This window comes from Notolepis coatsorum (assembly GCF_963971535.1).
Source record: "Notolepis coatsorum genome assembly, chromosome: 10".
In the NCBI taxonomy this organism is placed as follows: domain Eukaryota; kingdom Metazoa; phylum Chordata; class Actinopteri; order Aulopiformes; family Paralepididae; genus Notolepis; species Notolepis coatsorum.
In genome coordinates this window covers 33,318,632-33,542,345 of record NC_140174.1, presented here as the reverse complement: position 1 = coordinate 33,542,345, position 223,714 = coordinate 33,318,632, and the positions used below count along the sequence as shown (strand labels likewise).

Sequence of the window (223,714 nt, the reverse complement as noted above, 5' to 3'; positions counted from 1 at the left end):
GGACACTAAAGCAAATAACGAGGGTAATAACTTCCGGTCGGGGGATTTCAAAATAAAAGAGCGACGTCTAAAGCACCGGAAATACGTTTATTTTGTACATTACCGTATCTAACGTTAACACGAACCTAAACTAACGTTACAACTAGTGGTTCGGCAAAAGAAAAATCTTGAGTATATTTGCTTAGAAAACGTAATTGTCAAATTCAATTATTTTTTATTTCTCCATGTGGGAAATACACAGGTCACAACATGTTTACAGGAACGTTTTGGAGTTGTATTTGGAGTGTATTTCGTGACTGTAGGGGAGTGTAGGGAACGTCAGGCTGAAGATCTGACCCACTTCCAGTGATGAAGCTAAGCTACGCTAACGGTGCGGCTGTTCCCTAAGCCTAATGCACACACAGAGAAGAAAAGGGTATGTATCTTCTTGTCTAACTCCAGGGAAGATGGGAAATAAGCTAGGCTTGAATTCCTGATCAAAAGATGTTTTGTGAGGCAAAAGTATCGACAGTCAGCCTTTGGTTCTTGGTCCGTCTGGCTTGCATGTTTAAAATATCAAGAGAACAAATATTGGGACAAATTAATACACTTTTTTAACATTTGTCTTGTTCACTGGTGAATCATTTAGGCATAGAGAGCCATCCATGTATTCCACACAGAAACACTGTAGGTTAAAGTCCACCATACCGCTGCAGTCACAATGAGATGCAATAGTCTGCATTTACCACAACGTATCTCAAAGGAAGATGTCAACAGTCTGGTACTGTTGAGGGCCTTTAAATGGCACACAGTAATACTGTGTGGCCAAGAAATACTCCATGTAACTTTACATTTATTTAAATTGTCCCAATACTTAAGCTCACTGGGAATGTAGGGGCTGATCAGCGAGAACTGATATATAAAATGATAAACATAAACAGTCTACTTAACCTTTTCCTCTGAAACATATTTTTATCAAGTATACAACAGAAAACGCTCTCTACTGTACACAACTTTAGTCAGATTTACAAGGTTCTTAAGGCTTCATGTTCCGTTAATTTGATCTTCACCGTTGTCACTCAGAAATAGTTTTCCCTCCATTTTGGATTGCTGTTGCGGGGGGAAGTGGGGGCGGGGGTGGCCTTTTCAGTTGAGAGGGGGGAGCCATAGGCTGCAAATTATGCTATTTATGAGATGTGTGATTTTCTTTTTGTAAGAGCTTGAGAGTAATTCCATTGAAGAATTGAGTATATATTTTTTAGTTGTAGATTAATTTGAAAAAAATGGTTGAAAGACGTTTTTTGTCCGTTTCTATCTCCTTCCCTCCCCCCAGCGTGAGTTCTTGAGAGCGATTATCTGATGATGTCATAACTAAAGGATGCCAGTGAATTTTGTCCTCACTATCCACAGTGCTGATTGGGGACCCTGAAAGTTGTATGCTGTAGACCTGGATTTGAAACAATAATAAAAAAATTAAAAAAAATCCTATAATGGCTCATTGTACTGTATTTATTTGTTGGTTCACCCTTAAAAAGATATTTCACTTTAGTAGAACTTGTCAAAAATCAGCAGTCTTACCTCCATCATCACTGCTGTCATCTGCTGTCAACCCATCATTCCACCCAGGTGTCAGGCTCCTCGTTCACTTCCATTCATTTTGAGGATCAAGTCTAAATATAATACTTCTTAATTATTATTACAAATGATATATAATATATTTTCTGAGTCAATGGTACTTGTTTTTTAAGATAATGTTGCCATTTTCAAATTATGAGTATGGGAACTATTTCTCAGTTGAGGTAGTTTGAGCCGCTGTAAACTTCTCACAGAATCTTCCAGCAAGGCAGCAGGTACCACTCCCCAGACATTCCATGCAAAGCAAAAAGACACAGCAGCACACTCAAAACTACAACAAATTAAACCGCATCTGCTTTTATTTTTCAAATGTCAGAAATCTAAAGAGTCAAAGACTCATCAAATGCCAAAACAAATGTACCTTTGACTCTGTTTTATTGAAATCTGTACAGTAGTAGTTTGTTTACACTTCAAAAGTATGATATTTAGACTAGGTCCCCAAAATGAATGGAAGTGAATGAGGAGCCTGACACCTGTGAGGAATGATGGTGTTGACCGCAGACGACAGACGGCAGTGGTCGCTAGCTTACTAGTAGATGCACTTACATAAGAGGGTTGCCACTTGCCAGGTACCCAGGTGGGGTTTCTCCGGGGCCTTTCTGTGTGGAGTTTGCATGTTCTCGCTGTGCTCGCAATGATTCGCCCCTTAAAAATAAATAAATAAACAATGGAAAAACATGCAGAACAGATAGCTAACCCTGTCTCATCCCTGACGAAGACTGACATGAGCACAAACTGGTCAGACTACTGCTTGACCTTACTCCTAGAACCCACCTCACCCCTGCCCACTTTGACAACCTATATGGCTTAGAGTAGACGACAAAGAGTACAGCAACTTGCAATGGGCCTGGTCTACAAGATGCACGACAAAGGTACCCATGTACATGTCAAAATACTTCCCAAAGGTCAGTGAATACCATGACCACAACACCAGACGGAGCTCCACAAAGTATGTTAAACCCAGATTCGGCTCAAACAAGGGACTAAACACGTTTCGCAATTATGCCACATCAACAGCTGTAAAGGAATGTGAATCACTACCCACTTTTAAAACCACTCTTGAGGAGCACCTACGGGAGACTGCAATTCGAAACTGGCCCCTGTAAATGTCCTAACGCAACCCCCTCCAATGTACAGTAAATGTCCTAACCCAGTAATACACGAGACCCTCTTCTTGGAACCAAGTAAGGTTTCGTCGATAATCCAATGTACAGTTACCCCTACCCAGTACTGTATTTGTAAATCTGGTATGTCATAAATGTATAGATGTAGCAGTACTGTCTGTATGTCATGTATGTCATATTATGTTATGAATAATTGAAAATACACAGACTTCTTGAAGTCAGTTTTCTGTTCTATTAAAGTGAAATATCCCTCATAGCTGATTTGCTTGACATGTATGTTTTAACAGCTCCCCCCGGTCTGTTTTGAATGGCGTGCAAGAAGGTTTCAATCACGTTGAGCTTTTGAGGTCATCCTTTATCTTTTTTTATTATTCATGTTAAAGACCCAGTCAGTGATCTAATCATAAACAAATGGGTAGCTCCACTCCCCCAAAAAATGAAGACTAGAAATGGAGACATTATTTCATTCTCTATATGATTGCCTCTGACACACAAAGACTAACATAAGATAATGGATTTTAAAGGTGCTATAGATAACATTCAGCCACTAGATGTCACATTCAGAGTTCCAGCATGTCATTTATCCAATCAGGTGCATTCCACATAGGGAAATGAGAAGTAGGATACATGTATGCAACATGTACAGTAAACAACATCATTCATTTAGGCCCCGTAAAAATTTTTTAAATGATGCATTCATTTATTATAATTTTTTTGGGTGGAGGAATTAATACTTTTCTAGATTTTTTAACGATTACTCTACAAATTGTATCTATTGCACCTTTAAATGTATTTGCTGTATTTTATGGCTGTAAATGAGTTTTGCTTGTGTTGGAAATGCTTTTAAACGCCAGAGTGAAACCTGATCTGTATTGTGATTCGCAATTAGCTAAGAAAGATCCAAATTGATTATTTTATAGCTATAGCTCAAACTCTTCTCTCAAGAATGTACGTGAATATACCCCATATTTATATGGCCAAATAAATCTCGGATTGGGACTACCACCCTAAATGGAAGTGATCACTGTTTATTTGATTATATTTTATTATTTTATTCAAACCTTACTATGTGTGTCATCGACATACACCTATGATCAAATAGCTTATTGAACACACATTTCCCCATGTAAACCTAGCTATTAATTTTCCCATCACATCCTAAATTTGTTTAGAATTTCACAGATTGTTCTTTCCATTTCCTTTATTGATCACCTTAGGGAAATTCAGGCATCATAGCAGAATGGGGGAGTAACTTATAGTTAACTCTGAATATACACATAATGATCAAGTAGGCAGTGTGTGCTCAAAGGTGCAGATGAGGGTATGTATGCCCTATCAGTTATATTATACATTACAATAAGGATGTCTCCCTTTTTATTATGAGACTGCCATCCCGTCCGTTCTCTTTATGGGGGATCAGAGCGTGTCACATTTGTACTGTACGTGAGCCATTCTCTCGCCTTCAGTCTGTCTCCCCAGGAACTCTCCAGATGGACAACAGATGCAACCCAGGAAGGCTCCAGAGGTGAAGTGTTCCAACATCAAACACTCCTTAGACTCCTGACGAACCCAGACTCCAAATCTTTTAACGACATCCCATTAATATGTCATCGCCTGCATTTTCAGGGCTGGATATTTTCATTCATATTTTATTCAGTCTTGTTGATTTAGCGTTGAGCTTTGACAGGAGTTCCTGTAAAAAATAAATCGTTGGTGTTTTATTGATGTGCTGAAGACATGGAGATTGTTGTGATGAAAATCATTGGCTGTTGGTCATTAAACACTTGATTACGGTCCTAACATTGAAACATATTTTCATCAGGATAAGACTTTATTTTGATCCAATTGAAATCATACTGTATGGTGTACTGTGCAGCATGCTTGTGTGTGGTTCAAATGGGAGGGGAGAGACCAGAAAGGCACATCCTCCTTTTTGGTCAGAGGGGGTCTAGAATGGGACTGTATAAAGGCAAGCGCCTGTGTTCTCACTAAGCTGTTAAAAACACTGGATTATCATTGTTGATCATAATTGTCCTAGTTCAGGTATGCATTCTAGAATCTACATCAATGAGTACAGGGATACTTTTGTGGAATTACTTTTGGATTGTTACTTATGTTTTTTGGTTTGTTTTCATTGGGCCAGAGAACATTTTATCTCCCTGTTTCTTTAATACAGTTCACACGTGTTCCGTGTTCTCTTCTGTTTCTATTGTAGTGGATTTGCAGAGGATGAAGACCGCTCTCCTCGTGGGATTCCTGTTGGTAGCTCTGTGTGCCGCTCAGAAGCAGAGGAGACAGCAGAACTCAGAATGGGACTATAGGACTGATGGTAAATCCTAACACTGGAAAAAGAAATAGCTGTAATGTAGTGTCACGCATTTCTGAAGTCAGGATTTAAGGAGTTTATAATATTTATAACTTGTGACAAATAATGACGTTAACAATGTTGTTTTGTCTTATTTTGTGTCATACATAATGCAGACATATCGTTTTTTCAAACAAAATAAAAGAAACATTTGTAAATCTTTTCAACAAAATAAATATTGTCGTGATGTAGTTTATGTTGTTTTTACTTGCTGTAGTTACATTTGAACTCTGGTTGGATGCCAAACTTCTTTTCGTTGTACTGTACTTGTGCTGTACGATGACAATACATTTTAATCTAATCTGTAGCATTTTATCAGGCGTAACATAAAAGAAGAATTTGATGGTAAAGTGGTCTTACCTTTGCTCTTGCAGCAGAGAAGGTCAACACACGGGGCTGTGCCAACCTCACGCTGGTGCTGGACAACTGGAAATATGCCATCATGACACAGGTCAAAGACCTGCTCCTGCACGACCACAGCACTGTGCTGCCTGACTATGGAAGGTGGGTCCATATCCTTTTCCCCCCCATCCATTTCCCAACATTGCTAGAGCTGACTTGACTCTGTCTCTCTGTTAATAGTGTATTATGCTGTGATTAATTTAGTTCAGATTTCAGATTCAGGACTTTTATTGTCGCAGCTTTTTAAAATGTACACATTCAGAAAACCGTGTGATGCTTGTTTCTCCCCGTTCCTCCCCGTTCCTCAACCGTAGTAGATATATGTAGAACAATATTCAACGATCTATACAAACTATAAAATACAAGGTAAAAAACTGTGGATATAAAAAAATAATTCTATAGTGTAAATAGCAGCAGTGTGTGTGTAAGTGTGCTTGTGTGGTGTGTAAGTCACTAAGGTGCTTTTGTGTGTATGCATGTGATCCTTTAGATTCTGTCTGTTTGCCCGGTGGAAGTAGCTGTTCAGTGTTCTTTTGTATGTGGACGTCACCTGAGACTGCGGTACCGTCTGCCATGAGCTCAAACAGTTTGTGGTTTGGGTGTCAGGGGTCTTTCAGGATCCTGTGTGCCTTGCTGATGCACTGCTATGTGAATATACTGGCTATGGTGGGTAGCTTGCATCCGCAGTCTTTTCGGCCATTCGCACTACTCTCTCCAGTGCTCGATGGTCGCTCTGGTTGGCATTTCCAAACCATGTGGTGGTGCATCCTGTCAGTATACTCTCTGTGGTGCCTCTGTAGAAGGCCCTCAGGATGTGTGGCCCCATGCCGAACCTTTTCAGTCTTTTCAAGTCTAACAGAAGTAAAGGTAGGAGAAATTGTCTTATTCAGAAGACGATCAACAATTATTATAATGGAGGTTCCCAAGATTCCAAGTCTCATACTCGATTCATCTAGCAGATATTGCCACTCTAAGAATTTGGGTAAACAAACTGTGTCCCCTGTCTCTCATGTGGCGCTGCAGCAGGTGTGGGGTGTGTATCTGACGTTGATGTAATATCATGCAGCATCAGTAATACAGCCAATCAAATATCAAGGGTGATAGTTAATAACAAATCAAATCACTGTTATTCCTTCTTCACATTATATATTGTCACATGTATAAAATGAGCACTCTGTGTGTAGGGAATACAAAATTTAAAGGGGCACTTCACCAAAAACTCTAAATAGTTCAGCACACATTAATTTCGTTTTTTGTTTGTTTGTTTATTTGACAATTATTCAAATACATTACATGTTACAGGTCATGCATCCTAAAATTATCAAGGATAGCACATTCCATTGTGGTCCTTGGTCTCAGCAGCACATAGTATTTACATAAACATGTATTACACATATTATCATCAGCCTACAGTATATATCATTAAAACGTTAAATACAACATTATTAATAAAATGTACAAAATGTACAGATGCACTAAATACCCTACAGACCCTAATTCTATGAGTTCAGGAGCCTTTTTTAATCTGGGTTTAGATCCGAACAAAATAGACTCTGTTTTGCCTAAGTGAAGTGAGAGCCTATTGTCCGACAGCCAATTGCTAACCATAGATGGTTCCTCTCCTAGCATTCTTTGTAGTGTACTCAGATCCTTATGGGAGATGAGCAAAGCTGAATCATCTGCAAATAAGAATAAATTACAAGAACATGGATCTCTCATATAATTTATGTACAATAAAAATAGCAATGGTCCTAAAACACTTCCTTGCGGCACCCCACAAACTATTGGTTTGGCATTCGACATTGATTGAAAACTTTAACAGATTGCAGAATAGGTGCAATACAGTACGGTACGGCTAAATACAAACAACTGCTAAGAGGTTTGGCCATATTCAAACTCATTCCTCCCAATAACTGTCAAACTAAATGTGTGCACTGCAAACTGTTTAGTTTTTGGACGTGTGAGATTATGTGTGAAGAAAATCTGTTTATTTTAGTGAAGTGCCAAAATAGCGGTTCGCAAAAAAACAAAAAAACTTTGATATAAATATTATTTACAGTGCCAATTATGACAATAAGAACCCTTTCCTATCCTGATTTATTTACTGTTACCTTACTGTTTACTTGTATTCATATTTTATATTAATATTACATTTTTGTATTACCTATATATTCATTGTCTTTCTATTAACCTTTCTATTACCTGTACCCCCCCCCCCCTCCCATGACACCTGCATTTCCCCAAGGAGATCAATAAATATCAATGAATATCGTATCTTATCAAATTATCTATGCAGAATTCAACCACTGTCAGATGCCCTGGGGGACCTCTACAAGGAGTTTAACGCTCTCAAGGAGCGTCTCGGCGAACTGACCACCAAGTTTGACAGCGTGGAGACTTTCGTGGATGATGTCAGAGCAGGAAGGAGCCCTGCACCGCCCAGGGGAGAACCCCGACCGGCTGGACTGCAGCCGGGTGAAGAGAGCGCTCCACCGCCCGGCGAGGGAAGCAGGCCACAGGGAAGGAAGAATAGGGTTGTGATCCGGAGAGTCAAGAAGCCTAGCGGTTCGCAGGCTTGAGGTCAAGGTGAGGTGTGAAGCAGAGAGTGTAGTAATAATAAATAATACATCGGATTTATATAGCGCTTTTCCAAGAGTTCAAAGACGCATAGTCTTAGCTGATGACATGTATGATAACGGGACTGGAAACACAAACTCCTTCACTCCAGTTATTCTTCATTTCTTTGTCGCTCAATGTGATGTCACGTGAAACACAAAACAGAGACATGATTGTAATTAATATGCTCTTCTTCTTTATTTGGTATGTACTAATTACGTGTAAAAGTTGTAAATATCGTTTTTTGTATTTGTTTTCATTTTTCTTATCTGCCTAGATGCCTATAGAGTATAGTAGACCACTAAGTTACCACTAGTCGTCACCCCTGTACCTAAAAATAAATGTATGGTATCGAAAGAGGTTAAATAGTCACATTTTAGCAGGGAGTCTGGTTTGTAATTGAATGTCAAAGCCTGTAAAGCCCAGGTGAAAATAAAAAAGATTCTCTGATACTTCTGCTTGTAACTTTGTAACAACTGCTACAGAAATAGGCCTTTTAGGCCTAGGCTATGTTGGATAAAAAGGAGCTGTAAGTGGTATTTTCTTGTTCAAATAAGTGTTAAATAGCTCTCCAACAGCCATCAGTGCCAGAGTTTGGTCAGTAACATCGGTCCCCCAGTCTCTCCAATCTGCATTAAACAGAAAAAAAGTGGAGGGACTGGGAGACCCATGTTACTGACAAAAGACTATATCAGTGATGGCTGTCATAATGTAGAGCTATTATTTTAACATGTAGACCACTTGTTTAGACAAAAGGAAAGAAAACGACAGCACCTTTAATATGTGCATCCGAAACAGAAAAGCAGATGGGTTGACTTCACAAAGGAAACATCACTGGCATCCAATGTAATCAAAAAAGTCAACCAACGAACAAGATTCTTGTACCGGATCTCCTCTCTGGTAAACAAGAATACCCTGAAGACTCTAACAGGAGCACTCATTCAAGGGTACTACGACTATGCTTGCACCTCATGGTACCAAAGCACCCCAAAGGCACTAAAAACAAGATTACAAACATCACAAAACAAACTGGTCAGACTACTGCTTGACCTTACTCCTAAAACCCACCTCACCCCATTTTGACAACCTATATGGCTTAGAGTAGACGACATGAGTACAGGCTGCAACTTGCAATGGGCCTGGTCTACAAGATACACTACACCACTAAGGTACCCATGTACATGTCGAAATACTTCCCAAAGGTCAGGGAATACCACGACCACAACACCAGAGGGAGTTCCACAAATCATGTTCAACCCAGATTCGGCACAAACAAGGGACTAAACACCTTTCGCAATTATGCCACATCAATGTGGAATGCCCCACCCCCAGAGCCGTAAAAAAAATATTAATCCCTACCCACCTTCAAAACCGCTCTCAAAGAGCACCTACGGGAGGCTGCAACTCGAAACTGGCCCCCGTAAATGTCCAAACCCCCCCTCCTAATGTACAGTTTCCTCCCACCCCCTCCTAATGTACAGCCCCCCCCCATCCCTCGTATGTATATATTTTCCGTTAGGATCTTATATATTTTCTGTTAGGATCTCTGTTTAACAGTACTGTATATTTGCATATCTAGTATGTCACAAATGTAACAGTACTGCATACCTGTATGTCATGTACCCCACCCACCCACCCCTCCTAATGTACAGTTTCCGCCCCCTCGTATGTATATATTTTCTGTTCGAATCTCTGTTTAACAGTATGGGTATATTTGCATATCTTGTATGTCACAAATAAATGTAACAGTACTGTGTCATGTGTATGTCATAAATGTCATGATATATATGGGAGCATACTATGTTCCCCGGGTCCTATGTTCCCCGATTGATTGATTGATTGATTGATTGATTGAACATTTTAGACCACCAGCCCTGATTCCAAACTCTAACCTTAACCAACTTCGAAAGAGGGCCTAAGCTTAACCAGTTCGAAACAAGGCGGACATTAATAATTAATAAAATAATAAAAATTAATAAAATGTTCAATCAATTAATCGGGGAACATAGGACCCGTATCTGTAGGCCTATGTGGTGTATGTCATATGTCATTATGAAAGACGATAGTCTTTCTCTGGTCTGTGTATTGAGCCGTACTGTATATTGTACCCATTCTGCAATCTGTTAATAAAGTTTTCAATCAATCAATCAAACTAAAGTTACGTTTCTTGGACAAGACGGGGAGAAATGAAACTGAAAGGGAAGAGATTCGTTAGGGACCGTCACACAGTTACGCTAAATATTAAAACGAAAACTTCTCAAAAGTCATGGTTCAGTTCACAAGTAATTCACTTAACGAGTCAACGACGTGTTTGCGAAATTCATCATTAGTATATTAACACACAACACAAGTTAATATAGAATTAAAATACACGTTTTTCACGTGCAAATAGTACGGATGTCAGCACATAATAAAATAATCCAAGGATATACCTTTGGTTACATCCCCTAGAATTTATGGCCAGTCTTGGAGTTTACAGATGATACTAGGTCTCAGTTCATATCCTTCAGACATAATGTCGATGGATGCTTGTTTCAGCCGTGCGTAAGACGTTATTGAGCAGGTATGTAGCCTAATAATCTTGTCAATCATTATGTTACCATTTTAGTATAGTCGAAAAAGCCTTTTCATAACAAGACAAGAGATGTTAAAAAGTGAAAATTGTTAAATCATCGTTGTTGTGTAAATACTGAAGTTATCAGATAATTGTATACAAACTAACAGGCTGTCTTTTTACATTTTGTGGTGCTTTCAAATAACGTTAGGTAATGTTACTCAAAGAAATGTAACGTTAGGTTGTTTTGTTCGGTGGTTCAATTATGAGTTGAGTCCTTGCTCATGAACTCCAGTAGGCCTACTTTATTTTACTACCACAGCACATATTACATGTTATCATGCAGGTAATCCAAAGATGGTCGTTCTTACTTGATGGTTGTTCTACTTATCAGAACCTATCATACTGAAAAAAAATGTAACACATCATTTTAACCAATTACCATATTAACATACTTAATACATACTACACTATATATATAAAATCTTTATTTTACAATATTTTTTTTTTTGCTTTCTTTTTTTCTACAAATCCAGTCTTTCAGGCTTTCTGATTTCTCTTGCACTTCTTAAGACAGGTTCACCTGGAGTGTGTGTGTTGTCAGGGTTATAGTCTGTCACTGTCAGAGGTGGAGAGATGGACTCAGACTCAGTGTGGGCTTCACTGAGCCCTCGAACAGTCCCTTGTGTTTTCAGAAGACTGCGACGGTTACGTCTGAAGATATGACCTTCCTCTGTTCTCACAGTGAACGACCGTGGAGGTACTTCTTGAAGAACAGTGGCTTTTGTCTTCCATCCATCAGGATCTTCAATCCTAACTGTATCTTTGCTTGATAGTGGTGGAAGCTGCTTGGCTGTTCTGTCATAGAATGACTTCTGTTTCATCTTCTGTTGTTGTAGCTTTTGTTCCAACTTTGGATGTTTCTTCTGCTTTGAGTAACTCGGCAGTGTGGTACGCAGCTTACGATTCATCAGCAGCTCAGCAGGTGACAGTCCGCAAGCGAGGTGATGCTCTGTAGCTCAGAAGAGCAAGGTAGGGATCTGAGTCACTGTCAGCAGCTTTCTTCAGGAGCTGCTTGAGGATGTGGACTCCTTTTTCAGCTTTTCCATTTGACTGTGCATACTAGTGTTGTCACGATACTGGAATTTCGACTTCGATACGATACCTTGAAAAGTATCGATACTTCGATACCATTTCGATACCAAAAAAAAATATATATATATATATATATATATTTTTTTTTAAACAAATTTAGCTTTTGTTGCTGGTTGATTCTCCTCAGCTTCTCTCTGGTACTATAAGAGAAGGTAAATATAACACTTTTAAAACCCTTTGTTTATCTTTATGTAGCAGTCTGGAAAATATGGTATATTATTCAGAACTGCTGACTGTGTTTATATCCCTTTTTGTACACAAAGACATTCTAACTAGTGTCATTGATTCACACGAACAATGACACAAACGCCCCGTCTAAAGAGCATGTGAATACGGATCATAAATGACAGTATTGATTCATATTTTACAGTGCGTCCCCCTTGTGACTGGCAGGCGGGACCAGCAGGGGGCAGTAGCAGGCAGAGAGTGGCGGAGAGAGCTGAGAGATGATAAAGAGAGGAGCCGAGCGGAAGTCGCTCTCTTCTCGGCAGTGAACTTGACCACGAGAAGTCACGTCTAACGGGGGAGCTCTAGACAGCCCCGTTGCTGACGTTTATGCCGGAGTGCCCCGTGGAACAGAGACGGGTGATAGGAAGTACTGGCTAGTGGAGACGATATCCTAGCAGTACCAGTGTTATGATATTATGAACATTAAGTGCAGAGTCGGGCACTAAGAGTCGAGTTATACCTAGTTACAGTGAGCGGTATAAGTAGCGTGCGGCTAAGGATCACAGTAGCATTGCTCGTGTTATACCTAGTTACAGTGACGGTATAGTCTGCGTGCCAGAGACGTACGGGACATCCAAGCAGTCTGCCCGGGCGTCAACAGCTGTCTGCACCGGAGAGCAGCAGCACACCTGCTCCAGGCTGCCTGCAGAACACGGGGAGTTCTTTACCACCAGCAGAGTTCGCCCAGCACCAGCTCAGCCAGCACTGCCTCTCTGCTATAGCTCCGCCTGCTAGCCCCTGCGGCGCGAGTGTTCGACGCCATCTTGCCTCCCGGACAACAGTGGAGTGACGAGGCGGCCATTTCGGATGAGTACAAACGAGCATTGATGCTCCCGACTCCATATACAGTATACAGTGTGGTGCTGCCCGCGGGCGAAGTTAACGTTGTTAACCACAGTTCAATAGGGGTACCCCAGACAATATATACCGGTATTAGCATAGGACTTTTGCAAGGTATTTTGTGGGCTCACTCTTTTATTTTATTCCTTTTCTTTGAGCGTGATAAGGCGTGTATTTCCTAAATAATTCCCGTTCTGTGAATCCCTTTATTCTCTTCCCTATGCTTCCCCCTTCCTTCCCCCTATTCTCAACCGGGGACAGTAAGAGTGTAATTCCTTAAAGAAGGTGAATACTGTGGTCCGCCCAGACGTGGGCAGCGTTTAGTCTGGGTACCTGAGAGCACTTGGTGCCTGTGTGTGATACTGTAATTGACTTATGCTAATAATTCATGCCAGTAATTATTGTATGGATACCCATGGTGCAGTAATCACCAGCCGTAGCTTTGTTGTAACCAGGCTGAGTTACAATACAGTCATCCAGAGCGGGAGCACTGTGTGTGTCTTTCATTATTTCTAACCCTAACCCTAACCCTTTGCTACGGGTAATATATGTAATCGTAACCCCTTGCTATTCTACCTTTTCCATTGTAAGGGTTCTGGTCGTCTCACTAAGGGAGGGTACTGCTTGCGGGGGGAACCCAGTTATTTCTCTACCATCCGGTCAGTAGGTGTGGGAGGGAAAAAGGGGCAACTGTGGAGGGTGAGGGTGTGTTGGGGAGTACTGCGGACTACTCCAGAGGGAGGGAGGAAGACCAGAGTACCGGACCAGGTTTGTAAACCCTGGGCCTCATTCACCCCCACTACCAGCCTCCAGTTGACGCTCCGGACCCCAAAGACGGAGGTGCAGCTGGCCAGGGTGCTACTGTGTCTCGCTACCTATTGACCGCACCCCACAGTTCCCACGAAGCAGGGATAATCCACCCTGCTACATTTGGCGTCACGAACAGGATCAACATCCTACTCCACTCCCTTGTAAGTGACGACCCAGAGACCTGAGATGTCAGACAACGACACCCCGAAGCCCGAGGCCAAAGCCGGGCCGTCCCGGGTGACGCAAGGAGGTGACTCGCCGGCCCCGCTCAAAGAGGAAGGGAGCGAAGCCGAGACGGGGCGGACCTTGACAGCCGAAATGGAGTTCCTAAAGGGTCAACTCCAAGACCAGGCGGAAGCCCTAGACCACCAACACGAACAACTGGAGCAGGCCAGGCACCGAGAGTCGCTTGCCTTGGCCCAAGCCATGATCCGACAGCTTCCCCCAGCGCCCCTCCCGGTGGTGTACGTCCAACGAGAGCGGAAGTGCAGCGAATTTGGAGGTGAACAGGAGAGGGGGGAACTGCCTGTAGAGGACTGGATCCAGGCAATGAGGGCCCATCTCCGTGCCAGTCGAGTGCCCGCGGAGGAACAAGCGGAGGTCGTACAGCTCCACCTCAAAGGCGAGGCGAAGCAGACGGTACGCTTCCTGACGGAGGGAACCGTCCCCGACACGGAAGCCTTGTTCAAGATACTCGAAGAAACCTATGGGGACAAGGTCCCGGTCAGCGTCCGCCTGGGGGAGTTCTTCGACCGAAGACAGGCCGCCGGAGAGACCGTACGCCAGTTCGCCTACGACCTGCAGGAGAGGATCCGTCGCCTACGACGTCGGGCGCCCGCGCTGGTCGCCGACGCCACCGCCCTGCTGCAGGAGCGGTTTGTGGTTGGCCTCAGGGACGATGCCCTGAGGAGAGAAATGCGGAAGTACATGAGGGAGGACGGGACGCGGCCATTTCCCCAGGTACTGCAGGCGGCGATCGATTGGACGGAGGACGAGCTGGTCCACCCCGCCGACAAGGGTCCCCCCCGGGGTTTAGTCCATGCCGCGGCTGGAGAGGGACGGGAGACCCCGCCGAGCGTTGACTCACTGCGGGAGACTATTCGGCAGATCCAGGCGGGAATGGAGCAACTAGGCGCGCGCCAGGAACAGCTGGCTCAGACCTTCTCACGGGAGCGGGACGCGCCCCGGAGAGGCGCCACCGGACGGCGACGCCGAGACGACGCGACGCGAGAACCCCGCCGAGACGAAGACGGCCGGCTGATCTGCTATGCCTGCAATCAGCCGGGCCACATCAGCAGAGAATGCCCCCGCTCGGCCGGCGAGCCACGCCCCGCCTCTACTCCCAACCCCGAAGCTCCGGGCTCGTCAGGGTACCGACCCGGAGCACGAAGGACGGTCGACGCCGTCGTAACCGGAGTCGCCGGCTCGGCCGCGGAGGGCACCGAGACGCAAGACGCGCAAGGGGAATGCCTCACACTAGACGTCCAGATCGACGGGCTCGAGACCCGCTGCCTCTTCGACACCGGCGCCGAAGTCACCACCATGTACGAGAGCCACTTTCGACGACACTTCCCGAAGTCGAAGTTGACCCCCGCCAACTGGATCACTCTCATCGCCGCCAACGGGTTGGAGATCCCAGTGGTGGGGTGTCTCTACGCCGAAGTGAAGTGCCTAGATATGACATTCACGGGGAAATGCATATTCATACTAAAAGACGATCCAGGCCGAGGGGACCTAGGAGACGCTGTCCAGGGACTGCTGGGCATGAACGTGCTCGGCGGGGTAGACGGCCTGTTCGCAGGGATCAAGGGGATGCGGCCGGTGAACCGAAGACGTGTCGAAGCTAGAAGCATCGCCATCCGCCGTGTGGTCGCCGTCCTGGCCCAAGAAGGCAGAGAGTGTACCGCCCCGGGAAAGATGGGGTACGTCAAGGTGGCCGGCAGAGAGTCTGTGGTCATTCCCCCGCACAGCGAAATGGTCGTCTCAGGCCGTTGCACGACGACAGCGGGGATGCGGCGTCCCGTGATGCTGGAGAACACGCCGAGTGCCAACCTGCCTCCCGGACTATTGGTGGCGAACGTGGTGACCTACGCCCGACAGGGGACAGTGCCTGTGCGGGTGTTGAACCCGACCGACGTCGAGATTGTGCTCCGACCCCGGTCCAGACTGGCAGAGATTCACTGCCCCCGTCAGGTACGGCCCCAGGAGAGGGTGACCGTAGAGGAAGTAGACGGAGGCGTCCGAGTGACGGCGATTGAGACTCGAGCCAGCCCGCCAGAGGCAGAGTCGGACGGGAAGACCCACAGGCTCGCCGTGGACGTACAGGCGAACCTGCAGGATCTCACACCGGCCCAAGTGAGCCGGCTGAATCAAGTATTGGAGAAACACAAGGCGGTGTTCTCCGTGGACGACGGGGACTATGGTTACACAACCACGGTCACACACTACGTCCCCACTGGTGACGCACACCCGGTCAAGCAACGGCACCGCCGAATACCGCCCCACGTGTTACAAGAAGTAAAGAGACACGTGCAAGATCTGGTGAACCTGGGTGTCCTGGTAGAGAGCTGCAGTCCGTGGGCGTCACCAGCCGTGATCGTCATAAAGAAAGACGGCTCTGTGCGGTTCTGCTGCGATTACCGCCGCCTAAATAACGTGACACACCGGGATGCCTACCCCCTACCTCGTATCGAGGAGTCCCTAGACGCCTTGGGGCAAGCCAAGATCTTCTCCTCGCTCGATCTCACCGCCGGCTACTTCCAGGTGGCGGTGAAAGAGGAAGACCAAGAGAAGACGGCTGTCACGACACCCTTCGGCCTCTACCAGTGGACTCGTATGCCCTTCGGACTGTGTAACGCACCAGCGACGTTCCAGCGGTTGATGACCGCCGTGCTGGGGGACCTGGCCTTCGACGTCCTACTCGTCTACCTAGACGACGTCTTGGTGTTCGCCAGCGACTTCGAGAGCCACTGTCAGAAGCTGGACCTGGTGTTTGGACGGCTTCGGGAGCATGGACTCAAGCTCAAGCCCCGGAAGTGCTTCCTTCTGAAGACCGAAGTCAAGTTCCTGGGACACGTTGTCTCCGCGGCCGGCATACAGGTCGACACCGACAAAGTGAAGGCGTTGGAGGACTGGCCGGCGCCACGCTCAGCGAAGGAAGTGAGGCAGGTGATCGGGTTCCTGTCCTATTATCGGCGGTTCGTGCCCCACTTCGCCCAGGTGGCCCAGCCACTGCACGCCCTGATGGGGAAAGAAAAAAAGGGGTTCGCCAAGGGCCGGCCCGAGGCCTTCAAGTGGACGCCGCAGTGTCAGACGGCCTTCGACCATCTGCGGCAGTGCCTCTTGACACCCCCGGTGCTGGCCTACCCCGACCTCCAGCTCCCCTTCATAGTGACCACCGACGGGAGTTACTTGGGACTGGGAGCGGTACTCAGTCAGAAACAGGAGGGCATAGAGCGAGTCATCGCCTTTGCGAGCCGAGGCCTGCGTGGGTCCGAAAGGAATGACCAAAATTATAGTGCGTTCAAACTGGAACTCCTCGCCCTGAAGTGGGCGGTCACCGAGAAGTTCAGAGACCTCTTGATGTACGCCCAGTTCACCGTGATCACCGACCACAACCCGTTGAGACACCTCGGCACGGCCAACCTGGGAGCAGTGGAGCAGCGGTGGAACGCTCAGCTCGCAGAGTATGACTTCGTGGTGCACTACAAACCTGGTCGACTCAACCAGAACGCAGACGCTCTGTCTCGCATGCCGATGCGATCAGAACCTGAAGTGGAAGACACTGAGAAAGACTTCCTAATGATAGCCGCGGCTGGCACCCACACCCGTCAGGGTCTCCAGGAACGGGCCGCTCCATTGTCCGTCCCCGCCCCAGTCGCCCGGGAGGGCTACGTCGTGGTCCCAGCGGAGGAAGTGCGGGCCCTGCTATGCCCTGGGAGACCGACAGAGACGCGGGAGGTCTCGAGTGTCGGCGCACGACGGATAGCGGCACAGAAGGGGAACAGCGGATATGACTGGGCGGAAATGCGGCAGCTCCAGGCGGACGATCCCGAGTTGGGTCCGGTGTGGCGGGCGGTGACACAGGGGGTCCCCCCCACTAAGGTACAGCTGAAGGAAGGAGACCCGAAACTCCGCAAGTTATACGGGCAGTGGGAACGACTCCGTCTGCATCAGCAAGTGCTGTTTCGGCGCGTAAGCGATCCCCGGGATGGAGAGGAGGTTCTCCAGCTGGTGGTGCCCACAGCCCTGCGAAGGAGGATCTACGAGACCCAGCACGAAGACGCGGGACACTACGGGGGACAAGGGACGGTGGTCCTGATGAGGCGAGGTTACTACTGGATCGGAATGGCAGAAGAGGTGAAGCAATGGGTGAAGCGATGCAAGCGATGTGCATTAGCCCACGACGTGTTCCCTAAAGCCCAGGCCCAGATGACCTGCACTAACGTGACGGCACCCATGGAGGTCCTGGCCATGGACTTCACCGTGTTGGAGAGGTCGGTGGGTGGCTACGAGAACGTACTGGTGCTGACCGATATGTTTACCAGATTCACTATTGCAGTACCGACCAAAGACCAGACTGCGAAGACCACCGCCGCTGCCATCATCAAGTACTGGTTCGTGTACTACGGTTGCCCTGCCCGACTCCATGCCGATCAAGGGCGAAATTTCGAGTCGAGCGTCATCAAGGAGCTCTGCCGACTGTATGGGATTTCAAAGAGCCGCACCACGCCCTACCATCCCCAGGGGAATGGGCAGTGCGAGAGATTCAATCGGACAATGCACGACATGCTGCGTAGTCTGCCCGCAGAGAAGAAGCGGGACTGGAAGGAGCACCTACCCGAGTTGGTACTTACATACAATTGCCACGAGCACTCCTCCACTGGATACTCTCCCTTCTACCTGCTCTTCGGGAGGGACGCTAGGATGCCCCGAGATGTCCTAGGGGGCAGAGACGTCATTGAGGAGGGGGCGGCGGACCTAGATGAGTGGGTGCAGAGTCACCACGAGCGACTAAAGGCCGCCGCGGAGGCCGCTGAGGCCACGGCGAAGCAGGCATCCCATCGACGCAAGAGAATTTACGACAGAAAGAGCAGAGGTGCACTCCTGGAAGTCGCTCTCTTCTCGGCAGTGAACTTGACCACGAGAAGTCACGTCTAACGGGGGAGCTCTAGACAGCCCCGTTGCTGACGTTTATGCCGGAGTGCCCCGTGGAACAGAGACGGGTGATAGGAAGTACTGGCTAGTGGAGACGATATCCTAGCAGTACCAGTGTTATGATATTATGAACATTAAGTGCAGAGTCGGGCACTAAGAGTCGAGTTATACCTAGTTACAGTGAGCGGTATAAGTAGCGTGCGGCTAAGGATCACAGTAGCATTGCTCGTGTTATACCTAGTTACAGTGACGGTATAGTCTGCGTGCCAGAGACGTACGGGACATCCAAGCAGTCTGCCCGGGCGTCAACAGCTGTCTGCACCGGAGAGCAGCAGCACACCTGCTCCAGGCTGCCTGCAGAACACGGGGAGTTCTTTACCACCAGCAGAGTTCGCCCAGCACCAGCTCAGCCAGCACTGCCTCTCTGCTATAGCTCCGCCTGCTAGCCCCTGCGGCGCGAGTGTTCGACGCCATCTTGCCTCCCGGACAACAGTGGAGTGACGAGGCGGCCATTTCGGATGAGTACAAACGAGCATTGATGCTCCCGACTCCATATACAGTATACAGTGTGGTGCTGCCCGCGGGCGAAGTTAACGTTGTTAACCACAGTTCAATAGGGGTACCCCAGACAATATATACCGGTATTAGCATAGGACTTTTGCAAGGTATTTTGTGGGCTCACTCTTTTATTTTATTCCTTTTCTTTGAGCGTGATAAGGCGTGTATTTCCTAAATAATTCCCGTTCTGTGAATCCCTTTATTCTCTTCCCTATGCTTCCCCCTTCCTTCCCCCTATTCTCAACCGGGGACAGTAAGAGTGTAATTCCTTAAAGAAGGTGAATACTGTGGTCCGCCCAGACGTGGGCAGCGTTTAGTCTGGGTACCTGAGAGCACTTGGTGCCTGTGTGTGATACTGTAATTGACTTATGCTAATAATTCATGCCAGTAATTATTGTATGGATACCCATGGTGCAGTAATCACCAGCCGTAGCTTTGTTGTAACCAGGCTGAGTTACAATACAGTCATCCAGAGCGGGAGCACTGTGTGTGTCTTTCATTATTTCTAACCCTAACCCTAACCCTTTGCTACGGGTAATATATGTAATCGTAACCCCTTGCTATTCTACCTTTTCCATTGTAAGGGTTCTGGTCGTCTCACTAAGGGAGGGTACTGCTTGCGGGGGGAACCCAGTTATTTCTCTACCATCCGGTCAGTAGGTGTGGGAGGGAAAAAGGGGCAACTGTGGAGGGTGAGGGTGTGTTGGGGAGTACTGCGGACTACTCCAGAGGGAGGGAGGAAGACCAGAGTACCGGACCAGGTTTGTAAACCCTGGGCCTCATTCACCCCCACTACCAGCCTCCAGTTGACGCTCCGGACCCCAAAGACGGAGGTGCAGCTGGCCAGGGTGCTACTGTGTCTCGCTACCTATTGACCGCACCCCACAGTTCCCACGAAGCAGGGATAATCCACCCTGCTACATTTAGATCACACATTTAAAAATAACTGTTCATCTCACTTCAATAATTTTTATTGCAAATGCAGAACATGGTATTTTCTCAAGCAGACAGATGTAAACACTGTAATCTGTGTTGCATGTACCTGACAAACTGAACTGTTTGTATTACAGTTAGTAACAGTTTCGATTTTTATTTAAAGATAACGAGAGAGAGAGAGAGAGAGAGAGAGAGAGGCTATGCTCGGAGCATTAAAAGGGCTATGTACTGCTATTCTTAGCACTATTTGGGCAACTTTACACAATTCCTGTTAGTCTATTGAAGACATCTGTAAGGTTTTTTTCCAAAAAATGCATTGTTTTATATTTCTAATCAAGTAGGCCTACTCAAAACCATCATTTTCCAGCTTCAAGATTTGCCTGGCTCCGCCCATAAGCACTTTGAGTGACAGTTGACATTTGACATAGAAACTGTGCATTGGAGGAGGTTGGGTAGGTGGGGTGGGGCTGTACATGGGGGGGGGGGGGGGGGGATACTGTACATTGGAATACTGACATACATTTGACATAGAAACTGTACATTGGAGGAGGTTGGGTAGGTGGGGTGGGGTTGGGTGGGGCTGTACATTGGAGGTGGGGGGGGGGGGGTTGGGTACATTGGAATACTGACAAAGCCATGCTTGGACTGAGAGAGATAGAGCGAGAGAGATAGGGGGGGTGGGAGAGAGAGAGAGAGCTTCTTCCAGAGCGAAACCCGACACCTCTGCAGTGCACACACTCGGAGAGTCGGAGGGAGAGAGAGAGAGAGGGGGGGGGGGGGGGGGGTGGGAGAGAGAGAGAGCTTCTTCCAGAGCGAAACCCGACACCTCTGCAGTGGACACACTCCGGAGAGGGTGCCGCGTGTGTCGCGCAGCAGGTGTCCCCCCCACCCCCAAGTGCCCCCTCTCTCTCCATCTCTCTCCCTCTCTCCCTCCAGAGCACACGGGCCCCACTCCACCTCGCAGCTGAGGAAGTGGCTTACTTCCACTCGCTGTCTAGTCTAGGTAGAATCGGGGCGGGCATTAGCTCCAACCACAGAGCCAATCGCATCACCCAGCGGCCGTATGACGTATATCAGCCGTTCAAATCAAAATGGCCTGATTTACTGGAGGAGGAAAGGGGCTGAGCTGAATCAAAGCAATCCGCCAATATGGTATTTAGACACTAAAACACATTGATACGAACTCCTATTACTATAATACAATGCTAGAGACTGAAAAATGACATTTATAGTACATGTCACCTTTAAGCATTTTAGTAACGTTACATTTTCAACAAGATTGCTGCTATTTAAACACTTGATGGAAACGGGGTAACGTTAACCTAGAGCCATATGAAATCCGTTTAATTTTTTTCCAAATTCCATTTTATTTTTTTCCAAATTCAGTTTTTTCCGTTTTAATATTTCAGAATTCTGTATTTTGCTTTGTACGCTCATTTTACCATCAGAAATAGTGTCTAATAAGTGGGAATGAATAAATGTCCACAATTTAATAAGATATAACAGTCCATTTAATAGGGCTGTCTTAAATACTTCGAAGCTTCATTCATTTATTTCATTCGAATATGAAAATAAAATTCGATTAAAAAAAATAAAAATAAAAAGGTATATATATTTTAGCAAAATCAACTCTGCCTCTCTTTGTTAACTACAACAAGCAATGCCGTTTGTTATTTAAGATGAGGTCGGACTCGGCACTGACAGATTTGTGTTCATTGTGCTGCTTTTATGAAGCCTCAAATGACTGCTTACAATATTTCATGAAAGCAAAGTGTTTTGTTTGTCTAAGATTTAAAAAGGTTTAAACTTTACAGCACTGACAAAGTTGAACAAAGTGCTGTACAAGTCCCACAACATAAAAAAAAATAAAAAGAAAAAACTTTTTTTTATTAAATTTTTTTTTATAGTTGATTCCATTTTTATTGCTCAATTCCGCGATTCCGTCCGCGATTCCGTGATCGCGGATTCCATATGGCTCTACGTTAACCTTATGTCGACTGTAGTATTGTATGACCTCGACATAACGTTTAAACGTTAACGTTACTCCGTTTCCATGCAGTAATTATAAAAGGTGGCCAGCTAAGCTAAGGGAGCTAACGGCTAGCAGTAGCTAACGTTAGCTGATAGCTGCCTGTAACGTTACAACGAATCAGCTGTTGATATTATGCGCCATCAGTAGACAACGTATCATGTATTAAACTAGAGTTAATGGTTTAATGCTTCAGTCACAGTGACGTTGAAAGAGCAGCTGTCACGAACCTCTTTAATTTCTTTATGGAGATCCGCGCTGGCACTGCTAAAATGTTTATTTACAAACTGAAGACGGCTCTGTGACTCTGTGAGGGGGAGGGCTGGAGCAGGCGGAGGGGCAAGCTCGCTCTGAACAGCGTGTCAACAACTTGCTGTAGAACACTCGCCAGCTGGTACCGATACTGCAGAAAGTATCGGTATTTCGGGAAATGAGTATCGAAGCCGTTTTAAATATTCAGTATCGATATGTATCGATACTTCGATATTTTTGACAACACTAGTGCATACAGAGGACTAGATGTCACATGCTTGAAGCCGTACCGTTTTGCAAATTCCTGCCACTCTCTGCTCTTGAAGCATGGCCCGTTGTCACTCACCACTGTGTTTGGTATGCCGTGTCTGGCGAAGATCGATTTTGTATGTGTTATAACACAGGTTGATGATGTATTTGATAGCAATGCCATTTCAGGGAAGTTTGAGTGATAGTCAATGACCACTACATAGTCTTTACCCTTGATGAAACAAATCCATTCCTACTTTATCCCATGGTGCTGTTGGGACATCAGCTACCATCATAGGCTCTTTGGTTTGCTTGTTCCCATGTCTCTGGCATGTTTCACATCCACTTATCAGTCTCTCAATGTCTTTGTTGATCCCAGGCCAGAAGACTGCGTTTCTCGCTCTTCTCTTGCATTTCCCGACACCGAGATGACCTTCATGGATCCTCTGTAGTATGTCCCTTACTCCCTTCTCAGTTCTTGTGGAATGACAATTCTATTTGTCTTTAGCAACAGTCCATCAACAACACTCGGTTCACCTCTGATGTCGTAGAACAGTGGACAGGAACCTACAGGCCATCCATTTTGCATGTTTCCAATGATACATTGCAGCTCTGTGTCTTTTGCTGTTTCTTCAGCTATTTGTCTGGACTTTGTGTCTGATACAGGAAGCGCAGCAGCCACCATGTTGACATGGCTTTGAACATCTTCTTCAGTTGTGCTCACACCTTTCCCTGTGGGTGCCCGTGAGAGCGCATCGGTGAGTATCAGGTGTTTTCCTGGTGTGTAGATCAGCTCAAAGTCGTATCTCTGCATTTTCATCATCATGCGCTTGCGCTGAATCCTTGGCGACATTTCATTTACGTTTTTTTTTATGATTGCAACCAATGGTGGACTGTGGGATCGCAAGAAAGGATGAGACGGTAGTCGAGTCTTTCCTTTTACTTCCCAACATAAATTACATACATCCAACAGAGTGCAGAGACGTTTAACGTTACTACTTGAAAGTGACAGCAGCCAGCTGACAGCTGACGGGTGACATAATATAGGTCACCAAATACCCACCCCGTTCCCAGAATCCCCAGGCTTAAAAGAGCATTCCTCCGCTCCTCAAGTCCAGTGAATGTCTGCACCAATTGTGCGTGATAAGATGATCTGTCTCTACGGTGAAGGAGGGTAGGCCATATATGTAGCTGTGAAACCTCTCTAGGCCAAACACTAACCCTAGGCATTCTTTTTCGATTTGTGCATATCTACACTCTGTCTCTGTCATGGACCTGGATGCATAGGCCACTGGTTTCCAATGCTCACCTTCAGCCTGTAGGAGTACTCCTCCAATTCCGTCCTTGGAGGCATCCGTCGACACTTTGATCCTCTTCGTCGAGTCATAGAATGCCAACACAGGTGCAGTTGTCGGTGTCTCTTTGAGCCTCTGCCACTCATGCTCATGTTTGGATGCCCATTTGAACTCATCCCCTTTATGCAGATGCTCACGAATACAGGCTGTCTTTGCAGATAGGTTAGGATTCGGAATGAATTTACCTATGAAGTTGACCATTCCCATGATGCGTAGCACACCTGTCTTGTCTGTGGGCCTTGGCATGTTGTGTATGGCATTGACTTTTTCTTGGTCAGCCTGGACGGACGCGTCTATGCTTTTACCAACGCGTTCGACTTTCTGGGTTCCCGTTTTGCGCTCTGATTGGCCACTGACCTACGCTAGTACGCCCCCCTCGCTATGAGCGTAGCAGGACGCTGAAATGCAAATGCGTATCACAGTACTGCCTCCAGGAACAGCTGTTTCCGCGTGACTTTATGTGCGCTAAAGTTCTGGTAAGTTTAAAGTGCTTAGAAATGCCGGTAAATGCCGGTTCATTCATGCTTTGAGGCACGCTTCCTGACAGGATTTTATAATATTGTATTTTATAATAACAATTGATGACAGCTTGTATAGCTCTGGTTAGGCCCCTGCCTGTGGACCATATGGTCCCCGGTTCGAATCTCTTGGATACTTCTTTTTTTTCTGTAATGTTAATTAATTTATCCACTCTGGTTGATAAGATAAGATATTCCTTTATTGATCCCCTTGGGGTAATTCAGGCATCATAGCAGCATGGGGGGGGGGGGGGGGGGGGTACACAGGTAGTGAAAACAACACAAGCAGTGTAAACAAATAAGTCAATATAATTGACTATCTAACCAACTGAAATATACAGTATTCACAGTATTCACATAAGGTGCAGTGTGCATAAGGTGGTGTTATTGTCCTTTTTGGGACACCACCAGAGTGGATAGATTATTTAACGTTACGAAAAAGAAAAAAAGTAAGCAAGAGATTCAAACCGGGGACCATAATGGTCCACAGGCAGGGCACTAACCAGTTGAGCTATACAAGCTGTCATGAATTGTTACTTACTAATCCATCATTTACACTTTTCAAGTGCCAATTGCGGTCGTCGTCCATTATTTGGCATTAATAAATCAGATATCATGCGTGTGTGCTTTTGTGTGTGCGCTCTCGCGCTGACTCGTTAAGCCTTTCCCTACGCATATTCATTTCTGGAGCATTTCTTTATCCACTCTGGCGTGATGGTGTATTGTACTCGCAAATCGCTTCCTGTTGAATGAATCGGTTGAGTGCAGCGCCGACTCTCTACTTACGAGGGGGGCGTACTAGCGTAGGTCAGTGGCCAATCAGAGCGCAAAACGGGAACCCGGAAACACGAACGCGTTGGTAAAAGCATAGACGCAGCCTGGACACCTTGTGCAGAGAGCTTGTCTCCAAGGAAGACGATTTCTTGAGCTCCAAACTGACATTTGCTCTTGTTGAGCTTTAGTCCAAACTTTCGTATCCTCTCCAGCACGTTGGTCAGTCTCTTATTGTGTTCTTGGACTGTGGAGCCCCAGACGATGATGTCATCAACATAGGCTCGAACTCCATCCAGCCCTTCGATGATGTGTTCCACTGCTCTGTGAAATATTTCAGATGCTGAACAGATTCCAAAAGGCAGTCTGAGGAAGCAATATCTGCCGAAAGGTGTATTAAAGGTGCAGTACTTGGTGCTGCTTTCATCCAATTTCAGCTGCCAGAAGCCTTGTGTTGCGTCAAGCTTTGTGAAGTATCTGGCACCCGCCATCTCACTGGTGATTTCCTCACGCTTGGGTATCTGGTAGTGTTCCCGCTTTATGTTTTCATTCAGATCTTTTGGGTCCATACATATTCTCAGGTCACCATTTTTTCTCTTCACGCACACCATAGAATTGACCCATTCTGTTGGTTCCTCTACCTTCTGTATCACCCCCAGCACTGTCATCCTGCCCAGTTCTTTTTTAACACTGTCTCTCAGTGGTGCCGGAACTCTTCGTGCAGCATGCACCACTGGCTGTGCATTTGCTTTCAGCTGGATTTTATATGTGAATGGCAATACACCAAAACCCTTGAAGTAGGGCTGGGCGATATGACGATATTATATAAATATCGCGTACAGTTCATTAACGATACACTTTTTTAACGTATCGTGGATATCGTGATGTTTTGCCCAAGAGGATTGTGTCGTGTCAATCTGGTCCACACGTTCAAACTTTTGAACAACGCCACCCCCACACACACTACTGCATCAAAGTTACTACTTATGATAAAGGCATTCGTTTTGTGGCATTAACGTTATATAGTTACACGTTCAATAACATCAGCGTATTTGCCCAAACATAGCAACGTCCGAGGACGACATAGATAGCAAGCATTACTCGAGTTGTGCCCATTCTGCGGTCTGTTAATAAAGTTTTCAATCAGACAGATGTATGGAAAGGCTTTTATTATAACATTCGTTGCAGTAAAATCATTATGCCTCGTTTAGTCATGCTGCGGTGCGCTGGTAATCTTATCGTCGGCCGCGGGGAGCTACCGTTGTTGTTGTTGTGTTGAGCTCTCGTCAAAATCAATGGAGGACATTCTGGAATGTAAAAAATGAATAGCGCTTGCCGATTGGTGCTAAGAACAGCAGGGCGGGTGCAAGCGGTGTGACGTAATTGGCAGACTCGACTGTCAATCAAAATTATTCCGTTGCCGGCTGAATGATTGAATTAATGAAAACTTTATTAACAGATTGCAGAATGGGTACAATACAGTACAGCTCAATACAACAACAGTGGACTGGAGGATGAAGACCAGAAAAAGACTTTCGGCTCCTCCATTTTCAATTCATCAAAACATTTAGAGACATACGGGCGGCTACGTGGCGTAGTGGGCAAGGGCCGCAAGGCGCTCGCCACGAAATCTGTAGACGCTGGGCTTGCCTGTTCGAGCCCAGCGCTCCACATTTGCTTTCAGTTTAGCTGGTCGTCCGTACTAATACACATTGGCCGTATTAGGGGGTGGGAAACTGATGGGTGGGGATCGGGCGTTGTGGACAGCGACTCCTACAGGTCGGTTGGTGCGCCTGCACAGTAGAATCAGGAAGTGTCGGGGGCAGCGTGAGCCTCCCACGCGTTACTCCTCGCCACTGAGAGATCGAGCTGCGCAGTGAAAAGATGCGACTGCTGTTACCTCAAGTACCGGAGGGGACTTGTGCTATGTATGACTTAGTCCACATTGCAGCTGGCTTGTGGGAGGCAAGAAACAGCGTTCGTGACAGGGGAGGGTTGAATTGGATGATACGAAATTGGGATGGGAGAAAATATAGAAAAATGGGAGAAAAAGTGGATAAAAAAAAAACATTTAGAGACATACAAATATACAGTAGTTTCATAAAAATGCTAAAATTCTATTTATTGATTGATTGATTGATTTAAAACTTTATTAACATATTGCAGAATGGGTACAGTACAGCTCAATACATACAATTGTTAAGGGGATGCAGACCAGGGTCCCCCATTTTCAATTCATCATATTTCATATCTAAATAATATAATATCTCATTGCTAAATATATGCAATATATAATCTAATAATCCAATAATCTAAATCTAATATATAATATAAAAATGCTAAATGCATGGGTATTTTATTTTGTCTTTAATGTTAGCTTGCAAACTCAAATACTGTCTTGGTAAGCCTCATAATGAATTTGTTATGGTTTGTAACCGACCCCAATCGCACAACACAAGACAGGTATGATGGTTAGCCAAGAAACAGATATTTATTGAACAACAGGGAAAAACAGGGAAAAGGGCACTGTCCCTCTAAGGGAGAATCACAAATACAGGAATATAATATGAGGGGAAGGAAAGGTGCCTTTAAGAGGCGGGCAGGAAAAGGGAACACTATGGGAAGGTAAGGGAACGCCTAAGGGAAGGTTAAGGGAACGCCTTGGGACAGAGGAACTAGAGACTAGGTAAACAAGGGACAAGGAGAACTAGGGATAGAGGACTAGGGACTAGGAGAACTAGGGATAGAGGACTAGGGACTGAGGAGAACTAGGGATAGAGGACTAGGGACTAGGAGAACTTGGGATTGAGGACTAGGGACTAGGAGAACTAGGGATGGAGGACTAGGGACTAGGAGAACTAGGGACAGAGGACTAGGGACTAGGAGAACTAGGGATAGAGGACTAGGGACTAGGAGAACTAGGGATAGAGGACTAGGGACTAGGAGAACTAGGGATAGAGGACTAGGGACTAGGAGAACTAGGGATAGAGGACTAGGGACTAGGAGAACTAGGGATAGAGGACTAGGGACTGAGGCCCGCGGAGGCGGGCTGGGGAACAGGAAGGAACAGGGAGGACTGGTGGAAATCATCTGGGCCGCTCTGCAGGACAGAGGAGATAGTTAATGCACAAAGGGAAAAAACAGAGCAGGTGCAGAACAGTCCAAATAACAAAGTGAACAAAGTAATAATATCTTCGTGTGACAAACACACAGGGGGAGATGTAAAGTCCAAAAATACTATTCTAAGTGAGAACCAAAAACAGAGGCAATACGCTGGGGAACAGCAGCGGGACGAGGGCAAGGGGCATTACGCTGAGTGAGTGACATCACAATCAAAACTCACCCAGGCGTATGCGTAAAGGTACAGGGACAGCAACGGGAACGGGGGCAAGGGCACTACGCTGAGTGAGTGACATCACAATCAAAACTCACCCAGGCGTATGCGTAAAGGTACAGGGACAGCAACGGGAACGGGGGCAAGGGCACTACGCTGAGTGAGTGACATCACAATCAAAACTCACCCAGGCGTATGCGTAAAGGTACAGGGACAGCAACGGGGCGAGGGCATCGCCACCGGGTGGCTGGCTGTCCGAGCCGAGGGACAGAGTCCTGGAACAGTGGCGGTGGCGAGGGTTTCGTCCACCGGGTAGCCGACTGTCGGAGCCGAGGAACAGGGTGCTGGAACAGCGGCGGTGACGAGGATGTCGTCCACCGGGTAGCCGCTGTCGGAGCCGAGGAACAGAGTGCGCGCCACACCTTGGTGTGCGCGTCGGAACCGAGAGACGCCTCGGGGTGCGTCTGCGAGGAGGAGTGTGCCAAGCACGAAGGTCTGGAAGATGCGCGTCTGTGCGCTGGTACGGAGGAGCGTGCCAAGCTCGAAGGTCTAGGAGATGCGCGTTGCGCGCTGGTCTGGAGAGCGTGCCAAGCTCGAGCGTCCTTGGAAGATGCGCGTTGCGCGCTGGTCTGGAGAGCGTGCCAAGCTCGAGGGTTCTTGGAAGATGCGCGTTGCGCGCTGGTCTGGAGAGCGTGCCAAGCTCGAGTGTCCTTGGAAGATGCGCGTTGCGCGCTGGTCTGGAGAGCGTGCCAAGCTCGAGCGTCCTTGGAAGATGCGCGTTGCGCGCTGGTCTGGAGAGCGTGCCAAGCTCGAGCGTCCTTGGAAGATGCGCGTTGCGCGCTGAGGACTGGAGAGCGTCTGCGCTGGTCTGGATGTGCGTCAGGACGAACAGCTGCGCGGGGGTCTGCAGTGGAACGCTGGGGTGCCTCCCGTGGAAGTACAGGGAGCGCAGACCAGTCTCCCCCACAGGCAACGGCGACAGCTGGCGAAGGCTGGAGCAAACATCTCGACGCCGGAGAATGGAACAGCATAGGCAGACAGAGGATCTCCCGAAAGAGTCTAGATGTTAGAGAATATGACTCAGCATGAATACAACACGACCCCACGCCAAAACGAGGGGAAGCGCCCTGGTATTTAAAGCCCACAGGGGGACTAATTAGCCTGCCATCACAGATGCGAGAGATAATAGAATATCAAACAGGTGTGGCCACTAAGGGTAAGGAACGAGAGGGTGGGGGCTAGAGAGAGTGAGTAGGGAATTCCTAACAGTAGGCTTAAAGAAGACAGAGAAAAGGTAGTGAGCAGCGGGCAAAACCTCACAGTACCCCCCCCTCAACGGGAGCCACCCGGCGACCCAAAACAAATACAGACAGAGTGGCAGGGGGCAAAACAAGAGGTACTGGCCAAGCCAGCAGGGGAAGCCACCACAAGAGTGGGGCTAGCAAAAGAAACAGGGTCGCCGAGGGGTAACTAGGGTAGCAGAGGGGCAACTGGTCTAGAGGAACTGGGTCTAGAGAACTAGTCTAGCGAACTGGGCAAGAGAACTGGTCTAGAGAACTGGTTTAGGGAACTGGTCTAGAGAACTGGTCTAGAGGAACTGGTTTAGAGAAACTGGTCTAGAGGAACTGGGTCTAGAGAACTGGTCTAGAGCAACTGGTCTAGAGGAACTGAGGGGCAAGCAGGGTAGCAAAGGGGTAACCATGGTAGCACCGGGAAAGGGCTAGCAGAGGGAAGGTTAGCTGCCAGGGCACTGATAGCTACAGGGCCTATGCTAGCTGTACTGCTACATCAACATAGAGGCTGCGCTAGCTGCCGAGCTAGGCTATCAGAGGGAAAGGGTAGCTGCCAAGGCACTGATAGCTACAGGGCCTATGCTAGCTGTACTGCTACATCAACATAGAGGCTGCGCTAGCTGCCGAGCTAGGCTAGCAGGGGGAAAAGGTAGCTGCCAAGGCACTGATAGCTACAGGGCCTATGTCAGCTGTACTGCTACATTAACATAGAGGCTGCGCTAGCTGCCGGAGCTAGGCTGGCAGACAGGGCTGGACCAGCATGAGAGAACAAGCTAGCTGGAAGGACAGTCCTAGCCGTGGGAATACTGACCTTGCTAGCTGAAAAGGCAGTCCTAGCAGTGGGGGAAGCTACACAAAAAGTGGAGACCATGCAGAGGGACCGGGTTAGCTGCTTGGGCCTGGCTAGCTACAGGGCCTATGTCAGCTGCAAGGCTGCATTAACATAGAGGCTGTGCTAACAGCCGGGGCCAAGCTAGCAGACTGGGACCATGCAGAGGGAAACTGGGTTAGCTGCCAGGGCATGGCTAGCTACAGGGGGGTCAAACAGGGCAAAACGGGAAGCAAACAGGGGAGCTAACCGGGGAGACTAACAAGCTAAACAGGGGAGTAACAGGCTAACAAGGGAGCTAAACAGGACTAACAAGGAAGCTAAACTGGGCTAACAGGGAAGCTAACAGGGCTAACAGGGGAGCTAGAGGGGACAAGAAAAAAAAAAGGCAAACTCAACATACACAGTCTGTGCTGGCTGGGGTCGTAGACTTGGTGGGGTCGTACTGTTATGGTTTGTAACCGACCCCAATCGCACAACACAAGACAGGTATGATGGTTAGCCAAGAAACAGATATTTATTGAACAACAGGGAAAAACAGGGAAAAGGGCACTGTCCCTCTAAGGGAGAATCACAAATACAGGAATATAATATGAGGGGAAGGAAAGGTGCCTTTAAGAGGCGGGCAGGAAAAGGGAACACTATGGGAAGGTAAGGGAACGCCTAAGGGAAGGTTAAGGGAACGCCTTGGGACAGAGGAACTAGAGACTAGGTAAACAAGGGACAAGGAGAACTAGGGATAGAGGACTAGGGACTAGGAGAACTAGGGATAGAGGACTAGGGACTGAGGAGAACTAGGGATAGAGGACTAGGGACTAGGAGAACTTGGGATTGAGGACTAGGGACTAGGAGAACTAGGGATGGAGGACTAGGGACTAGGAGAACTAGGGACAGAGGACTAGGGACTAGGAGAACTAGGGATAGAGGACTAGGGACTAGGAGAACTAGGGATAGAGGACTAGGGACTAGGAGAACTAGGGATAGAGGACTAGGGACTAGGAGAACTAGGGATAGAGGACTAGGGACTAGGAGAACTAGGGATAGAGGACTAGGGACTGAGGCCCGCGGAGGCGGGCTGGGGAACAGGAAGGAACAGGGAGGACTGGTGGAAATCATCTGGGCCGCTCTGCAGGACAGAGGAGATAGTTAATGCACAAAGGGAAAAAACAGAGCAGGTGCAGAACAGTCCAAATAACAAAGTGAACAAAGTAATAATATCTTCGTGTGACAAACACACAGGGGGAGATGTAAAGTCCAAAAATACTATTCTAAGTGAGAACCAAAAACAGAGGCAATACGCTGGGGAACAGCAGCGGGACGAGGGCAAGGGGCATTACGCTGAGTGAGTGACATCACAATCAAAACTCACCCAGGCGTATGCGTAAAGGTACAGGGACAGCAACGGGAACGGGGGCAAGGGCACTACGCTGAGTGAGTGACATCACAATCAAAACTCACCCAGGCGTATGCGTAAAGGTACAGGGACAGCAACGGGAACGGGGGCAAGGGCACTACGCTGAGTGAGTGACATCACAATCAAAACTCACCCAGGCGTATGCGTAAAGGTACAGGGACAGCAACGGGGCGAGGGCATCGCCACCGGGTGGCTGGCTGTCCGAGCCGAGGGACAGAGTCCTGGAACAGTGGCGGTGGCGAGGGTTTCGTCCACCGGGTAGCCGACTGTCGGAGCCGAGGAACAGGGTGCTGGAACAGCGGCGGTGACGAGGATGTCGTCCACCGGGTAGCCGCTGTCGGAGCCGAGGAACAGAGTGCGCGCCACACCTTGGTGTGCGCGTCGGAACCGAGAGACGCCTCGGGGTGCGTCTGCGAGGAGGAGTGTGCCAAGCACGAAGGTCTGGAAGATGCGCGTCTGTGCGCTGGTACGGAGGAGCGTGCCAAGCTCGAAGGTCTAGGAGATGCGCGTTGCGCGCTGGTCTGGAGAGCGTGCCAAGCTCGAGCGTCCTTGGAAGATGCGCGTTGCGCGCTGGTCTGGAGAGCGTGCCAAGCTCGAGGGTTCTTGGAAGATGCGCGTTGCGCGCTGGTCTGGAGAGCGTGCCAAGCTCGAGCGTCCTTGGAAGATGCGCGTTGCGCGCTGGTCTGGAGAGCGTGCCAAGCTCGAGCGTCCTTGGAAGATGCGCGTTGCGCGCTGAGGACTGGAGAGCGTCTGCGCTGGTCTGGATGTGCGTCAGGACGAACAGCTGCGCGGGGGTCTGCAGTGGAACGCTGGGGTGCCTCCCGTGGAAGTACAGGGAGCGCAGACCAGTCTCCCCCACAGGCAACGGCGACAGCTGGCGAAGGCTGGAGCAAACATCTCGACGCCGGAGAATGGAACAGCATAGGCAGACAGAGGATCTCCCGAAAGAGTCTAGATGTTAGAGAATATGACTCAGCATGAATACAACACGACCCCACGCCAAAACGAGGGGAAGCGCCCTGGTATTTAAAGCCCACAGGGGGACTAATTAGCCTGCCATCACAGGTGCGAGAGATAATAGAATATCAAACAGGTGTGGCCACTAAGGGTAAGGAACGAGAGGGTGGGGGCTAGAGAGAGTGAGTAGGGAATTCCTAACAGTAGGCTTAAAGAAGACAGAGAAAAGGTAGTGAGCAGCGGGCAAAACCTCACAGAATTGTTTGGGGGAAAAAATAAAAACATCGTGGTGATGTGTATCGTGTATCGCCGAAAGGTCAGAAAAGTTTCAAGTTTCTTTAATAGTTGTCATACAGAAGTACAGAATACTTTCATACTAAATGCTTCTTACTGTTACGCTCCAGAGACTGTGCTAGACAAGATAGTATCAAATAACATAGTATAGTATGTAAATTAGAAGTAGAAAATGAGGTCACAGTGTTCAGTATAGACATATGTACAATGTTCGATGCAGAGTAGACGTAACTGAGTTACCATATGATATACAATACTATGCACTATGCAGTGTACTAATGTACAATACTATATAGTGCAAAGCAGAAATGGGATGAGGTACAATTTAGGTACAATTTACAGTAAGGTGTACGAGTTGTAGTGCAATCCTTCATCAATAAATATAAAGTGTGGGGAGTGGGTGCTACAGTGTGTTTGTTTAAAGTGAGTGTGTGCTATAAAGTGTGGGGAGTGGGTGCTACAGTGTGTTTGTTTAAAGTGAGTGTGTGCGTGTGGATGTGTGTGCTATGTGCGTTTGATGGTTGTTGTTGTGTAGTGTTCATTGTTCGTTGAGCAGCCTGATGGCCTGGGGATAGAAGCTTCTTCTGAGTCTTTCTGTGCTCGCCTTGAGACTCCGGTATCGCTTGCCTGACCGCAGCAGTTCAAAGAGGCAGTTGTTCGGGTGACTGGAGTCTTTAATGATTCTCTTAGCCTTGCCCCTGCACCGCTTGTTGTAAATGTTCTGGAGGGTGGGGAGCCCCCCTCCAATCGTGCGTTCGGCTGAACGTGTCACTCTTTGTAGTCTGCTTCGGTCTTGTGCAGTGCTATTCCCAAACCAGCAGGTGATGTTGCCAGTCAGGATGCTCTCTATTGTACATGAGTAGAAGTTCTTAAGGATCTTCTGACTGACTTGGAACTTCCTTAGGCGCCTGAGGAAGTAGAGGCGTTGTCGTGCCTTCTTCACAACACTGTCAATGTGTGTGGTCCATGTCAAGTCCTCGGATATGTAGGCTCCGAGGTACTTAAAGCTGTTGACTCTCTCAACCGGTGCCCCGTCGATGCTGAGGGGGCTGTAGTCCTTGACCCCCGACCTCCTGAAGTCCACAATCATCTCCTTTGTTTTGCTGACGTTCAGGGAGAGGCTGTTTTCCTGGCACCATCCCGCCAGGACCTTGACCTCTTCCAGGTAGGCCCTCTCGTCGTTGGCAGAGATCAGGCCCACCACCACTGTGTCGTCAGCAAATTTGATGATTGTGTTGCTACTCCGCTGAGCCACACAGTCGTGTGTGTACAGGGAGTAGAGGAGGGGACTCAGAACACAGCCCTGGGGGGCCCCTATGTTGAGGGTGATGGATGAGGAGGTGCAGTTGCCTGCTCTCACCACCTGGGGTCTGCCCGTCAGGAAGTCCAAGACCCACTGGCAGAGGTCATAGTTCAAGCCCAGGTCCCTGAGCTTGGCTATGAGTTTGGAGGGGACTATGGTGTTGAATGCCGAGCTGTAGTCGATGAATAGCATTCTCACATAGTTCCCCTTCCTCTTGTCCAGGTGTGATGCTGCTGTGTGCAGCACATGGGCTATGGCGTCCTCCGTGGACCTGTTGGGGCGGTATGCAAATTGCAGGGGGTCCATGTTGATGGGGAGGGGAAAATATCGTGATATCATATTTATTCCATATCGCCGCAGCCCTACCTTGAAGACATCTGCAAAGTTCTGTACTATTGGGTCAACAGAGTCACTTGGTGTACTCACAGCTGTGTTGATGCGATACACTCTGTTCACCAGCTCCAGGTCTTCACAGGCTTTATCACCCAGCAGTGAATCAAGTCCTTTAGCAACAACAGAAAAGAATAGGTGATGCACTTTTTCTTTCACTGTTACATTCAGCATGCATGTGCCTAGACAGTCAATCCTCTGTCCATTGTAGTCTTTCAGTGCAAGTGTTTTCTTTCTAATTATATTTGGCTTATCTTAAATTTCTTTGATGTCAGACATGCTGATCAAGTTGGCTTTTGATCCAGTGTCCAATTTCATTGTGACTAGAGTCCTGTTTATCCACAGTGGTGCTATCCATTTATCTTCTCTAATAGCATTCACTTCACTGTTCACTGTGGCAACAAAACATTTCTCATTCTCTGAGTCACTCAGATCAGTGTCCTCCACTCTGTTTACACATATTCCTGTCCCCCTCTCTTTTCATTTTTGCGAAGCACTGTGTAGCAAAGTGGTTGCTCCCCTGGCAATTAAAGCATTGCTTACCAAAGGCTGGACACTGCCTTGGCTTGTGCTGCGAGCCACAGCGCTTGCAGCTGAACACTCTGTTGTCCGTCCGCTGTCTTTGTGTGTCTTTTTCCTGTGCTTGAAATGGCACCCACATCCATTTTCTGTGCCTGCTGCCATCTTACTGAATGTCCTCACATGCATTTGGGACAGCTCACTTGCATGGCAGATCTTGATGGCCCCTTCTAGTGTCAGCTCTGTTTCCCTCAGTAGCCTTGGCTTTCTCTGATCTTTTTATCCTCCACTCCAAAAACAATCTGGTCTCTGGTCAATGAATCCCTCAGTGTTGAAAAGTTGCATGAATGTGTTTGCACCTCATGGTACCAAAGCACCTCAAAGGCGCTAAAAACAAGATTACAAACATCACAAAACAAACTGGTCAGACTTCTACTTGACCTTACCCCTAGAACCCACCTCACCCCTGCCCACTTTGACTACCTAGGATGGCTTAGAGTAGACGACAGAGTACAGCAACTTGCAATGGGCCTGGTCTACAAGATACACTATACGACTAAGGTACCCATGTACATCAAAATACTTCCCAATGGTCAGTGAATACCACAACCACAACACCAGAGGAAGCTCAACAAATCATGTTAAACCCAGATTCGGCTCAAACAAGGGACTAAACACGTTTCGCAATTATGCCACATCACACCCTACCCAAAGCTGTAAAGGAATGTGAATCCCTACCCACATTCAAAACCGCTCTTAAAGAGCACCTACGGGAGGCTGCAATTCGAAACTGGCCACCGTAAATGTCCAAACCCCCCCACCCCCTCCTAATAGACAGCCTCTTCCCCACCGTATGTATTCTCTCCCCACCGTATGTATATTTCTCTCCCACCCACCCCCTCCTATGTACAGTCTCCTCCCCACTGTATGTATATATTCTCTCCCCACCGTATGTATATTTCTCTCCCACCCACCCCCTCCTAATGTACAGTAGTCCCCTCCCCATCATATGTATATACTCTGTCAGGATCTATGGGTAACAGTACTTTATATTTGCATATCGTATATGTCACAAATGTAACAGTACTATATACCTGTACTATGTCATGTATGTCCCTATGCCATAAATGTCATGATGTCATATATGTTGTGTATGTCATAAATGTCACTATGAATTGAAAATGGGGGACCCTGATGTAAACGAGACGAAAGTCTTTCTCTGGTCTGCATCCCCAATTGTGTATTGAGCCATACTGTATTGTACCCATTCTGCAATCTGTTAAATAAAGTTTTCATTCATTCATTCATTCAATGGAGGTTTTATGTTTTATGTTGACTACATCACAGACGCACTTCTTTCCCCCTGAGACTAGAGTCCCTTCAGATGGAACTGGGGCCGGAGGGTCTTGAAACCAAAAGACCCAGGACGATGCAAAAGGTGAAAGGTCATCATTAGAGGGATTGTTCTGATTTTTGGAAAGCTAAGCCGATTTGCTACGTACCAATGATGTTGTTGACTCTTTTCTCAGAAGAATCCATGCTGTTCCTCATTTTAGCTCCAGCTAGTTAGCCACAAGCCAATGCAAAGTCAATGGAGTGCACAGTAGAACAATGCACAGTCGATTTCAGTTGTCTTCAAAGACAGAGATTACAAAGCTTGTACAAGGATTAGCTTGACCCCATTGACTTTGCATTGGTTTGTGGCAAACTAGCTGGAGCTAGTATGAGGAACAGCATATTTTGCTGAGAAAGGACTCTACCAATCTACAACATAGTTGGTAAGTAGCTAAATGAAAGATAATTAATTTATTTTCCATTTTCACATTTGGAGATGAACCTCCACTGCTTATATTTCCTTCCACTTTACAATTACAAAATAATATTTGAATATTGTAGGCCTATACATGTGCACTTTGCATACTGTATGGTATTAGTCTTGCGTTTGCTAATGCAAAAAGATGCAATTGTAATGTAAATGTTCGTTCTTGTAGGCACAAGGACAGGACGAGCCAAATAGGAAGGTTCAAGATATGAAGAAGAGGAGAGGGAGGAATAAGAGAAGAAAAAAGAAAGGGTCGGGCCACCAAGGAGACGGAGGCATCAGAAGGGACACTATGGAACTAGAAACACCACACAACGACCACCCAGGTGAAACCGGTCAACTTCAGCCCCCAGCTTGTAAAGTGGTAGAAACTCAGACTCAAACAAAGAGACATAAAGGCAGGAACAGGGCCACGCAGACTCCAGAAGTCAGTCAGAGCACCCAGGAGACACAGACGGAACCTGGTGCTTTCACTGGACCAGAGGAAGAAGACTGTCAAGACGGTCTCCCCGCTAAAACTCAGCCAAACCCAGATGGCGACAGCGGCAAGACTCGCCCAGTGCAAGATAACCAGGAGCAAAACAACAACAGCCCTGCTACGACTGTGGGAAAGCAAGGTGACCACACGGCACTTGATACCACGGCTGTGCGAGACAGTAGCACTGCCACGTCTCAGAAAAAGCAGGGCGACCACACTCCCGGTACTCAAACGGTGCGAGACGAAACCACCGCCGCAACTCTGCCGAGGCAAGACGACCAACCTGATTCTTCTCAGCCCGTGCGTGATGCTGGTGGCGCAAGTGAAGAGGCTTCTGAAGGAAGGTCCCAGATACAAGAGGGAGCCAAGCCCCTGTCTTACGCAGGAGTAGTGGCGAGAGAGAGAGCAGATGGAGAGAGCAGGTCAAAGGTGCCGGCTCAGACAGCCGATCAAGTCACCAAGACGTCCCAGAGCAGTGGGAAATGGTGAGCTGAGTGTCAACAACTATCATCCCAAATATAACTAGGACAATCTTCATTTGTGTGTGATGATGGTAATGAAAACCTTTTTTGTTCTGTATTTCTTCCCCCTGTCAACACTGTAGCGATCGGACCTCAGTGACGGCTCCCCCTGGTGTTCCCATGTTCACCTTCAAAATCTACGCAGTGTTGGACAAACAGTTCAGGTTCAACCAAGGGCTTGACAAGCTGCAGCTGTGTATTGGAAATCAATATTTTGACCTCGAAATGACTCATTTTGTGTGAGTGTCCATTTTAGTATTGGACATTTTGAGAGTTTTCTAAAGGAGCATTTATGTTATTGTAATACATATAAAATATTTTATCTTCAGAGGCCTGCACCATCAACAAGGCTACTTAATAGAAGCAAGGTTTTCAATTGAGAAAAGTGCCATAAACAGCAGTTGGAGGCGCTTGGATTACCATTATGTTGTGCAGCAACCGCAGAAGACGATTAGAGCGACAGCTACAAGACATGTTCAGATTCCATTTGATCCCCAAGTTCAAGGTAAGAAATAAAGCACTTAGAATTAGTTGGCCTTAAAGGGGCACTTAACGCAGATTCATCTTGCACATAATCTCACACATAATATCCCAAGGTTCTAAACTGTTGTGCACACATTCATTTGGTTATTGAGAGTTAATGAGTTTGAATATCTCCTCCTGTGATGTCATCAGAGGACACTGAATCCTTGTGTTAATTAGTAGTAGTAGTAGTACTATGAAATTATGTAGATAAAAAAAAATAGCAATCCCTGTTGCAATCCTTATCTCAAATCTTGTATCTACATTGTTGGTGACAGGTATAGACAACATGGGTTGTTATGGTTACGCCATTCACAAAGGGGTCACGTCACGTGGTGTAGTAGTAAAAGTCAGCTGTTCACCATCGGGTTTCAGGTATGGAAACGGGGAGGGGGTGAATGGGGAAGTAATATTTAGCTGACCGCACGCTACACAATAGTAAATCAAGCTGTGATTAACTTTTTTATGATGCTACTATATGAACTGTTTTAACCGCAGTAAAATAACCAAACACAGTATCCTGGAGCAGTGATTTCATGACAAGCAGCGCGTCTGGCAGGTATAATTATTTCCCTGATTTAGTCTCTCTGTGACTACGTAAATGTTTGGACAGTTGCCATACATACATTATTTCATTGAGCCGTAATTAACACAATGCAAGGATTCAGTGTCCTCTGATGAAATCACGGGATCAGATTTTCAAACTCATTAACTCTCGATAACTGTCAAACTAAATGAATGTGTGCAAAACAGTTTAGAGCATTCGGATATGTGTGAGATTATGTGCAAAATAAAAACCCCTTTACTCAAAGTACCACAGTTTTTGTGTCTTTCACATGAAATGATTTTGATCTTGCTGTTGCTTTATCTAGAGCTGCACATTTACGAAGGCTACATCCGTCGCCAGGAGGCTGGGCCAATCAATCTGTTCCAAAATGTACTTTTTATGGCTGGCTTAAAGAAATCGAAGGGTCAAGATGTTTCAGGTGCTTGGTGCAACTCTGCGGATGTGCTGCTGAACAGAATCTTCCAGGAATGGCCCCCAGCTGACGAAGAGAGCACTCAGGCCTTATGTGACAGCCTGGTAAATTTTCAGGAGGGTTTCAGTTCTCATCACCAACGGGTGGTTTTCCCAGACGGTTCATATCCTCCCATTCTTAAGGTTTGTGTAACAACAACGACAGTATTATTGCATTTGGCTTAAAGACATTGATTATACAATTTATTAATGCTCCATTATTAACTTTTCAGCCATCAGTGTTGATCGCAGAGCAGCTGCTTCGCCTATTAAATGAGTCACAGGGAGCCAAAAAGAAGGAGAACGGGAGGAGAAGCAACCCTCTTGTTCTGGGCCTGTCTGTATTCAAGGTTACCAGAAGGTGCTCTGTAGACCTTGGGGTTAAAGGTTGGGCTGACCTTTGTCACCTGGTGTCCTCAGACACCGCGCTGGACAGCAAAAACATAGACGGCTTACTGAGTGTCTTCTCAACCTCGCAATAGTACGTTTGTGAAAGCATCAAGTTAAAATATTTTGTCTCAGTAAATTGCCTGAATACATTCGTTATTATTATGTCAGAGATTTGTACATGTGATTTAACCCACATACAATGTGTTTGTGCTCCTTCATCAGCACTGTGATGGGCCTGATGAACCACTGTGCTCAGCAGACGGTGTCAGAGCTTCTCCTGCTCGTTCCTCTACTCCACAAACTCAAGCAGCCCGGGGCGGATGCTGCCAGGCTGGGCCCAACTGTGGAGGAGGCCGACTGGTCAGGGTTGGATGAAGTCAAATTCAGTGACTTTCGACAGAGAATCCGTGGCGTTTCTGAGAAAAGGAAGTGAGTTGCTCTCATAGGAATTTTGGCCTTCGTTCCCTGAAATGGTGATCCAGTTTGGAGTTTAGTAAGACAAAATATCTTGCTTTCCCACAGAATGATGCTGACATTGATCCAGAAGCACACGTCTATGGTTAAAGAGAGCCCTCTGGTCTTGGTGGGTTGGCTCTCCCTTGTGGCATTGGAAAGCATTCCGGAATTCGCCACCCTGACAGAACCATCTCCGGAACATCTTATCCAGAGTCTGATGTATAGGCTTCGAGAATACGAGGAGGTTATGGACAATAACCGAATGCAACTGGATATGGAGGTAAGCTATGTGCAATAATCAATGGGTCTCTTTCCCTAAAGGTTGTAAGATGATCATATACTGTGCCGCAGTGTATTTAAAACAACATATGCATGCTAACTGTGTCCAAGCACTCATTATAATCTGAATATATACAGTATATAATATAATACAAAATATGATATATTTTGCTTGATAAATGAGGCCCAATAATTTAAAAGAACCTACAGTATTGTATCTTCAAGTACAAAGTACTTAACATCTTTGTTCTTTCAACATGTAGCATACTCAGAAGATCTTGACCCATATTCTGGTGACGGTAGAAAAGGAAAAAGAAAGGTAACAACACCGGGAATATTCTCACAGATTTTAGTGTCATTGTGGCATTGTGCTCCATCTAACGCCATCATTATATCTATATTCTATACTATAGGATGGCGGAATCTGGAAACATCAGGTCAATCTTCTCGAGTGGCATGAGTGTCCTCAAGAGCACTTGCAGTACGGTGCGACTCGTTCCGTGCTACCAGACCGTTCTGCTGGCCTACCAACTCGTGCTCAAGTTGGCAGAGATCCTGGACGCAGCACAGAGAAAAGAGGTATCGCTCCCTTTTATATTTATATTACTGCTCTGTTTCTTCATAGTACTGGGACTTCATCTCACTGTGTTTTCCTTCTGTGCTGCTCAGTCCCACGAGGAAGAGGAAACCAGTGAGCAGCAGCAGTTGCTGGACAAGCTGGATGTTGTGCAGCAGCACGTCAGAGAGTGGATAAACTGTCTTCTTCGAGAACCCCTTCTGAGATCCCCCTCCAGATCACTCACCTACCCCAGGGAAATTGAGGTACACACTTTGCACATTTGCACACACAACTTCTATTCAATAGCTCATAGTCTCCTTCATTCACTTAGTTGTGTTCACTTGCTGCCCCTGTCCGACTTTGAGTGTCCGTATTTGAGTTGCAGCTCATGAACAACACATCCCATTTATAAACGAGGCCCATTGATTATAGTGCATCTACAACGTAGTTTTCAAGTTAATACGTGTATTACCATGCACATTAATATTATGGATACTCTTCCTGCTAAGGTCTCAATTAGGTGTTTCCATTTCCATATCCTAATCATATCTAATATTGCCATAGTTGGGATATGAGCTTATCTAAATGGGTATGGTGTTTACACGCTCTAACTCAAATGCAGAATATTTCAGTATCTCAAATAATATTACATGTCAAATGCACTCATTTATATTCAGTTAGATAATTACACACTGGTTTGTTTAACAGGTTTTATATGTCAAAACAACCTTATTGTTAGGTATGGGATTCACTGCTGAGGCTTGAGTGCTCTTTTCTGGAGGTATCGACCCAGTGGAGGGTAAGCCTGGAGAAGGACCTCAGGAAGAGGATTTCCATGGTATGTACAACACAACACACACACACACACACACACACACACACACACACACACACACACACACACACACACACACACACATTATGAATAATTGATTTACCGTATTGTGCCGAATATAAGACAGGAAAATCTTATATCTGAAAAGGGGGCGTTGTCTTATTTTCAGGGTCTAGACTTTTTAATGTCATTATACATTCACAGATTGTGCCAAACTAATGTTCCCCAAGCATGCCACCCTCTGCATCTCCCTCTCTCTCACACACACACACACACATGCAGTCTGCAGTGACAGGTGCAAAAAAATGCATGTGCATACACCCTGTGACAGGCACCTGGAGAGATGGAGAGACACAGCAACCGGCTCAAACAAAGTGGCTCAAAAGTAGGGCAAGTTAACAAACAACAGAGGAGGAGTTACGATGTCAATTTTAAGATCATGGTGATCAACGAAGCAGAGTCATCAAAATAACTGTTGAGCAGCCAAGAAATATGATGTTATAGAGTGTAATGTTAGAAGATGGTGAAAGATCATGTTTTTTTTCCGTTGATTATAACAGAATAGGCACTATATAACTATAGTGCTATCCACACCTTTTAATTAACCCATTCTCCGCCAATCACGTGTTAAGGCGGGTTTCTCCGCCATGCGTTGTCTGCCAATCGTCATGGTATTCATATTTCACGGAGTCTTGGCTGATGCTGTCTGAGCCATCACAACTCTGCAACGCTTCAATACCGCCACCTGGTGGCCGATCGGCGAGTTGCCAAACCAGAAGTGCCCATTGGAGCTCGGTCCGTCCCCTATTTTCCTCCGGCCACTCGTTTATCGTCCCGGGGCTCAATACAGACACCGTCGATATGGATCTTTGCCATAACTCAATAATCAACATGATTTGGACGTGTATTAGTAATATACAAACCGGAAATGGATCGCATCGATCAACATCCCATAATTGGGATCTGTTTGCTCCACTCTCATCGCCCAACGCTACGAGGAGACTGGGGTGAGTTTCAGCGTTTTTCTTTATCATTTTCGATACAAACTGCTCTGATCAATATATCACCGATACATACTACATAAATCATTTAACGTCGGTCATTGAATTATAAACGCCCCCCCTCCCCCCTCCGTTCACCCGCAGATGATCAGTCATGACGTTTAGGACCATGTACAGTTGACATTTTTAATATAGCATGGATCGGTATCAAACTGCATTTGATCTAATATATGCATTTATGCCTATATCTCACGTTCTATGAAATACTGCAGAAAACGATAAAAACATATTTATACTCTAGACGGTATTTTAGTATGAATGTGTGAATGAAAAAGTAAAACGTTCCTACATTCTGCACGATAGATAATTGATGTTGAATGGGCCATAGTAATGTCAATTTAGCAATACAATTTAAAAAGTTATAGCCCTGCAAAGATGGACATCTCCATAGACAAATAGCGCTGGCAGAGGATGGTTTAGGATGATCAAAGTGGTGGCAGAGAATGGGTTAAGGCAAGGTGGTGTATAGTCCTTTTATAACAAATCATTGTTAGAGACAGAGGCATTTCACATGTTGACAGCAAAGCATATGAGGGGAGCAGAGAGGGCCCTGGACACATTCCTTAATAGATAAACCTAGGTTCTACTGCAAGGCCAAATGTTTGCAGTAAAACAGAGATAAGTTGGTTGCTAGGGTGATGAGATACTTGTAGGTCAGCATTCCAGAAAAAGAGAGAGAGAGACTTCTAAGCTTTTTCCGAGGAGATCAGTTGAGTTGAGATCTGAGCAGCGAGACAGAGCACAAGATAGAGAGAGCGGGCAACCCCCCCTTGCTGGAGAGCAGAGCAGGGGGATGGAGCGCATGGAGGATAGCGTGCTAGGAGGCCTCACAACCAAGGAGAGATAGAATGTACTTAGGCTCCTAACCTTTTAAATACTTTCAATGTGTTTCATTCTGTACGAGATGCTATGTTTATCGAAATAAACATCATGCTGATAGGACGATGACTCCAAGTAATTTTTTTTTCTGATGCAACAGGGAATAGAGACACAGTTTTAGCGTGGGAGGACAGAATTCCACCAAACAATTGCCTCAACAATACCAAACAAATAAATACACAACGCAGATGGCCAGGAGAGGCAGATGGAGGCTGATAACCATCAACGAAAGGCTAAAAACACGATTATCTAACAATGGTGAGCTAAAAAAAACTGCCTTAAAGGGGCTATGCACTGCTATTCCTAGCACTATTTGGGCAACTTTACACAATTCCTGTTAGTCTATTGAAGACATTTGTAAGTTTTTTTTCCAAAAAATTCATTGTTTTATATTTCTAATCAAGTACTCGAAACCATCATTTTTCAGCCTCAAGAAATCAGGCTGTTATGGCCTGGCTCCGCCCATAAGCACTTTGAGTGACAGTCAGACCACAGTCTGCACTGGTAGAGGGAGGGAGGGAGGGAGGGGGGGGAAGAGAGAGAGAGTTCAGTTCAGTTCAGAGTTTTTATTTGCCACATGGAATAATACAATCATAGTTTCTTCATTAAAAAATCATAAATAGTCATTCCATGGACAAAAGGAGCAGGAAGAAGAATAAATCTTATAGTTATATAGTTACCTGCCCCTTATTCCTAAACTAACATGTATTTTCTTAATGGTCGGCGTATAACCTTATTTACACAAATAATCATTTATACCATGAGAGAGAGAGAGAGAGAGAGAGAGAGAGAGAAGCCCCTCCCTCTCTCTTCCTTTTTTTCTTTCTATCACTCTCCCGTTCGGAGGTGTGTGTCGCGCGGACCTCCGTGCGGCAGGTCCCCCCCCCCCCCCCCCCAAGTGCCCCCTCTTTCTCCCTCCCTCCTTCTCTCTTCCTTTCTCTCCTTTCTCTCCCACTCGGCTCTCGCTGATGAGACGGGGCAACTTTTTTCTTTTCTTTCTTTCAATCTCCCGTGTGGCGCGCGGCCGGCAGGTACCCCCCCCCCCCCCCCCCCAAGTGCCCCCTCTCTCTCCCTCCCTCCTTCTCTCTTCATTTCTCTCCTTTCTCTCCCACTCGGCTCTCGCTGATGAGACGGGGCAACTTTTTTCTTTTCTTTCTTTCAATCTCCCGTGTGGCGCGCGGCCGGCAGGTACCCCCCCCCCCCCCCCAAGTGCCCCCTCTCTCTCCCTCCCTCCTTCTCTCTTCATTTCTCTCCTTTCTCTCCCACTTGGCTCTCGCTGATGAGACGGGGCAACTTTTTTCTTTTCTTTCTTTCAATCTCCCGTGTGGCGCGCGGCCGGCAGGTAACCCCCCCCCAAGTGCCCCCTCTCTCTCCCTCCCTCCCTCTCTCTTCCTTTCTCTCGGCTCCCTCTCGGCTCTCTCTTCCTCTCGGCCCCGCAGCCCCACTCACTGTCTAGTCTAGGTAGAATGGGGGCGGGCATTAGCTCCAACCACAGAGCCAATCGCATCACTGTGCACTATCCACAGCACCCAGTGACGTGACTCGGGACTTCAAATCAAAATGACCCGATTTACTAGAGGCACAGAGGGGCTGGGCTGAAACGGAGCAATTCGCCAATATGGTATTTAGACCCTAAAACACATTGATACGAACTCCTATTACTATAATACAATGCTAGAGACTGAAAAATGACATTTATAATGCATGGGACCTTTAAAAATACACAGTCAGAGAAAAACTTGTCACGGTCCGCAAAGTGGCCGCTTCGAGGAGATTGACAGAAATGTATTTCTTTATAAAACAAGATTTGGTCTTCAAAAAAGTATTTTTCCAAAAATGAGTCTTGAAAAAGAGTTGTCTAGTAATCAGGGTTGTCTTATATTCCGACCAATACAGTATATCCACATGAATTAAGAACAGGCGAGGGACATAAGCACACACACACGCATGCACACACACACACACACGCATGCACACACACACACACACACACACACACACACACACACACACCTACACACCTACACACCTACACACCTACACACACACACACACACACACACACACACACCTACACACCTACACACCTACACACCTACACACCTACACACACACACACACACGCACACACTCAATACACTGTTACATTTGAGTTGCCTGATTTTCTCCTCAGGCCAGTAATGTGGATAAAGTTGCGGTGTGCTGCCTTGAGTCTTCCAGAAGAGCGATATGGAAAAGCCACGATGTCTTAAAGACCTGCTACCAAGAGCTGTGCCAATCTGCCATCAAGGCGATCTGCCAGGTAACGTCTCTATTGTAGAAGGGGCTCTTACACAGGCATTAAAGCGTTCCGTCTTGAGACGGAATTCTGTCCATTTGATTCGGAGTCTGACGGATTTCCCGTCAATTGGCTACCTGGTATAATATGATTTGTAGATGCATACAGATTGAAACTAAATTGAGCCAATCAGGCGTCAAATATCATGAAAAAGGGAATTTCTTTTCCTACCGCGGCCCACGCCAAGCAGTCATGGCGAGCAATAATGGCAGGACATACGCAGCGACTCGAGAGACAGGATTACACTAATAGTAGAAAAAAGTTTCAGTCAAGCGACCTGCACAACCCCGCCCCCACACACACACATGCTACTGCATCAAAGTTACTTATGATTAACAAAGGCATTCGTTAGGGGCGGCTACGTGGCGTAGTGGGCAAGGCGCTCGCCACGAATGACGGAGACGCTGGGCTTGCCTGTTCGAGCCCAGCGCTCCACATTGCTTTCAGTTTAGCTGGTCGTTCATACTAATACACATTGGCCGTATTAGGGGGTGGGAAACTGATGGGTGGGGATCGGGCGTTGTGGACAGCGACTCCTACAGGTCGGTTGGTGCGCCTGCGCAGTAGAATCAGGAAGTGTCGGGAGCAGCGTGAGCCTCCCACGCGTTACTCCTCGCCACTGAGAGATCGAGCTGCGCAGGTGAAAAGATGCGACTGCTGTTACCTCAAGTACCGGAGGGGACTTGTGCTATGTATGACTTAGTCCACATTGCAGCCGGCTTGTGGGAGGCAAGAAACAGCGTTCGTGACAGGGGAGGGTTGAATTGGATGATACGAAATTGGAATGGGAGAAAATATAGAAAATGGGAGAAAAAGTGGATAAAAAAACAAAACAAAGGCATTCGTTTTGTGGCATTAACGTTATAGTTACACGTTCAATAACATCAGCGTATTTACCCGACCATAATAGCATTGTTGTTGGTCATTCATAGCTCAGTTCCTTCCTTTGCTCAGAGAGCCCATACTGAATTGTACCCATTCTGCAATCCGTTAATAAAGTTTTCAATAATAAATATTGTATATAAATTTATTTGGAACAACAAACCTCCACGAATTAAAAGATCCACCGCACAGAGAAACAAAGCCGACAGAGGTTTAGCATTTCCAGACTTCTACCACTATTTTAAAGCGTACTCTTTAAGACCACTGATCACCTGGTTTGATTCTCAAGCATCTGTATCCTGGAGAACATTAGAAGAAAACATTGTGACACCACATAGACTGCAGGATGTAGTATACACCAACCTATCAATTAAGCAATGCAACTTGAAATTTGGCCCTCTTATTACACATGTGATCCGGATATGGCGTGAAACACACAAAAAATGTACTAACCAACATAAATGGCATAGACACTCTCCCATATTTAATAACAATACACTCCTTATTGCACAACAACCTATCATATTTCCCAAATGGGAAAAGAATGGCATACATACATTGGGAGATATCTTCAACGAACAGGGTTTCTGTAGCTATCAAGATATACATAACAAATTTAACCTCACCAGTTCCACATATTATTTCTACAGACAGTTATTACCATGCTTGAAGGCTCATGGAATCCCATTAAAGGCACCACTTGAGCACCACAGATATCACAAGTTCTTTTATGAAAGGGAGACATCGAGAGGATTTGTCACAGACTTTTACCGTCACTTACTTACATCTTCGTATGAAGCCCTTCTCCTAGACTCAGTTTGGAGGAAGGATATACCAGACCTGGAAGTAGATTTTGATTGGGCTGAGGTCTGGGCAAATGTTCGGCTATCGTCACGTAACCCGGATCATCAACAGATTAATCTTAATTTTATTCATAGGACTTACCTAACTCCTATTCGATTGAACCGTAACAAGACTCTCGATGTTCCTTATGTACAAACGGTGATTGTAACTGAGGGGTACAATTCCCTGACTGTATTAATCAAGTATGGTATCATTAAACCACTACCGTCTTATGTACATTATACTGGCCATACCGTACATGAGTATATGATGAGAACACTTCCCCACAATGAATCGGTTCTACACAAAGTTGTCTTTAAGTATTTATTAGCAGCAAGAATACATAATATACTTTACTTGAATGCGCTTATAAGGCAAAGGAATGTGCGTAGGCAAATCAATAACGAATGTCCATTCTCATATTACGCATGAGATAAGAATACAACCTGAATATTAGGAATTATATCTAGGGGATACTGGTAGGGGGGTTCCTACCGGTTGTAAGCCAGCAGGAGGAGCAAATGCTCTAATGCAAAGTCTGGTTCCACGGGGACTCAATAAGCTCCTGCTCCCCAGTCATACAGGGAAGAATTATTTTCTTTTTCTTCATTTTATTATAATTTTTTTTTGGCCAAAGTTGTGATCTTTTTTTAAATTTGTCTTTTTGAGGGACAGGAGGGGAGAGCGTGTTGCTGCACTGCTGAATAAGATGCAACTCTTAAGATAAACCAAATTTAGCAACATCATCCCAACCGATTTGGTGGGTTCATAGGTCACTTATCCAGCCACTTATCTAGGAATTTTTTTTATGTTGTAGCCCAGAGTCTGGATATGATATGAGGATATTGTTGTTATGAATCACGGATGAGGATTTATGCAAAACACAAATATGTGAATCAATCAACGGTTTGCCTCTGTCGTGGAATTCATGTGGAACATGTATTGCACTATTAGGTATGTTTCTCAGCTTTGATGGCAGAGAGAGACGAGGTTACACTGCGTTATGAGTCTGTGTAAAACTATTAAGTGTTGGTCTACCTGTGTGTGTGTATATATATATATTTCCTTGTAAAAACACTGAGAAAAATATACTAAGTTATTTATGTTGATCTTTTTTGTGGGTGTATGTATGGCTTTTCCAAAGTGGACTTTTTGTGCATGTAAATATATTTTCTTGTTCTATGGTAAACACAAGGTTGCAAAACTGAGCCCAATAATCAATTTCACATCATGTATGTTTTGTAATTGTTTCTGAAATCTGCAATAATTGGATTAAAAGCAATGTTGGTGTATATAAAAAAAAAAAAAAAAAATAAGCTCCTGCTCGGGGAGGCGGTATTACTCCCTGGATCAGCGGACGAAAGGCAGCCGCTGTAATCCCAGTATGCGTGCAGCACAGGTGGAAGCCGGTCAGCCTCTCCAATAGAGACGGGCTCGAATGATGTTCCTCACGGTAGATCCCACAGCAGTGGGTGTAGACGATTCTTATCCGCTCCAACAGCTTGGTCCAAAGCAATAATAATAATCCAGTCGGAAAGGGCTCTGCATTCACCGGTGTAGATCCTCCGGTGCGCGGCACTTCACATTAACTAAGTTGAACTTGACGTTATTCAACTAAGCTCTGATACTTTACTATCCTATTCGCACGCGGCTATAAGTGCTCTATTTAGACGCACAGTTGCTCACTTCACTTGGTCTTTGACTCGTGATGAAGGCTTACTAGTAAGGAGCGAACGATACGTTGAACAAACGTATTAGGATAAGCAAGACTCTATTTTGGGGCAATACGGGCCCACTTCACAGCACGTTGTATCGTAGTGTGAGGCTTCAACTTGTTACTAAGACTCGAACTGAACTACTTCTGTATTCACCTGCGCCATATTTATATGTACGGGGAATAAACTAGTGCCAGCCTCATTTCTGTCTCGTAGTCCTGGGCAGAACCGGGCATGTACAGACATGTCTTGACGGTAGCTTTGAACTCGACTCTAGGGGCAAGACACTGGCGCTGGTGGCACGCCATCCAATAAGAGAACGAAATATTATGGTCTGTACTAGTTAAAGGGATATTCTGTGTATATGTACAAAGAATACACAAGGGATATCAAACGATATACAAATATTATGCAATATATATCAATCAATAAATACATATATTCGGTTTAATCTGACCCTTTGTAACAGCTGCCTCCTAATTAGTCCCACCTAATTAGCTAAGCAGAGACAGATTAACCGCACTGTCCACTACTCAATGTCCGTTGTGAGGGTAGGCAGTTCACAAAGTCAGGGGTCATGGTCGTCATTAAGCGAGTCGGGGAGCCTTGGCGACTCTATCAGCCTCGCCACGGGTCGGTTGTATGTCCGCCCTTGGCCGAGCACTTCTGCCACTCTGACCTTTCCGTCGGCACCAGTGGTCACTTTGCTTACGCGGCCGGCCGGCCACGCAGCTCGGGGTAGTGACTGGTCTATGGTCATGACGACTGGACGGGATGAAGGGGGGCTTAGGAGGAAGCGGGCCTGAGACTGCTTTGATCTGTGCTTGGCTGTGCCTCCTCCTCCTCCGTCTGTTTCTCTTGTTTGCTCTGTACCCCGTCTGAGGAGGGGCCGGTCCCGGCCGCCCCGTCAAGGAGTCGCTTGGGGTGCTGGGTTCGAGGTCAGCTACGTCTGAAGCGCAGCTGAGGGGGGTGGAGTTCCGAACTCCCTCTGGTGCCCACGGTTCTCTCACGGGCCTCTCGCTTAATGTCAATAGCCTCTGCTGTACGAGGGAGTGGCCGGTGTCACTCGCCTTTGTGTGTAGGCAGCGTGTAGACGTGGGTTGACTGTCAAGTCCGTAGAGGGGGCCCTGGAGCGTCCATCCCAGTCGGGTCTGAACCGCGACTGGGCATCCTTTGGGTCCGATGTGGGCCGCCTCAATTGGGAGAATGAGGTCCGCGTGGTCGGAGCCGATGAGCAGGGTCGGTGTGGCGCCGTCGATAAGCGGTATAGGTAGTTGACGTAGGTGCACATATTTAGCCATCAGCTGTGGGATGGGGTAGGTGTACTGAGACAGGCCTATGTCGTGGCTGGTGAAGACGTTGGTTATACTATACTGCTTCTCGGGCTGGTCCACCGCTGCTATCTTGAAGGAGACCTTTTCACCTTTTATGGTCTTCTGGTCCCTTCTGATGGTGCGTATGGTCATGGTATCTTTGACACCCCGCAGGCCCAACTGGGCTGCTGCGGAAGCGAGGAGGAGAGTCTTTTCAGACCCATCGTCCAGGACGGCGTAAGTGTCCAGGACCTTGTCCTCGTAGCTCAGGAGCACTCTGACCACTTTGAGGAGCACTCGGGGGGTCCCGCTCTGCTTGGGGTCTATGTGGAGCACTCCTGTTGGTCGGTTGCCTCGTCGGGCTATTCTTATCATGTTATCCTCGCACAAGAATCGGCGGTGACCGGCTTGTGGGGGGTCAGACGCAATCCACTGCTCCATTTCGGCGATGGTCAGTTCCGGGAACACGTCGCACTGGTCCAGCCAGTGTCCTCCGCGGCAGTACGTACAGTCGATCTTCCATACCTCCTTTGCCGGGGGGTTGTCACCTGTCTGTGGTGACACAGAATCTATATGGTGCGAGTCGCACCGTGACTCCCAGTGTCTGCTGTAGCAGTCGGGACACCAGGGAGCGGTCTGGTGGAACTTTGGTGCTGGTGCCACCGCCTCGGCATGGTACATTACCGCGACGGGCCCACTCTGTTGTCCTGGCTGACGCCTGTTGATGTCATGCAGGACCTCCAAGTGGGTGCCACCGCACCTGCTGCACTTCTTCTTCAAGCGGCACTCAGCTGCTAGGTGGCTGCGCGCGCAGCGGAAGCAGCGGCGGTGGTCCTTGATCCACTGACTCACTTCGTCCGTGGTCAGCTTCCCGAAAGTGTCGCATTGGTACAGCCGATGTTCTCCCTCACAGTACTGGCACTCAATCTTCCACTGGTCCTCTTTCGTCGAGGGGGTGTTGTGGTTCTTGTGCTGCGGTACTGATTCGGCTTGGTGCATAACGGTCACCAACCGGCGGTTATCTGTTGATCCCCGAGGTCCGAGTCTTGGGCTTGGTCCACTCCATACGAACGTGTCGAGTCGTAGGCTACTGACCTCCCTGGCGAGGAACTCAGATAGGTCTAGGAGGGATGCCTCTGGACCGTTGGGGTCGCGGTAGTCTCTCTGCCGCCGAAAGCGCTCTTGTCGGGCGGGAGGGAGCTTCTCTAGTATCCTCTCTACATTAGAGTTAGCGTACAGTTCATAGATCCCTTTTTCCTTTTGGGACCCCAGCATCCCTACCAGGGACTGTACCTTGATAGAGAGGTCATCTAATGCTCTGTTGTCTCTGGCTGGGGGGAGACGGTCAATGTCTCTTATCTCCTGTATCACGTAGTCCCATATGCGTCCATAACGTTGGTCGAGGGCTACTAGAGCCGCGGTGTATGGGGTAGTAGAGCTGGAATATGCCAGCGCTATATTGTGCGCTCTGGGCACCTTCAGGTGCTTGAGTAGGATAGCATACTTGTACGGTTCATCTGGTACGTCGGACAGCATAGTCTCTAAGCACATTCGTAGCTCTGTGTACTGTGCTCTGTTCTCGTGTGTGAAGTCCGGGAACGTCGGTGTGCCAAGGTACGATGCCATGGATGACTGGCACATCGGTGAGCGTTGGGGGAGAGGCCTCCTAGGCGAGTCTCCTCTTACGTGTTGTCTTGGGCTGGTACTTGGTGGGTACCAAGGGCCGGGTACCCAGGTGCTGTTCCTCGGGGCTGGCGGTGCGTCAAACTCACCCGTGAGTTGAGTCGGGGGTTTGTAGCGCAGGGCCTCGGGGCTGACTTCTGGGCTGTACTGGGCCTTCTGGTCCAGAGTACGTTGCTGCTGGTCGGGGCTGTACTGGGCCTCCTGGTCCAGCGTACGTTGCTGCTGGTCGGCTTGACATTCCTCCTCTTCCTCCTCCTCTCCCTCTGCTAGGACCTGGAGTCTTCTGTTCAGTCTCTCGGCGTGGTCCGGTTCTTCCCGGTTGCTGGGTCTCGTATAGACCGGCCGGGGAGGGGGTTCGGAGACGTGGACAGGATCCTCCTGCTGGCGGGGTCCCGGGTCGCTTGGTCGGGTAGGGGAATGTGTCCTAGACCCTTGTCGTGACGATCTCCGGGAGCTCCGTGCGGAGTGAGGGGGTGTCGCCATGGTAATCAATTTGTCCATCAGCTGCGCCTGCAGCCGGTCGCGCTCTGTCTCGCGCTGGGCATGGGCGGCGTCGCGCGCTGCTTCGCGCTGGGCATTGGCGGCGTCGCGCTGCGCATTGGCTGCGGCGTGCTGCGCATCGGCGCGGCTTCTCTCAATGTTCTCTTCTGTCTGGAGGCGTCTGGTCTCCAGTCTTATGCGGTCGTCTTCACTCCTTTGTTGCGCCTGGAAGCGCTCTCGCTCGGCTGCAAAATGTTCGCGCTCGCGCGTCTGTTGCGCTTGAAGTCGATCGCGTTCGGTGGAGGCTGCCAGGGTGGCGATGAGTGCCTGCGCCAGCATCTTGTCCGCCTCGCTGGGGGAAGACGCCGGTCGAGGCGATCGGCTCCCGGCAGTACTCGTTGGAGATCCGTTCTCCTGTCGCGTACCGAGGAGATCCATCTCCTGGGTGCGCGTCTCTTCTTGTGGTGGGTCGGGGGGTAAAGTCATGTCATGTCCCTCCTGGTCCCCCCCGTGAGCTTGGTCAGTTACGTTAGAACCCACTAGGGTCTCTACTGGCGGGGTAGCCTGTTCGGTAGGGTTGGACATAATTTTACTATCCGTATTTAACTTCCTTTTAAAGCTAGGTATTGGACTGACAGTGTATGCCTCTAGATAGGGAGGTGGCTGCCGTCTGCACTGCGGGCGTTCTAGCTCGGGAGAACCGTTTGTGGAGTGTTCATCATCGGCCATGTTAATATTAATATTATATTAATATTACGCGAATTCTTATCCGGGGCTCGAAGGACCAATTGTAACTGAGGGGTACAATTCCCTGACTGTATTAATCAAGTATGGTATCATTAAACCACTACCGTCTTATGTACATTATACTGGCCATACCGTACACGAGTATATGATGAGAACACTTCCCCACAATGAATCGGTTCTACACAAAGTTGTCTTTAAGTATTTATTAGCAGCAAGAATACATAATATACTTTACTTGAATGCGCTTATAAGGCAAAGGAATGTGCGTAGGCAAATCAATAACGAATGTCCATTCTCATAGTACGCATGAGATAAGAATACAACCTGAATATTAGGAATTATATCTAGGGGATACTGGTAGGGGGGTTCCTACCGGTTGTAAGCCAGCAGGGGGAGCAAATGCTCTAATGCAAAGTCTGGTTCCACGGGGACTCAATAAGCTCCTGCTCGGGGAGGCGGTATTACTCCCTGGATCAGCGGACGAAAGGCAGCCGCTGTAATCCCAGTATGCGTGCAGCACAGGTGGAAGCCGGTCAGCCTCTCCAATAGAGACGGGCTCGAATGATGTTCCTCACGGTAGATCCCACAGCAGTGGGTGTAGACGATTCTTATCCGCTCCAACAGCTTGGTCCAAAGCAATAATAATAATCCAGTCGGAAAGGGCTCTGCATTCACCGGTGTAGATCCTCCGGTGCGCGGCACTTCACATTAACTAAGTTGAACTTGACGTTATTCAACTAAGCTCTGATACTTTACTATCCTATTCGCACGCGGCTATAAGTGCTCTATTTAGACGCACAGTTGCTCACTTCACTTGGTCTTTGACTCGTGATGAAGGCTTACTAGTAAGGAGCGAACGATACGTTGAACAAACGTATTAGGATAAGCAAGACTCTATTTTGGGGCAATACCGGCCCACTTCACAGCACGTTGTATCGTAGTGTGAGGCTTCAACTTGTTACTAAGACTCGAACTGAACTACTTCTGTATTCACCTGCGCCATATTTATATGTACGGGGAATAAACTAGTGCCAGCCTCATTTCTGTCTCGTAGTCCTGGGCAGAACCGGGCATGTACAGACATGTCTTGACGGTAGCTTTGAACTCGACTCTAGGGGCAAGACACTGGCGCTGGTGGCACGCCATCCAATAAGAGAACGAAATATTATGGTCTGTACTAGTTAAAGGGATATTCCGTGTATATGTACAAAGAATACACAAGGGATATCAAACGATATACAAATATTATGCAATATATATCAATCAATAAATACATATATTCGGTTTAATCTGACCCTTTGTAACAGTGATAGTGGTACATTTATGCATATGTATTGGGAATGTCCGCCTGTTAAGATATTTTGGGAAGAAATAACCACACTATTATCAGGATTTTTGTTTTTGACAATACCTGTAATGCCTTCTGTATTGTTGCTGAATGATGTCTCAGTTATCACACTCTGTACATATAAAGAGGCTAATCTTGTCCGGTCTTACGGCTGCCAAAAAGCTAATAGCATCACGCTGGATTCAACCTGATAAAATGTGCCGGGGGGTATGGATTCTTACCTATCTTGATGTGATTTACCTAGAGATATCTACCGCACGAATTCTAGGTGTTAATGAAGCCAGCATAGCAATCTGGTCAGAAGTGGTGGAGAGGATAAATCATTATATGAACTATTAATCCTTGGTATCAAACGGAATAATGGATGTATTCAAGGGGGGTCCGATGGGGGGGGGGGAAGAACGAGTAAGAGCATTTGTGTTTTATAGTGGATTTCTACTGTAAATGTTTGTATGTCAAAAAAAATAAATAAAAAAACATTTGTTAAAAAAAAATAAAGTTTTCAATCAGACAAATGTATAGAAAAGCTTTTATTATAACATTTGTTGCAGTGGGGCGGTCAGGTGGCGTAGCGGAGATTGCGTTCGTCACCAACCCCGGAGACGCTAGGATTCGCCTGTTCGAATCCAGCTCACAGCTCCGGGGTTGTCACCAGCTTGGCTGGCCGTTCACACTAATACAATTGGCAGTATTAGAGGGTGGGAGAAGCTGGCGGGGTGGGTCCGGGTCGTTGTAAACAGCGACTCCTACAGTTCGGTCGGGGCGCCTGCTAAGCGCGGATAGGATCTAAGTGGGATAGTGTGATCCTTCCACACGCTACGCCCTCTCAGTGAGAATCCGCGCTGCCAGGTGAAAAGAAGCGGTTGATTGGCTAGACGTGTGTCGGAGGAAGCACGTGATAGCCTCCACTCTCCCAGACCGACTGTGGGGGATAAAGGCGCTCCCATAGTCCAGCAGACTGTACACAGAGCAGACTCCGCGGAGGTCCGCGCGGACTCTTGAGCTTTGATCTCAGCGGACAGCAGACCCACAGGTGGGAAGCTCCTATTTTCTGACGCGCGGACATCCGCGCCGCTGACTTGGTGTCACACAAAACGCTGCTCGGCGTTTTGGTTGACATCGAACTGCATTTAATGTGACGCCGATCTGCATTTTACTCTGAACACTCGCTCTGTGCCAAGAGAGATGTTTGAATGGCTTTTCTAAATGAAGTGTGTAAAATTGCCAGTTTTATTTCGAAATATTGGAAACGGAGATAACATAGAATGTTATCTCCGTTTCCAATATTTTGAAATAAAACGGGTGCTTTTATTTCATGCAATGCGTGTCTTTTCAGCACCACGCGCTGTCCACCTCAAGCCTATTGCATCTCGCTGCCTATATACCTGTTATTCAAGTGCGTAAAACTGCCCGTTTTATTATCGAAATATTGGAAACGGAGATAACATACTCTTTATTTTGACATCGGATGACGACGACATGACAGAAGTTGAACAGCGTGGGGACAATTGTGTAAACTGCCGCGTGACATGTAGGAAATTGGTCCGCGGAGGTCCGCTCGACTATGAAGGCTCAAAGAGTCCGCGCGGACCTCCGCGGGGTCTGCTCTGTGTACAGTCTGCTGGACTATGGGAGCGCCTTAAGTGCGCAGCGACCAGGAAGGGGATTGGGAATTGGCATAACGACTAACATTGGGATGGGAGAAAATCGGAGGAAAAAGGAAAAAATAAAAATAAAAAAAAACATTTGTTGCAGTAAAATCATCATGCCTCGTTTGGTACTCCTGTTATTAGCTCCGGTACGTTTGTTATTGATTTTCTCGCGTAAATCAATGGCGGACTTCCCGACGAATAAGCGCTTGCCGATTGGTGGTAAGAACAGCAGAGGCGGGTGCAAGCGGTGTGACGTAATTGGCAGAATCGACTGTCAATCAAAATTGTTCTGTTGCCGTCTACCATGCATTGCTTTGGTTGAGAGATAGTGCTCTTATTAAAACTCATAAACAAGTCTTGAGCAAGACAAGTTAGTCTGTTAGGTTATGAAAGCCAGTGAGTATTGTATGACTCAGACTTCAGCAATAATCATGACTCATGAGCATTATAAAATAAAAACACACATGGCATGGTGGAATACCATAAAGTACCATAAGTAAGTAAAGAGGCCTATGTTCATATCGGTGAGCACAATTTGTAACACAAAATTAGCCTATTTATTTATTTAATATTTTATTTATTCATTTTATTATTATTATTTTATTTGTTGCCATGCCTAAAATAATAGTCAAGCATACAGAAAGTAATGTGCAGCTAACCGTAGGTGCATTATGGGTAGGAGGCCCCAAGGGCTTATACAAAGAGCTGTCCTACAATATTGAAATTCATAAGGAAAGTACAGTAAAAGTAAAAGAAAGAAAAGGAAAACAATTAGGAATGCAAACAATACTGTAATAGCTGTGGGTGAAACCTGGGGCCGCTAGAGGGTGGGGAAATCTTTGTAGACCGACAGAGTGACCTATAGAGCTGCTGGTCGCAGCTAAAAGGTTTAAGAGAGTAAGGGGCGGCTGGGTAGCGCAGTGGACTAAGCACTCGCCTACCACCGCAGAGACTCTGGGATAGAATCCAGCTGTCAAGTTCAAGTTCCTTTTATTGTCAGCGGTACCTCCGGCTTGGTTAGTCGTCCCTACTAACACAATTGGCAGTGTTAGCGGGTGGGAAGCCGGTGGGGTACATGTATATTGTCCTGGGGTACTGCGAGTCGACTCCTACTGGTCGGTCCGGGGCGCCTGTTCAGCAGGGAGGGGATCTGGGGGAAATAGCGTGAACCTCCTCACGTGTTACCGTCCCCCAGTGAAACTCCTCGCTGTCAGGTGAAAAGAAGTGGCGGGTGACTCCACATGTATCGGAGGAGGCATGTGGTAGTTTTACACCCTCCCCAGGCCAACAGTGGGGCAATGGGCGCAACAACCAGGGAAGGGAAGGGAATTGGCATAACGACTAAATTGGGATGGGTGAAAAATACAGAAAGCCCAAAATTAAATAGAATAAATCTTTTTATAAAAAAAGATTGGAGAATATGGTGGTCAGTTTTCTAATTGCGAGACATTAGTGTTTAGAGCTACAGACCTAGTGATCTTGTGTTGTTAGAAAATAGTTCTATTTTATGTCGGCTGTCAGCCGCTGAGCAGCTCCATTGGAGCAGTTGGGAGGGTTTTAAATAGTTGCTGAATCTTTTTGTTCACTTCCTCTGAACCAAATAGTTTTGGAATTTTAACCGATTTTCCTGACTTGGTGACCTTTCCGGTCACAAACACCTTCTCTTAGCTATTCGGCTACTGCTGCCCTTTAACCTTTGTTTAACCAAGCAAGTAGAGAAAGAATAGGTTCTCTGGGGATTGATTCAATTAAATGCTAATACTGAGTCCAAGTCTGTTCACGTTTTCAGGCAGAGAAAGAGGGGGATCTGATGCGGACACTGGCCTCTGATGTTAAGGATCTGCCTCCCACGGTCCTGTCATCCATTGTGGTTGAGTCAGCAGCACGGTTTGAAAACGACCCTGTAGGCCAGCTGCTGCACCCTGAGTCTGCCGTCAACCACCTACTGTCTCAAGGTATTCCACTGTGGTTATGGCTACGATTTTGGTGACACTGCATTTTAGGGGTCAACAAATAATGACTACTTAGGAATTGATGAGGAACTAATGTGCCAACAAAACATAGGAGCGAAAAGTATTTAACTGATCGTTTACTTTTAGAATTCGGGGAAAGCAGGTAGAAAATGGGGATTTGAGAGTCAATTGGAGGAGTTTGTTCCTGAATGTTTGTCCCGTCATTGGAAAGCGAAATAGAAGCCATTCTAGTATTAGGGGTGGACGATATGAGTAATTCACTATACGATACTGATATTTGGCCCTCGATAATAACGATAATGTCACAATAGACAATATCTGCGATATATTGCAAGAAATGTAATCTATGATACATCACGATATCTGTGACTGAAGATGAAAAAATACTCATGCATCACAAAGTGCCAATGTACATCTAATTGCATAGTGCCTCTTTACTTTACTGTTAATTATGCCCCCAACAGAAAAAATATTGTTATCATCTGCAATAAAAATATATACGTCATCTGTTTTATCTAATAAGATAAAGTTCTCAGGCTGTTCACCTCATTCCATAAAAAAAAAGAAATATATATATATATATATATCGATACTTGACATCACACTTCCTTTTTTTTTTATCCACTTTTTCTCCTCCTTTTTCTGTGTTTTTCTCCCATCCCAATTTAGTCGTGCCAATTCCCCCCTCCCCTGTCTTGATCGTTGCTCGCATGTGCCCCCCACTGGTCGGTCGTAGGGAGGGTAGATCGATACTATCGCATGTCCCCTCCGATACATGCAGTCAGCCCGCCACTTTTTTCACCTGCCATCGCGGACTCTCATTGGCGAGGTGAACGTGTGGGAGGCTCACACTACCCTCGCCCTCTCCTGTCCTCGCTGTGCAGGCGCCCTGACCGACCTGTAGGAGTCGCTGTTTACAACGACCAGATTACCACCCATCGATTTCCCTCCCGCTGACTCTGCCAATTGAGTCAGTATGACGGAGGCCACGCTGACAGCCGGATTCGATACCGGTGTCTCTCGCGTTGGTGACGAGCGCTTAGACCGCTGCGCCACCCAGCCGCCCGTGTCCTCTACACTTCCAACCGAGACATTGTATTTGAGACATGAGTACCTGACAATTAATTAACGGTTTGTTAATATAGCGGTTCCTCATTAATCATTCTTATTGTGCTCCCTAAAATAAAGTGTTACCACAATGTTTATACACTGTTTTAGCGTAATTCCCTTCCATCGCGATATTAGAACATTGTTTCATTGCAGGGGAATGGAAGGCAATAAAGCTGGACGATGCGGCCAGGCAGGTGATCCAGGACTGTCAGAACACACTGGCCTGCCTGGTGGACGCGCTGCATCAGGGACACGTGCCACACGGACACCTCCGGACCACCCTGGAATACAAAGAGCAGTTTAAAACACTTTATCGCCAGTGTAAGAACCCTCATATTGGTATAATCGTATACATGAATAGGGATGCAGGTGATACTGATTATCCAAAGTGCTTTACAATTTTGTTCCTCACATTCACCCATTCACTCACACATTCACACACCGATGGCGGAGGCGACCATGCAAGGTGCCAACCTGCTCACCGGGAGCAATTAGGGGTTAAGTGTCGCCCTCAAGGGGGGAGCGGGGGGAGCGGAAATCGAACCGAGAACCTTCCGACTACCAGACGACCACTCTACCTCCTGAGCCACTGTCGCCCCCTGACAGTCAGAAGTCAAAGCACTGTGACTTGATTTTGGCATTAGATCCCTCTAGTGGAGAAATAGGGATTATATCACAATCATTTATGCTCAATTATCCCAAACTAATAGTCGAGAGAGAGAGAGAGAGAGAGAGAGAGAGAGAGAGAGAGAGAGAGAGAGAGAGAGAGAGAGAGAGAGAGAGAGGAGAGAGAGAGAGAGAGAGAGAGAGAGAGAGAGAGAGAGAGAGAGAGAGAGAGAGAGAGAGAGTGAGAGACGAGAGAGAGAGAGAGAGAGAGAGAGAGAGAAACATACAACAGCCACATGCTGGAACGTAACAATCCATATGAATGAAAATTATTTCTATGATCATCATACTCAATCCTATAAATATAACACATTATTTTGACTGATATTGGTTTTGTCATTTCTCTTCCGCAGATAAGAAAAATGCCATGGCGGAGGGCATCCCTGTTGATGCAAAGGGGATTCTGGCTCAAAGAGAGGTGGACCTGCGCTCTTTCTCTCAACAGAGGCAACACATGGACACACTGATCAAGATGATCAAGAAGGTCACAGAGAGCATCACAGGTGAGGGGAGAAAAAAAAACGTTCCACGGTTTCCTCAGTAAAGCCTAATAATAATCATAGAACCTCTAGAGAAGGCCTTACGCCAGGGACACATAGGACACAGAAGCGTGGAGAAGAGCAGCCAGTTTCCTTTTCAGCAATAGTTTTGGCATCTGGCCTATTTTCTCTGTGAGCCGTGAGTGCCTCTACATGTGATTGGAGCAGAATCTCTTGTTGATCGGCACTGAGAAATGGCTCCTGGTGTGAACAGCCAGGCTCCTGTTCGCCTTAGAATAGCACTTCACAGCGTTCCGGCATCTGGTGTGTCCCTGGCATTACGCCCATGCAGCACCAGGGATGCCAAGTTGCATCAGGGAAGCACCAGGGATCCGCAAGCCATTACTGCAGTCCTGGGGCTGTGTAAATACATTAATCTATTACCATGGGTGCCGAACTTAAAGGAACACGGCAACATTTTGGGAAATTCGCTTATCGTCTTCTCCAGAGAGAGACAATAATAATAATAATGCCTTGAATTTATATAACGCCTTTCACGTACCCAAGGCGCTTTACAATAAAAAGGGGGAGGGGAGAGGATAACGGTGACCTAAACTAAGAAACTAATTACAAAAACAGAACAGAACAACAACAGAACTAAACAGAACAAACAGAATGAATAGGATGCTCAGGAGCATCAGAGACCATATGCCTGGGTGAAGAGGTGGGTCTTCAGCAGGTTTTTAAAGTGGACGAGAGAGTTAGCATTTCGGATGTCCATGGTGAGGGAGTTCCAAAGGGTGGGGGCAGCGACACTAAAAGCCCTGTCCCCGAAGGTCCGCAACCTGGCTTGTGGGATAGTGAGTAAGCCTGTGTCAGAGGAGCGGAGGGGTGTAGGTGTGGAGAACGTCGGATAGGTATTGAGGGGCAGTGGTGTGTATGGATTTATATGTGAGCAGGAGGATCTTGAAGGTGACACAAGATTTTACGGGAAGCCAGTGAAGGTGTATGAGGGTGGGGTGATGTGCTGCCAGGGTAATGGAAGCGGACATGGCCAGTTAGCTTTCGGGAGAGGTGTTAGTTGGACAATGCCTAGGCTAACCGGTTCGCTTCCATTCATTGTGCTAAGCTAGGCTAACGTGCAGCCAGATAGCTTTCTACTGAACGCACAGAGGAAACTGGTATCTATCTTCTTGTCTCTCTCTGGAGAAGATGGTAAGCTAATTACCCCAAATGTTGGCGTGTTCTTTTAAGCAGCTGCGGTCCGTGTGGCCACACCGCCCCCCCACTGTATAAAAAGCCTTTAGTGAATCACTTTGGTAACTGAGTTTTTATTTCGCCAGTTGCCGAGCTGTCTGCCCTCGAGGACAAACACAAAGCAGATCTCCAGGCTGTAAACTTGAACAGACTGGTTCTGGTGCGACCCGTGGATGACTGGGAGAAGCAGAGGAAGACGGATCCTGGCCAGGTCATCTGGTACGACACTAGTCAGAATGTCCTGGACATGGCCAGGCAGATGCACGGGCACCGCCAGAGCAACATAATCCTCACCTCCTGGGTCAAGCAGGCAGCAGAGGTGGCGTCAAGGGTGCAGCCAAATGCCTCGCCTGTTCCAGTAACCCTCACGCAGGTTGATGACATCATCTGGCAGCCACTACTGAGGGATTTCCTTCAGCTTGGCCTCAGAATCGCAAGTGCACAGGTCACCTTTGGGGAGCTTGACCAGACACTGCGTGACATCGGTGACCAGGGAGATGGGAAACTGATGGAGAGGGAACTGAGCCTGATGTCAGCGGCGTTTCAAGCATCCGAGGGACTTAGCCTGGAGCCCGACTGGGTAAAGCTCAGACTCTGTCAAATCCAGCAGTATCGGCAGCTCCACGAGGCAGCAGCCACAGCCAGTGCAGTCCTTAAAATTGCAACCAGCATGAGGCTTTCTGGGGATTTCAATGAGATACGCAGTCTCACCCAAATGGTAACATAATCGCATTGTTTCTTTTTTGTATTTTTGTACTTTTAAAATGATCTTATGTACATTATTATTTATGTACATTATTATTATTTTATTATATAAATGTGTCCATATTCAACAGAGAGAAGAAGCATTTAATCAGAGGGCCCTTGGGTCCCTCACTGATGACTTGATTGATGCCAAGCAGCAGCTGTCCAAGGTCACCATGCAGCACACTGACTGCCTGGAGGTGTTCCTGGAGAGCCATGCCCTGGTCATCTGGGTGAAAGACAACCTGAGTAGTAAGAACCTTACATGAAAACAATTCTATTTATCTATTTATGTGGAGCGCACAAATGTATTCTCACTAAACTGTATTCAGTAGTAAAAGGCACGTTTTAATGTCTTCCTTTTTTCTCTCTCTCTCTCTCTCTCTCTCTCTCTCTCTCTCTCTCTCTCTCTCTCTCTCTCTCTCTCTCTCTCTCTCTCTCTCTCTCTCTCTCTCTCTCTCTCTCTCTCTCTCTCTCTCTCTCTCTCTCTCTCTCTCTCTCTCTCTCTCTCTCTCTCTCTCTCTCTCTCTCTCTCTCTCTCTCTCTCTATACATTCATTTTCTCTCACCAGGCATGAGTGATGTGAAGGTCTTTGTGGAACTGGCCTCCATCTCTGCTGGAGAGAATGACCGAGAGATAGATCAAGTGGCCTGCTTCCATGATGCGGTGATGGGCTACGGCCCCTTGCTCTACTCTCTCTCCTCCACAGCTGACTTCAATCAGTTCATGACCTGTGCCAGACAGGTGTGGGACACCCTACATAGAGACGAGAAACTCCCGCAGAAATTGGTATTCACTTCCTCATTATATTTGCATTCAAATATAAACACACTTTTGCTCCGCAGAAGTCGGCATGACACTTGTGACCTTGTTTTCTGTCTAGAGGGAATCCACTCGTTTGCTGAGCTGGTTCAAGGGACTAAAGGAGACCCATGGTTCTGTGGAGCAGTCGTCGCTCTCGCTGGCTTCTGCCATTAACGCCCATGGGGTTTATCACATAGGAGCGTCTGAAGGATGCACAAAGAAGGTGAGGACAATCTCCCACCAACACAGTCTGAATGATGCCCCTAGCTCATGGAATGAACTCCAACAGTCCTTAAGCTTGAGATTCTCCCCTCTGTTGCAGAGTTTAAACCCTTGATCTCAAACCATTGTCAATCAAGTTGTACATGTTTTAATTGATTGTTATCCTTACTTGTCTTATTGTTATAATTTCATATTCTGTGTGATTTTATATGCCTTTTTTTGCTTAACCTTGTATGTACACTCGACTTGACTGTAAATGAGGGAAAACTCAGTTGTCTTTGGAGTTTAAATAAAGGTTTGAAATAAAAGATGTATAATACACTATTCAGATCTGACCAGGTACAGTTTATGATCCAAAGCCTTTTGAGTGACGTGACCATGCATCTAAATTGATAATCCCAGGACATTCTGCATGGTTTCTTGTGTTATTGATACATTACCGGTATGTTGGCGCTGTCTACCTTTTTGCAGAGATGTATGCAGAGCCTCCTGCTGTTAAGAGTGAAGCAGGCCCACGAGGAGAAGAGCTACAGCCTCGACGACCTGCTCGAGCTACAGAACAAACTCATGCTCATGTCATCGAAAGGACAACACGGCAAGGAACAAGTCAATAGGTTCACGCAGGTCAGAGGTCAATTTTGTAGTGTAATTTCCATTTCAACACGACAGCAGCAAAAAATGACATGTCCAATCTGTCAAAAAGTTTGTGTTGAGATTAATTATGGGAATATCTCATTTTTATCCCCCTGTAGGTCTTTGAAGGAGTTCAAAGATTGAGCACCATCCTCCTTCAGATGCAGACATCGGGCAATATGCTTTTCAGGGAATGGAAGGCGGAGGTCCAGTGCTGTCAAGAAGAGCGGCCACCTTGTATCCGGATAACCTTCTCCTCAGTGTGGGATAAGGAGATGGTGTACCGTGGAGATGTAACGGAGCAGCTCCAGGAGCTGTGTCGCTCCATGGAGGTCTGCCATAAGGAATGGTGTTCCTTTATCAGTGACAAGCGCTCCCATTTCCACTTGCTGAACCACTACACCTCAGAGCAGATGGTGTACCTTTGTCACTGGATACTCAATGTATGTCAAAGGCAGACCACCGCTCCTCAACAATTATGGCATTTACTGTCTCCTATAAAGCCCCAATGCACCCTGACTGATGTCAGAGAAGCCTTTGCTAAAGTAACAGATGTGCCTTATGGGGATGATGATGATGATTATGAGGATGATGAAAACATTGAGCCCTCCATGGACTCCAGATCAACTGGACCAAGCGGGCATCAAGATGATGAAAAGAGTTTGATCATATCCTCTTCAGAAGATGAGGAAGAGAATAGCATGGATAATGATGATGATGAAGACATTGAGCCCTCCATGGACTCCAGATCAACTGGACCAAGCGGGCATCAAGATGAGGAAAAGAGTTTGATCGTATTCTCTTCAGAAGATGAGGAAGAGAATAGCATGGATAATGATGATGATGAAGATATAGAGTCCTCCATGGACACCAGATCAACTGGACCAAGCGGGCATCAAGATGATGAAAAGAGTTTGATCGTATTCTCTTCAGAAGATGAGGAAGAGAATAACATTGATGATGATGATGAAGATGCTGTGAACCTTTCACATTCAACCCAAGGTGTTGCAATGAAGCAGGATGCTGAAGATAGCATTGAGGACCTCTGGAGGCAATTCAAGGACGACATGCCACGGTACCTCCACCAGCATCTGGATGTCTCCACACTAGCCCACTTCCTCTCACACCTCTCCAACGCAAACCAATGGCTTGTGAACAGGAGGCTGCCTCCTTCACTCCAGGAAGGAAAACCCAATCTGGTTCTTTGCCCAACCACAGAAGTTTTGACTTCAACCCTGTCTTTTTACATGGAGAGCCCCGAGCAGCCGCCGCCTTCTACAGATGAGGTGCTGGTCTGCGGAGAGGAGACCACGGAGGAAGAGGTGGAGATCTTCCTCCGGCGAGCTCTGGGCCGAGCTTCCCAAAGCAGCCAGCAGAGGATTTATAGTCTGCTCAACCCCGGGCTGTTGGGCTATGAGGTCAGTGTGGCCTCGGGGGAAACCTTTGAGCTTCTCGAGGGAAGCGCAGGCCCCCATTATCGCCTGGTGATCGTCAGCCCTGTTCTGCACCAGCACCGATACGTGCCCTCGTTCTTCAGCAACTACAAGGTGCAGGCGGGAGTGGATTTAAGAGTCGATTCTGCCAGGAGATATCTACACCACCACTTAGCTGTGCCGTGCTCAGGCGGGCCGGTCACGCTGATGTATCCAGACAGACTGTCGGCGTGGGTGGTGTCTTCCACACGCCCCGCAGTTGGTAAGGATGAGCTGGTTTGTGTCTGGTGGTTAATGTCATGCGCTGGCATGCCTTAGATAATAATTTGTATATTGTTACTTGAAAGTTATTGTCTTAGGGGCGGCTACGTGGTGCAGTGGGCAAGGCGCTCACCACGAATACTGGAGACGCTGGGTTCGCCTGTTCGAGCCCAGCGCTCCACATTGCTTTCAGTTTAGCTGGTCGTCCGTACTAATACACATTGGCAGTATTAGGGGGTGGGAAACTGATGGGTGGGGATCGGGCGTTATGGACAGCGTCTCCTACAGGTCGGTTGGTGCGCCTGCGCAGTAGAATCAGGAAGCGATGGGAGCGGCGCCCCTCCAAAGCGCAGACCCCTGGCGCTGAAAGATCGCGGCGCGCAGGTGAAAAGATGCGACGGCTGTTACCTCGAGTATCGGAGGGGACTCGTGCTATGTATGACTTAGTCCACATTGCAGCCGGCTTGTGGGAGGCAAGAAACATCGTTCGAGACAGGGGAGGGTTGAATTGGATGATACGAAATTGGGATGGGAGAAAAATAGAAAATGGGAGAAAAAGTTTATAAAAAAAAGAAAGTTATTGTCTTAGCTGTTGTTACCAAATTGTTATTCAACTTTTTGTTCATCATATTTTGTTGAATTATTAATATGTTGTAATTAAAACAATATTCATCTTCCATGTTATTCTTGCAATGATGTAATGCCCTTTCCTTCTGCCCACAGGAAAGTCCCTTTATGTGGACCGTTTGTTTGAAAAGTCCCAGCGGAGATCTCCCAGGGCCCAACACATCAGGCTCAGACTGATTGAACCACGTGTTGATGTGGACTCCTTCATTCAGAATCTATCGGACAGGCTAGCACCACTGAGGGAGCAGGACCCTGTACTCCTACACATCGACACTGCTGCAGTAAGTCCATTGCAGTTTCTCATAGAATACTATGCAGAAGAAAACTGTGAAGCACCTATGTGTTCATATTAGGGGTGTAACAGTACACAGAAGCCGCGGTTCGGTACGTACCTTGGTATTGGGGTTACGGTTCGGTACGAGTTTTGTACAACAGAAAAAAAAACATTTATAATAATTATTATTAACACTTCCAGTGCCGTTCACGTAGAATTATGCATATAATGCATTTAGGGCTATAAATCACGTTCTGCAGAATGCTGCAGAAAACGATAAAAACTAGAGCTGGGCCGTTAACGGCGTTAACGTGCTGCGTTAATGTGCTGCGTTAACGCTATACTAGTATCGCGCGATAATATAATTAACGCATTAATCTAAAAATCTAATTATTATTAACACTTCCAGTGCCGTTCACGTCGTAGAACTACGTTTCTGTCGTCCGATCGTTGAGTGCCGGAAATGTCTACGTTTCTGTCATGGTATTTATTTTATTATCTATTGCCATTCATAATTCAGCGGGGCACCTTGTGCATACTGTTCTGAGTGTCTGAGCTGGCAGACGGTATTATACCGCCCTCTAACGCCATCGGCCAGTAATGCACCCCGTTAGAAAGGGGTTGGTTTCTTTTCCCTACCGAGCTGCGGCGTGGGGGCGGGTCCTAAACACTCCGGCAAAACACACGCTTCTAGGGATGGTTTGGACTACTGACCCCCGCCCGCCCGTTGAAGTGCAATGCCCAATAACGTCGGAGACAGGATCGCTGTGGATAACTGGAATGGCGATGAGATTATTGGATTCTTTTTTTTGCATTACTTCAGAGACCAGGTATGAAACACCATATATGAAAGCTTGCGTTGATCTGATATTTATTTCTACTGCGATTGAAGCTATCTGTGTTATAGCTGTTTGGCTGTATGCCGTTGGGTTGCAGGAGGGGGGGGGGGGGGGGGCGCCGGTCTAAGCCACATTGCATGTGTGCACGACAAAGGATAATAGTGATGATCTAGCATTGATTTCAGGAAGATCCGATAATCAGGCGAAAAATTACGACGTGTTTATTGAATGACACAAAAACGCTGTTTTCGTGTCTTTTCCCTGGAATTATGAGACTCGACGGCGTTATTAGACCCATAGCTATACTATAAAATATAGGTTTAGGTCTACAAATTAAATTAAATTAATATCATTTTTTTTATTTATATTTAATTTTAATTTTAATTTAAAATTTTTTTTTTATATATTATATTTATGATAATTATTATAATTATTATTATTATTATATAGAATAATTTTCTATAGGCTTGCCCTGGTAGTCAGGCTGGTGTCATTCTGTGTTCAGGCATCCACTGCCCCTTTAACAACTTATCCTTGTGAAGTTTCAGTTTCACTTCTAGAGAGAATTTAACTTCACGAGACTGAATACTAGAGAACAGATGACATGTTACAACAATGGCAGAGGATTATTTGGATTTAAACACAGTAGTAGTTCAACTGGAGAGGAGCTCAGATGATCAGTGCGGAAAAGTATGTTTCTTTTTTTTATTTGATCAGCTGTGCCTGTGAGAGAGAGTCCGCGGTTGTTGGTGTGTGTGTTGGCGTTGTGTGTGTTGGCGACGCGTGTGTGTGTGTCTTTCCATTGGTTTCATTTGGTTAACATTATTGGGCGAACAAGAAAACGAAAGAAAACTGTAAAATTGTAATGCCCCTGCAGCTGTTCCAATGTAAATGTGCCTTCCTCCGTGTCTGAAGTCGGACTCGGTGTGCCCGGCCACGCGCACTATTCTCGCACGGAACCCGCGAATGCCTGCATGTGCGACTGGTATGTTTGCGCTGTGAGGCGTATTCTTCGTATGGCTGCACGTACCGCACTGTGACGGCCATACCGTAAATTCGCAGGACGAATACACGTACCGTTACACCCCTAGTTCATATCTTTTGTAGTTTGCTACAATCGTGTTTTTAGCTTTTTGTTGATGATCAGTCTCCATCTCCCTCTCCTGGCCATCTGCGTTGTGTATTTGTTTGGTATTGTTGAGGCAATCGTTTGGTGGAATTCTGTCCTCCCACGCTAAAATGGCTAAAACGGCGTCTCTATTCCCTGTTGCATCCGGATTTTTTTTTTTACTTGGAGTCATCATCCTATCAGCATGATGTTTATTTCCATAAACATAGCATCTCATACAGAATGAAACACATTGAAAGTCTTTAAAAGGTTACGAACCTAAGTACATTCAAAAAGTATCATGGTAGTTTGGTGGTAATTTCAGTTTTTCCATGGTACCAGCCATTGCATGAATAATTTATGGCACTGCCATAAAAGTTATGCATCACCATGGTACCACTTTTGTACTTAAATAATACCATGCTATTGTGACCACTGTGTTTCTGCTCTGCGTGAATAATGGACACGGGAGACAGGATGGACGGAGTACTTCTTTTCTTTACTGTCAAGTATAAAAAACATACAATGCCGTCAGCCTTAACACTTTGACCGCCAAGGACGCCTAAACTCGTCATTCCCCGCCATGCTCATTCTGCCAATGACGCCGTAACACGTCATTGAGATCAATATTTCAAAAATCTGTGATCGCAATCATATTTCTCCCGCGGAGACTTGAGATCTACTGTTGATCCCCTCTCAACTCTCCAACGGTTCAAGAGCGCCATCTGGTGGCCGATCGGCGTATCGTCCAAACCGGAAACGGAAACTGGTGCTCATCCAAATTCGGTCCGATCACTCGCTATAGGTCCCGGGACTCGAGCGCGACACAATGGATAGTGATCCGTTACCAATAACTCGATAAACAACATGATTTGGACGTATATACTATTATACAACCTGGAGATGGATCGCATATTTCAACATCCCATAATAGGAATATTTTTGCTCCACGCTCATCGGCCAACGCTACGAGGAAGCTGCGGTGAGTTTACCGTGTTCGATACAAACTGCTCTAATGATCATATCACCCACACTAGATGAATCATCTAACGTTGGCCACAGAATTATAAACGACCCCCCCCCATCCGGTCAACATCAGATGATAAGTAGTAACTTCTAGAAGCACGTCCATTTGACATTTTTTATCTCGCACCGATCGCTATCAAACTGTAGTTGATCATCAATATAATGCATTTAGGGCTATAAACAGTGATGCCACTAACGCGTTACTAAGTAACGCGTTATTGTAATCTGATTACTTTCCCCCGAAAATAGTAATCTAACGCGTTAATCTTTACAAGCCAGTAATCTGATTGCAGTTACTTGTTCAAGTGGCTGTGCGTTACTATTTCGTTACTATCTCATCATAATGCAGGTGGAATGCAGTATTTTCGTTTTTGTTTTCGACAGTCAAATATACGTTTGGAAAGCTTTTCCTTGTATTGGGGAGTGACGTCACAGCACGCAAACTCGCGTGTTGAGCCATGCTGGTGGGCGCGGCTGTTATTGTTATTATCAGGCTGACCTGCGAGCTACAGTAGCAGGGAGACGCTCGCGCTCGTAACGCTTCCTTGCACTGGAAGTTCACTAGTCTACTTAACGTTTGTGTAAACTAAGCCGGGTGAAAAAAACATTCACTTTGCGGAGGAAACAAAATACTGTCTACCGCATATGGAATATACAGAACAGCACGACCATCGACTTCTACAGGACTCGGAGTCGGAGCTGCACCAGCCAAACAGTATGTTCCACCTTTGAGTTAAACATCTTTTGCTTGCACTATTCATGAACATGGAACACCATACTGCAGTATGTAGGTTGTCAGTAGCACACTGACAACACTGCAGTATATATATTCCCTCCCCGCCGTGTGTATATTTCCCTCCCACCCACCCACCCCCTCCTAATGTACAGTCCCCTCCCCATCATATGTATATACTCTGTCAGGATCTAGGGGTAACAGTACTGTATATTTGAATACCGTTTATGTCACAAATGTATCAGTACTAAATACCTATAAGTCCCTATGCCATAAATGTCATGTATGTTGTGTATGTCATAAATGTCTATATGAATTGAAAATGGGGGACCCTGATGGAAACAAGACAAACGTCTTTCTCAGGTCTGCATCCCCTTAACAATTGTATGTATTGAGCCGTACTGTATTGTACCCATTCTGCAATCTGTTAAATAAAGTTTTCATTCATTCATTCACACAATAATAAATAATAATAACGTAGAACCATATCTGAATGGGGCAGGCCTCAAAGGTAGGCTACATATCAGCCTACATGTGGTGTTATTGACCATTTATCTTTTGTGAAATCTATAGATCTATAGATAGGCCTACCTGCCCTATTAGTACATTTTACTCAAACTGAGTACATTTTACTAAATTTTTTTTGTCATTCTTATGTTGTGGCAGCAGCAGGGGGGACGACTTCGTAACCTAGTTACTTTCAAAGTAACTAAGTTACTCTGATAATCAAGTAATCAGTAAAGTAACTAAGATTACTTTTTAAAGGAGTAATCAGTAATCAGTCATCAGATTACTTTTACAAGTAATCTGTGGCATCACTGGCTATAAATCACGTTCTGCAGAATGCTGCAGAAAACGATAAAAACTAGAGCTGGGCCGTTAACGGCGTTAACGTGCTGCGTTAACGTGCTGCGTTAACGCTATACTAGTATCGCGCGATAATATAATTAACGCATTAATCTAAAAAAATAAAAAATAATTTTTTTTTACATTTTTATTTTTTTTACCTTTTATTTACCCAGGGTAGGTTCGCTGAGCACAGATGCTCTTTTTCAGGAACGCCCTGCTTCACATTCACACAGTTCCATTCACACCTGGGAGCTGCCCAGTACAACCACAGTTGACACCATTGGCCACTGAGCAACTCCACTGGAGCAGTTGATTCAAGCCATGTCACATAGTTCAAGTTTGAAATGATTCTTTCTGTTTTGCTCCTGAGAGTGTGCTAGATACTGTACTGTACTGGTAATATTATTTATTTGTGTTAACTTCTGAATAAAACAACTTATTAAACACAAGTACATCTTATTGAACATTATTTTGATATTTCATTACCAATTATCATAGCAAAACAGCTTTTTCAAACAGTCTGTAATGCATTTTTTGGAAACGGGAGATGGGCTCATGGTGTAATGGGCCACCTGGCCTGAGAAACATAAGGAGGAAAGAAAAAGTAAGGACTTACTTCTGGTCATTATTTGGGTAGAACACACATATTTTGAATGCCTTCGGCATTTTTTTTTTTTTTTTTTTTTTAGCCATTTTAATGTACTGTACAACTATACAAACAAAATGCCGTCAGCCTTAAGCACTCAATGTTGTTGGTAGTACACACATCTCTGTGGTAGGAGAAAACTCCAGTTAGAACACACACTTCTCAGCAGAGCCAGGTGTAAAACCCCTCCCCCCACGAATGCTAGCTTGCCAACGTGCTCATATAAAAGTTCGCGAAAACGGCCAAATCTCTTATAAACAAATACACAACTGCACATCATCAACATCAAACCACTGTTCATAACTCGGTTCATTACTTGGAAACCTATTTACAAAATTATCGGCTTAGACCAGAGATATAACATCAAGGTACCACTGATAGCTGCTTACCTCTTATCAATCACAGATAGACTGAGGTAAAAGCAGCACGTAAAGCCAGATACCATACGTCGTCGCGTGAGAGAAAGCAAATACGTCACTTCCTCCTGAAGTGACTATTTCAAAATAAAAGACTTATTTACAATCGCTGGTTGTCCCAAATCATTCAGAATTTACAATAAACTAAAAACGGTAAACTAAAACAGCTGATCATTCTTCAAACCGTTACACTATAATCCAACCTAATACAACAGTAATATCATGGTATTTCCATAATCTTTTGGTCACTACCATCATTCGTAGAAATGATGGAAATACCTTTTTGGAAATACCATGATACCATTTTGTAAGGCTCATTCTCATGTGTCTATTGTCCTCATGTGTCTAGTGTCCTCATTTGTCTATTGTCCTCATGTGTATATTGTCCTCATGTGTCCAATGTCTTCATGTGTCCATTGTACTCACATGTCTATTGTCCTCATGCGTCTGTTCTCATATGTCTATTGTCCTCATTGTGTCTATTGTCAGGTTCATTTTGGTCTTGAGGAACTCCTGTTCCATCTGTTGGTTCTGGGCTGTTTGAGTGACAACCAGGGAATGCTGTGGAGAAGAAATCCAGCTCACCTGATCACAGTTGAGGTCCTGAGACCATGTACAGCTCCTCCAAACCAGCCAAAGGAGGTAGAACATTCAATAGTCTTGATACTAATGAATGCTTTGCTTAACCAAGTTCAAGAAATGGAACAATAATATTCTGGAGATACAGTAACACAAAACATAAATTCAAAAATAATATGAATAATATTTTGTTTGTATAAATGTTGCCTTCACAGATGAAAATGGGACTTCTTGACATTCTTCCGACCATCCACTGTAGGCCCCCAAAGGAGGTGAAACAGTTGTTGTTGGCTAATCGTGGGTTGTTGACTCGAAAGACCTTGGACCCACTCATGGACGAGGAGGAATTTTCCAGTGAAGGAATTCAGAGACCCTATCAGTTCCTAAAGCTCTTCAACAGCAACCAGAACCTGGATCCGTTCAAGTACCTGGAAGGGTCTAAAATGGGGGATCCTATTGATTGCCTACACCACCTCCTGGGGAACTGTGGAATGCAAGATCCATCGTGGGCCGAGCTGAAGAACTTCACTTGGTTCCTCAATGTCCAGTTGAAAGATTGTGAGAACTCAGTTTTCTGTGATCCAGAGTTCCTTGCCGATCAACTGCCTGGCTTCAAGGGCTTCATTGTGAAGTTCATGATCTTGATGGCCCGGGATTTTGCTTCACCATCTATGCAAACCTCTGACCAGAGCCCCTTGCTGCACTTGGATGACAACGTGGAGGATGGCCATTTATCCTATCTGACCATTCGCAAACATTGGGAAAGTGAACCTCATCCATACATTTTCTTCAACGCAGACAACGTCTCAATGTCTTTCCTTGGTTTTCACGTGAAGAAACACCCGAGAGGAAACACTCTGAATGCAGTTGATCCTCACAGCGATAAGGTGCTCATTGGAGACGTGATGACACCCAAACTATTCGAGGGTTTGGAGCGCCAAAGAATCTCTCTCACTGAAGACTTTGACCAGTTGTCGCGACTGGACAAAATCAAGAGGATCTCGTGTGTCGTCTGTGCCAAAAAAGGAAGAGGATTCGATCCGGATAAGACGTACGAGCTTACTGCCGACAATGTGATGAAGATGTTAGCCATTCACATGAGGTTCCGGTGTGGTATTCCGGTCATCATCATGGGAGAAACTGGCTGTGGGAAGACCAGGTTGGTCCGTTTCCTTTGTGATCTGCAGAGGGAGGGAAGAGCGGTGCAGAACATGAAGCTGGTCAAAGTACACGGCGGGACGACGGCCGAGATGATCTACAGGAATGTGAGGCAAGCAGAGAAACTTGCCACGGAGAACCGCAGGATGCACAAACTTGACACCATTTTATTCTTTGATGAGGCCAACACCACAGAGTCCCTTTTTGCCATCAAGGAAATCCTGTGTGATCGCACTGTTCAAGGACATCCTCTGAGGGCAAACAGCGGCTTGAAGATAATCGCAGCGTGCAACCCGTACCGAAGACACTCACCTGAAATGGTGGAACGTTTGGAACGTGCAGGTCTGGGATACCGAGTTAAAGCAGAGGAAACTGAAGACCGTCTTGGCAAAGTCCCTCTGAGGCAACTGGTGTACAGAGTTCATCCACTGCCTCCAAGCATGGTCTCGTTAGTGTGGGACTTTGGCCAACTGAGTGATTTGACGGAGCTCTCCTACATCAGACAGATAGTTCAGAAGAAAGTTGCTGACCACGTTCTGCCAATAGTTTGTGAAGACGTCATTTCAGACGTACTGGCAGCCTCCCAGAATTACATGCGCAGTCGCAAGAACGAGTGCAGCTTTGTGAGTCTACGAGACGTGGAGAGGTCAATGAAGGTGCTAGTTTGGTTTTACCAGCATAGCAGTGACCTGTTCCCCAATTCCAACGATCTCAATGTTGTTCAGATGACACTGAAGTGCTTGGCTCTCGCGGTGGGAGTGTGCTACTACCCATCTCTGGTGTCTAAGGAACAGTACCTTTCTGCAATCAGTAGATACTTTCCAACTCCCCTCTGCTCTGCAAAAGCGCTACAGCATGAGATTTCATCCTGTCAAGACTACTTCCTTCAGAACATCCAGACAAGGGCAACTATAGCCAAAAACATAGCCCTCAAAGAGAATGTGTTTCTCATGGTGCTCTGCATTGAGCTCAGGATCCCACTTTTTCTAGTCGGCAAGCCGGGAAGCTCCAAGTCTCTTGCCAAGACAGTTGTTGCCGATGCCATGCAGGGCCAGAGCTCACACTGTGAACTCTTCAAGAAGCTGAAGCAGGTTCACATGGTCTCCTTCCAGTGCAGTCCTCATTCGAGCCCAGAGGGGATCATAGCGACCTTCAGAAACTGTGCACGCTTTCAGAAAGACAAGAACATGGATGAGTATGTGTCAGTGGTGGTGCTTGATGAGATAGGTCTGGCAGAAGATTCCCCGCAGATGCCCTTGAAGACCCTTCACCCCCTCTTGGAAGATGGCTGCATTGATAACGACAGGCCAGATCCACACATGAAGGTTGGCTTTGTCGGGATCTCCAACTGGGCTCTTGACCCAGCAAAGATGAACAGAGGAATATTTGTGTCCAGATGGGATCCCAGTGAACATGAGCTGGTGGAAACCGCCAAAGGGATTTGCTCATCCTCCAACCCCATTCTTCTGAAAATCAAACATCTCTTCCCACCTTTGGCAAAGGCGTTCCTGAGTATCTGCAGGGAAACGGCAAAGAATCAGTTCTTTGGTCTCAGGGATTACTACAGCCTAGTGAAGATGCTTTTCGCCACAGTGGAATCTTCACAGCAAGAGCCTGATGACAACCAGTTGGTAGAGGCCATCTTGCGTAACTTCAGTGGACAGCCAGAAGGCTTTGACTCCGTCTCGTTCTTCAAAGAGGTTTCCCAAAACATCACAGAAGTTCTCAAGCCAAGCACCCTGCAAATGGTGGGAAAGAACCTTGACCGAGACAACGGGCAAGAGTGCCGCTACCTACTTTTGCTCACCACTAACAACTCGGCTCTCCATATCCTTCAGCAAAGAATATTTGCCAAAGAAGACTACACCCCACCTGAGATTGTGTTTGGCTCAGGATTCCCCAAGGACCAGGAGTATGCTCAAATCTGCCGGAACGTGAACCGAGTGAAGATGTGCATGGAAACCGGGCGTACTGTCATCCTTCTGAACATGCAGAATCTCTATGAGAGCCTTTATGATGTTATGAACCAGTACTATGTTTACCTCGGTAAGCAGCAGTATGTCGATTTGGGTCTGGGCTCCCACAGAGTCAAGTGCCGTGTCCACAAGGACTTCAGGCTGGTGGTAGTGGAGGACCAGAAGAAGGTTTATGAACACTTCCCTGTACCCCTCATCAACAGGCTGGAAAAACACAAGGTAGACAGGAGCACAGATCTGACAGCATGGCAGTGCATGGTTTTGGACAAACTCAAAGAGTGGGTGGAAGGCTTTTCTGGAGGGACCTCAGAGGATTTCAAACTATCAGACATATTTGTCGGCTTCCATGGTGATGCCTGTGCCAGCGCGCTGTTGCAGGCACTAGAATGGAGAGCACAGCTAATGGGAAACAATGAACTAAGACAACAACAACAAGACGATGAATCAAATGAACCGCTGGAAGAAGTTGAAGCAAATGAGCCACTTCATTCAATGACAGAGGAGGTGGTCGATGAAGAGGTCGATCAAGTGGTTGATGCAATGGATGTAGAGCATGACGACAAAAAGCAAAGGAGTGCGTCAGCAGAAAAGATTGATGGTGTCCCTATGGAGGTGTTGGAAGATGACACAGGGGTGAACGAAATCCCAGAAGAGGACAAAGATGAGATGGAGACAGAAAACAATGTGGTGTCTTCTGTTAAAAGCATGGATGAGGAGGTCTTTGAACTAGCCAAATGCTTCCTATTGAACTGTGCCACCCCCGACTCGGTGCTGAGGCTAAAGTATTCTGACTTGGCCAACCAGGAGAGAGAGAGACTTCAGAAGATGTACTTCCGTGTGCAGCATCATCACTCTCTCAGAGATTTCATGGAGCACCACCTGAGCAAACCTCACAAATCCAGCCAGTTTCTTGAGGTAGGCAATGTACCATGGATAAAACATTATTTTTGACCATTTGTATCTGTTGTCCACCTTTTGTGTTGAATTCTTTGTCTTTTTTTAAAGGTCACTACATTCTCCAGCTTGCTAACCAGATCAGATGTAAGACTGGTGGCTCGGGCTCTCGACCTGCACACTGAAAGAATCCTCTTGCTCTCTCTCCACCAGTTTGACACAGAGGCCTCCTTCTGCGGCAAGATACGGTATGTTCTCTGTGTTGTTAACCAAACATCATTAATAGGATTAACTTTTTTTGGTTTAGTCTTTTCTCACACTCTATCCAATAACTTCTTTCAGGAGCTTCCTACAAGACGCTGGCCCATCTCTTCACATTCTCTTCGTCCAGATGGACATAGAGGAATCCGACTGCAGTGATGAGCTCATAGCATCAGCAAAGTAAGGCTTACCGACTCTCAAAGAGAAAGGCACATAGATTATATGTACATGTATTAGTACAAACAATGATGTGTTAATGATTCTATCTGCATCCAGATACTGCACCATGAATTACGTGATGTCATTGGACGATCAGACATGCTGCGTGGTGTTCATCGCCAAGCTGTTCCGGATCCCAAGTCGATCTCAGTACATCGGCTTCCAAGGAGGTGTGGGTTCAGCATTGGTTACTGTTCTGTGATGTAATGATTTGTGTAATATGTACCTTTTACATAGATAAAACATTTTCTATCCTCAGGACTCTGGCAATCGGTGCATATCGATGACCTCCGGGATACAGAGGATATGAGCTTGAACCTGTCCGTTTTCTGTGGAACCCTGATCAGCAAACTTCTCTACCCGACATCAGGTCGAGCAATGATTCACTACCTTTTTCATATCAAGGACCCCATTTGTTTACACTTGGATCACTGATCAGGCCTTTAACTCTTTCACGGCCACAAGCTTCCCCCATCCTTCACTATCTAGCGCCAGCTTTTCATGACCATTTTCGCGATATTTCATGATCTTTGCGGAGCTATTGTATATTCTATATTATAGCTATGGAGACAATAGTATGGCTCACTTGACAAACACTATTTATAGTCCAACATGTAAAAAAGCGTTTGTTTCTACACACTGTAGTTTGTAGTTTATTACACGCTAAACATCGTCCATGGTAGGGCTGGGCGATATGACCAAAAACGTTATCGCGATAAAATTATTAAATTATTTTCATATAATTCGATATCGATAATTATCGTCGATATAATGTCTGTCAAGTTTAATTAACTTCTTATGCTGCTGCGAATGTCTCGAGTCGAGTTGATGTCGTCATCAGTCCGCGCACGTTAGCAGTTAGCCGACAAGCGGAGTATCTCATGAGACAATGTAATAAATATGACACTAAAATACTCTCTTCCGCCACAATATATTGAAACGACGTCCACTGTATACCCCACACTACTATAAACGTGGCCTCAGAATTCACGCCACACACATACTCGGCACGTAAATATATAAAACAGCGCCGTGCAAGCTAGTTATCCTAGCCAGCCTGTTGTTTCTAAGCGAATGTCTCGAGTCGAGTTGATGTCGTCATCAGTCCGCGCACGTTAGCAGTTAGCCGACAAGCGGAGTATCTCATGAGACAATGTAATAAATATGACACTAAAATACTCTCTTCCGCCACAATATATTGAAACGACGTCCACTGTATACCCCACACTACTTTAAACGTGGCCTCAGAATTCACGCCACACACATACTCGGCACGTAAATATATAAAACAGCGCCGTGCAAGCTAATTAGCCTAGCAAGCCTTGTTGTTGAGTGAGTCCTACCTCTGGGTCTCCTTCCGGGTCTCCTTCGCTCTCGGCCATCTCCTTCACTGATTGGTTGTTAGTGCGTGCTCATATCCAAGCTTGGAAAATCGATATATCGAAACTTTGCGACCACGTTTCATGTTTATTTCGAGGAAATAATTTATCGCGATAGTTATCGTTATCGTTTTATCGCCCAGCCCTAGTCCATGGTGAAGTAATACACTGTGATCGTTACATAAACATGTTTCAGATTCGGTAAAATAGACATAGGGGGTCCTTACCTTAGCCAGAAGGTAATCCAAAAAGAATAATTCCAATGATCCCATCAGTGATCGCGATTACTTGTTTATATGTAATTACACGTCTTTACGGGACACTTTAGGTTTTGAGGCGAGCAGATCTGCTAGCGATTGCTTTGGAAGAGCTCCTCCCACTCAGAGCGAGTCTCGATAGTCCGGTTCATTCATTGACTCTCCTGTTCCCTTTCTATCCGAGTTCAAAAGGTAGGCGATACTGCCACCTGGTGATACTCGATCGATCGGCATTGCAATTCCAACGTAGGCACAAACGAGCCAGGGACTTATAGAATGATCCGGATGATGGTTTAGAACGGGGATCAGAGGAAATAGATCAAAGGATCAAAACCCGAGAAATCTCGGGTATGGCGCTCAACCGCTGGCGAGATAACCCGAGAAATGTCGGGTCTGGCGCTGAATGAGTTAATGCCCACATTGTAAACAAATGTTGTTGATCTTCAGCAGGACAAACAGAGATGGAGCAGAAAATAAAGGACTCTGAAGCAGATACCTCTCTGCACCTAAGGGTACATGAAATGCATTGCATGAATAATACAACATTACACATTTCGATACTTAGAATTCAGTGTTCAGAAAACACAATAATCAGCCCCCCCCCCCAGTTGTGTCAAACGTCCTGTAATAGTGTTGCGTTTCAAACGTCCTGTAATTGTGTTGGGTTACAGGCAGAGACGGCTCATCTCCACAGCCTGTCCCTGGTGAGGTCATGCATCCAGAAAGCCGTAGGTTTGCTGAGAGACCCCAGTGACATGACACCAAGGAGCATGCAGCGCATGCACACACTCCTGGCACTTCTGGGAAATGATCAAGGACTCACAGGAGGTGTGAACACATTAATCTAATATTGACTACAGTGTGTTAAAAGTATATTATTAACTACAGTATATTGAAATGATCACATACTTTGAAAAGTAAAAAAATATGCAACTTAGTAAATTCAAGTCTTGAGATAATGTGATGAACCTTGTTGAAGCTCGCTTCCGGGACATATTGCTGGGGAGACTGGCGAGGGCCTTGGCACAGAGGGAAGAGATAATGCCCTCTCCAGGGGAATGGGTGAACAAGGAAGCCAAGAAACGCCAGGCTCTGCAGGAGGGGGGAACTTTGAGGTAACGACTTCATTGCCAATGAATGTAGTGGTAAATGTCAGAAAAGCTTTGGATCAAAATGAGTTTAGCGTGAGTAACTTTTTTCTTTGATAGCCCTGATTACTGGCTGATAGACCTGAATTTCCAACGTATTAAAAGGGCTGTCCTGGACTAAAGAAATCCTTAAGTCAACTAATCACAGTGGTGGAAGAAGTACACAGTTAATTTACTTAAGTAAAAGTAGAAATACTTAATATTGAATGTACTTAAGTATCAAAAGTACACATGATGTTTGTGTATTCCAGTTCAACTCTTGATCCATTGACCTCTAAAGGTTATGTTAAAGTGGTATGTGGTCCAATTATGCTGGTGCTGATTACTTCCTCTTGAAGTTGGCAGGCTTCAAATGTGAAAGTACATACGGTAATCTTCATACATTTTTGCCATGTTTTCTATGCAAAATATTTTTCTTCAAAGAAACTAGTAACTGATGGGTTCAGATGAATGCAGTGGAGTAGAGTAAAAATACAAAGTTACCTAAAATGAAAATACTCACATAAAGTTCAAATGCAGTACTTTCTTTACTGTTACTGTTCCACCACTGACTAATCATGAGTCAACTTTTTTTTGATTTTACAGTTAGGCTCAAAAGGACCAACAGAAAGAAAAGAAAATAATAAAGTAATAATAATAAATAATTATGAGTAAACTTGTCGACAAATGGATTAGTTGATTTAACTTAAAGATCTTTTGAATTGACATCTTTAAAGATATAGATATCACCAGTGGTGTGCTTATGATTTATCTGGAAATAACTCATTCAGAATAGAAAGATTACCGATTAGCAAAGTCTTGGTTGGTCTAGGACTGATTACTCGACTAATTGACTAAGAGGGGACAGTGCTAATAAAGCTGAGCTTTCTGTATTATCGTCCTCTGTTAGACACACCTTGTGGCGCTGTCTCCAGTCCGCCCTGATTCCCATCCTGGCCAGTATGGTAGAGGTTCTGGACAGGTACGCTAACCTGGACCTGCTCTTCAGCGCCAGGCTCAGCCAGGGCCTCATACAGCTGTGGTTGGACATTCTAGCGGACACACAGATTCTAGACCTGACACCTCCTCAGCACTCAAGGTACCGCCCCAGAGAGACTTGCTACTAATCACCACCATTAGCACATTTCATCATTCTGAACTATTTAAAGCGGCTATCTGTACGATATTCAATCATTTTGAAATGAGTACCGTGTAGACTCAACCATGGACAATAAATTTTTGACAGACTGTCATTAACTCATACCGCGCCAGACCCGATGATAGTCGGGTTAACTCGCCGAACGTTCAGCGCCAGACCCGAGTATAGTCGGGTTTTGGCAGTTTTTTCTTTTATTCAATATTTCCATTCATTATCCATCCAGGGAGCCTGGTGTTATCATAGGGAATGAGTCTGAGATCGCAAAAGTCCAATACCGCCGCCTGGTAGGATGCAGCCGGTATTGCACACCCTTTGAAACTCTGTCTGTGCGTCGATTATATTGGTCTGGGCGGACTTTTCCATGTCGGGCAAGGGGAGCGGTTGTCCCGATTGCCTTGAGGAGGGTCAAATGCTCCAGATGGATGATGTATGGCGGATTATGTTGGCGACACGATCGACACCAATACTGGGACTCGCGATCAGATAATTGGAATATTATTTTTGGGACACATCTTGCGTTGATCAAAGCATGCCTTCATTGCAATCCGAGCGTATTTGTGTAATGCTAGTCCATAACGTATTCTGTTGGTGACGATCAAAGCATACAAAAACGACCCCCCCCCCACCCTTTCATGCATTCATGATGGAACATAATACCTATCATATGCATTTGATTTATTAATTGTAGCATGTGTAGGGACGGAACGCTAATGCATAATACACAGGGGCTATTACCAGCCTCCCATGAATTACCCTAAAACCATACTTATATTCACCACGGTATAAAACGGGAATGTATGGATGACATTTTTTTTTTTTTTCACATATTGAACGATAGATACTCGATGTCAAATGGGCAATAGTATTGTATCCATAGCTATAATATATAATATAGTTATAGCCCTGCAAAAACCGCCACGTATTCCTATACATTAGAATGCTGGCCTTTCAACCACACAGTACACAGCACCCTCTGGCGCTGAATGAGTTAAATACCATTTAGGCCTGGTCCACACTAGGGGTGGAACGATAATATCACGATACCTAAAACATTTGCGTATGGGCGAAAGACCAAACCGCATAGAAAAAGCCATGGATTCAAAAATACCTGTGGTACCTGTGGACCAGGCCTCAGAATCAATCATTAAATTACATTTGTATCTAATGTCAATTGCTTATTCCATTGTCCGTGGTTGAGTCTACATGGTCCTCATTAAAAAACAATCTTACAGATAGCACCTTTTAACTCAACAAATGACATTGCGCTTCTTACCGTGTTTCTATATTGCAGTGTATCGGACCAGGAGGTACTGGTGCAGCATTTCTTAATGTTGGATGGTGAGGACCAGCCCTGTGCAGCCCCGTTCAGCTGGCTCATCAAGACGCACCTCCAGAGCCTGTGGGAGGAGTCCGAATTTGTACCAGGTTGGCTCATTTGAATGCCTCCATGTAGGGCTGGACGGTATGGTCTAAAATTTATATCACGGTATAATTTGAAGCGTAGATGGTAACGGTATCACGGTATATTCATTTATCTTAACATTTCTATATAAATGCTTCTGAAGGGGTAAACACTGGTATGGCAGCTATTACTGTACTTTTGTATTACTAGGACATATTTCACATAGTACAGAGGTATTTTAAGAACATTTATTGTGCAAAACTGCAATAGAAAAATGCAAAACCCTTTCTCACGTTACTTCCATCTCTGAAAAACACTTTTTTCATGAAATACAATCAAATCAAGCGGTACAAAGTGAAAATAAAAATTACAGCAGAACAGGAGGTTTCTTTCCCTCAAACAACTCAAACAATAAAACTCCAACATAACTTAACTTTAGTGTTAGGGGTGGAACGGTTCACAAAATTCACGGTTTGGTTCGTATCATGGTTTTGGTTTAACGGTTTTCGGTTCGGTTCGATATACGTTGTTTTTTTGTTTTTTTTAAATGTAACACTCCAAAAATACCATACATCAGCATAAGATATGGTAGCCTAAAAATAATCCAACTTTTCAGTTATTCTCAAGGACGTAGTCATATGCAAAAACTGAAAGAATGAGGCAGTTTGACATCAGGCACATTATTTTGAAAGTGACCGGTTAGAGCTAGGAGAGATGTTGGTACAGCAAGAGGGGCATTGCTGATTTAAACATGCTTCTCATTTATTTGGTAAAAAATAAGGTTTACAGCGGTTTGCCTTAAATACAAAGACCGAACTGGCACACAAAGACCAAACTGACTGAAAAATATAGGCAACATTTGTCAAAGTATTAACTTAGTGCAAACAAACAAAATAATTCTATTTTTTGTGGCCACATTATAGACAAAGGCCATCAACATAAAGTATTGATTGATTGAAAATTGTATTAACAGATTGCAGAATGGGTACAATACAGTTAGGGTGACCAGGTGTCCCCCTTTTGGTTGTACTGTCCCACCATTTGAGACCGCGTCCCACATATTGAAAGGATGTCCCTCTTTTCGAAGCAAAAAAAATAATATCGAACACAAGACATTCCTGTCAAGTGATAAAGTTTGAATATTTAAAACAGATGTTAGGTGGTAACAAGCCGGCTGCCAGTGCCAAGATGAATGTGGAGAGATATAATTCTGTATTTAATTTGTATTTATTTTGATTTAACCTTTATCTATTTGGTGAAGACGAGTTATTAAATTTACATTATCTATCTGTCCCACTTTGTCCCACCAAAATCTTACTGTTGTCCTGCTTTTGGACTTTTCGCATCTGGTCACCCTAAATACAGTACAGCTCAATACACACAATTGTTAAGGGGATGCACAGAGTGTGCATATGCTTAACAAGCACTAGACTTTCTTATCAAAAAGGAAAAGTCACTGTGTTATCTTATGCCGTTTTTCACTGCATGGTACCTAATCAACTTGACTCGCTTTTGCTATTTGAGAGTCTTGCTAGCCGTATTTGAAGTGACATCACACCAGGAAGTAAATAGTCAACAGTAACACACAGCATTGGAACCTGGAGAAGCCCTGATGATATAATATAAACGAACAGCTAATAAACGTGAAGTTATCTTTAAACCTCTGTTGTCAAGCAAGTGGCGGCTGGGTGGCGCAGCGGACATTGCGCTCGTCACCAACGCAAGAGACACCCGGTTTGACTCCGGCTGTCGGCGTTGGCTGTCGGCACCTCCGGCTTGTGCGGGCCGTCATACTAACTCAATTGGCAGAGTTACCGGGTGGAAGTCGATGGGTGGTAATCTGGACGTTGTGGACAGCGACTCCTACAGGTCGGTTGGGGGACGCCTGCACAGCAGAGACAGGAAAATGGCGGGGGTAGTGTGAGCCTCCCACACGTTACACCTCGCCAAATGAGAGTCCGCGCTGGCAGGTGAAAAGATGTGACAGGCTGCCTCCACATGTATCGGAGGGGACATGTGATGCAAGGCTTCTATCCTCCCTACAACCGACCAGTGGGGGGCATATGCGAGCAACGTTCAAGACAGGGGAGGGGAGAATTGGCACGGCTAAATTGGGATGGGAGAAAAGAAATTAAAAAGAAAAAGAAAAAGTGGATAAAAAAAAAACTCTGTTGTCAAGCCTTGTCAATATACCCCCCCTTCCCCACTAATGGATCTTGTGTCGTGGAGTCACTTCGCTGTGAGCATTTCCGCGGTTAGCTTGCGGCTAACGTAACGTTAGCCTAGCTTGCGGCTAACGTTATAACCGAACAATACACACATGCCCCGAACCGTGGAGGTCGTATCGAACGGTGCACGGTTAGAATGCGAACCGTTCCACCCCTATTTAGTGTACATGTTTGACAACGTAGAGAGAGCGAGAGAGCGCAATGTTTGAGTTTGAGGTTTGAGCGTCCTAAGTTGCCGTAGGTGATGATATCGCACCAGGATGTCATTGTCAACACACAGAGTTGGAAACGGGAGCAGCCCGATGGATAAAGCGATATAAAGAAACAAATAGCCAATAAATGTGAAGTTATATTTGAACCTCTGTTGTCAAGCCTCGTCAATATAACCCCCCCCCCCCCCCCCCCCCCCTTTTCCTCACTAATGGAACTGGTGCCGCGGAGTCACGTTAGAATGGTGTACTATGTAGTTAATACGGATATGACGCATGAATATATACTTTTAAAGGTATATATATATTGTAGTTCTGGGAAACTCAGAAGGGGGGTTGGGTCCCTGGAACACTGTTTGAAGAATATTTGGAGAAGTATCCTCTAGGACGGTACATGTGTAGTTACAGTAATACACTGTGTAAACAAATGTCTTTCTCCAAACTGCATAGTGCACCTTTAAATCTTTAAAAGTCCTCTGTCTCTTGGACTGCTCTGTCCCACAGTGACGGAGGAAGACGGCACACAGAGGATTCTCCAGTTTCTGAGCAGCTTCAGCAGCAGCAGGCTGGGCAGCTCCCTGCAGAAGCTGTCGGACCAGGAGAGAGGGGACTACGGCCACCGCTACCTACAGGACTTCCTGCTGCTCTGTTTGAAGTTCAAGTCAAAGGAAGAACTCAAGGTATAGAAATGAGAAGATGTATATTATTTATGTAAAACGTTAACAAATCCTGCGCCATTCACGTTATACGACATGTTTCAAGTTCATGCGAATTCTGCCAATCCACGGCGTACGACGTTATTGAGATCATATTTCATTTTTTCGCCATGTTATTCATAATTCCCTCACGGAGCCTGGTATGATGCAGTGGGAGCATGCACAACTCTGCAACGCTTCAATACTGCCCCCTGGTGGATGATCGGCGAGTTACCAAACCGGAAATGGCCGAGTCGATCTTGGTGCGTCTTGGAAATGCGTCCGGCACTTGCATATTGTCGCGGGACTCTAGACACACACCGTGTATATGGATCGCTGCCATAACTCAATAATCGACATGATTTGGGCTGTTATTATTATTATACAAACCGGAAATGGATCGACTCGATCGCCGTCAAATAAGTGGGATCTTTTTGCTCCAGTCTCACCGGCCAACGGTAAGAGGACGCTGACGTAATTTTCAGCGCGTTTGTTTATTATTATCCATGCAAACTGCTCTAATCAATATATCACCCATACTACATAAAGCATTTACTGACGAGCACGGAATTATAAACGACCCCCCCCCCCCCGTTCGCGTGTTGCTTTTTAACAGGTCATGAGTGCAAGAATGTGACAATTTGACCATGTGACCGCGGGAGAGCGGCAGTGCGGAAATAGGCTGTCTCTAAGACAAACTCTAACCTTAACCAGCTCCTTAACAGCGCCTAAACTTAACCGTTCTAACCTTAACCAACTCCGAAACAATGCCTAACCTTAACCTTAACCTTAACCATGCCTAACCTTAACCATAGAAAGAATATTGCCATTCTCTTTGACAAACTCTAACCTTAACCAGCTCCTTAACAGCGCCTAAACTTAACCGTTCTAACCTTAACCAACTCCGAAACAATGCCTAACCTTAACCTTAACCTTAACCATGCCTAACCTTAACCGGCGAAAGAATACACGTTAAAAAAAAAATCACGTTAAAATTTTTTTTTTCATGGGATTCGAACTCGTCAACAACGAACCGCAGGACCGCAGGACCGCTGCTGTGCCAGGTGAGCTGAAGCGCCGAATGAAAGTCATGGCGGATTACTGCGGCGGTTACCTAATTCCGCTCGCGCTCTGCCGCTCCGCTCGCTCTGCCGCTCTGCTCTGCGGTTGCCGCGCCTGCCGCGGGGCATGGCGCAGCCAATCAGGGAAAACGCGGAAGCAAAAGCAGCACTCATGACATGTCATTAAGCAATAGGCCCCCCGTTCACCCGCGCATAACGTTTAGGATCATGTACAGTTGAAATTTTTAATATAACGTGTATCGGCAACAAACATTTGATAATCTATATATGCATTTATGCCTATAACTCACGTTCTAGGAATTACTGCAGAAAACGATAAAAACATATCTATATTCTAGACGGTATTTTCGTATGAATCTATGAATGAAAAAGTAAAACTTTCTACACCCTGAACGATAGATAATCGATGTTGAATGGGCCATAGTAATGTCAATACAATTTAAAAAGTTATAGCCCTGCAAAGAAGGTTAACATCTCCATAGGCTTAGACTGGTGGCAGTGATCAAACATTGATGGATATAAAGCGTGGCAGGGAATGTGTTAAAGGTAAAACAGCAAAGTTATTTTCTGATGGCGTCATGGTCAGGGAACAAAATTAACTTTTTGACTTACCAGCCATTTGGCTGGTAGATTTTAAAAACTACCAGCCAGGCAGATTTTTTACCAGCCAAAAATTTTAAATAGCTTTTTAGTATATCGCCATGTGTTATTATTACTATATAATACTCTCATATGCTATTTTCAATTAATATCATAAACAACATAAGGAATATTAGCATAATTTTGAGTGGACTGAAGGAATGAGTCAGCGTTAATAGTTTTAAATGCAAATAATTTATTGAAACATAGAAGTGGGGTCGGGGACACACACACTGTTTCAACTCACCACCCCTGCATCATATTGTAGTCTAGTCTGTCTTCAAACTTCCACTCCTCTCGAAACCTTTTTATATTTGAATATCAACATTATCTGTGCATCCTCAGTAATCCTCAGTTTACTACAATATACTCCTCTCCTGAGTCCTGACTAGTGACTTCATCGTCTTTCCAAACGCACGCACACACACCGAGAAAGGGAGAGTGCCCCCCCCCCCATTTCCCTTTCCCCAGTCCACACTGTCTGCTGTTCTCTATGGCTCTGCCGCTGATCAGGATTAGCTTGTTAGCTTACGCTAACATAACGTTCATTTCGGGCGATGTGGGCATAAAGGAATGGCGACGATGCAATGCATGTTAGATGCATTTGACCCGTTGTGAGAAGAAGAAAAAACCACAGACTTATTTCGGCTCGCAAAATAGGCACACTGCTGTGTAGCTCTGCTCTCAGGGAACAAACTTAACTTTTTGACTTACCAGCCATTTGGCTGGTAGATTTTAAAAACTACCAGCCAGGCAGATTTTTTACCAGCCATTAGCGGTTGGCTGGTACTTATTTTGTTCCCTGGTCATGGTGGCTCCCTCCGCTAGAGTGCCTCAGAGAGTGGTGCGCTCAGCCGAGCGTACCACGGGTATTGCACTACCCCCCCTGCAGGTTCTATACAACAAGAGGTGCAAATCCAGAGCCTGCAGGATAATGAAAGACCCTCACCACCCCAATAACAGCCTGTTTCAGCTGCTGAGGTCAGGCAGACGCCTGCGAACCCCAGCTACTAGGACAGAGCGGCTTAGGCTCAGCTTCTTCCCCCAGGCCATCAGAGCCATGAACAATGAACATTGAGTGCTCAGAACATTGAACTGTCCACACACAAGCACACATGAACACACACACGACACGCACACTGTGCACGCTCACACACGAGCAGCCACTTAACACTTTAACATGAGCGGGCACACACTCATGTCGCACACACGCACACTTATGGCCAAAGGAAAGGACACTTTAAATTAGAATAACAGGAACAGTGTATTGCACTACCAAAGCTAACTAGCATGTCCCATATGCTCTGTAAATAACTATGTACAGATACCGAGATGTCACTCCATGTTACCTGCTACCTGTTACTGCACAATGTTGTTTTCTTCTTTTGATTCTATTATATGTACCACTGTATTGCACATCGTTGCGGGCAAGACCACCCGCATTTCATTGTATACCTGTATGCCGTGACAATTAAAACTCTTGACTTGACTTGACTTGACTTATACCATGTAACAAAGTTCTCAGGTAGACGCGTGCAGATCCATCTTGTAGGTGCTGGGTTGTAGAACAGATTATAGTAGAAGGTAGAGCTCACGCACTATATTGCTCGCACGTCATCCTCTCTCTCTCTTTGTCCCTCCCACTCTTCCGGTCTCTCTATACTGCGTTAAAGCAGAAATACCAACAGAAATAAAATAAAGCCTATTCTCCCCATGTCATACACAGGTGTTCACCAAGGCGACGCTAGGCTGTGTATCAGAGCTCCAGAGGTCTATGAGCATGACCCCTGACCTCACTCCAGCCTGGGTCACGGCCGCCGACAGACACTACGCCCCCCGGCTGGACACTCTCTCCCACATCCTGCGGCTCCAGCCTGAGCTCGCCACTGAGGTCCATCAGCAGGGGTCCCAGCAGGAGCCCACGGAGATGGTGAAGATACTTTGCAGTTTTAGCGTTCACTGACTGCCAATAGCATTTTGGTTTGTTTTGAAAGCGGCTTCCGAGCTATATATACATTATCTCTGCACTTACTGTATGTATTCATGAAAATCTGAAGGGACATTAAAGACTAAACAATGATATGGATATGTCCTGATTGCATAGACAGCTAGCAGCACTACTCACATTCCTGCCTTTCTTTACCATATCATATGTTATTGGAACTAATAACATACTTAACACATTCTGCACCATGCAGTATGGCCATCTTATACCACTCTCTGCCAGTGCTGTAACCCTAAGGAGTGGCTCACCTTCTTTGCAGGGCTATAACTTTTTAAATATTATAGCTAAATCGACATTACTATGGCCCATTCAACATCGGGTATCTATCGTTCCGGATGTGGGAACGTTATATTTTTCCATTCATACATTGTCGTGTTAGTACCGTCGAGAATATAAGTATGTTTTTAGACTGTATAGCAGTCATTCCTAGAACGCGCGTTATAGGCCCCAACGCATATTACACATAATCGATTGCCGTTTCGTTCCTATACACGCTATATTAATAAATTCAAATGCATATGATCGCTATACATTATGCTCAATCATGCGTGAAGGAAAGGGGGGGTGGTCGTTTATGATTCCTTGATTGTCACTAACGGCTTTCTTTAGTACGACACCATACATCGATCGGATAGATTGCAATGAAATAAATGGACAATCGAGCTGGAAATAACGTTAGATTCCTCTTACCTGTGGCCGATGCGTCTGGTGAAAAGAAAATCCAATTATTTGATGTCGATCTGCTATATCCATTTTCCGTTTGTATGATGCAATAAACGCCGAAAGCATATTGATTCTTGCGTCTCGAAAGCGATCCCATGCACTCGAGTTTGTATCTTGATCCACGTTACAAGATATATCTGCCGGAGCTTCTTCCCCGATGCACAGAGCGCCACTTCCGCTTTAGAGTGGAGTGCAACTTGCCCGAAATCCACCAGGCGGCGGTATTGAGGCGTTGAAATATCAGACAGTGTCCAGCTGGCTCCCGGAGCCTTCCTGGATGAATTATGAATGCCAATAGCGAATAAAGGAAATAACGATCATAAAAACGAGTGTCCTCATTGTTGGCGCTATTCGATTGGCGGGCAATGAAGCGCACACGCACGCACACGCACACACACACACACACACAGACAGACAGACAGACAGACAGACAGACAGACAGACAGACAGACAGACAGACAGACAGACAGACAGACAGACAGACAGACAGACAGACAGACAGACAGACAGACAGACAGACAGACAGACAGACAGACAGACAGACAGACAGACAGACAGACAGACAGACAGACAGACAGACAGACAGACAGACAGACAGACAGACAGACAGACAGACAGACAGACAGACAGACAGATTGATTTGTGTTTATTCAGAGCTGGGACCTTTGAGCAGCACTGTACTGGAAACATGTTTTTTTTAATTTTTTGTCAGGTTGAGGACATCTTAGCACTGGGTATCTGCGTTGAGAAGACCAAACTGCTGACTGTAACCTCCCTGGCAGAGTGTGAATCTTTTGTGCGCCGAGTGGAGCTGCTGCAGCCATGCCTGGATAGAGCCTTTGGTCAGAAGTACAGCGCCCTCTGTAGCCCTGGTTGTCTACTGCATTTGGAATCCATCAGGTAGTCCCCAGTATTGTCATTACCATGATGTCATATTGGTAGTTTTATCGCTGACCAAATTTGTAATTTAAATCATGACAATTGCTCTGAGGAAAAAGATCAGAATGTCTGTTTTTATTTCATGTGGCTCCTCGGAACATATGTTGAACTATATTCAAATGATGCCATCCAGTGTGTCAAGTTTGTTCTAATATAGATCAACATGTGTTTAACCTGTTAAAGCCTGAGCCATATTTTCAGAAAATTCGCCTAAAAGTACATACCCAAGTAAATGGAAGATTGCTCCACTTCTACAAGGTCCATTTGCATGTTCTTCCTCAGGGAATGTATTCCCAGTGTCAGAAATATTGTGTCCGTTACTATTAGGGATGCTCGATATTAGCTTTTTTACCGATACCGATATACCGATATTGTCCAACTCTTAATTTCCGATACCGATATCAACCGATATCAACCGATACCGATATATGCAGGGTTTCCCCCCCCCCCAAAAAATTGAATAATTTCAGGTAATTAACATTACATATCTCTTGTTGTGGAATTAACACAACATTATGCATACATTTGACAATAAATAAAATCAGAATTTGTTCTTACTTGCTTGCCTGGGTAAATAAAGGTTATAGAAATGTAAAAAAAAAAAATACAATACCGATATCGTCCGATATCACATTTTAATGCCGATATCGGCCGATAATATCGGTAGGCCGATAATATCGGACATCCCTAGTTACTATGTTATTGCTTACTATGCGTAAATTGTAATGAACCAAAGGAGAATATAAATTATTATTAGGTTTCTTTTCCATCTTTGACGGTGAATAACACCATGCTAACATTGACCGAAAGTGGAAAATTGCCACTGAGCTCATTCAGCACCTTTTTGAGATGAAGTGTACTATAAATCTAAGCAAATTAACAAAGGGCAGATGATTTACAGGTTTTTTTGTAGATACAGTACTGAATTCTGCCATCCTCCACATGCAATATGAAATATGAATATAGAATATCAGGCCTATAAATTACCTTATTATGGTCAAGTCATACATCTATGGTTCGGGCCAAATCTCCTCTTTCTTTTTTTAAACTTAAATTTTTTTATTAACATTTATAGACAAACAACACTTACACAATACCTACAATGACATCAACAACACAGCAGTACATCCACATGGGCCCCTTGAATTCGGCCGCGCTCCGCCTCCCAGACCTCCATGAGAGGGACCTCCCGCCATCCACCCCCAGAAACAGGGCTCCCCCACATCCCAGGGCCGACCCACGCGGGGCCGAGCACTCAGCGACACGGGTACCTTGAATTTGATTGGGCCAGGCCCAGTAGAGGGGCGAGGGGTGGTACACCCCCCCCCCCCACCGAGCCAAGCCCGCTACCTCCCATGCCACCAAGCACCCCACCCCACGCCCGACGACCCCACAACATCCAAGACCCCCTTCTCCCGGGCCAAACCGCGGAAATGATGGTCCCCCTCCCCCGACATCCCCCCCCTGAGTTAAGCCCATAGGAGCCCCCCATATCCCAGGCCGATGCGCGCGGAGCCGGGCCCCCAGCGACACGGGTCCCTTGAATCAATTGGGCCAGGCCCAGTAGAGGAGAGGATAGGGGACTCCCCCCCCACTGAGCCAAGCCCGCTATTTCCCATGCCCCCGAGAGCCCCACCCCACGCCCATCGACCCCCCAACACACAGGACCCCACCGGGCAAAGCCCAGCCGCTCTGATCCCCCTGAGAGAAACCCCTCCCTCCCGCCCTCCTCCCCGAGAAACAGAACACCCCCATATCCTGGTCCACCATGCGCGGAGCCGAGCACCCAGAGCCCCCACCCGTCCCCGCCAGGCCCCCGGCCCACGAGAAACCCGAGCCCAGGCCCGCAGAAGGCCAAAGCACCACGCCTCAATGGCCCCCCGACCGCGTGTTGTTTTTTAACAGCGCAGCAGTGCAAGAATGTGACAATTTGACCATGTGACCGCGGCAACGCGGGAGAGCGGCAGTGCGGAAATAGGCTGTCTCTAAGACAAACTCTAACCTTAACCAGCTCCTTAACAGCGCCTAAACTTAACCGTTCTAACCTTAACCAACTCCGAAACAATGCCTAACCTTAACCTTAACCTTAACCATGCCTAACCTTAACCATAGAAAGAATATTGCCATTCTCTTTGACAAACTCTAACCTTAACCAGCTCCTTAACAGCGCCTAAACTTAACCGTTCTAACCTTAACCAACTCCGAAACAATGCCTAACCTTAACCTTAACCTTAACCATGCCTAACCTTAACCGGCGAAAGAATACACGTTAAAAAAAAAATCACGTTAAAAAAATAAATGTTTGATGGGATTCGAACTCGTCAACAACAGACCGCAGGACCGCAGGACCGCTGCTCTGCCAGGTGAGCTGAAGCGCTGAATGAAAATCATGGCGGACATGACATAATTCCGCTCGCGCTCTGGCGCTCCGCTCGCTCTGGCGCTCCGCTCGCTCTGCCGCTCCGCTCGCTCTGCCGCTCCGCTCTGCGGTTGCCGCGCCTGCCGCGGGGCATGGCGCAGCCAATCAGGGAAAACGCGGAAGCAAAAGCAGCACTGCTGCGCTGTTATTAAACAATAGGCCCCCCGGCCCCCTGCGACCCCAAGCCCGGTGCCCCCCTGGCCCGGTGACCAGACCGCCCTGGCCACGGCGGCCGAGGACCCCAGGAAACCCCACAACACGCAAGGCCCCCCCTCCCCCGGGTCGAACCGCCGGAACGATGGCCCCCCCCCCCCCCCCCCCCACTGAACCCAGCCTGCCCACCTCTGTACCTCCCATGCCACCGACATCACCGCATACATTTATGAAAAAATAAAACTAACAACACCATAAGAAAAAGTGAAATGAACATAAATGGGTTATATGGTTAGCACTCTTTCCCCGGTTGGCGGTTTGGAGGGGGATCAGCCCTCCCACCAGAGAAGCCCCCCTCCCCCCCAGAGACGGAGATACCCCCCAAAGGAGATTCTCCAAGCCTCTCTTCATGTCCAACATTTTGAATTCTTGTCCTTCACATTTGTCCATGTGCACATTTAAAGCAACTGCTATTCTAACATAACTCAGAAGAAAATAATATATAAAAAGACAATTGGCACTTCCCAGGTCATTCTTTTTTACCCCGTTTAACCCCCTTTGGCGGGTTGGAGGGCCCCTCCTATAACGACGGAGATATCCCCAATGGGGATTCTCCAATGTCCCTATTATTGTCCAACATTTTTTATTTATTTTTATCTTTCATATGTTAGTACACTTCCAGAGCTCTTGGTCATGTCTCCGAATGTGATTCCCCATGTTCCCCGTCATCTTAGTTGTGTGTCATGTGTGCTAGTGTCTACAGTTTAGTCTAGTACGTGTTATTTGTATTATATGTCCCGAATCAAGTCCCAATTTCCCCAACTAATGTGTTTACCTTGTCTGTATTCCCAGTGGTCTGTGTGTTATCTGCAGTGTGTCTCGTACCATAACTTCCATTCACTATCAAATTATATGCATATGGGGTATTGAATCTTGGTCGGTGTGTATGACCTCAGTGCTCGAGTCCTGCTTGGTGTGTGAGACCTCGTTATTCGGGTTCTGGCTGGTCCGGTTGATCTCGGTGCTTGTATCCCGGTTGGTGTGTGTGGCCTCCGTGTTTTCGCGTCTTGGCCAGCCCGGGCGACCTCCGCACCTTGCATTGCGCGTGCAGATGGTCCGGCCGACCTCGGTGCCCGATTCCTGGTTGATCCGGTTGTATCCAGCGTCTCTTTGTCCTCCCCTTGGGGGCCGTCCGTTTCACCTCCATGCTCCTCCGAATACTCCGCATTGCATCGAGTCCAGTCCGCGTGTTGGTTTGCATGTCAGCATCGTTAGCACTCTGCATTGCTTCTAGCTTGATCCGAATGCTAACTTGTATATTCATTGTGTTCATTTCCATGTTAGCTTGCAGCCCCTTCCCCAGCCAGGCCCCGCTGCGGTCCAACGCCACACCAGCTTGTATCCCTTGCTGCATCATATTCATCTTGTCAACTTCCATGTTAGCTTGCAGCTCCCTCTCCAGCCAGGCCTAGCTGCGGTCCAACGCCACGCCAGCTTGTATCACTTGCTGCGTCATATTCATTGTGTTAACTTCCATATTAGCTTGCAGCTCCTTCTCCAGCCAGGCCTCGCTGCGGTCCAACGCCACTCCAGCTTGTATCCCTTGCTGCATCATATTCATCTTGTCAACTTCCATGTTAGCTTGCAGCTCCCTCTCCAGCCAGGCCTCGCTGCGGTCCAACGCCACTCCAGCTTGTATCCCTTGCTGCATCATATTCATCTTGTTAACTTCCATGTTAGCTTGCAGCTCCTTCTCCGGCCAGGCCGCGTGAACACTTAAGGTAACTTACTTGCGTTCAGCTTTTCTCTGATTGGCCACGACGCCCATGTGACCGCGGCAGAGCGGAAATAGGCTGCTGCTCCGGCGAAAGAAAGACAGGCATTCTATTGCCATGCTCTGCGACAAACTCTAACCTTAACCAACTCCGAAAGAATGCCTAAACTTAACCCTAACCTTAACCAACTCCGAAAGAATGCCTAAACTTAACCCTAACCTTAACCAACTCCGAAAGAATGCCTAAACTTAACCGGCGAAAGAAAGACAGACGCTAATTAATTAAACGTAAAAAAAAAAAAATTTAAGTGATTCGAACTTGTCACCAACTGACCGCAGGCTCGACAGCAAGCTGAGGAACGAGTTGAGCTAACCGTCGATGTTAAAACAGGGGGGATTGCGTATGCATAATGCCGCGGCAACCTATGCGCCGCTGCCGCTCTGCCGTCGCCGTGGGGCGTGTCGCGTCCCGCGATTGGGCGTACATGTCACATGACCAGAAATGACCTGGCCAATCAGAGAAACGCTGAACGCAAGTTAGTTACCTTAAGTGTTCAGGCGGCCAGGCCTCACTGCGGTCCAACGCCACGTTAGCTTGTATTCCCAGGCCCTTCTTTAACTCTTCCCTGAGTCCATCGATGTTGCCCTGGATGTTCTGCATGCTAGCTTGGATAGCCATTGCGTTAGCCTGTATGCTAGTTTGTAGCTCTTTGTTAGCTATTGCGTTAGCCTGTTGGTTAGTCAATGCGCTAGCTTGCATGTTCTGCTTGTTAGCTTGTACGCTAGCTTGTATGCTAGCTTGTATAGCTTGGTTAGCCTTTGCGTTAGCTTGTATGCTAGTTTGTAGCTCTTGGATAACTATTGCGTTGCTAGCTTGAAGATCCGCTATCTCGCTCCAGATGCCCTGCGTGTCAGCCTGCATGCTAGCCACTAGCTCCTCTGCCCACTGCGTCATGGTCACTCTTCTCTAGTTTTTTCTCGTGTTCATCCTTCCTTTTCTCTTATATCCTTGAATTGTCACTTTTTATTTCGTTTTGAGTTGTTTTACTTCCTTTTTTGATATTCATTGACCGGGAGCTCTTTCATGTGGATGCTCACCAGAACCCAAATCTCCTCTTTCCAATGGCAGATTTCAATCTGGATTTAGTGCCACCAGGCGCCCAGTACAGGGCAGCAAAGACCTTACCAATATTTGTAAGTAAAAGTTAGCCTTCCTATGTCTGCGGCTGGTGTGAGCTGGGTAGTGTAGTTTTATGAAATTTAGACGTTCATTGAAAGCCCTGGGTCTCCTCTTTCTTAGGACTACAACGATTTCATGACGGCTTCCTGTCCGCGTGTCTAAATCATAAAGAAATATACACATTGACTGCTGTTTTCATAGGGTTAGGGTCTTTACTCTTGGCTATAGTACATTGGAAAAAGAAACACAACATCACTTAATACGGACTGTATTGAGCTATTTGTGATGTGAAATTAATCTCGGAAATAAATCTCTGTACTGGGCCGCTCTGAGATTAAAGGAACACGTCTACATTTTGGGAAATGCGAATTTGGGAGTCAGAGAATAAGATACCAATTTCCGTTCAGTAGAAAGCTTAGCTTAGCACAAATTAATGGAAGCAGATAGGGACCACTAGCCTAGCTTAAAACTCTGGGAGAGGTGTTTTTGGCCAACAGCTAGGCTAGTGGTCCGGATAGCTTTCTACTGAATGCACAGAGGAAATTGGTATAAATCTTCTTGTCTGACTCTGGAGATGATGGTAAATAATGTTGCCGTGTTCCTTTAACATGTATTTCAATACTTTTGCATTCCATTGTACATGTTGTACATTGTGTTAAGTTTAGACAACTTTGTAATCCAAAGCAAACTTGAGAGGAAGTGAGAACGAGAGTCTGAATCCTTTACATTCTTACAGGTCAATATGGCGTGGTATGCTGGTTGTAGCAGCATTCATCCAGCAGGTCATGTTTGAGGTGAAACAGAGGGATCCTCGGTTGAAAGATCTGGCTCTCAAACACTGCAACCTTCTCCAAAATGTGAGTAAGACGATTGGATTCAGACGTGACTTGGGGCTGAAAAGCATTAAGAGTTGTATTTTCATTGTGTGCTAAAATGTCTCTACCAGTTGATGCAAGATTCCCCCGATCTAAAGAGCGTGGACGCCCTCCAGCAGCTGATACGCATCCTCAACTCGTATCACGACGACTGTGTAAGCAGGGATCTAAGGTACGACACCATCATTGAACTGGATTACGTATTATACATAACTATATGCAATTATAAGTGTTCTGATATTCAGTCCAATATAGGCTTCAACACAAAACATGATTATGAAAAATTATAGGTGCCTGAGATTTTGTATTAGTCAGAACCTAAATTGATCTCTCACGGTTCTCTTCCATCCCCCAAGGTATGGCATTAATTGCCCAGTATGTCTGTCTGAGTTCAAAGAGCCATGTGTCCTGCCCTGCGAGCATGTCCTCTGCCTGTCCTGCATCCAGGAATGGATCCAGTCGGGCAGACTGGTCTGTCCTAAATGCAGGGCAGACTTGCCGCACGACTTCAAGCCAGCTGCCTCTCATACCATCAAGTGAGTTCAGAGTTCATTACTGTACAGAAATAATAGTTACTTCTCTCAAAGTGAACTCTCAGCTCAGCAAATGTTTGGTTAAGATACGCCAGGTCGGACTTCTGGTTTGAGGTAAGCGGCCATAGAGAGGAGCTCCCGGTCAAAGAATATCGAAAAAAGGAAGTAAAACTATGTCAAACAAAATAAAAAGTGACAATTCAAGGATATAAGAGAAAAGGAAGGATGAACACGAGAAAAAGCAAAAGAAAAGAGACCCCAGAAGAAGTACGAACACCGGAGGAAAGTTATCGACACGAGGAGGTGACGCAGGAGGTAATTCAAGCTAGCATGACGCAGGGCAACAGAGCAGAAATGCCCACTTGGGTAGCGGAGCTACAAGCTAGCATACAGACTAGCATCCAAGCTAACACGCAGAACATCCAGTACAACATCGATAGACTCAGGGAAGAATTAAAGAAGGGTTAGGACGAGCTCAAAGAAGAAATAAATAAGAGACTCGAGACAATTCATGGAAAACTACAGGAACAAGAGAAAGACATAAGGATGCTAGAAGACAGGACAGCTGAAACGGAGGAATGGAATACAGAAATACAAGAAATTCTAAAGGCGGCGCTCGAACAACAAAACATGTTGAGAGAAAAGCTAACAGACTTGGAGGGGAGGTCGAGGAGAAATAATATACGAATATGGGGACTGAGAGAAGGGATAGAAGGAGACTCTATGACCAAATATGTAGACAACCTAATTCGAGGAGAATTGGAAATGTCAGACCTCGCCAAGATAGAGATTCAAAGGGCGCACAGGACCCTAGCGCCGAAGCCACAGATAAACAAACCAGAGAGCAGTTATAGTTAATTTCTTGAAATTCGAAGTCAAAGAAAACATCCTCAGAACAGCCTGGCAGACGAAGATGGAGGTGGAAGGACAGAGAGTAACCTTCGACCATGACTATTCAACAGAGGTGGCTGTAAAACGTCTGAGCTATGTTCAGATAAAAAAGACTCTGAAAGAGAAAGGAATCAGATTTCAATCACCAATGGCCATGCTGAAGGTCCATTGGAAAGAAGGCACACAGGTGTACAACGACGTGCGGGAAGCGACGAGGGACATGAACCGAAGAGGATGGAAGGTGCCGGGAGGAGAAGAGGAGAGACCGACGCTGTTGCAGAGGTTGGAGGGGGCGAGGAGATGGACCAGGGTCGAGGGACGAGGAAGAGGAGAGGAGGACGGGAAGGTGAAGGACATCTGAACCGATTCAAAGCGGATCAACTGAGAAGAAAGACAAAAAGACACAGAGAAGGGGGGCAGAGAGGAGACGAGAGGGGACACGGTGATCCAATGGAGGATAAGTACAATACACATTAGACTGGTATACATGTGACACACACAATACAAGATAATGTAAACATGAAAAGGACTTATGCAAGGAGAAGATGGTAAAGTACATACGAGATAATTATACCAAAAGTTATAAAAAACGACATGGAGATTCAAGAGATATATTGAGACGGACATGAAAGAACCACAGGATTATGTACAATTGAACATTGTACATATGTACATACTGAACACTTGTGCCTACGTACGTGACTTCTATTTTATAATTGCTATACTTATTTTATTTTATACTTATCTATTTTTGTCTAGCACAGTCTCTGGAGCGTAACAGAAAGAAGCATTTTGTATAAAAGTATTCTGTACTTAGGGCGGCTAGGTGGTGTAGTGGTCTAAGGCACTCGCCACCAGTGTGGAGACGCTAGGATTCGCGTGTTCGAATCCAGCTCTCCACATTGTTTTTCAGTTTGGCTGGTCGTCCGCAGTAATACACATTGGCCGTATTACGGGGAGGGAAAACTGAAGGGTGGGGATCGAACGTTGTGAACAAGCGACTCCTACAAGTCGGTTGGTGCGCCTGCGCAGTAGAATCAGGAAGTGTCGGGGGCAGCGTGAGCCTCCCACGCGTTACTCCTCGACACTGATAGATCGAGCTGCGCAGGTGAAAAGATGCGACTGCTGTTACCTCAAGTACCGGAGGGGACTTGTGCTATGTATGACTTAGTCCACATTGCAGCCGGCTTGTGGGAGGCAAGAAACAGCGTTCGTGACAGGGGAGGGTTGAAATTGGATGATACGAAATTGGGATGGGAGAAAATATAGAAAAATGGGAGAAAAAGTGGATCAAAAAAAAAAAAAAGTATTCTGTACTTCTGTATGACAACTAATAAAGAAACTTGAACTTGAACTTGGATTACATGTGACACATAATACAATTAGACGGGAACATGAAAGTGTCTAATGCAGAGCTTATGACCGGGAGCTCGGAGGTCGCACACAGAACGAGTTGGACATGTATAGTGCGCATTTTTTAGCCACTAGGGGGAGCCCTCTCACTAGGAGAGCCACTACTCTCCACCCGCCAGCGGGGGAAAGAGGGGTACGACTGAGACCCTCAACTACCATGGAAGTTCCAAGTGTTAATGTTAATGTTTATTATGGTTATATGTATGTAAATCAGACCGGGATAGCAGAGGCTACAACCACAAATATTATTTTATGTGACATGGAACGGGAGAACGGGAGAACATTTGGAAAAGAAATATGACACAAGTTAAGGGTATCAAAATGATGTTGTTGAATGTGAATGGTATGAATAGTCTGATCAAAAGGAGTAAGGTGATGACGAAACTTAAGAAAGAAGAGGCGCAGGTTATCTTCTTACAAGAAACACATCTAATATCACAAGAACATGAAAAGCGGGTATGAGAATCTGTTTTATAGTTCTTTTAAACAGAACCTTAGAAGAGGAGTAGCTATACTAATTAAGAACACAGTGAAGTTTGAAATGATCAGGGAAATGAGGGATACAGATGGGAGGTATGTAATGGTCAAGGGGAAAATGGAAGGTCAAATGGTAACACTAGTGAATGTGTATGCTCCACCAGAAAGTAAGAAATATCTATTTGAAACAATCTTCGATATCATAGCGATGGAAGGGGAAGGGGTCCTAATCTGTACAGGTGATTTTAATGTAGTACTGAACTATGACATAGACACGACAAGCACGAGGAAATGGAGGACAAACATTAGCAAACAGAGGAGGAATGGTATAACACATGTAAGATACAACAATCAACCACAGGATCAAGGATATGGAGGGAGTTTGGGTGGAAAAACATAATTAGATTCTTTATACAGTGGTTCCCAAAGTCGGGGTCGCGACCCAAAGGTGGGCCGCGAGCAGCCACGGGTGGGCCGCGAGATGAATTAAAAAAAAAAAAAAAAAAAAAAAAAAAAAAAAATTTTGTCAGGCCACTGAACTTAGAAGCAGGCCAGGACAGTGTTTCTAGTTGTATTCTAAAATTATATTCTATTGTATTCTAAAATGTGACTATATGGTTTTATATTAACTTAATAAATAAACAAAAACGAAAAATCTACTTATTTCAACGAACATTTCAAACTAAATAACAGATTATGCACAAAACGCTGAAAACAACCGAAGCAACAATAGTATTTTAATGAGGCTATTATTATTATCATTATTATTTTGCAACAAGTTAGCCCTCTCATAAATAGCACATATAAATGAATAACTAACTTGAACTAACTTAATAGGATTGAAGTGATATTTGGCTTAAAAAATCGGTCACCTGGCGAAAAAAATAAAATAAAAAAAAAAAGCCTGACGATGTGCATTGGGCCGCGGCTCTCTGACGCCTTATTTTCTGGGCCCTGGCCTGAAAAGTTTGGGAACCCCTGCTTTATAACACCAGAAATACAGGGCAATTACACACCAGCACAGAAACCATGTTGGAGGAAATGTGGACAAGAAGTAGCGAACCACACACACATATTCTGGGGATGTCAGAAAATAAGAAACTATTGGGAAGAGATGGGAGAGATAATAAATGAAATGGTAGGATACGAAATACCCCAGGCAGGCCAAGTGTTGTATCTGGGGAACCTATCACAGGAAGGAATTCAGGGGGAAGACAAATACTTGATTAAGATACTATTAGTAGCAGCCAAGAAAGCGTTAACTAAACTGTGGTACAGAGTAGAAGCACCGGCAAAGGAACAATGGACAGAGATAATAGAGGGGATACAAGAAATGGAGAGAATCACACATATGCTGAGGCTGCAAGAGGAGAAATTTGAATCAATGGGAAAAGTGGGAGGAATATAGGAAGAAAAGGAACGACATCACAGAAGAATGAAAAGGAAACTAATAAATAAAATAAATGGAAATGGAAATAAACAATGCAAATATAGAATGGACCGAAGGACCCATGTCACCCTTTTTTCTTTTCTCATTCTATTTGTTTTTAATATGTCTTTATAGTTTTGTATGTTGAAATGTATTGTCTACGTTGTTGAAAAAATGTAAAAAAAAAATATATATATATATATATACACGCCAGGTCGGTGCGTATAATGAGGTGTGGATCGAAGGTCCATGCATATACTATAACATCCTATGATAAATGGTGGTGTTGAATGAACGCAGCGCTCGTTTAAAGTCTGTTTCCACTCTGTCAGCGCTGCGCTCCAGCAGCTTGCAGACGTCAGGGGCTGCTGTAACTCCTTCTTCCTGGAGGTGGTGTCAAGGTTCTGTCTGTGTGAGGGAGCAGCGAGCCCGAGGGAGGGAGTAGTAGAGCTGCTCTTCTCCCTGCTCATCTCCGCCCAGGGTCAGTAGAGGGCCGACCGTGCCGTTTTGTGCTTTTCAATTTGATATAACTATCAGTACTTTTCATTTGTCATATGATCATGATCATTGAGATTGATGCTTGGTTTACCTTCTATTCAGCGACTGCAATGTTGTGCAACATACTGTGTTTTGATTAGACTAAACGTTTGTGTGTGTGTGTGTGTGTTTTTTTTTATTCAATTCTTTATTTTATTTTGCAGGAGCTGTATACAGGACCAGAGAGCTCACTCCATTCCTGGAGTGTGTGGACAAGAGTCCTGTTGTCCGTTCTGTGCTGCCAAAACTCCTGCTGCAATACAGGTCAGGGCCTGATTAGATTTTTTTCAGATTCGATCTTACAGTGTACACAAACAAATTATTATTATTATTTTTTAAATTATTATTCAGCTTAGAGCTGCTGGTGCCTGTGGGAGTCTGTGGAAAACCTTTGTTGCGCGTGCATGGACTTTAAAAACGATGCAGAGCTTTGCTCTATTTCTGCTGGGCATGTAAACTCACTTTTGCTCATTCTTCCGAAGTTGCCTACTGAAGCTTTAAGTATGTGTGTAACTGCCCCCCGGCATGGTGTAGAAATAATGATGCGGTTATGTTTCGTACAGGTGCTTTTATTTTATTTTTTATTTTCTTTGCATTTTAGCATTGCAGCACCGTAGCACTTTTTTTTAGTAGTCTTCGTTGCACCGTGAAAACTAGAACAGTATAAAACACAAACACATAAACAGTTAGTTATATAGTTCACAAAACCACAACAAAGGCTCCTAGTGCATTTAAACAAACATTTTAACTCAGCCATAAAGGGTGAACTCGTCTTCCGTGACAACATTTTTAGAGAAACTAATTAGAGCGTTACGTGTTCAGCAGCAGGTGCTGACGACATTAGAATCGAATCAGTCAGTGCAACACTTTACACTTTTACAACACGCAAAACATATAGGCATCTCCAGTAATAATAGTACACATTTTAGAGTTCAAACATACCTTATTCCGCTTTACCAAGGGGTGTTAATTTCTTAAGCGAGGTTCTGGTGGTACTCTAGATAGTTTGCTTGTCTGCTCTGACGTTTTTACTTGGTTACTTCCTGTATTAGTTACAGGTCTCGTGAGCAAACAGGAACTTGTGGCAACCTTTATACTATAGGAAGATGAGCTCTGCCTCCTTGTGGACACTAAAGGAAAATGCACAAGCTGCAACTGAGATATTAACACGGGGTTCTTAAATAGAACGTTTAACATTATAAACCAATAAAGAAAATGTTGATCAGACCGATGTAAATGAAAGCTTACTGATAATAAAGATGATAGGCATCTTGACCCTTGGTGGTCATTTACAATGTGTTCTATAACAATAGCTTCTGTATCAGTTTTGAGCAGGTGAAGACTCATATCCAGAGTTACCTCCGGAACGTGGAGGAGAACATTCTGGAGAGACGAGACCGTACGGAGCTCTACCTGCTCTTTGTCAACTGTCTCCAGGTAACAGACACCAACTTTACTATTTAGACACCAACTTCACTTTCATCTAGACACCAACCTCACTTTGATTTAGAGTAGACACCAACCTCACTTTGATTTAGACACCAACCTCACTTTGATTTAGACACCAACCTCACTTTGATTTAGACACCAACCTCACTTTCATCTAGACACCAACCTCACTTTGATTTAGAGTAGACACCAACCTCACTTCGATTTAGAGTAGACACCAACCTCACTTTGATCTAGACACCAACCTCACTTTGATTTAGACACCAACCTCACTTTGATCTAGACACCAACCTCACTTTGATCTAGACACCAACCTCACTTTGATTTAGAGTAGACACCAACCTCACTTTGATTTAGAGTAGACACCAACCTCACTTTGATTTAGAGTAGACACCAACCTCACTTTGATTTAGACACCAACCTCACTTTGATCTAGACCAGCGTTTCCGTTAGAACATATTCGTGCCGGTCTGAGTGTCCTGCAAGATTTCTATCACCGGACATATTCGAGATATTCCGGTCAGAGTTTTAAACAGCAGTCTATTATAATCACATTTTTATGAGCTAACGAATTCCGTTATAATTGGACATGTGTATTAATTACATCAAGCGAAGAATGAGAAATTGATTTGCAGAATCAAATTACTATCTCTCGCCTCTCAAGTTAGTGCGATACGCTACCAGCATCAAGCTCCCGCTGCAGCAGCTCTGTCACACGCACCCCCAAATGAATCTCGAGTCGACATCGCTTCACCTCGTTGTATCAGACACGTCACACATATCATAATGTTCAACTTCACGTATACAGTCATTAATATATTCCAAATAAAATAAGTCCCTCGATACTCCGTGCTGCTGCTGACTTGAAATAAAATAGACCGATACGCAGTCGGTCCGACACTAAACAGCAGTCTGTTATAATCACATTTTTATGAGCTAACGAATTCCGTTATATTGGACATTTGTATTAATTATATCAAGCGAAGAACTGAGAAAGCAGAGAGACGGCAACATTATCGTGGGTTTGCGTGACGACTCTCTCCACCTCGCAACGACTTATTTGCAAAGAGTATGGCGCTGCAGAGAAGCTGTTCAGCTGTTATTGGCTCTTTTCTGGGAACCGCACAACAGCGCCCCCCACCCAACATTGGCTGAAAATGGCTGAATTGGAGTACTGCTGGAATATTGCATTGTACTGCTGGTACTGCGGCTCTACAGCTTCAGAAAAGTCCGCACACCCAGCACTAAGCTCTCGCCGACAACGTCGTTGTCATTATTAGAAGCAACGAGGAAACAAATGTAATGATCGTTTCGTTCATCGCATAGGCTATTTAATTTTAGCCTATTTTAATACAATTCAAATAATCAAATTGTGCTTAGACTCAGGGAATTATTTTCACCGGACATTAAGACCGGAGAGATAAAATATGTCGGACTTAAACAGATTTTGCCGGTAAAATACCGGTAATTACCGGCTAACGGAAACGCTGATCTAGACACCAACCTCACTTTGATTTAGACACCAACCTCACTTTGATCTAGACACCAACCTCACTTTGATCTAGACACCAACCTCACTTTGATCTAGACACCAACCTCACTTTTGCTTGTGTGAGAACCTGTGTTATGTACCATGAGCTTGATCACTCCTGTGTCACTGGGCATGCAGGTGAGGGCTGCTAATTAGCTAATTGCTGCTGATTGGATACCTGCTGGCAGGTTAAAACCAGTCCCTCAGTCACACATGCACACAGTGTGTGGAAACAGAGAGTTGTCACGTTCTCCCATTCTTTGTTCTTTAGTTTGTATCAGTATTTCATTGTTAGAGTAGTCTTTTGGGTTAAACACAGGTTTTGGTGTCGGTTTGCACATAGGTTGTGTCCCTTTCAGCCAGGGTCGTAACAACCTGTAAGGTCCCTAAAGGAAAGCCACGTTTCATTCACAAAAGGCGATTCAAACATTTCGATGAGCAAGCGTTTCTACATGATGTTTTTAATAGTGATTTACACATTGTTTCACTTATGACCGATGAGTTGAGTTAGCATGGAATTATTTGAAATCCACCTTCTTGGCTATATGTGACAAGCATTCTCCTTTTATGACATCTAGGATAAGCGGTAAAGACAACCCCTGGTTTAATGATTCTATATCCTCTCTCATTCGACAGAGAGACACTGCCTAGGCTAAAGCAAATAAATCAAATATTCCATTAGATTGGAATCTGTATAGGACATTAAGAAACAAATGCACTAAGCTGATTAAAAACTCTAAATGTGCCTACTATCTTAATGCAATGCATGACAATTTGAATAACCCTGCAAAGTTTTGGAAACTTGTTAAATCCTCCTCAGGTTCTATCACTCCAAACAGCCTTCCTGATCTCTTAAGGGTAAATCAGAGTGAAATCAAGGGCAAAATAGATATTGCAGACAGCTTTAATAATCATTTTATTTCTGCTGGCTCAATCTTTGATTCTAGAAACTCAGGGATGATCGCTGCAGAAGGAGAGCCAGGTCCTCCACCACTTGACCCTAATCAACTGTTCACCTTTGCCCCCATCTTGACCTCTCAGGTTCACAAAGCCTTAATGAGCCTACTGTAGATGTAAAGAAATCTTCAGGCCCAGACAAGATAGAGCTGTTCTTCTTCAAAGTTGCTGCAGGTCTGATTGCAGAACCCATAACCTCTATTTTGAATCTCAGTCTTTGTGCTGGTGAATTACCTAGCTCATGGAAGTCGGTAGGGATGTCCGATATTATCGGCCGATATCGACATTAAAATGTGATATCGGAAAATATCGGTATCGGTTTAAAAAGAAATATATATATATTTTTTTTATTTTTACATTTCTATAGAAATGATGTCCGATATTATCGGCCTACCGATATTATCGGCCGATATCGGCATTAAAATGTGATATCGGTTGATATCGGTATCGGAAATTAAGAGTTGGACAATATCGGTATCGGTAAAAAAGCCAATATCGAGCATCCCTAGAAGTCGGCCATGGTTCTCCCCTTGTTAAAGGGCGGAGACCCCTCTGACCTAAATAATTATCGCCCTATTTCCAGACTGTCTGTAATGGCCAAAGTCTTTGAATCTCTTGTAAACGAACAACTGAAAAAGTTTCTAACTGACCATAATATTCTTAACAAGTCTCAGTCAGGCTTCAGATCAGGCCATAGTACTACTTCAGCCACTATGCTAGTCTCAAATGACATAATTGAAGCACTAGACAAGAAAAAACACTGCAGCATTGTTTGTTGATCTGTCTAAAGCTTTTGATTCTGTGGATCATGCATTGCTACTGCAGAGGCTTGTCTGCATAGGTCTTTGTAAAATGGCTTTGAGCTGGTTTAAAAACGATCTATCTGAAAGAACTCAGTGTGTTTCAGTAGAAGATTATACCTCAGCTGCTCTTACTGTAAACAAAGGTGTTCCACAAGGTTCTATTTTGGCCCCTGTCTTATTCTCCATCTTTATAAATGAACTAGGAAATGGGATAAACCCAGCACGTTTTCATTTATACGCCGATGATACAGTTGTTTACACAGTGGCTTCCTCTTTAACTCAAGCCATAGAGCTTCTACAGGATGCTTTTAATACACTGCAACACTCCTTGCTAAGGCTAAGACTGGTCCTTAATGCAAAAAAGACCAAGTACATGACCTTCTCTCGCTCTCGAACTAATACAGCTGTCCCTCCGATTCTGACACTGGAAGGGACATGCCTTGACAAAGTAACATCCTACAAATATCTGGGCATATGGATTGATGACAAGATGGCCTTTGATGTTCATATATTGGGAACCTACTGAGAAAACTTAGACCTAAACTGGGCTTTTCCTTCCGTCTAAAGAAATGTTTCCCATCTGAAGCCAGGAAGAGAATTGTGCAGAGTTCCTTTCTGTCTGTATTAGACTATGGCGATGTGATCTATAATGCATGCTCCTTCCTCCCTGCTTAAAAAGCTAGATTCTGCGTACCATACTGCCATACGTTTTGTAACGGGTGCAGGCTCTCGCACCCACCACTGCACTCTGTATCAGTCCTTAGGATGGTCCTCTCTGTACAAAAGAAGACAATCACACATGTTGATTTTTATCCTTAAGTCATTGCTAGGTAAGCTGCCCTTATATATCTCCAGACTTCTGTCCTTTTATACTTGCTTTTTTAATACCAGACGAGCAGCAAATGGGATGCTTTTAAATGTTCCTTTGATGCAGTCAGAGCTTGGTAAAGCTGCATTCTCCCACTATGCTCCCTTTTTATGGAATACGCTGCAAGTAAAACTTTGTCTAGAGGCACTTCCTACTGTAAATGCTTTTAAAGGTATGCTACGATTAGCCCTTCACGAAACATGTAACTGTTTTACCTGATGCTATTGTTGATGTGATTATGCTCCTTGCCACTGCACAAATGACCTTCTGTATTTATATTTGAATTATATGTTTTTTGTTTAATGCCCTGTTTTATGTTGAAACTTGTTGTGTGCCGTGTTGGTCAGGACTCCCTGGAATAAGAGATATTGTATCTCAATGGGACATTCCTGGATAAATAAAGGATAAATAAAAAATAAATAAAACTTTGATCTAGACACCAACCTCACTTTGATTTAGACACCAACCTCACTTTGATCTAGACACCAACCTCACTTTGATCTAGACACCAACCTCACTTTGATCTAGACACCAAACTCACTTTGATTTAGACACCAACCTCACTTTGATCTAGACACCAACCTCACTTTGATTTAGACACCAACCTCACTTTGATTTAGACACCAACCTCACTTTGATCTAGACACCAACCTCACTTTGATCTAGACACCAACCTCACTTTGATTTAGACACTAACTTCAATTTGCTTTAGACACCAACCTCACTTTGATTTAGACACCAACCTCACTTTGATCTAGACACCAAGTCATTATTATTATACAGAATGTGAAGTGGGCAGAGTTAAGGAAGAGTTACGGATGCTGATCACCATCTTGGAAGGAACACATACATACATTTTTATTGGGAAATCGCTAAAACTGTCAAATGTTAAAAAAAAATAAAGATAAAAAAAGGAGGGGGGGGAGGGATTAAAAGAAGGGTTGAAGTTTCTCCCATGATGGTCATTTCTGTGGTTGCTTTTCACACAACCAGACCATCTTTTAACACAAAGATCTACCTGTCAACACACACAGTCAAACAGAGTAAAGCATAGCAGAATGCCGTAGCAACCATCTCCACAACTCTCCGTCCACATGATGTCAACTGCACATTCTGTATTATGTCATCAAACTTAAAAGAAAATACCACTCCATTTGGAAATTGATACGGTTCTTGTGTACATGAAACATCAAATATATTCTTCTGTTCAATTGGTCCCTGTTCCTATCTCATGGAAATACTGTATTTAAAATATCTAATTAAGGCTACGTTTAGACGAGCGTTTTGGGATGGAAGTCTGATCAGAAACCGCAAAAGTCGTCTTGCGGTTTCACTTTTAATTTTGCGTTTAGACAAGCGTTTTGGGGTGGAATTCTCCGTGCAGACGAGGCTGTAACAACTCGAGACAATGGAGCCCCGCTGTCACACGATTGGCGCATATGTCCCATGACGTGCTGTGAAGACCCGCCCTACTCTGCCTCTGATTCGCAGAGTGTGGGTGGGGAATGTGATTGGACCAAAGCAGAGTCACTCACAGACAGTGGGTCCAGTCATAATAGTTGTGATAGCCGCGGGACAGATTCTTGTGTATTTAAAAGTACTGCCAATGTAGCCTTCAGGTGATCACCATGGATAGAATCAGACATGCTTTGTTTACGCTTCTAGGCTACTGGCGCATGCCTGTGATGTAAGCAGTAGGCGCGACGAGAGCCTTGACGACCCTTTCGTCATCGTTTTATGCGGTTTGACAGTTTAGACGAGAGCGCAAAGGTTTACCGTTTCTAGGAATTCCACCCTGGAAGGTGGTCTCACTTTTTTACGGTTTCACCCCGTAAAAACGCCGTTTCCGTATAAACGAAAGGCACATCTGAAAAAATATTTTTGCGGATTCACCTGCTAGCGTTTCCGTCTAAACGGGGCCTAAGTAGCATTTACCTTTTAAAGATCCCGTCCACTTAAAAACACGTTTTTCTTTTGTTAACTCCTCTTGGAGGAATGCCTTTGATATACAGTGTTATTTGTGCAGAACTTGTCACCAGAGCACCTTTTTCACATTCTTCTCCTGGAGAGGGAGAGCTTCTCTGCACTTCCTGAAATGTGTGATGTTACTACTAGATCAAACCTCTCATAGTCCAATTTGTGGTAACTTGACACCTTTAGCTTCACCATAAACAGAAATCTGAGTAGGTATTGACATGTCTTGAAAGAATGTAAGCTGCTGACTTGGAATTCCTAGTAAATATCAATGGGTGTTTTTTTTGCCAATTTGCATGTTCATAGATCCTTGCATTCTTAATGAAGGTAAAGGTGTCAAGATGCTGCTAAGCAATTTTCAGTAGTTTACTGAACAATTTGGTGAGGAAACCCACATTTATACAAATTGTTAACATTAAGGTTTTAAAATACATCCGGAAGGGGGATCGTTAAAATAATCACCCAAATGTGTTGTTAGCTGTTATTGAACATACAGTACCCTTTGTTACAGGACTCCCTGCTGTGTTCGGAGGTGAGAGAGATGGAAGAGGGCAGGGAGCGACAGAGGAGGCTGCAAGCGGAGACCAGGTTCCTGAGCAGGCTGGCCAGGAAGCAAACCCCAGAGAGACGAGACGACCCAGTGGAGTTCCTGCTGAACACGGCACGCTTACGGCTGTGTCTGGTCACAGCTGCCCGTCTGCTACAGAGAGGCACGGCCCGAGGTGTGTGTCGCTCGACGCGCTCCGTCGCTAGCAGTGGGACGATAGGAGTAACTCACGATGCGATACTGTGACGAATTTAGCCCCCGATAGCGATAATATCACAATGCACGATATTTGCGATAATCGATATATTGCAAGAGATTTAATCTACGATACATCACGATATATGGGTAACTGAAGAAGAGAAAATGGCCATAAAGAGGCAAATAGCAGGAATGATGTATTTATTCACAGAATTGGCATGAAAGCGTGACAGATTATTTTTGTGTGCATCACAAACTGGCAGAAACAATTGGAACAATACATCGAAACAATTGGAAAATTGGTATAGCCAATGGCCCAAAAGTATGTGTGGAAAAAATCCAAAGTACCCTTATGTGCCAGTCTGATGTATAGATGATAGATTATATCATAATCCATATATCTTTGAGGAGCCCCTTCAATGTCCACACTTATCTGTTTTTCCTCAGCCGCTGGGTGTGGAGAAGTCGAGGCTCAGTACTTACAGCAGGTGAAGGCAGTGTGTGAGTACCGTGGTAGTGACTGGTACAGGGTGTACCTGCTGAGGGCCCTCCACAGGCAGGCTGGGATGGACTGTGTGCTGACCCTGATGAACAGCTCCAACTGGCAATGGGTCTTCCCTCCCGAGGTCCTCCGGCTGCAGGTAAAGACGACTTGAATGTGTGTTTTTAAATTGACTATTGTTGGCATACCCATAATCATTGGAATACTGAAAAGATTAGTTGAGTGTCATTGACTATCAACAAATAATTGGGCATCATCCAAATGCATGTTGTGCTACATTATGACGAATCACACTTTCTGATATTCTTTGATAAACAAATAATTAGGGCTGTCAGTTTATCGCGTTAATTAGATTAATTAATTACACAGCAAAATATCGCGTTATGAAAATGAACTCAAAATTAATTAAAAAAATAATAATAATATTTATTTTTTTAATAATTTTTTTTGTATCTCATTCATTCCATAAGAACATTTACGGACTTTTTTTTTAATATGGTCCATTTGCATGTTCTTGGTATCTGATTCTAGGGACATCTATGAATCTCAGGGAATGTATTCCCAGTGTCAGAAATACTGTGGGCTAGATCCACAAAGAATGGATTGCACGGTGCAAGTTGCACCCTTACTTACAATTCATTATGAATTGAAAATGGGGGACCCTGATGTAAACAAGACGAAAGTCTTTCTCTGGTCTGCATCCCCTTAACAATTGTGTGTATTGAGCCGTACTGTATCTGTTAATAACATTTTCATTCAATCAATCAATCTGCACGGTTTTATTTTGAGTAAATTTTAAGGAACCAAATGAGAATATCAATACATTTTTTTTTATTTATCTTTGACTACAAATAAATATATTCTAAGTGATTGTATTATAGGCATCAAGTGTGAGGTGAGATAGCATTGTATCTTTATTTTCATTTTATTCAAAATCAAAACTTAATTTTATGCAAAATGTAAAAAGCTATTCTTGGAAGAGTTTTCAAATGCATCAAATGTCTTCTGCATGAAAGTGAAGTTAAGTAACTACACCTTGTGTCCTTAAAGCGGATGATTCCAGCGGACGTCGACCGGTTCCTGTGCTGTGGGTCATCGTACCGGGCCCTGAGGGACGCTGTGGCTCAGGTTCTACTGGAGAACAGAACAGACCCTCTCGTCAACCAGCTACAGGTCAGAGAGACTCAGCTGCTCACTAATGGATCGGCCTGAACACGACTACGATGTGTGTGATGAAAGGTTTTTAGTTTCATTGATTTAGCACAATGAAAGACGATTACAGTCACATGTTAAAAAGTAACAAGGAATGGGGCAGTCAGGTGGTGTAGCGGAGATTGCGCTCGTCACCAACGCAGGAGATGCTGGGTTCGAGCCCAGCTCTCGGCGTTGCTACCAGCTTGGCTGGTCGTTCATACTAATACAATTGGCAGTATTAGGGGGTGGGAAGCTGGTGGGTGGGAATCTGGCGTTGTGGACAGCGACGCCTACAGGTCAGGTCTCGGCGCTTGCTCAGCGGGGGCAGGACTTGGTGGAGATAGCGTGCCCTCCCACGCGTTACACTTCACCAATGAGAGTCCTTGCTGCCAAGTGAAAAGACGTCACTGGCAGTCGCCACACGCATCGGAGGAAGCGTGCGGCCGGCTTTGGGACGCCCTTGTACCGACTCGTAGGAGAACATGCATACAGCAGCCAGGTAGGGGAGGGGGGAATTGGACGGGGAGAAAAAAAACGAATAAAAAGAAAAAACTGAAAAAAAGTAACAAGGAATGTGTTTGAAAGGTAAAGAAACTGGAGACATTTTCAAGAATGAAGACTTTCTGTCTTGAGTTGTACAGTACATGACACATCCCTCACGGAAGGTCAACCGTAGTTAGGTACAGTAGATTTAAAGGAGCACACCAACATTATGGGAAATGCGCTTACCGTCTTCTTCAGAGTCAGACAAGATATTACAAATGAATGGAAGCGGATACGGACCACTAGCCTAGCTTAAAAATGTTGGCCAACAGCTAGGCTATCTGGTCCGTATCCGCTTCCATTAATTTGTGCTAAGCTAGTCTAGCTTGCAGCCGGGTAGCTGTCTGACTCTGGAGAAGACTGTAAGCAGTTTCCCATAATGGTGACATGTTCCTTAAGTACATTAGATTTAACAACTCTTACAAACACATAACATGCAAGTTGCATGAACAATCAAAATAAAAGACCCTCCCGCAAAATAAGTATGTAAATATCTCTACCATGAGTGGAAATATGAAAATGGAAACTAACCCCATTGTGTTATGATGCCTTTCTATTAACCCATTCTCTGCCACGCTTATATCCATCGCTGTTTGATCTCTGCCAGCACTGTAAGTCTATGGAGATGTTCACCTTCTTTGCAGGGCTATAACTTTTTTAATTGTATTGCTAAATTGACATTACTATGGCCCATTCAACATCGATTATCTATCGTTCAGGATGTAGGAACGTTTTACTTTTTCATTCACACATTCATACGAAAATACCGTCTAGACTAGAGTATAAATATGTTTTTATCGTTTTCTGCAGTATTTCCCAGAACGTGAGATATAGGCACAAATGCATATATTAGATCATCAAATGCAGTTTGATACCGATCGACGCTATATCAAAAATTTCAACTGTACATGGTCCTAAACGGTATGACTGATCATGCGCGGGTGAATGGAGGGGGGGGGGGGGGGGGGGTCGTTTATAATTCCGTGATAGTCGTTAGATGCTTCATGTAGTATGGGTGATATATTGATCAGAGCAGTTTGTATCGAAAATGATAAACAAAAACGCTGAAACTCACGTCAGTCTCCTCGTACCGTTGGGCGATGAGAGTGGAGCAAACAGATCCCAGTTATGTGGTGGGGATCGAGGCGATCCATTTCCGGTTTGTATATTACTAATACATGCCCAAATCATGTAGATTATTGAGTTATGGCAAATATCCATATCCACGGTGTGTGTATTGAGTCCCGCGACGATAAACGAGTGGCCGGACGTTATAGGGAGACGCACCGGGATCACAAGAGATCCACTTCCGGTTGCAACTCGCCGATCAGCCACCAGGTGGCAGTATTGAAGCGTTGCAGAGTTGTACTGGCTCACACAACATCCGACAAGGCTCCGTGAGTGAAATATGAATACCATGGCGAAAATATGAAATTATGATCAGAATCACGTCGTACGCCGTTATTGGCAGAATTCGCATGAACTTGAACGTTATTGGCGGGGAAAGGGTTAACACATTGTGCGCCATAAACGGCGTAAGTCGTTATTGCTCGCCATGCATTGAACGCCAACAACGGCGTAAATCGTTTTTGCCGTTGTGGCGTGGATCAATATACACACTCGAATGCATTTGGATCGCTTTCTAAACGCAATAATCGATATGGTTTCGGCGTTTATTGCGCCATACAAACCGGAAATGGATCTAGGAGGTCGACGTCAAATAATTGGGATATTTTTCCTCCAGTCTCATCGGCAAACGGTAAGAGGACACTAACGTTATTTTCAGCCCGATTGTCCATTTCTTTGTTTGCAATCAGTCTGATCAATATATCAACCCATACTAAATAACGATCAAGGAATTATAAACGCCCCCCCCCCCCTTTTCTTCACGCATGATGAAGCATAATGTATACTGATCATATACATTTGAATTTTTTAATATAGCGTGTATAGGAAAGAAACGCCAATCGATAATCTATCATATTATGCGTCAGGGCCTATAACTAGCGTTTTTGGAATTACAGCAGAAAAGCTTAAAAACATACTTATATTCTCGACGGTATTAACACAACAATGTATGAATGAAAAAATATAACGTTCCCACATCCGGAACGATAGATAATCGATGTCGAATGGGTCATAGTAATGCAGATATAGCTATAATATTTAAAAAGTTATAGCCCTGCAAAGAAGGTAAACATCTCCATAGGCTTACAGCGGTGGCAGACTGGGTATAATGATGGGCATACTGCGTGGCAATCAATGTGTTAATATGTGCCTTTTATATTTACATTTTCTGCATTTCTTCACACAAACCCAATGCTCGTTTCATGTTTCTCATCCTATGTTTTTTTTTTGTCTGTAGAAGCTGAAAGGTTCTGAGGCTGCTGCCCATGTTTTCCTGCCTCTCGCCTTGTTCAGACAAGTCACCTGCCGCCTTGCATCACATGACCCCAGGATGCATTCCACTCCCCAGGTCACCTGTGATTCCTATCCTCTCACAATATACAGATACTGACATCCACTACTTTTTTAATGAATTAATGAATTCAAACCTTTATTTAAATCAAGATCAATAGATCATTGAGGTCGCCCTCATTTACAATGACGTTGAGTGACACAAAGTTAAAACAAACAAGACAAGATAAAAACATTAAAAAATTTAAAATAAAGGATATAATCAATTAAAACAGTTACAAACTGAAACAAAGTGGGTTGTGCTCATGGTTTTAAACGGTCTCTAAGAATCAAATCTGTTCCAAGAAATCATTCCATTTCTTTTGGAGCACTAAATTTAACTTGCCTGTTCATTTTGACATTTGGTTGTACAGGAAATTAAGAAACTGGAGGAGCTGTTGAAGAACATCATGCCAGCGGAACTGAGGGACTTCTGCACTGGACTCTTGGCCAATCAGATAGGTAGAGCTGGCTCTTCTCTCTGCGTCAGACAGGGTCTCTCAGCTCAGAGACGCACTCTGCTGGAGCTGCTGGTCCACACAGACTCTGTGCTCCTCAGTGAGAACCCTCTACTGGTCCCTCTCTACCAGATCGCCGTCGAGCCTCAGAACGTCACAGTGAGACTCTTTCCTTTTTTCATGTTACTAGTGCAGTGCCCATTCTGAATGACATTGCTGCATACGGCGTTGTCATGGCGGGGCGTGCCCATTTCAGAGAGAGTGGGCCAGTTGCTTGGTCCCTGGAAGTGCTGCTTGCTGCTTCCGATCGACTTCACACTCTGTACACGTGCAAAGTGTGAGGTTGATAGAATGAACAGTTCTTGAGAAATGCGAAGGACAGACATAAAGACAGACAGAGATTCCTTATTTTATACCGGTAGTTAGATATACGGTATATTGTTTTAACTTTTTCACTACGTAACGTTGTGTATGCTATAGAAATAGCATATTGAATACTGTTACGTGCTTTATTTCTAAAGATGCACTAACTAGGGTTTTCGATAGTTTCAATTGAGGACCGCATAGACTCAACCCCACCTGTATAATTACGTGGAGTAGGCACGTCATTCAGTGGTTGAGTCGACGCGCGGCCCTCATTCCATCGGCTATATGGACCTTGTAAACTCAACCACCAAGTCAGGTGCATATTCCACATCATTGTGTGTTATTGTTATATATATATATATTTTGTATTTTGTACGATTATTATTATTTTTGGCATTTTTATTGCTTTATTGGATAGACAGAGGAAGAATGGGATAAGATATGGGGAGGAGACATTCGGCAAATGTTGCCGGGTCCGGGAGTCGAACGCGGGGCGCGTGAACATTTAAGGCAACCAACTTGTGTTCAGCTTTTCTCTGATTGGCCACGACAGCCCGCCCCCTTTTGCCGCGAGCGCGGCAGAGGTCCCTATATATAACTGTAGCATATAGATTGATAGGCCACGCTGTCCTGAAAAAAAAATTGTATATCACTTAATTTTGCAATACAGGGTTGAGGTTACACACATGTTGTGCATGAACCTTCAAGTTCCCTGGTGCAAAATATAACATTTTGGCAGCCCATGAAACAAGACAAACAATACAGTAACAGTAATAATAAACAATTATTTGTAAATAGAAGAAAATTCATTCATTGTCCTTGTGTTACATAAAACCCATCTGTGGCCTCGTGCAGAGGAAGGTGGTAAATACATGTTAAGATATTCAAAATGGTCACAGCAGTATAGTTTGTTTATACTTCAGAAGTATGTTATTTGAACATGGTCCCCAAAATGAATGGAAGCGAATGAGGAGCCTGACGCCTGACACCTGGGAGGAATGCGGGTGTTGCAGCGTTGGGGATGTTTAAAAAATATAATTTAATATGTAATATATGTGAGAATGCTATTCATCGACTACAGCTCAGCATTCAATACCATAGTCCCCTCCAAACTCATAGCCAAGCTCAGGGACCTGGGCTTGAACTATGACCTCTGCCAGTGGGTCTTGGACTTCCTGACGGGCAGACCCCAGGTGGTGAGAGCAGGCAACTGCACCTCCTCATCCATCACCCTCAACATAGGGGCCCCACAGGGCTGTGTTCTGAGTCCCCTCCTCTACTCCCTGTACACACATGACTGTGTGGCTCCGAGGAGCAACAACACAATCATCAAATTTGCTGACGACACAGTAGTGGTGGGCCTGATCTCTGCAAACGACGAGAGGGCCTACCTGGAAGAGGTCAAGGTCCTGGCGGGATGGTGCCAGGAGAACAGACTCTCCCTGAACGTCAGCAAAACAAAGGAGATGATTGTGGACTTTAGGAGGTCGGGGGTCAAGGACTACAGCCCCCTCAGCATCGACGGGGCACCGGTTGAGAGAGTGAACAGTTTCAAGTACCTCGGAGCCCACATATCCGAGGACTTGACATGGACCACACACATTGACAGTGTTGTGAAGAAGGCACGACAACGCCTCTACTTCCTCAGGCGCCTAAGGAAGTTCCAAGTCAGTCAGAAGATCCTTAAGAACTTCTACTCATGTACAATAGAGAGCATCCTGACTGGCAACATCACCTCCTGGTTTGGGAATAGCACTGCACAAGACCGAATCAGACTACAAAGAGTGACACGTTCAGCGGAACGCACAATTGGAGGGGGGCTTCCCACCCTCCAGAACATTTACAACAAGCGGTGCAGGGGCAAGGCTAAGAGAATCATCAAGGACTCCAGCCACCCGAACAACTGCCTCTTTGAACTGCTGCGGTCAGGCAAGCGATACCGGAGTCTCAAGGCGAGCACAGAAAGACTCAGAAGAAGCTTCTATCCCCAGGCCATCAGGCTGCTCAACGAACAATAAACACTATGCAACAACCATCAAATGCACACAGCACACACATCCACACGCACACACTCACTTTAAACAAACAACACACTGCAGCACCCACTCTCCACACTTTAGAACACCTAAACACACTTTATATTTATTGGTAAATGATTTGCACTACAACTCGTACACCTTACTGTAAATTGTACCTAAATTGTACCTCATCCCATTTCTGCTTTGCACTATATAGTATTGTATATTAGTATATTGCATAGTATACTGTATATTGTATGGTAACTCAGTTACTTCTAGTCTGCATCGAACATTGTACATATGTCTATACTGAACACTGTGACCTCTATTTTTACTTCTTTTTACATGCTACTTTATTTTATTTCATACTTATCTTGTCTAGCACAGTCTCTGGAGCGTAACAGTAAGAAGCATTTTGTATAAAAGTTTTCTGTACTTCTGTATGACAACTATTAAAGAAACTTGAACTATAATATAATAATTTGTGCTTCACCTAAAAATCTGGTCAGCAGCCTCCACTGATGTAGCGTGATTCAAACCCCCTCAATGTGCAGTTTCTAGTTAATCAGTCAGCAGCCTCCACTGATGTACAGTGACGAGTGAATCTGGTAGTTGGTTTATGACGTTAAAAACGCGAAATAACATAACGTTACAGCATACAGTTTCTAGTTAATCAGTCAGCAGCCTCCACTGATGTACAGTGACGCGTGAATCTGGTAGTTGTTTTATGACGTTACAAACGGGAAATAACATTATACATTATAGTTTCTAGTTAATCAGTCAGCAGCCTCCACTGATGTACAGTGACGCGTGAATCTGGTAGTTGTTTTATGACGTTACAAACGCGAAATAACATTATACATTATATAACATTACAATGTACAGTGACGAGACCTGATGTACAGTGACAAGACCTCTGCCGCTCCTCTGCCGCTCGCAGGGACCTCTGCCGCTCTCGCGGCAAAAGGCACTGATGTACAGTGACGAGACCTCTGCCGCTCGCAGGGACCTCTGCCGCGCTCGCGGCAAAAGGGGGCGGGCTGTCGTGGCCAATCAGAGAAAAGCTTAACACAAGTTGGTTGCCTTAAATGTTCACGCACCCGGGACGGCCGCGTTGCACTGAAGTGTGTTACGTGGTGCGCCACCCTGGCGCCCTTTGTTATATTATTATTGAAGATTTTAAATCTATTGTAAAATATGATTATTGAAAATGTATAATCTTAGTGCATCTTTAAACTTTACTGCTACTTTGTACTTTATGTATAGAAATGAGATATTAAATCAATGTCATCTTTAGACTTTACTGCTACTTTGTACTTTATGTATAGAAATGAGATATTAAATCAATGTCATCTCTCCTCCCAGGGCTTCTTCCTGCCTACCATGCCGGATGACCACACAAGTGAAGTTCGGCAGTGGCTGCATAGAGAGCGGAATCTGCAGGAGTATTGTGAGTGTTTTGAATCAAACATTATAATATAGGCACAGTGAGTCCGTATTAGACGATATATACGATATATATACGATATATCAAATTTTTCCAACCGAATTCTCTCCATCCTCTAGAGCTAGTGGATGAGTGTTGTGTCTCACATAGAATGCCAATCATCCTCCGTCAAGATTATACTCAGTTCACTTTCCCATTTCTTCTTCACATTATATGAATCACAGTTGTTGCGAGCTTGTAAACTTTTGTACATTTCCGATACTATTTTCACTGGAGTTCGCGTATACGCCATTTCCATCATTCCCACCACCCCGTTACCACCTACTGATATCCTATTCTTGACTTCTGTATCATAGAAGTGTCGCAGCTGTAGATATCTAAACAAATTGTCATTTCCCAAGTCAAATTTTCTCTTAAATTGCTCAAAAGACATGAAGTTATGGTTCTCTAAAAGTGTACATAAAGTGGCTGTTATACCTCTATCTCTCCACCCGTCAAAAGTGGCGTCCAGTGTTCCCGGGCTAAAGCCTCAGGTCTGGGAAGGCCAAATCAGAAGTCTACTGTCTTCTTTTGATTTGTATTTCCTGACCACCTCATTCCAAACTATCAGTGTGTGGTCCACTATTGAATTATTTCCCTGTTTTGTTGTGTGTTCTTTCCCCCCCAATCTGGCCTGAGCTTGGACACGTCCTAGGTGTGTCTCTATGTCCTTCCACCTGGCCTTGTATGCTCTTGAGCACCAGTAAACGGCATATCTCAGCTGGGCTGCATAGTAGTATTCCTTTAGATTAGGTAGTGTCAGGCCTCCTCCCTCTTTTTCAATTTGCAATGTTTTGAATTTCACCATAGGTCTGCCCCCTGCCCATATGAACCTAGAGATCTGTTTGTCCCATGCTATGAATTGGGAGCCGGGGACCTTGACTGGTAGTGAGAGGAAGAGATACAACAGCCTTGGCAGAATATTCATTTTGATATATAAATAGTAAATACTTTTTACTTCTTTCAAATGTATTTCAAATACATCTGCTTTTATTATTTGCAGTTTGTGCAAACGGCCATCTCTGCTTAGTTGGGGAGGTGAGTTTTTCGAACGTCATACATAAACATTTGATCACGAAACAACAAAACAATGTAATGTGTTAAAGGTCTCACGCTCATGTGTGCTTGTCTGTTCTCTCATAGTGTGGTAGACCAGTGGTGATATCTAGATGCCTAGACTGTGGTGCTCCTGTCGGTGGGCAAAAGCATTCCCCAGTAGTTGGATTTACACGCGCAGAACAACGGTATGGAAGATTAAACTATAAATGATGTACTGTAAATCTATTATAAGGGCTATGTAATATTAGTGGGGCTGGGCGATTCATTTAATTCTATTTTCAATTACAGTACGGCTTTGGACTACATAATTCTGGCTTCCATTGATTATGAAAACAAGATAATGGAGATTATAGTAGAAATGTTTTTTTTTTTTTTTTTCAATGATGTTTCCAAAGTCAACGAGTAATCGTGTCAAATAATCGTGAGCTCAATATTGACCAAAATAATCGTGATTATGAATTTTGCCATAATCGAGCAGCCCTAAATATTAGTATTCCAGTCCAAATATTTTTATGTTTTTTCCCCTTCCCCTCAGCTGTGTGTGTATTCCTATGTGTATTCATGACGTGTACGCAGGGTTGGAGATCAAACTCGAACGGGGCACATATTAGGGGAGGCTGGTCGGCGGTCAGACGTCCCAGAGAGACAGATGACACAAGCTCAGTCCTGCATCCTGCGTCTGCTCACACATCTCGCCCTTCTTCAGGGCGCCGAAAGAAACCCCCTGGTGAGCTCTCGCCTCCATCTCCCGTCAAGAATACAATAGTCGGAATGGATAAAACACGAAACATTGTGTTGTGTGTTATGGAAATATGTGTGATGTAATGGTAAAATAAAAAGTAAATGGTCATAGTAACCATAATATTATATATATGTATATATTGTGACAAGTCTGGTGGGGTCCAGACTCGCCACGGTTCAAATACAAACAAATTCGAATGTCCACACGAGCAATATCAATCAATACAAATATTTATTGAATTAACTCATTCTGCGCCAGTCACGAGAAAAGTCGGGTTAACTCGCCCAACCGTGTCTATATTAAAGGCAGCCCAAGAGTGCTTCCGCGTTTCTCTGATTGGCCACGACGCCCATGTGACCGCGGCAGAGCGGAAATAGGCTGCTGCTCCGGCGAAAGAAAGACAGGCATTCTATTGCCATGCTCTGCGACAAACTCTAACCTTAACCAACTCCGAAAGAATGCCTAAACTTAACCCTAACCTTAACCAACTCCGAAAGAATGCCTAAACTTAACCCTAACCTTAACCAACTCCGAAAGAATGCCTAAACTTAACCAGCGAAAGAAAGACAGGCATTCTATTGCCATGCTCTAAGACAAACTCTAACCTTAACCAACTCCGAAAGAATGCCTAAACTTAACCAGCGAAAGAAAGACAGGCATTCTATTGCCATGCTCTAAGACAAACTCTAACCTTAACCAACTCCGAAAGAATGCCTAAACTTAACCGGCGAAAAAACGTTTATATAGAGAGATGATAAATTAATTAAACGTAAAAAAAAACATAAAAAAATTGAAGTGATTTGAACTTGTCACAAACTGACCGCAGGGTCCACAGCAAGCTGAGGAACGAGTTGAGCTAATCGTCGATGGCAAAACAGGGGGGATTACGGATGCATAATGCCTTGGCAACCTATGCGCCTCTGCCGCTCCGCTCTGCCTCTGCCGCGGGGCGTGTCACGTGGCCAATCAGAGAAACGCGGAAGCACTCTTGGGCTGCCTTTAAAGATATAGCCGCCCAACAGTTCAGTGCCAATCACGAGAAAAGTCGGGTTTTAATCGTTATTTCTTTTATTAGCTATATCCATTCATTTTTCATCCATCCAGCCTGATGTTATCATTGGGAATGGGTCTGAGCTCGCAAAAGGGCAAATAGCGCCGCCTACGCCTTCCAGACGGTACTGCACTCCATTAGAACGATCTGAGTCGTGCGGGTGGGGTTTAAATACTCTGGCAGGACGAGCGTTTACAACGATACATCTGCGATGCTGGCCCCCCCCCCCCTTCATATGCAATGCCGGACAACGTGGGACGGACCTCCACGAGCAGTATTTGGAATGGCGATCAGATAATTGGATAGTTTTTTTGCGTTTAAAACGCTATTATCGCGTCTTTTCCTGGGATTACGAAGAATCACCAAAACTATACTCATATTCAAAACGGTATAAAACGGAAATGTACGGATGAAAAAACAATCTGTTTTTTGCATGTTGACCAGAAGCAACTCACTGACAATCGACAAGTGTTATTAGACCCATAGCTATAATATAAGATATATTTTAAGCACTTGCAAATTTCGCAGTCTCCCCATTGGTTAAAGCGATGGCGTTCTAGCCAGAAGGTGGACAACGCCCCCTGGTGCTGAATGAGTTAAGGCAGAATCCAGTTTGATAGGCAAGATAATGGTCGTAATACAGTCCGATGGTCAAAAACACAAAACAGGCTCGCCGACAGAAAAAGGGATTGTTCAATACTCAGGTAGTCGTCCGGTCCAGGGTTAGTACACAAGGGGGTTTCTCAGCCAGTCCAGGGTCCATACACAATGAATACCTATTCGCCTTCACCTCTCCTCTCACTACATCTCACCTTACACAACTCCGAATAACTCAATCTCCCTCAATACAACAACTCCAACCTCACCTCTGCTCAACTTACTCCTGACTAACCTAGTGGCTTTGTAGTGTGTGTGTCTGGGGTGTGTGCACGTAAGATGTGTGTGAACTAATGATGCGCAGGTGTATTCTCAGCTAATACTAATCAGCTACCTAATTGTCTCTACTCCTTCCATGGCAATTGTAACTGAGGGGTACAATTCCCTGACTGTATTAATCAAGTATGGTATCATTAAACCACTACCGTCTTATGTACATTATACTGGCCATACCGTACACGAGTATATGATGAGAACACTTCCCCACAATGAATCGGTTCTACACAAAGTTGTCTTTAAGTATTTATTAGCAGCAAGAATACATAATATACTTTACTTGAATGCGCTTATAAGGCAAAGGAATGTGCGTAGGCAAATCAATAATGAATGTCCATTCTCTGGTTACGCATGAAATAAGAATACAACCTGAATATTAGGAATTATATCTATTGTACTCTGGTAAGGTAGCAGGGGATACTGGTAGAGGGTTCCCACCGGTTGTAAGCCAGCAGGGGGAGGCAATGCTCTAATGCAAAGTCTGGTTCCACGGGGACTCAATAAGCTCTTGCTCGGGGAGGCGGTATTACTCCCTGTATCAGCGGACGAAAGGCAGCCGCTGTAATCCCAGTATGCGCGCAGCACAGGTGGAAGCCGGTCAGCCTCTCCAATAGAGACGGGCTCGAATGATGGTCCTCACGGTAGATCCCACAGCAGTGGGTGTAGACGATTCTTATCCTCTCCACCAGCCTGGTACAAAGCAATAATAATAATACTCCAGCCGGAAAGGGGCTCCGCATTCACCGGTGCAGATCCTCCGGTGCGCGGTACTCCACACCAACCAAGTTGAACTTGACGTTACTCAACCAAGCTCTGATACTCCACTATCCTATTCGCACGCGGCTATAAGTGCTCTATTTAGACACACAATTGCTCACTTCACTTGGTCTTTGACTCGTGATGAAGGCTTTTACTAGTAAGGAGCGAACGATACGTTGAACAAACGTATTAGGATAAACAAGACTCTATCTTGGGGCAATACGAGCCCTACTTCACCGCACGTTGCATAGTGGGTGAGGCTTCACTTGTTACTAAGACTGAACTGAACGGACTGCGGACTGAACTACTTCTGTATTCACCTGCGCCATATTTATATGTTGGGCGAACAAACTAGTACCAGCCCCACCTCTGTCTCGTAGTCCTGGGCAGAACCGGGCATGTACAGACATGTCCTGACGGTAGCTTTGAACTCGACTCTGGGGGTAAGACACTGGCGCTGGTGGAACGCTATCCAATAAGAGAACGAAATATTATGGTCTGTAGGCTACTAGGTTAAAGGGATATTCCGTGTATATGTACAAAGAATACACAAGGGATATCAAACGATATACAAATATTATGCAATATATATCAATCAATAAATACATATATTCGGTTTAATCTGACCCTTTGTAACAGCCGCCTCCTAATTAGTCCCACCTAATTAGCTAAGCAGAGACAGATTAACCGCACTGTCCACTACTCAATGTCCGTTGTGAGGGTAGGCAGTTCACAAAGTCAGTGGTCATGGTCGTCATTAAGCGAGTCGGGGAGCCTTGGCGACTCTATCAGCCTCGCCACGGGTCGGTTGTAGGTCCGCCCTTGGACGAGCAATTCTGCCACTCTGACCTTTCCGTCGGCACCAGTGGTCACTTTGCTTACGCGGCCGGCCGGCCACGCAGCTCGGGGTAGTGACTGGTCTATGGTCATGACGACTGGACGGGATGAAGGGGGGCTTAGGAGGAAGCGGGCCTGAGACTGCTTTGATCTGTGCTTGGCTGTGCCTCCTCCTCCGTCTGTTTCTCTTGTTTGCTCTGTACCCCGTCTGAGGAGGGGCCGGTCCCGGCCGCCCCGTCAAGGAGTCGCTTGGGGTGCTGGGTTCGAGGTCAGCTACGTCTGAAGCGCAGCTGAGGGGGGTGGAGTTCCGAACTCCCTCTGGTGCCCACGGTTCTCTCACGGGCCTCTCGCTTAATGTCAATAGCCTCTGCTGTACGAGGGAGTGGCCGGTGTCGCTCGCCTTTGTGTGTAGGCAGCGTGTAGACGTGGGTTGACTGTCAAGTCCGTAGAGGGGGCCCTGGAGCGTCCATCCCAGTCGGGTCTGAACCGCGACTGGGCATCCTTTGGGTCCGATGTGGGCCGCCTCAATTGGGAGAATGAGGTCCGCGTGGTTGGAGCCGATGAGCAGGGTCGGTGTGGCGCCGTCGATAAGCGGTATAGGTAGTTGACGTAGGTGCACATATTTAGCCATCAGCTGTGGGATGGGGTAGGTGTACTGAGACAGGCCTATGTCGTGGCTGGTGAAGACGTTGGTTATACTATACTGCTTCTCGGGCTGGTCCACCGCTGCTATCTTGAAGGAGACCCTTTCACCTTTTATGGTCTTCTGGTCCCTTCTGATGGTGCGTATGGTCATGGTATCTTTGACACCCCGCAGGCCCAACTGGGCTGCTGCGGAAGCGAGGAGGAGAGTCTTTTCAGACCCATCGTCCAGGACGGCGTAAGTGTCCAGGACCTTGTCCTCGTAGCTCAGGAGCACTCTGACCACTTTGAGGAGCACTCGGGGGGTCCCGCTCTGCTTGGGGTCTATGTGGAGCACTCCTGTCTCGGGGGGGTTGTCACCTGTCTGTGGTGACACAGAATCTATATGGTGCGAGTCGCACCGTGACTCCCAGTGTCTGCTGTAGCAGTCGGGACACCAGGGAGCGGTCTGGTGGAACTTTGGTGCTGGTGCCACCGCCTCGGCATGGTACATTACCGCGACGGGCCCACTCTGTTGTCCTGGCTGACGCCTGTTGATGTCATGCAGGACCTCCAAGTGGGTGCCACCGCACCTGCTGCACTTCTTCTTCAAGCGGCACTCAGCTGCTAGGTGGCTGCGCGCGCAGCGGAAGCAGCGGCGTGGTCCTTGATCCACTGACTCACCTCGTCCGTGGTCAGCTTCCCGAAAGTGTCGCATTGGTACAGCCGATGTTCTCCCTCACAGTACTGGCACTCAATCTTCCACTGGTCCTCTTTCGTCGATGGGGTGTGGTGGTTCTTGTGCTGCGGTACTGATTCGGCTTGGTGCATAACGGTCACCAACCGGCGGTTATCTGTTGATCCCAGAGGTCCGAGTCTTGGGCTTGGTCCACTCCATACGAACGTGTCGAGTCGTAGGCTACTGACCTCCCTGGCGAGGAATTCAGATAGGTCTAGGAGGGATGCCTCTGGACCGTTGGGGTCGCGGTGGTCTCTCTGCCGCCGAAAGCGCTCTTGTCGGGCGGGAGGGAGCTTCTCTAGTATCCTCTCTACATTAGAGTTAGCGTACAGTTCATAGATCCCTTTTTCCTTTTGGGACCCCAGCATCCCTACCAGGGACTGTACCTTGATAGCGAGGTCATCTAATGCTCTGTTGTCTCTGGCTGGGGGGAGACGGTCAATGTCTCTTATCTCCTGTATCACGTAGTCCCATATGCGTCCATAACGTTGGTCGAGGGCTACTAGAGCCGCGGTGTATGGGGTAGTAGAGCTGGAATATGCCAGCGCTATATTGTGCGCTCTGGGCACCTTCAGGTGCTTGAGTAGGATAGCATACTTGTACGGTTCATCTGGTACGTCGGACAGCATAGTCTCTAGGCACATTCGTAGCTCTGTGTACTGTGCTCTGTTCTCGTGTGTGAAGTCCGGGAACGTCGGTGTGCCAAGGTACGATGCCATGGATGACTGGCACATCGGTGAGCGTTGGGGGAGAGGCCTCCTAGGCGAGTCTCCTCTTACGTGTTGTCTTGGGCTGGTACTTGGTGGGTACCAAGGGCCGGGTACCCAGGTGCTGTTCCTCGGGGCTGGCGGTGCGTCAAACTCACCCGTGAGTTGAGTCGGGGGTTTGTAGCGCAGGGCCTCGGGGCTGACTTCTGGGCTGTACTGGGCCTTCTGGTCCAGAGTACGTTGCTGCTGGTCGGGGCTGTACTGGGCCTCCTGGTCCAGCGTACGTTGCTGCTGGTCGGCTTGACATTCCTCCTCTTCCTCCTCCTCTCCCTCTGCTAGGACCTGGAGTCTTCTGTTCAGTCTCTCGGCGTGGTCCGGTTCTTCCCGGTTGCTGGGTCTCGTATGGACCGGCCGGGGAGGGGGTTAGGAGACGTGGACAGGATCCTCCTGTTGGCGGGGTCCCGGGTCGCTTGGTCGGGTAGGGGAATGTGTCCTAGACCCTTGTCGTGACGATCTCCGGGAGCTCCGTGCGGAGTGAGGGGGTGTCGCCATGGTAATCAATTTGTCCATCAGCTGCGCCTGCAGCTGGTCGCGCTCTGTCTCGCGCTGGGCATGGGCGGCGTCGCGCGCTGCTTCGCGCTGGGCATTGGCGGCGTCGCGCTGCGCATTGGCTGCGGCGTGCTGCGCATCGGCGCGGCTTCTCTCAATGTTCTCTTCTGTCTGGAGGCGTCTGGTCTCCAGTCTTATGCGGTCGTCTTCACTCCTTTGTTGCGCCTGGAAGCGCTCTCGCTCGGCTGCAAAATGTTCGCGCTCGCGCGTCTGTTGCGCTTGAAGTCGATTGCGTTCGGTGGAGGCTGCCAGGGTGGCGATGAGTGCCTGCGCCAGCATCTTGTCCGCCTCGCTGGGGGAAGACGCCGGTCGAGGCGATCGGCTCCCGGCAGTACTCGTTGGAGATCTGTTCTCCGGGCGCGCCCCGAGGCCCGTCTCCTGGGCGCGCTTCTCTTCTGGTAGTGGGTCGGGTTCCGTCCCTGGAGCGCTTTCTTTATCCTGGAGCTCTCCGGGGACTGTCCCGTTGGCGTTGTCTGGGGGTAAAGTCATGTCATGTCCCTCCTGGTCCCCCCCGTGAGCTTGGTCAATTACGTTAGAACCCACTAGTGTCTCTACTGGCGGGGTAGCCTGGTCGGTAGGGTTGGACATAATTTTACTATCCGCTTTAGTTACTTTATCCGTATTTAACTTCCCTTTAAAGCTAGGTATTGGACTGACAGTGTATGCCTCTAGATAGGGAGGTGGCTGCCGTCTGCGCTGCGGGCGATCTAGCTTAGGAGAACCGTTTGTGGAGTGTTCATCATCGGCCATGTTAATATTAATATTATATTAATATTACGCTAATTCTTATCTCCGGCTCGAAGGACCAATTGTAACTGAGGGGTACAATTCCCTGACTGTATTAATCAAGTATGGTATCATTAAACCACTACCGTCTTATGTACATTATACTGGCCATACCGTACACGAGTATATGATGAGAACACTTCCCCACAATGAATCGGGTCTACACAAAGTTGTCTTTAAGTATTTATTAGCAGCAAGAATACATAATATACTTTACTTGAATGCGCGTATAAGGCAAAGGAATGTGCGTAGGCAAATCAATAATGAATGTCCATTCTCTGGTTACGCATGAAATAAGAATACAACCTGAATATTAGGAATTATATCTATTGTACTCTGGTAAGGTAGCAGGGGATACTGGTAGAGGGTTCCCACCGGTTGTAAGCCAGCAGGGGGAGGCAATGCTCTAATGCAAAGTCTGGTTCCACGGGGACTCAATAAGCTCTTGCTCGGGGAGGCGGTATTACTCCCTGTATCAGCGGACGAAAGGCAGCCGCTGTAATCCCAGTATGCGCGCAGCACAGGTGGAAGCCGGTCAGCCTCTCCAATAGAGACGGGCTCGAATGATGGTCCTCACGGTAGATCCCACAGCAGTGGGTGTAGACGATTCTTATCCTCTCCACCAGCCTGGTACAAAGCAATAATAATAATACTCCAGCCGGAAAGGGGCTCCGCATTCACCGGTGCAGATCCTCCGGTGCGCGGTACTCCACACCAACCAAGTTGAACTTGACGTTACTCAACCAAGCTCTGATACTCCACTATCCTATTTGCACGCGGCTATAAGTGCTCTATTTAGACACACAATTGCTCACTTCACTTGGTCTTTGACTCATGATGAAGGCTTTTACTAGTAAGGAGCGAACGATACGTTGAACAAACGTATTAGGATAAACAAGACTCTATCTTGGGGCAATACGAGCCCTACTTCACCGCACGTTGCATAGTGGGTGAGGCTTCACTTGTTACTAAGACTGAACTGAACGGACTGCGGACTGAACTACTTCTGTATTCACCTGCGCCATATTTATATGTTGGGCGAACAAACTAGTACCAGCCCCACCTCTGTCTCGTAGTCCTGGGCAGAACCGGGCATGTACAGACATGTCCTGACGGTAGCTTTGAACTCGACTCTGGGGGTAAGACACTGGCGCTGGTGGAACGCTATCCAATAAGAGAACGAAATATTATGGTCTGTAGGCTACTAGGTTAAAGGGATATTCCGTGTATATGTACAAAGAATTCACAAGGGATATCAAACGATATACAAATATTATGCAATATATATCAATCAATAAATACATATATTCGGTTTAATCTGACCCTTTGTAACAGCAATAATATCTCCCATCCTTCACATATCTATGAGAGGGGGGGGTGAGATCTGCCACAATATATATATATATATATATATATATATATATATATATATATATATATATATATATATATATATATATATATATATATATATATATATTAGGGCTTACCCCTATTAGTCGAATAGTCGACTAATCGGTCGAAAGGAGCCATAGTCGACTGTCAACCTCTTAGTCGAATACAAAAAATTTAAATTAAAATAAAATAAAAATTTATAAAAAAAAGAAATATATATATATCATTCTTTCCAAAAGAAAAGAGGCCTAGAAGCATGGCTAACGCTAATGGCACGCATACCAGAGGCTAACTGCCTAAGAAAACAGGCACAGAGGCACTGAAAGAGAATTTCACCCATCTAATGAACACACTAGACTAGACAAATATCAAGATGTATCCATCAGTGGACCAATTGCATGCTTTTGCAGAGGACAAGAAGCCTTCAGTTGGCTCCTTCAGACATTAAGCACCCCCCACAGCCCAAATGGAATGATAAAAAAATATATATATATATTATACTTAAAAAAAAATATATATGTTATAGTCGACTAATAGTCGACTAACGGCAAATATTGGCCAATCATAGTCGACTATCCAAATCCTTAGTCGGGGACAGCCCTAATATATATATACACAGTATACAAGTATATACATGTTTATTTTTTTATTAGTATTTTTTGTTTCATCAAACTGGCCATATCTTAAAGGTAGAATCTGTAATGCCGTCAAATAGCGACCTCTAGGCAAGTGAGCCCCACTTGGTACTGCACTTTGTTTACATTTCTTTGTTTTGGTTAGATGTGCGGTTGAATTTTAGTGGGTATTTGTATTACTGGCCACACTTGGAGCGTGAGAGTGTATACCCACTCAAATTCAATCCACCCATCAAACCAAAACAAAGAAATGTAAACAAAGTGCACTACCAAGAGAGGCTCATTTGCCTAGAGGTTGCTGTTTGACAGCATTACCTTTAACTTGAACATGTTACTTGCATCAATTTGATACTACTATTATAATCTCATTCATGAATCATTTATATAATATCAGTTTATGATGTTGGGTAAACTTTCACTTTCAATAAAAGGTGGGTAAACAGAAAAAAAGAAAATTGGCGAGTTTACCCTTTTGGTCTTTGTGTTGTACAGGGAATCAGTGAGATGATCCGTCCCGATCCACGTGATGTTATGGACTTCCTATGGAGGCATCTCGAGAAGGACTTGGAAGTGTTGGGTTGTTCCTTGAATCAGAATATGGACGACGCCGCTGTTATCATTCATCTGATTCTAAATACCTGCATGGAGTTTTCTGCCGGTGATGGTGTTATCTTTCAACTACATTTACATTTTGGGGGAATTTAGAGAATATCCTATCCAGAGTGATTTACATAACCGTATTTTAAAAGAACACACCAACATTATGGGAAATGAGCTTACTGTCTTCTCTGGAGTCAGACAAGAAGATACAGTACATACCAATTTCTAATTTCCTCTGTGTTAGGGTTGGGGGTGATGATGAAGGTGAGAACACAATATGCAGACAAGAGAGAAGGAACGGAGGCAGAGACGTGGGGTGATGCTTAACACTTTGGTTGCCACGGACGCTTTTTGTCGTTAGTTCATGCCAACCTTTGAGTGCCCCCGACGCTATATAGCGTCTGTTTGCCGTTTTCTTTTTTATTGGCGATTTTAATTCATATTTCATCAATCGAGCCTCGGGTTAGTGCTGCAGAGTCTCTCTGAGCTCAATTGGGAAGATACCGCCCCCTATCGTCTCTCCCTGCACCCCATTACTTTACACTGATGCAGGGGGAGTGGTCAGTTTCCTCATTTTACTTTTCCGTCGAGGCATCTGAAGAGACCAAGTGATCGCCGGCCATCAGAACAGCGTGGATTATGTGATCGATATTTGGAATGGCGATCAGGAATTGGAATAATCTTTTTGGATAACATCTGATCTCAGGTAAGGAATTTATTTTACCAGTCTTAGGATAATCAGACCTGTTTTCACGGAGATATAAGCTTTTGCCCTATGCGTGTGTGTGTGGCTGTGATCGCTGATGAGGAAATGAGAGAATATATTTTTCAGCCCGCCTCTATCGCGTTAGGGCTGGGCGATATATCGAGTATACTCGATGTATCGCGGCTTGTTCTACGTAAGATGTAGTAAATTACTATATCGTGAACATCGAGTATATGTTGTCACGTCGCGGCTGATATGAGACTTGCTTTAGTGCAGAGCGTTCCTCTCATTTCATTATAGACAGACCAGCGCGGACCTTAAATTACATGCAATTGTAATTTCATTACACAGACCAGCGCGGACCTTCAATGACATGCAATGGGCTAACGTTAGCTGCTAAGTTAAACCATAAATAGGCTAAGCTAACTAGCGTTAGCTCTTAGCTGCAAACCCTGGAAGCGCTCAAAGCGGACTCGACGACACTAGTTCCATTTGTGAGAAAAGGGGGTGGGTTATATTGACGACGCTTGACAACAGAGGTTTAAAGATAACTTCATATTTATTGGTTATTCGTTTCTTGCATCCAGTTTCAATCTCCGTGTGTTCAACTTCCTGTGTTTACATTCGAGTGTGACATCATCGCCTACGGCAGCTTATACGCTCAAAACGCAAATGCGTCTCTCTCTCTCTCTCTCTCTCTCTCTCTCTCTCTCCATTCAATGATTTAAAGTGGCCAAACGTTACAGTATAAATACTAACTGGATAGTTGATGATATAAACATTTAATTTCATTATCTGAAATATTCTAAAATCATTAAGTCTGCTATAAGCCATTATTATCCCTTTGTAAGGCTTTGTGTGTGATTATTATTTTCTCACAGTAGTTTTGATTGATTGATTGAAAAGTTTATTAACAGATTGCAGAATGGGTACAGTACAGTACAGCTCAATACATACAATTGTTAAGGGGATGCAGACCAGAGAAAGACTTTCGACTTGTTTACATCAGGGTCCCCCATTTTCAATTCATCATAACATATATGACATACATGACATACAGATAGACAGTACTGCTACATCTATACATTTATGACATATCAGATTTGCAAATACAGTACTGTTTGTGATACAAAAGTGTCCAGAAAAGGAGTGTATATACATTTGGCATAGAAACTGTACATTGGAGGAGGTTGGTTGGGTGGGGTGGGGTTGGGTGGGTTGGGTGAGGGCTGTACATTGGAGGTGGGGGGGGGGGGGGGGTTGGGAAGGGGACACACACACATTTTACACTGTACATTTGAATATTGACAAAGCCTTACTTGGTCATTTACTGTACAACTAGGTTAGGACATTTGTAGGGGCCAGTTTCGAATTGCAGTCTCACGTAGGTGTTTTTTGAGAGTGTTTTTGAAGGTGGGTAGTGATTCACATTCCTTTACAGCTTTAGGCAGGGCGTTCCACATTGATGTGGCATAATTGCGAAACGTGTTTAGTCCCTTGTTTGATCCGAATCTGGGTTTTACATGATTTGTGGAGCTCCCTCTGGTGTTGTGATCGTGGTATTCACTGACCTTTGGGAAGTATTTTGACATGTACATGGGTACCTTGGTCGCGTAGTGTATCTTGTAGACCAGGCCCATTGCAAGTTGCTGTACTCTGTCGTCTACTCTAAGCCATCCTAGGTTGTCAAAGTGGGCAGGGGTGAGGTGGGTTCTAGGAGTCAGGTCAAGTAGTAGTCTGACTAGCTTGTTTTGAGATGTTTGTAATTAGTTTTTTAGTGCCTTTGAGGTGCTTTGGTACCATGAGGTGCAAGCATAGTCGTAGTACCCTTGAATGAGTGCTCCTGCTAGAGTCTTCAGGGTATTCTTGTTTACCAGAGAGGAGATCCGGTACAAGAATCGCGTTCGTTGGTTGACTTTTTTTATTACATTGGATGCCATTTTGTCACAGGAAAGATTAGCCTCTAGGATGGAACCCAGGTAGGTAATTTCATCTTTCCTTGTGATAATATTGTCACCCACTGTAACCGAGAAGCCGTCGGTCTTGCTGAGTTTGTTATTTGAACCGAAGAGAATGGACTCTGTTTTGCCCATGTGTAATGATAGTTTGTTGTCGGCGAGCCATATGCAGATTTTGCCTAGTTCCGAGCTGAGGGCTTTTTCAACCTGTAACTTGTTCTTGTCAGAGACCAGCAGGGCTGAGTCGTCCGCAAACAGGAACAAGTTGCAGTCACAAGCTGACGACATGTCATTTGCATAAATTAGGAATAGTAGCGGTCCTAGTATGCTTCCTTGTGGAACACCACAGCTCACTGTGAGGGGGGGGGATAGTGTACCGTTTACTTCCACCATCTGTTCCCTCCCCTCCAGGTAGGATTGTATCCAGCTCACTGATAAACTATCAAAACCAATTGCTTTTAGCTTGTCAATCAGAATGGTGTGATTGACAGTGTCGAAGGCCTTTTGTAGGTCCAGCATGACCATGCCGCAGTATTTGCCCGCGTCCACCTCTTGTTTGATGTGGTCGTTCAAGTAGAGAAGGCATGTGTCAGTGGAGTGGGATGTTCTGAAGCCAGATTGGAATTCGTAGATTAGATTTTTTTCCGCGAGGTACTTTTCGATCTGTTCGTATACTATTTTTTCCATGACTTTCGAGATGGATGTAAGGATAGAAACAGGGCGGTAGTTACCCGGGTCTAATTTGCTGCCCTTTTTGTGCAGGGGTGTTACTCTCGCAATTTTGAAGTCCTTGGGGACGTGTCCCTGTTTTATGGAGAGGTTTATTATGTGTGTGATGACTGGGGTGATGGCTGCTGCTGAGTCTCTGAGGAATTTGGAGGGGATGTTGTCATGGCCAGTGGCCTTGTTTGGTTGGAGGGCGCTCAGTTTTTTGAGTACCTCATCTGTAGTTACTATTTCCAGTGTGTATATATATATATATATATATAGTGTGTATATATATATATATATATATATATATATATATATATATATATATATATATATATATGTGTGTGTGTTTGGCTAAAGCGGATAGAAAACACAGTACTGTGCAAAAGTCTTAGGCACCCAATAGTTTTTATATAAATTGTCTTAGATGTAAATACATTTTTTTATTAGTGTGTCAGTAGACTACTCTTAGTACATTTTCATTTAATTATTTTTTAAAGCATCTTCATGGTTTAATAATGGAAACATATTTTGCAGGGACTTATTATAATCATCATATTCGCGTGACTGTATGCATCAAAGGGTTAAATCAAGCATTTTTAAGTGCTTTAGAGGAAATGTCAAAATATCGCGATATATATCATGTATCGTGATATGGCCAAAACATATTGCGATATCATTTAGAGGCCATATCGCCCAGCCCTATATCGCGTGCATAAGTACACATATACTATCGATAATCTAGCGTTTATTTGAAAACCATTCATAAATAGGCCGAAAAATGACAACGTTTTTGTGTATGCTAGAATATTCCAGTAAATGCCGTTTATCACGGAATCTATATATTTTCCTTGAAAACGAGGGCTTTTCAAAATGCTATAAAACGAAAATGAACCGATAAAAAAAAAAAATCCGTTTCAACAATGTTGACTGCAAACAAGTCATTGATAAGCGACAGGCAGATTAGACACATAGCCATAATTTAAGACAGAGAATATGCGTTCACAACGCTATCATTGAAGTGGGTGCTGGCATTCAACAGGGTTTCCAATGTTAAATGGCTGGCACTCAAACTGTTAAAGAAGGGTGTTTACTAACTAATCCAAAATACAATACAACCGAAAGGCACCACTACTAACAAAACAACGAAGGAAAACAAGAAAAACTACAGGGGTAGACAGGCATGAACTCACTAGACATCAACAGGGAAGGCAGGCACGACACGGGGAAAACGAGGAGACAATGACGCCACAATGATCCCAACAAACCACAAGCAATAAATACAGACACTAATTAACACTGATTACTAAAGGAAAACACCTGGGGGAAGAAGGCACTAAAACTAATACAATAATCAACAACACCGGAACAAGGACTGAACTAATACAACACACAGGAGAAGAATAACAAACACAAAGAACAACCTAAACAGATAACACTTGTAATAAATAACCTAATTGTAACAACAGTATATTTCTAATGCAATCAGCGAGCATCTTCACCGACTGCATTAACTGCAGGTGAACACCAGATGGTGCTATAACACATCAATCCCCTGTGTGGGACAGAAACTCCTATTGTCCCTACTGTCAATGTGGGGTTGCCTCTCCCAACCTTGTGCAGGTCTGGGAATGTAACACTCTGTGCGTTCAGTAGAAAGCTATCTGGCTGCAAGCTAGTCTAGCTTAGCACAAATTAATGTAAGTTGATACAGATCAGCTATCCTAGCTGTTGTGGGTTGCTAAAGTCGAATAAAGTCATTTATTAATGGAATTCAGGTGTCATACCAGCAGGGGGGGTAGATAATGATATAAATAGTAATAATAATAGAGTAGAACATAGTAATAATAATGGAATAACAATAATAATAATAGTATACATGGTATGGGCAAGGCACTCGCCACGAAATGCTGGAGACGCTGGGCTCGTCAGTTTGAGCCCAGCGTTCCACATTTGCTTTCAGTTTAGCTGGTCGTCCGTACTAATACACATTGGCCGTATTAGGGGGTGGGAAACTGATGGGTGGGGATCGGGCGTTGTGGACAGCGACTCCTACAGGTCGGTTGGTGCGCCTGCGCAGTAGAATCAGGAAGTGTCGGGGGCAGCGTGAGCCTCCCACGCGTTACTCCTCGCCACTGAGAGATCGAGCTGCGCAGGTGAAAAGATGCGACTGCTGTTACCTCAAGTACCGGAGGGGACTTGTGCTATGTATGACTTAGTCCACATTGCAGCCGGCTTGTGGGAGGCAAGAAACAGCGTCCGTGACAGGGGAGGGTTGAATTGGATGATACGAAAATTGGGATGGGAGAAAATATAGAAAAATGGGAGAAAAAGTGGATAAAAAAAAAATAGTATACATGGTATATATCGTAGTAGCACACTGCACACTGAGTCTTATAGTTCCAAAGTCTAATACTCAGAGGTAAATAGGTAGCACACACACACACACACACGCACACACACACACAGATATTCAGGACAGAGTTGATCTCAGCATCAATATCACCCATCAAAATTTCAATACCACCCATTTATTACGTTCACGTCAACTAACGTTCTAATGTTTCGGCCTAGTGACCTTCATACATTTTCAGCCTATTCTTTTCTCTGAGTAACAACATTTTACTTGATTCCTCTCTTAAATGCAGGTCAGCGCCACTTAATACCTGACCTGCTCTCCAGACAAGGACGGGAACAGTGGGAGAAGATGGTCTGTGACTCTGCAATCAACCCTGTGGTGCAGGTAGGGAAACACAATTACCGCGAGGACACGATTGACATATATTGGTGGGATATTTATGGTGATCCCTGTTGCCATAACAATATCTATCATTGTGGCAAATTTCATGTCTCTAGCATCTACAAGCCACAGACAGACAGATAGACAGACTAACTTGTACTAGCTGCCCCCCCACCACCCCAACAACAGCCTGTTCAAGCTGCTGCGGTTAGGCAAGCGCCTATGCACATACGCAGCAAGAACAGGGAGACTAAGGCTCAGCTTCTTCCCCCAGGCCATCAGAACATTGAACACTGAACTCTCCACACACAAGTACACATGAGCACACACATACACACACACAACTAGGCATGTGCCGGTAACCGGTTTCGCGGTTTACCGCGGTTTGAAAATGTTGCGTGTCAAAATCTTTAAAATTACGTTCAGACGGTAGGCGCCGACGGTATGTTGCGAATCTGCCTGTCTGCCCCCGCTCCGCTCTGCGTGGTGCAGTTGGTTTACAAACTGTCAGTAGCTGGCTAACTAGCCAACGTTAACTAGCCCCCGTCAAAACGAACGGGTTGGTATGGCCATTGCGTTATTTATATTTGACATTCGGTATTTATGGGTGGAATATTCGGATTCTAGCTCACGATCAGTCACATTAAACGTTCTTCGTCTATAGCTTGCTACATATGTAGCTAACGTTAGCTAGGCTAACGCAGCTGTACCTAACGTTACTGTCCAGTGTCAATGCAAACCACTCGTCAAAGGGCTAACGTTAGCTCACGTTAATTACCCCCTGTCTATAGAGCATTATTTTCAGATAACTAACAGCACACCACGTCATGTATGATCCATTACAGCTAATGTTTTGACGGGAGCTAGTTAACGTTAGCTAGTTTAGCCAGCTAGCTAGTAGTACCGGTGAATCAAGTTGCTAACGTTAGCGAGATTGGCCTACGTTCTGTTACATATTCATAATCATGAGAAGGATAGGAGTCTGAGGTGGGGATGTCGAAAGACGACGCTAAACATTTATGTTAAACTCTGTTGACGTTGGAAAAGAAAAGAAAAGAAAAATATGTATATAAAAACTCTGTTGACGTTGAGCTAGTGTGCTGACAGGAAAGTAACAAACAATATGGTCCGTGCGGAACCCTTATCCCCAACACATAGTTCCGTGGGTGATTGTTGATCTTCCACAAAAGATGAATTGTTTAAATGTATGTTTAATCCAGTAAGAATAGTACTAGGCTATATAACATACATCTGTGCAAGTAGATTACATTACATTAACAAAAACGTATTGGCCTTTTGACATTTATTATTTATATACATATAGAACTGCTCCACATGGATTTTAATATATCATGCTTTAAACTGTAGTTTTAATGTAGTTGGTGTTTTTTTATATAGTGGTGTTTTTACTGTAGTTTTAACAAAGCTGGTGTTTTTTTTTTATAGTGGTGAGTGTCTATGTATTGTGACTGTATGTTTGTCTTTTAACCACTGCACAAATGAAGTTCCTAAAGGAAAATAAAGTAATTTGAAGTTTGAAGTACATAGGCCTATTCATAATCATGAAAGTTTATTTGGAAGTATTTTTTATTCTGTACTTATTTTGAAAGTGGTCAGACAGTTCCCTCTGTGTGTAATACATACAGTCTTCACACATTCATAAATAACACTTACAGAAAAGCTGATTTGTGCACTGTAATAAAAGACGTTTTGTTCAATGGGAATCTTTATCTTTTTTTTTACCGAATACCGTGATATACCATGAACCGGGGTATTTTTGCCCAAGGTTATCATACCTTCAAAATGTCATACCGGCACATGCCTACACACAACACACATTCTGCATTCGCTCACACACAAACGGTCACTTTAACACAATGGAAAGGACACTTTAAAGGAACGAGGAAAATAAAGGTCACTTTAAGGAAAGAACTGTTGTGGTTCTTGTATAGTATAGTTTTAGAAATAGCAAGTATAGCATAAGGATATAGAGTAAAAACTGCATATTGTATAGTAGTGTACATAGGACCCAGCGCCTTAATTCGTAGCTAACATTGTATTGCATTATCTCAGGACTTTAACATGTCTATTTTATCATGTCTATTTTATTACCTGTATGTCTATTTTATTATTTAGTATTATTGCACAATCAAAGCGGCCACCCGCATTTCACTGTATGCCCTGGTATGTATGTGACAAATAAACCTCTTGAATCTTTCTTGGTCGCAGCTAAAATATGTTACCTTTAATAAACTTCATCATGTTTATAAACGTGATTGTCCCCAGCGTCTTAGGCCAAAGCTGTCTGAAGCCCAGGATAGAATCAGTGCTGATGACCAGCTGGGAGGGAGCCCGCTGATGAAGCTGCTCTATGCAGACCCAGGCCCCCTGCTGTCGCTGCCCTCCGACTGCCCCACACAACACTCCTCTTTCTGGACTCTACCTGAGACACTGACCGTGGAACGCTTCTCTCAGCTGGTGGGACAGGCACAGGGGCGCAACTCTGTACCTCTGCTTGCCCTGTTTCTCAAGAAGGTACCTATACGTCAGATTTGATTGGAGGATTATAGTCAGTGGCGAACATATTGGGACAGGGAGCTCAAGCTCTTTTTGTAATTGTCATCGTTTCAACATGGTTTCATCAGGTCAAGTCAAGTGTTTGTTTATTAATCCCCTTGGGGAATTACGGGTGTCATAGCAGCATGGGGGAGGGGGAGGGGGAGGGGAGGTACAAAAAAAGAAAATAATAGAATAGAATAATAATAGAATGGCAATGCACTATAGACAGGCATTAAAGCGTTCCGTCTTGGGACGGATATCCGTCCATTTGATTTGGAGATTCCGTCATTTGATTCGGAGTCGTGACGGATTTTAACCTGAGCCAGAGGCGTCAAATATCCTTTTTTCCCCCTACCGCGGCCGCACCATGCAGTCATTTGCGAGCAATCTGCAAATTCTCAGGCAAATGCAACCAACCAGAATGCGAGATTGTTCTGAGTTAACAGCCCTTTCACCCGCCTCCGCTGTGCTCAGCACCAATGGGAAGCGCCCATTTTCGTTTGAGTTTCTGAAACGCCGCCATTCCTCTCTAGCGTCTAGCTGTACTCGCGAGTAAACTTGACTCATCAACAACATGCTGCAACTTTTACGAGACCGTAAGTTTCATTTGACTTATTCTAGTCTAAAGAAACATATATATTACTATTGCTATTGATAAATCTATGTAACGTGAATGCCACAAAACTAATGACTTTGTTAATCAGAACGTTATATTTACGCGACAAGCGTGTGTTGTTGTCGTTGTTGTTTCGTGTGTGTGCTTGTGCCGCTCGCTTTCTGATAAATGTATGAATGTTGATAAATATAGGTAACGTTAATGCCACAAAACGAATTACTTTGTTAATCAGAACATTATTTGCGTTATCAATTGTTTTTAAGCTCAATAAACGTCTTTCTCCCATTTGTCCGGGAGATCTCTGGGTAACAGTACTGTATATTTGCATATCATATGTCACAAATGTAACATTACTATATGTAGTATGTCATGTATGTCACTATGAATTGAAAATGGGGGACCCTGATGTAAACAAGACGGTCTGCATCCCCTTAACAAGTTTCTTTAATAGTTGTCATACAGAGGTACAGAATACTTTTGTACAAAATGCTTCTTACTGTTGCGCTCCAGAGACTGTGCATGACAAGATAAGTATGAAATAAAAACATAGTAAAGATTAGAAGTAAAAAAAGAGGTCACAGTGTTCAGTTTAGACATATGTACAATGTTCGTAGACGTAGTTACCATACAATATACAATACTGTGCAGTGTACTAATATACAATACTATATAGTGCAAGGCATAAATGGACGAGGTGCAGTTTAGGTACAATTCACAGTAGGTGTACGAGTTGTAGTGCAAATCCTTTATCAATAAATATAAAGTGTAAGTGTGTTTGTGTGATCTAAATATCACAATTGTGTGTATTGAGCTGTACTGTATTGTACCCATTCTGCAATCTGTTAAATATTGATTGATTGTTATTAACAGATTGCAGAATTGGTACAGTACAGCTAAATACACACAATTGTTAAGGGGCTGCAGACCACAGAAAGGCGTTTGTCTTGTTTACATCAGGGTCCCCCATTTTCAATTCATAGTGACATTTATGACATACATGACATCATGACATTTATGACATAGGGACATACATGCCTTACAGGTATATAGTAATAGTACTGTTACATTTGTCACATATGCGATATGCAAATATACAGTACTGTTACCCAGAGATCCTAACAGTAAATATATACATATGATGAGGAGGAGACTGTACATTAGGAGGGGGTGAGTGGGTGGTAAAAAAATATATACAAACGGTGGGGAGGAGACTGTCCATTGTTGTTGTGGCATAATTGCGAAACGTGTTTAGTCCCTTGTTTGTATGATAACAAGCCGTTTAGTTCATGGTTCAAAGTAATGGGAAAAGGGTGCTAGCTCGCCATCAATCCATCTTGCTAGCCACAAGACTTGCATTCACGCTCTCCAGCACACAGCCTCCCTGCCTGGCACAACAACAGTAGGGTCTATAGTCACAGTCAGGACAGTAGGCTCTACAAGTAGGCTCCCTTAAAACGCTAACGCTATTAAAAAAAAAATACAGTGGAGGTTAAAATAAGAATATGACTTGGCCAGAAAAAAAGTTCAGTCAGGAGAATTTTTTTTGCTTTAATCCCTGACTATAGACAATGTATACTCTATCGATAATAGTATACATAGTAATAGCACACTGTGCCAGAGTCCGTGCAGTCTTTAGTAGTTAAGAGTCAGACAGTCCTAACAGTTCACCGGTTCTTCAGCCATTACTTCTCCAACTATTGGCAGCAGTCCATACCCACGGTTGTGGAGCCTGATGGCTACTGGCACAAATGACTGGCTGAAGCGATTAATGGTGTGTTGGGGGGGGGGGGGGGGGGGTTAGTCTATGGCTGAACGTGTAAAATAGAGACCAGTAGGTGCAGTTAATCAAAAGCTTGACTTCTATTTATCTTTTAAAATCACATTCATAATACAGTATTCCACTCACAGATGAGTAAATCATATTTATTATTTATGTATTATTGTTATGTATTATTATGTGAAAGGACAAGCTCACTGTCCCAATAGTATTTCCACGTATGAACTGACATCCTACCTGCTATGTGTGTGTTCATGCTAGGTGCAGTGCGTGAGGCAGCTACACCACCTACCTGAGCTGGCTGCGTTACAGTCAGACCTGTTGAGAGTGTTTCCTCTGGCGGCTGAGACCACACACCAGAGTATCACACAGATAATGCATCAGATCCCAGCAGGTATGTTTTCCATCATGTCATTATAACTGAATGTAGCCTATAAAACTACCGTTACAATAACCCGGGTTAGGGCTAGAATACGAGGGATGCAGCAATACATCGGCAGACGATCTGTATCAGCCGCTTATTCATCAGAAGATGTCTTAAAGGTTTTGTAACTACTTTTGTACTATATTTCTTACAATAGTTATTGGTATCAGCCAATAATAAGATAAGATAAAATAAGATAATCCTCTATTGATCCCCTAGGGTAAATTCGGGTGTCAAAGCAGCATGGGGGGGGGGGGGGAACAGGGTGGGGGATGCATAGCTTCACAGTACAATACAATTCACAGATAACAGTGTTAAGGCGTTCTAGCTTAGCATGATAAGAAACACTGCTCCAGACCTGGAAAGTGACTTTGATTGGCAAGGAGCATGGGCAAATGTCCGACTTACATCAAGGAACCCGGACCATCAACAAATCAATCTTAACTATATTCACAGGACATACTTGACTCCTATAAGACTGAACAGAATGGGTCTTGAACAAGACTCCAAATGCTCCCAATGTACAAATGGGGACGAAGGGACATTTATGCACATGTATTGGGACTGCCCACCAGTTAAGACATTCTGGAAAGATGTGACCCAACAATTATCAAAACTCGTATCTTGGAATATACCTGTACACCCCTCTGTATTACTATTGAATGATGTTTTTGAGTTTGCAGTAAATCCACAGCTAAAGAGATTGGTTTTATCGGGTATCACAGTAGCTAAAAAGCTGATCGCATCACGCTGGTTTCAACCGGAAAAAATTTGCCGGAATGTTTGGTTTCTTACATATCTCGCTGTGATTTATCAAGAAATATCTACAGCAAGAATTCTGGGTCTCAATGAATCCAAAATGTCAATGTGGTTAGAAGTGGTGGAGAGAATAAAAGCTAGCTTATAATGGTAGTGTCTGGTTAGGAGCGAGGGATAATGGAGGTACTATCCAAAGAGGGGTCCGGGAGGGGGGGGTTCGAGCTGGAGCATATGTGTGTAGGTTTTTAGATAACAGGTATTAGGGGTATATCCTGTATAAGACATTGGTATAAATGGTAATTTCGTTGGATATACACTGTATATTAATGCTTGTGTATCTTATCGTGTGTTGTCATGTTTGTTTATGTGTGTTTAAAAAATAATAAAAAAAATAAAAATGCTCTACAGTGTTGAGGCGTTCTAGCTTAGCATGATAAGAAACACTGCTCTACAGTGTTGTGGCGTTCTAGTTTAGCATGATAAGAAACACTGTTCTACAGTGTTGAGGCGTTCTAGCTTAGCATGATAAGAAACACTGTTCTACAGTGTTGAGGCGTTCTAGCTTAGCATGATAAGAAACACTGCTCTACAGTGTTAAGGTGTTCTAGTTTAGCATGATAAGAAACACTGCTCTACAGTGTTGAGGCGTTCTAGCTTAGCATGATAAGAAACACTGCTCTACAGTGTTGAGGCGTTCTAGTTTAGCATGATAAGAAACACTGTTCTACAGTGTTGAGGCGTTCTAGCTTAGCATGATAAGAAACACTGTTCTACAGTGTTGAGGCGTTCTAGCTTAGCATGATAAGAAACACTGCTCTACAGTGTTGAGGTGTTCTAGTTTAGCATGATAAGAAACACTGCTCTACAGTGTTGAGGCGTTCTAGCTTAGCATGATAAGAAACACTGCTCTACAGTGTTGAGGCGTTCTAGCTTAGCAGGATAAGAAACACTGTTCTACAATCATATTGACCCATATTGACAAAGTTGAGTGTCAATATGGGTGGGGGAAAGATGTATTGGTGTCATATTCCTTTTTTTTTTTTTTTTTTTTTTTTTTTATATATATATACCGGTACATTCTCCCTGTCTCTATCTGACTTGTCTTTTTCCTTGTCACCGTAGGATACCAGAAGAAAACGCTGCTGGAGAGGGTTACGCGATTCTTCGAAGTGTGGAACAGCCTTAGAGTGGAGGTGGCCAACAACTGTAAGCACATGCATATCAATGTGTCACTGTAGGTGCGCGTGCGTCTGTTTGTTAGTTAATGCACATGTGTGCTTGTCTATGTCTGATCGTTTCCCCGCCTGTGTCCATAGCAGCAGACCTGGGTGTGGAGAATCAGTTGTGTGAGCAGGAGGTGACGATGGACAGCTCTGGGGAGTTCCTCACGCCGTGTCGACGCGGACCGGGCTCCTGTCTCCGAACTCTGGTGGACCTCCTGTCAGAGACTCACAACGGCTTGGTGAGAGAAGCCAGGAAACTGGGCCACCAGGTGAACAGGTCAGTCCCCCGTTTTTTCCAGGTCAGTCCCTCGACGATTCATAGATTCCATAGACTTTGTTCAAAAGCGACATTTAGACATTTAAAGCCCCGATCCCCGAGAATGGAGGTCTGTTTTACTCCAATATTTACAAACATTACCAATATAAACAAATCTTTGACAGCCTCAAAATACGATTAAAAACGAATATTTACATGTTGTCTAGTGTTGGTCCTTGTATCAAGAGATCAATGAACTAGAGAATGAAAACATGTCTATCATTATTTCTTTTTTTTGTGGTGGTGGTGGGGCTCCCGGTTTTTTTATGTTTGGATCGTGGGCTGGGCCTGTACCCAATGACCATTGACATTTTACTGTGACACTTCATCCCCAGTGACTATAGCGTTCCATTGGAGGGAGTGTCCGAAACTCAACTGACCCTGTGCCATCCGGAGAGGGAGCTGCTCCCCTTGGTGTTAGCACACTGCCATTACACTCTGAGGAAAGGCAGTGAGACAGACACCAATTACAACATGCCGGGGATCCAAATCCAACTGGCCCGTCGTTTCCTTGCAGGAAAACCCCTTATCCAAGCGGTGAGCCTTGAAGTAATGGAGTCACTCAAATGCATCTAAATTCTAGGCGATGCCAAACATATTTACTAGAACCTTTTTTGTTTGTCTTTGTTTATCATGATCAGGACACCTCGAGGTACTTGAACAGACACCTCCAAGACTTCTCTGTGGTTCTGACGGCGGTCAGAGACAAGATTCCTCAGGTTTGTCCATATAATTTATGTGGCTTTTGATCTTTGGAGCTTTTATTTATTTATTTACTTGTTTATTCCTTATTTATGTATTACATAAAACGTTTAAAATATAAAAATAAAAAAATAATATTGAACATCATGGTAATGTGGCCACGCTTATGATGGGATCTAGCAGGGGAAATGATACCAGTGGGTGAATCAGCTTTTGCACTTTTTCCAGCAGCGATTTCATGCTTATAGGCAGCAGCAACGTGGACTCAGTGCCAGCCCACAAGTATGCACACAGTAGTTCCCCTCATGGGATTCGGAGAGGCCACTTTGTTAGAGGTCAAATTCCTTCACCCAAATCCCACTCTGTTTCCATTCACTGGCAGAGGTGTGTATGTCGTCTCCCCTTCACCCCCACCGCTCCTCTGCCAGGCGCCACTCAGCCGCCTGCTGACAGTTGTTCTGTCTGTGGTCACAGGAGCCGCTGAAGGGTTCGGTGAGCAGTGCCATGAAGGCGGTTCTGCGATCCTACTCCGATGTCTGCGACGCCGTGTTCGTGGTGGAGATCGGCCTGCGCTTCCTGGGCAAGACGGGCGGGGAGCCCCAAGACCGGCTGCTCTCCTACCTCACCGACTCACTCAAGATGGGCCCGCAGATCTGCAGCAATGCAGCTAAGGTATATAGGCTCTTGCCCACGTGTGAGCTATCTATCATCCTCACAGGCAAAGTAACGTTGTCAATGTGGGATTGGCGGCTGTGGTGATCAATATGCATTTCCAAAGCACTGTGATCGGATTAACACTTTCAGCGCCAGCCATTATCTCCATCCTTGTAGTCAATGGGACACGCTTTAAAAGATAGGCATTTTCACTGTGTGTCACGATGTTTGCAGAGCTATATCTATATTCTATATTATAGCTATGGAGACAATACTATGGCTCATTTGACAGTCACTATCTCTCGTCCAACATGTAAAAAAGAGTTAATTTTTTCATGTATACGTTTGCGTGCTATCCCGTGGTGAATATTGTATAGTTTCAGAGTGATCCTGGCTAATTCCTGGAAGCTGCGTTATGGAGCGCTATGTGAATTTTGCTAAAGGCGTTGGACACGTTACTATTTCCAAATCAAAGGTATATAATAGGTATTATGTTTCATCATGAATGCATCAAAGGGGGGGGGGGGTGTTTTTTGATGCTCTGATCATCAGCAACGGCATACGTTTTGGAGTATGTGACATATGATCGTTGCGATCGATGTGAAATCATTGTTGGATCAAAGTAGGATTGATGTCATATTGTCATATAGTCCTTACCTTTACTAGGAGGTATCCCAAAAAGAATATTCCAATTGTGTGATCGCGATTTCCAGTATTGATGTCCATCGGGTCCCTGACATGAACTGGCACAAAATATGCATGAAGTGTGAACGCTGAACACGTTCCAAAGTGCTCGGATGAAACGATTCACTTGCCTGAGTCCAAATTCTCCGCCTGGACTATATATAATGTAACACACAGTGTGAAATAAAGTTTCAAAGAGTGGGCGATACTGCCACCTAGCAGGATTCGGCCGGCATTGCAATCTCTGCGTCTCAGAATGAGTCCCAATGATAAAAAAATTTAATAAAAGAAAAAACTATGAAAACGATCAAAAACCCGACTATACTCAGGTTCTGGCGCTCAACATGGCGAGATAACCCGACTATAGTCGTGGTTGGCCGTGAATGAGTTAAGAGGTTCTCCGAGCATTTGCAGCCACAATAGTTTACTGGTAGGCTACCTTCCAACTTGAATAGTATCATTCCCCCTTGTTTATCTTTTTTTTATCCACTTTTTCTCCCCATTTTCTATTTTTTCTCCCATCCCAATTTCGTATTTCCAATTCTTCGCTCCCCTGTCTTGAACGTTGCTAGACTATGCCTCCCACTGGTCGGCTGTAGTGAGGATAGAAGCCTTGCATCATGTGTCCCCTCCGGTACACAAGGAGGCAGCCTGTCGCATCTTTTCACCGCAACAGCTCGAACTCTCAGTGGCGAGGAGTAACGCGTGGGAGGCTCACGCTGCCCCCGATACTTCCTGTTTCCGCCGCACCGACATCACCCAACCGACCTGTAGGAGTCGCTGTCCACAATGTCCAATCCCCACCCACCGGCTTTCCCACCCCTAACTGCCAATTGTGTTAGTATGACGGCCGGCCAAGCCGGTAGCAACGCGAGAGCTGGGCTCGATACCAGCATCTCCTGCGTTAGTGGCGAGCGCCTTGCCCACTGCGCCACTCAGCCGCCTTTCATTCCCCCTTGTTTACAAGTAATCTACAAGCCATCAATGATTAACTGTCTCTCATAACGTTAGTTCTGTATCGTATCGCTCTCGCTCGGCATCGCTCTCTGCACTATCTCGCATACGTGCACGCGCACTGAATAAAGACCACAATGTACCTTTAATCCCAATATTCGTCTGACCACACCCCTATCAGCTTACCCATATAAGCAGGGGTGGGGCCACCCACTCTCCTCCTTCTCGCTTTCACCACAAGGAAGAAGTGCCTCGGTAGATCCCCACACTTGACACCATGATGGAAGAAAGGTTTAGGAGCAGCTTTGGGAAACAAGGATACGTTGACATCATATCTTTATTTTCTCTCTCACTATTTTCGAGAAAATACGGCGATATTGTCTTCGTACTGGAGTGTCTGGAAGATGATGATCATTCTAAAAACCCTCCACCGGTTTTCGTATTGGGAGCACGCCGCTGCATGCTTCTCAACTGCAGTTCCTTGCTGTGTTTGTTGGGGTGAAACCTGTCAGGCCACAGCTGAACTGTCGGACATGCCGCTGTTGTGAGAAGCGGTGCGTTCCAGGTTGGGTGAGTAGTGTTTGCTGGCGGGCTCCACTTGTCTGTTAGTGCTATGGGGGCTACTTGACAAAGTTTATGGAAACCGGCCCCAGGCTAGGGTCCTTTGTTCAGCCACCTAGGCGACAGAAGACCTTGGTCTGAAGACCATTATAGTTTTAACTAGTGGGCCGCGACCATTGACACTGGTGATCCCTGTGTGTTCTGGACGAGTGGATTCTCTCTGTCACCGTGTTAAGGCCCCATCTTTCATATCCAAATGAGAGTATTCCTTCACGAGGGGATATGTGCATGTAATGTGCGATAGCGGCAGATTCGTGTTCAAAGTCAGCTACACAGGCCAGTTGGTACTGTGCTGATTCCGTCGGATGTGGTAAAGTCACCGTTGTGAAGCGGTGTTGACATCTTGTTTTCTCTTTTCTCTTAAAAAGTGAGGAGAGGTTCAGAACGGCGGCCTGTCTGGGTGAGTGTTATGTCATTGTTTACATGTTCATAGCTTACGGTTAGCCAGTCAGCTGTTAACTGCTGCGTTAGCCTGCTGGATCGCTGCATGGCCTGCTTAGGGCCTACTATTAGCCAGTCAGCTGTTAGCTGCGGGGCTAGCATGTCGTGGTCGCTAGGTAACGTTAGCTTGCTGCTATGGCCATGGCCTGGCGCGGGGTAGCTTAGCTTCTCGCGCGCCGCCGTGAGCTCGCTTCTGATCGCGTGCGTCGTTAGATCGGCGTCTCGCGAGCAGAAGCAGTAGCACCCGAACGGTTGGAGCGGCCGTTAGCTTGATGCTAGTCTGTTGAACGTGCTTTGATTTTAACATGTTTTACACTCTTGACCACAACGTCATCCTTGACAGGGGATGTTTTCGTCGACCCTGCCCTGAGCCAGGACGGCAAGGTTGCATCAACAGGGGACTGTAGTGCGGGTTGGGGCGGTGACGCTGCCCAGTTCGGACAACACAGGAGCGGCTGTGTTTCCTACGGTGTCTGTGACTGCACTTCGCTGATCTGCGTTCCGGGTAGGAACGGGGTTGACCAGACCTCATAACACGTCTTCTGGTTTTACTTTGCTAAATGTATTGTGAATAACGGTGTTTTTCCCAAAACGTGTGTTGCTACAATGCATTTAGGATACGTTGCGGGTTATGTGTGAGCTGTTTTTGTCACTGGCAGTTAGCTTCTCCGTGCAAACGGGATGTAATGATCTGGTTGTTGTGTGAGAAACACGGCCGTGTACTCACAACTAAGGTAACTAACCTATGAAGCTATGCTTGGTGACAAGTGAGTAAAAGAATGTTCTTTCTCAGACTGTAATGACAATGAACAGTGTGTTCACACATTAACAGGTTTTCCTGTTTTAACTGGCCGTATTGAGGGTAAAATAGGAGGATTGTGTTTCCCCCCCGGTTCCCTGGGGACTTTTTCATCCTCCTATCAGACATGTTGTGCATTAATTGTGTCTTTTGTGTGGTAGGGATACGATGTAACTCTTAGCTTGATTGCTGAGGTTGTGCTAAATCTGCTGGAGAAACTTATTTCCTAAAGGGAAATTGGTTTGGTTGCTGTCATGTGTGCTTAGCAAGGCCTGTGGTCGATACTAATCAAGAATGATGTATTCTCTCATTGTGAAAAAAACGGCGTTCCTCTGTTGAGTGTTTTTGCCATTTTTTGTAGGTGATGATGGGTTGTGTGTGTCATGTGACCTACAACTGGGTTGTACTGGCCACAGAAGCACATGTGTATGTTGGACCGGGGTTCTTAGAGCCCTCTCTATTCTGTGTTTTTCCTTAGTAAAAATCAGATAGCAGGTTAGCTCATGCGCTGTGTGGAGCTGTGAAACGCTTCATAGAGCTGACTATGACTGTGTCATATTCTCTTTTTGTCGTTACATCGTATCATGGGTGTGGGGTCGTAAAGGGGTGAACTGGTAACCTTTCCTCTCCCCATTGTTCTGTCGGTCAGGGGTACACCCCCTGTCCTTCAAGGTTCCCGTCACGTGGCGGTTCGGCACGTTACGGGGGGGGGGGGGGGGGGGGGGGGGGAGGGAGTTCCTGGTCCCACGGCCTGGTATATTGGGCGTGTGCACCGCAGGAATTCCCCCGCCATAGAGTACGTCACCGTGCGCGTCTCTGTTGGTAGGACTTCCGTGTGCTGTTCAGGTCCATGTGATGGATCTGTTTTCAGGGGGGGTGGTCAGGGCTCCTCCTCACCAAGCGCCTATTCAGGCCTTCTGTGAGTTCGGACTCCTTCTTCCATGTGAGGAAGCCTCCATCAGAGTACAGAGCCTCCTCAGATTGTCAAAGTGAGTGGACCCTCTAGAAGGGTCCTTTTCTATTGTATGTATATTCGATTCAATTCGTTTATTGAGCTCGCGTGGGAAGTCTCTCTGGGGATCCCCGTCTCTTTCCTATGGGAGGGTGGTGGGATGTAAAAATGTGAACATTTTTTACCCCGGCTGTGTAGACTGGGATACATACTGTTGATGCTTCCTTCTTTCTATTCCAGAAGTGTTGGAGTTAGGAAGTGTCACACCCCTCTTGTCGTTCCCCTGGGCGCCTTGGGGATTCAATGACAGGTCTAAATAGCCTGTTCATTGATGGGGGTGTGTCCCGACGCACGTATAGTGCTAGCTCGCTGTAAACAGGCGATTGACTGGCACGCCTTGGTTGCTTGTGGTTGAAACAGCGTTTTTATAAAGCAACTGAGATGGGGGTTTTTCCTCTTCCGACGACCACATCCCATGACCTGGGTGGGTTGTCGACGGATTCTCGTTCATGTCTGGGGGATGATGACGGGATGGATCTGAACATATGTGGTGGGGTCTCACGCCCTTGGGGTGGGCCACCAGGCGCGGTTCGTCCGAACGTCTGGGTGGCGCCTTCTTTTCATGTTAAGATCAACACGCATATCTGCCCTTCTCCTGGAGTAGGCATGTCGGCGTGGTTAGGGCACGGGACTGGTTCTGGTCACGCTGGTCCAGATCAGTTGAACCCGTTGTCCGCCGGGGATGCAGATCTGCTGTTCTGGTACCCTGAGGGACTTGGGCTTTTTTCAGGGGGAAAAATGCCAGGTCGGTCTGGGTGTCACAGGGTTAAGCGCTATGGAGACCCTGGTTGGGTATGTTTTTACTCAGCACTGTCGTCATGGCTTACAGCCATGCCATTCTGTACGCGCTCGATCTCGTCAGATCTCGGCCGCTACACAGGTTGGTCCTGGTTAGTACTTGGTTGGGAGACCGCCGGGGAATACCAGGTACGGTGTGCTTAGGGGCTGGTTCTCCATTATTTTTCGCTCCTCTCTCACGCATGGCGAAGAGGGGCCTGTGGGGGTGGTTTTTTGACCTCCTCTGGTGACCCTGTGCTTCCCGTACCGCCAGGCCCGGTCCGAAGTGATGTTTGCGACCCGTAGGCCTGGGTTAACCCTTTTTGGAAACTGAAACACTTGTACTGCGGTATAGCCGGTGTATACCCGCAGGTGTGTTTTGGAGTTTTTTCTTGAGGGGTTATAGGAACAACCACCGCATTGGGTAACACCGAGGTGGTTGATTCCCTGGTGTGTTGGAGCAGTGTCAACTCCCGGGTTCACCGTTTGAGGGTGCCCCTGCACGTTCATGACGTCTGCCAATCGTGTCAGCCTTCTCTGCCTCGACCCCTCTGGGTGGGGGTTTTTAAATGGAGGCTTGGTCATGCAACACCGCCAGCTTACGCTCCTTCCGCCGGGGCGGCTGTGTTCAGCTGTCCCCTCTGGCGCCTGTCTCGTCCGCAGTCTCCAGGCTAGGGTTAACAGCCTGTTGCCTGGTTTTTCCCCGGTGCGCTGCCTGCTTCCGTTGGTTAACCTTTTTTGTGTGCTTACGGCCATGCTGACTGCCTGTTCTGCAGGGTCAGTGTGCCAGGCGGTGTACTATTGGGGGGACAGGGCCCGCTCGGCTTACGGCCATACCAACCTGAACACGCCCGATCTCGTCCGATCTCGGAAGCTAAGCAGGTTCTGGCCTGGTTAGTACTTGGATGGGATTCCGCCTGGGAATACCAGGTGCAGTAACTGAGGGGCCTTTGTCCGAATACGCTGGCGATGTGGGGGGCGGGGCACTACGTGCCCACCTGGTGGGGTCTTGATGCTGGCATCATGGACTTCTCCGGGCCCCCATTCTAGGGAGTCCAGTCCTTTTGGTGGGTCTGGGTCTTCCTTCGTGCTCCGCTGCTACGGCCTTGCCACGGGGTTGGGTTTGCCCTTGACCCCGTGATTCTGGGGGCAGTAACGAGGTTGTTCCTCCGTTCGTTCCCGGGTGGCATGCGGGTTGTGCGTGTGTGTAGTCGTGGGGTCAAGCCACGGTCTGCTCACCCTGTGCGTTGAGTTGCTTGAGTGCCTCTTCGCACGGTCGGGTCCGTCGCCCTCCCGTGAAGCCCCTAATAGGGGGGGTGCCCGCCATTAGGGTGGGTCGGGGGGGCTCGGCCCTCCCTGTTCTGATGGTTTGTGGGGGGCTGTCAGCGGGGTGTATTTGTCGGCCGTTGGCTCTCGCTCGGCCTCCCTTGTGCAGAGAGCGATGCCGAGCGAGAGCGATACGATACAGAACGTTGGGTTATGACTATAACCAAGTTCTGTTAGTATAGCGACGCTCGGCATCCGACGCCGCTGCAGCCTTTGACCTCGCCTTGTGGCGAAAGCTTGGGAAGGAGGAGAGTGGGTGGCCCCACCCCTGCTTATATGGGTAAGCTGATAGGGGTGTGGTCAGACGAATATTGGGATTAAAGGTACATTGTGGTCTTTATTCAGTGCGCGTGCACGTATGCGAGATAGTGCAGAGAGCGATGCCGAGCGTCGCTATACTAACAGAACTTGGTTATAGTCATAACCCAACGATAGATGTTGGAAGGCATTCTCCTACGCAGAGAGTTGGACGACGTTCCACTGTCTCTGCCCAAACAGGAAATAAACTAGCCGGTGCTACCTATACTTGTATTATTTTCCCTTAACATATTGAATAAATATAATTATATTGTTGTTCCCCCCATATTCTTTTGTCTCTTTTATAAATAAGAACCGAAAATGAGTTGAAAAGGTTAAATAATTATTCAATTTCACGGCGTCTTTGGAGACTTGTTTCACTGTGTCCATGGAAAATGTATTGTTTACTTACGTGTAAAATATAGTCTGCTTACTGTTCTGACAACTACATCACTGCATAACTCATAAATGGTCAGACAAGCTTATTTTTGGTTATTTGTGATACTCTGTGTACACCCAATTCAAAGTTATAGACGCATTTTCTTTCAAACTAATTTGGTCGCAGGTGTCCGGATTTAGTACAGATGAGTCTCTCTTGGGCAGAGCTGTTAGCAGGCTGTGACGTGTGACGTACAGGCATAGAGACAGCTCTGTGTAGGAGTGTGCTTGGAAGGAAGCCTGTGAAGATGTTTATTATACATACATATATATATATACAAAAAATTCCATCTGATTATTGTGATATTTATTTTTTGGTTGGCCGAGAACCAAAAGAAAAGTAATTAAATCCCAAAGCTTTTATCTTTGATTAACTTTGTTTTTTAAAGTTGCATAAAAGCAACATGCAATATTGTGGTTAATTACCATGATAGCGCTCCCTCTCTATGGTATTGCTTGAAGGAAAACAGCGAAATTATGGGCATACCAGACAAGAAGATATATACCAATTTCCTCTCTGTGTGTTCTGTATAAAGTTATCCGGCTGAAAATCTAGCCTAGCTTAGCACAAATGAATGGAAGCCGATATGGATCAGCTAGCCTATACTAGGCGTTGGCTAAAAAATCCTCTCCCAAGGTTTTAAGCTAGGCTAGCTGATCCGTATCTGCTCCATTAATTTGTGCTAAGTTCGGTTAGCTTGCAGCCGGACAGCTTTCTATTAAACGCACAGAGAGGAAATTGGTATCCATCTTCTTGTCTGACTCTGGAGAAAATGGTAAGCGCATTTCCCATAATGTTGCCGTGTTCCTTTAATCATAAGCATCTGTCAAAAGGCACCATTGCGCCATCTCTTGTTTGTTGGTCTCTCCCTGCAACAGTATTCCCTGCAACGCACACCACTCCGCTTACATTGGAAACTAAGTGTAATAAAAATCACTTATTCATCATGTCATTCATTCACACACATACCGGTAGTTTGATATTTTGTGGTGTTTTGGTTTCTAAGCCAATGGAAAGATCTATTTGAGGTGACAGAGCCCGTCTGTCTCATTGCTGTCATTCCAGGCTCTTGGGGAGAGCAAACTGCAGCACAGTATATTCACCTGGCAGCTCCTCACCTGTTGGAAGTCTGAGCTGATGCTGACCCGAGAGCAGGTTAGTCACTAGGGCAATATATCAATCATACTTTGTGTTTTTTTTAGTATAGACTATTGTGAATCATATTAAAATCAAATAAAATAAAATATTAAGTAAAATGTCAAACAAAATGTTTAAAAAATATATATACTGGTATATATTTGAGAATGTCAATTGACCTACCGGTATCTCAAACCTGCTCTCTTTTCTTGATCCTACCAATCACAGTTGTTGCTGATTGGGGGATCAAGAAAAGAGGGTGGGGCTTGAGATAGGTCAATTGGGAATGATGGTTTAGTTTGATACTGTATCACACTTCTCATTACCATGCAGTTACAAATCAATAAAGGAATATCTTATCTTAATATAATAATCGCAGTATAATAATCACAGTACGGTGTGGTGTGTGCAAGTGGCAACAGAAACACCATATAGTCACAGTATTGTGACTCAGTACATTGAGTCAGTAAGTGGGCAGACAGGCAGCCACCCAGCCCTGTTAGTCACAATATTACCCTCAGTGAAATAATGTTTGAAAGCATGAAACAGCTTGCTGGATACACCAGTCACAAGAGAATGAATAAGAGGAGTGTGACATACCATTAACCCTAATGACCACAACAATGGATCTGTGGCGTACGCCAAGCCACCTTTTAAACACCTAGAAGCCCAAACTGATAAGAAAGACATTTCCGCACACAAATTGAACTCCAGTTTGAACAGGCTGACTCTAGAGCTATGTGGCAGGGGCTCAAAACGATGACAGACTACAAAGGCGCCTCCCTCAAACTGAACAGTGACATCTCCTTAGCAAATTACCTCAATACCTTCTATGCGAGGTTTGATGCTGGTAATAACAACACCAGCCCACAAGCCACGGCAATGGGGGGGGGGGGCTCTGCTGCTGATGGAGGCTCAGTGTTCAGGGTAACAGAGCATGAGGTGAGGCGGACCTTTAAAAAAGTGAATATCAGGAAGGCAGCAGGTCCGGACGGCATCCCCGGCCGCGTCCTAAAAGTCTGTGCCGACCAACTGGCCCCGGTATTCACTGACATATTTAACCTGTCCTTAGAACAGGCTGTCATCCCCACCTGCCTGAAGAAGTCCACTATTATCCCTGTACCCAAAAAATCCAAGCCTGCTTGCCTCAACGACTACCGCCCTGTAGCTCTCACCTCCATAGCCATGAAGTGCTTTGAGAAGCTAGTAAAGGGCTACATCTGCTCCTCCCTCCCCATCTACATGGACCCCCTGCAATTTGCATACCGCCCCAACAGGTCCACGGAGGACGCCATAGCCCATGTGCTGCACACAGCAGCATCACACCTGGACAAGAGGCAGGGGAACTATGTGAGAATGCTATTCATCGACTACAGCTCGGCATTCAATACCATAGTCCCCTCCATACTCATAGCCAAGCTCAGGGACCTGGGCTTGAACTATGACCTGTGCCAGTGGGTCTTGGACTTCCTGACGGGCAGACCCCAGGTGGTGAGAGCAGGCAACTGCACCTCCTCATCCATCACCCTCAACATAGGGGCCCCCCAGGGCTGTGTTCTGAGTCCCCTCCTCTACTCCCTGTACACACACGACTGTGTGGCTCAGCGGAGTAGCAATACAATCATCAAATTTGCTGACGACACAGTGGTGGTGGGCCTGATCTCTGCCAACGACGAGAGGGCCTACCTGGAAGAGGTCAAGGTCCTGGCGGGATGGTGCCAGGAAAACAGCCTCTCCCTGAACGTCAGCAAAACAAAGGAGATGATTGTGGACTTCAGGAGGTCGGGGGTCAAGGACTACAGCCCCCTCAGCATCGACGGGGCACCGGTTGAGAGAGTCAACAGCTTTAAGTACCTCGGAGCCTACATATCCGAGGACTTGACATGGACCACACACATTGACAGTGTTGTGAAGAAGGCACGACAACGCCTCTACTTCCTCAGGCGCCTAAGAAAGTTCCAAGTCAGTCAGAAGATCCTTAAGAACTTCTACTCATGTACAATAGAGAGCATCTTGACTGGCAACATCACCTCCTGGTTTGGGAATAGCACTGCACAAGACCGAAGCAGACTACAAAGAGTGACACGTTCAGCCGAACGCACAATTGGAGGGGGGCTCCCCACCCTCCAGAACATTTACAACAAGCGTTGCAAGGGCAAGGCTAAGAGAATCATTAAAGACTCTAGTCACCCGAACAACTGCCTCTTTGAACTGCTGCGGTCAGGCAAGCGATACCGGAGTCTCAAGGCGAGCACAGAAAGACTCAGAAGAAGCTTCTATCCCCAGGCCATCAGGCTGCTAAACGAACAATGAACAACACTACACAACAACAACCATCAAACGCACATAGCACACACATCCACACGCACACACTCACTTTAAACAAACACACTGTAGCACCCACTCCACACACTTTATAGCACACACCCACTTTAAACAAACACACTGTGGCACCCACTCCCCACACTTTATATTTATTGATGAAGGATTGCACTACAACTCGTACACCTTACTGTAAATTGTACCTAAATTGTACCTCATCCCATTTCTGCTTTGCACTATATAGTACTGTACATTAGTACACTGCATAGTATTGTATATTATATGGTAACTCAGTTACGTCTATTCTGCATCGAACATTGTACATATGTCTATACTGAACACTGTGACCTCATTTTCTACTTCTAAATTACTATACTATGTTATTTGATATTTGATTTGATACTATCTTGTCTAGCACAGTCTCTGGAGCGTAACAGTAAGAAGCATTTTGTATGAAAGTATTCTGTACTTTTGTATGACAACTATTAAAGAAACTTGAACTTAGATCGATGCAGTGTTTCACTTTTTTTAACCCTTTCACTGCCGCACTACCAAAACGGCGACCGTCGGTTGTGTGATAGTAAAGGGTGGCAGTGAAAGGGTTAAGACCTCTAGACGCTCAAAAGCCATGTGTGGTGAGACTCCCACTCTGTGACCACATACTTTGTTTTTTGGGGGGGTCAGTCCTTTCACCCCCCCCCCCCCACCCCTGCTAACTGCCAGTGGTTGACCTCAAAGACCGCAGAGGGCTAAACTCGCTGGGCTGTAAATCCACAGAAAGTGTGCCGGCCGACCCAGCAGACACTCTGCGTTTGACCCCAATAATAAAGTGAATTGTTTGAATTCCTCTTGTGGTTTCCCTCCGGAAACGAGTGGTTAAGATACAAGTGGTTTGATAGTTTTTAATGAATGCAGTATACGTAGTTTGATGCCGTCTTTGTTTTTATGACACTATAGATATTATACATGGCATCAATCTATACTGCACTCGTTAAAAATTTTGGTAGCACATTACATTACAGTACAGAAATCACAGGGTAAAAAAGTACTTTACTTTTAATTACTTTATTTGTTTATTTGGATGGGACTATGCTGAATTAATGAACACAGTGGAGTGTAAAATGCCCGGATTTAGCACAAGGCTAATTTACATCCATTGTCCCCAAACATAAAAACAGGACATATAATATAAAACAAGTACAGTATAGCTTGATGGCCATGTATAGTACCTGGGCTAAAGAGGTACGAATTGGGTATTCAGTACACTTGGTGTATTATGTTCTTGCTCCAGGATCCATTCCAGAGACTCCCTCCCAAGTTCCAGCAGATGCTGTCTGAGGAGGAGAGGAAAGGGCTCAAGAGTTTCCTCGCCATCACAGACGTTCACACCTTCTCTCTGGAGCTGCATGAAATCCTACTGCTGAAGACGGCCAACTCCACAGCGGATGAGAACTACCCACCACACTGGGAGTAAGCTATGCAGGGTGGCGCTCTACTTTAGGGGGTGCAAATAATAGTCAAGTACCTAGGAACTAGTGGGGAACTAACTGTATGTTAAGCCATTAGAAGTGGAAGCCATTCTGGAAGGATGTCAATGCTCAGAGATATCAGGTCTGCGACTTGAGTAACTTTATGGTTAATCAGAGGTTTGTTTGCATAATACTGTAGTTCGTCATTAGTATCTAGGTACTTAATCATTATTATTGTTCCCACTATAGTAACGTGTTGACACAGCTTGTACTTGTATTAATCACATCAACATTGTGTTTGAATTCCTGCTTCCATGCATTGTCTGTAACTGATTATATTGCACCATGTGTTAGGGTTAGGACCTATGGGAAGGATCACAAACACATAATTTGCATAGCATTTCCATTCATTTAGATATGATACTGGTTATTATTTTGCATGGATATTACCTTTACTCCCTCCAGTAGTCAGAAATGGTTGTGTTGAAGATAAGAAGCTTGTCTTAATCTCAGAAAGGATAATAGAAGAAGGAGTGCCTATTATAATTCCAGAGATTACCACACTGATCTAAAGGAATCCATTCGTGTGGACACTTTCAATCACACCAAAGTGTGGGGGTCACACCCTGGCCTCTCCCCGGGGACTTGGGGCCTTTTGACTCCTACGGGCCCGAGTGTGACCCCTGCAGGCGGCCATCTGTCGAGGGATAGGGAGCTTATAAGTCATTTACCCCTCTGCCGGCACAGGTCAGCTCCATTGAGCTGGCAGCTGGGTTAGGGAGGTGAATAGGAATGTGTGTGTGGGGAACAATGGGTGGCAATGCTAACTGTTGCTCCTCCTTCTCCTCCCTCCCTCCCTGCTGTCTCCTCAGCATCAGGTCAACCCTGGAAACCCATTTGGACCAAAAGAACCTTCCACCCCTGAGGGCCCTCGACTACCTTCCAGAGAACATCACACTTGACAAAGGAGCGGACGCATGGAAGATGGCTGTAGAGTTCCGAAAAAGATAAATCATTCCTGTTGTAGTGTTTTTGTTTGTTTCTTTTTGATAACTAGCAATGTGGGTTGTTTATGTTATATTATTATTATTATTTGCTATGATAGAATATCTGTATGATTACATTCTCGAAATGTCATGATCATTCCTTTATTCCACACAATACAGTTTTTCGTCATATGCCATAATGTCAATAATTTGAATGTTTCCTAGTTGTATTGGCAGTGTTATGACAGGGTGGTAGGCTACCTATTGTGTTTGTGTGTATGAATATGAAAGTCTCTATTTTCTTTACTTAAACGTTGGATGTGTTTTTGGAGCAATGCAATAAAAGTTGAACTTATACAGAGTCTGTTTCTATGTTGTATGAGGCGAGCTGCCAATAATAATATTCATTTCCTACAACTGGATACTTTGAAAACCCCTCCTTTCATTTGTCATCACACCCCCTTTGCAAAGTCAACCAAACGTATTGCCCGAGCCACGCCCCGTTGCACAGCGCTCATTAAACTGACAGCTCTTCCAGCATATCAGATGCTGGAAAATCTGGACAATTGTGATTTTCGCGCCAATCACAGTTGTTAGGGGGAGGAGTTTTCCCTTGTTTTCTTGTTACCACAGAGAAGATGATGCGCGTTATTTCCATTCCTAATCATTTTTGTTGATGGAAGTAGAGGCGGAATACTCTCACTAAGCAAAGGAGGGGCGTCCTGGCAGTTATATGGCTATAACGTTAGACACCTTCGATAGCGGTATAGCTAGTGACGTGTTGTTTGGATGGATAAATAAACAGCAGTGACACTTATTATTATCCATTGCAAGTTATTCGCTTCGCGCACTAACGTTAGTAGTAGCCAGCATTTCGCCTTTCTGGTGATGATGTTGGGAATATAGACCTAATTTTTGCTCTGGCATGTGGACTCTACTAACACCATTTACTGAAGAACGACGATAACGACCATTCGGCAACAACGGAATACAACTTCTGCCGAGAAGACGCTGCTTTGATTGAACAAATCGCAATCGGGTGTATTTTATTATATTGATCCATTCAGATTTGCATTGGTTGCTTGGAAATCATTTGCACGAGTCAACATCATCAAGGTGAGATCGAGTTGTCTTCGTACAGAACCGCTTTCTGGTTAACCCTATAGGTTAACGTTACTAAGCAACGGTTATTTTGATCTCTTCTCCAGAATGGCACATCTGTAATGTAACGTTAGACCCACCACAGATCAGGGCTAACGTTAGCTAGTTACCGCTCCTGCTCAGTCAGTCTTGTTTTACACATCTAGGGAGGTGATGATCACACCTGCAACATAGTCGTATCCAGCACAGGTACAACTCTCATTTAAACAGTGTTGGCACAACGAAGTAGAATACACAGAGCTATGTCACGTAGTAGGAATAGGATACCATGTATAGCCCCAGCAACACACTGCATCTCAGCGAGGGCCTTCTTCTTCTCGGTGAGTCAGCTTGCTTCTGGGTAATAATGGCCCCATGCATAGTGCATACTAGCCTATGGCCACAAAACAAATGGCCTATTCAATTGTGTTCGGATATTGGCCTATGGTTATTGTTTGATTACATACACCACGTCTTTGTCACCCCTTCCCATCTTCCTCCGCTGGTTGTCAAGTCTTTTCAGCAACAGTATTGGTTTGTGAGTGACTGTTGTTGGTTGTCCTGGTAACGAGCAGAAGGGAAGGGACTCTCTTGAAAGGCATTCCCCCCCTGAGGCTCTGGGACTCACCTGGAGCTGTTGTTGGTGAGCATTTTGTCCAAGCTATTGTGCCAAACAACGACTCCCCTTGTCTCTACTGCAGGCCTTTGAGGGATGCATACGACCCGTAGCCCCTCATCCATCCAGGCAGGCGGGTCAGGAGGTGCCCTGGACCTCAGTTTGACCGGCTCCCAGCTCTCTGTGTCCAAGAGGCACAGCAGTGCATCGCCTGGGAAACACCTCTCCCGCTCTGTGTCTGTGTCTGTGGCCAGTGACAGCAAGAGCAAACGCAACACCTTGGTAGGTAAACAACGACCATAGGGGTACAGGTCCACGGGGGCGTGATGACACAGGTGTGAGCAATGGTAGGGATCTGTATGAATAATGGACGGTTTGACAGACGGCGTCATAATTGCTCTCATTTGGAAGGTGATTTCAAACGTCAAACTTATCGCTCGACCACTAAAGATATCGTATTTGTTTTGAGGGGAAAGAAAAGCTATTCCCATCATGCCAAGTGTACTGTACTTAATCTAAACAATAACAATTAAAACACAGTGTGTATCAACTTTTATAAAACATGACCATAGTTATTTGGTCATGCTGCAGTGACTACAGCATGATTTACTACAAGAACCATGCTTTTGAACTCTGCTTTCTATTTGTTGTTGTTATAAGCTTTTATTGACACAGAGATGGTACTTGACTACTTGCACTGTTCCCCGTGGCCCAGCCTATCATATTTAGCATGCGTTTGATCAGATTGTTTTGTTTTTTATAGATATATTTTAGGTCATTTCTGCTTAATTTAACAGAACAGTAAATAGGGGGTAGAGCGAAGGGGGATTATTATTATGCAACAAAGGCCTTTGGCCAGATTTGAACTTGTTGCAATTACATGGTATGCGCCTCAGTGTGGGTTCGCCACCATGACACCCCAGACGGTTGGTTTTATCCACACTGCTTACTAGACCTACTAATCGATGCAATGTCGACGCTGTGCCCTGTGATCCTGCTATTAGTATTCGGTGTGTCATATTTTGCAGTTGGACCTTGTTGTTCAATCATTCAATGATTGTGTTGCTTCCACAGAGCGATGCCAGCTTCGGCAGCTCCCGCTCCATCAAGAACCTCAGGCGCTCCAACAGTACCACCCATGTCAACCAGCAGGCTAACATCAGTCTAAGGTACACACACACACACACACTCACACTCACAGCTACACACACACAGCATACAAATGGATTTGCAGTAGAACATTTGACATTAGGGGTGTACTGATACTGATATGGGAGATTTGGTCAATATACCAGGATGAAATATAATATAGGATAGGATATCTGTAGCATTTCCCCCAATACTAAAATCGCAGACCCAGAGCCTCAGAACTCATGTCAGAGATCAAAGCAAAGTGACGTGGTTTTCAGCACTGCCTGGTTTAGGATCTGCCTCCACCGTATGGAGAGGGACTCTCCTGCTAAGTATACGCAACATGTTTTCTTCTGGTTTAATCCCCGGTGTAGTTTTAGGCTACATACGGTATGCGCTGCTACATGTATTCTGCTAAGCTTCAGGCCAAGCTGTCTTTTTTTGGATCCCAAGTTTGTTTCCAATGTTCTTCAGAGTAATTAGGCCCACCTGCCACCTGAAATATGAACCTATGAATAGTCAAAGCGGTTTTCCGTTTTTAGCTGCGACCAGCAGCTCTATAGGTCATTCCGTCAGTTGATTGGTTGGTTGGTCCACAAACATTTCACCACTCTCTAGTGGCCGCAGGTTTCACCCTAGGAGGCTGACATTTGGCATAGAGGTCAAGTGTATGTGGGGGGGGGGGGTGAAGGTGTGTGTGTGTGTGTGTGCAATTGACTAAAAGGGGGCATGGCAACAGGAGTGGGCCTATTGCAAAGTTGTTGTTTTTTCCCTCTTGTGTTTTTAGTTTTGAAAGGTCCAACAGAACATTGACTGCGATTGATTGATTGATTGATTGATTGAAAACTTTATTAACAGATTGCAGAATGGGTACAGTACAGTACAGCTCAATACACACAATTGTTAAGGGGATGCAGACCAGAGAAAGACTTTCGTCTTGTTTACATCAGGGTCCCCCATTTTCAATTCATCGTAACATATATGACATACATGACATACAGATAGACAGTACTGCTACATCTATACATTTATGACATACCAGATTTGCAAATACAGTACTGTTTGTGATACAAAAAGAGTCCAGAAAAAAGAGTATATACATTTGACGTAGAAACTGTACATTGGATTGGGTAGGTGGGGGGGACTGTACATTGGAGGTGGTTGGGTGGTTGGGGGGGGGGAGGTTGGGTAGGAGGGGTGGGTGGGGGACACTGTACAACTGTACAAACAAAACTGTACATTGGAATATTGACAAGACCATACTTGGTCATTTACTGTACATTGGAGGGGGTTGTGTTCGGACATTTGTAGGGGCCAGTTTCGAATTGCAGTCTCCCTTAGGTGTTTTTTGAGAGTGTTTTTGAAAGTGGGTAGTGATTCACATTCCTTTACAGCTTTGGGTAGGGCGTTCCACATTGATGTGGCATAATTGCGAAACGTGTTTAGTCCCTTGTTTGAGCCGAATCTGGGTTTAACATGATTTGTGGAGCTCCCTCTGGTGTTGTGATTGTGGTATTCACTGACCTTTGGGAAGTATTTTGACATGTACATGGGTACCTTGGTCGTGTAGTGTATCTTGTAGACCAGGCCCATTGCAAGTTGCTGTACTCTGTCTTCTACTCTAAGCCATCCTAGGTAGTCAAAGTGGGCAGGGGTGAGGTGGGTTCTAGGAGTAAGGTCAAGCAGTAGTCTGACCAGTTTGTTTTGAGATGTTTGTAATTTTGTTTTTAGCGCCTTTGAGGTGCTTTGGTACCATGAGGTCCAAGCATAGTCGTAGTACCCTTGAATGAGTGCTCCTGCCAGAGTCTTCAGGGTATTCTTCAAGTTTCAAGTTTCAAGTTTCTTTAATAGTTGTCATACAGAAGTACAGAATACTTTTGTACAAAATGCTTCTTACTGTTGCGCTCCAGAGACTGTGCAAGACAAGATAAGTATGAAATAAAAACATAGTAAAATTAGAAGTAAAAAAAGAGGTCACAGTGTTCAGTTTAGACATATGTACAATGTTCGATGCAGAATAGACGTAGTTACCATACAATATACAATACTGTGCAGTGTACTAATATACAATACTATATAGTGCAAGGCAGAAATGGAGAAATGGGACGAGGTGCAATTTAGGTACAATTCACAGTAGGTGTACGAGTTGTAGTGCAAATCCTTTATCAATAAATATAAAGTGTAAGTGTGTTTGTGTGATCTAAAGTGTGGAGAGTGGGTGCTGCAGTGTGTTGTTTGTTTGAGTGAGTGTGTGTGTGCTGTGTGCATTTGATGGTTGTTGCATAGTGATTATTGTTCGTTTAGCGATTATTGTTCGTTTAGCAGCCTGATGGCCTGGGGATAGAAGCTTCTTCTGAGTCTTTCTGTGCTCGCCTTAAGACTCCGGTATCGCTTGCCTGACCGCAGCAGTTCAAAGAGGCAGTTGTTCGGGTGGCTCGAGTCCTTAATAATTCTCTTAGCCTTCCCCTTGCACCGCTTGATGTAAATGTTCTGGAGGGTGGGAAGCCCCCCTCCAATTGTGCGTTCGGCTGAACGTGTCACTCTTTGTAGTCTGCTACGGTCTTGTGCAGTGCTATTCCCAAACCAGGAGGTGATGTTGCCGGTCAGGATGCTCTCTATTGTACATGAGTAGAAGTTCCTAAGGATCTTCTGACTGACTTGGAACTTCCTTAGGCGCCTGAGGAAGTAGAGGCGTTGTCGTGCCTTCTTCACAACACTGTCAATGTGTGTGGTCCATGTCAAGTCCTCGGATATGTGGGCTCCGAGGTACTTGAAACTGTTCACTCTCTCAACCGGTGCCCCGTCGATGCTGAGGGGGCTGTAGTCCTTGACCCCCGACCTCCTGAAGTCCACAATCATCTCGTTTGTTTTGCTGACGTTCAGGGAGAGGCAGTTCTCCTGACACCACTGTGACAGGTTCTCTACCTCTTCTTGTTTACCAGTGAGGAGATCCGGTACAAGAATCGAGTTCGTTGGTTGACTTTTTTATTACATTGGATGCCATTTTGTCACAGGAAAGATTTGCCTCTAGGATGGAACCCAGGTAGGTAATATATTCTTTCCTTGTGACAATATTGTCACCCACTGTAACTGAGAAGCCGTCGGTTTCAAGTTCAAGTTTCAAGTTTCTTTAGACTCTGGTCTTGCTGAGTTTGTTATTTGAACCGAAGAGAATGGACTCTGTTTTGCCCATGTGTAATGATAGTTTGTTATCATCGAGCCATATGCAGATTTTGCCTAGTTCTGAGCTGAGGGTTTTTTCAACCTGTAACTAGGATGTATGTAATAATGTGTGCCAGTCTGTGGGCTAGTCTTTGTTTCAGTCTATGGGCTAGTCTTCGTGTTAGCACAGCATATGACTGCAGCTCAGCCGGCTCGTGTGGAGTCTTGGCCTCTTTAAAAAAGCGGCATGTCTCTCCAGTGAGCAACAGCTGGCGCCCCTGAGGCATTCGTCGGGGAGACAATTGGCATTGTGGTTCGGCGGCTGCTGCTGCATGATGGGGGGGGGGGGGGGAGTAGTCTGGGGGTTGTTGCTGGGGGATGGGGGTGCTCCCTGCTTTGTCCCAGGTTGCAGGGGGAGGGCTGGGACCTCGGGGTCAGGTTACCCTCTCTCCACCAGAGGCTAAAGGAGAAGTGTGTGCAACATGCAATGATTCTATTGTCCGGCAGCTGCCGCCCTCCCCGCGCCGGCCTCCCAGGATGCAAAGCAGCGGGGCTTTAAATTTAAAGACATTCTAAATGCTCCCACCGCCACCCCGTGCCACTTTGAGTCTTTTTAGAACTGTCATTTGGTCCTCCTCCTTCTCCACCACCCCTTCGTCACCCATGGTTCTCTTGTAAAAGGAAACGTATAGGAATGCGCTGCCTGAATCCGTCTTGTCAGATTGCTTTTCACTGGGCCAGCTGGCTTCGGCCCCCTATACCCATCCTCCACTCACACACTCACACACTCACCCCCACCCCCAGACAGCAGCACTGTGCAGGCAGGCTCCAGCACAGATGCCAATAGAGGCCAGGCCAGACTAGGAGGTCATCCTACATCTGCGCCTGGTGCTGGGGTTTCTTGGTGTGTGTGTATATGGGGGTGTGGAAGGCTATTTGAAGGATGAACGACAGGCCGTTAGGAGGATCAACATGTGTGTCTGAGTATGTGTGTACGTTCGCATGGAATCCTTCCCATGATCGCTTTGGAAGAGGGTCTGTTGCGACACATAGAATTTACCTATCTATCTCAAACTCTGCCCACTTAGTTTGTCCAAGGAAAGCAATGATTTGTGATTGGAGAATCAAGATGGGTCAATTCTAGCTCTATTGACGAGCTTTGTGTGTATAATATATATTATACAAACAAACCACTGCGGATCCTCCAGTCGATGAACGCTCTGTGCTGTGGTGGCAGCACCGAGTATTCGTCTGGAGGATTTGAAAGGAGACTTTGGAGAGAAAAGGGTCATTTCATACTGTATTTTATTTTAGCAGCAGCTTGTGTTTTCACTCCACCGGCCTTTGTTGAGACTCTTTGAGCTTTCTGTTGATCCCTTCAAAAACACAATGCGAACTTGCAATAACAAGTTTTGACTTAACCCTCAGAATACATACAAAGCTCACCAATAGAGAGAGGTCAATTCCACCACCGTGGAGGGAGAGGAGGGACTGTGGTGTCATCATGTAATCACTAAAGCCGCCACTCAAGGCCACGCTTAGCGAGGACCCCTGCTTTGTGTGAGAGTTGCTTAATTGTGTATTGCACTGCATTAAGCCCCTGTTGGGTGAAAACTGAGCCTGTAAGCCACTTGCCATCTCCCCACTGATTACAGCTGATCTGGAATCAGTTGTACGGCTCCAACGGCCTCCAGCCCAATCCCCTCTGCTACTGCTTCTCTCTTATCCTTCTGTCACACACACATTTACACACACACACACACACACACACACACACACACACACACACACACACACACACACACGGGGTGGGCGACATATCCCCTGAACACGAGGGGTGAAGAAGAAAAATGATCTTCTAGTAGCGCTGAGACAACGCTACTGTTCGCTGACGATGCATGTCTATTCTGCCATTATTTTAAGCTGTCGCTAGAATAAAGGAACACCATGGCAACTGGACATGATTTTGCGTGTCGCTGATTAAAATAGGTGAGCGACAATCCGCTGTCGAGGACCTCCATGGATAAATAAGACTACATCTGCGGGCAAGACAGTGAATGATGGGCAAGGGGATCATGACGTTGAGTTTTCAAGAACTGACTGTTTCAAGTCATGCTGCGGTGCTATAGACCTTTTTGCTGTTTACAAACATACTGGGCTAGATCCACAAAGAATGGATTGCACGGAGCAAGTTGCACCCTTACTTGAAATTCATTATGAATTGAAAATGGGGGACCCTGATGTAAACAAGATGAAAGTCTTTCTCTGGTCTGCATCCCCTTAACAATTGTGTGTATTGAGCCGTACTGTATTGTACCCATTCTGCAATCTGTTAATAAAAATGTCATTCAATCAATTAATCTGCACAGTGATTGATTGAATTAAACTTTTATTAACAGATTGCAGAATGGGTACAATACAGTACGGCTCAATACACACAATTGTTAAGGGGATGCAGACTAGAGAATTACTTTCGTCTTGTTTACATCAGGGTCCCCCATTTTCAATTCATAATGAATTTCAAGTAAGGGTGCAACTTAGGGGCGTCTAGGTGGTGTAGTGGGCAAGGCGCTCGCCACCAATGCAGGAGACGCTGGGTTCGAGCCCAGCTCTCCGCATTGCTATCAGCTTGGCTGGTCGTTCATAATAACACAATTGGCAGTGTTAGGGGTGGGAAAGCTGATGGGTGGGGATCGGACGTTGTGGACAGTTACTCCTACAGGTCGGTTGGTGCGCCTGCGCAGCAGAATCAGGAAGCGATGGGGGCGGCGTGTCCCTCCCACGCAGACCCCCGCCGCTGAGAGATCACGCTGTGCAGGTGAAAAAATGTGACGGCTGCTTCCTCGAGTACCGGAGGGGACACGTGATGTAAGGCTTCGTCCACATTGCAGCCGGCTTGTGGGAGGCATGGCCTAACAGCGTTCGAGACAGGGGAGGGTAGAATTGGACGATACGAAATTTGGATGGGAGAAAAATAGGAAATGGGAGAAAAAAGTAGATAAAAAAAAATAAAAAGTAAGGGTGCAACTTGCTCCGTGCAATCCATTCTTTGTGGATCTAGGGCCTAACAAAATTAATAGTTGGTTTCAGGTTGCCGACCGACCCTGCCGATTTAGGTGCGACCCAATATATTTTATGAGTTTTAAAAAAAAATTATATTTTATAAAAAAAAAAAGTTTTTTTTTTTTTTTTTTTTTACGAATAAAGTTTCATATAAATCTTAGTCAAACATTTAGTATTATGGATATTAAACATGCTGGCAGAGTACATGCATCCATGTTGTTGTGAACATTTTTATTAAATAAAGAAATTCCCTATCCATAGTCGCCGTGGGAAAGAATAAAATAAAAAAATAAAATAAAATAAATTCCCTACCTACCCATGGCCAAACTGACAACCAACCTGAAACCAACTATTAATTTTGTTAGGCCTAGCCCACTGTGTTCAAGCCAATCAGCAATACCAACTGAGTCACACGACTAAGTTTCCCCCTACCTGCGCAAGCTGCTGTGCAATTTCTTTTTGACGGGGCTCTATGGAGAAACCATGACCTCACTAAAAGTTGTTTCAAACTAAAACGGCTGGAACGGCAGGTCTTTTTTTGCCACATGAGCATGGCTGTGAGTGTGAGTCTTTCACATTTTTACATATCTAGCTTTGGCATGGATTGATTGTTCAGATCGCTAGCATGACTAACAAATGCAAATATATTGTAGTCTGCCCCGTTGTTCTGACCAGGATTAAGTTCCTTTTGCCCCCTTACATTTACATTTACATTTACATTTAGTCATTTAGCTGACGCTTTTATCCAAAGCGACTTACAAGTTCTGTACGACAAGCCATCAGGAAGGGCACAACTCTATCAGCTGAGCAACAATGTTCATCAAAGTGTTGAGTGCTACAGTGTAGGTTAGTTTATTAGGACAAGTGCATGACAGTACGGTTAGTTAGGGTTAGATTTTTTTTTTTTTTTTTTTTTTTTATTCAGATAATGGTTGAAGAAGTGCGTCTTTAGTCGACGGCGAAAGATTGGACGTGATTCGGCTGTCCTAACTGGGGTGGGTAGTTCATTCCACCATTGTGGGGCAAGGACTGAGAATAGGCGACTTCTCTTTGATGACCCTCCCGGAGCTTGGATAGGAGTAGGTCTGAGGCGGCCAGAAGATGCAGAGCGTAGGGGTCTTGAGGGTGTGTAGTTAGAGACCATTGACCGGAGGTAGGCGGGAGCGGTTCCCTTTGCCGCACGGTATGCTAGGTCGAGGGCCTTGAAGCGGATTCGTGCAGCAATGGGGAGCCAGTGCAGGTCCCTAAGAAGTGGGGTGACATGGGCCGACTTCGGTAGGTTTGAGATCAGGCGGGCCGCTGCGTTCTGAATGAGTTGAAGAGGCTTAGTGGCAGTGGCCGGGAGGCCAGCGAGCAGTGCATTGCAGTAGTCGAGGCGGGAGATGACTGTTGATTGGACGAGGAGTTGGGTGGCTTCTTTTGTCAGGAAGGGGCGTATCCTTCTGACGTTGCTCAGGAGGAATCGGCAGGTTCTGGTCGTCGCTGCGATGTGAGCAGAGAAGTTCAACTGGTCGTCGAGGACAACACCAAGGTTCTTGGCGGTCGGGGACGCAGTCACAGCTGCATTCTCGACTGTGATTGAAAGGTCGGTTAGGGGGGAGGATTTGGCCGGCAGGTGGAGCAATTCTGTTTTGCTTAGGTTCAGTTTGAGGTGGTTGGACGTCATCCAGGCTGAGATGTCGGACAGACAGGCCGAGATCCGCACAGAGACGTGGATATCTGAGGGAGGGAAGGAGAGGAAGAGTTGAGTATCGTCGGCATAACAATGGTAGGAGAAGCCATGAGACGTGATAATGTTACCCAGTGATTTAGTGTAGAGGGAGAAGAGAAGGGGTCCTAAAACCGAGCCCTGGGGGACACCCGTCCGCAGGGGGCGGGTGGCCCCCCTTGATGCGCGCGCACACTGAATCTGATGTGGACACAGTGAACAGGTCTATAGACTAGCAAGTAGCGATTATGTTCCACGGATTCGTCATATCCTAAAAGTGTCACAAGCCTAGCTGTGTCCTCTGAAGTGTTACTTGTTGTCCTCCGTGTGTCCATACCTCTGTATCGGTGGTTGTAGCTGTGTGTCCTTAGCTCCTACTCACGTGTGCAGGATAGCATTCGTACGTACTGACTAACTTTTAACTTGGTTAGATAAAGTAACGTCAGGCGATAAAGCTGGTCTTGAAAAATCTTAAGGTGAAAAGTGGTGTTTCTTTACCATAATATGCAAATGAGTCAACACGCCATTGTACCGCTATATCGGTAACGTAGACTTTTTTTTCTTCATATATACGAATTTATCCCAATATTATCGTGAACAATAATGGCACAGCCCTAACACACACACAAATATAAACACAGATATATATATATACACACCCACACACACACACACACACACCTTTAAAAATAGTAATACTGACTGATGATTGTATGTTTAATAAGTGCCAATTATGTGATTGACTGCCTACATTTTTTAATACAACTAAATAGATATTCATGGTGTGTTCTCGGTACTTGTCATTCCTCACTTTACAAGGGGCCTTGCATGGAATGTGCAGTTCTCAGTCTTCCAGCGTGGCTGCCTGTAACATAGCAACCATTGTGTTGTACATGGCAATGGAAGAGACAACGGTTGCTATGTGCAAAACAGTTGCCATGTGTTGATACATACATTGGTTTTGGGTTGGTTTTGGGGTTAGGGAATCGAAAATATGTCCTCGCAACAAGTGTGTGTGTGTGTGTTCACCCCCCAGTGAGGTCCAGAGTGAGGACTTCCTAGCTCTGTTCGACAGCAGCTCAGATGGCCGTAAGAAGCTGGCGAGCCTCAGCAAGGCGTCCCCTGACAGAACCACATGGAACATTCTGGTATGTTGCTTTCACATCCTTGTATCATTGTATAATAAATAATGCATTGCCGATATCCATACAGCTATTCTGAAGCTGGCACAGAAACAGTGTTCCTACAATGGCATGGAAGACCTGGAAACGCCTGTGAATTTGAAAATTGTGTTTTATATATAGGTCATGGAATGTGATCAGTCAAGAATGTGTAGGACCGCATGTACAGTCTATAATGGTCTATATTGTACAGTCTAACTACTGATGGTGCCCAGAAGACCACAGAACGGTATTAAAGGAGAAGGGTCTGCACAGGAGAAGATGCGAGTTTCTTTTAATTAAACAAAAGCACCAAGCGTTCTTCTTCAGGCCAAACGGTCCGTGCGGTGAACTGATCAAACGCTGCCAATCTATCAAACAGTGCGTATATTCGAATAGACGTTAATATATTTAAAAAAAAAGTACCAATTTAGTATTCTAAACAGTTCCCGGTGACTATCGAATAGCAATCTTGTGAGTTTTGCCCATCCCTAGCGTACACGATTATAACCAGTCTCTGTGTGGTGTCTTGCAGGACGACCAGCCCAGAGTGTTCCCCATTCCTTCCAGCTCCCGAAGTGCCGGCAGCGTGGACTCTCCCACAGGGCCAAAGAAGAGAGAGGCTGGCATCACCCTGGCCCCCAACTTCACTGCCAACAACAGGTGGGCAGCGTCTCTCTCTCTGTCTCTCTGTCTGTCTCTCACACGCACACACGCACCGACACCTGGGGGAATTGGTGTAACAGAGCTGTAACAAGCTTGCCCTGATGCATTCTGGATCTTTTATCTTGTGTACCTGGCGTCCATACATGCCGGTCGTTGCTGTCGATACTTACTGCCCTCGGGCTCCAGTCCATGAATTCCTCTCACTCCCATCAATGCTGAAAAATCATCGAATGAAGTCACGGCATGAGTGACTTGTGCTATGATAACATTTCCTTCTTGCCTCGAAGGCAATGCTGTGAAGACGTTGGAATACAGGTATTTGTGTTTTTCAGTGTTTCATGCTGCAGCTGGATCAATCAGAGCGGTCTGTTGGGCGGGAATGCGGGTGACATTTTGTATTTTTCCGGCAGCGTGGCTACATTGTTAGAGCCCCGGACTCATGATCGGAAGATCACCGGTCAAGGCTGTTGTTAAAGTGGTGTTGCTGTCCAGCAAGGAGCACTCTGTCCTCTGGACATGGCAGTAACAATGCCCCTGTTGTGGTAATAGGGACACCGTACAGCTGCGAGTGCCGGATGAGACATTAAACCGAGGTCCAGACAGAATTCGGTCGTTAATGAACCTATCGCAAAGAGTAGGGGGTTCCCAGACGTTTCTGGCCAAATTCCCAATCGGGTGTCTGACATAAAGGCCACCTAATCATCACTTCCCCATAATTGGCTGATATCAATCCCTGTGTCCTGAGCCTTTCAGCCATTGTGTAGTGTGATGTGTGCCATTGAGCCTGCGTAGCCCAAGGTTGGGAGGCAATTTACACCCTACATTGTAAAGTGCTTTGTGTGTCTAGAAAAAAACGCTATATAAATGCTATTCATTGATTGATTGATTGATTTGATTTGTATCTTGTGTCTTGTTTAGGAGCAACAAGGGAGCTGTGGGCAACTCGGTCACCACCATCTTGCACAACAACTACTCTGACAAGCCCCTGACGCCCAAGAGCTCCAACCAGAAGCCCTCCTTCAAGTCAGTCTTAAGATGAACTCACTCTTCACTCGTAGCATGCTGTGTTGGGTGAACCTTGTTATTAAAGGGGTAGTTCACCATTTGTCGACCATCAATCCTATCGTTGTGTTGTGAGGAGGACGTGTGATAATCGGACATGTGACTCACCGAGAGCTCAGCCACATCGGCACCCGGTGACGTCGACCCAGAGAGGAGACACCATTTCCTCAACCATTTCTTCGACTTCCCTTGAGTTGGGCTCTACTACAGTTGAAACTAGTTGAGGAAATAGTGTCTTCCTCGGGGGGTGCCGATGCTGAGCTCTCAAGATACAGAACGCGTTGATGAAAGTTACACGTTTGATTATCACACGTCCTCCTCACAACAGAATGATAGGATTTAAGGTTGAAAATCCGTTCATAATAACACCATATTCAATCTTGTTCACTGAGGTCTTCTGTTGTTCTATGGTACGGTGGTCCACTCCTGTGCACCTTGTTGGCACAACTAACTGTGATACTGGGGAATACAAATAAACCTGACTTCATTGACTTGAGTCTCGAGCAGACGTTGATATCTCTCCCACTACTTTCTTTATGCATCAGCCATTATATCCTCTCTCCATGGTATGACGCTTTAATATTCCCCTCCTCCTCTTAGCAACATCCTCAAAGCCACGGTGAACGACGACGTGTCCCTGGAGAACGGCTCTCTGACCAAGTCGCAAAAGAACTTCTCTTCCTCGTCCACCTCCTCCAACAACAAGTCCCCGACCTCGGCCCAGCGTGGCAGCCCCGGCCTGCCCCGACGCAGAGAGGTCACAGAGGAGGAGGCGGAGAGGTCAGAGTTCACCCATAGCCACAGTTACAGTAGTGTAGTTTAGATCCGGTGTATGTTGTGGTTTACACACACACACACACACACACACACTCTAGCGTTTCACATAGAGCGCCTCCTTTGTGATACCTGTATACAGGTAGGATGTGTTTAGATAGATGAATAGATGGAACACTTTATTGCCACTTCAACACATGGTTGATTGGGATTTGTCTTGGTGCCAAACATACAGTACATACAGTATAAAAACATACAAGAATACATGCAATGCAATCCCTACAATAGAAGTATTTCACAAACGATACAAAAATGCTACAGTGCCTAAAAGAGCTCAGTGTCCAATTTAAAGTGCATATTACTATACACTGTCTATACTATATATGTAATAAAATAATATATACATCTACTACTACTGTGGGTGTATATATATATAGATAGATAGATAGATAGATAGATAGATAGATAGATAGATAGATATTATATTATTCCTAACTGTTATTGTCTGTTTGGACTCCCAGGTTCATTCAACAGGTCAACCAGGCAGCGGTCACCATCCAGCGCTGGTACAAACGCCACGCCAGGAGGCACCATGCCAGCCAATTGGCTCTTAAACTTATCCTTGCTACCAAGAAAAAGGTACCCGCCTCCCTCCACAGCACACAGTCAACTTAACAGTCATAGGACTTGGTCGAATAATCCATGAACTGATTTTTATCCACAAATCTGTAAAATTGTGTTTCCCACATGCGATAAAGCAGAAGGACCTCTTCACATCTATTGCTAACCAGAGTTGTTCTAGTCATTCTGTCAGGAAATAACTCGCTCAGCGTGGGGAAAAAAAGCATAAATCTCTACCAATAGAGGCCTTGCACAGAATGTTTGTGTAGTTCTCTTCCAGCACGTCTGCCTGTAACCACTTTCAAAATAAAATCCCTCATTTCTGTACAGTGGTCGAGTAGATAAAACACTGGAAAAGCACAATATTACTGTTCTACTATGACTTGTTTACAAGATCCAGTAATAAGACACAGAATTATTATGTTTCTTTTTATAATATTTCTCACGTATCGACACACCAAAGTTTTGGTTGCTTAAGACCAAACTGACCTCTACCTTCCCACTATACCTCTGATTATCTTACTCCCTCTCTCTCTCTCTCTGCCCCTCATAGGAGCGGGAACAAAGAGCAGAAGAGGAGCGGTGCCCAGAGGCGCAGAGGAAGAAGGAAGAGGACCGAAAGAGGATCCGTGAGCAGAAGGCTCGCCTCGCCCGCCTCGCTGCCATCCAGGTAACGACACCATTGGCCATGTTCACGCGGCGGCCATTCTGCTCTCGCGTCGGGCTCGGGTTGGATTCCTTTTCCTTCTGGTTTCCACCTTGGGGACTGTATTGCACTTTGTGTTGTCGTTGAAGGTAGAGCCTCCCTCACCTTTCTTCCAACTGTGTGAATACAAGAAGTGGCTGTCACATTTCTTAACCATGAATCTCGTATTCGAGTTCCTTTCTCTTCCTAATATATTCTCTTCTTGTCTCTCCAAAGTTTGAAAATATGTAAATAAATAAAACACGACACTAAAACGTTTCCAAAGTGAACCCTTATTAACACTTTGACTGCCAGGGGGCGTCTTTAGACGTCTTTGCTGGCCATGCTAAAGTTGCCGGGGGACGCTGTACGTCGTCTTTATATCAATATTTAAAAAATCTGCGATCGGATTCATAATGTCCCTCCGCTAGCCTGAGACACAAGTGTGATCTCCTCTCAATCCTCTAGCGGTTCAAGACCGCCATCTGGTGGCCGATCGGCAGATCGAAACCGGATGTCAACCTTTAACCCGGTAGGACTCACTCCATATGGGGTCCGGGCACTCGCTAATGTTAGAGAGACTCCGTCTTCACACAGTGAACATCGATCGCTGCAAATAACTCGAAAAAACAACATGATTTGGACGTATATATTATTATACAACCTGGAAATGGACCGACTATTTCAACATCCCATAATGGAAAACTGTCTACCCCACGCTGATCGCCCAACGGCCCGCGGAGACTGGGGTGAGTTTTAGCGTGTAATATTACCGTGTTCGACACTAACTGCTATGATGAACATTTGACCCACATTAGATGATTGGTATAACGCTGCCCACGGAATTATAAACGCCCCCTCGCCCATCTGGTCAACATCAGATGACGTGTAGTAACTTCTAGAAGTACGTCTAGTTGGAATTTTTTATATCGCGCTGATTGCCATCAAACTGTATTTCATCATCAATATAATGCATTTGGGGCTATATATCACGTTCTGGAGAAAGCTGCAGAAAGAGATGAAAACATACTTATACATTAGACCATACTTTACTATGAATATGTGAATGAAAAAGTTTAACGTTGCTACACAATGAACAATACATATAGGACTTTGAATGGGCCCTAATAATGGCAATGTAGCAATAGAATTTAAAAAGTTATAGCCCTGCAAAGAAGGGGACTTTCTCCATAGACAAATAGCGCTGGCAATCTATGGTATATCATTAATTTAACCTTAGGCAACCAAAGTGTTAATCTGCTAGTGTGACACAAATGCAGTTGGAAAACAACAAGGGTCGTACAAAGACTGTACTCTGTCTCCCCCTGGTGGGGTCCCGCAGGAGCTGCAGCAGAAGCGGGCCCAGCGGGCAGCGGACGTGCAGCAGACTGCAGAGGAGGTGGTGGAGGGCCTCAGGCAGAGTGGCAAGGTGGGCCGCAGGAAGCCCCCCAGGATCACCCCTACCAACAACACCCCTACGTCCCCCAGCAACAACAGCCCCGCCTCCCCCGTCGACATCAAAGCTAAGAACACAGGTCCGCATCGCTCTGTTTCTCTGTACCGAGTGGTTTCTTAGTTACCAACATCACTAGGTGCAGCCAGGGGGTAATAAACAGTGTTGGAAAGTCAGTCAATGCAGGATTATCCGCAATGACTAGCGACTACCAGACCTCTCCTTCCAGACCCCGAACGGATTTGTGCAATTTACTGTGCGTAAATCTTTGTAACCTACGTCGAATGCCCAAAGGTAAAAAAGGAGCGCACACACAGGACAAAGTTGACTCATTTAAATTTTTACCATATCAATAAACATGCTTTGAGCCTAGTGGTCTTCAGAGAAATTGAGATTAGGTAACTTTGTCCTGAAGATGTGTGTGTGTATGTGTATGCTTACCTTTTTACCATTGTGTGTGTACCACAAAACCAACACTGAGAAGGCACATTCTTTTATAGATCAAAATCTGTTTACCCCGTTTGTCTGATGTCCACCGTTGCTGCCTGCCCCCTGGTTGCGCAACACATCTCTATTATGCCGGTGTAGCAGAGAAACCCGTCTATGGGTTCATCTACCTATTAACTGTGTCCAAGTCATCCGTGAGTGTGTTATAGGACAGTTCTCTCACTTGTGTTCCGTTCCACACAGACTCTAATGTGAACGGTGTGGTTGACCTGGCGGATGTCACCGGCTTCAGAGCGGTTTCCCCGGCTCTGTCCAATCGCAGGGATTCTCAGTGCTCTCAGGTAAACCCCGCTGCGCTACTTTGTCCGAGGGAAACGAACGGTTGTGATTGGAGGATTAAGAAAAGAGGGCAGGGCTCGAGATAGGTCAATTACCTCCGATATATCTCAGTGCAGTGGTTCTCAACGTGTGGTCCTCGGGGCAGGTTCCAGGGGGTCCAAGATTTAAATGAGGAATAGTTTAATTTCACTAAGCACTTCTTCACTAGAAGATATCACAATGAGAGAATGTTCAAGAGTGACTACTATTCTCTCCTCCGTTATCGCCCCACCTCCAGTATAGACAGTTAAATCATATCCCAAAGTCATCTCAGATGAGGGTCCCTGGGACAATCTTCTGGGGGTCGCCGTTGGCATCCTCGACGTGAAAGCGTCTTGAGAACCACAACTGTCTCAGTGCCATAAACCATTCTCTCGCACTCTGTCCTCGGGTCTAAAGTGCCCTCACAGTGACCCTCACAGCTGTATGTGTGTCTTGTATCATCCGCCCCCATGAGTGAGCTTGTGGAGTCTCTATTGCAGGAGATCCTCCAGAGGTCGGTGAGCATGGAGGACCAGCGCCAGGGGGCTTCATCCAGCCGAGCCCAGTCCAAGACCACCCTCCACGACCTGCTGGACACCCTGAAGCTGCTGGAGGAGGAACCGGAGAGGCTGTCTGAGCCCAAGAGCTACAGCAAGGATAAATACGCCTGGATAGACGAGGTCAGTCTGACATGTTTGTCACTTAGTAGTATATATTTTAGCTATGTGTTGATTTATACTTCCAAAGCTGTCCCTTTTTTAAATGTTTTTTTTGGTTACTTTGAATGAAATGGCCTTTTCTCCACCTAATATGTACCTAGCAACATGATGGGTATAACAACTCATCAACCGCAGGCGGCTAGGTGGTGTAGTGGGCAAGGCACTCGCCACCAGTGTGGAGACGCTAGGATTCACGTGTTCGAATCCAGCTCTCCACATTGTTTTCAGTTTAGCTGGTCGTCCGCAGTAATACACATTGGCCGTATTACGGGGAGGGAAACTGAAGGGTGGGGATCGGGCGTTGTGAACAAGCGACTCCTACAAGTCGGTTGGTGCGCCTGCGCAGTAGAATCAGGAAGTGTCGGGGGCAGCGTGAGCCTCCCACGCGTTACTCCTCGACACTGAGAGATCGAGCTGCGCAGGTGAAAAGATGCGACTGCTGTTACCTCAAGTACCGGAGGGGACTTGTGCTATGTATGACTTAGTCCACATTGCAGCCGGCTTGTGGGAGGCAAGAAACAGCGTTCGTGACAGGGGAGGGTTGAATTGGATGATACGAAATTGGGATGGGAGAAAATATAGAAAAATGGGAGAAAAAGTGGATCAAAAAAAAAAAAAAAAACTCTATCAAAAACCCATCAACCGCAATCACTTCAATGACTAATACAATGGAATAGATTAGAGACATGGCTGTAACGTGTGTCCTGGAATGAACTCTTAACAGTCCTTAAAGCTTGAGATTCTCCCCTCTGTTGCAGAGTTTAAGACCTTGATCTCCAACCTTTGTCAATCAAGTTGTACGTGTTTTAATTGATTTGTCATCCTTGCTTTTGTTAACGTCATCTTGTTTGTCTTATTGGTATATATGATGATTTTATATGCCGTGTGATTTTATATGCTTTTATGCTTATTTCTGTATTTTTTTATTTATTTATTTAACCAGGAAAGTCACATTGAGATTAAAAATATCTTTCAAATGAGACCTGGCCAAGACAAGCTGCAGCAAGGGAATACAAAAGTTGCACATAAATACAAAAACAAAAAGCAGGGCAGGCTGCAACAATAGACTATTAGGGCAAATCAAAACAACGACAGACCATTGATTGAACCTCTAGTCCCTTCATGAGGCATTTAAAAGCATCCAGTGTTACATTGCCAGAGAGTTTCAGGTCATTCTGTAACATGTTCCAAGCTGAGGGAGCAAAATAACTAAATGCTCTCTTTCCCATTTCAGCATGAACATTGGGAACAGACAATAGGAGCAAACTGAGAACGTAAAAAATAACTTTTCTGGACCATAAAAGTACACAAGTAAGAGGGGAGGAGACAGAGAATTGCCTTGTAAATCAATATATACCAATGCAGTCTGCGGGTGGCCAATGCAGACCAGCCAACCCGGGCATACAGGGTACAGTGATGAGTCGGCGCCTTACAATTAGTCACAAACCTCAACGAGATGGGATAGGCAGCATCAATCATACTCCGACACCGAGACACACTGATACACTCGACGTGATTGTAAACGAGGGATACCTTTCCAGTTTAAATAAAGGTTTGAAATTGCCTCTCATTCAGGATGGAGACTCCAACTCCCTGACCACAGACAACCTGGAGCGCCATGGCCAGCTGAGTCACCACCCGGCCCTGCCGGACGGGGCGGCGTTGCTCTCCGAGGCCAAGCTGCAGAGCATCATGAGTTTCCTGGACGAGATGGAGAAGTCTGAGCAGGAGAGGCCGCGCTCCGTCACCTCCGGCTCCCACAGAGAGGTGAGGCGCCAGGGGGCTTGGGCCAGGTGGCTGCTAATAACTGGAGTACTGTGGAGCGCTGGAGATGTCGTGTTGTGAACGACACTTTCCAATTAAGTCCAATGCACACAGTGGGCGATTTTTGCCAGGCAACTGCTTTTTTTTTTTTTAAGCCAGGCGACCGATAGAATTTTATCTCTTTCATTGTTATGAATGAGAGAACCCACACAGCAGGAGATTTTCTTTTTTTGTTATTTTTTTTTCTCCCCCTTTTTTCCGTATTTTTCTCCCATCCCAATTTAGTCGTTATGCCAATTCCCTTCCTGGTCGTTGTGCGCATTTCCCCCCCACTTGCCGGCCTAGGGAGGGTTGAAGACTATCGCATGTCTCCTCCGATACATGTGGAGTCAGCCAGCCGCTTCTTTTCACCTGACAGCGAGGACTCTCACTGGGGGAGTGTAACGCGTGGGAGGATCACACTACCTCCCCCAGATTCTTTCCCTGCTGAACAGGCGCCCCGACCAACCAGTATGAATCGCTGTTTACAACGACCAGGATACATACCCCACCGGCTTCCCACCCGCTAACACTGCCAATTGTGTTAGTATGGATGACCGACCAAGCCGGAGGTACCGCTGACAGCTGGATTCGATACCAGAGTATCTGCGGTGTAGGCAGGCGCTTAGTCCGCTGCGCTACCCAGCCGCCCTACAGCAGGAGATTTTCGAGCGACAATCGTGCAGCAAGTTCTGTCGCCTGGCTAAATATCGCTTCAATCCAAAAATAATTCGGCAGACAGGCGACAGCAAGGTCACAATGAGGAAAAAACATGACTTCTACTGGTGTATCATGTGTAATACATTAATTTATCAATACATTCATTGATCAATAACCTACGTATTATTACCATGCTATTTATGTTAGTTTAATTAACTAAGTTAGTTAATATGTGCTATTTATGTAGGCTATCTTGTTAAAAAAAAGAAAAATAATAATAGCCTCATTAACACCACGTATATATACGTTATTGGGCGCCAGCAGTTAGCGGCCAAAAACGTATATATATACGTTTTTGGATTATTTTCCCTTTTTTTCGATTTTAATATCCTATTCAATGTCAGGGACCTGTATGTTGCCGTTAAAAGGCATATTGGGACTCCGAAGGTGCAGTACCAGCCAGATCCTGCTAGTAGGCAGTATCGAGAGTGTAGTAAACCCTGTTCCAGACCGGGTGCTACGTTTAAACCGCTCCGGATGGACTTTTCTAGTAATGGGAAACCTAGGGCTTCACCCGATCGCATTGAATCGTTTTCGGGACCCCCGATCCATATGTTGTGGTGGGTTATGTCGTCGACCAGATGGACATAGGATGGACCAGATGGCGATCAAATAATTGGAATATTCTTTTTGGAATACCACCGACCACAGGTAAGGACAATCTGACGTCAATTTCAGTTTGATCGTGCAAGGTTATCATACCCATCCCCCTGATCGGCGTGTGTTGTGGTAATAAGTAATAACGAATGACGTTACTGGCAATCAAATAATCAGAAACACCCCCCCCCCCCCCCTTTCATGCATTCATGATGAAACATAATACCTATGATATAGATTTGATTTGAAAATAGTAGCGTGTCCAGGGACGAAACGCAAATGGTTTTTTTTTTTTTTTTACTTTATTCTTTAGCGTTTATCGCTTTTCTGGTCAAGCATGACCGACAGTTGTAGAGTGAAACGGGAGGGAGAACAGGGGAAGACATTCGGCAAATGACGGCGGGTCCGGGAATCGAACTCGGAGTCAACCAGAACCGTGACGCAGCACGGCTCCTCCCGACGCAGAAATAGCGCCGAGATACGTGGTGAGCTACTGGAGCTCCCCCAACGCCAATGGTTTTAGTAGAATTCACGTTGCGCCCTGTAGCCGGCCTCCCAGGAATTAGCCCGGATAATTCCGAAATTATACTTATATTCACCACGGGATAACGTGTGAACGTATTTATGAAAAAATTTATTCTTTTTTGCATCTTGAATGGAAGATAGTTACTGTCAAATGACCATGGTATTGTATCCGATAGCTATAATATAAAATATAGATTTAGCTCTATAAACAAGGTGACGCACAGTGAAACTATGTAATGGAAAGCTGGCCCAGCTATCCATTACCCAGCTGGCCCAGCTATAGCTAGATGGGGAAAAATACTATTGTTGCTTCGCTAACAGTTGGTTGTTTTCAGCGTTTTATGCGCATAATCTGTTATTTAGTTAGGCCTATTGGAAATGTTCATCGACATAAGTAGATTTTTTGTTTTTGTTTATTTATTAAGTTAATATAAAACCGTGTTTAGAACATTGTTGAGTTTCTTAAATACATGCTTTTTACCTCTTAACACATTGACCGCCGGGCATTGTGCCCATCTCATACCCCTCTCTGCCACCGTTAAAAGCCTATGGAGATGTTTACCTTCTTTGCAGGGCTATAACTTTTTAAATTGTATTGCTATATTGACATTACTATGGCCCATTCAACATCGATTATCTATCGTTCCGGATGTGCGAACGTTATACTTTTTCATTCATACATTGTTGTGTTAATACCTTCTAGAAGTATGTTTTTAATCTTTTCTGCTGTAATGCCAAAAACGCTAGTTATAGGCCCAAACGCATATGATAGATTATCGATTGCCGTTTCTTTCCCATACACGCTATATTAAAAAATTCAAATGTATATGATCGGTATACATTATTCTTCATCATGCGTGAAGGAAAGGGGGGGGTGTCGTTTATAATTCCTTGATCATCAGTAACGGCTTTATGTAGTATGGGTGATATATCATCTAGGGTCCAGCTAGAGCATCGGGGGTTGGGTGGATGAATTATGAATGCCATGGCGAAAAAATTAAATATTGATCTCAAATACGCTGTACAGCGATCTTGGCAGACAACGCATGGCGGGCAATAACGCTGGAAAGCGTTTCCGGCGCTGGATGTGTTAACGTTCCGACGGCCCGCCCTTGTTTGACGGCGTCCCGCTGTTGGCTTCGTTAGTACAGTTGGTTGTTTTCAGCGTTTTATGTGCGTAATCTGTTATTTACAAGTAGATTTAATTTTTTTTTTAATTTATTAAGTTAATTAACATTTTTGAATTTGTATACATGCTTTAGATTTTAAGTGGCGAGTGACTTTTCTTTTTTTTGCCACATATGCAGCTCGCCCGCTTAAAGTCTATACAAATGTGTTTTAATATGTCTAGGCCTCTACATTTCTATGTTTCATACGCCATGCAATGTTGCGAGAATGCAATATGTCGCTGCTGCGGAAATAAACCTTTTGATTGAGGAAACAAATACATTTGCTATTGTTTGGTAAATTGGCTATTTTTTGTTACAATTGATCGATTAATTGATAGTTAACGTTATCAGTAAGGAACGTGCTCCCCGTTTCTTTCTTAATGTGGACCTTTTTAGGCCACTTAATAATGAGGCTTTTTTGTTCAAGTTCAAGTTTCTTTATTAGTTGTCATACAGAAGTACAGAATACTTTTATACAAAATGCTTCTTTCTGTTACGCTCCAGAGACTGTGCTAGACAAAAGTATAAAATAAAATAAGTATAGCAAGTAAAAAATATAAGTCACGTACGTAGTACATTTACATTTACATTTAGTCATTTAGCTGACGCTTTTATCCAAAGCGACTTACAAGTTCTGTACGACAAGCCATCAGGAAGAGCACAACTCTATCAGCTGAGTAACAATGTTCATCAAAGTGTTGAGTGCTACAGTGTAGGTTAGTTTATTAGGACAAGTGCATGACAGTATGGTTAGTTAGGGTTAGATTTTTTTTTTTTTTTTTTAATTCAGATAATGGTTGAAGAAGTGAGTCTTTAGTCGACGGCGAAAGATTGGACGTGTTTCGGCTGTCCTAACTGGGGTGGGTAGTTCATTCCACCATTGTGGGGCAAGGACTGAGAATAGGCGACTTCTCTTTGATGACCCTCCCGGAGCTTGGATAGGAGTAGGTCTGAGGCGGCCAGAAGATGCAGAGCGTAGGGGTCTTGAGGGTGTGTAGTTAGAGACCATTGACCGGAGGTAGGCGGGAGCAGTTCCCTTTGCCGCACGGTATGCTAGGTCAAGGGCCTTGAAGCGGATTCGTGCAGCAATGGGGAGCCAGTGCAGGTCCCTAAGAAGTGGGGTGACATGGGCCGACTTCGGTAGGTTTGAGATCAGGCGGGCCGCTGCGTTCTGAATGAGTTGAAGAGGCTTAGTGGCAGTGGCCGGGAGGCCAGCGAGCAGTGCGTTGCAGTAGTCGAGGCGGGAGATGACTGTTGATTGGACGAGGAGTTGGGTGGCTTCTTTTGTCAGGAAGGGGCGTATCCTTCTGACGTTGCTCAGGAGGAATCGGCAGGTTCTGGTTGTCGCTGCGATGTGAGCAGAGAAGTTCAACTGGTCGTCGAGGACAACACCAAGGTTCTTGGCGGTCGGGGACGCGGTCACAGCTGCATTCTCGACTGTGATGGAAAGGTCGGTCAGGGGGGAGGATTTGGCCGGCAGGTGGAGCAATTCTGTTTTGCTTAGGTTCAGTTTGAGGTGGTTGGTCGTCATCCAGGCGGAGATGTCGGACAGACAGGCCGAGATCCGCTCAGAGACGTGGATATCTGAGGGAGGGAAGGAGAGGAAGAGTTGAGTATCGTCGGCATAACAGTGGTAGGAGAAGCCATGAGACGTGATAATGTTACCCAGTGATTTAGTGTAGAGGGAGAAGAGAAGGGGTCCTAAAACCGAGCCCTGGGGGACACCCGTCCGCAGGGGGCGGGTGGCCGACAGGGTCCCTCTCCATGACACTTGGTAGGAGCGGTCATTGAGGTATGATGACAACCATGTCAGCGCAGAGCCAGCCACTCCCATTCCTGCGAGGGCCGCGAGGAGGATCTGGTGGTTGACTGTGTCGAAGGCTGCAGATAGATCTAGGAGAATCAGGACAGAGGAGAGGCCTTTCGCTTTTGCTAAGTGAAGTGCCTCTGTGACCGCAATGAGGGCTGTCTCTGTGGAGTGACCAGTCCTGAAGCCTGACTGATTAGGGTCTAGGAGGTCATTCTGTAAGAGATAAGCAGTAAGTTGGTTGGATACAGCACGTTCAAGTGTTTTAGAAAGGAAGGAGAGAAGAGAGACAGGACGGTAGTTGCCTATGACGGTAGGGTTCAGGGATGGTTTTTTTATGAGGGGCGTGACTCTGGCTTGTTTTAGGGAGGTGGGGACCACCCCCGAGTTGAGTGAGGAGTTGATGGTTGCAGTTAGGAATGGGAGGATGTCTGGTGCTATGGACTGGAGGAGTGGGGAAGGTAGCCGGTCCAGCTGGCATGTAGTCGGACGGTTCGACGTTACCAGTGTCAGGGTCTCGGCTTCTGTAATGGGAGAGAAAGATGACAGAGTGAAGGATGAGGTTCTCGATTCAGCATTTGGAATGGGTGGGGGTTGGGAGAAGGAGCTGCGGATGTTCTCCACTTTTTCCTCAAAGAAGATCGCAAAGTCTTCGGCAGAGAAAGATGAGGGAGGGGGGGGTGGGGGGGGGAGTGAGGAGGGAGGACATGGTAGCATGCAGTTTGCGAAGATTCTTGGCAGAGGCCTCGATCCTATGGTGAAAGAAAGAAGCTTTGGCATTAGTAATGGTTTTGGAGAATGTTAACAAGAGGTTGTGATATGTGTCGATGTCAGCAGTGAGGCGTGACTTTCTATACTTCCTTTCAGCTGCTCTCAGGACCTGTCTTTGTTCTCTCACTGGATCTGTCAGCCATGGACTGGGTGGGGAACGGCGGGCAGGTTTCTCAACGAGGGGACAGAGCTTGTCGAAGGAGGTTGCAAGGGCTGAGAGGAGGGTGGAGGTTGCCATCTCTGTGCAGAGAGCAGAGAAGGTGTCACTCAAAGGTAGAGTGGATAGTATGTCAGAGGAGAGGGTGGAGGGGGATAGGGAGGGCAGGTTGCGTCTGAGTGAGACGGTTTGAGTTGGGGTGAAGACCTTTCGGTTAAGCATGAGAGTTAGTGAGAAGGATATGAAGGAATGGTCAGATACATGTAGGGGAGTTACCGTGGTGTTAATGATGCTGGAGTTACGTGAAAATATGAGATCCAAGGAGTTGCCTGCTTTGTGGGTGGGAGGCATGGCAGTGGGAGTCAGGTCAAATGATTGTAGGAGGGAGACTACTATGACTGACTGAGATGAGTCAGGCAGGTTGAAGTCGCCCAATAGAAGGAGAGGGGTACCATCTTCCGGTAAGGAGCTTAGAAGCATGTCCAGCTCATCTGTGAAGTGATCGAGCGGACCTGGAGGGCGGTAGAGTGTAACACAAGTGTTCAGTATGTACATATGTACAATGTTCAATGCAGAGTAGAAGTAACTGAGTTACCATACAATATACTATACAATATACTAATATACAATCTACTATATAGTGCAAAGCAGAAATGGGATGAGGTACAATTTAGGTACAATTTACAGTAAGGTGTACTGAGGTATGGGTTGTAGTGCAAATTCTTTGCCAATAAATATAAAGTGTGTTTAGGAACGCATTTTCCTAGTGGCAACGCTGAAAGGGTGTTTTCGTTTTGGAAACTCGCCGAAACTCGCCGACAATGGTGCCATGTAATTTACGCGAGCCGGATACGGAGCCGTTTTTTGCCCAACCCCCTTGCGCAGTAGTAAACACTGACGCCAAATTCTCCCCTGGCTGGACCTATACAGGATATCAGCTGCGTCCTCCTCAGATTGCCTGTAGCTGCGGCTAAACTAAGACCATGTGTTGTCAAGTTATTGTTATAAGAAACCCAGTCCAAAACTACAACAGTCTGCATTCCCTTAACAATTGTTTGTATTGAGCCGTATTGTATTGTACCCATTCTGCAATCTGTTAAATAACGTTTACATCCATTCATTTTGCTAGCATTAACGTTACTACGCTGCTAGCCACAATGCTATATTGTTATAATGGCATATCCCAATCATGTTAGCACGCAAGCTAACAAAATCTGCGATCTTTTTGTGAGACTAAACTCCGCTCTTGGTGGTCAATTGTGTTGATGTTAGTTTTGTTTCATCAACAAATCATCAACAAATGAGGCAGAACACACAGTGAATGTATCCGTTTTTGTTTATTGCACACTGAAAAATAAATGCTAAGTTGCTAAATGGCTCATGCGAGGTATTTAAAGATGGTGACTTTGTTGTTTTTTAGCAGGAAGTGTAGTGACGCTTTTCTGATTGGTTGAAAATGGCCTTCATGTTTGAACTAAATCGCCACCTACTGCTTTGGCATTGTACTACATGTATATAGTAGACGAGACAAAACGACGTCTAACTTAACTCTAACTTGCCTGCCAATACGCAGCCGCAGCGTTCTGAAAAGAGAAATGAAACTAAATGAAATGGCCCTAATGTAACCGCAGCCTTAGCGTATTGATCAGGGCTGCCCAAACTATGGCTCATGGCCCAAATATGGCCCTTCACAACATTCTGTTTGGCCCTACAAAGGATTACAGAGATTGATATTTTTTTATCTGGTTTGGTGCATTTTTATTATATTCTTAACCTGACACAGCAGATGGTCTGTTACATAGAACCATCTGGGAAGTCATCCACAGGACCCTGGTTAGTCAGAACCACTGTGGTTCAGGGCACAAGCACATCACTTGAAGCCTGACAACATGGATTCTCGCATGATCTCGTGATCTCCCAAAGCCAGCTGCTGTGCAATATTAATAATTAATGTATATTTTTGCCTGTATATTTTAGAATGTATATACATATCAGAATGTATATCCCGGACCGTATTATATTCTTTATTCTTGTTTTTATTCTTATTCATGACTTTTATTTTTGACTACCTCAATGTTTACTGTTTACTGTGAGCGATCTGTAGTGCTGAATTTCCCTCGGGAATAAAGTATTTCTATTCTATTCTATTCTATAGGTTCGATGTAAATGCTAACTGATCTCTCTGCCAGGTGGTGTTGTCTGAGGAGGAGCTGGCCGGGGTGGAGCAGGCCTCCGCCACAGCTGCTGAGGTCACCGGCACCATGATGAGGCTCAAGCTGGATTTGGACGAAAAGAAACGCACGGTCAACATGCTGCAGACTGCACTGGTGAGTGACGCGTGCACCGGCACTAGGGCTGTAACAACAACACACGCTTTCTGAGATTAGATTCTTAAATGTATGTTAAATGTGTTCTTACTACAGCCCTCTCATTATAGATCATACTACAGAACTCTCATTATAGATCATACTACAGAACTCTCATTATAGATCATACTACAGCCCTCTCATTATAGATCATACTACAGAACTCTCATTATAGAGCATACTACAGAACTCTCATTATAGATCATACTACAGAACTCTCATTATAGATCATACTACAGAACTCTCATTATAGATCATACTACAGAACTCTCATTATAGATCATACTACAGAACTCTCATTATAGATCATACTACAGAACTCTCATTATAGATCATACTACAGAACTCTCATTATAGATCATACTACAGAACTCTCATTATAGATCATACTACAGCCCTCTCATTATAGATCATACTACAGAACTCTCATTATAGATCATACTACAGCCCTCTCATTATAGATCATACTACAGAACTCTCATTATAGATCATACTACAGAACTCATTATAGATCATACTACAGAACTCTCATTATAGATCATACTACAGATTCAGAACTCTCATTATAGATCATACTACAGAACTCATTATAGATCATACTACAGAACTCTCATATAGATCATTCATACTACAGAACTCTCATTATAGATCATACTACAGAACTCTCATTATAGATCATACTACAGAACTCTCATTATAGAGCATACTACAGAACTCTCATTATAGATCATACTACAGAACTCTCATTATAGATCATACTACAGAACTCTCATTATAGATCATACTACAGAACTCTCATTATAGAGCATACTACAGAACTCATAGATCATACTACAGAACTCATAGATCATACTACAGAACTCTCATAGATCATACTACAGAACTCTCATTATATTATTTCAGTCATATTGATTAATTGTGATTTATTCTGATGATATTTACAAAAAAAGCTAGTTATCTCTAGCTTAGGGTGCAAGCAAGATGGCTGATGACCTGGATTGTTTACTAGTTGGACGGAAACACAGTCTGTTTCAGTATTTTATCTCTTGTCCAACCTCGCCACCCGGTGGCCATTTCCAACAGCTCCTACAAGAGCACCCTGATCATATGGGTATGTCTGGGCCTCATGGACTAAACTTACTTATTTATTTTTCTCTCCTTTCCTCTGTTCTCTGTCTCTCTCCTCCAGGCCCAGCAGAGGGAGCTAACGGTCAGGCATGTGAAGGAGACGGAGAAGGAGCTCAACAGGAACTTCCAGCTCCAGAGGGAGCAGTACGAGGCCACCATCCAGAGACACCTGGCCTTCATCGACCAGGTACACACACACACACACACACACACACACACACACACACACACACACACACCATCCAGAGACACCTGGGCCCTCATTTATCAACGTGGCGTACGCACAGATATGTGCGTAACCCGTGCGTACGATCATTTCTAAGCAAAGTGTGGGATTTATCAATTTGAACTTGTGCTTGACTTTGTGCGTATATTTAAGCACAGGTCGGACCATGCGTAGCTGGCGCCGGTGGTAGAATATTTTTACAACGCGGAAATAAGCACTGACTGCGCTCTGCGTAACTCAACTCGTTATTATTTTGCGCATATATTGCAGAAATACGGGAACGTTTTGATTATATTTAAAAGGCTTTGCCATTGTTAAACGTAATAAGTGGAACCCCGAAGCTGTAAGCAGAATACAAGTCATATGAACACCCACGATATAGTGTTCTTCCCCCTTCCTATAAGAAACAATAAAAAACGCATTGCAACGAGAACAGACTGAGGTTATTTGTTGAGTGTATGTGTATTACAAAACCCTTGCAATAAATGTGTCTTAAATTAATGAAAAGCATACATGCTCTGGACACAGAGCATATATCGTGTGGGTGATATCATGACTTGTATTCTGCTTACAGAATTTCACTTATTTAGTTTTACAATGTCAAAGCCTAAATCAAAACGTTCCCGTATTTCTGCAATCTATGCGCAAAATAATAACGAGTTGAGTTCTAACAAAGAACGTATTACATGCTGGTAGGCTGATAGAGTAAACTATGATATGAATATGATATGATATAAATATAAAGGTATACTGGTCCGTCCACGAGGATATCGAGGACTCGGATAGCCATTAAATGCCATTTGAGAATATAGGCTAAAGCGACGGCCTATAGCCTATACATATTATTTAATGTTTTCATAAGCGTAAAGATACAACAGCTATATTAATGATCAAGTTAGTTTACTGTATGCAGGCTTCGCAGGGCTGTGTGTTATATATGCGCAAGTTACTGTTGCATAATGTAGGCTGGCTGCTATTATATGTAATTCATATAGACCTAATACCAACAACAAAATAGATTGTATCATATGCCTCTACACACATTATATTATACACATCATATTATATCTTGGTTCGGCAGCGCCTCTGTGAACAATCTCGCAGAGTTTGCTCCATCAATAAACGCGCATTTTGGCTGATAATGTGCCGGTGGCCGGAGTCTCATTCAGGCCTAATTGTATTTAATTCAATTGTAATGTTATTACTGGGGTATCTAAAACATCACAATGCAGATCAGGGTTATCCACTGAAGCCATAATGACTCTGACCAGAACCACAGGCTCATGGCGAGCGCACATAATAGGCATTGTAGAGCGCAGAGTTGGCGTGCTGAAATTGATTTAATTTCAGTCATTACAGTGCTTAATGTCGGGTCATCTTGTCATTTATTTCTGTCAATGTGCTGGTTCTGTAGCAGGACTGGGTCAGTCAACATCCTTGGCTCCCGGCGCACCGAAGATTATACGTTCAATTTGTTGGTTGGACCTCGGTGATGATCAATCTCGCTCTGTGAAGTCTCAGAGTTCGCTCGGGTTAGTCCACTTTTCCACATTTCATGGGGGTGTTCCATTACCTTATATGGTTAATCGGGGCGGTTCTGGTATGCAAATACGTGAAAGTGTGCACGAGCCTCAGCGTAGGAGCAAGGTGATATTTATCATGACAGGTGTGCGTAGGACCTGTGTACGCATGTGTGATAAATCCCGTTTTTTTTGTGCGTGCACACATTCTAAATTCTGTGCTTACGTATGGAAATAGAACATTTTCTAAGAAAACTTGATAAATGAGGGCCCTGGCCTTCATCGACCAGGTACACACACACACACATCATCCAGAGACACCTGGGCCCTCATTTATCAACGTTGCGTACGCACAGATATGTGCGTATCCCCTGCGTACGATCATTTCTAAGCAAAGTGTGGGACTTATCAAATTGAACTTGTGCTTGACTTTGTGCGTATATCTAAGCACAGCTCTGAGCATGTGTAGCTGACGCCCGGTGGTAGAATATGAAGCCTGCATGTCTGTAACACGGAAATAAGCTTCCGTGCATTACTTCCAACACTGGCGTGTTCAACATATGACCCGTAATTCATTATAGTTCATTGTAAAATAGCGACAGTAGTGTAATTATAACGGGCTCACGCGCGAACAAGAGGTTGGCCTGCTTGTTTGGAACACCCACCTCCAAACGCGATTAAATATGTTTCAAATAAAAAGCGACATACTATTATTTTGTGTCATGTTTCCAAATAAGATTGGCCACAACGAAATGCTTTCTACTTCAATTTGTTGGTTAGAATAGATACCTCCGTTGAAACTTCACTGAGACTAAAAGTAAAAGACAGTCTCTTTTTTTTGTGAGCTCCGCGCACAGACGTGATAATAATAATAATAGCTTCATTTTATATAGCGCCTTTCAAGAGACCCAAGGTCGCTTTACATAGATATGGGGGGGGGGAATAACAAAGTAATAAACATAGTGGACAGACACAACATATGAATATGATGATGGGATTCAAGTTCGCGTTTTTATTGATCACATAGGCAGGCTATACATGGCACGGTCCATCGTGATATTGTAGATGGATCGAGCAATAGCTGTTACTGTACCACCCATGTAGCTGTCAAAGCTTCATCACAAATGCAGTTTATGTGAATAGAAAGGGATTCCACTCAGTGATGGGCATTTGCCTGATAAATGTCGTTGCTGCCGGGAGGAAAGGCATGCTGCATGTTTTCAATTCATTAAATAAAATGGATACTTTTTGCAAGGGTTTACTGACTGTCATACAAATAATCAACCAACTACATACTGTAACTTTTCAGTGCACGTTCTTATTTACATTGTGACAACAGCCTTGTGAGCTTCCGCACACAGACATGATGGAATTCAAGTGCAAGTTTGTATTGATCACATATAGGCAGGCTACACATGGCGTATAGGCTACATCATACATGGCAGTGAGATTCATTGTTCTTGTATATGCTCTCGTATTATTGTTTATATAGGCTACCCAATACCGACATCAAAATAGATTGTATGCATCTACAAATCATATGCAGCAGGTAGAAAATTAACGGAAAATCCGTCGCGATTTGGAATAAAATTGAGGAGAACTTTAATCCCTGGGTATTAATCGAACAAAACGAAAAAAGGCAGTCATATTCCAGCATGGTCTTTATTAGTTAATATGGTCTTTAAGTTAATAGATATCATATCCGACATCACTGTACTTGTACATGTCTGTCAGCCTGCGTATTTCTCCATAACACGCTTCCCTCGGCTTAGTCCACTTTTCCACATTTCATGGGGGTGTTCCATTACCGTATATGGTTAATTACGGGCGGTGCTATATGCAAATACGTAAAACCGTGCATGAGCTGCAGCGTAGGATCAAAGTGATATTTATCAAGACAGGTGTGCGTACGACCTGTGTACGCACGTGTGATAAATCCCGTTTTTTTTGTGCATACACACATTCTAAATTATGTGCTTAAGAACAAAGATGGAACACTTTCTAAGAATTGTTGATAAATGAGGGCCCTGGCCTTCATCGACCAGGTACACATACACACACACCATTCAGAGACACCTGAGCCCTCATTTATCAACAATTCTTAGAAAGTGTTCTATTTTCGTTCTTAAAACAAAGCGGGGCTCGCAACTCACTTGTTGTTCCAAGGTGTTTTAATTGACAAAAAGGCAGTAGATGCAACGTTTCGACCGACCCTTCCGGTCTTCTTCAAGCAAGCAAGCAAGCAAGCTTTTTTCTGAATATTTTCATTCTTAAGCACAGAATTTAGAATGTGTGTACGTACAGAAAAATCGGGATTTATCACACGTGCGTAGACTGTCCCACGCACACCTGCAAGTACTCTGTGTTGATAAATATCACTTGATCTACGCTCCACGCTCGTGCACGGTTTTACGTATTTGCATATAGAACCGCTCGTAATTAACCATATACGGTAATGAAACACCCCCATGAAATGTGGAAAAGTGGACTAAACCGAGCGAACGCCTGGGAGAAATACGCGACAGGCTGACAGACATGTACACGGTGATGTCGGAAACAGTCGCATATGATATCTATTAACTTCCTAAAGACCATTGCTGCCTGGGCAGCGCAAACACTAATAAAGACCGTTAACCACTGTTTGGCGTTGGTGTCATTAATAATAATGCTGGAATATGAATGCCCCTTTTTCGCTTCGTTCTTTTAAAGTTCGATTACCCAGGGATTAAGGTTCTCCGTCAATTTTCTACCTGCATGGTTTAATATGATTTGTAGAGGCATACAATCTATTTTGATGTCGGTATTAGGAATAGCCTATATAAATTATATATGCATAGCCTACATTATGCAACAGTAATTTGCGCATAACGCAGCATGGCACAGACATGTCACACGGAGCCCCGCGCCTGCATACAGTAAACGAACTTGATCGTTAATATAACTGTTGTCCTTGTATCTTTATTTTACGCTTATGAAAACATTAAATAATATGTATAGGCTATTGGCCGTCGTTTTGCCTTAATAGCCTATATTCTCAAATGGCATTTAATGGCTATCCGCTGTGGGCTATCTCCTCGCTGACGGACCAGTATACCTTTATATCATATCATATTCCTATGTCTCCAAGGAATCGTGGGGCTCTGGGGAATAAAGGTTGGGAACCCCTGCTATAGCCTATCCTAGGCTATTTTATTTACAGTAGTCTATTTATGATTTGTTTCCATAGCCGGTCTCAGTTATGCTGTGGCTGAGATGGGTCGGGATTAATAAAGCTGATAGGAGACTGCTTCTCGGCTATACGAATTAAAGCCACGATTGAAAATAATGTACTTCCTTCTTGACAATAGCATATACTATAACAATAATACGAGAGTAGAACAATGAATCTCACTGCCATGTAGCCTATGTATAGCCTGCCTATGTGATCAATAAAAACGCAAACTTGAATTCCATCATCATATTTATATGTTGTGTCTGTCCACTATGTTTGTTACTTTGTTATTTTTTCCCCCTATGTAAAGCGACCTTGGGTCTCTTGAAAGGCGCTATATAAAATGAAGTTATTATTATTATTATTATTATTATTATTATTATTATTATTATTATTATTATTATTATTATTATTATTATTATTATTATTATTATTATTATTATCATCACGTCTGTGCGGGAGCTCACAAATAGACTGTCTTAGTCTCAGTGAAGTTTCAACGGAGTTCATCTATTCTAACCAACAAAGTGAAGTAGAAAGCATTTCGTTGTGACCAATCTTATTTGGAAACATGACACACAAAATAATAATATTTCGTTTTTTATTTTAAACAATATTTAATCGCGTTTGGAGGTGGGTGTTCTGCGTCTGCCCCCCCCCCCCCCCCCCGTGCCAAACAAGCAGGCCAACCTCTTGTTCGCGAGTGAGCCCGTTATAATTACACTACTGTTGCTATTTTACAATTAACTATAATGAATTACGGGTCATACAGAACACGCCAGTGTTGAAACTAATGCACGGAAGCTTATTTCCGCGTTGGTTGCAATATTCATATTCTACCGCTGGGCGTCAGCTACGCATGCCCTGAGCTGTGCGTAAATATACGCACAAAGTCAAGCACACGTTCAAATTGATAAGTCACACACTTTGCTTAGAAATGATCGTACGCACGGGTTACCCACATATCTGTGCGTACGCACCATTGATAAATGAGGGCCCTGGCCTTCATCGCCAAGGTACACACACACACCATCCACAGACACCTGGCCTTCATCGACCAGGTACACACACACCATCCAGAGACACCTGGCCTTCATCGACCAGGTACACACACACACACCATCCAGAGACACCTGGCCTTCATCGACCAGGTACACACACACCATCCAGAGACACCTGGCCTTCATCGACCAGGTACACACACACACACCATCCAGAGACACCTGGCCTTCATCGACCAGGTACACACACACCATCCAGAGACACCTGGCCTTCATCGACCAGGTACACACACACACACCATCCAGAGACACCTGGCCTTCATCGACCAGGTACACACACACACACACACACACACAGACTCTCTCACATACAGACTCTCACACACACACACACACACACACAGACTCTTACACACTCACTCTCTCTCACATACACACATGCACTATCGCTCATACACACATACACAGACTCTCTCACACACAAAACAGTGATCTTTTCTTCACACTCCTTTACTTTTTATTTTCTAGTGGTAATACATTTTTTGATTTTCTCTTTATCTCTGTCTCACTCTGTCTCTCTCCGTGTCTCTTTCTTTGTCTCTCTCTCTCTCTCTCTCTCTCTCTCTCTCTCTAGATGATAGATGATAAGAAGGCACTGACTGAGCGGTGTGAGTGTGTGGTGGGAGAGCTGAAGCAGGTGGATCAGAAGTACACCAAGAAGATCTCCCAGATGCAGGCGCAGCACGACATGGTGAGAGGAGCCGCGGTCTGACCACTGGGGGGTCCTGAACTTGAGTCTAGAAGCACTATTGGAAGGAGATGTCAATGTATCCCACAGGTCTTCTACATTTATGAGGAAGTATTCTTTATAAACCTAACTCCTTACCTTCACCCTAACCATATCCGCACTGGGAACCTAAAACGATAAGATGATACCTTCTAGCCATGACCCTACATGGGACCAGAATCACAGGCTGGAATTATTTGGAGTCTATTATTAGCCTGCCACTGAAAATCTAACATCAAAATGTAAACTATCAACATCCACAATGGATACCGGCTACCTAGTAGATAAACAAAGTAATGAAGTTTGCTACATTTTAGTCGTTCAAAAACATCCCATCACAAGCTTCCAGTGTTAATGGCCTAGCACACGATTCTACTGGTCACATGACTTTTGTTAACATTGGAAAACCTCTACCGCTATGACGTTACCTTGACATCATCTTCCTTCCTGGTTCTTGCGCCTAGGCTAGAGCTGCCGTCAGGCCTGCACTGGCCACACGTTGAACACTAGAGGGCACACTCGAGTCACACAATTACCTGGGCTGATGTGAAAAGCTTGCAAGGGGGCCTTTCACCGTTTTAATATCCGTGGGGTCAACCGTTCTCACCGCTAACTATAAACTCTGCTTCCTTTTGCTCACTTTCTCATCTCCTCTGCAGCTTGTGCTCCACTACATGTGCCCGCTTGCAATGCTGCGTTTGTTTAATCTGTCTTTTTCTCTTTCTTTCTCTCTTGTCTTTCTTTCCGTCACTCTTTCCCCCCTCCTTGTTGCCCTCCTCTCTATATGTCTAATTTTTCTGGCTCTAGGTTTGGCAAATTCTGGGTCCCTTGTGCGAGGTAACATTTTGTCCCCCCACCCATCCTCATCGTCACCCTTTAGGTTATAGGAGTAGGAGTCACAATAGCATGTAGTATGATATCATATCACACCGTGTGATATTATCATGGTGCTTGAGGCATGGCGCTACGATGATGTTAATTGTTTTGCGATGGTATCATTCCGCTCTTTTTTCATTTGACCAGTCATTTGAGGGGAAAGAAGAATCAACTACTAGATGAAATTCAAGGCTTTTCAAACGTTTGATTTGTATTATTTTATTTCTTGTTTTTATTTATTTAAAACCCTTGGAATAGCCCAGCAGAAAATCATGTATTGATTGTCGCACATCAAGATAATATCACAGAGGGGGCGGCTAGGTGGTGTAGTGGGCAAGGCGCTCGCCACCAATGCAGTAGACGCTGGGTTCGAGCCCAGCGCTTCACATTGCTTTCAGTTTGGCTGGTCGTTCATACTAATACAATTGGCAGTATTAGGGGGTGGGAAGCTGATGGGTGGGGATCGGACGTTGTGGACAGCGACTCCTATAGGTCGGTTGGTGCGCCTGCGTAGCAGAATCAGGAAGCGACGGGGGCGGCGTGTCCCTCCCACGCAGACCCCCGACGCTGAGAGATCGCGCTGTGCAGGTGAAAAGATGCGACGGCTGCTTCCTTGAGTACCGGAGGGGACACGTGATGTAAGGCTTCGTCCACATTGCAGCCGGCTTGTGGGAGGCATGGCCTAACAGCGTTCGAGACAGGGCAGAATTGGACAATACGAAATTGAGAAAAATAGAAAATGGGAGAAAAAGTAGATAAAAAAAATAAAAAGATAATATCACAGAGGAAAATGATCACAATACTACACAGTGTTGATATTCCTCCCCCCCCACCCCCTAACCGTTATCATCATCATCATCATTATTCACACTTTATCTTCTCTGCTCTTCATCTTTTCACCTTCCCTGCCTTCTGTTGGGACAGTCTGTCTGCATGTGAGTCTATGTAAGGCTTGTCTCTGTCAGGTCTTCCTAATATAGTATATATATATAATATGGGGCGACAGTGGCTCGGGAGGTAGAGCAGTCGTCTGGCAATCCGGAGGTTCCCGGTTCGATTCCTGCTCCTCCCGGGCATCGTGTCGATGTGTCCTTGAGCAAGACACTTAACCCCTAATTGCTCCCGATAAGCAGGTTGGCACCTTGCATGGTTGCCTCCGCTGTCGGTGTGTCAATGTGTGAGTGAATGGGTAAAATGTGAGTAACAAATTGTAAGGCGCTTTGGATAAAAGCGCTATATAAAAAAGCAGCCATTTACCGTAGTATTTCATCTTATTTATTGATCTCATAACAGATTTGAACCCTGTACTAGGTTGCCAACACAGCTGTGTAGCAGGCTATTTAGGGCTGGGCGATGTGGCCCAAATCACCACACTGTTCTCTTAGTTCTAACGGTATAAAAGGCATTTGTTGGTACAAAAAAGTACAAATTGCTATGATATGACATATACTGGTTTAAATGATTATTTTTGCTGTGCAAAAGTATTAGGCCACCTGATATTTCACCACGGCACACTGAATTAAACATATTGAAAGGTATTGATTAGCTGAACCAGGTGTGCCCATTTGGTATTATAATGTTATACATTGTTTTCCTGAGCAAATAAACACTTAAGCCCAAATTAATGCTATAGCTTTAAACGTCAGCTGGCCTATGGATTTTGCACAGTAGCTTACAGTATGTGCTGTATATTGTTGACGGTGTTGTAAACGCATAGCGTTACATGGCTCCATGACGGTATACCTTACATTAGGGTATACCTCCCCAGCCCTGTGGAACCCCCATATTTCATCATGCCACGTCCTTATTGTGTGATGTTCTCTAACAGTCCATACTGGTCATTCCCTTAGGATTCCGCTTCCTACCCCTTTTCCTTAGTGTATACCACACACTAGGGATGCATCGATAGCGATTATCAACCCCAAAACATAAACAATATACTATAGACTTAGATCATAAGCTCTGTGTTCATAGGACTAAATTGATTTCTCGATTAGAGAGATCTAACATACTTCTAAATGTACCAGAAATGTCAAAACTCAAGTCCTTTTGCATTGATTTTTTACATGGCTCTTGATATTGGATTTTAGTATTGGGGAAATTCTCTTGATACCGATACCCTGGTTTAGTTTGGTATCGCAGCACCAGTCTGACACCAGTCGGATCGATCGGTATCGGTGCATCTCTAGTTTGACCCACTATATAGCACCTCTGGTAGTTTTTCCCCTTAGAGGGAATGCTGTCGTCTGCATATTAAGTGTCTCTTCACTCTTTCTAGACCCTCTGGTACCTAAACCACTGCCCTAACCTGTCCTCCCTCGACACCTCCCATCTACAGGAGATCAAGAAGCTGAAGGAACTAATGAGCGCCACAGAGAAGATCCGCAGGGAAAAATGGATCGACGAGAAGACCAAGAAGATCAAAGAGATCACGGTCAAAGGTAGCGTTATGATAGCCTGGCAAATCCTGAGGCGTCAGGTGTTCTTGTGTCTTTTAACTGATTTCATACGACATTCTGGAAACCAAACCTGTAATTCCAGCATATTAATAACGTTTGCACTCGTCTTTGTCAGAAGTTGCCAGGATTATACCAGGATTATACCAGTTCCCTGTCACTTTTTATGCTGAAGTTTCTGTTTTACAGGATCTCGCTGTTTACCTGTACAGCAGCTGCTCAAAAACACAACCAATTATTACTGTAACTGAGGGGTACAATTCCCTGACTGTATTGAGAGTATGGTATTATTAAACCACTACTTAGTTATGTACTTTAATTACTGGCCATACAGTACACGGTATATCTGGTGAACACCCACACAAGAATACAACAATGACACCTAAAGTTCTATTTGGAGGGATTTATTATTATAGCAAGCAACGATAGGTTACAGAATGGGAATTATGAATTGCGCTTATTAGGCGAAGAACACTTAAGTAGGTCAAGAGCGTAAGTCCATGAGCATAATAAGATGGGTATAACTGACGCCACCTGTAGCATAAGAATTACATAAGGCACACTCGTAGTCAGCTGGAGACACTAGGGGGTTCCCTCCGGTTGTAAGCCAGCAGGGTAGAAGAATGTTCGGATGCAAAGTCTGGGTCAACGAGGAATAAATAAGCTCCAGCTACGGGAGGCGGTACATGTACTCCCCTTGATCGGCAGACAAAGCAGCAGCTGTAATCCAAGTATGCTCGACAGCATGGATGAAAGCCAGCCAGCCTCTTCCTAGAGACGGGCTCGAGTGATGCTCCTCACAGGGTAGATCCCACACAGCAGTGGGGTAGACGGTTCTCTGCTCCAGCAGCCACAGTACCAAAGCAATATAATCCAGCCGGAAAAGGCTCTGCATTCGCCGGTGTAGATTCTCCTGTGCACTATACTTCACATTAACTAGGTCGAACTTGACGTTATTTCACTAAACTCTGACACTTTTACTATCCTATTCGCACATGTTATAAGTGCTCTATTTAGACGCAAGGTTGCTCACTTCACTTGGTCGTTGACTCGTGGTGAAGGCTTTACTTTGGGATAAGACTAGACGTTACTTTGAACGAATGATGAACTGAATGAACGATACTTTGAACGAAGTGCTGCTGTATCCACCTGCGACGTATTTATACGTAAGGTGAATAATCTAGTGCCAACCTCAGTTCTGTCTCGTATTACTGCGCAAACCTGGACATGTTTAGACATGCCTTGGCGGTGGCTTTGAACCTGTCGTTGGGGGTATGGTCGTTGGCGCCTAGGGGTCGCTGTCCAATAGGAGAACGAATATTATGGTCTGGTTTGTACCTAGGTAAAGGGATATTCCGTGTATATATACAAAGAATATACAAGGGATATCAAACGATATACAAATATTATACAAGGGATATCAAGCAATAAATATATATATTCGGTTTAATCTGACCCTTTGTAACAATTACCATGCACACACAGGGTGTAGTAATTAACTTATTATGGCTATTTACGCATTCATTATGTGGTAGTGACCTCAGTAGTGAGATATTCTGCCCCTCCATGCACATCACTTGGTCGAGTTAGCTAATTTAGGGGTGGATCAACATGAGATTTTCTGCAGATTTCTTGAGTAATTATGGTCAGAGTTGCTGTCAAAGCTGCCGGGGGAAAAAAACAACTGCCAAGGGATTTGAAGTCTGGTCTTCTGGAAATGTGTAGAATGTCTTGGGTTTAGTTCATTGGGGCTTATTCTGGTCCAAATCTTGACTTTTACCATAGTCTGCCCCATTTAGTCCATCTGTCAGACGTGCTTTGAAGACTGGGCGGAAGAAATTCAAACGTGGTTGTTCTCCCATCATTCTCAGGGCATACCGATCTTGAAAATGTGTCTGGGATGGTAACTTTGCTGCTGAATCGGTTCAGAAAATTCCGAGGTGGTTGTAGTATTTCCGGCCTTGGCCAACTCTTGGCTCTTCACCCTCCCAGGTCTGGAACCGGAGATCCAGAAGCTGATCTCCAAGCAAAAGCAGGAGCTGAAGAAGCTGCGCGTGCTCCACGAGGCCGAGCTGACGCAGGCCGACGAGAGGGCGGCCCAGCGCTACGTCCGCCAGAGCGAGGAGGCGCGGCAGCAGCTGGAGAGGGAGAAGGAGGAGCTGTGCCAGAGAGAGAGGGAGCTGGCCAGGCAGAGGTAGTAGTATATACATGATGTCACTTCTCAATCCAAGTTCCAACTTTATAGAATTGAAGTGGTACTTTATTGATCTCAAGGGAAATTCAGCGCTACAGATTGCTCACAATAAACATTTAGGTAGTAAAAAATCTAAATAATAATAAAAATACAGTGAAGGATATACATTCTAAAATATACAGCCAGAAATAATACAGTAATATACAGTCAAATGTACAGTACACATTTTTTCTTTTTTTAAATGTAGACGTGAAATGTCCAGGAAGATATGCAAGAGTTTATACTCTTTGTTCCAACCCGGTGAGATATTAAAGGTTTGAACTGTGATGAGGTGATCAAATAAAAGAAATTGGAGCATTGTAGATAACGCGCTTGCAATTTAGTGATCTGTTTTCCAGAGTCCCAGAATCAATGTTTAAAGCAGTGTGTCGTGTATTCCAACAGATGGCACTCTTGTGCCGTCACATTGGACCTATTGCATGATGCCATAGATCTATTGATTGGTTGATTGATTGAGCATTTTATTAACAGATTGCAGAATGGGTACAATACAGTACGGCTCAATACACACAATTGTTAGGGGGATGCAGACCAGAGAAAGACTTTCGTCTTGTTTACATCACGGTCCCCCATTTTCAATTCATCATAACATCTATGTAGAGGGAGTGGGATGAAAATTCAAGGAAACTAGCAAGCCAAGCCGTGTTGCTGAATGGATCATCTCAACACCAACACCACCAGTAAAATGATTAGTATCTATCGATCCCTGTTGTTTTTTCCAGAATCTAATCAAATCAAATCAAGGTAATGTCCCCATGGGCTGGACAAGTCTTCTTTAAACAAGTCAAAAAGAAACATCACAATAAATCAAGAAAGAAAAACACAATGAAATCCTAAATAAATGTAAAATAAATAAATGCAAGACTCCCAGACATACCCCAGCGAAGGTAAGGAAAAACTCACAAAAAACCTAGCAATAGGAAAAAAGCACCACAGGTGATGTGGAGGAGAGAAACCTTAGAAGGGCCGTTCAAGGGGGGATCCCCCTACTTGGATGTGTTGCTATGGATGATCGATGGGTGGAGAATAAAACGGGCGAATAGTTGGTATGTATACATATACGTGTAATAAAACACAAATATGTAGAACTACTAGTGGCTGTAAACCACTTCGGAGTGACTACCAAAGCAGGCCAAAGATAAAGCCAGGGGCTTTCCTGAGGGTTATTGGGAGATGTAAACATAAGTAGCCCTCATGACCACAGTCTCTGTTTGTTTTGTTCTGCTTGTGGAGGAAGCGCATGTCATATTCCCTAGAGGTGCAGCGATTCGGGAATCTCACCATTCAATATTGATTCTTGGGGTCACGATTCCATTAAAAATCTATTCTCGATTCATAATTGATACTTTATTCAAGACGAGGATAGATTTGATTCTAGATCGCTGTTTCGAGTTACGTTTCCCATTTGACTGCACAAACGTGCTTTTTGGGGGGGGATTTGTGAATAATTTATTTTATTTTTTATCCCTAATTCCATATCACTTTGATTTAGTTTCAACTTGATTTTGTGAAAATGTGACAGATATACCTACATCACACCTACATAAACACCCAGGCAAACATAGCATCAGTTATGGCATTTACCGGTAGGCGTGGGAGTGCATTCTTCACTGTGATTACGGGCAGGGCGGTGTTGTGGTTAGGTAGGCCCCACCGAGTTCCCTCAATACCACTAAAGTAGCACATCTTGGGTATCATTCCTCTTACACAACAGTTCCTAATACCTATGGGTTAAGCGCAGAGACTAATCGCATCGGCGATCCTACAAAGACAATGCATGCACGTGTGTTCTGGTGTGTGTGCTAACCGTGTGTGCTAACCGCTAAACATTGAGGATAATTGCATGCCAATTAAAGACCTCTGAACAGGTCCTTTATTATTATTATTATTATTATTATTATTATTATTATTATTATTATTATTATTATTATTATTATTATTATTATTATTATTATTATCCTAATACCTACACATATTCAGTTTTTTTTTAAGATGTTCTTTTATTGTAGTAAAGAAAATCAGTAGAAATCAAGAATGATGTTGACCGGTTCCCTGGTTACCGTGAGTAGCAACCAGTGGCGTTTTCTTCATCAGCGTGACTGGAACGCCGGGCAGTTGCACTGATGAACACCGATGCGGTAAATAAACAGGCAAAGAGAGCCTACCGTCCTGTCAATGTAAACAAAGTGCAAACATAGAAACCCTGCTATCACGTGATCACAACACTGTCAAAAGGAAGCTGCAAAACGAGCCCAAGTGGGAAGATAAACCTCTTTAATGACCAGCTGGTAGCTGGGTGGTAGTTGCCTGTGCGGGGCTGACTGCATTAACGCCCCGGGGCGCTAGTGAAGATGGCCCTCTGTCACTCCTTATTTCCCACGCATGTTCTCCCGGCTATTTCCGGAGGTGCCTCACTCACGGCCTGTCCCGTGGTGATAAGAGCCTCGCAGAGAGGGACGCAGAGAGGGAGAAGTGGGGCAGGAAAAAATGCAAAAAATAGCTCGTAGCCTTCAATTAGTTCTGTTTCCAGCGTACATGGAGGATTCGGAGACGAACTTGTTGCACTCCTGAGGAATTTACCAGCAGGGCTTGTAAGCATGTGGAGGATATAAGATGCAAGCTTCTGAAGATGAAAGCCCCGGCTGCTGAGTGGGACCTTGAACAGTCGGATGTGGTGTTTTGTGTGTTGTACTGCCATGCTGTGTTAGTGTAGTGAGTGTTGCACTGCCATGCTGTGTTAGTGTAGTGAGTGTTGGAGTTCTCTAGTCCGATATGTGGCTCGCCTCGAAAACAGTGTTAACAGTGGCACTGCAGCGCTCTATCACTTTGTTGATGTAGGAATGTCATTTGATGTCATTGATGGCACCACCATCCCACAAAATGTGTGACACTCGTGTATGTGTGTGTTAGGTATGAGAAGCAGCTACAGGAGGAGGAGCTATTGCTGCAGCAACAGAGGAGACGTCTATACAAGGAGGTGGCAGATGAAAAGGAGAGGCTGGCCCAGCTGGCTGCCAGGTGGGGTCAAAGATCACCGTACACGCACACATGCCCATATAGACGGTTTCCATGGAGTGTTTTAGATGTGTTGCTAGGAAACGAGCTTAGACTACATTTGATTTCCTCTTCCAGTGTTTTGATAATATCAACAGACTGGAAATCAACTGTAGTTCTAGTAGTTTGTTTTTGTTAAGTTGAAACCGTCTATACACGTGCTACCGATTGTACGCTACTCATACTAGTATATTTGTATATATTTTTTGTCATTGGGCCCTCAATGCAGTGACCGGTAGTTTCCCTAAGATCCAAACACAACTCGGACAAAACAAATACTCAATTACATCATCATTACATTTTGACAGCTAAATATTCCTAAATATGATTCACCACAAGGGCGTTGTAAAGTTCCATAACATGCTCACGGAAAAGCAGTGAATCAGACTGTGTGTGTGTGTGTGTGTGCGCTGCAGGCAGCGGGCTGAGCTGGAGGATCTGCGGAGACAGCTAGAGGGTAACAGCTCTCTGGCTGGCAGAGCTCTGAGAGAGGAACTGGACAAGAGCAGAGATGAGCAGGAGAGGAGACACCAGGTAACGGCCAGACACCAGGCTTCCTCTCCTGCACTGAGGAACCTCAGACAGACAGTCAGTCAATCATTTAGTACTGAAAGCTGAAGTCATGGCTCAAAGGCTACATCGATCCGTCGTGTCTGTCTGTCTACGTCTGTTTTTAGAATTCATTTTCAATGAGGAGTATCTGTTTGTTGCACAGGGTTGATATATGATATGATACGTTTATTTATATTGCGCCCCTCAACCAATAGTTACATCGGCCCGGCGCGCAGCCTGGGAAAAAAGAAAAAACATAAAGACAGGAAACGATAAGAAAACAGAAAATAAATACATGCAGACTATCCAAGCAGACAGAGAACAGACGGACATAATACACCTGTCATACTACAACACAAAAACTAGCTCAAGGATTTTTTTATGGCGAAAACGTCGGTTTTGAGCATGGCCCTAAAAGTCCGTAGAGTGCTTGCAGATTTGATGTTTAGTGGGAGCTTGTTGCAGAGTTTCGGCGCTGCAACTGCGAATGCTCGGTTTCCCTTCGTCTCCAGTCTTGATTTTGGAATCTTAAGGCAGATTAGACTGTTGGATCTGAGGGGTCTGGTGCTGGCTAATTGGACCAGGAGTTGCTGGCCGACTTTCGGGCTTTGTAAGTGAACATGAGGATCTTGAAATGTATTCTTTGTTTTACAACAGGTAAAACACAGGGTTGACACTGTGTCCGTCTCCACCAGATTTGTGTCCATTTTGACGGACGGAGGGTGAACTTTAGGAACTGATGGGATACGTCGCCATCTGCCGAGCTGTTGTTTCTGCAGAGGCACGATTTACGTTGTAATTTAAAGATACACACACGGACAGTACTACCTTCCATCAAATTTCTATCCGTTCGGTGACGGATCCATGCAGCCACAGCCTTTTTTATCTAGCATATTTCATATGGAGTCTCGATGCGTTTCTTATCAAAAGAAATGGAGCTAACAAAATCAGTGACAGTAAATGCATTAAACGTGACATTTAAGTGCGTCTAAAAGTTTGTTTACTCTACTTAAGCCTTTGGCAGGTAAGCAACCGGACTTCTTTTCCGTTCTGAAACCCTGTTTGGCCGGTAGAGGACTGTTGAGCTTAAGAGTCCCCCAGTAGGTAGTAGCCCCTTGGTGTGAACTCACTCCAAGTATGACTGGGTCATTTGAAAATGTTCGGTACCGGTGCCAATAACGATACCTGGGATACGATACTGATACCAAAACGATATACCTATATATATATATATATATATATATATATATATATATATATATACCTTACTTTGCCGAGTTATGAGCCAATTGGAGGCTTTGTTACATTTTGGATGATTTTGGATTGTGGTTGAACAGAAGAAATGTGATACATTGGAACAAACATGCTTATTGGCTCACTGACACCGATGAGATTAACTACTTGGGTATACATTATCATTCCATACCACATTTTGATACCCCAGCATTTTTTGATACTCTATACATTTACATTTACTTCAGCTGACGCTTTTATCCAAAGCGACTTACAAGTTCTTTACAATAAGTCAGCAGAAAGAAAGGGTACAATTCTGGCAGCTAAGGGTAAGTAAGATTGTTCGTCAAACCGTGTCGAACTTGAGTGCTAGTCTTGAGTGCATAGTACAGGGCTATTCAACTAAATTGTTCAGGGGGCCACATTGTCAGAAACCCAAGGGGCCAGGGGCCGGACTGCCACGGCGTCTCCCCGTGCTATGAATATATGTACACTTGACACAACACGCAACCACATTTTCACAACTTTTATTTAAAGGGGAACTATTTTACTATTTCTTTCACTATTTGGGCACTTTTACACAATTCCTGTGGGTTTATGGAACACCTCTGTAATTATTTTTTTTTTAATTCATTGTTTTGTATTTCTAATCAAGTACTCAAAAACAGCATTTTTCTACCTCAAGATCTTAAGCCGTTTTGAGCCTGGGCTCCAACCACTGTGGGAACTGTGTGGAAACTCAGCTGATTATCATGCAGCGGTGTCTCTCTGACATCACAATTCAGCACATTTTCAGATGACTCAGTTCAGTGAGGGTGAATATTGTGAGAGGAGAATTGGAAGAATGCTCCAATATGAGAATTAGAGACATAGATCATATTAATATAAGTCCACATAGCTAGGAAACAATGCTAAACACTGAAAAAGGCCATTTATAAGATAGTTCCCCTTTAACTACATTGCAAAAGTAGTATACTTTTCAAAAAAAGTGCTTAATTTATGTGCCACATCTGCAACATCTCCTGCAAAAAGTGCTTCATTTATGACTGTGCAACAACTGCAACATCTCCTCTTCAACATTTCAATATAAAAATAAAATAAAAAACAAACAAGTGCATGATGTGCATCTGAACATTCTAACATCAACACTTGAACAAAAAAACACATTTGTAGTGCAGCTGAGCTTATGAAAAAGTGCTTCATGTCTGTGCAACAACAGCAAATCACAGCATCTTATTAGCACTTATTGTCGACTCTTAACTCTCAAACATCAGGGGGGTGGGGGGCAGACAGGCCTAGCCTACATACACACATCTAATGAAAGCGATTGCACTTCTTTGACTGGGCAATGGCAGAGAAAGAGGGTTCATAGGAAGTGACGGCTACCCGCAAACAGTGATGCAAATGCTCATTTGTCAAGGAGGCATGGTTGCTTGTTTTAATGGCATTCATGTGAGAGAAACTGGATTCACAGGTGTATGTTGAGCCAAACATTGTTAGCACAGATATTGCCAGCGTTTTTATTTTGGGGAATGTCTTGACATGAATACACTTTATCCAAAATGTTGTGGTGGATTCATTCTCAAGTGCCTGCTTCAGAGCAGATGATGCTTGCATGTCAATTATTTCAAGTTGCAGGAGACCTTCATCAATGTGAAGTGATGCAAGGAACTCTTGTCCTTTTGTGGAAATAGCAGCTACATTGGCAAATGGGTTGCTCACAAAATGCATCAATTCTCTGGACATGTCAAATTCATCAAATCAACTTGCAAAGTTTTCCCTCAATTTATCAATGAAATCTGTCATTAATTGAGTGACTTTTGGCTCAATTGTGCGTGTTGACGTTGACATGAAAAGAAAAAAGCAAAAAAAAAAAAAAAGAAAAAAAATTATCATGTAATCTTTGGCGGGCCGGTCAGAATCATCCGGCCCGCGGGCCGCCAGTTGAATAGCCCTGGCATAGTAGCATAGTAGGTAGTAGTATAGGCAAGTATTGTATTGTATTGAAGCAATTCAATCGATACCATAAATATCAAAGTATCAACATGTGATACCCAGCCCTATTCACCAGCCACTGTAGCTGATGGATGGGAAAGGTGCATGTTCAGTTTTCTGCCCTGCTCATAAGCATTCTCGGAGCATCCCGGTCTCGCTATCAGAAATGTGGTGCATGAACCTCTCTCTGACAGAGCCTGCACCATACAGGCTGGGATGGCAGACAGGCTGTTGTGGTTTTTGTAGCAGCAGGCTAACGGAGTGTGTTTTATGTGTGTGACTAGGTGGAGATGAAAGCCTTACGGGAACGGCTGGAGATCGAGAAGCAGACCTGGGAGGAGAATTATATGAAGAAGGAGGTGTGTGTGTGCGTGTGCGTACGTACGCATGTTCGTATCCTCTCCACTCTTGTTGCGGACTGTATCTGACCCTAGCTACTCCCCTCTCTATTGTGGCAGACGGCAAACCACTAAATACACTGTGAACTGTTATTGTGTCCATAGTAGACTTTTAGCCCCCCAGTTAGCCTGAGCTGTGAAACACCCTCAAATGTTCTGAATGTGCCATGATGACTTGTGTTTCAAGTTAAAGAGTAACCTTCACAGATGGGCTTGTAAAGCTTTCTTTTTCCCCCCATTGTGTTAATGGACTTAGTGGGTGGCACAGTGCCAGCTCTCAGAGTTATGTGCAGTGAAGCGAGGGCAACCCCCCTCCGCCTCTTATTAAATGTCATGTGAACGGGACCCTCAGGATACGAGCCACATGGCATCAGGAAGGGTGGAGGGAGTAAAAAAGTCAGGGGATGCTTGAAAAACAGTACCACGCCTGTGTGTGTGAGAGCAGGTGCGAATGTGTGCATGCAGAGAAGTTATTTAGTAACTAAACAGTTACTGCGTAAATATGTCTTATGAGGAGTGTTTGTTTATACACCCGGGCTTGTCTGTTTAATGACCTGTTCTCGATACATAATTCATAACCAGTCGGGTCTCATGTTTTATCCGTTCACACAGGAGGCTTGGCTGCTAAGTCGGGAGCGTGAACTCAAAGAGGAAGTGCGTCGGGGGCGCGATAAGGAGATCGAGCTGGCCATTCGGAGGCTGGAGGAGGAGACCAGCGGTGCCAGGGATGAGTGTGAGAGGGCAGCTGACAACAGGTGTGTGTGAGGCCACACCAATAAACAGCATCTCATTTAGTAGGAGCCTTAGGAAAACCTGTATGTGTAACCTGTATCAAACATGTATAATTTTGACACCGTTTATCTTGGAATCTAAACTTGGGAAACTTGAAATATCCACACAGCCTTGCTATTCGGCCTATTCCCAACCTGTAATACTGACACCAAGGCTTTGCTAAAGTAGACTTGAGCCTCCTTGTGTTGTTGCCTTCCTTTGAACTGTGTCTCTCCAAGTTTCTTTAATAGTTGTCATACAGAAGTACAGAATACTTTCATACAAAATGCTTCTTACTGTTACGCTCCAGAGACTGTGCTAGACAAGATAGTATCAAATAACATAGTATAGCATGTAATTTAGAAGAAGAAAATGAGGTCACAGTGTTCGGTATAGACATATGTACAATGTTCTGAGTTACCATATAATATACAATACTATGCAGTGTACTAATGTACAGTACTATATAGTGCAAAGCAGAAATGGGATGAGGTACAATTTAGGTACAATTTACAGTAAGGTGTACGAGTTGTAGTGCAATCCTTCATCAATAAATATAAAGTGTGGGGAGTGGGTGCTACAGTGTGTTTGTTTAAAGTGGGTGTGTGCTATAAAGTGTGTGGAGTGGGTGCTACAGTGTGTTTGTTTAAAGTGAGTGTGTGCGTGTGGATGTGTGTGCTATGTGCGTTTGGTGGTTGTTGTTGTGTAGTGTTCATTGTTCGTTTAGCAGCCTGATGGCCTGGGGATAGAAGCTACTAAACTACTCCTTTACATTCTGCACACTAGTCCTTTACATTCTGCACACTAGTCATTTACATTCTGCACATTCTGCACACTAATCCTTTACATTCTGCACACTAGTCCTTTACATTCTGCACACTAGTCCTTTACATTCTGCACACTAATCCTTTACATTCTGCACACTAATCCTTTACATTCTGCACACTAATCCTTTACATTCTGCACACTAATCCATTACATTCTGCACACTAATCCATTACATTCTGCACACTAATCCATTACATTCTGCACACTAATCCTTTACATTCTGCACACTAATCCTTTACATTCTGCACACTAATCCATTACATTCTGCACACTAATCCTTTACATTCTGCACACTATGTCACTTCTCACCTGACTTATTTTTAAATGTATTTTTTTATTGTATTGTACCACGTGGTCTGGCCCTCTACTTAACGCTTGAAAGGTAAATGAGTGACTGAATAACGAGGCGTGCGCGGGGCCTCTCCAGGGTGAAGCGCGTGAGGGAGAAGTACGACACGGAGCTGGGGGAGCTGGAGCGCTCCGAGAGGGCGGCGGTGGAGAAGCAGCAGGAGCTGAAGAAGAGGCAGGTGGAGGCAGACGGGGACCTGATCAGAGTGCAGGCCCTGCTCAGGCAGAAGGAGCTGGAGGTGGAGGATGTAACACAGGTAAGGAGTGAAGCCGTTAATCAACTGTTTGTAGATAGAGAGAGACCCCCCCCTGGCGTCTGGGTGTAATATGGGGTTATTACATCCATGCGAGAAGCACAAGGGGATAATGTAATCACTCCGTATTTGTGTGTGCGTGTGCCCCCTTCCATCAGCACATGAATTCACCACATCACACATCTCGCCACTAGAGAATCAGTGAGCACTGAATACAATAAAGTGTCATCATGACTAAAAGAGGAGAAATCTCAATACTTTTTATACTCACTTATTATATATGACTAAACATTTCCAAACCATGTTTGATTTGAACACTCTGAAGATGAGCATATCACTGTCTTTAAGAAGCTCTAGTGCAAAGATATAGGTATCATGGGACCTGGGGTGACAGGGCCTTCGCTGCAGCTGGCCCCACCCTCTGGAACACCCTTCCCAACCATATCCGTCATGCTTTCAACCCATGAACTCCTTCCTCTCTCACCTTTAAAAAAAAATTATTTCTCTCTACTAAAACTGTATTGTTTTGTTTTGTTAAAGTGTCTGAGCATTTGGAAAAGCGCTATATAAATCCGATGTACTATTATTGTTATATTATTATCATATGAAACTATAACCTGACCCGCCAGATAGTCCGTTACACATTACCATCTGGGAAGTCGTCCATTGAAACTGTTCAACACGACTGTGGTTCGGACACAAGCGCATAACTTGGAAGACTGACACGGTGGATTCTGAAATCTTGCTTCTAAGCCGCAACATTTTGACGGGGAAATAAATCGGCGAGGCCCAATTACAATGGGGTCTCTTGAGCTCTCACCAAAAGATATCTCAATGTAATTGGACTAATTTTAACCATAAGAGTAACATTTTCAGCCACAACCATATCAGATTTATGCTAGTTCCAGGGCAAGTCATGGGTGGGAATCTGGCGTTGTGGACAACGACGCCTACAGGTCAGGGCGCTTGCTCAGCGGAGGCAGGACTTGACGAAGGCAGCGTGACCTCCCACGCGTTACACTTCACCAATGAGAGTCCTCGCTGCCAGGTGAAAAGAGTCACTGGCTGTCGCTGCACGTGTCTGAGGAAGCGTGCGGATGACTTCAGGGTTCCCTTGTACCGACCAGTAGGAGAACATGCGCACAACAAACAGGTAGGGGAGGGGGGGAATTGGCACAACGACTAAATTGGGACAGGGAGAAAACAGAGAAACAATCGGAGAAAGAGAGGATAATTTTTTTTTAAATGTATGCTAGTTTCATGTCAGTTGTCAGTTTTGTACAAAGATTAGATTTCACGTAAATTACAGCCCGATCGATCGGACACCGTTCTGATAGCCATCCAGGCGAACGGCCTATGTGGCTAGTTAGACGAACACCGTTATTGGTAATCAATAATAATAAACGACGTCCCCCGGCCCCCCCCTTCATGCATACATGCTTTGGGACAGTCCCGATCATATGCAGTTTGAGTTATTTCTTTAGCATCTGTAAAACGGAAATTCCATTGGATATAACGTTAGCAGCTATTAGCCATTTATCTAGCTTTCCAGAAAATATACGAGACCAAATCCGCTATAAAGCTTATATTCACGGCGCTATAAAATGAGAACCTATTGATGCATTTTTTTTCCTTTAAGCCATTTTATAGGGACGGTTTATGAACTCAATTGACAATGAGAATGGACAGATAGCAATACTATAAAGCATAGGTGTCAAACTCACGGCCCGCGGGCCAAATCCGGCCCGCCACGTCATTTGATGTGGCCCCCCAAGAGCTCAGGTTAAAAAAAAAAAAAAATTTACATTAATATTGGGTTAAAAAATAGCAGTGTTAAAGTAATTGTGGGTTAATGCGTTAATAAAGCTTTAACTTTGACAGCCTTAGTTATTACACATTCTTACACATACATGTATGTTGAACATCTGAGGTAACAAAGGAAAAAAGCCAAAAGCACTTACTCCTCAGACATTCTTTGACAATTTTACAGCCCAAAATACAAAAAAGATCCAGGCGGAATAGGTAACAAAGGGGTTGAAGAAATATTGTCTGAACTGTCAGATGCAAACTGGCTGTGTGACATAACCGAGCATCTCGCTCAATTGAATAAGAAGCTGTAGGGACGCAAACAAGTCCCACCCAAAACTTGACCAATATAGTTGTGAACTGAGACAACCCTTATTTTGTTATTTTTGAGTACAGTTACAGTTGTGTGTTCATGCAGACACATAATAGCAATTTCATTACGAATTGAAAATGGGGGACCCTGATGTAAACAAGTCGAAAGTCTTTCTCTGGTCTGCATCCCCTTAACAATTGTGTGTATTGAGCTGTACTGTACTGTACCCATTCTGCAATCTGTTAATTAAAGTTAATTAAACTATCTTCCATTAGTTGGATGTATGGCCTCTGCAAGGTTGTGTGCAGCCATTTGTTTTTGTAACATCTGCTACATCTGTCCCACGTGTTCTTTGCAGCTCACAGTTGTTAGTTCTGCCCCTCTTGACTGTGACAAAAAGGTTTTGAACAAACTTAATGTCATAGCTTGTATTTGATGATATTCTTCTTTGTTATTTACTTGAATGGTTTGATCATTGATTGGTGGAGTAATATGGGGTTCTGATAAACTAAAATAATTTGTTAAAATAACATAAGCTAACATATATTTTTACATTTATGCAAATGAATATGCAATATGTATAACTTGAATAAGTAATAAATACAGAAACACCATGTTTAACAATATGTAAATGTGTAGCTACATTTATTTTACATTAACATTTATACGGTCTTTGGCCCTTTGAGGGCAACCATAATGCTGATGTGGCCCTCTGTGAAAATGAGTTTGACACCCCTGCTATAAAGTATAGATTTAGCTCTACAAAAAGACACACGTTTGTTTACATTCCCCGGTCCTCTTGCCATTAACACTTTGAGAGCCAGCCGTGTTTTCCTTTTTACGCCCTTGAATGCCCAAGGTCACTTCAATGTTAACGTTAATATCGCCTAATCTATGTTTTAAATTATGGCTATGTGTCTAATCTGCCCGTCGCATTATCAATGACCTATTTCCAGTCAACATTGTCGAAGCAGATTGTTTTTTTATCGGTTCATTTCCGTTTCATAGCATTTAGAAAACCCCTCGTTTTCACGGAGAAAAAAATAGGTTTCCATGATAATCGCCTTTTACTGGAATATTCTAGAACGTTGTCATTGTTCTGCCTATTTATGAATCGTTTTCAAATAAACGCTAGATTATCGATAGTATATGTGTACGCATGCACGCTCGTGGCGCGCGCTGAAAATCGCTTCTCCTATTTCCTGACGGCGCGCACAGTCAAATAGCGATATCACATAATCACATAAAAGCTTATATATCCGTGAAAACGGGTCTGATTATCCTTAGACTTGTAACATAGATTCCTTACCTGAGATCAGATGGTATCCAAATGGATTATTCCAATTCCTGATCGCCATTCGAGAAAATCGCTCCTTTTAGTGATCCACTGTGTATACAGTAAAACACATATTCCCCGCGGCTCCGAGAGTCCAGCATGAAGCTGGTAGATGCCGGCTGCGTGAGTGAGAAGTAAAATGTGGAGTGCAGGTTTTTTTTTCTCATTCATTTTCATTGAGTTCAATCCAAAAGGGTGAATTACCACCTGGGAGACGATAGGGGGTGCTTTTTTCACATCTGAGCGCCTGAGGTAGTTGAATTTCCAACGGTAGACTTGGTTGATGAAATATGATTTCAGATCGCTAAAAAAAAAAATAGGGCATTCAACCCGCCGGGGGTAAACTAGAGAAATCTCGGGCGTGGCATGCAAAGTGTTAATTAGACTCAGCCCAGTGGTTAAGTGTTAAGTAGCCTAGTCTAGAGCCTATGAACCACAGAACCACCATAAAGGCCACAATTTATTTAGGTCTAACAAATATGCGCCATAAGACAATTGCCGTTGTGGACACGTTTGTAACTACTCCGCTCATTTAAACGTCTTTTTTATAATCCCATCTAACCTCGTCGTGTACGTCTGTCCTCTTCCCCTCAGACCAGGGACAAGCTGGCGGAAGAGCGCCGCAGCCTGGCGGAGGTGATCAGGCAGGAATTTGCAGAGCGGCTGGTGGTGACGGAGGAGGATAACCGCAGGATGAAGGTGGAGGTGTCCGAGGTCAGGGCCAGGCTACGGCTGGAGGTGGAGAGGGTCACCAGGGAGAAGGAGGAGGAGCTGGCCGAGGTCCACCAGCGGTAAGGAGGAGGCGGGGTGGGGTGGGGAGGGTAAGAATGTAATCTGTCCGTTATTGTTGTTCAGGTCTAATGAATGAGTGGATAGAAATCCTGGAGAATTAAGTTGTAAGTATAAGTTAAAGCTACAGTAGGCAACTTCTGAGTTCAGTGTGTTTACCTGCCCAGCAGAAATAGACCGAGCTTGGTCAAAAACAGCTTCCTGCATCAATAACCAATCGGATGTTTTTGGCCTGCTTCATTTCTGCTGGGCAGGTGAACTCAAGTCTTGCTCATTTCTCCGAAGTTGCCTACTGCAGCTTTAAGTTACTATATAGTAGCTGTATATACCGGTAGTATACTTTAAAATGTCTTTCTCCAGGCCTCTCTTGGCAGATAGGTGTGACCAGCAATAGCAACCCCTCCCCATATCTCCTCTTAACCAGAGATGAGTAATAATCAGACCAAAATAAAATAAAAATGTAAACAAAGTACAATACCAGGAGGGACACTCTTGCCTAGAGGTTACATATTGTACATTTTAAACATGCAACTGACGAGTGTAAGTTTTCATCTTCCCTGCGTGACGTCTGTTCTTAAATCCTTCTGGTATGTTGTGCTTTGTTCCGATGGAATCTTAATGTTCTCTACTCGCGGGGTTACTACATTCGGCCCTATAAATAAAAGGGGCCTTTAAGAGGACAATAGCAGCGTTCTTAGCGTTATGCATTGGATCCGAAGATTATGTGTGGCTATACTGGCTGTGGAATGGATAGTGGATAATGGGTCGGTTTGAGTTGAGTTGTGAAAATCGTACATATTCTGGTCAGATAGTTTCGGTCGGGGAAATGGCAGCATAATAATGTTTCCATTTTTGGCCAAGAAGAATGACCAAAATCACAAGATCACGCTAAACGTTTTCCTCCCTCTGCCTTTACCAGGGTGAAGTCGGCCATCTTGAAGAAGGAAGAGACTGTCAGCAACTTGCGGAAGCAGCACGAGGTGAGTGCGGGGCCTTCAGCCCGAGACAGTATCTTTCTGTCAGGGCACGAAAGTTAAATAAGCACAGTTGGTAGAGATGATTGACGGCTTAAATAAACTCCGCTCTCTCCTCCGATAGGCTGCGCTGAAGAGGGCGGACCACCTGGAGGCCCTATTGGAACAGCAGAGGAAACAACTGCTGGAGAAATGACTGACAGGAAGGCCGGCCTTATTCCCCTGGAATAATTCCTCTCCCTCCCTCCCCTCTTCCTCTCCTCAGTGCTCCATCAATTGTGCCGCTTGAGGCCCCTCTTCTTCCTGTGTTTTTCTTGGGCCTGGTGGACATGTTTCTGCTGGTGACATGGAGCCTGTGGAACATCACAGAGGAGAGCTGCGGAGACCCGAGCGCTGTCCTACCTCGTTGGGAATACGCAAAGCAAAGCAGGACGGGGGAACGATGGCAGCAGCGGTGGGCTCTGCTCGTTCCTCCTTGTGGACCGAAGAGGGTGTCGCGTGCCGTTTCAATGAAACCATTTGAATGTCACGGACCCAGGTGGCTCTGTTCTTATCAAACCGGTTCCCCAATAGGAACCCGGCAAGAAGAAGAGCCGTCGGTGGATTTGAGCCTTCACTCCACACGAGAGGAGGAATGTTGCATTTTTGTGACTGTAAACCACCCCCACCCCTCAAATTCTGTACGAGTGGGGAAAGCCCCCCCAACTGCCAGAGAGATAGAGGGAGAGGGAGAGAGAGAGAGAGAGAGAACAGTTCCAGATGTTTACAGAACCAGCCCAGGCCTGTGCTGCTGGTATCGTTTTCATAGGAGGCAGAACGAGAGGAGGGAGGTGGTGGTGAGGAGGGGGGTGAGAGGGCCCTCTACTGCCCCCCACCCACCCGACCACTCTGTCGTCAGAGGATTTGTGCCTGTACGAGTCTGGGCCCCCGGTGCTGCTTTTATGTTTCCAGTTACAGATGTGTTTTGTCCCAGTGCCCCCTCTGGGCTTAGTGCTAATTACAGGACACAGTCCTGCTAGATACACTCCCGACAGCACCACCCGCCCCAGCCCCTCCCCTTCCCTCCCGCGGCCCGAGCCCACAGCCCCGGGTAACGGCTCTGGGCCAGTTTGTTAGTGTAAGTCTCGACCAATGTCAAATCTAACAAAGAGGTTAGAAGTGTACAGACTATGCTTATAGAAAGTGCGCTAGAATGTTGCTAGAGGGAACGAGAGACTGATGAAAAGACGGGACCTCAGACAGCATGTTTGTGGTCAAAGACAGAGATGAGAAAGAGAGAGACAGACGAAGACAGGGATGTCGTGATTGCAAAGTGGTTTTGAAGGGTTTTTTGAACGTCGGACAGACGGAGAGAGAGAGAGAGATGGAGAGAGAAATAGACAGAGAGAGAGACAGAGAGAGACAGGAGGAGAAGAAAGGGGTGGAGAGATGGAGGAATGTACATAGGAAGTGTTTATGGGATTAGGAAGGCAGAGATGGGGCTGGTGGAGGGTTGCGTGGGGGCACACGACAAGGCAGGCGGCTGGGTTCACGTGACCAGGGCCCTTGGCTATAAATGCCCCGTAGGTTTCAGAGACGGCACTGGGACAAAATACAACCAAAGTACCCCCCAAAGATTCTCCTGGCTTTGGGCTTCTCTCTGGAGGCACCACCACTCGGCATCACCTGGCTTTTCATCTAGATTTTATTTTACCAATTTGAGAGAGAAAAAAAGTGTTAATGTTATATGCTTGTAAATGTTCTTTTTTGTTGGGTTTTTTTACCCGTTAAAAGTGAAAAATACATGAAGATGTTCTTTGGAAGTGCCACTCGAGACGACACGCAACACAAAAAACTTGATTGTGGACAGGGTTTCAGTGAGAACGTTCTTTTTAGGAAATTCCATTGTTTGAATTGGAGGAGGAGGAGGAGAAGGAGGAGGAGAAGGAGAAGGAGAAGGAGAAGGAGGAGGGGGGGCGTAAAGAGACTTTGCACTGCAGTGGGGAAACTCTAAACCAGGAAGCAGGCCTGTTGTTGAGGTGCAACTGTATACGTGACCCACCACTCTGCTGTGATTCTCATGGCCGCTCCCAGCCTTTCCAACAGTCCTTCACATTGGGAGATATTTATTTAGTTTTTAATGTATTGGGTTTTTTTCCGCCCATGTTTAGCACCCTTATCAAACCTCCGTAGTGTTACTTTATTTTATTTTGTTTACCCGTGGACACGGCTTACGGTTTTGAAGTAATGATTTCACACGCACAAAAAAGCAAGCGAACGCAATAAGTGTTTGTGTGTTTTTTTCTGTGTAGAAACTACAAGACTAATGTTTGCCAGAACTGAACAGTAATGGTAGTTACTTTATAATTATGCCATTTTTTTTAATGGTTTGAGTACGGTATGTCAGGTTTTTGCTGATGATGAATGTAAGAGTCAGAAGTTAGGAGTTACAATGAAGTGTAGTCTAGTTTATTTATTTTTTTCTTACTTTTTTGGGCGGGGGTCAAATACATTTTGTGGTGCAGGGCTATAGCATCATCTGACCTCTGAGACCAATTGACCTGAGACATGTCATGTCTGCCACACTGTTGTACTGAGTGGAGGGAGAACAAAGTCCAGTCTGTTAATTCAACTTGTTGCGACCTCAGTTCGCAAGCCTTCCTTTGAAATCAACATAAAATACAAATGTTAAAAAAAGGTTCCTTATTGTAGGACGTGAGGCTTCAGCTAGGGATAAGCACACACACGGATAACTTGCACATCACTCCCATTGTCATGGTTACCGACGGAAAGATCCGAGGCCACGACGGGTTGTCATGGTTACCAACGGAGAGGTCAGCCACGAGTCACGATGACCGCGAGTCCAGGCCACGGCGGGTGAAATGACACGGTTTCACCTCCTCCGTCTCCCGGTTTAATTTTTTGGCATCACTGGCAGGGACCGCCCGCCCACCTGCCTCATGTCCAAGAGGGCGGCGACATGGTTGGCATTTCTAGCATGCCCTCCCAGTCCCACATGTGCCAATGAGTCCGACCTTTGTCTTGTGTGTGGCACTGTGGGTGGATCCCTGTCTCTCCGACCTGGGATAACCCGAGGACACACGCACACAGACACAGGCACACACAGACACACACACACAGACACACACAGACAAGTACACCATTGGGTTGAATATTGACCTGGGCCCTATTCCCCGTACCTGGTTCAACTAAGTCGATCAAAAGTCCCATTATCCAGATTCAATTAATGTTTGAATCCGGGATTTCCCTGTTCCTCGAACGCTGATTCAGTCTCGTTCATTCGAACCAGACTTGATACTCAGGATAATTGCGAGCGGCCGCCTCACCTGAAAAGACAGCAGGTGTCGATCGCAGAAATCCGGATTTTCTAACTGCATTGATTGATTGATTGATTTAAAACATTATTAACAGATTGCAGAATGGGTACAATACAGTACGGCTTAATAGCCTCGCAGACAAGTTAAATGCATAATCTATAGGCACATTTTAAGTCCCTCATTACCCCAATCAATCAGATTATATTTCTTTAAATGTGCTGCTGGCAGTATAGGCTTAATGGAATGAATAATCAAATGAGATCTTGCTAGCGAAAATAATTAGTTCAACGCTTTCAGAATAAGGATAAAAACAAGCCCAAATAGTATATCTAATTGATACAAATTATATTATGAGGATATCTGTACTGTATGTGCTTAGGTATTATGTACTATATAAATACATGGTTCCCAAAGAGAGGCTTGGAGGGAGGCGACAGTTTCACTATTAATCAGGTTTTAATATGTTTCGGACATAATCCATACATGCATTGAATTGATTACCCTTTGGTTTATACCAGTGACACCTCATGTTCATCATCAGATAACAGTGCTTGAAAAGATAAATGCATTTTCATTCATCAAAAACATCAAAGGCTCATTTAATTTATCAAGTCACGTCACGTCATCAAATCCATCAAACAGCGCATCTCCTCATATATTTTAATCCCAGTTACAATATCACAATGTGTGTCACAGTGACGGTGATACAATTACACACTCCACAGATTCAGATTCCTCATAATTCATATCCACAATCCACGCATAGACGCTTCATATGCTTGAATGAAACACAATCCGGGAGCTCCGTTAAGCAAATACACAGCGAAGAACATTAAACTAATCAGAGCCAAACGCCCGTTTCATTCATTAAAAATATCCCCGCGGGATTCACATTTGCAATGATCCGTTTAGTCCGTTATTAAAATAACTGTTGCGAGCGCCGTATAACTATGACGTGCATTATCTAGGACAAAGTAAATTTAGTATCAGCATTTTAGGTCTATTATTTTACATTTCAAAAGCCCCCTCTAGGAAAACGAAGCACAAAAACATAATTCAGAATGGTATAATGGGCTCTACACTGTGATAATTATTTCAGGAAGCGAGCTGGCATTTCTTTGCGAGGGCGTGGCCATGGTTCATCCAGCTAACTGAACTAAACCCTGCTCTGGAGCAGGTTCAAACTTTTCGATCTGTTGCCATAGCGACTTAGAAAATCCGACTTCGGGGAATGGAAATGTCTGGCTTAAGTCAAGCTATGCTGAAAATGATCCGGCTAACTCAGTTAGCCAGGTACGGGGAATAGGGCCCATGGAGTGCAAACCACTACAGCTGTGTTGTCGTCATTGGTTTGTTTTCTTTTCTCTTTTTCATGTAAATATATTGTTCTAATGTAACCCTATGTGCCCAAACTTTTGCTCTTGACAGAATTGTATACTTATATATTGTATTTAGTCTAGTTTTATTATTATTATTATTGCTATTAATCATTTATTCATGGTGATGGTTCGAAACTGTGAAACAAATGTTGACTGATCTTTCCATGAAATGAGAATAAAAATAACCAGAACAAAGGCTGAAGGGTGGTGATCCTCATCTTTACTCCGAGAGGAAAACAAACAATTGTTTGTTTGTTTCAGCTGCCGCGCCCCCACCCCCAAACCCCTCCTTTTCTCAGACCACAACTCAGTGGTTGGAGGCGAAGAGCCTTCAATCACATCAAGTCAATCCCCACTGGAATCCAAATGGTATTTCTTTTCGCCAAATGTGAAATAACCACAGATATTTTCAGCATAATCGCTCGTCTGTTAAGGAGATATTTACAGGGTGATGTCTCCATACTTAGGAGATATTTACAGGGTGATGTCTCCATACTTAGCAATGTCCTTTCCTTCTATAGTGCCTTTTTATGAAGAGAGAAGGGTGAGGGGGGGGGGGTGAAAAGCCCAGAGGGATGTTCTATACATCTGGAAT

The 223,714-nt window shown here is 45.0% G+C and overlaps 3 protein-coding genes across 3 annotated transcripts; all 3 read left to right on the top strand.

The window, feature by feature from the left end:
• The first annotated feature begins 4,642 nt into the window (after window positions 1–4,642).
• On the top strand, window positions 4,643–8,573 carry LOC311236052 (uncharacterized protein). Its single transcript, XM_084323641.1, has 4 exons — window positions 4,643–4,781; window positions 4,954–5,067; window positions 5,478–5,607; window positions 7,802–8,573. The coding sequence occupies exons 2-4, from the start codon at window positions 4,968–4,970 to the stop codon at window positions 8,082–8,084; spliced, it is 513 nt and encodes a 170-aa protein (XP_084179767.1). The 5' UTR covers window positions 4,643–4,781; window positions 4,954–4,967; the 3' UTR covers window positions 8,085–8,573.
• Window positions 8,574–40,573: 32,000 nt separating this feature from the next.
• rnf213b (ring finger protein 213b) lies at window positions 40,574–161,992 on the top strand. Its single transcript, XM_084323284.1, has 60 exons — window positions 40,574–40,707; window positions 40,839–41,045; window positions 41,139–41,352; window positions 41,615–41,670; window positions 41,765–41,930; window positions 42,021–42,173; window positions 42,650–42,748; window positions 46,859–46,987; window positions 59,476–59,641; window positions 60,923–61,090; window positions 61,789–61,938; window positions 63,258–63,889; window positions 64,008–64,167; window positions 64,487–64,704; window positions 64,799–64,942; window positions 65,413–65,565; window positions 65,694–66,128; window positions 66,432–67,269; window positions 67,992–68,176; window positions 74,276–74,428; window positions 74,581–78,414; window positions 78,505–78,641; window positions 78,736–78,834; window positions 78,931–79,043; window positions 79,133–79,243; window positions 80,957–81,021; window positions 81,181–81,337; window positions 81,489–81,624; window positions 82,547–82,735; window positions 84,087–84,220; window positions 87,139–87,314; window positions 90,777–90,980; window positions 92,491–92,678; window positions 98,980–99,100; window positions 99,190–99,290; window positions 99,475–99,654; window positions 104,194–104,342; window positions 104,563–104,662; window positions 105,724–105,835; window positions 112,492–112,702; window positions 113,173–113,366; window positions 114,278–114,400; window positions 117,330–117,440; window positions 117,796–118,038; window positions 121,629–121,713; window positions 122,753–122,787; window positions 122,893–122,993; window positions 123,385–123,535; window positions 133,115–133,280; window positions 139,246–139,340; window positions 141,624–141,872; window positions 144,551–144,683; window positions 146,595–146,678; window positions 146,789–146,972; window positions 147,347–147,548; window positions 147,653–147,730; window positions 148,188–148,385; window positions 156,783–156,872; window positions 160,468–160,646; window positions 161,518–161,992. The coding sequence occupies exons 2-60, from the start codon at window positions 40,846–40,848 to the stop codon at window positions 161,654–161,656; spliced, it is 13,776 nt and encodes a 4,591-aa protein (XP_084179410.1). The 5' UTR covers window positions 40,574–40,707; window positions 40,839–40,845; the 3' UTR covers window positions 161,657–161,992.
• A 325-nt stretch (window positions 161,993–162,317) lies between these two features.
• cep131 (centrosomal protein 131) lies at window positions 162,318–219,907 on the top strand. The gene is made up of 26 exons (XM_084323954.1): window positions 162,318–162,747; window positions 163,473–163,669; window positions 164,462–164,556; window positions 173,488–173,599; window positions 174,147–174,274; window positions 175,196–175,300; window positions 175,940–176,119; window positions 176,635–176,752; window positions 177,288–177,404; window positions 178,762–178,954; window positions 179,563–179,660; window positions 180,180–180,359; window positions 181,974–182,165; window positions 190,137–190,274; window positions 191,503–191,628; window positions 198,034–198,150; window positions 201,401–201,503; window positions 203,511–203,712; window positions 206,683–206,790; window positions 207,243–207,360; window positions 210,891–210,965; window positions 211,617–211,759; window positions 213,031–213,208; window positions 217,255–217,451; window positions 218,369–218,429; window positions 218,548–219,907. The coding sequence occupies exons 2-26, from the start codon at window positions 163,484–163,486 to the stop codon at window positions 218,617–218,619; spliced, it is 3,342 nt and encodes a 1,113-aa protein (XP_084180080.1). The 5' UTR covers window positions 162,318–162,747; window positions 163,473–163,483; the 3' UTR covers window positions 218,620–219,907.
• The last annotated feature ends 3,807 nt before the right edge of the window (window positions 219,908–223,714 follow it).

What these genes read in the sequence shown, in the direction of transcription:
- LOC311236052 (XM_084323641.1), top strand. Translation starts at nt 4,968, where the DNA reads ATGAAGACCGCTCTCCTCGTGGGATTCCTGTTGGTAGCTCTGTGTGCC. An exon ending in ATGGGACTATAGGACTGATG is followed by an intron (nt 5,068 to 5,477) that starts GTAAATCCTAAC and finishes TTGCTCTTGCAG; the next exon opens with CAGAGAAGGTCAACACACGG. An exon ending in GTGCTGCCTGACTATGGAAG is followed by an intron (nt 5,608 to 7,801) that starts GTGGGTCCATAT and finishes TTATCTATGCAG; the next exon opens with AATTCAACCACTGTCAGATG.
- rnf213b (XM_084323284.1), top strand. Translation starts at nt 40,846, where the DNA reads ATGGGCCTGATGAACCACTGTGCTCAGCAGACGGTGTCAGAGCTTCTC. An exon ending in TTGCCCTGTTTCTCAAGAAG is followed by an intron (nt 141,873 to 144,550) that starts GTACCTATACGT and finishes TGTTCATGCTAG; the next exon opens with GTGCAGTGCGTGAGGCAGCT. An exon ending in TCTGCAGCAATGCAGCTAAG is followed by an intron (nt 148,386 to 156,782) that starts GTATATAGGCTC and finishes CTGTCATTCCAG; the next exon opens with GCTCTTGGGGAGAGCAAACT.
- cep131 (XM_084323954.1), top strand. Translation starts at nt 163,484, where the DNA reads ATGCATACGACCCGTAGCCCCTCATCCATCCAGGCAGGCGGGTCAGGA. An exon ending in AGGGAGCTGGCCAGGCAGAG is followed by an intron (nt 203,713 to 206,682) that starts GTAGTAGTATAT and finishes TGTGTGTGTTAG; the next exon opens with GTATGAGAAGCAGCTACAGG. An exon ending in CTGGCCGAGGTCCACCAGCG is followed by an intron (nt 217,452 to 218,368) that starts GTAAGGAGGAGG and finishes TGCCTTTACCAG; the next exon opens with GGTGAAGTCGGCCATCTTGA.